The 215,275-nt window shown below is 50.6% G+C and overlaps 3 protein-coding genes and 1 non-coding gene across 5 annotated transcripts; 1 reads left to right on the forward strand and 3 right to left on the reverse strand.

The window, feature by feature from the left end:
- Positions 1 to 45,630: 45,630 nt before the first annotated feature.
- On the reverse strand, positions 45,631 to 50,549 carry SPMIP1 (sperm microtubule inner protein 1). Its single transcript, XM_063134234.1, has 3 exons — positions 50,380 to 50,549; positions 48,062 to 48,517; positions 45,631 to 45,769 (listed from the first exon to the last, which is right to left on the reverse strand). Exons 2-3 carry the CDS (start codon positions 48,513 to 48,515, stop codon positions 45,660 to 45,662), a joined length of 564 nt encoding a protein of 187 aa, XP_062990304.1. The 5' UTR covers positions 48,516 to 48,517; positions 50,380 to 50,549; the 3' UTR covers positions 45,631 to 45,659.
- An 856-nt stretch (positions 50,550 to 51,405) lies between these two features.
- ATP6V1F (ATPase H+ transporting V1 subunit F) lies at positions 51,406 to 58,002 on the reverse strand. The gene is made up of 2 exons (XM_063134544.1): positions 57,807 to 58,002; positions 51,406 to 52,639 (listed from the first exon to the last, which is right to left on the reverse strand). The coding sequence occupies exons 1-2, from the start codon at positions 57,962 to 57,964 to the stop codon at positions 52,438 to 52,440; spliced, it is 360 nt and encodes a 119-aa protein (XP_062990614.1). The 5' UTR covers positions 57,965 to 58,002; the 3' UTR covers positions 51,406 to 52,437.
- A 2,229-nt stretch (positions 58,003 to 60,231) lies between these two features.
- LOC134404356 (U2 spliceosomal RNA) lies at positions 60,232 to 60,422 on the forward strand. Its single transcript, XR_010025867.1, has one exon. It is a non-coding gene; the product is annotated as a U2 spliceosomal RNA (small nuclear RNA).
- Positions 60,423 to 63,770: 3,348 nt separating this feature from the next.
- Positions 63,771 to 181,410, reverse strand: FLNC (filamin C). Of its 2 annotated transcripts, XM_063134602.1 has the most exons (48): positions 181,053 to 181,410; positions 140,468 to 140,716; positions 134,859 to 134,956; positions 134,159 to 134,309; positions 132,227 to 132,345; positions 129,972 to 130,049; positions 129,158 to 129,320; positions 128,349 to 128,549; positions 125,176 to 125,301; positions 121,448 to 121,585; positions 119,378 to 119,504; positions 118,667 to 118,803; positions 117,015 to 117,208; positions 115,799 to 115,912; positions 114,886 to 115,029; positions 113,982 to 114,105; positions 112,830 to 112,990; positions 112,272 to 112,362; positions 111,683 to 111,852; positions 110,906 to 111,023; positions 109,224 to 109,486; positions 106,555 to 107,152; positions 104,648 to 104,821; positions 103,500 to 103,662; positions 102,182 to 102,342; positions 96,229 to 96,396; positions 94,828 to 94,951; positions 93,549 to 93,705; positions 93,048 to 93,237; positions 92,097 to 92,120; positions 89,633 to 89,880; positions 87,560 to 87,659; positions 85,475 to 85,615; positions 83,665 to 83,793; positions 82,635 to 82,808; positions 82,295 to 82,456; positions 81,488 to 81,691; positions 80,152 to 80,304; positions 78,184 to 78,306; positions 76,888 to 77,130; positions 74,365 to 74,634; positions 73,133 to 73,270; positions 71,301 to 71,416; positions 70,862 to 70,994; positions 67,187 to 67,363; positions 66,322 to 66,540; positions 65,440 to 65,649; positions 63,771 to 63,958 (listed from the first exon to the last, which is right to left on the reverse strand). In XM_063134602.1, exons 1-48 carry the CDS (start codon positions 181,408 to 181,410, stop codon positions 63,771 to 63,773), a joined length of 8,211 nt encoding a protein of 2,736 aa, XP_062990672.1. The 2 variants fall into 2 exon arrangements, with proteins under 2 accessions (XP_062990672.1, XP_062990673.1); XM_063134603.1 differs by lacking the exon at positions 125,176 to 125,301.
- Positions 181,411 to 215,275: the final 33,865 nt, after the last annotated feature.

Raw genomic sequence — 215,275 nt, forward strand, 5'->3', positions numbered from 1 at the left:
CAAATTCCTTATTAATTCCTTAATTTCTTTTTTTACATTTTAAATCTTCATATAGTGACAGTAATGCAACTTTTGGTGTTCGTTCTATCTTCATTCCCACAATTTCTTCAATCTCCAAAAACACCATCTTCCACAATTTTTGTACATATTTGCATTCCCACCACATATGTAAATACGTTCCTTTTTCCCCACAACCTCTCCAACAATTTGCTGAATGCTGATTATTTATCTTATTTAATCTAACCGGGGTTAGGTACCACCTCCATATAATTTTAAAATAATTCTCTTTTATTCTTACTGACATATTTCTCAACGCTCTCTGCCTCCATAGTCCCTCCCAACTCTGTTGTCCTATTTGTATATTTAAATCTGTCTCCCAAACCATTTTACCTGAACTATCCATCAACCCTTTCTCCACCAATATTCTATATATTTCACTCGTTAACCCTTTTGACACTATTCTTTTTCCCATATCCTTTTCTTTCTTAACTATTAATTCCTCAAACTTCGTCATTTCTCTACAATCTCCATTTTCTACTTTATAACAGTTTTGACAACTGTTGGGGCCCAGGACACACTGCATATACAGGTTTCAAAACGTTTTCAAAGTGCTTTAAAGCGCTTTAAAAGCAATAGTGTAGATCCCCCCAACTTTCCCTGGCACCTTTTATTTATTTATTTATTTATTACATTTCTATACCGCCCAATAGCCAGAGCTCTCTGGGCGGTTCACAAAAATTAAAACCATTCAAAGTATAAAACAACAGTATAAAACCATAATATAAAATACAGTATAAAAGCTCAACCAGATAAAAACAGCAGCAATGCAAAATTACAAATTTAAAACCATGTTATTTAAAATTTATAGATTGTTAAAATGTTGGGAGAATAAAAAGGTCTTCACCTGGCGTCTAAAAGCATATACTGTAGGTGCCAAGCGAACCTCCTTAGGAAGCTCATTCCACAGCCGGGGTGCCACAGCAGAGAAGGCCCTCCTCCTGGTAGCCACCTGCCTCACTTCCTTTGGCAGGGGCTCACGGAGAAGGACCTCTGAAGATGACCTTAGGGTCCGGGCAGGTACATATGGGAGGAGGCGTTCCTTCAGATAACCTGGCCCCAACCCGTTTAGGGCTTTAAATGTTAATACCAGCACTTTGAATCGGGCCCGGACCTGGACTGGCAGCCAATGAAGCTGGAAAAGGACTGGCGTAATGTGGTCTCGTCGGCCAGTCCCTGTTAGTAAGCATGCTGCCCTGTTTTGTACCAGTTGAAGCTTCCAGACCGTTTTCAAAGGCAGCCCCACGTATAACGCATTGCAGTAATCCAAACGAGAGGTTATCAGAGCATGGATAACTGTAGCTAAGCTATCTCTGTCCAGATAAGGGCGCAGCTGGTATATTAACCTGAGCTGATAAAAGGTGCTCTTTGCCACTGAGTTCACCTGTGCCTCAAGTGACAGTTCTGGATCCAAGAGCACCCCCAAACTACGGACATTTTATGTGTGCACATCTGGCTCTGCTGCTCCCACACTAGCAGAGGTGGACACATCAAAGGGGCCGTTCTCCTTCCCAATCCCAAAGAGGGTGCTTAATTTCTCTGGGCACTTCCAATGGAAGGCTCCTAGCACCACTCATCAGAAGGCATCGTGCCTTCTGATTCCGTCTTTTCCTCCTTGGCTGTTTTTGTTCTGCTAAGTAAGGGTGCTTCCAGGTTAGGCTTTTATGGCCCCGTGGCCCTGCCTCCTTCACTGCATTTTATACGTGTGTGTGTGTGTGTCTGTGTGTGTGTGTGTATCTAGTCGATGACGTCTTCCATGGAGAAAAACATTCACGAGGAAACAGCGGGATGACTGCACAAGGGCTTCCAGTGTGTAGCGCTAGGAACCCCGTGTGTGTCTGGAAGCAAAAAAAAAAAAGGAGCAGTGGGGAAACATGGGCAGATGGAAGATAATAATAATACCGTATTTCTTCAATTGTAAGACGCACTTCCCCCACCCCCCCATATAAACGTCTCTAAAAATGGGGTGCGTCTTAGAATCGCAGGTGTGTCTTAGGGTATAGCTTCCAAATCACGAGAGGTCCTGGTTCCTCTCTATTCAGCCCTGGTTAGGCCTCTTCTAGAGTATTGCGTCCAGTTCTGGGCTCCACAATTCAAGAAGGACGCAGACAAGCTGGAGCGTGTTCAGAGGAGGGCAACCAGGATGATCAGGGGTCTGGAAACAAAGCCCTATGAAGAGAGACTGAAAGAACTGGGCATGTTGAGCCTGGAGAAGAGAAGATGGAGGGGAGACATGATAGCACTCTTCAAATACTTACAAGGTTGTCACACAGAGGAGGGCCAGGATCTCTTTTCGATCCTCCCAGAGTGCAGGACACGGAATAACGGGCTCAAGTGACAGGAAGCCAGATTCCGGCTGGACATCAGGAAAAACTTCCTGACTGTTAGAGCAGTACGACAATGGAATCAGTTGCCTGGTGAGGTTGTGGCCTCTCCCCCACTAGAGGCCTTCAAGAGGCAGCTGGACAACCATCTGTCAGGGATGCTTTAGGGTGGATTCCTGCACTGAGCAGGGGGTTGGACTGGATGGCCTTGTAGGCCCCTTCCAACTCTGCTATTCTATGATTCTTTGAAATTCCCTTTTCTGTGCAACTGCTAAAGATGCAGGAGCCCGGTCCTCCTTTCCATAGGGTCACCCTAATCAGATTGCAGCCTTGCAAAGATGCAAGAGATCTTCAGATATTGCACAATCAACCAGCTTTTAGGCATAGAGCTTACCAGAAGGTGAGTTGCAGCACAGTGACCAGGGGCTGGACCTTGTTTGCCACAGGGGTGATTCCAGAGGTCCGGCCGCCCTGCCGAGGGAGGAGCCTTCAGGAGTGGTGGCAGCGCTGGAGCGCAAGTACCAGGTGCTTCAGAGGAAGCTCTGTGCTGAGATGTTGCAGGCGCATTACGGTGAGTGGGGCACAGGGGCTGGCTGGTGGGCACAGGCGCGGCACACCCGGGCAGGGGGTCATGACCCAGGCAAAGGCTGAGTCAGCCGATGGGCTGAGAGGACCGGAAGATTGGGAGGAAAGTCCATGAGATGTGACGATCTTCAACACCAGCTTCGTGGGCTTTCAAGACAAATTGACTAATGAATGGATGTTAGTAATGACGATTTACGATACGGAACCCCAGAAGTAGGATGGCCCTGAGCACCAGATGCTGGGGAAAACAGTGGCAGAGGACCGTTTGTATCTGGTCTAATCCAGCAGAGCTCTCAGCATGTTCGTTTACACAGTGATTAATCTCTAAAAACTGGGATTAATAAAATCTAATGCAGCTTTCCCCAACCTGGTGCCATCAAACTGTGCTGGACTACAACTCCCATAATTCCCAGAGGGTATGGCCATTGGCATGCTGGCTGAGGAAGATGGGAGTTGTTGTCCTCCACACTCGGAGGGGGCCAGGATGGGGTAGTCTGATGTACTACGTCCTAAACCTGCAGCTTTCTAAACACTTGTGCACAGAAACGTGGGTGCAATTTGTAAATCATAACTGTAAAGGTGGAGGCTGTAGTTGTTGTTGTTGTTGTTGTTGTTATTATTATTATTATTATTATTATTATTATTATTATTATTATTATTATTTATGACATATACTGCCCCATAGCCGAAGACCTCTGGGCGGTTTACAAAAGTTAAAAACAGTGAACGTTAAAAAGAAATATACAAAATTTAAAAACATAAAATACATACAAAAACAGACAATATCCATTTAAAAACAACTTTTTAAAATTGTTTTAATTTAATAGAGCTTCGGCTATTGGGCGGTATAAAAATGTGATAAATAAATAAATAAAATAAAACCTTTTCTGGGGTCAGTTAAAAAACCCAGCATATGCTGTTAAAGGACTGGGAGAAGAGAAAAGTCTTGTCCTGGCGCCGAAAAGATAACAATGTTGGCGCCAGGCAAGCCTCGTTGGGGAGATCATTCCACAGTTGGGGGGCCACCACTGAAAAGGCCCTGTCCGTGGCTGCCATTCTCCCGGAGGAGGACCTTAGACGTTGAGTGTAGTGTTCCGTTCCCTCCTGGATCCACGTGCTTTGTCCTTTTTCCACATACATGATGGCTGGCTGTGAGCAGCATGCCTTCATCTTTATGAAAACCTTGCAAAGTAGCTTCGGCTAAAGCAGGAGCGGTTGGCCAACTTGAGCTGCACCACTTCCTGTGGAACTTTAGATGGAACATCTTCCTCTAACTTTTTAGTAACCCCCCGCACCCCACCCAGATGGGGGAAGAAAAGCTGGGAAGGGAACTTCCCTGCCTCCTTCTCTCCTTCCACCCGGGGTGTCAGCCTGGTTTCTTTCTTTCTTCTCCTGCAGGGCCATCGGCGTGGGCATCCCTGCCACAGAACGCGAAGGAGGCCAAGCTCTCGGAGCTGGAGATGCTGGTGGACTTCGGCCTGCGTGAGGGGAGCATTTTGGCCCTTTCCAGCCTCCCTGGGGCCCACCACAGAGTTAGGTAGAGCAAGAGCCTGGCTGGGGAGGGCTGAGGTGGCAGAGGCGGGGGCCTGGGGCGCTGGGGTCTCATGCGAGACTGAAAGAACTGGGCATGTTGAGCCTGGGGAAGAGAAGTTTGAGGGGAGACACGAGAGCACTCTTCAAATACTTGAAAGGTTGTCCCACAGAGGAGGGCCAGGATCTCTTCTCCATCCTCCCAGAGTGCAGGACACGGAATAACGGGCTCAAGTTAAAGGAAGCCAGATTCCAGCTGGACATCAGGAAAAACGTTCTGACTGTTAGAGCAGTATGGCAATGGAACAAGTTCCCTAGGGAGGTTGTGGGCTCTATTCCCACACTCGAGGCCTTCAAGAGGCAGCTGGACAACCATCTGTCAGGGATGCTTTAGGGTGGATTCCTGCATTGAGCAGGGGGTTGGACTCGATGGCTGCCTTCCAACTCTGCTATTCTAGGATTCTATGCAATTGAGTTCCCGTTTCTTCTCAGTGAAGACCCTGTTTCTTCATTCTGCCGGGGGGACTGATAGAGCAAAAGTCCCTGACTCTTCCCTCCGTTCACTTGCACAGAATGAGGCAATGCGGCTAAGCGATCGGGAGAACTCTTGAGGAGGAAATGCAGCCGCTTCTTCCTGGCCCCCAATACAGAGGTCCCCTGAATAAGAACCCGTGTCTTTGGCCGAGGCAGCGAAACGGTCTGAGCCGACCCTGGAGCTGTTTGTGAGATCCGTCATGCTCTTTCGCTTGGTCTCTCTATGTCTTCAGCTCTCCCACGAAGCGGGATGGAGCCCCCCCCACCTTGGGCGGTGCGGTGGGAGGAGCAGGGGGGATGAGACACGCCCCTCTACCACCAGGAACCCTCCCTCACTGGCACCATTAGGTGGGTGCTGTGGAGTGGCTGGGTGCTCCAGTTGTCCCGCTGTGACATTTGCCACAGTGACCCTGTTCAGACAGGACCATGGCACACTGAGCCATGGTGGTTAAGCATTTTGAGCTCAACATTTGAGTTCTCCCTCGAGGCCTTCAAGAGGCAGCTGGGCAGCCACCTGTCAGGGATGCTTTGAGGTGGATTCCTGCATTGAGCAGGGGGTTGGACTGGATGGCCTTAGAGGCCCCTTCCAACACTACGATTCTAGGATTAGGTCTTAGCGTGTCATGTGGTCTTAAAGGAACTGCACTGGCTGCCTATACGCTTCCAGTCGGAATTCAAGGTGCTGCTAATGACGTTTAAAGCCCTAAACGGCTTGGGAGCTCGATACTTGAGGGAGCGCCTCTCCTTACATATGCCTGCCCGAGACCTGAGATCTGTTGGAAGAGCCCTTCTCTGCATCCCACCAACGCAACATATACGCCATGATGGGACGAAGGAGAGGGCCTTCTCTGTGGTGGCACCCCGGCTGCGGAATGCCCTCCCCTTGGAGGCCCGATTGGCGCCAACATGGATTGCATTTCAACGCCAAGTAAAAACATGGCTTTTTAACAAAGCCATTGATGGTTAAGCTCACTGGCACATTGTTTTAACAGTTTTAACTGCTTTTAAATTATACATTGTTTTAACTTGGATCATGGTTTAATTTGTTTTGAACTGTGCATATTTATTGTTTTATACTGTATGTTTTTATCTGTACGCCGCCCCGAGATCTTAATGATATAGGGTGGTATATAAATGTTTTAAATAAATAAATAAATAAATAAATGTGAACCATTCCTAACCATGGTGGCAACATAGCCATGGTTTAACCATGCTCAGCAACCAACAGGGCTATCCAGAGCAGCTAGCTGCCCTCTGGCTAACCCTGAAGATCCTCTCAGGGCGATCCAGAGGGGGTTGGGCAGCCGGTATCTTTCTTGGAGCCAGGCATTATGGGAGGGGTGTCCCTGGAGTTCACCCGTCCCTCAATCTAAGGCGGCAGGAGAGCTTGCACTGGCCCTGACGACAGAGTCTTGTGGCACCTTAAGGACAAGCATGTTTATTATGTCTGTCTGTCTGTCTTTCTCTCTCTCTCGGGGGCTGTCTATACCCAGGGAAAGCCCTGGCATGGCGCTGCGCACCTGCCATCTATCGCCACTCCAGAGTTGCAGCGGAGGCATGGCCAGGCGGATGGCGACCCCTGTTTGGTCGCCATCCACCCGAGCAGGGGGCGGGCCGGGGAGCCACCCCTGCGCAGCCTCTGGAGAAGAGTCTCTCCATGAGGAGAAGAGCCTCTCTTTTGCTAGAAAGTTCTCCGTTCCCTTTATGAGCTAGCTGTCAATAGGCGGGGAAAGCCCCGCAAGGTAAGGGGGTCAATGCCAGGTAGGGACGGGTGACGGCAGCGCCTCCAATGATCAATATAAACTTTGCGCTCACACCTTGGCAGGGGGATTACCTGGCGCAAGCCTGCAGGAGCAAAACCATGGGGTTTGGGGTGTTTGCGGAGTGAGCGTGTTGCCGTCAAGACAGGCCCCTGCTCTCTCGCTCTCTCCTCCTCCCCTTCCTTCATTCCTTCCATCCTTGATGCCTCTCACAGCTGTGCAAATCTCTGTCCTTTCCACTCCTCAGATCTGGGGCTCGGGCACTCAAGAGTGGCATCAGTGTGGGACCCCGGGACCCCCCTGTCCCAGAGGGCACAGCGGCTCAAGCCCTCCAGCAGCTGCGGCATCAGAGGCAGGCGGAGGGAGCAGCCCTGCTGACCCAGCAACACCTCCTGGTTGGCAGGTGAGGCGCCACAGAGGGGCAGGTGGGCCGTACAAAACCCGCGGCCTTGAAACAGCCTTAGCCTGATAGGCAAAGCTCCTGCTGTTTCCAGGCAGAATCCAGAGTTCTGGCTCTGACCTAGAAAGCCCTATATGCCTTGGGACCTGGCTACCTGAAAGACTGCCTTTCCCCATGCAAGCTTGCCCAGGTCTTAAAATCATCAGGGGAGGCCTTTCTTTCAATACCACCACCTTCAGAGTTGAGTTTGGTAGTGACATGTGAGAGGGCCTTCTCGGTGGCCGCTCCCAGGTTGTGAAACTCCCTGGCGAAGGAGGAGGCTGGCTTCACTCCCTCTCTGCTGTCCCTCCGCCAACAAAGACCTTTTCTTTGGGCAGGCCGTTGGGTGCATGCGGGTCTTTTGGGGGAGAAGGGTCTTTTTATTCTGTGATCGTTGTGTTTTTAATTGTGTTTCAATGCATTTGTTTTCTTCCTGATTTGATCGGGTTTTCTTTAGGGTTGTAAGCTGCCTTGAGTACCATCTTTCTTGGTAGAAGGGCTGGGTGCAAATCAAATCAAAAAATGCGCTACCGCTGAGCCACAGGCTAGGCTGACCACATGGAAAGGAGGACGAGGCTCCTGTATCTTTAACAGTTGCATAGAAAAGGGGAATTTCAGCAGGTGTCATTGGTATATATGGAGAACCTGGTGAAATTCCCTCTTCATCACAACAGTTAAAGCTGCAGGAGCTATACTAGAGTGACCAGATTTAAAAGAGGGCAGGGCTCCTGCAGCTTTAACTGTTGTGCTGAAGAGGGAATTTCACCAGGTTCCCCATATATACAAATGACACCTGCTGAAATTCCCTCTTCATCACAATTTATTTATTTATTTATTTATTACACTTATATACCGCTCCCATAGCCAGGGCTCTCTGGGCGGTTTACAGAAATTCTAAAATTGAGATAAAAATGACTGTACAAAATTTAAAATTCTAAAACACAGAACATACACACATGAAGCATTAAAAACCGTTAAAAAACTAAACATGTGGGTGATTAAGATGTGCCGCCATATGCCTGGGCAATGAGGAAAGTCGTAACCTGGCGCCAGAAAGATAGCAGTGTTGGTGCCAGGCGAGCCTCGTCAGGGAGATCGTTCCATAGTCTGGGGGCCACCACCGAAAAGGCCCTGTCCCTCGTTGCCACACTCCGAGCCTCTCTCGGAGTAGGCACCCGGAGGAGGAGCTTAGATGTTGAACGTAGTGATTGGGTAGATTCACCTTGGGAGAGGCGTTCCGTCAGGTATTGTGGTCCCAAGCCGTGTAAGGCTTTATAGGTCAGAACCAGCACCTTGAATTGGGCTCGGAAACATACAGGCAGCACAACAGTTAAAGCTGCAGGAGCCCTGCCCTCTTGATCAGATACAAAGGAGGGCAGGGCTCCTGCAGCTGCATGCATGCAAATAACACCTGCTGAAATTCCCTTTTCATTACAACTGTTAAAGATCCAGGAGCCCTGTCCTCCTTTTCCATAGGGTCACCCTAGTGCCGCAGGCCCTCCTCAAGACCTGCAACTGGAGAGACTTTCCTATAGCAGAATAGACTTTGGACTGTGCCAAATGGCAGCCAGCCTCTGTAGCCCTCAGCCTCGGGGTACGTTGTCCTAAGCAGTCTATGCCACCCCTCTCAGTAAGGGTGCCCTGGCAGGAGAAATGAGTTAGAGAGATGCTTCCCTGTTTCTCATAATTCTAGACCTCCAGGTCAGCCAATGAAAGGAGGAGACTGCTGTAGGCAGTACTGACCAATGGTTGGACTCTGCCAAGTCCCTTCTGGTCCCTTACACCAGTTTTAAAATCTCTTCACTGGCTGCCAATTAGTTTCTGGGCAAAGTACGAAGTTATGGTCATTACCTTTAAAGCCCTACATGGTTTGGGTCCAGGCTACCTGCAGGATCACCTTCTCCCGTACAATCCACCCCGCACACTCAGGTCCTCTGGGGAGAATCTACTCCAATCAACAAAAACTAAGCTGACAACTGTTACCCAGAGGACCTTCTCTTCTGCCGCTCCCAGACTGTGGAATGGCCTGCCAGAGGAGACTCGTCAACTTAACAGTCTTCAAGAATTTAAGAAAGCCATAAAGATTGATCTCTTTATGGGCATGTTTAGCCTGGAGAAGAGGAGATGGAGGGGAGACACGAGAGCCCTCTTCAAATACTTAAAAGGTTGTCACACAGAGGAGGGCCAGGAGCTCTTCTCGATCCTCCCAGAGTGCAGGGCACGGAATAACGGGCTCAAGTTACAGGAAGCCAGATTCCTGACTGTTAGAGCAGTATGACAATGGAACCAGTTACCTAGGGAGGTTGTGGGCTCTCCCACACTAGAGGCCTTCAAGAGGCAGCTGGACAACCCTCTGTCAGGGATGCTTTAGGGTGGATTCCTGCATTGAGCAGGAGGTTGGACTCGATGGCCTTGTAGGCTCCTTCCAACTCTACTATTCTATGATTCTATGATTCTATGATTCTTCCGGCAGGCCTACCCAGTGGAACTTTAAGATGCCTTTTTTAAATAATGTGCTGCTTTTAATAATGTTTTGAGCCTTGTGTGGTGCAGAGCGGTAAAGCAGCAGTTTCTGCAACTGAAACTCTCCCCACGGCCTGAGTTCGATCCCAGTGGAAGCTGGTTTCAGGCAGCCAGCTCGGGTCGACTCAGCCTTCCATCCTCCCGAGGTCGGTAAAATGAGTACCCAGTTAGCTGGGGGAAAGGTAATAACGGCCGGGGAAGGCAACGGCGAACCACCCCGCTATAAGGCCTGCCAAGAAAACGTCAGCGAAAGCTGCCATCCCCCCAAGAGTCAGTAATGACTCAGAGCTTGCATGAGAGGTTCCTTTCCTTTCTTCCTTTTAAATGTTTTAGTTAGTTTATATGTATTTTATGGTGTTTGCATTTGTGTTGTACCCCATCTCGATCCAGAGGGAGAGACGGGTAACAAATACATAAAATTATTATTATTATTATTATTATTATTATTATTATTATTATTATTTCTCTCTCTCTCTCTGTCTGTCTGCAGTAGCCCAGCAGCCTCGCACCACCTGCTTCACCTGCACGCCCAGGCAGAGCTCATCCAGCAGGAAGCCACCTTCCAGGCTGCCCTGCTGGCAACCGAGTTATTGGTGGGGGAGCGGTGAGTCCATGGAAGGGCCAGGGGGGAGTGGCCTTGGAGGGGCGCGGATCCAAGGGTCTCCGTGCAGCACTCAGTGCAGGGGGGCGGGTGGTGGTGGTGGCAGAGTAAGCACTTGGCTTTCCAGCCAGCAGCCCAACCCACATACGATGCCCCCAAAGGGTCTGTGTTTCTTCCAGATTTTATAGCCATGCTGCATTTTAGATTTTTTGGGTTAAAGCAAACCCCTACCCTGCCCAGAGAACTCTTCAACCACGGCCAGTATTAAATGCGGTGAATGAATGAGTAAACCGTCCAGCCATTTCTAGCTGGAGATCAGCGGTGAATGGATGAGAAGGGGGGGGGGGGAGCTTTTGACTTTTCAGTCCTCAGTCTTTCGATCAGAGCAATGGGCCATGTGAGCAGTTTATGCCCTCATTAGTGTCTTCTGTGCTTGGTGAGAAACCAGCCATGAGGCACCCCGCCCCTGCCCCCAGACCCAGACGCTGCCCTTTTCTGTAATGAGACTGAAAGAACTGGGCATGTTTAGCCTGGAGGAGAGAAGATGGTGGAGAGACATGAGAGCACTCTTCAAATACTTAAAAGGTTGTCACACAGAGGAGGGCCAGGATCTCTTCTCGATACTCCCAGAGTGCAGGACACGGAATAACGGGCTCAAGTGACAGGAAGCCAGATTCCAGCTGGACATCAGGGAAAACTTCCTGACTGTTAGAGCAGTATGACAATGGAACCAGTGACCTAGGGAGGTGGTGGGCTCTCCCACACTAGAGGCCTTCAAGAGGCAGCTGGACAACCATCTGTCAGGGATGCTTTAGGGTGGATACCTGCACTGAGCAGGGGGTTGGACTTGATGGCCTTGTAGGTCCCTTCCAACTCTAATATTCTATGATTCTATTGTAAATAAATAAATTAAATAAATATAAATATAAATATAAATAAATAAATATAAATATAAATAAATAAATAAATATAAATATAAATAAATTAAATAAACCAGTTACCTAGGGAGGTGGTGGGCTCTCCCACACTGGAGGCCTTCAAGAGGCAGCTGGACAGCCATCTTTCAGGGATGCTTTAGGGTGGATTCCTGCATTGAGCAGGGGGTTGGACTGGATGGGCTTAGAGGCCCCTTCCACCTCTACTATTCTATGATTCTATGAGATTTTTTTTCCTGATCACTCAAACCTGAAAACACGGGACGGCGGGGTTGTGGGTAGCATATGGGCTTAGTTACTTCAGCCTGTATGTTTTCACCCCCGGGGCAAATAGCAGCTGGTGTGGGGCAGGCAGAGTGAACTGTATTTGGGAAATGGCACAAGTGAAAGGGTTAACCCCCACCTTCCCCAGCCCTTGCTGATGGGAGGGAAGAGCAGGTATGGCTGACTGTTCATCTTACAACCAGGGATGTCCGCTGGGAAATGCAGTTTGTTTTTGGCTCAAGCAAGTTCCACGGTTCAAACCACTCGATTTGCACTTGCGAGATGAGCTGCGAAGTTTTCTCCAAACTCCAAGAGATGTTGCCAATTTTTCTTTTCTTTTTGGGCCATGGTGTTGAGCTGTAATTTGCCTAAATTGCTCAGAAATTGTACCAATGGCTCAAAAGCCTGCCCCGCCCCCCAATTGCACAAAACGCTCAGAAAATCCGCTAAACTGGCTCGACTCATTGCAGACCATCTTGGGTGCGAAATCAGGATCTGGAACGAAATCTGGGTGCCGAATCTAGGAAAACACGTCGAACTTCACCCCAAAATGGATTTCTCTGACATCCCTGATTACAATCCATTTCTGTGAGGGAGAGGGCGATGCCAAATATTGTTCCAGACTAGAGTGGTCATGTGTCCTCTTTTACAGAGGATTCTCCTCTATTTGAAGGGCTGCTATGTACATTTTTTTTTTAATTATTTATTTATTTACAATATTTATATACCACTCCCCATTTGAGAATTTTGGAGCGGTGGAAAAATAGAATCAAAGAATAAAAACAGAATAAAAAACACAATTAAAAGTACATTTTAAATAGAAACAAAGTGCAAAATAAACCGTGGCTGGTCATTAAGGGAAGGCTTCCTGGAACAATGACGTTTTCAGGAAGTGCCAAAAGGAATACAAAGTTGGCACCTGCCTGACCTCCAGTGGCAAGGAGTTCCATAGGAAGCAGGCCCACCAAATAAAGAGGCAGAGGTTCTGAACAGGTAGGCTCACAGATCTCCTGGCTGTAATCTTCCACACTATGGTGAGATGGACCACTTTTGTATTTAAATTCTCGTGATTATTTCTAAACGTGCATCTATACATATAAGTTAGCCTGTGCAACTGTTATGCAAAGCGGTGCCCTCATAGAATCATAGAATAGTAGAATTGGAAGGGGCCTAAAAGGCCATCAAGTCCAACCTTGTACAGCGCCCTGCGATCGTATTGATATAGGGCGGGATATAAATGTTTTAAATAAATAAATAAATAAATAACCCACTGCTCAATGCAGGAATCCGCCCTAAAGCATCCCTGACAGATGCTTGTCCAGCTGCCTCTTGAAGGCCTCTAGTGTGGAAGAGGCCACCACCTCCCTAGGTCACTGGTTCCATTGTCGTACTGCTCTAACAGTCAGGAAGTTTTTCCTGATGTCCAGCTGGAATCTGGCTTCCTTTAACTTATTATTATTATTATTATTATTATTATTATTATTTATTTATTTATTTATTTATATAGCACCATCAGTGTACATGGTGCTGTACAGAGTAAAACAGTAAATAGCAAGACCCTGCCGCATAGGCTTACAATCTAATAAAATCATAGTAAAACAATAAGGAGGGGGGGAAAGAGAATGCAAACAAGTATTCCGTGTCCTGCACTCTGGGAGGATCGAGAAGAGATCCTGGCCCTCCTCTGTGTGACAACCCTTTAAGTATTTGAAGAGTGCTCTCATGTCTCCCCTCCATCTTCTCTTCTCCAGGCTAAACATGCCCAGTTCTTTCAGTCTCTCTTCATAGGGCTTTGTTTCCAGAACCCTGATCATCCTGGCTGCCCTCCTCTGAACACGCTCAGGGCCGGTGCCAGACTATTTTGCGCCCTAGGCAAGGCGAGCTACTTGCACCCCCACCCCCAAGTTGCAAGGAAGTCCGAACGTGTGCGCCGAGAGGAGAGCTGGCACTGGCTCACTTCGATTTGGGACTGGAATTCACCGGGATTTATTTCCTTGCGAAAGCAACCCGCTATGCAGCCTGGCGTCCCGATCCCGTCTGCACATTTACTAAGCGGAATAAGGCTTCCGAGTAAGGAGGCATAGGCGGATCGGGCCGCACTGGTGCCTCCCGGTGCAATGCTTTCTCGGATGCAAGTCCCATTGATCCACGCGCGCAGGATTGGGAAGCAGGAGAGTTTTCCTTGCGAGGAGTCCACAATTCCCTAGCTGTCCTGGGGGAAGGGAGAGGGAGTTCCGCTTGCCTGCCTGCCTGGACATCATGGCCTGTTTGAGGAGAGAGGCGAGGCGACTCCTTGGGAGTAAGGCAGAGGCTGGCTTGAGCCAGGGTCGAGCGCACCACATGCTTTTTCTTCTTCTGGTGGCTCTGGGAGGGCGGCTTCCGGGCAGAAGTCAGAACATGGAGCCGCCCACCCCCACCCCAGTGTCCCTGGCTTCGCTTTGGCTGGGCGGGCGTGAGGCGCCATCTCGCCCGTCCAGGCCCAGCTGAATCCTCGGTCTGGTCTGACTCACAGCCAACGCACATGAGTGCTGTGCTGTGCCCGGCGCCCCTCTTAGCTTGGCGCTCTAGGCGGCCGCCAGAGTGGCCTCTATGGTAGCACCGGCCCTGAACACGCTCCAGCTGGTCTGCGTCCTTCTTGAAGTGCGGTGCCCAGAACTGGACGCAATACTCGAGATGAGGCCCTCTTTGGGGGCGTGATTCATCGTGGGCCACCCTATGAGCCCCGGCACACAGACTTTACCAGGTTACGCTTAATTCAGGTTAGCAACTCACGCTATATATTCCTTGCTAACTCCCTGTGACGCTTCCCTTTGGCAGGTTTTGGGACTCACAGCCCATTGCGCCCGAGGCTTGCCACCAGGAGCTTGCTCAGCTGCGGCTGGCAGCAGGGCACAGACCGGAATTGCCGTGGCGTGAGACCAAGGCTATACCAGGAAGACTGATGAAGGTAAAACCAGGGGCGTCAGCCCAATGGAGACGGAGTTCTCGCAAGCAGCAGCTGAACTTGAGGCCCTTGGGAATGCGCTGTGTGCCTCCAAATGGTGCCAAGTGGAAGATGGGGGGGGCAGGGGGGGCAGCCTAGCAATATCAGGAGCCTGTTACCCACAAACGTCAAGAGACGAGAAATAGCAAGCTACAGCAGGAAAAGGGCCTGGGCACAGCTGTCAACTGTCTTCCCTTGGTGGGGACCACTCTGTGTGTTGCTTCATGAGTCATGATCGCTGTATGCCTCCTAACTGGAAGGGGACATGCCCAGGCACTCATACAGAGAGAAAAAAGGCACCCTCCTTTCAGGGGAGGTAATTCAATTACAACACCCCCTTGGGAGTGACAATGCACCTATCATGCCCAGCACAGAGACCCCACAGAAACGCCCACCTGCCCCCCAAAAGAGGCTGGTTGGAGAGCATTTAATCAAACAGAGAGACAGCAGGCAAACTCCTCTGTGGATGGCGACACTGGAATGACAGGAGCCTTTAAGTATTGAATTAATATACTTTTCAAAGCATACTTGTAGCTCTCAGATGTACTGATCCGACAAACAATTTGGGAATGACTCTTAATAAGTCCTTAAATAGATGCTTGGTGTGCGTGCCGAAGGCCCACTTCCCTCTGAGAGAGCAGGGAGAGGGACTGAGTTGCTGTTCTGTGTCAGAGCTTCATCCCATGTACCTGTTTCCCTCGAATTATCCCCTACAGCGCTAAGCTGTTGCTGTTGTTGTGTTTGCTACCGGGCAACAGCGATCCTTTGCGTACCAGGAAATGTGTTTAAGGGGGGAAATGTAAAAAAAAATCATAAAAAATCAACGGATGACCCAATCCGATTCAAATTTGGTATGCTTAAAGCTCTCCTTAATATCTATTGCTCTGCCAATTTTGATGCCTTTATCTTTAAAGCTTACGCAGATGTAAGCGTTTGTTTAATTTTTCTTCAAATCCTGCTCCTGCACCCCAGTGGCCGCTCGGAAAACAACAAACGATACGCTCACAAACTAGTAGCAAAATATTGCACTTCTTTTGGTTAAGAAGCGCAATTAAAGCGGGATGCCTGGGAAGACTTCACAATAAAAGCAGATTATAAGATGGAAAACTTCGGAGTCCTTTGCACACAATTGCAGAGTATAATGCTAGTGTGATAAAGCTCACAGTCAGATTGGCAACAATCATAGTTGAACAATCATAAAAAATTATTCCGGGGCCTCGGACCTTGCTGAATGTCATTCCTTTCCCCGCCTCCCCATGGGACTCTCTTGCTACTTTCATCTTTACTTATGAGCTTGAGAAGTGAATCCTGGAATCCTAAGACTACGGCTTGTAGTAGCAGTGCCTTATGGGCTTTGTAGTTCAGATTAAGTAGTAATAACAACACAAGTGGTTGAAAGAGGTCTAAATGCATTTATTATCTAGCGGGCTAAAGGTTACAACAACTCTAATAAAACACAAAGGTAACAGGCACAGCTTTAGGGAAGAACGTAAGTCTCCAAATCAATCTGTCGGGAGCCCCGGGACAGCAGAGAAGCGGCTCCAAACGGCCATTCAGTTGCACTGCACCATCCTGCAGTCCTGGTCTACGCTGAAGCTCAAAGCAAATGGGCTACTACTAGTCGGACTGTTATCCACAAGTCTTCATGGGACTATGTGCAGTTCAGGGCAGCAGCCTAACTGATCATACCTGTGGTGTGACAATCTGAAACCCTAATCTGGATGTTAATGTACTCCTTCTCTTTGCTAAAAGTGACTGGCTGGTAGCCAAGCTGGTAGAATCATAGAATCATGGTAGAGTAGAGTTGGAAGGGGCCTACAAGGCCATCCAGTCCAACCCCCTGCTCCATGCAGGAAAACACCCTAAAGCATCCCTGACAGATGGTTGTCCAGCTGCCTCTTGAAGGCCTCTAGTGTGGGAGAGCCCACAACCTCCCTAGGTCACAGGTTCCATTGTCGTACTGCTCTAACAGTCAGGAAGTTTTTCCTGATGTCCAGCCGGAATCTGATAAATCTGGTACAGAGAGGGATTCTCCCTGTTGTCCATCTGTGGCCCCGTTCAGATGGGGTTAACCTGTGGCATTAACCTTAATGCATTCCATTAACCATTTTGTGGTTAAGCAGCATGGTTTAGCGTGTTGTCCGAACGGTGCCACTGAAAGCGAGTGGACAGCAGCCCAGCTGAGACCCACCTGCATTCCAAGGCCGTATCACACAGCCTTGCGACATAGATGTGGCCTTGAGGATCAGAACGTTTAGCTAAAACATTAAGAGCTTTTAACCCATAAATGCTTTACGTGTGTATGTTCCATGTTTTAGGATTTTAAATTTTGTATACTCGTTTTAATCTTAATTTTAGAATTTCTGTAAACCGCCCAGAGAGCCCTGGCTATGGGAGTGGTATATAAGTGCAATAAATAAATAAATAAATAAATAAATAAACAAACCCTTTGCTAGGCCTGAAGGTCCAGGCCTAAAAGGAGAAGCAGGCATAAAACAAGATTATATCAGGTCACAATTGTTGGAAGTTTAACTCTACTAAAGAATAAGCAGAGTTGTATTAGAAGCTTCTCTCAGTAGAAACACAGCAAAGACCCAATTAAGCTCAAATACTTGGTAAAGTTGAAAACAGAGCTTTTACTGACATAGAGGTTGAATGCAATGATCACATCTGATAACAGAAGTAGCAGTATTGATAATGGATGGAGATACACAATACAGAGCCATATATATAGTGCAAAAACAGTACAGTCATCCCAGCCACTAATTGACTAATTGACTAAACATCCCATGTCACCAATAATTCAATAATTGCATTGTCCAGCTGGCGGCCTTGACATTTAAAAGTATTTCTTCATGTCTTCTTCATGTCTTCTGCCACTGGGCATACTAAAGCTCAGGAATAAAGTAAAAGTTGATCCATTCCAGGATCCTTGAAATACAATAGTCTTCCGCGTGTGCAATACACAGCTCTTCTGCTTTTTACATCACAGCAGGTTCTGCTGGACCGGCTTTTGCTCCGGCAAGAGAAGGACAGAGCCCAACTGGTCCAGATACTGCTGACAGTGGCAGAGCCAGCGATGGTTCACGAAAGAGGCCGTGGCGGGACACAGATGATCCTCCGAGGAGCAGGTACAGCATCATAGACAAGGAACCTCGTTTGGCTTAGAAGGAAGCCATGGAATGGGAGAGGAACTCTGGTTCACAAGCCGGCCTGTCTTTCCTTTGGGGCAGGAAGCTCTGCTGCCTGAAGTCTGAGATGCAGGCAGTTACGCGCACAAAGCAGTGGACAAGCTGTGGAATAATGGTGTAGTGTAGTGGCTAAGGGCTTGGACTGTGAGTCAGGACTCAAAGAGTCCTTATCAATGGAACCTTCTCAAACTGGGGAGAGGCAACGAGTGGGGTGCCGCAGGGCTCAGTCCAGGGCTCAGCGCTCTTCAACGTTTTTATTAATGTTTTGGACGAGGAGGTGCAGGGAACGCTGATCAAATTTGCAGATGACACAAAATTGGGTGGGATAGCTAATACCCTGGACGACAGAAACAAACTTCAAAGTGATCTTGATAGGCTGGAGTGCTGGGCTGAAAACAACAGAATGAAATTTAATAGGGATAAATGCCAAGTTCTACATCTAGGAAATAGAAACCAAATGCACAGTTACAAGATGGGGGATACTTGGCTCAGCAATACTACAAACGAGAAGGACATTGGAATTGTTGTAGATTGTAAGCTGAATATGAGCCAACAGTGCGATGTGGCTGCAAGAAAGGCAAATGCTATTTGGGGCTGCATTAATAGAAGTAGAGCTTCCAAATCACGTGAGGTTCTGGTTCCTCTCTATTCGGCCCTGGTTAGGCCTCATCTAGAGTATTGCGTCCAGTTCTGGGCTCAACAATTCAAGAAGGACGCAGACAAGCTGGAGGGGGTTCAGAGGAGGGCAACCAGGATGATCAGGGGTCTGGAAATAAAGCCCTAGAAAGAGAGACTGAAAGAACTGGGCATGTTTAGCCTGGAGAAGAGAAGATGGAGGGGAGACATGAGAGCACTCTTCAAATACTTGAAAGATTTTCACACAGAGGAGGGCCAGGATCTCTTCTCGATCCTCCCAGAGTGCAGGACACGGAATAACGGGCTCAAGTGACAGGAAGCCAGATTCCAGCTGGACATCAGGAAAAACTTCCTGACTGTTAGAGCAGTACGACAATGGAATCAGTGACCTAGGGAGGTCGTGGGTTCTCCCACACTGGAGGCCTTCAAGAGGCAGCTGGACAACCCTCTGTCAGGGATGCTTTAGGGTGGATTCCTGCATTGAGCAGGGGGTTGGACTCAATGGCCTTGTAGGCCCCTGGTTGCTGCAGAAGCTATAATAGAGTGACCAGATAGAAAAGAGGGCAGGGCTCCTGCAGCTTTAACTGTTGCGATGAAGAGGGAATGTCACCAGGTGCTGCATGCATACAAAGGACACCTGCTGAAATTCCCTCTTCATAGATACAGGAGCCCAGTCCTCCTTTCCAAAGGGTCACCTTAAAGCTGAGCCGCTCACCTGCAGAGCATCCATCAGCCCAAGACCTGTGCCCAGTTCTCCTGACGTCTCAAGATACTGTGTCTCTACTGCCCCCACCCCCACCCCACAGGATGCAGCCGGGAGGACGCCTCACCTACCTTGCTGGAAGTCATCTCCCAGCTGATGAAGCTGGCCCGGGAGCGTCTACAAGCAGCCAGGAGGACGGAGGTGTCGTGGCAGGACTGTGCCGTCGCAGTGCTTACAGAACTGCAGCACCAGCAGCAGGAGGAGCTGAGCTGCAGCATTGAGGACCTGGCCGGGATCGTCGGCGGAAGGGTGAGGGGTGGTGAAGAGGGACAGGGGAAAGAGGACCGGGCACGTCTGCGCGTGCAGCTGCATCGTGCTGAGCTAGGCCTTCTACCAGCCTAGAGCCTCCTGTTGCCTGCTCCAGCTAGTGAAAACACGGGGGTCTTTCCTAGTGCTGCTTCATCAGCAGGGTGGCCACTTCTGCCTTGCCAAGGAAGAGGACATGCATCACCAAGAAAGAGGGCAAAAGAGCGCACAAATGTGCATAAAATGTGCCCAGAAAGAGGGCAAAGGAGCGCACAAATGTGCATAAAATGTGCCCAGAAAGAGGGCAAAAGAGCGCACAAATGTGCATAAAAGGTGCCAACAAAGGGTAAAAGAGTGCACAAATGTGCATAAAATGTGCCGAGAAAGAGGGCAAAAGAGCGCATAAATGTGCATAAAATGTGCCCAGAAAGAGGGCAAAAGAGCGCATAAATGTGCATAAAATGTGCCCAGAAAGAGGGCAAAAGAGCGCACAAATGTGCATAAAATGTGCCCAGAAAGAGGGCAAAGGAGCGCACAAATGTGCATAAAATGTGCCCAGAAAGAGGGCAAAAGAGCGCACAAATGTGCATAAAAGGTGCCAACAAAGGGTAAAAGAGTGCACAAATGTGCATAAAATGTGCCGAGAAAGAGGGCAAAAGAGCGCACAAATGTGCATAAAAGGTGCCCAGAAAGAGGGCAAAAGAGCGCATAAATGTGCATAAAAGGTGCCAAGAAAGAGGGCAAAAGAGCGCACAAATGTGCATAAAAGGTGCCAAGAAAGAGGGCAAAAGAGCGCATAAATGTGCATAAAAGGTGCCAACAAAGGGTAAAAGAGTGCACAAATGTGCATAAAATGTGCCGAGAAAGAGGGCAAAAGAGCGCACAAATGTGCATAAAAGGTGCCAAGAAAGAGGGCAAAAGAGCGCATAAATGTGCATAAAAGGTGCCAACAAAGGGTAAAAGAGTGCACAAATGTGCATAAAATGTGCCGAGAAAGAGGGCAAAAGAGCGCACAAATGTGCATAAAAGGTGCCCAGAAAGAGGGCAAAAGAGCGCACAAATGTGCATAAAAGGTGCCAAGAAAGAGGGCAAAAGAGTGCATAAATGTGCATAAAATGTGCCCAGAAAGAGGGCAAAGGAGCACACAAATGTGCACGTGCTTGTACCTACAGCTGCGATTTAGGAATAATAACTATTGTAATTTAAATCGAGCTTGACTTCTACCCCCACCGCACCTTTCCTGCGATGTGTGCCTGTGGCACAGGTGCTCCAGAGCAGTGGCTTCCTCAAGGGCTCCCAGGGAGGAAACAGCCTGCACCTGGTTTGGTTTCTCCTCCCTAGGAGCACTTGAGTGCTTCGGATTGTGTCCCGTCATTGGTCCACCCAAGTCAATGCTGCCATCTGTGGTTTGCCCAGCCTTCCTCTAACTGAAGATGCAGGAGGCGCACTTGGGCCCTTCTACATGCACAGCACATGCTCTACTGCTGAGCTATCACACACACACACACACACGCACACGCAGGTTCGCGCCCAATGACCCAGTGCTTAATTTGAACCCAGGCTCCTCCTTGGAACCTGCTCAGTGGCCGTCCTCAAACGTGGAACATGTGGGGGCATTCCAAAAGGAGCAGAACCCCTCTCTCAGCAGGAGCAGCTTAAATCCCCTTCACCGGTCCCATCAGGGCTCTTCACACAAGCAAAATAAGACACGCACGTGACTGGCCACCCACGGGAGTTTGCGGTCCTTTCGACGATGACGTCAGTCTCCTGCATGTCTCTTGCGCCTTCCCCCGGTTATTCCATTCTAAAAAACAAGCAAACCCAGATATCCCGATTCTTCTGAACTATCATGGGATTTCCTACCGTGTGCCGCCGAAGTTGTGCTACAAAGCACGCACCAGAGGGCGCTGTCCCATTCAAAGCTATGAGCACTGAAAGGAGGGGAAATGTTCGACTATAGACCACGTGGCCGCCCCCCTCAACCCGTGTAATGCAGCCCATTACAACTGTGCAAGAGAAGCAGGACGAAAGGCCCCAGTAAGACAACGCAATTTCCCTTTAATTTAAAGAAGTCTATCTTGGTTTCGGAGCCGAAACTCAGAGACTATGAATTAAATAGTGGGGGTGGGGTAGTGCCAGCACCTCTCTATTGAGAAATGAACTGTTAAGCAGGCAGAGATGTCTCTAGGCTGACCTGATGATGGATGCACTCCAAGGCACCGCTTGCTTTCTGGAATTCCAGGCCTATCCCTAAGAGAAACCCAACGGTGCCACATTGACCCATGATGAGGCGCAATGGCAGGCATGGCTCCGTTGCTCAGATTCACTTATTTTTGTTCCAGGAGGGAGAAGCCGGCCCCACCCTCTATGAGAGACTCCTCGCCCAGCTGCAAGAGCCGCCCTTGATGTCGTTGGTTCGCCACTTGCAGGCCATCTCTTCCCAGGAGCAGCAGCGCGCGACACGGGTACGTTTGGAAACTTGCCCACCCCCTCTGCAAGTGGGACAAGAAACGATGTCACAGCAGTGGGGGTGGCAGGACGGAGGGTCTGCAGCGCATGAGGAGCGGAAGCTGCATTGCACAGAGTCAGCGCATTGGCGCATATGTCCAGCATTGTGTACTGCCCTCCATGTAGACAAGGTCTTTCCAGCACTGCTAGAGGGAATTGTTTCTCCTTTTTAATTTGAGATGCCAGGGGTCAGAGCTGAGACATTTTACATTCAAAGCATGTGCTCTACCACTGAGTAGGGTGACCCTATGGGAAGGAGGACCGGGCTCCAGTATCTTTTAACAGTTGTGATGAAGAGGGAATTTCAGCAGGTGTCGTTTCTATGCATGGTGAAATCCCCTCTTCATCACAACAGTTAAAGCTCCAAGAGCCCTGCCCCCATGTGATCAGATACAAAAGAAGGCAGGGCTCCTGCAGCTTTAACCATTGTGATGAAGAGGTAGTTTCACCCGGTGCTGCATGCATACAAATGGCACCTGCTGAAATTCCCTCTTCATCACAACTGTTAAAAGATACAGGAGCCCAGTCCTCCTTTCCATAGGGTCACCCTACCACTGAACTAGGGACTGGGAAGAAAGGAAAAGGCAATAGAGGATGAATGGGAGCAAATGCACTTAAATATCATTTCAGTTGGGGATAAGGAATGTGAGCTTAAGGGTGCAACCTTATGCATGTTTAGACAGGAAAAAGCCCTACGGTTCCCAGCATGCCCCAGTCAGCCATACCGGCTGGAGCATGCTGGGAGTTGTAGGACTTTTTCTGTCTGAACATGCAGAGGGTTGCACTCTAAGCTACTCTGGCGTCCATTGTTCCCCAGTAGCCATTTGCAAAGGCTCCCATGCATTGCAACGGCCACGCTCCGTCACTCGTTTTAGTATGTGCCACCAAAAAGCCTCATGGAAAACAGGGAAGGAGAGGTGGTGTCAGATGGGCTGCACCCTGCAAAGTTCCCAGGCCATTGAGGGGGAAGCTGGAGGATTGGGTCCCATTAACATGGTGAGAAAGGAAGCACTGCAAGAGCCCATACCAGAGCAAATACACCCAGTAGGAGTGGGGGATGCCTGGCCCTTCAAATGCTGTTGGACTACAAGTCCCATCAGTCCTAGCCAGTATAACCAATGGTGTGGGGAGATGGGAGTTGCAGCCCAGCAACATTCAGAGGACCACATATTCCCCATCTTTGTAGTATGGGATCCTGAGCAGCACAAGCGTATAACAGAGAGAATTGTTCCAGGAATCTTGATTTCTTGTTTGCATTCCAGTAAGAAGGTACTGATATCCTGCTTTGGGACTTGGAAGAGCTTTAACTTTTGTTTTACTAGGGAAGTTTGCAGCTGGACCAGGAGGCTTGTCCTACACAGGAGCAATCGACGTGTGAATTGGAAGCCTTCACCATGAAGAAGAAACGTCACAGAGAGGTCCCAGATGCTCCCCAGAAAGAGAGGGAGAGGGGGGCCCGCGGGCCACTTGGGCTGGCCTCAGAGATCTTTCCAGCCCAGGGTCAACTGCGGCCGGAATGGGAAGGACTCCACCCACCAAGAGAGCCAAAGAGCCCTGATCGTCACCCAAGAGGACACAGCCATGCAGAAGAAGTCAAGGTCCAGGGAACGGTACAGACAGAAGAAGGTATGACTCAGGCACGACAGAAGCAGAAATCACTTCAGCCCCAGAGATCTCCAAAACAACATCAGGTTCCGGAGGGATTCCAAAGAGAACCAAACGTTGTGGATCCCCAGGATGTGAGGGATCTCCAGGAGCAGAACATCTTGGAGACCCCACATTGGCAGGGAGATGCCCAGGAGCCGCTGGGTGGTCTTGTGCCCCATGAATCTCAAAAGCGGCAGGAGATAGTGGTGAAGCTCCCCCAAGGCCAAAGGGAGGTCCGGGTAGAGCCAGAAGTTCTTAACCTTCAAGAAGAAGGGTTGCCCCCTCCTCAAGGAATTCCAGGGACCTCTGAGAAGAAGGAACCGGAAGCTGTCAGAGCTGGAGAGTTTAGAGGTCTACAGGACTCTCCTCAGCCACAGAGACCATCCCAGGGAGCCGTGCTGATGGAAAGGGGCCCCACTCAGGCGCAACGGATGCCTGCATCCCAGGGGCCATCATGGAGGAAATTAGAGGCTTCTCAACACCAGGAACACAGGAATATGTGGGGACAGCAAGGAGGGAGGGACCCAGAGGTCTTTCAGGACTCAGTGGCTCCTGAAGAAGACCAGACTCTCCCTCAGGATGAAGGAATTCAGGCTCAGCAAGGACGCCCCCTGGGCCTTCAGTTCCAGAAATTGAGCCTGGATACCTTGCAGCCACATGGAGAGCTCTTGAGGAGGTCAAAGTCTTTGGGGTCCTTGGAGTTTGTAATGCCCCAGGCTCCAGTGCTACAAGGATTGAGGGATCCAGAAACCCCTTTGCAACTGCCATACGGAGGACTAGAGATGCCCCATCTCCCACGGGTGCAGAGTAGGGAGGCGGGGACTCTAGATCCCCACAGCGCTAGTGACCACCAGTGTATTCCACAGAGGGAAACAGAAATCACTCAAGCCGATGAAATGAGGAAAGCAATGGAATTGGAACCTCACATTTCTTTCAAAGGGAAGCAGGAGCCCCTTGTATCTCAGAAAGAAGTAGGCCCACAGGTCTACCCACAGGAGCCTCAGCCCCAAGAATGGAGGGACTCAAAGGCCGCTCAGCCTCAGGTGAAACAGGAGATCTTTCAGGCCCACAAAGACCTCAGTAAGGAACCCCCCAACCCTCTGGCTCCAGAAATGAGGTCTTCTGAAACTCCATGTCACCAGGAACGGGGGGTTCCAGAATCCTCCCAACTTCATTGGGCTCTGCTGCGGAAATCAAAATCTCTTGAGCCCCAAGAGCTTTCGGAGGCAAAGACCAACGTAATCTGGGTGTCACCACAGATTTGGCAGGAATGCAGGTATCATCAAGCCCTTCAGACCAAAGTCCAGGAAATTTCACAGGCAGAGAGGGAAACTCTGAAGTGCCACAGTTTAAGGGAAGTTCTCCAGCACCGGAAATTTCCAGAAAGTGACCAAGAACCCATTCAGTCCCCAGAACCATCGCAAAAGGAGCCAGAAGCATCTATCATGAAAGAGAGGCCAGATCTCCAGGTCGTAGAAGTTCCGCTGAAGGAGACACAACTGCCCTCTCCTCAAGCAGAGAAGAAGAAAGAGGCCTCTCAGGCATTGGGGGAGGCAGGTCCTCTTCATGATCAGGAGAAGCTACAGAGAAACCTGGGCAGGCCACAAGTCACTCAGCCATGTGCTCAGAAGGAACCAGAGGACCTTTCACACCAGATTGATTCAGCAAGGAAGGCAAAGTCTCTTGAGTCTGTAGAGATGTCACGGTCACAAGGTACGAGGCAGCTAGACAACTTTAACATCCCAGGAAGGTCACAAGGAAGGTCCCAGGATCCTCTGCAGAAGGAAATGGAGCAGGAGGCACTTGAATTGCAGGGACATGAGCGGCTCCAAGCCCTTCAAGTTCAAGATCAGATGGGACCAGAGGCATTTCGACTTCATGGGCTTGAACTTCTGCAGATCTCTATGCAAAGGGATCTTGAATTTCAAGAAATGGGGAGTCCTCAAGAGCTTTCTCTTCCAGAAAAGAAGAGTCTAGAAACCACACAAGACCGGAGGGTACCAGAACTTTCTCAGTTTCAAAACCTTCCTCACTATGGAATCCTGTGGAGAAAATCAAAGTCTCTAGAGCTGAGGAGGCCACCATCTTTTCCGCCCCAGGAACTGAGGGAGCTGGAAGTCTCTTGCACACAGTCCCAGTTTCCAGAGAAGGGTACAGAAGCTTTTGTCCCTCAGGAATGCAGGCAAGGAGTAGATTTTCAGTCCCAGAAACTGAAGCAGGAACCACATCATCCAGAGGAACCTCCTCTGAAAGAGCAGGGACCCCTTCAAGTGCAAGGAATGGCACAGGTAAGGGCCAAGATTACTGGACCACAAAATGTGAAACAAGCAGAGGCCTTCTCATCAGAGGAAGGAAGGGGCACAGAAATCTACCAGTCCCAGGAAGCTCAGCCCCAAAATTCAAAGGCCTTTGACCTGAGAGCATCTTTGGAGCTTCAGCCCCATGCAAGGAAAGCCCAGGAGACCATGTATGCCCCAGAAACTACTCCACAAAAACAGACAGGGTTCCCTCAGCCCCAGGAAGTCAGAAGTCCAGAAACTCCACCTCTTCTCTGGAGGGTTTTGTGGCAGAAGGCAAAATCATTTGAGTTGGGGAAACCACATGCCCTCCCAAGCCCAGTGCTGGAACCTTCTTTGGCCCAGAAAAAACCACAGAAAGAACTGCATGTTCCTCAATTTACTCAAGAGATGAAGGGAACATCTGTGGTTCAGCCACAGAAAGAACCACGGATGGAGCCAGAGACCCAGAAGTCACAGGAACTAAGAGAGCCAAAGATCCTTTATCCCCAAGGACTGAAGGAACCAGAGGTCCCTCAGACCCAGGCAGAAAAGGCCCTCCAGCACCAGGAAGAGAGAACACTAGGAATCCCTCCTGAAGCTCCGGTGGGACAATCAAAGAGATTCAATCTTCAGCCTCAAGAAATAAGAGAATTGGAAACCTCTTCAGTCCAGAAAGCTCTACAGAGAAGGCCACAAATGCTTCAGAGGCAGGAAATTCCACAGAAGGAAGTGGTATTGCTGAGGCACTCCGGAACCTTCCTGGAAGAAGAACTGAGAGGGTCACACTCTCGTGAAAGGAAGAGTCTGGAAACTGTACAGACCCAAGAGGCTGTGTCACAAAAGGAGACGTGGGTTCCTCAGATCCAGGAAGACATAAATCCAGAATCTCCTCCTCTTCTGTGGGGAGCCCTTGGGCTGAAGTCAAAATCTTTCGAACTGAGGAAGCCACGTGTCTTAGAATCCCAGGAGCTGAGAGAGTCACTGATGGTTCAGTCGCAGAGAAGGACACAGGTGGAACCAGAGGTCCATAAGCCACAAGGGCATAAGGATCCAAATGCCATTTCTCCTCAGGAACTGAGGGAAGTTATGGCCACTCAGGTCCAGGCAGAGAAGGAAACCTTGCAGGTTGAGAGGATGCTGCCTATAGATGCCCAAGGGTTGAAGTCCCAGGAAGGGGCAAGTCCGGAAATCCCCCAGTATGAGGAAGTTGTACCTGAACGATTAAATACTCCAACTCTAAGGGAGAGGCAGGGCCTTCTGGGTCAACAAACAAAGGAGCTGGAAACACTTCAGGCGCAGGGAATCCCAGAGATAAAGACAGAAACTTCTGAGGTGCAACAAAGTGTTCTGAAACTGCCAAAGGATCCAGAGACTGTTGCTCAAGGATTGGAGGATCCACAGACCCTTCAGTCCTATGGATGTCTAGAAATCTTACAGGGAACATCCAAAATGGTTCTTCACCCTGAAGAATGCAGGAGCCCAGAAACTCCTCCTCTTCTGTGGAGGGTCCTAGGACTGAAGGCGAAATCATTTGAGCTGATGAAGACCCAGGACGTGAGGTACCTTGAGTCAGCTTTTGGGGCCCAAAGGGTGTCACGGAAGGAAATGCAGGCTCCCCAGACTCAGAGGATGCAAAGGCAACAAATGGAAGTACCACACATGGAATCAGTATCCCAGGAAATGCTGGAACATGGAGGTCCAGAGATGCATTCTCCACTGGAACTGAGAGAACCGCAAGCCCCTCAGATCCAGATAGAGAAGGAGACCTTTCATATCCAAGAAATGGGGCTAACAGATCCACAAGCCTTTCAGCCTTCAGGTTCCCAGGAAGAGAGGGGTCCACAAAGCCCTCTTTATCAGCAAGGTCTGCTGGAGGATTCACAGGTAATGCAGGCCCTTCAAACTCAAGAACCGAGAGAGCTAGAAGCTCCTGAAGACCAGACACGGCTTCTTCTGCTCCAGAAACGTAGAAGTCCAGAAACACCTCCTCTTCTGTGGTGGGCCGTGGAGCTGGCCCAGCAAGGGATGTCACACAGGGAGATGCTGGCTTCTTCCCAGCCCCAGGAGATGAGCAAGCCACTGGCAGTACAACGACAAGGAAGGCTTCAAACAGATTCCGAGGACCAAAAGCCAAAGGAACTGATGGATAAAAAGATCCCTTATTCCCAGGATCTGAAGAAAACAGAGGCCCCACCAGTACAGAAGGAGGCCTTCCAAGGTGAAGGAATTATGCCAACAGATATCCCTTTTCATGCCCAGGAAAGAAAAGAGCCAAGGTCTCCTCAGCTTCAAGAAATCCTTTCTGAGGCAAAGTCCATTTGTCCCAGGTTGCCAACCTCACAAGAGTTTGAGTCTCAAGCCCTGTGGGGGGCAGAACTGACTCAAAGTCGTAAGAGAAGTCCTCCGGCCCTTGAGGTACAGATGCTGAAGGAGATGGAGGCCTTTCCAGTTCAAGAATGTCCACAGATGGAAAGGGATCCCCAGGATATAGAGGGATTCCCAAGGGAACAAAAGAACCTTGTACCAAAGGAACCAAATGATCTGCTGCAGGAAAATATGCCTGAAATGTGTGATTCCTGCAAAGTTACTCACTCTCATGTTCAAGAGTCCCTGGAACCCCAAGGGAAACCAGACACCCTACATGTCCCACCCACATCACTTCAGGCCCAGGCAGTGCTGAAAATTGATCCAGAAGATCGTGGTCCTTCAGATGAGTCACAGGCCCTTCACCTAAAAGAAATGCCATGGGCAAATGCTGAGACTCTAGAAAAGGTCAAGCAAGACGATTACCCGGCCCTTGAATCGTTGGAGGGCCACAGTAAGGCAAAAGTTCTCCTGCCCCCAGGAAGATTAGTAGGAAAATCAAAGTCTCTTGACCTGAGGGAGCTACAGGCCCTGAAGGCAAAAGAACTGTGGGAGCAGGAATCTCCTCAAACACAAGGAATGCCAGAGCAGAGGCCAAGAGCTTTTCAGGTCCCAGAAGATTTCCAGATGAAACCACAGAAGAAGAATGGTCTTCTGGCCTTTAAATCCCATGAAAAGAGTGGTCAGGAGGTCTTGCAGGCCCAAGGCACACCACAGTTACCTCAGCCCCAGAGACCAGATGCAGAGAGCCATCCTCTGCTTCAGAGCCCCTTGGAGCCGAAATCAGAACCTCCTGATGCGATGACCCAGGAGCTGAGAGAAGTGACTGGGCTTCAGTGTCAGGATTCACCACAGCTGGATCCTCAGAAGATTGCACTCCAGGGAACCACGGATGTGAAGCCCCTCTGCCCACAGGGACACTGTGAAGGAAAGAGCTGCGAGTTTGTGATGGGCAATAAGCATTCTGAGATGCAGGGGATTTTGCAAAGATATCCCCAGACGTTCTTCATACAAGACGTATTTCAGCCTGAGGCATCTCTGCTCAGGAAAACAAAGTCTCTTGAACCCCAAGAGTTGTCTAAACTGTGTGCCTTTCTGCCCCAGGGTCTGAGGAAACCAGAAATTCTCCAGACTCCAGGATGTGCACAGGAAGGTCCTGAGATCCTCCAGAACCATGTGCTAGTGGGCTTGAAAAATTGTTCACCACATGAAACTACAGAGACAGCAAAAAACTGTCTGCATGACAAAGGGTTTCTAAAGAAGGATACTACATCTCCTGCACAAAAGGAGTGGAGCGGACTAGAGACCTCTCAGCGTCAGGAAGAGCTCGGAGAAACCGAGGCAGGCGCCTTGGATTCCCAAGGAAGTATCCATGTTAAGGCCCAACAGCTCCAAGGACAAGAAAAAGTAGAAGCCCTTCAACCACCAGGAACTCCAGAGATGGAACACAAAACTCTGAAAATCCAGGGATCTTTGCAAAAGGATCCGGAGAATTTTGCTCTGGAATCCAGAGTTTCAAGGCACGCATGCGTTCTTCCGCTGGAGCAGGAAACCCCAGTGAAGATGCCAGAGACCCTTGTGAAACATGGGAAGCCCCCAACTCAGTTGCCTTTAGCATATATTGAGACAAAAGCTCTCCCACCCTGGTGGACTCTGGGAAAATCAAAGTCTCTTGACCTGAGGGAGCTTCAGGGCCCCCATTCACAGGGACCAGTGGGAGGGTTGGATCCCTCTACCTTGCAGCATACGAGTAGATTCAACATATGCCATCCGCAAACAAAGCTGCAGGACAGACTAATAGAACCTCAGAAATCCAAGGGTCCAAGGGGCCTTCCTTCCCCAACACTTCCACTCCAGGAACTTCCCCAGAAGGACCAAGAGGATCCTCAGATGCAGAAAGAAAACAGGTGTGAGGCCCAGAAAACACAACCGACGGAGTTGGAGTTTCTCCAGGTCGAGGAGATAGTGAGAAATAAGAGAGAATATCTTTGTTCCCAAGAACTGGAGAACACCCAGATGTTCTGCTCCAAGGAATGTAAAGAATCAGAGGTCCAGAAATATTCTCCAAGTGCAAAGGAGCCTCTTCAGATTCAGGGGTACGTCCAAGGACAATCGGAGTCTCAGGGGCTGAAGGAGCCACAGCCTCTTGATCCCCAAGAAAAGAAGGATCTACAAAGTCCTCCACTATTGGGAAACCTGGTGAGGAAGTCCAAGACTGTTGGGCCTGAGGGGCTAAAAAGGCGAGGTGTTTTCCAGACCTGGCATGCTCAAAGCCCAGAGAGCCCTCAGGGCAATGTGACTCTGGAACTGGGGACACAGCTGCTTCAGCAGCAGGAACTTGTGGGGCAGGCGTCACATAACATGCAGGGGCTAAATAAGCTGGGAGCTCTGCAGCATCAGGAGATCACAAACATTGTTGAAGGGATTCAGGGATCCTCAGGGAATCTTGACTCCCAAAGACAAGCTCGCAGGGTAGAGGTGGAGGCCATCAAAGACCAGGAACCTCTGAATGTGAACCAGGACTTTCCTCCAGAGCAAGGACCTGTGCCACGTGTTGCACCGCAAGCCAGCCTATCTCAGCTCCTCCCTCCTCATGATGTACCACAGTTTGGGATTGGGCTCCTTCAGGAACTGGGGAGGCTGCACAATGAACTAGAAGCTCTTGGGCCTGAAGAACTGAAGGATGGGATCTTCTTCCTTCACCCCCAAGAAAACACAGGACTCCATGAACCAGAGCAGCAAGTGGCAACTGAACTCCAGGGGACCATGGGGCCTCAGATCCCACTGCACCAGGAATGGAGAGGTACAGAGTCCGACCAGCCACCCCCAATAGATCAGAAGGTCTCTGAGACACACAGGAGACAGCAAGGGCAGCAGCAGCAGCAGCAGACCCTTCCACCTCCCCAGACCCAACGGAGAGTCCAAGGACCTTGTCACACCCCAGGGTTGTTGAAAAGGGAATCAGACAGGAGCATGGCGTCACCCACGCTGAAGGCACCACAGGGAATCCAGCTGCAAGAGTACTTGCCCAAGACATCTCCCATGGTGCCTGGGGTGATAGGTCCTCATGTCCTTCAGTTCCAAGAAACTATGGGGCCAAAGAGCATTTGCCTTCAAGAATCCCTACAAGTTGGGAGGGGACCCCTTAAAGCTGGAGGGAAGGTGATAGAGAGGGAGCTAGGGCCCACACCGTCCCACTCCCTGCATCCTTTCAAGCTGCAAGGAGCCCTGTGGGTGAAGTCAAAATCTCTTGAACCTCAGGAGTTGTCGAGGACACAGGACTTCCTGTGCCAGGGACCGAGGAGGGCAGAAGGCCTACATTCCCAGGATAAGAAGCTGGGCTTTCAACAGATACCCTCATCCCAAGAGCCATTGCACAGCCATCCACAAGCTCTCAAGTCCCAGGTAACTTCCCCAAAGAATCAAGAAACTCCGAAGGAGCAGAAAATGATGGATACAGACATCCTTCTTCCCCCAAATCAGAGGGATCCGAAGGCTCAGGAGATAGGCAAGCATTTCCAGGGGAAACAGGAGATGTCTCATCTCCCAGAGTTGAGGCACCAGAAAATTCCAAGGAAGGTGGTGATCCTTGAACCTCAGTGGCTGGAAGAACCACAGGCTCTTCTGAATCAGGAGTGGAGACAGACAGAACTGTTGTCAGGTGAAGGATCTCAGCCAAGAACTTTCTCCACCCCTGGGGTGGCCCAGTTGAACCAGGAAAATCTTGAGCCTGCAGCTTTGAGCAGAAGGCTGGAGGCATCTTCATCATGGGAGGAGGAGGCCACTGAAACTGGGAAACCCACAGCCATGACTGCACTCTCTCCGCCCAGCCCTGGAAGGCATGGCCAGGAGCTGACGTGGGAGCCAACATCTCTCAGCGTGGGCACATCCAGAGAGACCTCCATCTGTGTAGCCCCACCTGGGACAGCCTCTGGACTCTCTTCGGTAAGGAGGCGTGTGTTTTGGAACCCGGTTGAGGGTAAAAAAGTGGGACAGGAGCCTGCCCACTTTTCTATCTGGTCATGGTACGCAGGGCTCCTGCAGCTTTTACTGTTGTGATACAGAGGGGATTTCAGCAGGTACTGCCTGCATACAAATGACACCTGCTGAAATTCCTTTTTCTCTACACCTGTTAAAGATAAAGAAGCCCTGTCTTCCTTTCCGTAGGGTCTCCCTGCGCTTGAATAAAGCGGTCTTTGCTGGCAGAAGGAGAGCAGAGAGGCAGCAGACCTCGTCTCCCTTGGGAAGGAGTTCCGGGGCCTTCTCCATCATGGCCACAAGTCTTTGGAACTCTCTTCAACTAGATCTATGCTTTGCCCTTTCTACTTTAGCACTCAGGCAGGCCTTGAAGACATCCCTTTTCAATGCTGCTTTGGATTGATACCATGCAGCGAATGTTGGCAGGGCAGCGTCATAAATTAACTCTTGACTCTTATTCTGATATGATCACTTTGAAATTGTATCTTGTCCTTCCCCGCCCCACCTTCCCCACCCCCTTCTCTCTCTCTCTCTCTCTCTCTCTCTCTCTCTCTCTCTCTCTCTCTCTCTCTCTCTCTCTCATACATTGCTCTGAGAGGGCATAACCCAATAAAGCAGTTTTTTTTATTTATTTATTTTTTATTTATTGCATTTTTATACCGCCCAGTAGCCGAAGCTCTCTGGGTGGTTCACAAAAATTAAGTAGGAAAGAACTCAGGGGTAGCAAGTGTCATTTCACACTTAATCCTCAAACTGCATTTGGGGGGGGGGGTAGGGGGGAATACAAGAAAGAAGGAAAGAAAGAAAGAAAGAAAGAAAGAAAGAAAGAAAGAAAGAAAGAAAGAAAGAAAGAAAGATCGATCAGCTGCTGGAGAAGAGTAGTGAGCGTGTAGGATCCCATACACACACACACACAGAGAGAGAGAGAGAGAGAGAGAGAGAGAGAGAGAAACTCAAATATTGTGCTACCTCCAGTATTCGAGGCAGTAAGCCTGTGTGCACCGGTTGCTGGGGAACATGGGTGGGAGGGTGCTGTTGCACCATGTCCTGCTTGTTCATCCCTGGCCAATGGCTGGTTGGCCCCTTTGTGAACAGAGTGCTGGACTAGATGGGCCCTTGGTCTGATCCAGCATTAGGGCTCTTCTTATGTTCTTATGCTCACGTGATACACTCACCTAGTGCTCTTATACAGACTCTGTTTCTCTAACTTCCTGACTGTTAGAGCAGTACGACAATGGAACCCGTGACCTAGGGAGGTGTTGGGCTCTCCCACACTAGAGGCCTTCAAGAGGCAGAAGGACAGCCATCTGTCAGGGATGCTTTAGGGTGGATTCCTGTATTGAGCAGGGGGTTGGACTCAATGGCCTTGTAGGCTCCTTCCAACTCTGCTGTTCTATGATTCTACATTGGATCATGTATGGAAGACTATTTGGGTGCAAGGACTAACCCTGCTGGATTGGGGCAAGTGAATTATTTAAAAAAACATGGGAAGGGAGAACGATGCCAAACTATGCTGAGGCCATGCAGTGTCCCTGTGTTCAGTTCCTAGGCCCTTCTGATTCCTTTCTCTTCATGCCGTACCAGGATGACGATGTCCCCAGGGGCTTCACAGGCACGGGGAGCACCCCGTCCTGGGAGAAGGAAGCGGCTTGTTCCCAAGCAGATGAACCCAACGAGACGATGCCCGGGAGCACCCACCGTGTGGGGGCAGGCGAGGGGGGCAGGCAGGTAAGCAGAGAAGCTTCCTCGAGGGAAAGGGGATACTGTGTGGTAAAGCAGGCCTGGCAAATGTCTAGCTTTTTACCAGCTGACCTGGGTGTTCAGGGCTTCGGGTGTGTGGCTGGTCCAGGCAATGACACACACACACACACACACACACACACACACACACACAAAACAAACCAGGTACAGATGCAGGCACTATTTGCTCCGCAGAAGTAAAAAAAAATCTGCACCAAAAAAAACTGGAATTCTGCAAGATATTTATTAGACAAATTATATTAACTTGCTTATTTGCGCAATCTCCCCCCCCCCCCCGGGTTTTTCTCACTATGAAAAAGAACGAGGCGTTACCCAGAGTGTTCAAGAAGCACTTCCCTGCAATTCCTGGAAATTCCATTGAGTCCCTGTCTGGCGTCTGAACCATAGGGGCTAGAAACTTGGTTTTATTTCAAAAGGGAAAGGGTGACGCTCTCAGGATGCTGAATTCTGTGCCCAATGCCAAATTCTGCAGAGTCCCGGCGCACACGCTCCTCCGTTCCCACCTCAAAATAATGCTGCCTGTCAATGTTACAAGATGGGGGATACTTGGCTCAGCAATACTACAAATGAGAAGGATCTTGGAATTGTTGTAGATCGCAAGCTGAATAGGAGCCAACAGTGCGATATGGCTGCAAGAAAGGCAAATGCTATTTTGGGCTGCATTAATAGAAGTCTAGCTTCCAAATCACGTGAGGTACTGGCTCCTCTCTATTCGGCCCTGGTTAGGCCTCATCTAGAGTATTGCGTCCAGTTTCTGGACTCCACAATTCAAGAAGGACGCAGACAAGCTGGAGCGTGTTCAGAGGAGGGCAACCAGGATGATCAGGGGTCTGGAAACAAAGCCCTATGAAGAGAGGCTGAAAGAACTGGGCATGTTTAGCCTGGAGAAGAGAAGGTTGAGGGGAGACATGATAGCACTCTTCAAATACTTAAAAGGTTGTCACACAGAGGAGGGCCAGGATCTCTTCTTGATCCTCCCAGAGTGCAGGACACGAAATAATGGACTCAAGTTACAGGAAGCCAGATTCCAGCTAGACATCAGGAAAAACTTCCTGACTGTTAGAGCAGTATGACAATGGAACCAGTTACCTAGGGAGGTTGTGGGCTCTCCCACACTAGAGGCCTTCAAGAGGCAGCTGGACAACCATCTGTCAGGGATGCTTTAGGGTGGATTCCTGCATTGAGCAGGGGGTTGGACTCGATGGCCTTGTAGGCCCCTTCCAACTCTGCTATTCTATGATTCTATGATTTTATGATTCAAGTTGGGAGGACACCAAAATGTTGTTGTGGAGAGCTGGTGTGACCCAGCACTTGTCTTTCGGAGGAGAAGAGAAAGAAGCAGGAGAGATGAAAAAGTCCCAAATTGGCGGTATTAGCAGGGATTTTGCCGCAACTTAATCCCAACATTGTACTTGCTCCTGTAGCCACAGCGCCCCCTGCAGGAGGATATGCATGCAGATGGGGAGACTGAGCACCCCAGCACCTGGCAGGTAAGTTCCTTCTGGAACCCATGGCTGATTTCTCAGCTTCATTTATGGAACCACAGTTCTGACCAGCAGAGGGTGCTGAACTACTGGACAAGTTATCCAGCCACGTCTGGGAGAAATGGGAAGGTGAGCACAAGGGGAGGTTTAGGGCGTCACCAGACGAGCGTTTTATTGCATGCTCATTGCTAGGCACTCACAGATTTTCGCAGGTCCAACCTCAGGGATACTTTTACATTAATTTAATTAATGCTTGTAAACAAAACAAAGTAACTCTGAAGTGCTGAGCCCTAGAGTTTTAAGGCCTTGTGGTGCTGATGGAAGGACACACATCCTCTCTTATTAGGGTGACACGGCTCCTGTACCTTCAACAGCTGTATTGAAAGGGGGATTTCAGCAGGTGTCATAGGATCATAGAACCGTAGAGTTGGAAGGCCATCCAACAAGGCCATCGAGTCCAACCCCCTGCTCAAGGCAGGAATCCACCCAAAAGCATCCCTGACAGATGGCTGTCCAGCTGCCTCTTGAAGGCCTCTAGTGTGGGAGAGCCCACGATCTCCCTAGGTAACTGGTATGCATGCAGCACCTGCTGAAATTCCCTCTTCATCACAACAGTTAAAGCTGCAAGAGCCCTGCTCTCTTTTGTATCTGATCACACAAGGCAGGGCTCCTGCAGCTTTAACTGTTGTGATGAAGAGGGAATTTCACCAGGACAACCATCTGCCAGGGATGCTTTAGGGTGGATTCCTGCATTGAGCAGGGGGTTGGATCCGATGGCCTTGTAGGCCCCTTCCAACTCATAGCATTCTATGATTCTAGGTGTTGCATACATGCAAAGGACACCTGCTGAAATTCGCTTCTCCATACAACCGTCAAAGATACAGGAGCTGTCTCCTCCTTTCCATGTGGTCTCCCTACTTTCATTATTATAGATTTATACCCGGAGGCAGAGCACAAACCAGGACACTAGAGAGTATGGGATGGGGACTTTGCAACCTACTAGAGCGGAACGCACAAAACCCACCTGCCCCCGGTTGCAGGGTGGGGGCCATGCTGAATTGGCCGTGCTCAAGGCCCTCCTGACTCAACTTTGCCCTGTGTCCTTCCCCCCTTCACTCTCCCCACCAGGCTCCACCCCCTCGCCCCCCATGCCGGGAGAAGGCCTTCATCTGGCTCTCCCGCCAGGAAAAGGAGGAGGCCCTGCGGCGTCTGGCAGAACTCCAGGCCGAGGGAGAGCTCCGGCACCAGCGTGACAAGGAGCGGCAGATCCTACGGGTGAGTCTTGCCATAGACCCAACACCGAGCCCTTCCTGGGGCGGCGTCCGTCAGCTCCTCTTCCTCAGAAGCCTAACCCTAACCCTTTCCCAACCTGGGGGCCTCCGGATGTGTTGGCCGGGCCGGTGGGGATGATGGGGTTTGTAGTCCAACACCAACCCATTTATAGAAGTAGAGCTTCCAAATCCCGTGAGGTCCTGGTTCCTCTCTATTCGGCCCTGGTTCGGCCTCATCTAGAGTATTGCGTCCAGTTCTGGGCTCCACAATTCAAGAAGGGCGCAGACAAGCTGGAGCGTGTTCAGAGGAGGGCAACCAGGATGATCAGGGGTCTGGAAAGAAAGCCCTATGAGGAGAGACTGAAAGAACTGGGCATGTTGAGCCTGGAGAAGAGAAGACTGAGGGGAGACATGAGAGCACTCTTCAAATACTTAAAAGGTTGTCACACAGAGGAGGGCCAGGACCTCTTCTTGATCCTCCCAGAGTGCAGGACACGGAATAACGGGCTCAAGTTAAAGGAAGCCAGATTCCGGCTGGACATCAGGAAAAACGTCCTGACTGTTAGAGCAGTACGACAATGGAACCAATGACCTAGGGAGGTTGTGGGCTCTCCCACACTAGAGGCCTTCAAGAGGCAGCTGGACAACCATCTGTCAGGGATGCTTTAGGGTGGATTCCTGCACTGAGCAGGGGGTTGGACTCGATGGCCTTGTAGGCCCCTTCCAACTCTACTATTCTATGATTCTATGACCTCTGGAGGCTACCAAGTTGGGGAAGGGTACACAAGGGACTTTGCATCCCTCCGTGGACCACAACGCCCATCCCTGGCCCGGGTGGCATAATTCTCTTGCCTAAAAACCATGGGAGGACCCCAAACTCCGACCCTTTGTACATGTGCGCAGACTCGTGGAGGCCGGCGGCTCCAATGTCAGCGGACCAAAACACACGAAGGCTGCAGCTAATAATAGCCAATTATAAGGAATGCCAAAACTGCATAACACAACTGCATAACAATTTAAACAATTGAATCAGACAGTAATAGCATAAAGAGTCAAAAAAAGGCTTCTATTTTATATAATTATATCAATTAGAACAATTTAAACATACAAATTTGTAAAGATGACAAAACATAAAGCAAACAGTTGCTTTTTTATGATGCCTTAACAATAAATGTATAACAACAGACTGAATATTATTGATGTACTAAATTATTAGTTATTATAACAGGATTCCGGTTATCTTTCCCGTTTCGTCATTTCAGACTTCCTCAGATGTACAATCTCCTACACTGTATTCTTTTCGTCGCCAGCTGAAGACCTTTTTATTTTCTCAATATTTTAACATCTAAATTTAAACTTTGCTGTTTTAATTCTGTATTTTAATCCTATATCAATTTCTGCTGTGTGGTTTCATCCCGGTTGTGCTTTTTATATTGCATTTGTATTTGGGTTTTTAGCTTGTTGGATGTTTTATTATGTTCCTAATGGTTTTAATTTTTGTGAACCGCCCAGAGAGCTTCGGCTATTGGGCAGTATAAAAATGTAATAAATAAACAAACATAAATAAATTCAAGTCGCAGCATGCCATCCAGAGCCGTGGGAGTGTACACAGAAGATAACGCTGCCTAAATAATTATTATTATTATTATTATTATTATTATTATTATTATTATTTATTTAGCACCATCAGTGTACATGGTGCTGTACAGAGTAAAACAATAAAATAGCAAAACCCTGCCGCATAGGCTTACATTCTAACAGAATCATAATAAAACAATAAGAAGGGGAAGAGAATGCACCAAACAGGCGCAGGGTGGAGTAAAACTAACAGTATAAAAGCAAGATCAAAATCAAGTTTTAGAAGCTTTAGAAAAAAGAAAAGGTTTTAGCTGAGCTTTAAAAGCTGCGATTGAACTTGTAGTTCTCAAATGTTCTGGAAGAGCGTTCCAGGCGTAAGGGGCAGCGGAAGAAAATGGACGAAGCCGAGCAAGGGAAGGAGAGACCCTTGGGCCGGTGAGAAACACGGCATCAGAGGAGCGAAGAGCACGAGCGTAAATAACTTCCAGTTTACAGACAGGGAATTCTTTCTTATGCCCCGGCTGAAAATTCATTAGCTTCCAAGCAGCGAACAAACAGTCCATCAGGAGAGCCCCTTTAGAGTTCTGACTGTTCCTGACTGAAGCCCCGAACGCATTCACTGCCCCACTGACATCAGAGCCACCGGCCTCCAGGTTATTATTTATTTATTTATTTATATAGCACCATCAATGTACATGGTGCTGTACAGAGTAAAACAGTAAATAGCGAGACCCTGCCGCATAGGCTTACATTCTAATAAAACCATAATAAAACAATAAGGAGGGGAAGAGAAAGCAAACAGGCACTGGATAGGGTAAACAGGCACAGGGTAGGGTAAACAGGCACTGGGTAGGGTAAAACTAACAGTATAAAGTCAGAACAAAATCAAGTTTTAAAAGCTTTAGGAAAAAGAAAAGTTTTTAGCTGAACTTTAAAAGCTGGGGTTGAACTTGTAGTTCTCAAATGTTCTGGAAGAGCGTTCCAGGCATAAGGGGCAGCATGCACACACTCGTGCAGGATGGTGCCCCCTTGCATTAATCCAGAGAGGAATGGACGGGTTTGTAAACAGGGCCTGGGCAGTCCCTGTCCAGTCTCTGCAGAGATCTCAAGATAGCGTGGACTGATTTTGCCGCATGTCCACAGCACGTATAAGGGAGGCCTCTTGGTGACAAATCCGTTGTGGCTGTTTTATCCAGCCATCCCGATCGCTGGGGATGGGAGAAGGGGCGAAGAGGCAGCTGCCGTACCAACAAGAGACGTAAGTCTTCCAGAAACGTTGAAGGGGAAAATAATTCTTCCCCCTCCCCCTCTTGCTCTGTAGTTCCAGGAGAGGCTGTCTATCGCCAGGCATCGGAAGTCCGAGGAAGACCTTTGGGGAGCCAGCCCAGTGGAGCGATGGCCGCTCCCAGCCGCACACCTGGGCCAGGTACTGCCGCCTTTCCTGCTGGCTCATATTGAGGTGGTTTAATTGGGATCTGACTCTGCTCAGGGAAGAGGGAGAATCATGCAAGCCGTGATGCTGCTATTTGTTGGAGCGCATGAATCATAGAATAGTAGAGTTGGAAGGGGCCTCCAAGGCCATCGAGTCCAACCCCCTGCTCAAGGCAGGAATCCACCCTAAAGCATCCCTGGCAGATGGTTGTCCAGCTGCCTCTTGAAGGCCTCTAGTGTGGGAGGGCCCACAACCTCCCTAGGGAACTGGTTCCATTGTCATACTGCTCTAACAGTCAGGTAGTTTTTCCTGATGTAATTCTCAGGAATGCTGCGTCGCAAGTGCTCATGTGCCATGCGGGACATGAATGCAGGTGCCGGTGCATACAAAGTATCCTCCTCCTGAGGAGGCTGCTTATCACCTCTCTGCATGATTTATTGGACTCGTACCCTGCCTGCCTTCCTTCCAAATATGGCACTCAAGTCGGCTTAATGTACCACTCAGGGCTTGCCGCCTTCTAACTTCAGTGCTGCCCTGTCTCGGCTGCATCAGGCGTGACTGGATTTTCCAACCACGCATCAAAGGCGCTCACCTTAGGAGGAGGCCGCCTGTTGCATCTCTGCATGGGCCAGAACAGTGACTCACACAGAAACACACAGAGTCTCCAGTTTAAATCCTGGTTCAGCCACAAGGCTCAGTGTGTGACCATGAGCAAGATCCTCTCCCAGCCTAGACCACCTCCTAAGGTTGTTGTGAGCGTTTTAAATGCAGGGGAGGGAGGATAACTACGCCCACTGCCTGGGCTCTTTGGCGGAAGGGCTGGATGCAAATACAATCAGGCCCAAAAGATATATTTGAAAAGAATCTCAGATTCTCCTTTCGGGGCATCCTCACTCCAGCTGTTGAATCCCTTCTCCTAGGATCATAGTGTTGGATGTGGTGGAAAACCAGTCCAAGCACTTCCCATATTCAAAACATTCCTAACAGGGGCCTGCCCAACGGCTTTTCTTGTTTCTAAGAACCCCCAAAGAGGAAGACCTAACCTGCACCCAACTCCCCTTTGCTGCCAGGCAGGGAGCGGCTGCGGGTCTAACTTTGCCCTTCGTCCTCCAGCAGGACCAAGCGGGACAGAAGACCGCCGTGAAGCGGCACCTGGAGAAGGTGAAGCGCGAACGGACGTATGTCATGCAGTCCAAGAGGGAGAGGTGAGGGAGGGAGGGGGGAAGCAGCAGCCGTTCCCCTCCTCCGCTGCTGGGGCTTCATATCACAACTGGCCAGGTTAGGAACGTGACCTGCTGGGTCAGACGGAGGTCCCGCTTCCAACCCTGATGATACATTTATAGCTGAAAGCAACATGGGAAGCTAAATTCTCCTTCTCCTCCCCCTCCTCTTCCTCCTCCCCCTCCTCTTCCTCCTCCTCCTCCTCCTTCTCCTCCTCCTCCTCCTCCTCCCCCTCCTCCTCCTCCAAAAAGCAAGAGTTTTACCCCAAACATGTGAAGTCATCATGAAAGGAATGCTTCCGAGCATGTGCAAAGTGCACTCCCACGAGCAACCACTTTGGGGGGTGAAAGTGGAAGCTTCCCAATCACAGGCATTTTTATTTCTTTGGCCGGTTTGAGCTCCGGCGCCATTTGTTCCTGAAGCACGACCCCACTGGAGCCTCCTACCCATCTCTCTCCATCCCGCAGGAACACGCTGAGGTTCAAGGAGCTCCTGAGCCCACTGGCGGCCCGTGGTGAGGAGCACCCCGAAGCGGGGCAGCTGGGAGACGTGTGAGCCGAGATGTGCAAGCCCCCCGCCGCAGCCCCTTCTGCTCTGCCAGGCACGCAGGGACCCACCTGGAGACGGAGGCGGCTTTTTAAATCTTCAGGCGAAGAAGTTCCACAGAAGGGCCTGCAGCTGCCACGTGGGAATGGCAGAATGTTGGCCGGGCCGGTGAGCCCTGGGGCAGGAGGAAAGACAACCCCCCCCCAAATGACACTACGTTTTGTAGCTGCCCTTCGTCTGGAGTGGGAAGTCATGGAGTGGCAGGGCTGGGGGGCGGGGCAGGCAGAAGGATTCATGTCAAGGTCTCAGCCACCCAGTTAGCCCTTTCCGGAGTGAGTCGCTCGCTTCTCCTGCCTGCGCTCCAGGCAAGCTCTTGGGCGTGTCCAGAGCAGCCCTTTTCTTCCACTTCAATTCTGCCCCTCTCTGAACTCCCACAACTTCTAGTCTGTGCTGAGTGGCACCCAGTGCACAGTTGTCCTCCTGGAATCGCAGGCTTGGAAGTCTGCATCTTTCTCGCTCAACGCCGACTCTGCAGTTGTACACAATAAATATGATGCCGATTTCCAGCGGCACACAGCCAGGAGTAGAACCACGAAATGAGATCTAGGGCTTCTTTAAACGAGCGATTGATAGCATCCTCGTGACTCGCCGTTCACGGATGTTCGCGGGACATTTTTATGACGTCGTGATCCTCCTGCATGTCTCCCGCTCCATTTCCTGGTTTTAGCGGTGGGGAGCAGGGGAATAAGCCTCAGAACACCCGACTCTTCTGAAATATGCTGGGATTTGCTGGGATTTCCTGCCATATGCAGGCAAAGTTGTGCTATAAAACACCCACTAGAGGGTGCTGTCCCTTCCCCCTGTAATTTCAGCTTGTTTTAAATGCGGAAGAGAAGTAAGAAGCAGAGCGATGGTAAGGGAATGCGATTTCCCTGCCTGAAAGTCTTCCTAAAAAGAGCAATGCTTGGATTCTGCTCAAAGTTATCAGCACACTGGATTGATGTATAGTAGCCTTCCCCAACTTGGTGTCCTCCAGGTACATTGGACTGCAAGGACCAGGCTGTCTGGGAACGATGAAAGATGCAGTCCAATACATCTGGGGGGGCACCAGGTTGGGGGAGGCTGCTGTAAGGTGCTTGTGGATATATTTATTTTTAAAATGGGGGATCCAAAGTGAGAGAGGAAGGGAAAGAGACGTAGGCGTGCCACTTCAATCCAGGCCCATCCCTGAAAGAGTCTGTGCCTCTTTACTGAGGAGGAAACAGGAAAATAAGAACCCACAAGAACAGATCTTGGGATCATGTTTGGAGCACAGACACCCTCCTTGTCCAAACAACCATTCACAGGACACAAATACCAGCATGTTTTGCCTCTGGAAACCGGCATCATCAGGCACGTCTGTAGAGGAGTGGGGTGGAAGGGTCATCACCTGGATCCCTCTCACACGTTCTCTCTCCCTCCCTCTCTCCCTTACTAAATCGCTCCAATAATGATCCCAGGGCCTGGCTGGAAGGTGCACCATGCAGCAGCCTTCCTGGAGCTAAGCCGCTCTCTGCCTGCTCAATCCCCAGCTGGGCTGAGAGGCTGCCCTGGGAACCCTACGAATCCCACCTTGAGCGCCACAATGGAAGGCAGGATCTGAGTAGTATCTATTTGCCCCAGCGGTGTGTGGCGTTTAAGCGAGGGCAGGGTGTTCCTGCCCACATCCTGGCGCCAGAGTCTGCGTTGGCGCTCTGTCGTCTTCCAGGTCAGGGGCTGGCTCCGACCTTTAAAGCAAGGGGGGGGAGTGACCCTCTTTCAGTCTGAGGGCCGAAATCCATTTCAGAGAAGGCCTGGAGGGCTGGTTCGGTTGATGGTAAAGACGGCGAGGACAAAACACCAGCCTATTTTAGCTTTAGCCTTTTATTACCAGTAAAAGCCTTCAAGAATGGGAGAAACTGTGCAAAAGCTGGAAAGGCACAAAAGTGTTGGGGGTCAGGAGAAAGGGGCATTGCCCTCAAAGGAAGCCTGGATGGCCATATTGGGACCCCCAGCGCTGAGGTCTGACACCCCAGCTTTAAAGATTCCCTGAAGAGCGCCTTATTTATTTATTACATTTTTATACTGCCCAATGGCTGAGGCTCTCTGGGCAGATTACAATTAAACCATGACATACAAGAAGTCAAAGTTTAAAGCGTTAAAAATACCATATAAAACCAAAATAAGATCGTCCAGGGAAAGCCTGTGTGAAAAGATACGTTTTCAGGAGGCGTTTAAAGGATGCTGCATTTTCCACCTCCCGAACCGCACGACGGAGGGTTTTCCAAAGGGTGGGTGCCGCTACAGAGAAGGCCCTGCCATCGAGTTTCTTCGTGACATACCATTCATTTCGGAATGGCCAGCAGGGCCTCCTCTGAAGAATGCAACTATCATCTGAGCGTATATAAGAGAAGGCGGTTTGCCAGGTAGCCTGGTCCCAAGTTGTTTAGGGCTTTGTAAGAGAATAGAATAACCTTGTACACGGCTCGGTAGTTGACAGGCAGCCAGTGCAGCTCTTTTAAGACAGGCTTTATGTGGGCAGAGCTAGGCGTCCCCGTCATCACCCTCGCTGCTGCGTTCTGCACAAGCTGCAGCTTCCAAACCACGCACAAGGGTAGCCCCACATAGAGTGCATTACAGTAGTCTAGTTGTGAGGTTACCAGTGCACGGGTGACCGTGGCGAGGCTATCCCTATCCAGGAACACGAACAGGGTTTGCCCCAGAGGGTCCTTCTTCATTCCACCCAGGACCCTCACTCAACCATGCTACTCCTCTTCAAGGTTCACACAGTGCTGGATACACAGAAAAGTGTTCTTGGTGGCCGCCAGACAGGTACGGAACTCCTTCCCCTTGGAAACCCACCAAAGTCTGTGCCAGAGTGCATTTTAGAAGTGTTAGTTCACCTACCTTAGCACTGGCTTTTGGAAGCCAATGTAAAGGCCTGGAGGTTGGAGTTTGATTTTATTCCGTTTTACTGTATTTTAATGCCGTGCAGTGTGTACTTCCCCCAATCCGACTGGCCCAAACCTAGCTATACATTAAACAAACAATACTGTAAAAAATTTGCTTTGCCATTGCTGTTCAGGTTGAGGCTGCGATGGGATTTCTAAAAGGGGAAGGCAGCACAGCTGTAGACCAAGAGGATACCCGTGCTTTTAAAAAGATAATCAGAAGAGAGAATTCTGCCTGATGCAGCTTCTCCCATCAGTGTAGCGCTACACTTGCATCCCTACCAGAAAGCCTTATCTGGGGCTGCTGAAATCTAAACAACTTTCCCCAACTTCTTGTGTCCCAGATGTGTTAGACCAGTGGTTCCCAAACTTTTTCAGATCACTGCCCCCTTGGTTCCACAAACTCATGCCCAGTGCCCCCTACCCTACACTATAAAAATCATTATTTAGAATAGTCGTTTTCAACGACCCACTAAGGAAGATAATAATAAAATTCAAAACAGTAACAGTTAATTGAATATTTATTCAAAATCCGAAGCACCCGCCGCAGGCTTGCCAAGGGAGGGAGGGAAAAGAGAGCGAACGCCTCTGTTTTGCAGCCAGCGTGGCGGGGCACACCAAGCAGGGTATGCCTCTTCATTAGCGTTTTGGTGCTTTTGAAACATTTCAGTTCACCATTAAAAGGACTCTTCTTAAACGGTATTAATACATGTGTGGATTCTTCCCCTATATGGCTTGGGACCAAACTACCTTCTCCCATAAAAATATCCCTGGGTTTTAAGACCTCATGGAGAGGCGCTTCTTGGAAAAGACCACTTTGAGCGCCCCCTTGCCTCTTAACGCCCCCCTATGCAATCCCACCGTCCCCAAGGGGGCAGTACCGCCCACTTTGAGAACCACTGTGTTAGACTACAACTCCCAGAATTCCCCAGCCAGCCATGAAAGAGATGAAGAAATAAAAAATGCAGTCAAAAAAATAATAATCTGCTACTACACCCACCCACCCCCGACCTGCTAGGCTCTTTCTCTGCACAACTCGACCCCTCCAGAACTGCTCAAGCCCACTGGCTCCAACTCTGCCTCCAACCCCTAGGCCCACTGGCCCCTTGACCACCACCCCAGTCAAGCCACACACCCAGGTATTTTTAAATCGCAAGCTGGCCACCCTCAAGGGGAGTCAAAGAAAGGGGCCGGAAGCCAGAGACTCAAGCGATAGACCGTTTGGGTTTTATTTGCAGAGCGCACCTCGCTCAAAGGGCCACGTCTCGTGGATTCAGCAGGGAGAAGGCCCCATTCTTGCGGAAGAAGCTCTCGATGCGTGTCTTGGGCGTGGGAGCAGTGTGGACGGTGGCCATCTTCCCTGGGGAGACACAAGGGGTGGGTGGGAGAGAAGCAGGAATGGAATCGTGCTGGCCAAGGCCTCTTCTAACTCACCAGTCCTTTCCGTGGAAGTGGGGTTGATTACAGAGTGCTCCGGGACTGCAGGTGTGCCCCAACCTCCTACTTCAACCCAGACCTGGATTTGGGGCTTCAGAAAACAGCCCGCTTCTGCTCAAACTGATTTGAAGTCCATCTTCTTTGACCCAACTTGGGGCTTCCTCTTTCTCATTGAGGACCATGGGAGATTAAAACACGGCTATCCTTCCCTTGGTCAGAATCGGATGACAGTTGCTAGCCTAGTTAGGGTGACCAACTGGAAAGGAGGACAGGACTCCTGCATCTTTAACAGTTCTATAGAAAAGGCAATTTCAGCAGGGGTCATTTATATGCATGCAACACCTGGTGAAATTCCCTCTTCATCACAACAGTGAAAGCTGCAGGAGACCTGCCCTCTTTTGCACTCTACAAAAGAGGGCAGGGCTCCTGCAGCTTTAAATTGTTGTGATGAGGAGGAATTTCACCAGGTGTTGCATGTATAACAATGGCACCTGCTGAAATTCCCATTTCTACAGAACTGTTAAAGATACAGGAGCCCAGTCCTCCTTTCCAGATGGTCACCCTAAGCCTAGTAGCCCCTTAGGAGGAGAGTACACCTGCCCAGTGTCAAATAAATAGGTGCAGGGGGTTTTGTGCCACGCATCTTTATATTTTTATTTATTTATTAAAAAGCAGATGGACGCTAATTTATTTATTTATTGGCAAAATTGGATGACAATTGGATGGAACGTTGCCCCTTCTGAAGGGATCAAGCCTGCCACATTTCAGAACGACACCCCACGGGGGTGGGAGACAAGCAGGAGAAGACTTGACATTCTGAGGGTTTCCAAAAGATGACGTGCTAATCCCTCGACATGTTCTTTGTGGAACATTGTTCTGAAAATTAGAGGCAGCCTAGAAGTGTCCCTAAGTGAGAAACCTGCAAAGTTTCAGAAGGATAGGTGCAGTTCCATCATACCAGAGTGCAGGACACGGAATAACGGACTCAAGTGACAGGAAGCCAGATTCCAGCTGGACATCAGGAAAAACGTCCTGAGTGTTAGAGCAGTACGGCAATGGAACCAGTTACCTAGGGAGGTTGTGGGCTCTCCCACACCAGAGGCCTTCAAGAGGCAGCTGGACAACCATCTGTCAGGGATGTGTTAGGGTGGATTCCTGCATTGAGCAGGGGGTTGGACAAGATGGCTTTATATTCTATGATTTTATGTGGATGAGTTCACCAATTCGGAGCCGCTGGGAAGGGAGCTATTTGCTTCCCTTCTCCACAATGGGTTTTTTGGTCAATTTGTATGAAAATAGCAAACATCACAGAGGTATATCTAGGCATTATGAGAAGTCTGGTGGCACTGAGAGACTGGCCGCATCTCATGGCCCCATCTTTGCCCCCCCTCAAAGCACAGTGATTGCAGCCCATGGTAAAAGATGCCCGAGGATCAGAAGGTGGACCTGTCAGTCATAGAATCATAGACTCATAGAATAGCAGAGTTGGAAGGGACCTACAAGGCCATCGAGTCCAACCCCCTGCTCAATGCAGGAATCCACCCTAAAGCATCCCTGACAGATGGTTGTCCAGATGCCTCTTGAATGCCTCTAGTGTGGGAGAGCCCACAATCTCCCTAGGTAACTGGTTCCATTGTCGTACCGCTCTAACAGTCAGGAAGTTTTTCCTGATGTCCAGCTGGAATCTGGCTTCCTTGAACTTGAGCCCGTTATTCCGTGTCCTGCACTCTGGAAGGATCAAGAAGAGATCCTGGCCCTCCTCTGTGTGACAACCTTTTAAGTATTTGGAGAGTGCTATCAGTCACTCAACTGCACTCCGTCCCCCTGCAGCATCTAGAGAAATGAAACCAAAGACGCTATTTGGAGACAAGGAAGATGTGCGTCGTATCTGAAACACGAGCCCTTAACGAAGATTCATTTTGGAACAGGTTTGTCGGCTTTGGAAGGAATCATAGAGCAGTAGCGCTGGAAGGGGCCTCTAAGGCCATGGAGTCCAACCCCCTGCTCATTGCAGGAATCCACCTTCAAGCATCCCTGACAGATGGCTGCCCAGCTGACACCAACAGAACAGGACCAAAATGTCCCAATTCTCCTCGGGCTTCGGATGTCATCTGATTCTGATGCACACCCCGAATACAGGCCCCACGGGAGCGCCCTGCCAGCAGCGCTCAGCGCCAACCCCCTGCAGCCCTTTAGGCTCCCCAGCCCAACTCACCCATCTGCCAGCCGTAGTTGAAGTTGGTGGTGATGGGAAAGGTGTACTTGTCCTCCGGCTGCGTGAGGAGGCGCGTCTTCAGGTAGCGGTAGCGGCCTTCATCCTCGTGGGAGATGCCCTGGTACAAGAGGGCCCGCACCTCCCGCGGCGCCGGCTTCATCTCGGCCTCCAGGATCATGGCGTCCAGCCCGGTCAGGTCGCGCTCCCGGGGCGGCCTCATGGGGGCCGGGGGCTTGGGAGGAGAGCTGGGCTTGACGGGCAGCGGGGCCTGGACGGAGGGGAGCCGGAGGGTGGTGTCCACGGCCTTCTTGCGGCGTTCCCGCCGGCTCTCCTGCTTGGCCTTGACCAGGGCCCCGTACTTCTGGTGCCAACCAAAGCGCAGCATGATCTCTTTCAGGTACTCCTCCTTCCAGAAGTTCTGCTGCAACGTGTCCATGTTCAATGGCCGCGCCATGGCTGGGTGGGGAGAGGACAATGCGCTGCCCACCACGAAATGCCACAAACCCAACCAGCGCCTTGGACCCCCTGCTGCTCAACTCTCACCAGCCCCCAGAGCCAGCCCAGCCGTGAGAGGCTGGTCCTCATTGAGGTGTGGCCTTTGACCTCGCTGGGGGCCTCTGGCAGGCACCAGATATGGGGAGTCATCACAGCTGCTAAAAAAGCCCCTTGTGAGCTCATAGGTCACCCGGCTCCAGCAGGAGTTGATGGGGTTGAAGCAGAGGTGCAACCCATGAATTTGAGGCAGAGGGCAAAGGCAATTGCATGCCCACCACTCGACATCATTCTGGACACTACTAACGGGCCGCTTTTCATTTTTAGTACCCGACAAAGGCCTAGAGAGCTTAATTAATTAATAGTTTGCTAGTGAAAGAATGTCAGGGAGACATAAGAACATTAAGAAGAGCCCTGACGCTGGATCAGACCAAGGGTCCAACTAGTCTAGCACTCTGTTCACACAGGGGCCAACCATCAGCCAGGGATGAAAGGTGCAACAGCACACTCCCACCCATGTTCCCCAGCAACTGGGGCACGCAGACTTACCACCTCGATACTGGAGATAGCACACAACCATCAGGGCTAATAGCCATGGATAGCCTTCGCCTCCAGGAATTGATCCAACCTTCTTTTAAAGCCATCCAAATTGGTGGCCATCACCACAATTTGGGGAAGTGAGTTCCATAATTTAACTATGAGCTGTGTGAAGAAGTCCTTCCTTTGGTCTGAATCTCCTACCAATCAATTTCATGGGGTGATCCCATTGAGTTCTAGTCTTATGAGATAGGGAGAAAAATGTCACCCTTTCTACTATTAGTCCAGCCTTCCTCAACCTGGCATCCTCCAGATAGGTTTGACTACAAGCCCCATCCTCTCCAGCCAACATGGCAAATGGCCATGCTGGTAGGGGTACTGAGAGTTGTGGCCCACCAGTTCTCAGACAGCCAAGCACGGGAAGATCAGCAACCAACCCCTACTGCTGTGTGACTTACAGAGAAGATGGAGGGGAGACATGAGAGCACTCTTCAAATACTTGAAAGGTTGTCACACAGAGGAGGGCCAGGATCTCTTCTCGATCCTCCCAGAGTGCAGGACACGGAATAACGGGCTCAAGTTACAGGAAGCCAGATTCCGGCTGGACATCAGGAAAAGCTTCCTGACTGTTAGAGCAGTATGTCAATGGAATCAGTTACCTAGGGAGGTGGTGGGCTCTCCCACACTAGAGGCCTTCAAGAGGCAGCTGGACAAGCATCTGTCAGGGATGCTTTAGGGTGGATTCCTGCACTGAGCAGGGGGTTGGACTCGATGGCCTTGTAGGCCCCTTCCAACTCTGCTATTCTATGATTCTGATTTGCTGAAACTTGCAAGAACCCGAGTCAAGCGAGATGTGTGTGTTTTCCCCTTAATTCTCCTTGAATTCCAACAATCCATCTGAACTCTAATAAAGCCATATTTATAGCCTAAGGGACAGAGAGTGAGGACCCAACCCTCTGCCTGTTTAGGCAGAAAACACACCTACAACTCCCAGCATTTCCCAGCCAGCCATGCTTCTTTCCTGTCTAAACAAGGATAGTTTTTCACCCCGTGGGCATCAGCCGACCGCAGATCCTGCGCCCCAGTTTTAAGGTCATGTGGAACAAAAGGCTGAAGAGAAGCCAAGATCACACAACGGTGATAGCAACCAGTGAAGGTCTCAGTTAGTTCTTCCCTTTCCAAGTTATATAGTGAAGGTCTCAGCAGCAGCAGAGACTTAAGACTCGAAAAGGAGAAGGGGGATTTTTTTTGGCACTTGCCCCTGTTGTAGTTCTACGGGGAAATCTCACCATAAGACAAGATTGCTCCTGTAACTTTCCCCAAGGCTGTTATTATACGTGGTGAAGCAGCTCAGTTGGCTAAAGAGGCCTCGTCTCCTGGACACAGAGGAGGAGTTTAGCCTGGAGAAGAGAAGACGGAGGGGAGACATGAGATAGCACTCTTCAAGGACTTGACTGGTTGTCACACAGAGGGGGGCCAGGATCTCTTCTCGATCCTCCCAGAGTGCAGGACACGGAATAACGGGCTCAAGGTAAAGGAAGCTAGATTCCAGCTGGACATCAGGAAAAACTTCCTGACTGTTAGAGCAGTACGACAATGGAACCAATTGCCTGGGGAGTTCATGGCCTCTCCCGTACCAGAGGCCTTCAAGAGGCAGCTGGACAAGCATCTGTCAGGGATGCTTTAGGGTGGATTCCTGCTTTGAGCAGGGGGTTGGACTCGATGGCCTTGGAGGCCCCTTCCAACTCTACTATTCCATGGTTCTGAGTTTGCACAGGGAAGGTGGTGGTGATGCCTACATTTTCCCGGGAATTTTAGCATTTCGGTTTCTGTTGTTTTAAGTCTGTTACTGTATTTTAAACCTTTGCACTGCTGCTATGTTTTCTTTTGGCTTTTTTTAATTTTAGACTCTAGTTTTAAACGTTTATATTGTTTTTTTTATCATGTTACACTTTATGGTTTTAAATTGTTGTGAACCACCCAGAGGGTTTCAGCTCTTGGGTGGCATGGAAATATAATTAATTACTTAATAATACAGGCCACAGGACTTCCCCTCCCCTGACTCAGCAAGCACGTGGGAAACCGGAGGTGGCCAATTTCCCCAAGGCTGCATGAAGGAAAGTGTGAGCCATGGAATCCAGGCTGAAAATAGTTTCTGGTGCCAAGGATGAGACAGATGAGGAAAGGAGGCCTGGGCTGCACATACCACCATCTACACACTCCTGGATATGGTGCCAGGTCCCTTTGGCTTAGGACAGTGGCTGCCACTCTCGGAAGCCCAACAATGAAGTCATAGAAGTCTACTGAACAAGAAGAACGGCTGAACAAGACAGTTTTTATTAAGTTGTTTTTGTCACTGAAGCTAATCAGAAAATATATGTATGATTCACTATGATTAAAGATCACATATCTGATCATTGAACGAAGACATTGAGTCATAGCATGGAATACTGTTGGAGGCTAACTTTCCTTCAGCTTGTTTTCCCCAACAAGACTTTTGCAAGAAACATATTGCAAGAAACATAGCACAACCCACCTCCCAAGGACAGAGAAGATCTTTGCATGTAATGAGGCAACGTGGAGGGTACCACTTTGCTGGAGGGATTTGGACTACAAATCCCTCCAGGACAGCAAGTGAGAGAGAATTTGGTGGTGCTGTACCATGGAAGAGATCACATTCCAAACAGTTTCTCTTGCATGCATCAAGTTCCTACGACATGACCACCTCCCCCCACACACAGCCACAAGAATGAATTCCAGGCTCTGCCTTTTGGCTTAATTTATCATCGACAGACTTTACTTCTCAGATTTGCGGGGTGGACGCATAGATTAAGCCATTCAGTACTGCACCATCTGCAAAGGAGCAGATTTCAATCCAAAGGAATCCAGAGCCATCAGACCCTGAGAAATCCACTTAGGACATATCTTGTATGAGGGATGGAAGAGCCACAGGGGGGTGCAAGGAGGTCCGTGGGCCACTTACAGCACCAGAGGAAACTAACCACAGGTGCAGTTGGGGTCTGGGGGTGAGGGCCTCCCTATCGGAGCAGCTTCCAGCCATTGCCAACACCACCCCGGCTCTCCTATTTCCTGTATCAAATGCTAGAGACACGTCACAGCTAAAGAGCAAAAACGTAGATGGCCAAGGCAAAACAATGCTAGGGGCAGGCAAATTCCCCGGGGGCCTTTGCCCCTCTCCGTAGAGGAAGCAGGAAGGGAGGGTGACATTATGGAAAGCAAATATATCAAAGCAATGGGAGAGGGAAGGAGGGAAAGATGCTCCCGATGGAGTCACGTCGGTGAAGCAGCAGCTGGCCAGGAAAGAGTGACGGGCTCTCGCTCTCCCTCTATCGCAAGTCCTCCGCAGTGAACATGCCCTTGGCCCGGCGCAAGATCGAGTCCTTGGAGGCGTCGTAGGGGTGCTCCTTGGAGGGGATCTCCAGCACAGCCGGGATGGACTTGGTGTGCGCGTCAATGGCGTGCCGGATCATCTCCGCAATGAACTGGTTGATGAGGACAATGCCGATGTCCTCACGGCACAGGAAGCTCCTGAGGGCAGAGAAGGACAGCACAGGCGGAGGTCACAGCTGGCTCTGGACAGGAGCGGCCTGGACACATGCGCAGCTCAACCTATTGAGCAGCCAGCACAGAAGATGCACAGAATCAAAGGAGGGCCCATCCTGACAGCGGACACAGTCCTGCGGCAAAGCCCAAGAGCATGGGGGTCAGGAGGTCCGGGTTCTAGCCCCCCCTCGGCCATGGAAACCCACCAGGTGACTTCGGGCCAGTCACAGACTCTCAGCCCAGCCCACCTCACAGGGTTGTTGTTGGGAGGATAAAGCAGAGGAGGAGGAGGATTATGTACGTATAGGCGGGCTATAAATGCAATAATAAATAAATCAATAAAATGGCAGAACTTTCTCAGTGGGGTGACGGACCATGAAAGGTGACGCGAACACGGTCTTGCAGATATTCCTGCTTAAAAACAAGCCTGTGTATATATATAAAAAAATGCAGAACCCTGGGAGGAGAAGGGAAAAATAACATAAAAGCAATCTACTGAAACAGAAGCACCGTTAGTACGTCATCTTGAAGAACACCACATAAAGTTGAACTTTGGGCTAACTAAAATTGTGCATGTTAGAGTTGAAAATGCCTTCCTCTTTTCTAAAGAGCACTGTGCGCATTGAATCAAAAGCCAATCCTGACATCTTTGCCCTAACCAGAGTGTAACGCAGCTGCTCTCAATAAATCTTGGATTTTCCTGGCATATCAGAGCCCAAAATTCCAGAAGAAACAGATGGGAGCAGCCCTGTAGCAGCAGCTCATAAAATAAGCATGTTTTCCGTGTCAGGAAATGTCACAAAGAGAACAATTCAGTCTTAAAGACATTTGCTTTCAGGTATGGGATGAAGAGACTCATGCGCTGGTTTAGAGTTATTCTCGGGACCTCTTAACAAATGGTTCACAAATGGTTCCTTGCCCAAGAGAGGGTTTTTCAAGACACCATATTAAATATCAGTAACAATGCTTAAATATACCATATACTTTTAAATGCAAAACGCCTCGCATTTTAATTTGTATTTTTAGCATTATAATACAGTACAATATAGAGAGGTTCTAACGCTTACTGCAAGCAGACGTTTTACACCTTAGCTGAATTCATTTGACTACATATCAAATCCGTTGTGCGCCTGTGCATTTGTCCTATTTGGATCAAGAAGCTCTTGTTTTCAAGCTGATGTGACTTTTATGATTAAAAGCATTTAGACTATGGCATCCTTGGTTTCATCCTTAAGAACTTAAGAGCCCTGGTGCTGGATCACACCAAGGGTCCATTGAGTCCAGCATTCAGTTCACACAGTGGCCACCTAGTTGCACACAGAAAATCCACAAGCCGGACACAGGTGCAACAGCACCCTCCCACCCATGTTCCCCAGTGAGTGGTGTACATATGCAAACAGCCTGTGATAGTGGAGATAACATAAAGTCATCAGGACTCATAGCCATTGAAAGCCTCCTCCTCATGTTTTGATACTGCTAGGCAGGGTGGATTTGATTTAAATCAATTTGATTTAAATCATGATTTAAATCACTACTCAGAAAGACACGATTTAATCATGTGAATTCCCCCCCCCCCAAAAGAAGTGCACTCTATTCATTGAATTTTTTGAAACTTAGCACGTACGAGGTAAGGGGTTGATTCTGTGTACATAGATTTGCAAAGGCACAATGGGATTGTGATCCCTGTAGACACAAATTCACAGTTTTGAGAAATGTAAAACCAAGCAGCTGTGATAATATCTTCCAGATAGAAAAATTGCCCAATAATCTAACAGAAACTTCTGGAAGAGCATGACATGGTGAATGGATTAATGGAATTCATTTACCCAAATATTTAAACATTGCATGAATATACAGCCCCATCCTACATAATTAAAAACTAATCCTTATTCCATGATGAATAAGCTTTGGACTATAATGTATCTATAAAACTATCTTTAGATAGATTTTTCCTAAAAAAAGCATTTTATTTAAAAAAATGTGATTTAAATTTTAAAAAATCCGATTTCTTTTGATTTTTTTTTAAATAATTGATTTTTATCCACCCTGCTGCTAGGAAGCCATAAGAACATAGGTGCAGCCCTGCTGGATTAGACCAACAGTACGTTTTGAGGTTTGGAGGGACCCAAAAGGTTGCTGGGAAGGAACCTGACAGTCCTCTACAATGCAGACCCAAAGCCAGCCCTTCCTCTGCCCCTGACACAACGGATGCAGAAGGTTTGCATCCTGAGGAAGTCAATACTTAGCATTCACTCACACTCACACTCACACTCACACACACACACCCCTTGACATCCAAGCATTCTCTTGAGGATGTGCTTGGGCCTAGGGCAGGAGGAGGGATGGACCAATCCCTGGTGAAAACAGGAATTGACCTTCGGGATGAAAGGCTGGGTCCAATTATCACCCCCTTATCATCACTGTGACACGTACAGAGAGCCCCGCCTAAGTATTAGGGCTAGCAGCTGCTGAGAGATCACGAAGCCCATCAGCCGACACATCTTGTGGCAGAGTTCCATGAGCCAGTTACAGGCAAGTAGAAAGGCAACTGCCTCTCCATTTGTCCTGCTGTGATGGAGGGGGGTGGAGTTTCTCTGTCCACCTTCGTCCAAAGCATTAACGTTGCTACCCTGTCAGCTCATATTGGTAGCTCAATGGGATGGGATGGATGATCTTCAGTCCTCTCAAATTCCCATTCTGCAAAAGGCATGGACGGAAAATTGCCTGGGGAACAGTGCGAAACTGAACACGGACTGCATTTTTCTCACTCTTTTGCGCCTTAATCTAAGACCTTGGAGCAACCGAACTCCCAGATCATTGTAGACAGACTGAAGTCACTCAGGAGTTCGAGGGTTGAGTGGGGTACGGATCTGGCGAATCCCCACTCAACCTTCTGCCATGCTTCTCTGCACAGAGCCTGACCCACTGGAGAGGCTGGGAATTCACCACACGACCCGTTCGGTCAAGGTCAGGTGGAGGCCCTTTGACAGGAGGAACCAGGAGAGGGGACTGGTGAGAGGCAGCTTGGACTGGGGCTTGGGACAGGACAGGCTGTTGGTGTGTAAACAGAGCATGGGCTGAATCCTGCTTCTTCTGGAAAGGGCCGGAGTTCAAGATGCTGCCTCCCTTCCTGGTGCGCGAACAGGGCCAGTTCTGACGGAGATCAAAAGGAGGTTGAATTCGCCAGCTCAGTGACCTGGCAAACCGAAGAAAGAGAGCTGTGCACAGATAGGGAAGGAAGCTCAAGCATTTAAAACAGGGTTTCTCAACCTGGCGCCCTCCAGATGTGTTTCACTACAACTCTCAGCATTCCTGCAGCCAACTGTGCTGGGAGTTACACCCAACACATCTGGAGACACCCGATTAGGGAGGGCTTTTAAAGTAGCAGGTTTCAACTATTATTGGTTCAAACAAACCAGAATCAAATCCGGGTCTTTTCCTGCATGAGAAATACCATTGCCAGCTTATTCCCTGCTCCTGTGCCTTTCACAGCACCCTGCACACAAATTTATTGGTTCAAACAAACCAGAATTAAATCCTGGTCTTTTCCTGCACGAGAAATACCATTGCCAGCTTATTCCCTGCTCCAGCGCCTTTCACAGCACCCTGCATGCAAATTTAGCCAATAAAAAGTCACGCGACCAAGAGTTTCCCCTGTTGGATTTCAGCCTGCCAAAGCACTACCAGAGGCAGAGGGGCAGGCCAGGAAAACCGAAGTTAGCTACCCCCACTTATTTAGTGGGGCAGGAAGAGAGACGGGCATCTCTTTTTCTAAGTGGTTATCACAGGCTGACCAAGCAAAGTCCAACCCATTCGCAAGTCACATGAATTCCTAGCAGGAGGATCAAGCAGAGGAAGGGTCCACGCTACCCAACGAAGAAAAGGGGAAGCTCTAACCTTTAGGCATGCTGCATTAGAAGACTACGCTCACCGCCTCTGAGGAATAGTTTCCGAAATCCCCAGTTCAATGGAGGCGACGTCCCCGTCCCCTCCCAAGACGTCTGTATGCACATTCCAGCTAGATCTTTTTTGCACCCCAAGAGAGAAGGGGGGACCCAATAAACACTCCTTGGGGCCCTCTACTTTCTACCCAGAGTGGCATCTCTGGCAGTCTAACTTGCAGGCAGGCTGAGGTCTGTGGTGACAGCTGGGGGTGGGGGTGGACTGGTCTACCACCCCCTTTACAGAGTTCTCAACGCAGAGAAGCCCAGGAAAACTACCTGCAGGCCCTGATCCCACAACGCCCCTGCAGCCCACTGGCAGGGGGCTCATTTCCCAAGAGGCTCATCCCTCACACCCTACAAGTCAGTGTGTTCCCCGTGAACACGCTGGGGGTTGGACTGGATGGCCTTTGAGGGCCCTTCCAACTCTACAATTCTATGACTCTATGACTCTTATGAGCTGCCCCCAAACACCCCAGATACAGAAGGGCCCTCTTTGCGCCACGCGACGTAGCTGGTCCTGACGCAGAGCCCCTTTGGGGGACTCAGAAGAGGGGAAGTGAAGGCCGCAGCCCTACGCCCTCTTCCCTGTGGATCTCACTGTGGATCCACTGCACAGAGTGAACTGACTTCAGAGTAGACCTACGTCTCTCCACCCCACCACCCCACCCCACCAATTTGATATATCACCTTTCCTCCAAGCTGGTGCCCTCCCCCCACAGGTGGTTTTTTTGGACTACAACTCCCATCATCCACCGGCCTTGCTGGCTGGGGATGATGGGGGTTGTAGTTCAACACACCTGGAGGGCGCCAGCTTGGAGACGGCTGCGCTATATTGGCCTCTTCCATCCAAGATCACAACCACCCCCTCCCACAATGGTTTAACCCAATAATACCCCCTCTCTCTCAGGCACGTAGGAAGATGGAATAACAGACCTCCCCCCCCCCCCCCGGAAAGGATGGTTCATTCCTTCCAGAAGCGGCCATTTCGCCTATACGTTTCCTTTGGTTTTACTCAATTCCCCCCCCCGCGCCAGAGAATGGGCAGCCCCAAGAACGCAAGTCGCCCCCCCATCCCTCCTAGCGTAGTGGTCTCTTCCTCGCCGTTTCCACGGTAACCGGCTGCTGCGGCAATTCCTCCTTCCCTCCATCCCCCCTCCACCCTAACCGGCTGCTGCGGCTCTTCCTCCTTCCCTCCACCGCCCCCTCACCGAAAGGCCTCCTCGATCTCGGCCAGGGCCGTCTCCTTCTCCACCACCAGGAAGTTCGGGCGCCGGTGCTTGTCGAGCTCCCCGACGCCGCCCAGCAGGAACCCGGTCACGGTATCCTCGTCGCCCAACACGGCGATGAGCTTCCCCCGGCCGGCCATTGTGACACAGAGAGCAAGAAACGCACTGCGGAGAAACCTGGCCCCGCACGGCCGCCGTAGGGGGGCTTTATGGCCGAGAACGGCGCAGGCGCACTGTTCAAGGGCACCGTGCCCAGCTGTTGCGCATGCGTAGCGAATTAAAAAAAAAACGTACGAACATAGAGATACGAAAATGTAGAGAAGGGCATACGTTGAATTGCGGGTTACATAGGCCTACATAGACTGAGCGCTGAGTTTGCAAACTAAAGACCGAGGAGAGAGTCTAGCCCAGCGTTCCCCAACCTGGTGCCCGCTGGGCTGGCTGGGAATGTCATAAGAACAGCAGAAGAGCCCTAATGCTGGATCAGACCAAGGGTCCAGCTCCTCCAGCACTCTGCTCACCCAGGGGCCAGGCAGCCATCGGCCAGGGACCAAGGAGGCAGCACATGGTGCAACAGCACCCTCCCACCCATGTTCCCCAGCAACTGGGGCACACAGGCTTACTGCCTCGAGTACTGAAGATAGCACACAACCATCAGGGCTAGTAGCCACTGATAGCCTTTGCCTCCAGGAATTGATCCAACCCCCTTTTAAAGCCATCCAAAGTGGTGGTCATCACTACATCTTGTGGTAGTGAGTTCCATAGTTTAACTATGCGCTGTGTGAAGAAGTCCTTCCTTTGATCTGTCCTGAATCTCCCACCCATCAGCTCCATGGGATATGACCCCACTGGGTTCTAGTATTTTGAGAGAGGAAGAAAAATGTCTCCCTCTCCACATTCTCCATACCATGCATAATTTTGTCCACCTCTGTCATGTCTCCTCTTAGCCTCCTTTTTTCCAAGCTAAACAATCCCAGTTGATGTGACCTTCTCTCGTTGGGGAGATGCTCCAGCCCTTTAATCATTTTATCTCCCCTTTTCTGCCCTTTTTCCCAGCTCTATAATATCCTTTTTTAGGTGTAATGACTCAATGCTTGCACGAGAGAGGACCAGAACTGTACACAGTATCCTAAGTGTGGTTGCACCATAGATATGTATAAGGGCAGTGCGATACTGGCCGATTTATTCTCAATTCCTTTTCTTATACTGCCTAACATGGAGTTTGCCTTCTTTGCAGCGGCCGCACACTGGGTGGACATTTTCATCGAGCTTTTCCACCACGACCCCGAGATCTTTCCCTTGGCTGGTCATGAGCTGCCGTTGGGGCATCACTTTGGCCACTCAGGCCTTTGGCCTCATCCAGCTCAGATCTTGTTATGTTCAGCAATTACGGGGTGACCATAAGGAGTGTGGTGCGGTGGTTGGAGTGTTGGACTGGGAATCTGGAGAACTCAGCCATGGAAACTCATTGGGTGACTTTGGCCAGTCACCCAACCTACCTCGCAGGGTTGTTGCTGTGAGGATAAAATGGAGAGGACGAGTATGTATGCTGCCCTTAATTCCTTAAGGAAAAAAAAAGGAAGCCAGATTCCAGCTGGACATCAGGAAAAACTTCCTGACTGTTAGAGCAGTACGACAATGGAACCAGTGACCTAGGGAGATTGTGGGCTCTCCCACCCTAGAGGCCTTCAAGAGGCAGCTGGACAGCCATCTGTCAGGGATGCTTTAGGGTGGATTCCTGCACTGAGCAGGGGGTTGGACTGGATGGCCTTAGAGGCCCCTTGCAACTCTACTGTTCTACGATCCTATGATTCTATGAAGGCAGGATATAAATGTAATCAATAAATGAAAATAAGGGCGCAATCCTGCGCATGTTTAGACAGAAAGAAGTGCTACAACTCTCAGCATGCCCCACTCACCATGATGGGAGCTGTAGGACTTTTTTCCTGGTGAAACGTGGCTAATACTCTAAGGCTGCAATCTTTTACACACAGTAAGTCCCATAGAAGTCAATGGGGTTTCTTTCTGAGTAAACACGGGTGTGTGGGGAGGTCAAAAACAGAGCCCCTCCCTCCTAAGTGGAGAATTAAGGGAATGAAAGGGGGAGCGAAGGGACTGGCCCTGGGGGCAACCCTGCCCCAGGGTCACTAGCCCAGAAGGTGGCAGCTGATGGCGTTGCTATGCAAATAAAACGCAGGTGGCTCCTGTGGCTCCTGGGAAAACGGGATGAAATGAAGGCAGTGGGGGTGACGGGTGTGTGTGTGAAATCATGGCAGCGGAGAGGGGAGCCCGAGCGGCACGCCGAGGGGGAAGTAGAGGAGGGGGCTGGGCAGCCCTGCTTGTGGACCACCGTGACCTCGATAGCCCTCGGAAAGGAAGACGGGCAGGCCCAGCAGGTGGGTCCAGTATCACTTCTCTGCCCTTTGGCTAAGATCAAGTGTAGTATCTGTTCTTATCAGTTTAATATCTGATATGTTCTTTATCCGAGGACTATATATTAAATGGATTTTTGGATCTGGGAGTTGGAAAGGGGGCTTGCTCCTTCCACTCTGTGCATCAACCTGGTATTGCAGTGTTTCTAGGACTGGTGCATCTTCCCTTTGGGGAAGAACATGTGTCTTGTTTAATAATAGAAATGAGCCTAAAATACTGAACTACAGCATTCTTTATTCTCTAATACCTAGTTCATAGAATCATAGAATAGCAGAGTTGGAAGGGGCCTACAAGGCCATCGTGTCCAGCTGCCTCTTGAAGGCATCTAGTGTGGGTCGTACTGCTCTAACAGTCAGGAAGTTTTTCCTGATGTCCAGATGGAATCTGGCTTCCTTTAACTTGAGCCCGTTATTCCGTGTCCTGCACTCTGGGAGGATCGAGAAGAGATCCTGGACCTCCTCTGTGTGACAACCTTTCAAGTATTTGAAGAGTGCTCTCATGTCTCCCCTCCATCTTCTCTTCTCCAGGCTCAACATGCCCAGTTCTTTCAGTCTCTCCTCATAGGGCTTTGTTTCCAGACCCCTGATCATCCTTGTTGCCCTCCTCTGAACACGCTCCAGCTTGTCTGCGTCCTTCTTGAATTGTGGAGCCCAGAACTGGACGCAATACTCTAGATGAGGCCTAACCAGGGCCGAATAGAGAGGAACCAGTACCTCACGTGATTTGGAAGCCATACTTCTATTAATGCAGCCCAAAATAGCATTTGCCTTTCTTGCAGCCATATCGCACTGTTGGCTCATATTCAGCTTGTGATCTACAACAATTCCAAGATCCTTCTCGTTTGCAGTATTGCTGAGCCAAGTATCCCCCAACTTGTAACTGTGCCTTTGGTTTCTTTTTCCTAAATGTAGAACTTGGCATTTATCCCTATTAAATTTCATTCTGCTGTTTTCAGCCCAGCACTCCAGCCTATCAAGATCACTTTGAAGTTTGTTTCTGTCTTCCAGGGTATTAGCTATCCCACCCAATTTTGTGTCATCTGCAAATTTGATCAGCGTTCTTTTGTTCTAATCAGTGAACACAGGTTATTTCAACAAAACTATGGTTATATATAACTCTTTTGTTACTCTGGAGGTAACTTGCACACCTAAAACCTTTTTTCAGACTTACCTGCTCCCGAGATGGAGGGTGTTCTAAGCCTGGCTCCTCCCCCCTTTTCTGGTGTTGCTCAGTAAAGCCCCTCCCACTTTTCTGGCTCCCCGTGGGAAAATGGGAGTGAAAAATTATTCTCCTGTGTTCCTGCATTTCTGGTGAAAGCTGCCCTTTGTCTCTCTCCCATGTTTGCTCTAGATTTGGGCCTGATCAAGGCCCAGGTGAGAGGCCACTAGGAGCCCACATAAGCCAGTCTTCTGTGTGTGTGTGTTTGTGTGTGAGAGAGAGAGAGAGAGAGACAGAGGCAGAGCAGAGCCTGCCCACAACCTTAATGCAGCCCTTCCCCAACCTGGTGCCAGCCAGATGTGTTGGCCTGCTGCTCCCATAATCCTTGGAAATCATGGGGTTGTGGAGCTGTCACACCACCGAATCATAAAATAGTAAAGTTGGAAGGGTCCTATAAGGCCATCTAGTCCACCCGCTGCTCAATGCAGGAATCCACCCTAAAGCATCCCTGGCAGATGGTTGTCCAGCTGCCTCTTGAAGGCCTCTAGTGTGGGAGAGCCCACCACCTCCCTAGGGAACTGGTCCCATTATTGTACTGCTCTAACAGGAAGTTTTTCCTGACGTCCGGCCGGAATCTGGCTTCCTGTCACTTGAGCCCGTTATTCCTTTATCCAATGTTCGGCCATGGAATGCCACTGCCGGGGTCTGGCCTCCCCGGCCCCATTTGCGGAGTGGCCAAGTGCCTGCTTGGCCACTGTGGAAACATGATGACCCAGCAGGGTTGGTCTCGCGTTCCGAACTTAATCTGTGCAGCAGTTGAGATCAGGGGTTCTTGATGCTTGTTAGTAGCCTTGGAACTTACTGGCAGAGCTCCCTGCACCCAAAGCCTTACAGCACACGTGGGCGGCTTTTTGGTAGAGCGAGTACCCGTCTGGAATTGCGCAGAAATCATCAGTGACCCAATGCTTTTGCAGAGGTTCAACCCCAACACACACACACACACCCCAACCCTCAAAAACAGGCCATGACAACGCATTTTAAAAGCAAGTCCTCTTTATTGTCGGGGAGAGGTGGGGCAGCACAACGCCCCTGCTCTGCCCCGTAAGACACACGCAACCACAAACACATTGCTAAAAAAGTCCCTCCCTCCCCCACCCCAGAGGGGCGTTCAGTTACAAACCTCCTGCTCACGTGGGCAAAAGGTTCTTGTCCCCAATTCCCCCAGATATCTTTTTTTTTAATTCTTTTTCCCCCCCTTCCTCCTTTTCTAGAAAACAAAATTCTCTTTGGTTTTGAGCTGCCCCGTTCCCCCGCCCCCACCCCAATTCACCATGACAACCAACCAGTTTGCGGATGGGTCGGAAGGAGAGGGCAGAAGTCACAGGAAACACTGAAAAGTTTGCTGGGTGTTTTTGTTTTTAAAGCGTGGCTTTTGGGGACACAGTCAGGCCAGACGTCCCGTCCGGGGTGGGAGCTGCACTGGAATGAACAGGAGCCGCTGGGAATTCCCGTATAGACGGCGCCCTGTTCTCTAGGTCACACGCTCTGGGAACAACTCACTCAAGACAACGTTTCGCTTTGATCCTTGCCCCCCACTTGAAGGGGGGGCAGCTCTTATAGTTCCAGGGGCACAAACAACCCCCTCCCCAATTGTCCACCAGGCTCCTGGTCCTGGCAGAAGTATCTAACACCATCAACACCACCCCACGTCTTGCTCTCCGCCTCCTTCCTTTCTTCTTGTCGCGTCACGTACCGCTCTGAATCAGCTTACCGCCTCCCAAAAAGTCACTACGATCTACGGCCATGCTCAGAGGCTGAGGGTTCAACCCCTGGGGGCACGAAGGACCTGTCCAAAAAGGCCCTAAGCCGCCCCCTCCCCGCCTGGCTCCCACAATGCCGTCCTCCCGTTGGACGGAACCGGGGCTAGAGCGCGTTGGGCCGAGGGGCACCAGGTCCCTTCTCCTGACCGTTCCAGCCCCAGGCTCACCTCCACCACAGCCCACAGCCCACGCCCCTGTCCAGCGATCGACTTCTTCTCGCTTCCTCCCGCCTGACTTCGTTTCCCCTTCCTCGCCCCCCCTCCCGCCCCCCCAAACCCCCGGGGCCTCAGTGTGACCCCCGCCCTTCCCAGCTACAATGGTGCACACCCCCTGCCCTGCCCTCCCACGTCCCGATCACTCAGCCGGGAGAAATACTTAAAAGGCAAAGTCCAAACAGGCAAACAGATTGTCCCACGGTTCTTCGTTGCACCGGCCCCGCCCTGGGGCAACAGGGTGGCTTGGCTGCGCCAGTCCTTGGCGTGGAGGTGCAGGGCGGGGCCGAGGGGGGCATGGGCGCCAGCCCTCCCCACCCGCCTTAGGGCACATTGACTTGGTAGGGGCTTCCTGGCACGCCCTCGTCCCCCCATTTGACGATGAGGATGTAGTCGCCCTTCTCCTTGACGGTGTAGGTGACGTTGTAGACGCGGTTGCCCATGTGCTTGACGTAAACCTCCTCGCAGGGCGTCTTGGGGCCGTGAACGCCCACCATCAGCATGTTGGTGCCTTCAAGGAGGAAAGAGAGGAGCATCAGGCCACACTGGAGGCCTTCAGGAGGCAGTTGCACAACCACCTGTCAGGGATGCTTTAGGGTGGATTCCTGCATTGAGCAGGGGTTGGACTCGATGGCCTTGTAGGCCCCTTCCAACTCTGCTATTCTATACGACAATGGAACCCATGGCCTAGGGAGGTGGTGGGCTCTCCCACCCTAGAGGCATTCAAGAGGCAGCTGGACAACCATCTGCCAGGGATGCTTTAGGGTGGATTCCTGTACTGAGCGGGGGGTTGGACTCGATGGCCTTAGAGGCCCCTTCCAACTCTACTATTCTATGATTCTATACAACAATGGAACCCGTGACCTAGGGAGGTTGTGGGCTCTCCCACCCTAGAGGCCTTCAAGAGGCAGTTGCACAACCATCTGTCAGGGATGCTTTAGGGTGGATTCCTGCATTGAGCAGGGGGTTGGACTAGATGGCCTTAGAGGCCCCTTCCAACTCTGCTATTCTATGATTCTATTATTTATTTATTTATTTATTTATTTATTTATTTATTTGTATACCGCCCCATAGCCGAAGCTCTCTGGGTGGTTTACATGAAGGAGGCTGCGAGCCCACACGGCAGTGGGGTCTTCTGGCAGGCAGACCGTGGGAGCGGAGATCCGCCGTGCCCCTGCTCTGCTCCCGCTTTCCGGACACTGGCACCGCCGGATCAGGTGCAGTGAATCCAGCGAGCTGAGAGCCAGTGTGGTGTAGTGGGTGCAGGGCTGGACTGGGGAGACGCAGGTTCAAGTTCCCACTCAGCCCTGAAGCTGACCAGGCCTGTCACTGACTCCGTGGCCTTAGCGAGACCTAAGGTTTATCCCAGGCAAATGGAGGGGTCTTCCCTGCCTGCTCCCGGGATCCCCTGTGTGGCATTTGGATGTACAGGGATGATCCCAGGATGATCCCAAGATATAGGCCTGGTCTCAGCCTAACCTACCTCACAGGGTTGTTGTGAGAATACAATGGATAGGAGGAGGAGGAGGGTCATGTGTGCTGCCTTAAGCTTTGGCGTCAATATCGTTACCTTTTCGGCGCCAGGTCAAGACTTTTCCCTTCTCCCAGGCGTTTAACAGCATCTAACAACGTATGCTAAGTTTGTTTTTTAATGGCCCCCGGAACTGTTGTTGCTTAAATGGATACTGTTGTTTTATACTGTTGTTTTTATATTTTTGATGGTTTAAAATTTTGTCTACATTTTTAATGTTCCCTGTTTTTAACTTTTGTAAACCGCCCAGAGAGCTTTGGCTGTGGGGCGGTATATAAATTTAATAAGTGAATAAATAAATAAATATTGGAATGTAACAAATGAAGGAACAAGGGATCCACGCTTGGCGAGTGTTTCTCAGACGTCTGGTCCTGGAAGCCCGGGTGTCTGGGCGTCCGTCTGCCCTCCCTCCCACGCCTCCAACCCCAGCATTCAGCCCCATCCCGTTCCGTGCCGCTCACCGGCCTTGCTGCAGTCTACCGTGAAGGTGTTCTTCTGGCCCACAAAGGCCTTGGTTAGCCCAGGCCCCCGGGCCACCACCTTGCTGGCGTCGGACGAGAACTTGGGCAGGGCGCTGTAGCTGCCGGCCACCGACGACGAGGCCTTGGTGACCGTCTCCACCAGCACCGTCGACGTCTCGTGGAGGCTGTGCCCGCCGGAGAGCCGGGGCCCTGGGGAGAAGGAGGCGAGAGCGAGGGATCAACCCTGGCTTCCTTCACAGCCGCTGGGGGCCCCGAGAAGCCCTCGGGGAGAGCTAAGGCGGGGTTCGAATGTTGGGCTAGCACCGCAGAGAGCCTCCAGCAATCTTCCCCGGCCTGGCCATGCCAGGGGATGGGGACGATGGGAGTTTATAGTCCAAGACATCTGAAGGGAAGGGCAGGATGATAAAGAAGGAGGAGGAGGGTTTCCACCATCCCCATCACGGTAAGGATCTCTGCACCACTTGCTGGATCCAGAACTGGCGGCCTCCACCAGATGCCCAAATACAGACATTCGCTATCCACACGGTGTCACCTCTCAGGGAGGCTGGTGTGGAGCAAGGGGGCTGCCGAGTGGATCCAGGAAACCTCAGAGGAGAGGGGGGGGAGTTTCAGCCCAACTGCTCCTCCCAGCCGCTCCTCTCTCTCGCACAAGGTCTTAACTGAGCACTCCTGGCTGCTAAGACCAAGTGATAACGCAAAGCAGGGAGGTAAGCTGACCACCCCCCTTAGTCCCATTCCATACCCGGGACTCGGCACCGTGCCAAATGGAAACAAAGAAGAGTGCCCGTGAGCGTGGACAGAGGGCCTTCCAGTCAGCACTGGGTAACCCAAATCTTTCTGCCCCCGCCTCAGCGGCCCTACCTGTGACCTTGGCCTTGAAGGGGCTGCCGACGATGTGCTGAGGCCCTCCGTACTTGATGGAGATGAGGTAGCTCCCGGGCGCCATGGGCATGTAGGTGACCTTGTGCCCCTCGGGGCACTCCTGGCAGTCCATCTGCACCTTGGAGGGCCCGTCAATGGTGACGGAGAGGGCGCCGGAGCCCGCGTTCCGCGTCTTCACAAGGAACTCGGAAGAGACGCCTGGAGGAACGGAGGGAGAGAGGCCGGCCATTAGAAAGCCCCTCCGCTTTGAAACACGAGAAAGCAGGGCGAGAAGGAGAGACCAGCGCCGCCCTCCACAATTGCCCAGCAGCTGCCAACTCTGACTGGCAGCAGCGGAGGGAGAGCGAGGGGAGGCTGAGCTGCACCATCCCTTCCGCTGAGACGCCAGCTCCGTTTGGCACCTCCAGGCCCTCGATTGGTCGCTGTGACAACTACTATGTAACTTTAAGAACTGGCACGTTTTCTTTTTTCCTCTTCCCTGCTCATCCCTCCTTCCTTTTGTGTTATGACTTTTAGGCTGCAAGCCTGCAGGCAAGGACTGCCCTGTTTTTCATTGTCTTCCTTGATCTTATGTAAGCTGCTCTTTTTGGCTGAAAAGCGGAGCAAAAATGCAAGAGGGAGGGAAGGAGAATGCGGGGAAAGGAGAGCAGGGGAGCCAGGAGGCGATTCCCACAGCTGCTCCACACCATTTAGGATAGGAAGAACATGCCAAAGATGTTCAGAGCAGTCACAGCATAGGAGACCCATGCACTTGTTGCAAGGAATGATACAGCAGAGCCCACATGGTGAGGGAGACCCCCCCTCTTGGAGGCCCGCCTTCCCAACCAGAAGGGGAGGGGCTTACCTGTGGTTCCGCCCTCCAGCCCTGGACCGAAGGCCGTGACGAGCCCCGGGTCACCAGCCTGGCTCTGCTCGCCAACGCGGATGTTGAAGGGGCTGCCGGGGACGTGCCGGCCGTTGAACCGGACATCGATTGAGTGGACACCGTTCTCGTGAGGGATGAAGCGGATGGCATATTTGTCTGTGTGGGAGAAAAGCAGGCGCGTCACGCTACACGCGTGATGGGAACTGAACAGGCGCCCCCTGGGGGTTGGGGCTGCACCCTCTCCGGTCCCAGATTCAACCTGGTGCCTTCCAGGACTTTGGGACTACAATTCCCATAATCCTACTTGCTTGGCGATGCTGGGAACTGTGTCCCCACATTGCTAGAGGGCACCAAGTTGGCAAGGCTGGTCTAACGCATCACTAAAGAAGATGCTGGCGTTTCAGCCTTCCTAGGAGGGGCTGTGGCCACTCAGTAGCACAGGAAAAAGCACTCTGCGCATGCTCACGGGCACCTCGTGATTGCACGGGCTCCTGTATTAAGCCCCGACACCGAACACAAATGCTGTAGCTGAGCCCTGCCAACCGTCGCGCCTCCCCCCTCCCCCCCACTTCACCTCCGTCCCCATTTCACTTTTGCTGAGCCCTGGAAGCCGAGTCTCCCATATCGCAAGCTTCTCTTCGGAACTGCAGTCTGGTGGGGCAGGGCTGTGCATCTGATTTTTTTTTTTTATAATAATTTTTATTCATTTTCAACACTATATAAACATAGATAAACATTTCCAAAATATAACTGAAACAAACACAATAAGAAAAAAAATACATCAAATATCTGCTGCATACATATTGAATAATTGTTGAGTACAAATATCAAAAACTATTACATATGCCTTATCACACTACAACATCTTCATTCTTAACATAAAAGTGCACCCCCCACCTCGGGATCATTCTTGAGTCCAAAATCTAATCATTCCTTCTGCTGGTGGTTTCCCACTTCCCTTAGTAAACACGAACACTAGGAACTGTTTCCAGATTCCTTCGAACTCATTTATTTTAGTTACGCCTTTTCTCCACTTAATATTACATGTCAGTTTATCATTAATGGCTATATCCCATACTTCTTTATACCATTCTTCAATAGAATATTCCCCTTGGACCTTCCAGTTCCTAGCTATCATCAATCGTGCTGCAACCAACAAACTCGATATCAGCTCTATAGTTCCTTTTCCACACTTTATATCTTCAAATAGTGACAGCAATGCTATTTTTGGTGTTTGTTCTATTTTCATTCCCACTATTTCTTCAATTTCTGAGAACACCATCTTCCATAATCTTTGTACATATTTGCATTGCCACCACATATGTAAATACGTTCCTTTTTCCCCACATCCTCTCCAACAATTTGCTGAATGTTGATCACTTATCTTATTCAATCTAACCGGGGTTAGGTACCACCTCCATATAATTTTAAAATAATTCTCCTTTATTCTCACTGATAAACTTCTCAACACTCTTTGTTTCCATAGTCCCTCCCAGCTCTGTCGCCCTATTTGTATCTTCAAATCTGATTCCCAAATCATTTTCTCTGTATTCTCTCTAAACTCCTTCTCTAACAATATTTTATATATTTCACTCATTAATCCTTTTGAAACTATACTACCTCCTTTTCCTTTCTCCTTACTTACTACTAATTCTTCAAACCTCGTCATCTTTCTGCACATTCTATTATCTTTAATCCACTTTTTATTCCATTGTTCTAATTGACCATATTCTAGCCAAGATAGCTTCTTCTCCTTTAACAAATTTTCCATATCCTCTCTTGTTTTAATATCTCTTACCCAATCCTTTAATTTTATTTTATTTTTCTCTTTTAATATTTTACATAATCTGCCCTTTAGATCCTCTGGGAAATTCTTTAACATTATTATTGGTGCTAAGGGAGAGTTGCTCGGAAGCAGCTTCCCTTTAAATTTACTCCAAATTTCCCATTGAGTCCTCAGGAGTGGATTATCTATACTTCCAACCCACTTTCTTCCTCCATCTTTAAAAAAAACATTCTCCAGATTCATCTCTACCTTACTTATGATTTTTTCTTCCATCCAATATAAATCTCCTACTCCCATAATTGCTTCTACAACATGTCTTAATCTATTTGCTACGTAGTATAATTTTATGTTTGGGAGACCCATTCCCCCCTTTTTTTGGCTTAGGTACCAATTATTTTTATTCACTCTTGCTCTCTTTTCTCCATTACAATATTTATTAATAATATTTTGCCAACTTTTTATCTCAGTTTCTGATATTTTTATAGGTAGCATCCTAAATACAAAATTAATTTTAGCTAATATCTTCATTTTTATCAAAGCTATTCTCCCAAACCAAGATAAATTTAATCTTTTATATTTCTCCAATTTCTCTAGTACCTCCTTCTTTAACCTCGTTAAATTTTCCCTTTCTAAATTCTCTAAATTTTTTGTAATTTTAATTCCCAAATATTTAATCTCGTTCTTAACTTTCAATTCCATTCCCTTAAATTCCCAATCCTTTTCTTCCTTCTTAGTATAGTTAAACAACATCATCTCTGATTTAGACCAATTTATTTTTAACCCTGTAATTTCCTCAAATTCCCTCAACTGATATTTAATTCTTTCTAATTTTCTTAATGGATTCTTAATGGTCAATAAAGTATCATCCGCAAACATGTTTAGCTTTATTTCCCTTACCTCTCCAATTCCTTCTAATTCTTTATCCTCCCTTAGTGCCTTCGCCAAAACTTCCATAACCATTACAAAAAGGACCGGCGAGAGCGGACATCCTTGTCTTGTTCCTCTGGCTAGTCGTATCTTTTCAGTAAGTCCGTCATTTACCACCACTACCGCCGTATTTTGGGAATATAGCTGTTCTATTACATTTTTAAATTTATTTCCAAATCCCAATTTATCTATAATACTCTTTAGTGCCTGAGGGCTGTGCATCTGAGCAAGTGCAGAGTGCCTGCGCCCTGCTACGGAACTGCTACAAGCAGCCTCACTTCATCAGGGTTTAAAACAGCCTTCCTCAACCTGGGGCATTCCAGAGGTGTTGGACTACAACTCCCAGAATGCCCCAGCCAGCTGGCTGGGGCATTCTGGGAGATGCAGTCCAACACCTCTGGAGCGCCCCAGGTTGAGGAAGGCTGGGTTAAAAGGTTTGGTCTCTGGCTCAAAGGCTCTGGCGGAATAAGGTTTACGTGCTCCCCGTTCTACCTGTAGGGGAAGTTACAAGTAGACTGAGGTCCCCAGTGACTGGTCCTCAGTGAGGACCGTTTCCTTCCTCCTGTCCTCCTTCACCTGCACAACACACGCGCACCCCTAACTTCTTTTCTCCGTTGCCACCCCTAGAGATGGGTGGGGAAGCCGCTGCTCAGCCCCCTCGCAGAGGCACAACCGACCCTACTTCCAAAAGCTCAGTCGTTTCCCAATGGATTCTGGAAGGCGCCTCAGCCCTCAGTCCCACAAAGGGCCGATGGTCAGCACTAGACCGGAAAGGCCGGGCCCATCCACAGCTCTCGGCTCAGCCGGTGCAAAGCAAAGCGCAAACGCCGGCAATTTCTACACATCAGGCGAAGGAAGACGAGAGATGTCCGACGTGGGAGGCTGAGGGCAAAGCGCTGGGTTCAGGTCCTCCCGCCCCGCCCCCTGGGCCAGCTTCTCACCGCTGTCCAGTTCGGAGACGTAGCATTCCTCCACCACTCCGGACGGGGTGTGCACCTTGGCGTCGATCACGCCCCGCGCCCCGTTGAGTTGCACCGCGAAGGAAGCCGGCTGGTTCACTTTCAAGCCCGTCTCCTGCAGGGAAGCAGAAAGGAAAGCTGAGTCGGGCCCACAGACAGGAAGCCCGGAGGGGCGGCGTGGAGGCTCCTTCACGTTTGCGAGGCGGAACTAAGGCCTGTGATGGGCGGCCCTCACAAGAAACGCCAGCTACATCCCCCTTACAAAACATGACACTTAACCGGCAGCTGGAAGCAGGATTCAAACCCGTCTCCTCCTCTCCACGGCCTGCCCCACGCTCACAACCTCCCAGAATCCTCCAGGACTCCGCCTGTGCGTCACATCCCCTTCCCTCAGGGGGTGCCAGACCGGGCAGGTGAGTACCTGGAGGCTGGTGACTGTCAAGCGCCGAGCATCATCAGAAAGCGAAGCCACGGGTACCACGAAAGGGCTGTCAGGGATGTGCTCATCGTTGAATTTGATGGACACCTCGTAATCACCTGGCGGGGGAAAAGGGGGAAGGGGGGGGTCGAGATCAAACTCCAGCAGAGCCCTCCAAGTGAAGCCCCCCAAAGACCTAGGTGAGCTTTGACTTCGGGGGCACATCTGCCCCACAGCCCAAGACTGATCCGTGCCTTTGATAACATCCAGGCTTGATTAACGCCACAGACTGTGCGTGGGGCGGCCCTGGAAGAGTGTTCAGAAACTCCAACCGGTTCCGGACAAGATGGCGAGGCTGTTGCCCGGACAGGCTGCCAGGCCGGTGTATTCCTCCAGTCTTGATTCCGGGCACAATTCAAGGTGATTCTTTCTTCCCTTTGGGGACCCAAATGCCCTAGCACATTACCCAAAGGGGCCCCCTCTGCCCGTTTGAAGCTGCCCATCAATTAAGAAGCACAGCTGGCACCCACGTCCAGTCCCCCGGCCATCAGGACTTCAGCAGGAGGTGTGGATTGGGGGGGGGACTTCCTTGTCGTGGCCCCTCGCTTTGGAACTCCCTTGCTCCCTCCACAGCCGCCTCTCTGATAAGACTTTTCCTGAGCTTTTAATGAACAGCCCGGCTTTCTGGACCTCTCAGGAGGTGCCGGTTTCACTTTGTGCTGACATTGTACTTTTTCTCTGTCTGCGTACCATTTTAATTCGTTGTTTTTGAGCTTTATTGCCACTTTGTGGATTCTATGAACAGAAAAAAGCTGGGTCGCTTTGGGGTTTTGGGGGGGTTTTGTTTTAAGCAATAAAATAAGGTACGACTGAGCATCTGTTTGAGGTCTGTGCATACAAATGTGTAAATGGGCGGCTTGATCCAAAGGCCTGTCCTGGACGGGGTTGCACTCCCCCTAAAGGGTCGGGTCCGTAGTTTGGGGGTGCGCTTGGATCCAGAACTGTCACTTGAGGCACAGGTGAACTCAGTGGCAAAGAGCACCTTTTATCAGCTGAGGCTGTTATACCAACTGTGCCCTTATCTGGACAGAGATAGCCTAGCTACAGTTATCCATGCTCTGATAACCTCTCGCTTGGATTACTGCAATGCGTTATACGTGGGGCTGCCTTTGAAAACGGTCCGGAAGCTTCAGCTGGTACAAAACAGGGCAGCCCGTTTACTAACAGGGACTGGCCGGCGAGATCACATTACTCCAGTCCTTTTCCAGCTTCATTGGCTGCCAGTCCAGGTCTGGGCCCGATTCAAAGTGCTGGTATTGACATTTAAAGCCCTAAACGGTTTGGGGCCAGGTTATATGAAGGAACGCCTCCTCCCATATGTACCTGCCCAGACCCTAAGATCATCCACAGGGGTCCTTCTCCGTGAGCCCCTGCCAAAGGAAGTGAGGCAGGTGGCTACTAGGAGGAGGGCCTTCTCCGCTGTGGCACCCTGGCTGTGGAACGAGCTCCGCAGAGAGGTTCGCTTGGTGCCTACATCATTTTCCTTTCGTCGCCAGCTGAAGACCTTTTTATTTTCTCAGTATCTTAACACCTAATTTAAGTTAAATTTAAACTCTGCTGTTTTAATCTCATATTTTAACCTATATCAATTTTTGCTGTGTGGTTTTATCCTGGTCGTGCTTTTTATATTGCATTTTGCATTTGTGTTTTTAAATTGTTGGTTGTTTTATTATGCTCTTCATTGTTTAAATTTTTGTGAACCGCCCAGAGGGCTTCGGCTATTGGGAGGTATAGAAATGAAATGAAATAAATAAATAAATAATTCCAAGCCGTACCTGGTTCCTGGACGATGTAGGAGACGCCGCAGGAGCCGTCTTTCCGGTCCTCAAAGGCAATCTCCGCCTTGCTGGGCCCCTCGACGGCGATCGAGAGGCCGCCGGCGCCTGCTTCCCGGGTCCATATGCTGAATTCAGCTGCGAAGGTGCGAGAGAGCGAGTCAGCGGAGCGCCCTGGCCAGCGGCCACACGCCTGCTCCTCCCGAACCGAGCCAGGCAGGCCTTGCTAAGAGCCGCGCTTCCCCAATCCCCCCCCTTGGGGAGGGTCTTCAGGTTTAGAGTAATTTGAAACACCCCCACCCCCACCCCCCTCATAATGCATGACCCCATTGGTGTGCCTTTGCACTGTGGCAGAGGAGGCTGGCACACTCCTCTGAAGCGTGCACAGCTGTGCGGTTGCGCACGCTCCCGGCATCGTTTTTGCCAGGGACTCCGGAATGTGGGAGTACGATGTTTAGGGTGCCAAAACAGCTGGGGCTGTGTTAAGGTGGGCCATGGGGCTGGGGCTTGCGGAGCACAGCTGCACTGGCCCAAGCAGAACCCTTGGGAGGCGCCCCGGCTACGTCGATGCTTCCAGGTCAGGCGTGGGGTCCTTCCCCTTCCTGCCTCCGAAGGCATCCCTGCCTGTGAGCTGCCCTCCCGCTCGGCCAGCCTTCTCACCTCCCCTGCCTGCCTGCTCCCCTGCAACAGCCTCCCCCAACGCAGTGCCCTCCAGGCGCAACCGTCATCATCGTGGACGCAACACAAGCTGCACACGAAGCGGCGCATGGCAGTGTCACGGGCCGCCGGGACCACTCCCTGACTTCGCCCAAGAGTTGCTTGTATCTGAGAGGATCGCTGTTTTCGCTGCTGTGCGCTTTCATTTTGTGCATGAGCCAGGTAAGAAACATCATGTGCAGGAGCCATGCGCCACTCCTGATGCTGCTCACCGCTCCCACGCAAGCAGCCGAGCAACGTTCCATTCTGCACAGGGCCTGGCGCACCGTTACGGGCCGGGTTGACCAACAACACTCGTCCTCAGGTCAGCGCTGCGCATGGTTTAACCCCCACCCCACCCTGAATTTCTAATTCAGATTGTTGGGCTGCAATTCCCGGAATTCTGGGAGATGTAGCCCAGCAGCTCTGGAAGCCCCAGTGTGCCGAAGGCTGTTCTCATTTGTATCAGGGTGAGAAGCGTGCGCATGCGCAGAGGCGCACTGATGATGGCGTGTCTCCAGGCCAAGCGCCCTCACCTGGCACGCCGGCCACGCCACGCTCCAGGCCGGTGCCTCCTGCTCGCACTTTGTGGGACCCCCCTTCTCCCATCGGCCCCACAGTAAACTGGAAGGGGCTGCCAGGCACGTGCTGGCCGCGGTACTTGACGTTGACGGTGTGGGAGCCCATCTCCTGCGGCACGAAGCGCACCGAGTAGGCGCTGTCCTCCCCCTCGATGATTTCTGCTTCGGCCATCTTTCCCGACGGGCTGGTCACCTGAGCGGTCATGGCCTGCAAGCCCGCCTCACCTGAACCAGAGAAAAGGACAGAGACGGACAGGACAGTCAGCCGACGGACTGCCAAGCAGGCCAGCCAATCCAGAGGGACCTGGAAAAGGCTCAGCCAACCCTGGGCAGCCTCGGCTGCCCCACCGCTGAGCAGCTTCGCCAATCAAAGCAACCCAAGAGGCGAGGGGGGTTCACTTCAGCAAAAAAGCATGCTCCTGTCCCTCATGGCTGCAGAGACCACTGCGAAATCAAACAGACAGTATCTGCCGAAGGCTTTGGCCTACGGGAGAAGTCTTGGCAAGGCTTCCAGTCTTGGGGCCGGGGGGGGGGGGGTTTGCACCCCACCACCCTTGGCCCTGCCTCTGTCTCCAGCCCTGGATTTCTCCCTGTGCCTCTCCTCTATGCCTGCACTTTACCGCTCGTTGGAATATCCAGAGTTATGCAAAATATCACAGTTGGAAGCTGGGATAAAATACACAGACAACTACACAAATAACTGTAAATTTCATGCATTTGTATAATGCGTCCAGAGCACAGAATTTCACACACGCACGCACACACACACACACACGGTAGAGTTATCCTTAAACGGTCGATAGCAAACAAGTGAAATGCTTGCACAAATGTGAACAAAAGCCACTCCTAAAAAACACACCCATGCACAGCCTAGACACGTCCGGTGCAAACCTACAATCTCCGCCCCACCTACCCGTTGCGCAGGAGACTCCCAACTTTAAAACTCTTTCCCCTCCCTTTTGCTTTCAAATTGGGGTTCTCCCTCCGTTTTGCTTCCATTGGGTTTTTCTTATTGGCCATGCAAGAAGGCTGTTTCAGAGCTGTGTTTGCCAGCTCAAAGGAAACCACTTTGCAAGACATCCGTTCATTCTCTGGGTGGTCAAGATGCCTTTGCTAAACCAGAGCTGCTAGTTATCTGGGTTCCACTCTTCTGCAAGCAAACACTGTTGCTTAGAGTGACCATATGGAAAGGAGGACAGGGCTCCTGTATCCTCACAGTTGCATAGAAAAGGGTGTCATTTCAGCAGGTGTCCTTTGTACGCATGCTGCACCTGGTGAAATTCCCTCTTCATCACCACAGTTAAAACTGCAGGAGCCCTGCCCTCTTTTGTATCTGGTCACTGTTGCTATACTATCTCGTCACAAACGGAAGGGCCTGGTCTGCACATGGAACAAAATAAATTTGGAATGAGCTGATAATACCCAGATTAATGTGAAATCAAGAATCTGTAAGGTGTGTTGATTTGTTGTAATAACCTTGTTCCCTGCCTCGATCCAAAGGGAGAGGCGGGTAAGAAATAAATAAATAAATAAATAATAATAATAATAATAATAATAATGAAATGACGTAATGGATTGTACTATTTCAGACTGTAGGTGGGGGAGTCACTCTTTTTTAAAAAAATCCCCCTATATAGTTCTTAAATCCCTGCAAGTAGAAAACCAGCTCAACAGGGAGGGAAATGGACTAGAATTTTAACCCCATGTTGTACCAGGGTTCCCAAAATTGAGTTGCTTTGTTTTATGTAGGAGCACATTCAAAAATGGCATTTTGAAGTGGTTCAGTCCTAGAGTGGCCAGGTGTCCCTTTTTACAGAAGGCAGTCCCTTATTTGAAGGGCTGCCGGAGGACCGTCCTGTGTGTTGAAGGTCTCCTCTTTCGGAGGACTGCCCTGTCCAATTCCGGTTTAAGATAAAGAACCGTGAAAAGTGTTTCCTATCCACAGCGGACTGAAGAGGCCGGCGCACGGCTCACAGGGACATGTACTGTATTTCCATTTAAAGTATAGGGGCTATTTCTGAATTTGCATCTTTAAATATACAGTGGAAGTGCAAAGGTTATGCAACTGGGTGTCCCCTTCTGCCCTCTTTGTCAGCAATGCTTTTCCTCTTTCTTGGCGATTCCCAACTGGACCCTCTACTCAGGATCCTGCCGCTTCCTTCTCCTGGGCAATGTAGACCAAGCCTCGGTTGTATCATGGCTCAAGGCGGAGCCTTTGAGGGCAGGGGGAGGGGCCTAATCATCCCAGAGGGCCATGTGCTTGCACAGCCTTGCTGGCTGCGCTCGGCTGTGCGAGCAGGCCTTCCGCTGAGCGAGATCCCACCGCCGCAGGCGCCCCGCCATGCAGAGACACACGCCGTCGTCAGATGCCTCCCCACCACAAGAGGCGCATGCAACCCCACCTGGTGCACGCCCCATGCTCCCACCTAGCGCCAGCGAGGCCCACCCACGCACTGCACGCCCGCAAGGCCCACGCACCCTCCTGGGTCCGGGCGATGCTGCCGAAGGAGCCGAGGCTCTCGCGGCCTAGGAAGTCGCCAAAGACGTTGTGGAAGGGGTCCCCGCCCACTTGGGTGGACTCCTCCACCCGCACCTCGCGCTTGGTCTCGCCGCCGCGCGTCTTGCTGATCTCCGTCCGCTCGGTGCGCGTGTACGTGTGGCTGCTGCGCGTGAAGGTGCGCGTCAGCCGCTCCTGGGCCGAGACCATCTGGAACCAGTTCCCTGCGCCAGCGGCAACGGAGGAGAAGGAGAGGCAGAGGCGGGGGAAGGGGAAGAGGAGGAGGAGGAGGAGGAGAGGGCAGGTTAGAGAGGAGGCCGGAAGAGCGGAGGAGACGGCGGTGTGGCCCTTTCAGGGCAGCCTCCCCCAGCCTGGTGCCCCCTCCAGATGTGTCGGACCGCAACACTCACTGTGGCCAGCACATCTGGATGGCACCAGGCTGGGGGAGGCTGCTTTAGGGCCACCTTGGGCAGCCAGTCCTTGAACCAGAAATCATCCACGTGGCCTCTTCTGCTGTGTGGATAATTATACGTGGCCTCTGGTGGGCTCTGCAGAACCCAAAGGACTTCTATTTGGAGGGAGGGGGAAACACCCCTCACGTCGGCAGCCCTTATTGCCATGGTTCGTACACAGCAGTGGCAAATCATGGATTAATTAACCTACGATTCACTGAGTCATGAGCCAGGCGTGAGCCGCTTCCGATTTCAATATCCAACTTATAATTCGTTCTTAGGGTAACTTTAGGTTGTTTAACCCACAAACAACCCGAAGTGTCTGGTTTGCACATCACAGAGCAACCCACAATCAGACTGATTGGAGCCTAATGGAATTATCGCCTGAACGCGGAGTTTTGCCCATTCATTTCTACATCTAAACTTGGTTCGCAATAAATAAAACTCCATTTATTCTGAATTTTGGGTGGAAACAGTTGAGGGACGGGTAAAGACTGGCTTGGTGTGTTTTTCTGTATTTTATTTGCAATGTTATTAGGTATAAATAAATAATTTTAGAAATTATTTATTTTTCAGTGTATTGATAAACGTTATTATTTATTTTATTCAATATTATTTGCCATAAACACTGAAGTCTCATCAAATTTCAGATTTGCTGAAGTTGTTTCATCTTTAGTCTGGACCTCGGCAAAGATAGAGTGCAAAAGTGGAAAGGACGTGGGGCAGGGGGAGCGTTATAGAAGTGGGGGGAGATGGAGGGGGAGATATTCAGCTCCTGGGACCCCCCCCCAGCTGCCCTGACCCCCCCCCCCGCTGTGCCCCTACCTGGGATCTTGAGGTTCAGGTCGCAGGTGCTGCCGATGGTGGCAATGGAGGGTGCCTGACGCCGTCGCGTGATGCTCTCCTTCATGCGCCCTTCGCCCGTCATCTTCACGGTGAAAGGGCTCCCTGAAAGGGAACAGAAGCCTAGCGGTCACCCCAAGATCCCCAATGCATCAAGCCTCTGGGGGCTGCAGGAGCAGGGCCCTTCGTAAAGGCGGTCACAAGGCCCAGGCAGGACGGAAGACCAAGGGCCGTCTCCAGGGTCCGCCCAACTGAAGTCCCATTCTTTCCAATGGGCTCGCTCTAAGCAGGCTGAACAGGGGGTGCAGCCCAAAGAGGGCCACCGACATCCCGGGTTATGCAGAGTGAAGAGAGTGAGAAGCAGCTGAACAGGGAGATGAGAGTGGCCTCATTCACAGAATCAGAGAACAGTAGAGTTGGAAGGGGCCTATAAGGCCATCGAGTCCAACCCCCTGCTCAATGCAGGAATCCACCCTAAAGCATCCCTGACAGATGGCTGTTTAGCTGCCTCTTGAAGGCCTCCAGTGCGGGAGAGCCCACAACCTCCCTAGGTCACTGGTTCCATTGTCGTACTGCTCTAACAGTCAGGAAGTTTTTCCTGATGTCCAGCCGGAATCTGGCTTCCTTTAACTTGAGCCCGTTATTCCGTGTCCTGCACTCTGGGAGGATCGAGAAGAGATCCTGGCCCTCCTCTGTGTGACAACCCTTTAAGTATTTGAAGAGTGCTCTCATGTCTCCCCACAATCTTATCTTCTCCAGGCTAAACATGCCCAGCTGTTTCAGTCTCTCTTCATAGGGCTTTGTTTCCAGACCCCATTCACACAACCAGGACTCAGTGGTGTTCTCTTAAGGCATTTTTTCTTTTCTGCTGGGGGCTGCTTTTCCAAGGGCCGTCTGCCAGGGTCTGCCCGTGGTGGGCAGGGATGAAGCCAGCAGTGGGAGGAGCTGGTGCCCAGAGAGGGGTGGGGACATCCATTTTCTGTCTTTATCACCTTTTCTTTCTCTTTCGGCTGCTTCTTCTCCTTCCTCCCTCCATCCCCCTGTCCCTCCTCGGAGGTCTGGGCTGAAGGCTTGCCCGGGGCTTCTGAAATCACGCACAGGGCCACAGGCAGCCTCAAACCCACAGGTCACTCACCCCTGTCCTAACTAGGCTGACCATATGAAAAGGAGGACAAGGCTCCTGCATCTTTAACAGTTGTATTGAAAAGGGAATTTCAGCAGGTGTCATTTGTATATATGAGGAACCTGGTGGAATCCCCTCTTCATCACAACAGTTAAAGCTGCAGGTGCCCTGCCCTCTTTTAAATCTGGTCACTCTAGTATAGCTCCTGCAGCTTTAACTGTTGTGATGAAGAGGGAATTTCAGCAGGTTCTCCATATATACAAATGACACTTGCTGAAATTCCCTTTTCTATGCAACTGTTAAAGATACAGGAGCCCTGTCCTCCTTTTCATATGGTCACCCTAGTCCTAACACCACAAAGTCGGTCCTCTCGGATAGGGAATTCCAGAGTATTTCTACCTCCAACAACCCAAATCCTTGCTAACAATTATTCATTGTTCTCTCAAGGGAACTGTGAACTTCACCCACTGGAGTGACAACCCTCCTATGGTTCACGGGGCCATTTATTTGGCCTGGAAATAAGAGATGAGTGAGTCCACCTCCCTCCATCCTCCGATTCACCCCTTGGTTGTGCGAAACCAGACGGAGGCTGCCGTGAACCCGGGCCTTGAGTATCGGCCAAGGTGTTTGTTTTAATCCTGTTATGGTTTTATTGCTTTCAATTATCATTTGCCAGCTTGATGGCTTGTTGGCAAATAAGGTGATATATACATGTTATTAATAACTAATAAAACAAAGAAAGAATGGTGGAGAAGCAGAGAGTTCTGAGCCAGAGTGCTAAGGCTGCTGAAAGCCAGTGGAGAGTTTCCGCGGAGTAAGAGGCACACCTGGGACATGCTTGTCCGCAAACTTGATGTTGATGATGTAATTTCCGGGCTCAGTAGGGCAGTAGGTGACCTTGCAGGTCCCGTCCTCCATATCCTCACAGTTAATGTCCACCTTGCTGGGGCCTTCGATGGACAGGCCAAGACCACCGTAGCCTGAAGGGGTGACAAGCAGAAGGCATTGGGGATATATATTCCTGCAACCCCTAAATATTTCAAATTTTAAAGCATCTGCATCGATTTTTTTTGGGGGGGGGGGGAGTTGGACCCTGCCAAGCAGAGAAAAATGTTTAAATTTCTAGATATCACCACAAAGTGGAGCGGATTTATCATAGAAACGTAAAATAGCAGAGTTGGTAGGGGCCTACAAGGCCATCGAGTCCAACCCCCTGCTTAGTGCAGGAATCCACCCTAAAGCATCCCTGACAGATGGTTGTCCAGCTGCCTCTTGAAGGCCTCTAGTGTGGGAGAGCCCACAACCTCCCTAGGTAACTGATTTCATTGTCGTACTGCTCTAACAGTCAGGAAGTTTTTCCTGATGTCCAGCTGGAATCTGGCTTCCTTTATCTTGAGCCCGTTATTCCGTGTCCTGCACTCTGGGAGGATCGAGAAGAGATCCTGGCCCTCCTCTGTGTGACAACCTTTTAAGTATTTGAAGAGTGCTATCATGTCTCCCCTCAATCTTCTCTTCTCCAGGCTAAACATGCCCAGTTCTTTCAGTCTCTCTTCATAGGGCTTTGTTTCCAGACCCCTGATCATCCTGGTTGCCCTCCTCTGGACACGCTCCAGCTTGTCTGCGTCCTTCTTGAATTGTGGAGCCCAGAACTGGACGCAATACTCTAGATGAGGCCTAACCAGGGCCGAATAGAGAGGAACCAGTACCTCACGTGATTTGGAAGCTATACTTCTATTAATGCAGCCAAAAACAGCATTTGCCGTTCTTGCAGCCATATCGCACTGTTGGCTCCTATTCAGCTTGGATATTCATATTCAGCTCATATTCATCTTATGACTTGGATTTTCCCAGCCCTGCACACAATATTGGAATGATATTCGACAGAGGCTCGTGGCTCTGATGTCAGTGGGGCAGTGAATCCGTTCCGGGTTTTAGTCCGAACCAGTCAGAACTCTAAAGGAGCTCGCTGCACTTTGGAGAGGTCCTTTAGAGTTCTGACTGGTTTGGACTGAAACCCGGAGCGGATTCACCGCCCCACTGACACCGGAGTTACCAGCCACCGCTGATGATTTCCCCCCACTGAAGGATGATGCGGATGGTGTGCAATTGCAGTAACTTTGCACCTCGTGCCATCGGCCATGATTCCCCCCTGCCTCTGCTCACCTGCCGTGCGTGTGTCCACGATGAATTCGGAGATCTCAAACGTGCGCCCCTCCACCAGGCCCTTGCCGGACACCTTCACCTTGCTGGCGTCTCCAATCTCCGACTGCCCCACCATGATCTTGAAGGGACTGTTGGTGACGTGCTTGCCGCTCTTCTTCACGCTCACCACGTGCTCGCCCACCTCCTTGGGGGTGAAGGAGATCCCTGGGGGGGGGAGGGTGCACAAAGGGGAAGGACACAGGACAAGGTCAGCGCAAGAGGGGCGCTTTCCACAGCCAGCCAGGGCGAGGCGACAGCCAGATATAGGCAAACGAGGCGTCTTGGTAAAACACGGGATTTGTTGATTTGCCCCAAAAGGGAACTAGCCAGGGTCCCCCGTCCCCCCTCCGCCTCCCACACACCCCAAAATTAGTTAAAGGCAGGGGGGGGAATTAGGAAGACACAGGCTGCACTGTTGGAGACCTCCACTGTGTCTTCAGTATGTCAAAACCAGCCTTCCCTAGTCACTGGCTCAGCTGCTGAGGTAGCACGGAATGCTTACCAACACTCCAACTGCTCAGCAGTTCAAAAAAGCACAGCTGGCACGAAAGGTCTAGGGGGAAATGGCGCTTCTCGCTGGAAGGGGATGTAGAGAAGGGAGGAGGCAGCGCTGCCTGTCGTCAGCTGTTAAAGCCGAATTGTGTGAACGGATGCCAGGGGAGCAACACGCGAACGCGGAATGTGAGTAGCGTAACAAGAGGCGAGCCGGGGTTTTCTCGCTTGGTTTCCTCCACTTGTTTACTCAAAGGCAACCCTTGTTTCGCTTACCGATATGCCGGTTGGGCAGGCGCTTGAGTAAACAGGGCTCTTCGTTGCCGGAGGGCGCCCGGATGCTGGCCGTCAGCAGGCTCAGGTCGCTCTCGGTGATCTTCAGGGACACGTCGGTGGAGGTGCCCACGTTCAGCTGGGAGGTGCGCATGGAATCGTCACCTGGGGGCAGGAGAGGCGGGAGGTGGAAGGGGTCCGTGAGCAGAGGGGTCAGCTGTGTGGGTTTCCACCCAGGCTGGGAGCCGGGAGGGGTGAAGATTGGGATGGGGGAGGCGCCAGGCTTTGCGGGGGGAGCCACGGGGGTCTTGCCGGGGGGAGTGGGGAGTGCAGAAAGGCTCACCTGTGATCTTGGCGGTGAAAGGGCTGCCGGGGATGTGCTTGTCGTCGAAGCGCACAATGATGTTGTAATCCCCGGGCGCCGTAGGCAGGTAGGAGACGGTGCAGGTGCCGTCCTTGTTGTCCTTGCAGGTGATCTCGGCCTTGGAGGGGCCCTCCACCGCCAGGGACAGGCCTCCTGCAGGGAGCAGGAGACGGCCGGGTCAGAACAGGAGAGAGCCGGGACCCTCGCTCCAAGCCTGGCTGCTGCTCTTTCTCCCAGGACACACACACAACACACCCCGGGGAACTTTGCTTTCTCTTCCCACCACACCGAGTCAGCCACAGCCAAGGAATCTTTTAGACCTGATGTGCCCTGACCCATGCTCTCAACCTCGGCTTTTCACCACGTTCCCGGCCTCCCAAGCCACCTAGGGTGCTCTTCTCAAACCATCCCAGCCCTTCAGATTCCCTGCCTTCTCACCACTACCTCCCAGGCCCGCCCTCCCTACCAACAGCACAATCATTCCTCGTGTGTGGGGGTGGGGGTGGGGGTGGTGTTTTCCCCCCTCCACCCAACTGCTTCACGTCCCTGCTCTGCCCCATTTGTAGACATTCTTTTGCAGACTCCTTTACCTTGAACAGCTGGAATGTTTGCAGACATTCCACAGCATCACAGCAGCCTGGTTAATGACCGAAGCAAGAGTGAGGCAGCAGCCCATTTCCAACCCACGTAAGATTCGATGCCCTTCGCAACATCTCTCATTTCACTCCTCCCTTCCTAGCCCTCAGGCCTCTGCTCACCGCTGCAGCAACAACCTCCCCTCAACCGTCAAGGGCAGTCTCCCGTCTAGGCTAGCAGATCTAGCAATTTCCCATCCTCATGAACCTGCAAAGTGACCTTCCTTGGTCCATCCAGCATGGGCCCTTCTACGCAGACCGGCGGTGGTGCTCCCTACGGTTTCCCCCCAACCCTGTGGCTGTTGCCAGGGACCCCTCGGCGTGCAAACCCTGTGCTCCCCCACGGAGATCTCCTCCCGCGCCTGGGGACCCACCTTCGCCGGCATCCTTGGTGACAATGGTGAAGGTTGCTGGCTTGTTGACCATGCCGTGGCTCAGCCCAGGCCCGTAAGCGCTCACGTGGCGGGCGTTGAGGGCATCCACGTAGAACTGCAGCGGGCTCCCTGGGTGTAGGACGGAGAGAGAAGCAATGAGGGCAGAGCAGCAGGACGCCCTGCAGCCTCGCTGCCTTCACGCAGGAGGCCGGGCCGGGCCGCTAGAAAGGGATTTATATGCCCAGAAATCTCCCTGCTGAATCAGGCTCTTGGTGCTGCAAATCCCTCTTGGGCTCAATTGGCTTGGGATGTGTTTCCTGTGCAAGGCCCAGTCGAAGGGAGGGAGGGAACTGGCGCAGATGAACTGATTCATAGAATCCTAGAATAGCAGAGTTGGAAGGGGCCTACAAGGCCATCGAGTCCAACCCCCTGCTCAATGCAGGGATCCACCCTAAAGCATCCCTGACAGATGGTTGTCCAGCTGCCTCTTGAAGGCCTCTAGCGTGGGAGAGCCCACAACCTCCCTAGGTCACTGGTTCCATTGTCATACTGCTCTAACAGCCAGGAAGTTTTTCCTGATGTCCAGCCGGAATCTGGCTTCCTTTAACTTGAGCCCGTTATTCCGTGTCCTGCACTCTGGGAGGATCAAGAAGAGATCCTGGCCCTCCTCTGTGTGACAACCTTTCAAGTATTTGAAGCACTTCTAATCTATCACTGCTCTCTCTCGCATTCATCCCTTCTATTTCTGATGTTCCAGCTGTGAATGCTGTTACTTAGGTGGCCCAAATTCTACCATGACTCACTCACTTCTGCCTGCTCACACCTGAGAGCAGGAGTTCTAAAGCAGAAAGCCCAGATTGGGTTTATATATGTATATATGTAGTCCATTAAAAAATGGAGTTTGAAATGTTTGAAATTCAAGATCCCAGATTCAAATTTTGAACCTAGGGCACCTTTTATCAGCATAGGTTGATATACCAGCTGCGCCCTTATCTGGACAGAGATAGCCTAGCTACAGTTATCCATGCTCTGATAACCTCTCGCTTGGATTACTGCAATGTGTTATACGTGGGGCTGCCTTTGAAAACGGTCTGGAAGCTTCAGCTGGTACAAAACAGGGCAGCCCGTTTACTAACAGGGACTGGCCGGCGAGATCACATTACGCCAGTCCTTTTACAACTTCATTGGCTGCCAGTCCAGGTCCGGCCCCGATTCAAAGTGCTGATATTGACATTTAAAGCCCTAAACGGCTTGGGGCCAGGTTATCTGAAGGAACCCCTCTTCCCATACGTACCTGCCCGGACCACAGGGGCTCTTCTCCGTGAGCCCCTGCCAAAGGAAGTAAGGCAGATGGCTACTAGGAGGAGGGCTTTCTCTGTTGTGGCACCCCGGCTGTGGAACGAGCTCCCCAGAAAGGTTCGCTTCGCGTCTACAGTGTACTCCTTCCATCGCCAGCTGAAGACCTTTTTATTTTCTCAGTATTTTAACACCTAATTTAACTTAAATTTAAACTCTGCTGTTTTAATCTCATATTTTAACTTATATTAATTTTTGCTGTGTGGTTTTATTCTGGTTGTGCTTATATTGTATTTTGTATTTGTGTTTTAAATTTGTTGGTTGATTTTATGCTCTACATGGTTTTAATGTTTGTAAACCGCCCAGAGAGCTTCGGTTATTGGGCAGTATAAAACTGAATAAAGAAATAAAATAAATAATAAATAAATGTTTTGATCAGCTCCGAGGCCTGGTGTTCTCCTGCCCCCGAGCACCAATCCGGCTCCCGAGACGTCCGCCCATCGCCTGTGCCCACCTGGGATGTGGTTGCCGTCGTATTTGATGTCCATCTCATGCAGGCCCTTCTCCACAGGGGCGTACTTCACCGTCACAGTGCCGTCCTTATTGTCGGTGATGTGAGGCCGTGCCGTCTTGCCAGAAGGCATCCGCACCTCGCCTGGACAGGGAAGGAAAATGGAATGGAGTGAGCATGAAGGGGGCGGCTGTTTCCCAAGCCCCCTAAAGGGGGACGACCTCATTTGACCCTACCTCCACCCCAAACGACCCATGACCTGCACTGGGGTGGGGAACCATTTTCCTACAGAGGGCCATTGACCTACAGGAAAAGTCCATCGGGGGGGCCCCAACTGATGGTGGGTGGAGCCAGATTCATGGGTGGGTGGAGCCAGAGTCCAAAGTGGGCGGGGTCAGGGCCAATAGCGTGAGGCAATTGCAGCATTGCAGGATTACGTAGCTTTCGCTCTCTCTTGGCCACACCCCACACAAAATTAAACTAAAGGCTATGTATGACCACGGGCTGCAGGTTCTGTATGTCTTGGTCCCCCCAAAGACGACATTTCTCATTCAGGAGATGAAAAGAAATGATTGCTTCTGATGCAGGTGCAACTATAGGTGCAACTACAGAATATTGCTGATTTATTTCAGCGCTTTGCAAGGTTCAACTCATCATTTTCCCTTTTGTAGAGGTACTAGAACCAAAGGGCAGCTCCGTTAGGCCGAGGGCCCACCTAGCCTGCCATCCTGCTTTCAGCCATGCAGGGCTAGCCCTGCCACTGGGAATCTGAAGCAGACTCCCTCTAGGGGTCTCTTCAGATGGCGGGGGGGGGGGGGGAGAATCACTTTCCCTTACCGTTGCTCTCTTCCTGGTTCTCTTCCATGTTTGAAACAAGCACAATTACACGGGGAAGAGAGCAGCAACTACATGGCCTGTACATTTCAATGGGACAGTGCCCTCTAGTGGGCATTCTATAGCGCAACCTCCGAAGAGTCGGGTTTTCTGAGGCTTATTTTGTGATGCTAAAACTGAGAAAAGAAGCAGGAGATGCTCAGGGGGGCTGACTGCATGGTCAAATCACTCATTTAAAGAAGCTCTAAGCCTGGAGGTTGGATGTAGGTGCCCTGGCCAATAGCCACGAGTGGGCTTCTTCTACTGGTCCTCCTCCTCTTCCTCTTCCTCTTCCTCTTCCTCCTCCTCCTTGAATGCACCGGCCCCATTTGAAGCCATCCTCCTTCCTCACCTGTTTCTCCTGTTTCCTATGAGAAACCTCTCTTAGGTTTCTCAGAGCCCTGTCTGAAGGGGAGTTCCATGTCACTTCATTCAATTCAGCCTTCCCCCAACCTGACACCCTCCATAGAATCATAGAATAGTAGAGTTCGAAGGGGCCTATAAGGCTATTGAGTCCAACCCCCTGCTCAGTGCAGGAATCCACCCTAAAGCATCCCTGACAGATGCTTGTCAGGTATTTATTGGATCAGAACTCCCATCATCCCCATCAAGGACGATGGGAGTTGTGATCCAACACATCCACAGGGCGGCAGGTTGGGGGAAGTGTGATTTATTGCGATTGAAATCTCAGCCTGAGGTGAGACGTGTTGGTGGCCTTTGCCTTAGAAATGTGCTCCGAGCGGCGCCATCCTAAGCACGTTTGTTCAGTTGCAAATCCCCCTGAGTTCAATGGCACTGACTCCCTAATGCAGCCTTCCTCAACCTGGGGCGCTCCAGATGTGTTGGACTGCACCTCCCAGAATGCCCCAGCCAGCCGAGCTGGCTGGGGCATTCTGGGAGTTGTAGTCCAACACATCTGGAGAGCCCCAGGTTGAGGAAGGCTGCCCTAATGCGACACTTTTCTCTTGGGTTGTGCCTCCGCTCTGCCACACAGGGGCACTTTTCTAAGGACAGACAACCTTCGAAGGGATTTTGGAGGCGTCTCCGTTAGTGGCGAGTCCTTCCTTTAAAAGAGCGGGGATGCGTAGAACTCGCTCAAGGGAAGAAGCGGAGGAAACGCCATCCAGCCCCAGGCAGTGCCGCGGGGGAGTCCTGCCTGCAGAGCACCCTTCAACCCATTGCAGCCCACGCCCCTGGGAAAGACCGAGTCTCTACCTGTGATCTCCCCCTTCTGCACAGTGAAGGGGATGACCAGGTTGAAGGGGCGTAGCATGGAGTCCACACTCTCCGGAGGGGCGACGGGCTCATCCGTAGCCTGGTGAGGAGGGCAAGGGGGAAAGGGTGGGTGGGGAGAAGAGGAAACAGACGGGGGGGGGGGAAGAGAGAGAGAGAGAGAGAAAGAGAGCGCTAAATACAGACAGAGAGAGAAAAGGGCATTGAAGGCGGAGGCGAGTGAAAAGCAAGAGAGAGAGAGAGAGCGATACCCTCCCAAACGGTGCCGGAGGGGCCATGCAGACCGAAAGAGACGGAGCAGCAAGGAAAGACCACGGGGAGAGAGCAAAACGCCCCGAGGAAGAGGACAGAGCGCAGCGCTTGCCGGAGAAAGGAGGGCAAATGGACCCTAACCGCAAACCCCCACCCCACAGCCCATCACCTGCCCGCCTCGCCAAAAGAGTTGGAACGGCGTGTTTGCACCCAAAAATGCTGGGGTTCCTGGAGCCTGTGGGTCTCTACACCACAAAAGGTAATCCAGTCCCAAACCTGCTTAACCCTCATGGCTTCCTGGAAATTGGAAGCCCTGCGAAGGTTCGTGATACCTTCACAAAGCGATACGTTCCCTCAGTCCTTCGGAGGAAGCCACAGTATTCGAACAAGGTTCAAACCAGGACACCTGGACTTTGGAAGCCCCTCTGGTGAAGTCCTGGGGGTCCAAGGGGGTGCGTAAATGGTGGGGCCCGTGCCCCCAGGAAGACGCATTGGGTTTCCCACCCAGAAGGGAGCAAACCTTGGACGTTTAGGCTGGGCAATAAGAGGCTAAGCACAAAACTGGGTGCAGGCAGACGCCTAGGAAATGCAGAGCCCAACCGGCTGAGGCCTACATCGTGTGGGTTTGGGGGCCAGGAGAAGCCCCCCCCCTTCCAGAGAGAAAGAGAGAGGCGGCAGGAGGAGACAGAAACTGAGAGGCCAGAGCAGGGCTCCTGGTACCCAGTGGGGTGGGTAGCCGCCAGCATGGTGTGCCGGGAAGGGCTGGTGGAGCTGCACGCTGTCACAGGGCTCCTCAACGTGGGGGGTGGCGTCGCAGGCCTGGCGGGAAGCAAGGGACATGTCAACGCAAGGGACCACGTCGCACAAAACCACGGAACAGTGGGGAAATCCTTCTCGAGAGGTGGGGGGAGTGCGCTTTTTGAACTGGGCACATCAGGCACTGGAAACGGAGGCTGCGGGGAAGCGTCCCAGAGTGAGCCTGTTGGATTTGAGGACCTGAGATGGTTCTACCTAGAGAAGAACACCGCATGCGTTGGCCGGCTTCCTTTATTCTAGCCTTCCCCAAATCCGTGCCTTCAAGGTGTGTTTGACTAAAACTTCCATCGTCCACATCTGGAGGACACCAGGTTTGGGGAAGGCTACTCTTGGCCTCACACCAGTACATAAGACCATCAGGAGGGCCCTGATGCTGGATCAGACCCAGGGTCCACCTAGTCCAGCACTCTGTTCACACAGTGGCCAAACAGCCATCAGCCAGGGACCAACAAAGCAGGCCATGGTGCAACAGCACCCTCCCACCCATGTTCCCCAGCAACTGGGGCACACAGGCTTTCTGCCTTGAATACTGGAGATAGCCCACAACCATCAGGGCTAGTAGCCCTTGACAGCCTTCGCCTCCAGGAATTTATTTATCCAACCCCCTTTTAAAGCCGTCCAGATTGGTGGCCAGTAGAGGTTGGCTCCGGTGTCAGTGGGGCGGTGAGTCCGCTCCGGGTTTTAGTCCAAACCAGTAAGAATTCTAAAGGAGCTCTCCAGGTGCAGAGCTCCTTTAGAGTTCGGACTGGTTCGGACTGAAACCCGGAGCGGACTCACCGCCCCACTGACCTTGTAGCCACCAGCTTCCACTGCCTCATACCACGGCCCACATACCACGGCCTGCACAGCAGTGTTCTCAAAGGCCTAGCGCCTCTTCCTCAGGCTTCAACTAAATTCCCTGCCCCGGCGTGGCTGGTTTTACAGCGCCACGGAGCAAACATGGTCCACCACCACCACCACCCCACACACTTGAGGCCACGGACTCACCACCACGTGGAAGGGGCTGTTGGGGATCTGCTCGCCCCCAAAGCGGATGGTGATGATGTATTTGCCAGGCTCCGGGGCGGTGTAGTAGATGTCGAAGGTGCCGTCGTGGTTCTCCACCACGTCCACGTCCAGCTCGGCGCCGTCAGGCGTGGAGACCTTGCACGTCACCTTGCCCTTCCCCGCCGCCTTGGCGTCCACCGTGATCACCGTCTCCTCCCCGATCTGGATGGTGGGGCCCAAGCAAGTGCCTGCAGATAAAACGGGGTGGGGGTGGGGGATTGTCAAGCTACGGGTGAGAGACGCAACTGAGGCTTAAGGGGTTGGTAACTTCATGGCCGTATAAGAGGCTGGTGAATTTGGGCCTCAGTGTAGAAAGAATGCGCTGCTTTATTCTCCCAAGGCTCACTTGCTGGGTCAGGAAGAGCTTTCAGCTAAAATATCCTGGTGTTTTGGGGTAGTTTTCTGATTTAGGCCCCGCCCCTTTGCCTTTGGCCCCGCCCACTAGAATACGGCCCCCGAGGGCTTCTTTGAAATGGAATTCGGCCCTCAGGCTGGAAGAGGTTCAACAGCCCTGGTCTAGCCTGACTGCAGGGTCTTCTGCAGCCCTGCCTGGAGATCAGAGAACAGTAGAGTTGGAAGGGTCCTATAAGGCCATCAGGTCCAACCCCCTGCTCAATGCAGGTGCCGGGGATCGAACCTGGGGCCTTCTCCAAATCTAGGACGATCTAGCCCCACATTGTCTACTCTGGTTGGCAGCCCTTGTCAAAGCCGAGGGGCCGTTCCAGCCCTGGCAGTGCAAAACGGCTAGGCCGGAGCCTGGGACCCTCCAGAAGCAGAGTAGGTGCTCCGTTGTTAAGCAACGTGGCCATGGGCAGGCCTGGCCCATGTGCACTCCCCACTACGAGTTGCCCCTGATCTATCGGCAATCCAACCAGCCAATGGCGTCGTTCAGCTGCCGCTCTGCCTCCTGGCAGTGGGGTAAGGTGACCCTATGAAAAAGAGGACAGGGCTCCTGTATCTTTAACAGTTGCAGAGAAAAGGGAATTTCAGCAGGTGTCATTTGTATATATGGAGAACATGGTGAAATCCCCTCTTCATCACAGCAGTTAAAGCTGCAGGAGCCCTGCCCTCTTTTAAATCTGGTCACTCTAGTATAGCTCCTGCAGATTTTTATTCTCCCAGCATTTTAACAGTCTATAAATAAATTTTAACTTGGTGTTTTAAATTTGTAATTTTGCATTGCTGCTGTTTTTATCTGGTTGAGCTTTTATATTGTATTTTATAGTATGGTTTTATACTGTTGTTTTATACTTTGAATGTTTTTAATTTTTGTGAACCGCCCAGAGAGCTCCGGCTATTGGGCGGTATAGAAATGTAATTAATTAATAAATTATTAAATAAAACCCCAGAACAGGGGGGATGCTGCCAGAGATTTGGCCTAGTCTTCAGTTTCTCATGCAATGGGGCCGGCACAACTGCAGACCCCCAGAAGCAGAGACATGACGGGCGGAGGGGAAGGGGCAAGGGGGAGTTTCCCTAGTGGCTCACTGGATGAGGAAGGGGGGGGGGGTCTGAATGTTGGCAGACCAACGGCAGGCGCCCACGGCTTCCCCCCTCGTCCTGAAGTGCCAGGACTCAACCTCAACACACACCCTGCCCCTTTTCAAGGTCAACTTGATCCTCCTTCCTTCCACCTTTTTTGTTTCGGTCCCAGCACTAGATTAGAGGTGCGGGGGGAATATTCAGCACACCTGGGGTCCCAGTTCAGCCCTCATAAGAACATAAGAGGAGCCCTACTGGATCAGACCAAGGGTCCATCTAGTCCAGCACCCTGTCCACACAGTGGCCAACCAGCCATCGGCCAGGGACCCACAAGGCAGGTGCAACAGCACCCTCCCACCCATGTTCCCCAGCAACTGGGGCACACAGGCTTACTGCCTCGGATACTGGAGGGAGCACACAACCATCAGGGCTAGTAGCCATGGATAGCCTTCGCCTCCAGGAATTTATCAAAAACCCTTTTAAAGCCATCCAAATTTGTGGCCATCGCCATATCTTGTGGTAATGAATCCCATGGTTTATGCGCTGTGTGAAGAAGTGCTCTGGGGTTCCCCGCATGGTCCAGGCCCCCATTCCTCAGGGCACCATTTAATTGGTGGTAGCACAGCTTTTTCCCCCCCTTCTGAAAGATTGAAATCCCACCCACCTACCCACCCGCCCGGACGGCTTAGTTCCTGGCAGGAAGAAGCGTCCAACTAAAATATCCTGGCATTTTGGCCCCACCTGAGGCCTTCTCCTAAATGCAATTTGGCCCGCAGGCGGGGAGAAGTTCAGCACCCCTGTGCTCGATGGATGGATGGAAGGAAGGAAGGAAGGAAGGAAGGAAGGAAGGAAGGAAGATCGCGGGGCCGTGGGCACCTACTGCCTCCCAGGGACCCACCGCATCCGTCCCACAGGTACTTACCCAATCCGTGGCCTCCTATGGACACTGCAGAGACAGAAAAGAGGAGACAGCGGTGAGAAATAGCCACGTGGCGTTGGTGGGGGACGGGTTGGGGAGGGCATCCCGGGAGAATCAGGCAGGGCGCAGGGCCATCTCCAGAAGAGGAGCCGTTCAGCGCAAAATCACACAGGGGGGGGGATAGGGGCCTGAGACTCCAGGCATGAAATGTGGGACAAGATTACAGTTTCTCCCTTCTCCCTCGCTCCTGGCAGGGCTCATGCAGCTTGCCTAACGGCAGCACAACAGACAGAAATGCAACTGGTGCAGCTTTGCAGCACCTGCGGTGAAGTGATAGGAGAAAGCGTCACCTGTTGAATGCCTGCCTGTTAGAGCCCTGTTGTGGTGGAGCAGGAGGAAAGGAAAGGAAAGGAACCTCTCGCGCAAGCACTCGAGTCATTGCTGACATCTAGAGGGACGCCTGCTTTCGCTGACGTTTTCTTGGCAGACTTTGTAGCGGGGTGGTTTGCTGTTGCCTTCCCCAGTCACGGTTACCTTTCCCCCAGCTAGCTGGGTACTCATTTTAACGACCTCGGAAGGATGGAAGGCTGAGTCGACCTGAGCCAGCTGCCTGAAACCAGCTTCCGCTGGGATGGAACTCAGGCCGTGGGGAGAGTTTCGGCTGCAGTAACTGCCGCTTACCACTCTGCGTCACACGAGGCTTGTGGGTGGCGCAGGAGAGCAACCTGAATTTGATTTTGGCGGGGGGCTTAATGTCTTCCCCTCTGTGGGCTACGAAATTTCCCTTTGGCAAGCCCATCCCGGAAGAAACCCATTGGTGAAAGCCCCAGGAGCGAGGAGGGAAGGATCTTGAGCCACCTGGGACATGTCAACGCGGAGATGAAAGGTTGGTGGAGACTAGCTGTGCGTTTGGGGGGGGGGGGTGAAGGCGAGGGGGTGCTGGGGTCCACCCACCTGTGACCAGGCACTTGCTGGCATCTCCAGCCGGCAGGGCGTGGATGCGGAAAGGCGAGTAGGGGATCTCGTCGCCGCCGTACTTGATGGTGATGGTGTAACGGCCCGTCATGTCCGGGACGTAGGACACCGTGTACGTCCCGTCTCCGTTGTCCCGAATGTTGGCTTTCTTGGGTTTGCCCTCGGGGTCCTGGGGACAAAAAATGGGGCCGGGGGGCTGTGGTCAATAGGCAATCTTTGCACCCAGAAGGAGGGGAGAGATGTGAAACCATGAATTCCATTCAGGCTTAAGCAATCCACACACACTGGTGGATTCAGCCCCAGCACCTATTTTCCTCAAGGCCATGGCTGTTGTCAAGCCACAAGAAAAGAAGGCCTCTGAGCGTCGAGTTGAGAGACGCTCCGCCCCCCCACCCTGCCCTTTTCAAGGCAGGACAGAACACACCCACCCCACCCCACCCCGCCGCCTCCGCTCCCCCGCGCCCGTGACCCAAAGCTCACCAGGATCTGCACGGTGAGCAGCCCCTCGCCGGCATCGCGGGCGTCAATGGTGAACTCCACCGGCAGGCTGGCGGGGATGCCGGAGGCGTTGAGGCCTGGCCCGCTGGCTCGCACTTTGCTGGCGTCGTGGGCCGGGAGGACCTTGACCTTAAACGGGCTGAAAGGCAGGACGTCCCAGTGGTCAGAGAGCGTCCGGCTGGATCCTGCCACAAACTCCCCGGCAGCAGGCAAAATGGCTGATGAGCTGGGAGCTTTGGATCGGGACGGACGTCACCCTCTGCCTTTTCCCAGGAAGGGGGGTCTGGGGCGTTGGGGCTGGCGGGGGCTCCCAGCTCCCCCTCTAGGGCTGCCCCACACAGGAATATCGCAGGCTGCCATGTCCCAAGTCCATGTAGCTCAGTCCTGGCGGGAAGCGGCTCTCCGGGGTTTCGGAGATTCCAGGGAGGATGTGCAAGAGCCATGCCTGAAACCTCCGACAGTGGGGGCTGATGGCTCCGATATCAGTGGGGCAGTGAAGCCGATCAGGGTTCATTCAGAACCACTCGGAACTGTAAAGGAGCTCTCCAAGGTGTGGCGCGAGGGAGAGGAAGGGATGAAAGCAGCACGTTGGATAACCCCTTTAGAGGTCTGACAAACGTGGAGCAGATTCACCGCCCCACTGACATTAGAGGCACCAGCTTCCACTGGAGCCCAGAGGGCTGCTGCCAGTCAGGCGAAAGAATTCGGGAGAAGGTGGACAGGCCCGAGGCAGGGCCCGTAGTCCAGCCACGCCTCGATATGGCCACTTCTCCTGACCGTGGACCATCCTGCCCCAGGGCCCTCCCGTGGCCCATGCCTCCCGTTCTGCCCCCACGGAACCTTCTAGGCCTTGGCACGGACCTAGCCAGATCCCAGGACAGTTGGCCCCTGCCGGGCCCAGAAGGCAGGGCTCTGGGCCAAGCTAAAGATAGAGACACCATCCGATCTGCCTCTCATGGGCGGTGGGGGGCTGGAAGCAGCTGAGATTCCCGACAAGCCGGACGTCCGCCAGGGCACCTCGTTCCGTCCCGGCGGGGCAGGGAGGGAGGGGGAACGCCGGACAGACAGGGACAGCTGAACAGAGGCATGGCGGGCACTCTGTGTTGGGCATGGGGCATCAGTCAGAGACCTTGGAAGAGGAACAGGCTCTTTTGTGGCCCAATCCAGCTCTGTTGCCCTTGGCTGGGGACGTGCACAAGCTGGTGATGAGGAAGGCACCCGTCCGCCACGCCCCAAGCCCAGGCAATCCCACGGGGCTCACCTGCGGGGCACTTCTTGCCCGGCATACTTGACGGAGGCGGTGTACGGCCCGTCCGTGGCCGGGGTGTAGTTCACGGTGTGTGTGCCGTCTCCCTTGTCGCGCACCTCCACCGGCTCAGCCACCCCTGGGCAGGCGGTAAGAAAGAGCAGAGAAATGGAAGGAACCAAAGGTCAGCACCTAATCTCACCTGCCTTTTAACAAGGGGTGACCGGGGGATGGTGGTGGTGGCTGTAGAGGGGGGCGCCCTTTCCCCCGCTTTGTCCCCTGGCCCGCAGCCAGCGCACCCAGAGAGGGGTGGGCTCATCTCCTTTTGCACCCCTTCTCCCTGGGGGCAGGGACTGACAGCCTGTACACCCCGACACGAGAGAAATGCACCAAGAAGACAAACGCATTGATGCCCAGATGAAGTCTGGTGTGTGCCCGGTTCTCCTTCAGTTCTGCGGCACTCAGCTGCCCAGCGCTGCCCAGCTCTCTTGACTGACTCCCTCGCTGCTCACCCAGAACACCTACATGGATCTACCCCTCTTTCGCCCCTCAAATCCCTGGTGGTTGTGGGTCGTTGTTTTTAAAAAAACACACCTCTCTTTATGTCCCTGAAGTTTTCGGCTTAGACTTCCTCCCTGACTACTGATATGAAAGCCCTAATTCTCACTAGGGAGGTCAACCTGGGCTCCAGGGCAGTATCCCCTTTCAGAATGCAGATGGAGGGGAGGTCATGTGGCTGAATGTTCCCCCCGCCATCCATAGCCTCCACACAGGAAAACAGCAGGTCAAGAAGGCTGCCAGCCTGGCATAGAATGGTTGTATATGGAAGAGCCTAGACCAGCCTTTCCCAACCTGATGGCCTCCAAATGGGTTGGACTGCAATTTCCATCATTCCCAGCCAGCATGGCAATGACTGGGAATGATAGGGGTTGCAATCCAACACTTCTGGAGGGCACGAGATTATGGAAGGCTGGCAAAAACGATCATAGACCAGGAATAAGCCTGGTGAACATCAAGTCTCTGTCGTAATCCGTGTCGCTGTACATTTCGCGCACACGCTGGAAAAACTAAGGATGGAACAAATGAATAAATCCCACATCTAAGGCTTGCAAATAAAATGTACGGAGAAATGCAAAAGGCAATTCTGATAGTACCCCTTTGTACCCCATGGCCGGTTCTAAATATCATGAATCCAAACTTAAAAGAAATGTCAGGTCGTTCCTATTCTGCAGAAATATTCCGTGTTATTTTCCAGAGCTGACACATGAACCGGAAAGTCCAAACCACCCAACGGCCAAAAGAGGTTTGGGATACCGGACCCGTGCTCGAGTAAGCCCCTGGGCAGCCCAAGAGAAAACCAGGAAGAAAGAAAAGCAGCAAGGGGTTCTCCTTTCCCCCCGCCCCAAATCTCCGTACCTGTGGGTCCCAAGACTTTCACCTCCAGAGGGGCAACGCCGGCCTTGCTGCAGTCGACCGTGAAGGTCTGAGGGACACGCGCTCTCACGCCAGCCCCCAGCCCAGGGCCGGAGCACTTCACCTTGCTGGGATCCACCACGTCTTTGACAGGAACGCGGAAGGGGCTCCCTGCAGGGGAAGGAGAGGAACCCCGTTAGTGTGCCCCCCTCGAGAGCGCTTTGCCGTCTGCGGTCCTGATCTCTCATGCCCGCCCGTCGCTTGATCCATGTCTACACCAAGGCCTGGCTGGCAGGCACAGCGAAGGAGCCGCGGGAGGCGGCACACCACAGCCAGCCCCTCCAGAGCCCCAGGAGCGCTGGGCTTTGCACATGGAGTCTCTTCGCACATCTCAGCTGCCGGCCGAACACACCACAGACGTGGCTCGGTTTCTCCCTGCGTGGTTGCCTTTGGCTCCGTGGCTGGCAGCTGAATGTGAGGAACCGACTCTCGAAAAGCACCACACCTGAGGCCACTCTGTCTAAAACAGGTCTAATGCTTTTCCTGACAGCTCAAAGCGGTTGATAACGATTGGACCGCAATTATACAGAACTTAAAATCATCTGTAATAATAAAAGAAGACGCGTGCCCGCCCGTCCGTCTATCCGTCTGCTCCGTAATGCCAAGACGTTGAAACCTAGAGGCCTGAAACTTGGTACATGTACTAAGGGGTCCCTAGGGGTGAGCACCTCTGGGAGATTTTGTTTTTAAAACATTTAAATTCATTTGAATGAATTTAAATCTGGTCCCTGCGGTTGAGGCCTGCAGTAACATCTTCGGTCACTAGGAGCTGACTTCCCTAAGCAGCCCATAGCTTTGCAGTCTGTACAGTTTGACGCCAGGGGGATGAAGAGGCCGAAGGAGAGAGCGGTATGTCTGCCCCTCTCCTCCTGCTATGGGAATGGAGTAGACAGACCCCTCCCTCAGGGGGATATGGGGTAGTCCCACGGCAGTGGCTGTGCCAAGGGGTGCCAGTGGGCGTGGCTCCACTCAGACCTGGACGGGCAGTTGTGTAATTTTGCTTCAAGGCTTCACTGTATCAAACTAAGGACTTATTCCAATCGTTGCAAAACCAGGTCCATTCACTAGTATAAAACAAGCAACAACCATAAAACCTGTTCCACAATAGGTTAAACTCTGGGGCCATTCATGCAGTGTTGCAGGACCCCATGAAACACCCCCAAATGTGAAATAATCAAGTGTAGGGTGATCAAGCGTGTGGCGATGTTTCAGCCCTCCTGCTTTCTGCCGCCCAGGCCTGTGGGGTGGTCATAGAATCATAGAATAGTAGAGTTGGAAGGGGTCTAAAAGGCCATCGAGTCCAACCCCCTGCTCAATGCAGGAATCCACCCTACAGCATACTTGACAGATGGTTCTCCAGCTGCCTCTTGAAGGCCTCTAGTGTGGGAGAGCCCACAACCTCCCTAGGTAACAGATTCCATTGTCGTACTGCTCTAACAGTCAGGAAGTTTTTCCTGATGTCCAGCTGGAATCTGGCTTCCTTTAACTTGGGCCCGTTATTCCGTGTCCTGCACTCTGGGAGGATCGAGAAGAGATCCTGGCCCTCCTCTGTGTGACAACCTTTTAAGTATTTGAAGAGTGCTCTCATGTCTCCCCTCAATCTTCTCTTCTCCAGGCTCAACATGCCCAGTTCTTTCAGTCTCTCTTCATAGGGCTTTGTTTCCAGACCCCTGATCATCCTGGTTTCCCTCCTCTGAACCCGCTCCAGCTTGTCTGTGTCCTTCTTGAATTGTGGAGCCCAGAACTGGACACAATACTCTAGATGAGGCCTAACCAGGGCTGAATAGAGAGGAACCAGTACCTCATGCGATTTGGAAGCTATACTTCTATTAATGCAGCCCAAAATAACATTTGCCTTTCTTGCAGCCACATCGCACTGTTGCCTCCTATTCAGCTTGTGATCTACAACAATTCCAAGATCCTTCTCGTTTGTAGTATTGCTGAGCCAAGTATCCTTCAGCCAAGTATCCTCCAGCCCTCCTCCACTGGTCCATCTAGCTTATCAAGACCCACAGAGGAGCCGGCATGGCCAGCTTCTAGCCATTGGTTGCAGAGATGTCCCAGGGGGAGAAGGTCCTGCGTGGAAGTGACCAAGATGTTAAGTATATGAAAAGAAATACTTGCTTAGTCATTAAAATTGTGTGTGTATGGCTATCTCAGGGTTAAACAGAGAAAGTCTATCTGTGGGCAATTACCTTGAGATAGAGGCTGTTCTGGGAACCTTGCCAAGATTCTAAGTTAGCCTCATCACAGCTGTATGTAATGTAGATAAGAATTGTGTAAGATGTGTATATAGTTTCTCACTTGTGTAAAATGATCACTGATCACTGCTTACTGATCACTGCTCTATGATCACTACTCTCTGTGCATGCCTCAGTGTGCTGATCTGAACAGATCTGAATTGAACTGCACAGAAGCCTGAAGGAAATAAACCAGCTCTGCTGTGTAAGACCTGTGTGATGTGTGTTTGTTTCTGAGCACAAACAGAGTTCCAGAGAGAGAAAAGTTCTGGCACAATAACCCAACAAAGGTTATGGGCCCAGTCCAGTCCAGGAAGCCTACGCCAGCTTAACCCAGGCAGAAGAACCAGAACTTGATGGGAACGGTGCAGTATCAGAACCAGAACCAGGAGTCTGCTAAAACAGAAGACTGTTGATGGAGGAAGACATCAAGCTAAAGCCAGTGCTGCAAAGTGAGGAAAAATCTCAGTCGGCTGACTCTGAGGAGGACTCTGAGCAGGAGGACGGTGAGATACCAATTCCTAAAGCAGAGGAAATGGCAGGAGCTAATATGTCTGGTTTGCATCAATTGTTGAAAAAGCTGAATGACTCTAACTATGCATTATGGTCTTACAAAATGCAAATGTATCTGATTCAGGCTGAACTGTGGTATGTAGTCACAGAGGATCCACCAGATAGAGCAGATCCACAGAATGCTAAATGGTTTAAGGACGATGCAAAAGCAATGGCAGTTATTGCATTAGCTGTGGAAGACTCTCAAATTTCCTTCATTCAGTTTTTGAATACATCAAAAGAGTGCTGGAATGCGCTTCAAGCTGTATATCAAAGAGAAACAGCGGGCAGTAAAGTAATTCTAACCCGGAAACTGTATGGAATGAAGCTGAAACTAGGGGAGTCTATGTCAAACCATTTGAAAAGCATGAGAGAAATCTTCAATCAACTCAGGGCACGAGGGATGGAGTTTACAACTATACACCAAGTCTATGTGATTTTGTCAAGTCTTGATTCATCGTACGACGCGGTTGTCACCATGATGGAAAGTCAAGAGGAGAAAAATTTAACCCTCGAGTATGTAGCTGGAAAACTACTGGAAACCTATGAAAGAAGACAAGCTTCAAAACAACAGAGCCTTAAACATCCTGTGGCTGAATTTCAACAAAGCCATAAAACTTTTGACGTGGTGGCTGCATTAAAGGCAAGGAAATGCTTTAACTGTGGTTCCACAGAACACTTAAGGCGGGATTGCAACAAGAAGAAGAAAAAGCAGTCGACAGCAAAGTGGAGAGAAGAAAACAACATGAATGAAGCTGAATCAACAAAGAAGTGTCTTCTAGCAAGAGTCAAAGAAACAATGAATCCTTGGTTTTTGGACTCTGGGGCTTCAATAAGTATGGCAAAAGACAAACTTTCATTTGTAACCTTGGAAACTTCTACTTCAGAGCAAAAGTGTGTTACCCTTGCAAATGGAACAAAAATCCAGATTTGTGGTGTGGGTAATGTATATTTTGATTGTCTGGGAGTTGAACTACAAAGTGTTTTATATGTACCAGAATTGGAAACAAACCTTCTAAGTGTGTTTCAGTTAACAGAAATGGGGTATGAGGTTTGTTTTACTGAAGAAAATTGTACTATAAAACAGGGAAACAAGGTGTGTGTGCAGGGAATAATGAAAGAATCTTTGTATGTGATTAATACTTGTACAGAAAATGAAGTTGTAGCCAGCAAAGTCACAACAAAAACAATAGCCAATTGCAAACCACACCAAGAGTGTATCCATTTAACTCATAAAAGGTTTGGTCATGCTAACTATAAAACAATTTCTAAGATTCCAGAATTGTGTGAAGGGGTGAAAATCAAACCATGTTCTAACTATGTAGAATGTAATGTATGCAGTGAAACCAAGTGTCATAAGTCAAACATTCCAAAACATAGTGAGAGAACAACAAAAAGAATTTTTGAATTAATTCATGCAGATCTTGCAGGTCCTTTTGAGACAAGTCAAGGAGGAAACAGATTTTTCTTGTCTATTGTTGATGATTACAGTAGATTTGGATTTGTGTATGTGTTAAAACAGAAGAGTGAAACTTTTGGAAAGTTTAAAGCCTTTGTTAAGTGGAGTAAAAATAGATTTAAAGAACCTATAGCTAATCTAAGAACGGACCGGGGAGGTGAATTTCTTAGCAACCAATTTAAAAAATTCCTCAGTGATGAGGGTATACAACATAACCTTACTGCTCCATATTCACCATTTCAAAATGGAGTTGCAGAAAGGAAAAACAGAACCTTGCAGAACATGTTAAGAGCTCTATTGAAAGAGTCAGGATTGTCTAATCTGTTCTGGGCAGAAGCTTTGTCCACCTCAAATTATTTGTTAAACAGGCTTTACCACTCTGTACATGAAAAAACCCCATATGAAATGTTTTACAAAAGAAAACCTAGAGTGTCACATATAAGGGTTTTTGGAAGTAAATGTTTTGCTCATGTTCAGAAAGAAAACAGACCAGGAAAGCTAGCTCAAAGAGGTTTGGAATGTAAACTGTTGGGATATGATACACAAACAAAAGGCTATCGTTTGTGGTCTCCATATCACAAAAGTGTAATTGTAAGCAGAGATGTAGTTTTTCATGAACAAATGCAGGAAACAAAACAGTATGTAAGTTTGCCTGTAGAACAGAAAGCTGTAGAAACAGAAGAAATTCCTGAACAATCTCAGCAAGAGAGGGAGGGGGAAGAAACTGTAGAGGAGGAAACTGTGCCTGTAACTATGCCAAAGCGACCAGAAAGGGAACGCAAAGCTCCAGTTCGTTATTCAGATGAATACCAAAGCAAACAGGTTTCTCATAGAGCTTTACTAATAGCCTATGAACCTACTTCATTTGAGGAAATTCAGGAAATGGAACCTACAGAAGCTCAGGGCTGGCATGAAGCAATGTCAGAGGAAATCAGAGCAATGGAAAAAAATGAAACGTGGGAGCTAGTACCTTTACCTGAAGGTCGTAAAGCCATTAACAGTAAATGGGTATTCAAAGTAAAACAAAATGAGGAAGGACAGGTGGAACGTATCAATGGTAAAACACAAAGAGATGCTTTTAAAACTGGGTCTCAGATTGTAACACAATTTAAACAACATGCGCAAGAGGAGGACTGTTAAGTATATGAAAAGAAATACTTGCTTAGTCATTAAAATTGTGTGTGTATGGCTATCTCAGGGTTAAACAGAGAAAGTCTATCTGTGGGCAATTACCTTGAGATAGAGGCTGTTCTGGGAACCTTGCCAAGATTCTAAGTTAGCCTCATCACAGCTGTATGTAATGTAGATAAGAATTGTGTAAGATGTGTATATAGTTTCTCACTTGTGTAAAATGATCACTGATCACTGCTTACTGATCACTGCTCTATGATCACTACTCTCTGTGCATGCCTCAGTGTGCTGATCTGAACAGATCTGAATTGAACTGCACAGAAGCCTGAAGGAAATAAACCAGCTCTGCTGTGTAAGACCTGTGTGATGTGTGTTTGTTTCTGAGCACAAACAGAGTTCCAGAGAGAGAAAAGTTCTGGCACAATAACCCAACACAAGACCTGGCCAGCTGTCTGTCACCCTGCATTGACCCATCCTGGCAGCGTCCAGCCCACCGGCCCGCCTCCCCACCTACCGGGGATGGGGCGCCCTCCGAACGTGATGTTGACGTCATAGTCGCCGGGTGTGAAGGGGATGTACTCAACGCTGCAGCTCCCGTCTTTGTTATCCTTGCATGACATTTTGGCCTCGGAGGGGCCTTCAATGGCCAAGCCAAGACCCCCGGTTCCTGCCCCCCTGCGAAGGAAAGATTGTCATCAAAGAGAAGCCACCGCAAAGTCAGGGCCGGCTCAGCAAGGTCCCTTTCCAAATCCAGCGCTGGTAAAAGAACTCTTTGCTTCCAGCCCAGCAATATTCTCAAAGCCAGTAAAACCACATCGCCCACGAGAGGGCTTGGAGCTCAGTGGCAGATTCCCTGCTTCACACACAGAAGGTCCCACGTTCCATTGCTGGCTGCATCTCCAGGTTTTTTTAGAAAAACAATTCATTCTATGTTATGGGAACCATCTGTTCCCTTCTCTGTCCCGAACCGTTGGGCGACCTGGATTTCCAGTGCTGTTCGAGAGAGGAGAGAGTTGGAAGGGGCCTACAAGGCCATCGAGTCCAACCCCCTGCTCAATGCAGGAATCCACCCTAAAGCATCCCTGACAGAGGGTTGTCCAGCTGCCTCTTGAATGCCTCTAGTGTAGGAGAGCCCACAACCTCCCTAGGTAACTGATTCCATTGTCGCACTGCTCTAACAGTCAGGAAGTTTTTCCTGATGTCCAGCCGAAATCTGGCTTCCTGTCACTTGAGCCTGATATTCCGTGTCCTGCATTCTGGGAGGATTGAGAAGAGATCCTGGCCCTCCTCTGTGTGACAACCTTTCAAGTCTTTGAAGAGTGCTATCATGTTTCCCCTCCATCTTCTCTTCTCCAGGCTCAACATGCCCAGTTCTTTCAGTCTCTCCTCATAGGGCTTTGTTTCCAGACCCCTGATCATCCTGGCTGTCCTCCTCTGAACACGCTCCAGCTTGTCTGCGTCCTTCTTGAATTGTGGAGCCCAGAACTGGATGCAATACTCTAGATGAGGGCCTCATCTAATGGCTCAACAGAATGCCCTCTGCACAGCGCAGCACCGCAGCTCCCTGGCGAGCACCCTCAGTGAGCACCTGGAGGCGCAGACAGAACAGGTGGGCCCACACGGTCACACTGTGCTGAAATTGAGGGTATTTCTAGTTGAGTTATAAGAATTAGTTCTAAGTCTGCATCTGTGCGCATGGATTGGCGCGTGCCAATCTCACGCCAAGCCCCGCCTTCTGCCCCCTTGCTCAGCAATGCCTCCCCTCTTGCCCTCTTCGCTCAGTAACAGCCACTGAGAGAGGTTTGCGCCTCGGGCAAAGGCAGGGCAGCTACCTGGTCTCCACGGTGAAGTGGTTCGATTTGTTCACCAGCCCGCCTTCGAGGCCGGGGCCGTAGGCGCGGACGCGGCTGGGGTCGCAGCCCTCGGTCACCCCCACCCGGAAGGGGCTCTTGGGCACCGGCACGTCGTCGTAGGTCACTTCCACGAGGTGCACACCTGGGAGAGCAAACAGACAGGTAGGCAGGTGTACAGCATCCTATTCAGTCAAGCAGCTTGCGCTCCACCACTGCGCCCCTTGGCAGACGCCACCTGCTGTTAGCAGAGGTGCCTCCATTTTTAAAAGGAAACTGTGAAGCAGCCCAGCAGCAAACATAAACAAGAGCTCCGGCTCCAGTCCTCCTGTGTCAAAGTTAACTTTCTGTAACTTACTGTAAGGTAAAAGGATTGTTTATAGAACAAAGGAGATTGTTTAGCAAAATTAGCTATGCCCCAGTGTTATGTTCTGATTGGTTTATGCTGCTACTGTGCCCTGCCCCTTGCAGGCTTGAAATGCTGTGCTGAATTCCCAATGTCTTTTGTCTGATTGCTCCCTTTGAAGAGGCCAGGCCTTGATTACTAATCAATAAAGCGCTTTTGAACCCTCTGTCGCTGGAATGGTGGAGTCGTGCTTAAGGGCTGTTTGGATTTCGTCCTTGGGTGAAAGAACATTGATCCAACACTGCCACTCACCTGGCTGGCCTAGAGGTGCTTTCTGAATCCTGGTGTTAGGTAGTTTCCTCCGTAATTATGACCCTCCCCACAACATCCCCATAGCAAGGGGTCTCCTGCTGTGCTACACCTACAGTACCAGGTGGACAAATTCAGCATCTTGAGAATTTTTGTATTCTTTTTTTTTTTAAAAAAAGGAAGCAAGTCGCTAGCCCTCAAGGCTGTGAAGGCAGGCACCATCCGCGTGTGGGCAGCAGCGGCTGCTGTAACCTCGGAAGCTAGAGAAGGGCTTGTTCTGGATTTCTAAGAAGCAGGTTGCGGAATTCGGACTGGAGTGCAGAGCTCCAATTGGCCTGGCGCCAACCGGCAGCTCTTTGCCTCCTGGAACTGTGGGATCTGGAGCATCACAGCGTGCAGCACAATAAAGCAGGGAGGGGGGATTGCAAGGGGACAGAGGCGGAGGGTGGCGCACCCACGGCAAGAGGGGCCTTACCGTCCTCATAGGCCGTGTACTGGACGCGGTAGGTGCCGTCTCCGTTGTCGGTGATGTACGTGTCCGTCTTGGCGCCGGAGGGGTTAATGACGCGCACCTTGACGTGGCTGCCGCCGGTCTTGGTGAGTGAGCGAGAGTCCACCGTGAACTCAGTGGTGACCTCGCGCAGGACACCTGGGGAGAAATGGTGGAGGGTTTAGGGTCGCCAACGGTCCAGGTTCGCTCTGGGCGGCGTCTAGGATTTTATCTCTCCCCGGGACCGGAAACCTGTTTCCTACTTGAATATGGGAGTGACGGAGGTGGGTGGGTGGGAGCGCAACGTGGTAACCTATGCCTGGAGAACAACACCCTTGCAAAGTAGGCTACAGAACACTGCACAAATCTATCACCTTAACTTCCTTGGCTGTCTAGGCTACAGGACACACCGTGAGCTTGTCGAAGGTAATTTTTGTCCACCTCCAAAGGATTATTTGGTGGCATTCTGTAAAATGGTGTGTTTTCTTGAACACTTTGGAATATGTTAGTGCAGCCAAATGCGTTGGAGTGCAACTCCCATCATTCCCGTGGTCATGCTGCCTGGGAATGATGGGACTTGCGGTCTGACACATCTGGAGGTCACCAGGCTGGGGGAGGCTGGTGAGCCAGAGACTGTTCTGTGTGACTGGGAATGAGGAGAAAAGTTTGCTAGCAGTTCGTCTGTGTGTGAATCTGATTTTGGGAGACATCACATTCTGTAAGAAACCGAGAACCTTTGGAAACCTGCAACTACCCCTGGATTCTTATCAGCACCTGGCAAAGGTCTGCTGCTGTCAGAAATACTCGTGAGCAAAGCTGATGGGTGGGGAAACGGAGGATTTCGCGTGAACCGTGCCATCAACATGCACAGAAGTGAGATGGCGGACAAAAAAAAAACAACTTTTCAGCCTCGAGGGTTAAAGCACCCAAAGGAAGAGAAAAGAGACAGCAGGGGAGGGTGGGATAACGGAAACAGGAAGTTGGAGAGAGGGGGGGAGGTAGGGTGACCATATGGAAAGGAGGACCGGGCTCCTGTATCTTTAACAGTTGCATAGAAAAGGGAATTTCAGCAGGTGTCATTGTTATGCCTGCAGCACCTGGTGAAATTCCCTCTTCATCACAACAGTTAAAGCTGCAGGAGCCCTGCCAACTGGACCAGATACAAAAGAGGGCAGGGCTCCTTCAGCTTTAACTGTTGTGATGAAGAAGGAATTTTACCAGGTGCTGCACGCATGCAAATGACACCTGCTGAAATCCCCTTTTCTATGCAGCTGTTAAAGAAGCAGGAGCCCTGCCCTCCTTTCCATAGGGTCACCCTAGAGAGAGGGAGAGGAGATACATTGGCAGAAGAGAAAACGGAGAGCGAAGGCAAGAGAAATTAACCCAAAGGAGGGGCTCAGTTTACAAACAGTAAAATTAGGTGAAATATAGATAGATAAAATTCAGGTAAAGACAAATTATCTATCTATGTTTTATTTAAATATCTACAGTTGAAGACAGACAGACAAACATAATCTGCCCCCCCCCCTCCTCCCTCAGATCGATCCTCTCTTTGCCAGGGGTGGGGAACCTCAGGCCTGCAGACGACATCCGGCCCTCCTGAGGTCCCCAGTTGGCCACACCCCCTGTTTCCGGCCACGCCCCTTTCCCCTGGTTTCCCAGCTTTTCCAGAGTTTCCCCGCTAGCTCTTACTGCACAAGTTCATTTGCACAGGAGTTAAGCTCTAAAACCTGGGATTCATCAGGATCTGATACCGCCTACCCCAACCTCCAGATGTGTCGGATTACAACTCCCAGCATGCCCTAGCCTGCCATATCACCAAATAACCATTCCGTCAGCGGGGCTGAAAAGAGAAGGTAAGACCAGGGCCCAGCGGCTCCTCCCCAGCGTACCTCGTGGCTCCACTCCGGGCCCAAAGACCTTGACGTTGCTGGTGTCCACAGCGGGGTCGACGTTGACGCGGGCGGGGAACTTGGGCACGGGGTGCCCGCCATACTTGATGGTGATGGTGTAGGTGCCGGGAAAGGAGGGGATGTAGGTGATGCTGTAGGTGCCGTCGCTGTTGTTCTGGATCAGCACCTCGGCCTTGACCCCGGAGTCGGAGATGATCTCGATGGTGAGCTCGGCGTCGCCCGCCTTGGAGCAGTCCACCATGAAGGTCGCCACCTCGCCCACCTTGCCGTGCTCCAGGCCGGGCCCGCTGGCCGTCACCTTGGACGGGTCGAAGACGGGCTGGATGTCCGCCTTGAAGGGCGAGCCGGGGATGTGCGCGTCGGCAAAGAGGATGTTGATGGCGTACTCGCCGGGCTCCGTGGGCAGGTACGAGACCGAGCACGAGCCGTCGCCGTTGTCCTGGCACTCGATCTTGGCCTCGCAGGGGCCCTCCACGGTCAGGCCCAGCCCGCCGGTGCCGGCCCCTTTGGTGTCGATGGTGAAAGGCGCCGGCTTCCCCACAAAACCGCCCTTCAGTCCGGGACCGTAGGCGCAAACCTGGAAGGCGAGCTGCACGTCACCGCCTGGTCCCAGGATTCCCCGTCAGCCGGGGGTCTCCGCAGGAACCGACCCATGCTGACAGCGCCCTCTGGTGCAGGGGTGGGAACTGGATGGGTCTGGTGGACAGTTTGCCCGCCGAACCAACTCAGTAGCGGGGCTCCGGACGTTTGGGCCTACAACTCTCACTGGCTAGTGTGGTGAGAGCCAGGGCGGTGTAGGGGCTAAGGCAGAGCTTTCCAAACTGTGTGTCGCGACACGTTAGTGTGTCCGCTGCAGTGTGCAGGTGTGTCACGCGAACGTAACGAGAAACCTCTGAGTCTCTGTGAAATAAGCAATACCAACTTGCAGGCATTTTTTACGCAGCAAAGGTGCCGATTAGTATGGTGCACTAGTATATTCCTCTTCCATGGTATCCATGAATGCACACCACGGTCAAGGGATCATACAGGTGCTGCGCATGCGCAGGATGCATAATCGGGTCGAAACAGCTGATTCTGTGTCACTTCCGGTGACGCGGCTGCACCTGAAGTGACGCATTCAAAGACCCATGGGTCCAGTTTTTTGATAGAACACCGTCTCAACCGCCGCTTGACAAAATTGGTTCACTGTTAAAAGTCTTGAAAATGTACATTACTATCTTGCAAATCATATATTTTTAAAAATATAAATGAAAGGTTTTCATGAGATATGTCGTGTCCCCACACATTTCGTTATTACGATTTACGTATGTGTCCGGATCTCTTACGTATGTGTCCGGATCTCTTACAAGGGGTTAGTTTTTAACCCTCCGGTTTGCTAGTAAAACTGAATTACTGTGTTGCGAAATGATGCACGTCTAAAAATTGTGCTGCCAACATGAAAAGTTTGGAAAGCTCTTGGCTAAGGTGTTGGACTGGGAGTCGGGAGGTCCGGGTTCGAGTCCCCACTCGGCCATGGAAACCCACTGGGTGACGTTGGGCCAGTCACAAACTCTCAGCCCAAACCACCTCACAGGGTTGTTGTTGTGAGGATAAAATGGAGAGAAGGAGGAGGATTACGTACACCGCCTTGGGTTCATTGGGGGGAAAAAGGCAGGATATAAATGCAATAATAATAATAATAATAATAATAATAATAATAATAATAGGCTATGCAGGGTACAGCTGTTGGAAGTCGAAGAGCAAAATGTCTGGCAGGCCACCAGCTGCCCCCTGCCCTGTTCTACACTGATTAGCTGAGCTCTCCAGTCTCAGAGGCAGTACATTATGTACTCCAGTTGCTGGGGAACATGGGCGGGAGGGTGCTATGACACTCGTGGGTCTCCCATCAAAGGCTGGTTGGCCAGAACAGAATGCTGGACTAGCTAGACCAGTGGTTCCCAAAGTGGGCAGTACCACTCCCTTGGGAGCGGTGGGATTGCATAGGGGAGCGCTAAGAGGCAAAGGGGTGGCAGGGGGGCGCTCAAGGTGGTCTTTTCTGAGAAGCGCCTCTCCAGAAGGTCTTAAAACCCAGGGACATTTTTATGGGAGAAGGTAGTTTGGTCACAAGCCATGTAGGGGAAGAATCCACTCATGTATTAATACCGTTTAAGAAGAGCCCTTTTAACGGTGAATTGAAATGTTTCACAAGCACCAAAACGCTAATGAAGAGATGCCAGCTGCAATACAGAGGCGTTTGCTCTCTTTTCCCTCCCTCCCTCGGCAAGTCTGCAGCGGGTGCTTCCCATTTAAAGGGGCTATGAGCAGGGGGCTCTGGGCATGAGTTTGTGGAACCAAGGGGGTGGTTACCTGAAAATGTTTGGGAACCGCTGAGCTAGACCCTTGGTCTGGCCCAGCCTGGCTCTTCTTAAGTCCTTAATACAGTCCCTGGTTCAAATCTCAGCTCCGCCACTACGTGGCCCTCCTAATTCCTCTACGTGGGCTTAAGCAAGCCACTGTTCTTGGGTGATAATAGTGGCCTACTCCGCAGGGCTATTGTACGAAACACTTGAGCTCATTTTGTGCTTTCAGCAAAATCTACCTGGATCGTAGCGCTGGTGGGCCACTGCGTGAGCATAACGCTGAGCAAGAAAGACCCTAGGGGCACTCACCTTGGACGGGTCGGGGGGCATGACGGCCTCCACGGCGAAGGGGCTCCCCGGCACAGGGTGCCCATCGTACGTGATGTCCACCTTGTAGGGCCCCTCCTCGGGGGGCATGTACTTCACGGAGTGGATGTCGTTGGTGGTGCCCGTTTCCACCTTGCAGGGGATGGGGCGGCGGGAAGGCGAGCTGATCTTGACGTCCACCTGCCCTTGGCCGCCGGCTCCCTTCGTGTTGATGGCAAATTCTTGGTCGCGACCCACGTCCACCTCTGCAGGACGGGCGGAAAGCAGGGTGGAATCAGACAGAATGTCTCCCAACCCCCCCATAACAAAATGCAAATACCTAGGGAGGTTGTGGGCTCTCCCACCCTAGAGGCCTTCAAGAGGCAGCTGGACAACCATCTGTCAGGGATGCTTTAGGGTGGATTCCTGCACTGAGCAGGGGGTTGGACTCGATGGCCTTGCAGCCAGCAACCGTTGAAGACGGAAGAACAGATAACGCCATCAACACATTAATTCAGAGGATTAAACGCCTGCAGGATTTGGGGGCAGCTCATGGCTGAGACTGCCTTTCGGAAGCATTAGAGAAGTAAACCGATTATAGATCCACGAGCGGCTATTATGCATCGAAGAACAATACCCTACGTGAGGCGTCACAACTAAATAAGAAAACTATAAGTGACGCCAAAGACACCAAATGAAGCAGCAGACACCGAGTTGAGGACACGGTATAAGGGGCTCAAGTTTTAGGATGCTTTAGGGTGGATTCCTGCATTGAGCAGGGGGTTGGACTCGATGGCCTTGTAGGCCCCTTCTGGCTCTGCTATTCTAGGATTCTATGATTCTATGATTCCGGCTGGACCTCAGGAAAAACTTCCTGACTGTTAGAGCAGTACGACAATGGAACCAGTGACCTAGGGAGGTTGCGGGCTCTCCCACACTAGAGGCCTTCAAGAGGCAGCTGGACAACCATCTGTCAGGGATGCTTTAGGGTAAATTCCTGCACTAAGCAGGGGGTTGGACTTGATGGCCTTGTAGGCCCCTTCCAACTCTATGATTCTATGATTCTATGGTGTAGTCTATGTAAGGCATCGTAAGCTCAATCCGAGAAATATATATTTGCACAGCAGTAAACCCCACTGAGTTCAATGAGGCTTACTGCCAAGTAGGTGTACCTACGATTGAAGCCTTACCTGCTTACTTATTTTATTTATTTTATATGCAGCCCTTACTAGGGGAGTGCGTTTTGAAAGAAGGCAAGCACGGAAATCTCGCCCCTAGTTTCCTGAACTGTGTTTTCATCCCAAGTCAGCTGAGTAGGACATACAGGGAAGCCTAAATCTCCTCCTTCGGGGTTTTCAAAAGTTGGCGGAAGTGCACAAAGCGTCCCTGAAGTAGCACGAATGGTGCTGGGTACGTGGAGACCACGTCGTGCAGAAGTGGGCAGAAAGTAGCTCTCCAGATGTATGGGGACTTCAGCTCCCAGGATCCCTGACCGTTGGCCATGCTGGCAGGGGCTTCTGGGAGTTGAAGTCCAACACATCTGGAGATCCGCCTGCTGTCCAACCGCGGTGTAGAACGCTGCAGGTTGTCACCACGCCCAGGGGTCTCCCCAGCCCACGCCAACCCACCCCCTGCCGAATCCTGCCCATTTCCCCACCCACCCGTAATCCCAGCACCCTACTCACTGCTGTTGAGGCCTTGCACTTTGACCTTGCTGAGGTCAAGGGGTGGAGCCACGTTGACCGGGAAGGGGCTCTTGGGAATGGGGTCTCCACCGTATGTCACTGTCACGGCCATGTTACCCTAGATGGGGTGGGAGGGAAGGAAAGAGATCAAGGTCAGGCACCAAAGATATACGTGCACCCTCCTCCAGCCCGTCCCACCCAACACACACACACACATAACTACAACCCCGAGGAAAGGAAATATTTCAAATACTTAAAAGGATGTCACACAGAGGAGGGCCAGGATCTCTTCTCGATCCTCCCAGAGTGCAGGACACGGAATAACGGGCTCAAGTTACAGGAAGCCAGATTCCGGCTGGACATCAGGAAAAACTTCCTGACTGTTAGAGCAGTACAACAATGGAACCAGCTACCTAGGGAGGTGGTGGGCTCTCCCACACTAGAGGCCTTCAAGAGGCAGCTGGACAACCATCTGTCAGGGATGCTTTAGGGTGGATTCCTGCATTGAGCAGGGGGTTGGACTGGATGGCCTTGTAGGCCCCTTCCTACTCTGCTATTCTGTGATTCTATGAAAGATTATAGATGGGACCAGAGGGCACCATGCAAGGCATTCTGAGCCAGTATTTGGGATACGGGAGTGGGGGAGATGTAACTTGGGGCGGCTTTAAATGCAACGAGAAGCTTCGTCCTAAGGAACTTTGGGGGATTCAGTCAGAGACCCGGCCGGGAAGCCTGCCGGACAGGAGGCAGAGCGAAGGGAGGGAAGCGCCCTCTCACCTGTTGCACGGCCGTGTACTTGACGGTGTAGGAGTAGTCGTGGTTGTCGATGATTTCGAAGTCCCGCACCACCTCGCCCTTGGCGGCCCCGGCAAAGTGCACGTCCAGCTTGGCTTTGCCGGCCCCCTTGGTGAAGACGGTGAAGTGGGTGGGCTTCCCGACCTCCACACCTGGGAAGAAAAGGCCCCGGCGGGGGAGAAGGCGCTCAGCTCCTGGGTTCGACGGCTTTCCCCCTTGCAGATGGGCAAGGGGTGGGGGGCTCCCCCTCCGGCCCTCTCTCCTCAGAGGGTAAAGATGCCGAGCCCTCTGCTGAGGACCATGCTGGCTGGGGGATTAGGGGAGTTGCGGTACAACACATCTGAGGAGCAGCAGCTTAGGGGAGGCTGCTGTGGACTGAATTCACGGCTTAACCCCACCCCACACCCCAAAGGAGTTCTAAAATGCTGCGAGTTCTGGGCTTTAGAGAGACTTCTTCTGAGAGGGCCCTTCTCTCCCATCAGTCCCCGGGCTTCGCCTCTCAGCGAGTTGCCTCTTCCCTGGTCTGGGTGGCCAAATCCCCGCCTCCCCCGACTCCTCGGCCGCTGCTCACCTGTCCGGCTGAGTCCAGGCCCCTCGGCCTTCACCTTGCTGGCATCGTGGGAGGGGTCCACCTTGATGTGGAAAGGGCTGATGGGAATCTCCTGAGGGGGCGGCAAAGCGGAGAAGGGGACTGAGCCATGGTTGATGGGAGGGGGGAGAACCCACTGCTCCCCTCCCCCGTGAGGTGAGATCCAACACCCCTCCTTCAGTGAGTCCACCTTCTTCCCACCATGGTCACCAGCTGCTCTTCCTCTTCCTCCTCCTCCTCCTCCTCGCTCCCCCTTGCTTTCTCGACAAGCAGGGAGCAAGGAGGCGTCTCCTGCTCCTCCTCACTTCCACCGCCGGTGAAGAGGAGACTCAGGTCCAGGAGGTTCTTGCCAGAGGACCCCTAGCGGGGCGTGGGCCCTCAGCAAGGGCCCAACCATGCTGGCCTGGGCGCGGTCCCACCCTTCAGCCTGCAGCTGGAGGAACTGCAGATGGTCCCTCCTTCCCCAGACCCCGTTCCCATCTCAAACGGAGAGGCGCTGGGGCTGACGGAGGCCTGGGCGCCGAGGAGTGGCCCGCTTACCTGGTTGGCAAAGAGCACCATGATGGTGTAACGCCCGGGGCCGGGAGGCATGTATTTGACGGTGAAGGTGTCGTTGTCGTTCTTGATGATGTCGAAATCGATGTCAGCTTCGAGCGGCCCCACCACGCCCGGGGCGCACTTGATGCCGATGCTGACGTCCCCTGGAAGACAGACGGGGCGGCGCTCCATGAGAGGGACACGCCAGGGCCAGCTGGGACAAGCCAAGCTCCCTCCGCTGGCCCAGAGGTGCCAGAGGTGCCAGAGGTGGGAGGCAAGCAGCCGGTTCCGACACACACACACCATGCCCCACGCTAGAGCCCTTCTTTCTTTGATCGTGTGCAGCGCTACGTGTGCCCCGGTGCGGCACGGTGCGGCCGACAACGTCTCCAAGGAAGGCGGCGCTCAGAAGTGTCGCTACCCCCATTCAGATCCCCAACAAAGCCCAATGCGATCATGGAGGGAGCCGAGCGTTCAGTGAGACGGCTTAAGGCAGGACGTGGCCCAAGAATCAAGATATTGCTGGAAACCAGCTAGCAAGACAGTCTCCTAACTGGTGCCCTCCGGATATGTTGAACTGCGACTCCAATAATGCCCAGCCAGAAACGTTGGCCATGCTGTCTGGGAACGATCAGAATTGCAGTTCAACACATCTGGAATCATGGGGTTATACATCTGGAATTGTGGCATTTGAACACATCTGGGAATTATAGAGGCTGTAGTTAGACGCATCTGGAATTATGGAGTTATAGATCTGGAATTACGCCAGTTCAGCACATCTGGGAATTATGGAAGTTGCTGCTCAACACATCTGGAATTATGGGAGTTATAGATCTGGAATTATGGAAGTTCAACACATCTGGGAATTATGGAGGTAGCAGTTTGACACATCTGGAGGGCACCAGGTTGGGGAACACTGAAGTAGCTCTTTGGCAACAATTCCTTGCCAGCTTAAGCTAAACCCTACAGGAAACTTGAACCCTGGACCAAGAGACCGAAGAATCTTTCAGTCTCTTATTGCGTCAGGTCAGGCATGAAAGGATCCGCTTGGGTAGCTTGGCGGCGCCTTCGTGGGAGCGGCAGCCAACGACGCCCAACGCCTCTCGCGGACCAGCGGCATCTTTGCACTCTGTTCCAGCCCTCGGCCCGCCTCACCTTGTCCCGCCTCGCTGCAATCCACTGTGAAGTAAGTGGGCTCATTGGCCTTCAAGCCTGTCTTCTCAACTCCAGGACCGTACACCTTGACTTTGTTCGGGTGGCTGCCTTCGCCAACCATTACCTGCCAGGAGGAAGGTGGGGCAGAATTTAGAGGTGGGGGAGCTTTCCATCGCGTCAAGAGGGAAAAAACAAGAAGCCAGTGGCGGGTTGTGTGAAGTGCGCCCCCCCCCCCAGAACATAAGAGCTGTATGTTGCTTCTCCACAAGAGCGATTCATTGCACGCTCACGATTGGCCGCTCATGGAAGTTCGCGAGTCCTTTTCATGACTTCATCAACATCCGATGCCTCCCCCGCCGTTTTCAAGCGGGAATCCGCCATTTTATAAAAACGTCAATGATGCGGTAATAAATGGGAAACGCGCTATAAAGCACCGCCATCTGCTGGCAGTAAAGTTGAAACATATGGGAAGGAACCAGCAAAAACGGGGGTGAGTGAGGAGGGCATGTTTTGTGCCGACCCTTAAACCCGTGCAAGGCTGAGGGATTTTTGCTACATGTGGAGAAGCCCAACGTCTTGTGGAAGTGAATTTCACTGTTTAACTATGGGCTGTGTGAAGGAGCCCTTCCTTTGATCTGCCTGAGGCCACAGCTAGACTGAAGGTTTCTCCTGGGATCATCCAGGGTTCGCCCCTGCCTGAGCACTGGATCCCCTGTGTGTCACCTAGATGAACAGGTTTGACCCCTGGACGATCCAGGGATAAACCTTAGGTCTAGCTATGGCCTGAATCTCCCACCCATCGGCTCCGTCACTGTACGTTGCTCCGCCCTGGCCCTCTCAACAGGCCCCGGCTGGAAGCCAGAAGGCTGAGTGACATGAGGCCCTGCCTGGCTCCACTGCTCACCCGGAAGGGGCTCTTGGGGACGTTGACGCCTCCCCAGCTGATGATGATGGTGTGCTTGATGGCCTTGGTGGGGACGTAGACACAGGAGAAGGTCCCATCACCGTTGTTCTTGATCTTGATGTCAATGGGGACGCCTTCTGCATCCTGGAAAGAAGAACGCCTTTCATACAAAAGCCCATTTCTGGGTTCCTTCTCTTGGTCACCCTCCAAGGTGACTAAGATATGGAAACCAGAGGAAATCAATGTGGACATAAGAACATAAGAACGTAAGAAGAGCCCTGATGATGGATCAGACCAAGGGTCCATCTAGCCCAGCACTCTGTTCACACAGTGGCCAACCAGCTGTTGACCAGGGACCAACAAACAGGACAACAGCACCCTCCCACCCATGTTCCCCAGCAACTGGGGCACACAGGCTTACTGCCTCAAATACTGGAGATAGCACACAGCCATCAGGGCTAGGAGCCATCGACAGCCTTCTCTTCCAGGAATTGATCCAACTCCCTCTTAAAGGCATCGAAACTGGGGGCCATCACTACGTCCTGTGGCCGCAAACTCCGTAGTTTAACTCTGCACGGTGTGGAGACGTCCTTCCTTTTATCTGTCCTGATTCTCCCACCAATTAGCTGAACAAAAGCACAAAAGCTGCCTCCGTTCCCCGGTTCAGCTTCTACCGGATCGAGAAACGGCACATGCAGGCGTTTGCCTAGGCGTCCTTATTTGAGGAGGGGGGAAAGGCAAACCAAGGGCATAGACTACAGCTCTTGACTCTCTTTCGATGCACTGCAATCTCCCCTTGAAGAAGCAAAGCGCCTCAGAGGCTGAAGCGAGTCCCAGGGGCTGTTTACTGAGAGTGACGCTTTGCGTGGAACAGAAAGGGCGACCTGGGGACTCGGGACGCTTTGCTACCTACCTGGGCGTAGATCTTGAGCTCCGCCTTGCCCGCTCCCCGGGCATCGATGGTGAACTCTGCCGGCTTGTTCACGATGCAGCCGGTGGGCTCCAGTCCAGGGCCAAAAGCTTTGACCTGGAAGGGGACGAAAACGGCGTTAGGTCTGGACACTCTGACCACAGTCAGGCCTACCCTGCTGCTCCCGTAATCCTTCAATGTCTCCTCAACGCTCGTTCTTCTTATTATTATTTATTATAGAATCATAGAATCATAGAAAAGCAGAGTTGGAGGGTCCTACAAGGCCATCGAGTCCAACCCCCTGCTCAATGCAGGAATCCACCCTAAAGCATCCCTGACAGATGGCTGTCCAGCTGCCTCTTGAAGGCCTCTAGTGTGGGAGAGCCCACCACCTCCCTAGGTCACTGGTTCCACTGTCGTACTGCTCTAACAGTCAGGAAGTTTTTCCTGATGTCCAGCTGGAATCTGGCTTCCTTTAACTTGAGCCCGTTATTCCGTGTCCTGCACTCTGGGAGGATCGAGAAGAGATCCTGGCCCTTCTCTGCATGACAACCTTTCAAGTATTTGAAGAGTGCTCTCATGTTTCCCCTCCATCTTCTCTTCTCCAGGCTAAACATGCCCAGTTCTTTCAGTCTCTTTTCATAGGGCTTTGTTTCCAGACCCCTGATCATCCTGGTTGCCCTCCTCTGAACATGCTCCAGCTTGTCTGCGTCCTTATTAGATTTGTTTTAGACAAAAAAAACCCTCAAGGCGTCGCAAAACAAAATTAAAATACAAAAAACTGAACACTGCTAAAAAGCGCTATTCCACTCAAACACCCCTGCTCCATTAGACAACTAAACTACCAGTGGCAATCAAAACGGTTCTGCTGCCGTATTGAACAGCCCACTATCTGCCACTGTGGGCGTAGGAATAGACGAAGAGCCTTAATGGGAATAGTCTTAACCTGAAGCTGAAAAGGTGGCAATATCAGCAAGCAGGCGCTTGGGGCCACCACCAAAAAGGCCCTGTTGCTATTTTCCGAGCAGCCTTCAGAAGAGGCCCTCAGCTCTTGATCGCAGGGTACAAGTAGGTTCACACCGCAAGGGGAGAGGGACAGGGTGGCTCCGATGGGTTGCGCTGGAGGGCAGGGGCGGCTTCTGGAGGAAGTGGTTGCGGATGTGGGCAGAGGTTGTGGGGGACAGGTCGACTCTCACGGGCCAGGTTGGGGAAGGCCTACCTTCTCTGGGAAGTACTCGTTGGTGGCAGGCAGGATGTGGGCAATGAAGGGGCTGTCCTTGATGTCCTCGTCGTCGCAGATCACGTGCACGGCGTACTCGCCCGGCTCGGTGGGCCAATAGCGGACGTCGCAGGATCCGTCCCCTTTGTCATCGCACTCAATCTTGGCCTGTGAGGGGCCCTCGATGGAGAAGCCTGCAGGGAGGGAGGCAGGGAGGGGAGCAGCTTAGGCCGGGAGTGGGCAGTACGGGGGGCCGGCTCCTCAGACCACTCGCTCACAGCACTGCTGTCCACCCAAAAGAAGCGACAGTAAAGACACCCCACAGCAAAACGTTGCAGCGCACCCTCAGCTCCTGGTGCAGCCTCCCCCAGCTGCGCGCCCTCCAGACGGGTTGGACTGCAACCCCCATCATTCCCAGCTAGCATGGCCAACACGCCCACCCCCACCCCGTTTTGCCTCCATTCCCGTCAGCACTCACCGCCTGAGTTTGCGATTAAAGGGAAGGATTTGTGGTAAAACACTGAAAATATCTCAAACCCAGTCAATGGATTCCAGCTATATTTTTGTCTGTAAAAGGGGTGGGTGGAGGAATGTTAAACGTACGACCTTCTCTTAATTAGACTTATTCAATGCTTTTTTCGTTTGTTTGTTTGAATGCTTTTCTTAGGATTTGGTAAGTTAATTTTTTAACAATTCAAAACACAAACGGCCTAAGCCCAACACTCAGCTGTTACGTTATTCCAAGCGCTTTATGCTGAAATAACCTTCCCAAAGCGGCTGGTGGAGAATAATAATTTCAAGCAATTTTTAATTATTTGCTTGCAAGGTTGGCCTGGGCCGGCCACTGAGAGGCATCAGAGCGGAGAGTTCCTCCGGTCGGCACCACAAGCAGGGCCGGTGCCAGACTATTTTGTGCCCGAGGCAGGTGAGCTGCTTTCACCCACGCCCACCCCCACCCCAGCGTACCTGGGCATGGGGTGCCATTTCGCCCGCCCAGCCAAAGCGAAGCCAGGATGCTGGGGTGGGGGGCGGCTTTGGAACGGCGCACCCAGCCGGAAGCTGCTCTGGGAGAGCGACTTCTGGGCGCGCCGTTCTGAAGCCACCACCCCACCTCCCTACCCCAGCGTTCTGGCTTCGCTTCAGCTGGGCGGGCAAAATGGCACCCCATGCCCAGGTATGCTGGGGTGGGGGTGGGCGTGGGTGAAAGCAGCTCACCTGCCTAAGGCGCAAAATAGTCTGGCACCGGCCCTGCAGGTGAGCTGCTTTCACCCACTCCCACCCCCACCCCAGCGTACCTGGGCATGGGGTGCCATTTCGCCCGCCCAGCCGAAGCGAAGCCAGGACGCTGGAGTTGGGGGTGGGCGTGGCTTCGCTTCGCTTCAGCAGGGTGGGCGCCCAGTCAAAGTGAAGCCAGGATGCTGGGGCAGGCAGGCAGCTTCGGAACGGTGCGCCCGGAAGCCGCCCTCTCAGAGCCATTGTGGGAGAGCGGCTTCCGGGTGCAGCGTTCGGCGCCCCCCTTACCTTGGCGCTCTAGGCAGCCGCCTGAGTGGCCTCTATGGTAGCACCGGCCCTGACCACAAGGGCCCCCACAGCACACACACGGACACACAACCCTGTCCACCCCAAGGACTGCGCCCTCCACTCTGGCTTACCCAGCGTGCCCACTTCCGTGCCAATCGCCTCGACCACAAAGTCTGCTGACTTGCCCACCATGCCGGTCTCCAGGCCGGGCCCCCAGGCTCTGACCTTCTGCGTGCCGGCCTCAGGGCCCACCTGCACCTCAAAGGGACTGGAGAAAAGAAAGAAATCAAGGGACACGAAGGCCAGGCGGATCCTGACCCAGCTTGGAGAGAGCCTTGCTGGAAAGCAGCCGACAGTGACACCCAAGACCCACTGTGCATGGGTGCCACTTATTTTGCTGAAACCATTTTGCATTTAATATATATTTATATATATGCACAATTAATTCCACTTCTGGTATTCATGGGGCGGGGGCATCAGAGCCCCACCTCCTGACCACTAGAAAACATATCTTCACAACCACGGGGATTTAAAACTTGAAGAAAGAAAGAAAGAAAGAAAGAAAGAAAGAAAGAAAGAAAGAAAGAAAAGATTCTTAGGCGTTTCATAGAATAGTATAGTTGGAAGGGGCCTCTAAGGCCATCCAGTCCAACCCCCTGCTCAATGCAGGAATCCACCCTAAAGCATCCCTGAAAGATGGTTGTCCAGCTGCCTCTTGAAGGCTTCTAGTGTGGGAGAGCCCACAACCTCACTAGGTAACTGGTTCCATTGTCGTACTGCTCTAACAGTCAGGACGTTTTTCCTTATGTCCAATTCTACTACATTTTGAGCCTTGCTCTTACCTCCTCGGGATGGCATGACCGCCCCAGGTAATGGACACCACGTATTTCCCGGGCACCGTGGGGTTGTATTCACATTCGTACACCCCGTCACCAACGTCCCGGACCTTCACTGGCTCCTCGGTGCCTTCTGTGAGAAAGTGGGGAGGGAGAGACACGAATGGTCAAAGCGATGAAACACAGACCAAGGCCAAGCGTCCCGTCGGTGGGTCGGCTTCGTTCCACTTCGTCCTGTCTTTGCATCGCTCGTAACGCCAGGCTTCTGGGTCTTTCCAGGCATGTCCCTTTCTCCCCAACCGTGTACAGGTTATCATGGATCAAACGCAACCGTTCTCATTCTAAGCTGCCGTGTGGAACTCGTGAACACGCGTGTAGTGGCCGTGTACTGACCCGTCGCATGTACAGAACCAACTTGTGACACAGGGCTGTGGCATCTGAGGTTAAAACCGGCATACAACTAACCTAGAAATTGGTGCCGATTGCAGACGAGCCCGACGGGTTCTCAGAGGTGATCAGCAAGGGTTATCAGGCAGAGGTGTGATTACATACACCTGCACAGTATCTCTAAGCATGATTTCTCCGGACCCGCCTGAACAAATTGCTAAATGCCTTTGTCTCCCTGAGATGTTTTGTCTGTTTTGGAGCACTGGAGGGTGGGCTGGTGTCCTTTGGCTTCTTTTGGCTACCTTTGTTTCAACTTCTTATGTTTCTAGCTCCCTGATCTGTATTTATAGCCAGACGTAGCAGGATGGCACGTATGCACAGACGTATATCAACTTTGAAACAGTGCCTGTTCCTCTGTGTGTGCCTCTTTGAGAGGGCGGCCTGCAGCGTTAGCCCACTGTTCAGAATGTCACTTGTTCAATTCTAAGGTTGCTTCTGGCTCCAGCAAATCTTACAAAGTCTGGACACCCGCTATCAATAGGGAAACAACTGTATGTATTTTATTTATTTATTTTATTTATTTATTTAATTACATTTATATACCACCCCACAGCCAAAGCTCTCTGGGCGGTTTACAACAATTAAAAATGGTAAACATTAAAAGTATACAAAATTTAAAAGCCATCAAAAACATGAAAAACAGTATAAAAACAACAGTATCCATTTAAAAACAACAATTCTGGGGTCCATTAAAAACAAACTTAACGTTGTTAAATGCTGTTAAAATGCCTGGGAGAAGAGAAAAGTCTTGACCTGGCGCCGAAAAGCTAACAATGTTGGCGCTAGGCGAGCCTCAATGGGGAGATCATTCCACAGTCGGGGGGCCACCACTGAGAAGGCCCTCTCCCTTGTTACCATCCTCCGAGCTTCCCTCGGAGTAGGCACTCGGAGGAGGACCTTAGATGTTGAGCGCAGTGAGCGGGTAGGTTCATGTAAAGATCCCCAGGCAGCATCGCCACACAAGGTGGCCTCAATTTTTTACTTCTTGATGGCAATGGGCTTGCAGTCCAGAGTAAGCTCCACCAGAGCCCTGGGTACTGGACAAGTTACCGCTCTCGTCCCTGCACCCTCCAGACGTTAGCCCTGCGCACAGACCCCAACCAGGGGGCAGCCTTGCCTGAGACCGACTGCTGTACCAATCAGCCTACTAGCCTGAGCCTTGGAGGCATGGCCCACAGGATCAGCATTGGGTGTGTGTGTGTCAAGTTCAGGTTGCCATCTTGGCTCTCACTTGCCCTGGGACCTCGCTAGCTCAGAGGTCGTGCATTCATCCTGCAACCTGGCTTCTTCCGGTCAGGCCAGATCTTGTGCCAGGGGAGATCCTCTCCCAGCCACCCTGGCAACCTGCACCACCCCCTTCCTCCTCGAGGTTGGACGGCGCCCTGGTCCAGGAGCCTTTCCCCACCCTCCGCACCCCCAGCTACTGAGAAGGTTGCAGCTCAGCTGAGAGGAAACAGGGGATCCCAAAGGCCGGGGGCAGGTGGTGTCCTCCTCCCTGCTAATAAAAAAGTGCCAGGCGGCGTCCCTGCGGGCTCCTCTACACCACCACTAGCCGCTCCTGTCTCCTGTCAACACACAGCATTTGTTATCACAGCAGAAAAGCCCGGGGAACATTTGCCCAGCACGTACTTGGACCCTTGACCACCACCTTCAGCTCGCCCGTGCCGGCTCCTTTGGTGTAGACCTTGAAGTCCGCCGCCTCCTTGACGCGCACGCCCTTTGGCTGGAGGCCCCGGCCCATGGCCCGGCAGGCGTTGGGGCTGCAGGCTGCAGAGACGAGAGGAGAGAAGCGTGCTTAGCGTCCGGAGAGGGGGTCTGGCACGGATCTTAGCCCAGTGGGTCACTCTCCATGCGCCTGGAACCCAGGCAGGCACTCTCGGCAGGGGGTTGGGATAGCGGTGTAGCTGTGGGGGGAGCATCTTGTGCTGCCGAGGGCTGGCTTGGTACCGCCAAAGGCTGCAAAAGCCCAGGACGAGCCGAGCAAGGCAATGCCGTTTGCACACGTGGTCTGGCCCAGGCGGGCACCTGAGCAGCTCAGGCCAGACCCTCCATGCACCATCTCGGATACACAAGCGATGCAAGCGGAAGGGGCGAGCTGGCCGGGGAGACCATTGAGCCTGCTTGCAGCTCCAGGGCTTTTCCAGACAGGGAAGCCGCCCGGCTGAGTCTTGCTGGGGTTTCCCAGGCAGTGTATCGTAAGGGCAGAAGAGGGGGCGGCCGGTCGGGCTTGAACAACAACCCAAGGGTGAAGGTCACAAAATGTACCCGCTGCAAACTGGGAAACTCATGTGAATCCCTATAAAGCAGCTTTCCCTGATCTACTGCCCTCCAGATGTGTTGGACCACCCTTGGCATAGCTGTATGGGGGATTCTGGGAGTTGTAGTCCAACACACCTGAAGGGCACCAGGTTGGGGAAGGCTGAGATAAGAGAACACTGTTCTACCAGCTGTGCCACTTTATACCTGGTGGCATTGCTTTGAATTTTAATTTAGTTATTAATCAACTAATTAATTAATTTTTAATCCACCCAATAACATGCGTTCTCTGGATGGAAACAGATACCACAAGTTGTCAAACCCTGAAATAACACAAGAGTTTTTTAAAGACTCTCCCACACTAGAGGCCTTCACGAGGCAGCTGGACGGACATCTGTCAGGGATGCTTGAAGGCGGATTCCTGCACTGAGCAGGGGGTTGGACTCGATGACCTTAGAAACCCCTTCCAGCTCAACTTATGAATCTATGATTCTAAGACAGAAAGTGCCCTCCTCTTGACTTCTGGGAATATCCAGCCCTCTGAAAAATACCTCCAGACTGCCAAGATTAGGGTGACCATATGAAAAGGGGGACAGGGCTCCTGTATCTTTAAGAGTTGCATGGGAAAGGGAATTTCAGCAGGTGTCATTTGTATATATGGAGAACCTGGTGAAATCCCCTCTTCATCACAACAGTTAAAGCTGCAGGAGCCCTGCCCTCTTTTAAATCTGGTCACTCTAGTATAGCTCTTGCAGCTTTAAATGTTGTGAGGAAGAGGGAATTTCCCCAGGTTCTCCATCTATACAAATGACACCTGCTGAAATCCCCTTTTCTATGCAATTCTTAAAGATACAGGAGCCCTGTCCTCCTTTTCATATGGTCACCCTAGCCATGATACCTCACATCCCAAGGAGATACCGGCTTGCTCTCTTTGACACACCTTCAACCACCACCACCCCAGTTCCTAAATGCTCCCCCTCAATCCCCTTTGCTCCATTTTTACCAAGGCAGAGCTTTATTTATTTATTTATTTATTTATTTTATTACATTTCTATCCCGCCTTTTTTCCCTCCAAGGAACCCAAGGCAGCCTACATAATCCCCCCTCCTCTCCATTTTATCCTCACAACAACGACCCTGTGAGGTAGGCTGGGCTGAGAGTCTGTGACTGGCCCAAATTCATCCAGTGGCTGAGTGGAGACTAGAACCCTTGACCATAATCCTATATTCTTTTGCCAGTGGGAAGTGTAAAGCCAACAGTTCTGGCTCGGATTTTAAAGCCAGTCCGTCCAAGCACTCGTGCCACCTCGCTGGGACTTTATTTCTCCTGCTCAGTGTGGACGTTGCAGCACGTGCAGTTTTTCCAGTGAACTTGTCTTCAAATGAAATCAACCCGCACGCAAGAAGGAAAAAAATAATATTTTTCCCAACCCCAAACAAGAGGGAAGTGAGGGGGGGAGATTATGGAGGGTTATGGATGACTGAATTAGCAATGATCGATTAGTGCACTGTTGACAAGTTGGAGGAAGAGGAGCAGGCGTTAGAAGCGTCTGTATGGATGCCCAGTTTGGTGGAGCAAGCTCAGGCTTGGAGATGCCCGTGGCAAAGACTACAGCTCCCAGGAGGCAATGCAGTTTGAAAGTGAAGCATGCTGGGCTTCTCTTGCAGGCAGCCCTTTCAATATACCTCACCACTGCACACACCGGAACAGACAGAAACCGACAGGTGGGCGAAAAGGACCGGCTAGAGAGCGGGTTTCAGGTGGGGCCCACACGATGCCATGCACAAGACAGAATTCCGGAAGCAAAACTGAGGGAGCTGGGACATGGCTAAGGTGACCCTATGGAAAGGAGGACCGGGCTCCTGTATCTTTAACAGTTGCATAGAAAAGGAATTTCAGCAGGTGTCTTTTGTATGCATGCAGCACCTGGTGAAATTCCCTCTTCATCACCACAGTTAAAGCTGCAGGAGCTATACTAGAGTGACCAGATTTAAAAGAGGGCAGGGCTCCTGCAGCTTTAACTGTTGTGATGAAGAGGAAATTTCACCAGGTTCCCCATATATACAAATGACACCTGCTGAAATTCCCTTTTCAATACAACTGTTAAAGATACAGGAGCCCTGTCCTCGTTTTCATATGGTCACTCTAGGCACGGCGGTCCTCCTGTCAGGATTGCTGGGTGCCTAGACGAGGAGGAATCCCGTCCTAAGGCTTCCTCCCAGCCCTTCTGGGGATCTGAGCTGCAAGCCCTGCTTTTCTCCTGGTCTCTTTAACCATTATAGGGTGACCACATGGAAAGGAGGACTGGGCTCCTGTACCTTTAACGGTTGTATAGAAAAGGACAATGTCAGCAGGTGTCCTTTGTATACATGCAGCACCTGGTGAAATCCCCTCTTCAGCACAACATTTAAAGCTGCAGGAGCTCTGCCCTCTTTTGTATCTGGTCACACATAGTATATGAGCCTCGTGTGGCGCAGAGTGGTAAAGCAGCAGTTTCTGCAGCTGAAACTCTCCCCACGGCCTGAGTTCGATCCCAGCGGAAGCTGGTTTCAGGCAGCCGGCTCGGGTCGACTCAGCCTTCCATTCTTCCGAGGTCAGTAAAATGAGTACCCAGTTAACTGGGGGAAAGGGAATAATGGCCGGGGAAGGCAACGGCAAACCACCCCGCTATAAGGCCTGCCAAGAAAACGTCAGCGAAAGCTGGCGTCCCTCCAAGAGTCAGTAATGACTCAGTGCTTGCGCAAGAGGTTCCTTTCCTTTCCTTTCCACACATAGTATAGCTCCTGCAGCTTTAACCATTGTGATGAAGAGGGGATTTCACCAGGTGCCTACATGCATACAGATGACACCTGCTGGAATTCCCATTTCTATACATCTGTTAAAGATGCAGGAGCCTTGCCCTCCTTTTCATAGGGCCGCCCCTAATTAACACTTCTATCTACCTCCCACCCACCTACCCCCGCCATGAACCAAGGAACCATTCAAACCAAACGGGGGGGCCGAGGGCGCCACGATCCTGTCCATGCCATGCCAACGCTGGGCCAGGTCATGCCAGGAAGCGCAGGTGCAAGGAAACCCTCAGCCAGGTTTGCGCTACTAACTTGGTTTACGTGACTTGGGAAGAATGGGGGGTGGGATTTTCTTGGCCTTATCGGCTGGCGGGGTGCGGACGGACTGAGGGATGATCTGAATGGGGGAGACGCCGGGCGGAAGTGGGGGAGGCGGCGCTGCAGGTGTCGGAGGAAAGAGGAGAGGATGAGTTAGTCAGGTGTCGCAGGATGAGGAAGCAGCGGGAGCCCGGAAGATGGGTTGAGGAAGCCCAAACTCTGGCCAGAAGACTCCCCACGGTGCAGGCAGCCTGGACTCACAAGGGGCAGTGCAACCCAGCATGGCGGGAGGGCAACTGAATCTTGGCCTCAGTTTGCCCATCTGTATATTGGGAACGCTGAATCGTTAAACCCTTTTCTTAAAACCAGGCTTAACTCCAGAATAACAATGAGGCTGCCTCTGAGCATGTGTAGAGTGCACTCTGGTTCACCGTAGTAACCAGATTGTGGTTACTACAGTGAGTAACCACAATCTGCTCCTACACAGCCAGGATGGTGTGTGTGTGTGTTTGCGTGTGTGTAGAGAACTTCCATATGTGCTACCTCACTGGGATACCTTGGTTTAGGGTGACCCTATGGAAAGGAGGACTGGGCTCCTGTATCTTTAACAGTTGTATTGAGAAGGGAATTTCAGCAGGTCTCATTTGTATATATGGAGAACCTGGTGAAATTCCCTCTTCATCACAACAGTTAAAGCTGCAGGAGCCCTGCCCTCTTTTAAATCTGGTCACTCTAGGATAGTTCCTGCAGCTTTAACTGTTGTGATGAAGAGGGAATTTCACCAGGTTCTCCATATATACAAATGACCCCTGCTGAAATTCCCTTTTCTATGCAACCCTTTTCTATACAGGAGCCCTGTCCTCCTTTTCATAGGGTCAGCCTACCTTGGGGAAATCTTTCAGACTAAGTTCCCACATCTGTAAAATGGGGATGCATAAAGTGTATTCACTCAGAAGCAGTTCCCATTGCTAGGGTGACCCTATGGAAAGGAGGACAGGGCTCCTGAATCTTTAACAGCTCTATTGAAAAGGGAATTTCAGCAGGTGTCATTTGTAGGCGTGCACCACCTGGTGAGATTCCCCCGTCATCACAACAGTTAAAGCTGCAGGAGCCCTGCCTAGTGTGACCAAGATACAAGAGAGGACAGGACTAATGCAGCTTTAACTGCTGTGATGAAGAGGCAATTTCACCAGGTGCTGCACGCCTACAAATGACACCTGCTGAAATTCCCTCTTCATCACAGCAGTTAAAGATACAGGAGCCCTTCTTTCCATAGGGTGACTCTACCCATTGCGCTCAGTGGAGACGACTTCTTATTAAGTCTGTTTTGGATCGTGGCCTAAGAACCCGGCTCATGGGGTGAGTGTGCTGGGACCCCCAAAGAGGGCGCAAGCTGAGCACATGTTGCTTGGCAGATAAACCTCGTGGCGTTGGGTTTTTATGCCAGATGAACACCGCCGCTTGCTGTGGCTTGCGAGAAGCGTTCAGCAGCACGGGCAGAAGGAGATGTTGTTGACAGGAAGCTACGATGCGTCAGAGATTCCTGTTTTTCACTGCAGGAAAGAGGGGAAGTTGCTGCGGAGTGACAGGTCTCTCTGCAACCAGATTTCCTAGGAACGTCCAAAGAGCAAATGAAGGGAATTTTGGAGGATGAGTCTGAGATTTTGCATGAGACTTAGGGTACCAACATATGGATGTTTAGACAGGGGAAAAAGTCCTACAACTCCCAGCATTCTACAGTCAGCCATGTTGGTTGGGGAAAACTGGGAATTGTAGGACTTTTTCTGTCTAAACATGCAGAGGCTTGCGCCCGTAGAGCAGGAGTAGAAGAAGTGTCCCCATTAAATGGGGTACCTTTATTACCCCATCATAAAAAAAAACCCAAAACCAAGCAAATGAAAATCAGTCTTTGTTGTGTTCAAAATGTTGCTGTTCTACAAATAATGTGAAAATCAGGCCTTAGGGGTTGCTTGCAAGCATCGATGGGGAAAATCAGGCCTTAGAGGTGGCTTGCAAGCATCGATGGGGAAAATCAGGCCTTAGGGGTTACTTGCAAGCATCCATGGGGAAAATTAGGCCTTAGGGGTTGCTTGCAAGCATCGATGGGGAAAATCAGGCCTTAGAGGTTGCTTGCAAGCATCGATGGGGAAAATTAGACCTTAGGGGTTACTTGCAAGCATCCCCGGGGGAAATCAGGCCTTAGGGGTGGCTTGCAAGCATCCATGGGGAAAATTAGGCCTTAGGGGTGGCTTGCAAGCATCCCTGGGGGAAATTAGGCCTTAGGGGTTGCTTGCAAGCATCCATGGGGAAAATCAGAACTTAGGGGTGGCTTGCAAGCATCCCCGAGGAAAATCAGGCCTTAGGGGTTGCTTGCAAGCGTCCCCGAGGGCAATCAGGCCTTAGGGGTTGCTTGCAAGCATCCCCGAGGGAAATAAGGCCTTAGGGGTTGCTTGCTAGCATCCATGGGGAAAATCAGGCCTTAGGGGATGGTTGCAAGTGTCCCCGAGGGAAATCAGGCCTTAGGGGATACTTTCTTTCAGACTAGCAGGTTTCTCCCTGCCACAGGAAGTTGTGCTTCTGGGGATACAGAGATTTGGTCCCTCAAGGCTTGTACTAGCCCCATATTTCTGAGGAATAGAAATCAGAGGGACTTGGTTCCCTAGAACATTAAAACAGGAGCCATTCACTATTATAATAAGGCTATTAATATTATTATTATTATTATTATTATTATTATTATTATTATTATTATTATTATTATTCCTCCCATCTTCCAAGACGCTCAGGGTGGCATATGCGGGTTTATCCCATTTTTCTACCTCACACAACAACCCTGTGAGGGAGATTAGTCTGAGAGGACGCAACAGGCCCACGGTCGCCCCGGGAAGAAGCTTTGAACCCTGGTCTCTCTCTGGTGAGAGTCCAGCACTGTAACCACTGTGCCACGTGGCCTCTCCCTCGACAATCCTAGTCTTAGGTATCTATTGGGAAGGGCTTCTGCCGGCGTGGTGTTAAGGAAATCATTAGAGCGGCATTTGGAGATGTGAAGGCAGTGATGGGGCGGAAGCATGGAGGGTCAAGGAAGGGGGGGTGCAGATGGGGAAAGGGGTCCCAGGACAGGTTGTGTGGGGAGTGGGGGGCGGGGGAGGGCAGGCAGACATCCTTACCTTCCGCGACATTGACAGTGAAGGGGCTTTTGGGGATCTGAGCTCCAGCAAAGGTGACGTAGATGGTATGCGGTCCCTCCAAGACGGGGCGGTAAGTGCACCGGAAGATGCTGTCCCCTTTATCTTCCAGCACTACCTCCACGGTGTCGCGGCGGCCCTGGGGATCCACGATCACCACGCCCACGTCGCCTGTCCCCGCGCCTAAGTAAGCAGAGACGCCGTTAGAGGTCCAGCGTGCGCACAACCATCTCTCGAGCACAGCATGAGAGCTGATGGGGGGGGGAAATAACGAATAAGGTGGAACGGCAGGCAGCGTGGCAAACCAGGGCGCTCCCAAACCCACGTTTGCCACGTAGCAGCAGATGGGAGGGGAGTGCCTCATCCGTCCCGCGCCCTCCGATTCTCCCCCACAACTCCCCCACCACGCAGCGATTTCCCTCAGCAAGGCCCAGAATCCGGATCGTAAAGGGAAGCTGCCTGTCACCCCTTGCGTCATTCGCCGGTGGAATTCGCTGCCACGGGACGTGGCAACGGCCACTGGCAAAGACGGTTTGAAAAATGGCTTAGACAGATTCATCCTGGAGGAGGGGGTCTATCAATGTCAGGATAACCTCACGGAGCCTTCTTACTCAGAGGCAGCGTCCCTCTGAAGAGCAGGTGCTGGGGGCCAGCCACCGTCAAGGCCCTGCTGCGTTGGTTTGATCCAGCTCTTCTTATAACCTCATGGAGGTCTGGCCCTCGCCAGCCGTCAGCCGCCGTCCCCCACCTGGGCACAGTACCAACGACCCTGTGACCCGGATGTCACTTACCTGCCGTGTAGATGTCAAAGTAGGTGGGCTTGTTGGCTACGTTGCCCACGGGTTCCAGGCCCGGGCCACGGGCAGTCACCTTGTTGGCATCGCCCAGCGCCATGCCCACGTTGACCTCGAAGGGACTCTTGTCAATATTCTGCCCAGCAAAGAGCACGGTGACCTAGGCCAGAAGAGCAAGCCGGAAAGAGGGTCAGACAGGGAGAGCCAGCCTTGGCCCGCCTCCCACAGGCAAGCGGACAGCCGATCTAGCTCCCAACTCCTGGTTTTCCTCCTGGCAACTTTCAGAACCTTGAGACCTAGAAACTTGAGAAGTGGTGTTTTTATATAAAGTCATTTTCTCAGGAGGCTAAAGGACGTGCCAGCTCAGAGATCTCACCCTCGTAAGGGTAACTCATGGATGTCACAATACACAGAGCGCTTAGGTAGCTGTCTGTCTTCCTCACTGATGTTCTGCGGTCCTAAGAGCTGCGCGACAGACAGAAATGCAACGGGTGAATTTCTCCCATGGCGGAAACTGCGTCCGTTGCTTTACGAGGCTGCCAAATACTTTGGGGGGTATTTGTTGCCTTTAATCTTTATTCTATGCTTTGTAAATGGTATTTTATTGCAGACTTTGTTGCGGTTTTATGCTTATCTGTGTTTTTTTTTAATGTACATCGCCTTGGGAGCGTTGACTATGGGGTGACTCATGCATTGAAGAAACAAGCAAACAAGCGTTTGAAGGCCCAAGCGCCCCACCAGGAATCACCGGACCAGGCTTACGGACCGTCGGGGCAGAGTTGAGACGGGGGCACAGGATGGGCTCTCTCACCTTATGCAAGCCAGCCACTTTCGGCACGTAGGAGACGGAATACGTCCGATTCTTATCATTGTTGGCGACCACTTTGGCCTAGAGGAAGGAGGAGAGCAAAAGAGGTGAATCCAGGGGTTATGGTTTTTTTAAAGAAAAATAAGAAAAAAACCAATAAAAGGATTAATGAGTGAAATATATAAAATACGGTTGGAAATGGAAGATCAACCATCCCTGGACAACCATCTGTCAGGGATGCTTTAGGGTGGATTCCTGCATTGAGCAGGGGGTTGGACTTGATGGCCTTGTGGGCCCCTTCCAACTCTGCTATTCTATGATTCTATGAAGAAGATTCTGTTAGGATGGTTTGGGAGAGTGATTTGAACGAGGGAATAGAACAACAGAACTGGGGGAGGATTTGGAAGCAATGACTGCTGGAGGGTATGTCTGTAAGGATAAAATAAAATTATTTTAAATTGGTTTGCAGGTGGTACTTAACTCCAATAAAATTAAATTTAATAAATAAGGAGAATTCGGCATTATGTTGGAGAGGATGTTAGGAGAAAGGAACGTATATTCATATGTGGTGGAACTGTGAATATGTACAAAAACTATGGAAAATGGTGTTCAAAGAGATAAATGAAATAATCAGATTGAAGTTAGAAGAAGCACCAAGTGTAGCATTGTTATCAATGTCTGGAAAAATTAAATGTACTCAAACGATAAAAGAATTAACAACGAATTTGTTAACAGCTGCAAGGTTAATGATAGCCAGAAAATGGAAGGTTCAAGGGAATTAACACAGAGAAGACTGGTGTAAAGAAATATGGGATATCGCTGTTAATGATAAACTAACATGTAATATTAGAGTAAGAAGAGTGCTTTTAACCTGTTGTTTGTCTTACTATGATTTTAATTTTTGTGAACTGCCCAGAGAGCTTCAGCTATTGGGTGGTATAGAAATGTAATAAATAAATAAATAAATAATAAATAAAGTGGAATAATAAAAAATAATGATTTTGAAGAGATATGGAAACTGTTTCTGGAGGAACGCCTCCAGAGGACTCAACGCAATTTAGAAGTAGAATAAGATCCCTGGGGAAGGGGTGCACTTATTAATGTTAATAGGTAATAATAAGTATAACGTGTAGTTAAACATTGAAGATTGATGTTATTGTTATGTATGTGTATTGTTCATATGTGTAGTTATGAAAAATTAATACAAATCATTAAAAAGAAGAAGAAGAAGAATTCTCTCTCTACGGTCCACGACTCCTGGTGGCTGTCTATAGAATCATAGAATCATAGAATAGCAGAGTTGGAAGGGGCCTACAAGGCCATCGAGTCCAACCCCCTGCTCAATGCAGGAATACACCCTAAAGCATCCCTGACAGATGCTTGTCCAGCTGCCTCTTGAAGGCCTCTAGTGTGGGAGAGCCTACCACCTCCCTAGGTCACTGGTTCCATTATCATACTGCTCTAACAGCCAGGAAGTTTTTCCTGATGTCCAGCTGGAATCTGGCTTCCTTTAACTTGAGCCCGTTATTCCATGTCCTGCACTCTGGGGCCAAAGCACTACGTGCCAAAGCTCCGTGGTGGCTGTGGTTTTGTGCTGCGTCAGTTATATGACGCAACCGCAGATGTGCAGCCACCACAGGGCTTTCTCGCGAAGCTGCGCTTTGAAAATGTCAGGGACTTACCCCGACTTTTTCAGGGGGAGCAAGGTCAGTATGGCTTTTCCACCGTCTGACCTTGCTCCAGGGCCGATCCAGGGGCGGTCCTGGTGGAAGGCGACTGGCAATTGGTCACTGGGAACCAGGAAGAAGGGGGGTGCGGCTCCGGTCCTCGGATGACTGCCGGACACCCTGCACTCCCCTCCTTGGCATTGGGATTACCTGATGCCACCCCAAGTAAGGGAAGCCATGGGGTTTGGGGGAAGGCGGCACCAACCACAGAAACAGCCCCCCAGTGTCTTAGAGGGTCTAATAGGATACGAGATAGGAGGGTTAGCAGAGGATTGAATCCTGGCACCCTCCAAACGGCTTGCAATTGCATCACCTCTCATTCCCAGCGCAACTCTGGAGGGTCCCAGGGTGGGCAAGTCTAGGATAAAAGGTAAAATGTATGCTGGAGAGATTTGGGTTGGAAGGAGACGTTCTCTTGGTTGTCTTCTGTCTGCAAAGCCTGGGGTCTGAACTCGTCGGGCTGCAGGGCCTGGCAAAATGGGGGGCATTCCAAAGGGGGAGAGGAGCAGAAGGGGGGAGGGTCCCCGGTACCTCCTCCGTGTGTCCTTCGGGATCTTCGATGTACACCAGCACCTCTCCCAATCCAGCCTCGATGGTTTCCACTGTGAAATGGGCTGGTTTCAGCACGGTGTTCCCGTGTGGCTCAATGCCTAAGAAAGAAGGTCCAGGAGGTTAACCAGGTATAGGAATGCCGGGGGGCACTGTCCTTCCTCACCCCAATTATCGCAGCAACAGAGAAGGCCTTTCCTATTCTGAATTTCTAGATGGGATGGAAGAGCCCAGCAAGGAGTAGAATCCGCCTTCCGCAACCTAGTGCCCTCCAGAGGTGCTGGACCGCAACTCCCAGCATGCCCCAGCCAGCTGGCTGGGGCATGCTGGGAGTTGCGGTCTAGCACCTCTGGAGGGCACTAGGTTGCGGAAGGCGGATTCTAGAACCCTTTCAACAGCAGCTTGATGTGGCTCCAAAGCAAGCAAGACTTTCCCACAGTGCCCCTGAGGGGACCTTTCAAAGCCACTTTTTGCGTAGACGTGGCCAGAGCTGACACTCACGACCAACTGGCGCTCCGGCCTGCTTCTCCTTCTCCTGGCAGTACTCCAGGGTCTTTCCCGGCTGCACGAGAGGCAGAAATTGAACAGGGGAAGGTTTTTTAAGATGGGCGGGCGGGCGGAACTAGCCCTGTTGGATTCTAGCCCATCACGCATCTGTCAGGGACCGCGGAGGACTGCCAGAAGCGCGGGAGAAATCCCCCAAGCAAAATGGGGGATTTCGCAATGGACATCTTGCGAAATCCATTGCCAAGGACTAGCAAGGGCGACTTGATGTTCTGTGGCGTTCCCTGAGTGGAAAACGGCACTGAGATCTCGAGGTCCGGGCTGATATCTGCAGATTATGCCTTCATTCAAAGGACAGATGTTGGGCAGGGTAGGCTTTTGGGGGCAGTTCCTAGCGTTGGGGGTGATCAGGAGTTAGAATCATAGAATAGCCGAATTGGAAGGGGCCTCTAAGGCCATCCAGTCCAACCCCCTGCTCAATGCAGGAATCTACCCTAAAGCATCCCTGACAGATTTCTGTCCAGCTGCCTCTTGAAGGCCTCTAGTGTGGGAGAGCCCACCGCCTCCCTAGGTCACTGGTTCCATTGCCGTACTGCTCTAACAGTCAGGACGTTTTTCCTGCTGTCCTGATGGAATCTGGCTTCCTGTAACTTGTGAGCAACTGCAGGAGGTCCAGGGGCCATTTTTACCCCCTGATCCTCCTCCTCCCTCCCACGGTCTGCACCGGGAAGAAAAATAATAATGTATAAATACTACCAAAAAAAAATGTGTTTGCTGCCGAAATTCAGTGGCAAACCACACCATAGTGGTAAAAGGGTTAAATTCCACTCATTTGCAAGCAAAATCTGACCCTTTTAGCATTCAGTATCTGCTACGGAGCACCATTTGGATTGCTTTTTACTCTTAAATTCAGGCTCTGGCATTGATGGGCCCCAGAAGGCCAGCCGTAGGCAACTGCCTTTCTATACTGCCCAAAAAGGATGCTCTGCAAAGACAACCGGCGGAGAGAAGAGGTCTGTGTGAAGAAGTCATAGAATCATAGAAAAGCCAAGTTGGAAGGGGCCTCTAAGGCCATCCAGTCCAACCCCCTGCTCAATGCAGGAATCCACCCTAAAGCATCCCTGACAGATGGTTGTCCAGCTGCCTCTTGAAGGCCTCTAGTGTGAGAGAGACCATGACCTCCCTAGGTCATTGGTTCCATTGTCGTACTGCTCTAACAGTCAGGAAGTTTTTCCTGGTGCCCAGCCGGAATCTGGCTTCCTGTAACTTGAGTCTGTTATTCTGAGTCCTACACTCCGGGATGATCGAGAAGAGATCCTGGCCCTTCCCTCGATCCTTCCCACCCACCCACGCTGCCTCCTCGTTCCTGGGCTCCTTTGCCTCCTTCCTTCCCACTCAAGGGCACCTTACCTGGGCCGTAGGCCTTGGCTTTCTTGGGGTTCAGCTGCTGAGAGCGCAGGGGTGCTCCCGGTTTCAGCTTGGCTTTGGGGAACTGAGACAGGTAGGTCATGACCGAGTGCTCATCCACGTTGGGGTCCACGATCTCTTCGGGAGCAATGACCTGTGAGAAGAGGGAACTGGAGTCAGCAGACGAGGAATCCCGGGAGGAACTGTCCCATTGTACAGTGGTGCGACAGGCAGGAATTCAACAAGCCAAGCTTTCCTCGACTCTCATCGGATGCGAGGTTTATTGCACGCTCCTTGCTGGGCGCTCACGGACTTTCATGGGACCTTTTCACGACGCTGTCCGCCTCCCGCGCGTCCCCCAGCCCTTCTGCTTGTTTTCCCGTCACAGAAAAAAGACCCAGTGAAATCCATCTGTAGCAAAACGTGCCGCCATTTGTGCAGGAGACCCGACGGGATAGAAACACCCACTGAATGGCCCACAGTTTCCTTATTTACTTCCTCTTTCTTCCCCGTATGAAGAAAGAGGAAGTATTGTGGGACAGTAGGGGGGGGAAGCAACGGTAGGGAAACACGATTCCCTCCTCCCCCCCATCTGATGATGCTACTTGTTTCCTTGAACGTGCTGTGATTTTTTTAAACTTGACCTGTTGAATATCTGCCTGTCAAAAAATCTCCCACAGCTAGAATTTCACGAAGCTGATACCTGAGGCACACCCAGCCAGTCGTCCGCCTGCTGCATCGCTTCCCGGGCATTCTCCACCGGCTGGTTGGGGTCCCACGTCTCCCAGTCTGGGCACAGGCCTGTGGGAAGGAAAGAAGAAGATGGTGTCAGACGGGCAACAGTGGGAGGTGGGGGGGGGGTTGATGACATCTTGCTTGCGAGGAGAGCTGAAGACAGTCGGGGCATGGTGGTCCACTCCACCCAATCTCGTCGGAAAGGGACTAGAGTTTGCCTCCAACGATCCTGTATCACCGCTCCAGAATCTGTTTAGATGTGGAGCAGTATAGAAATGTTGTCAATAAATACAAATAAAATGAATAAATCTGCGAGGGGGCAAAAGTGAGCTGGATTTCTGCAGCCTCTCTGGCACAGACTGCAGCAGCAACACACATACAGAACCGATGGATCTCAGCCTGCAAGAACCCTCCTTTGGAGAGAAAAGAGCTCAAGGCTGGCATGTCTAGAAATGGCTCTGGGGATTTATTATTACCATATTTCTTCGACTGTAAGGTGCCATCGATTGTAAGACGCACACTAATTTCAGTACCACCAACAGAAAAAAAACCTAAGAGACACCTGCGATTCTAAGACGCACCCCATTTTTAGAGATGTTTATATGGGAAAAAAGTGTGTCTTAGAATCGAAGAAATAGGGTATTACATTTATATTGTGCTTCCTCCCCCTCTTGCAAGGAACTGGAGGTGGCTTACATGATCCTCCTCGTCCTCCACCTCTCTATTTCTATCCACACGACTACAACCCTGTGATGGTTAAGAGTTACAGAATCATAGAATAGTAGAATCATAGAATAGCAGAGTTGGCAGGGACCTACAAGGCCATCAAGTCCAACCCCCTGCTCAATGCAGGAATCCACCCTAAAGCATCCCTGACAGATGGTTGTCCAGCTGCCTCTTGAAGGCCTCTAGTGTGGGAGAGCCCACAACCTCCCTAGGTAACCGGTTCCATTGTCGCGCGTCCCCTTTTGTCCTCTCTTTGGGGCGATGCTTAAAAGGAAGCCGCCCTAGAAGGAGGCCACTTTTGAGTTAAATTGCGCTTGTGGGCTGCTGCTGCGTGTGTGTGTGTTTGTGCTGGACTCTAAAATAGCTCAACGAGCAAAGGAAAGCATGCAGGAGGGATCCCCCAGCGCAAGAAAGTAGCTGTGCCAAGAACCAAGGCCGGGGACGGTTGGGTGGGAGAGGAACAGCGGAGGGGGGCAGGCTTAAGAGGAAAGCTTTCGACATATAAGGATTCTTCACGGCTTCTCTTAAGGTAAACTCTGAAGGGCGTCTTGGCCCGTCAGCCAAAGCGGGCAGCCCAAGCGCTTAGCCGTGCCTCCGAAGCCTCTGGCCTGGCCAAGGATATGATGCAGAGGCGCTCGGGAGCTCTTGAGAATGGAGGAAGCCGGCGCTGGGGAGCGGGGCCTTGAAAGGAGGAGCTGGGACGAAAGGGAAGCCACCACCAACCCCCGCCCACTAGCCTCACACCTGAGCGTAATTCGTGCCTGGACCAGACATATTCAGAGGCATGTCAATATAAAAGCTAAGGTGCCTCTGAACATGGGCAGAGTGCAGTTCTCTCACCCACAAATACGACCGGATCACAGATCCGGATAGGGAAAGCTCAGCACTCAGGGGTGAATTCATGAGAGATCCGAGGCCTGTATCTCATTTTAAAAAACAACAGCAGTTCAGTCTTATAAAAGACTCCTCAGAGGGAAGCCCGGTTTACTCAGCTGTAGTCCTGTACCCATTTACCTGGGAGAAACCCCTGGGGGACATCTGAGTAAACAGAAATGGACTTGCAGTTTAAACCTCTGCAGTTCCTCTGATATTTGATGTTTGGGTCAGGCGCTGCAGGGGCCGTACAGATGTAACAATGTGATTCATGGCCCATAAAAAGCAATGGGTGGGACGGATCCTGGCTGGTGGGCAGCTATTCTGTACGATTTAAGTTTGTTGAGAGGGAAGCAACGCGCTAAAAGCCGAGGATTAGAAAGAGGGTGGGGGGATGGTGGTGGACACACAAAACATTCCCAAAACTAGGCGGACCGCAGCTAAATCTGGACCCACCGCTGCAAAAGAAGACGGACAGCTCCCAACGGAGCCCCATCTTAGCTAGGGACGCCCCTTGAGCAACCCACCAGCCTGCACCTCTGAGTTTGCCCAAATTTGGCCTGATTTCCCAGTGTCAAAGGCGGATTCTCCACGGCTATAAATCTGATTGATAATGTTTAGGCTGTGGAGTCCTGGAATGGCCCCCTTCCCAGCAAGCCTGGAGATAATGCTGAGGAGGCTGTGCAGAGAGGGAGACCAGAGAGGAAACGGGGCCATTCCACCAGCCCTACTGGAAGAACACTTCATGGCTTTCCTCCTCCCTTCCCACCCTGTTTTCCTTGTGTGTCGTGACTTTTTAGATTGTTATCCCGCAAGCAAGGACGGCCCTGTTTCACTGACTGCACGCGAGCCGCTCCGGGGGAATGTTTGGGGTCGAAGCACCGGAGAAAATACTTTAATTAAATAAAAGAAATTAAAGTAAAAGGGAAGTTTGCAGAGAAAAGGGAAAAGGGCGAGAAGGAAGAGGAAACCGAAAGGTAGGTAGAGGAAGGCATTTGTGAGACTCAGGGTGGAAGTCCAACCTTGATCCAAATCGTCTAAAAATATTCCCAATTATGCATGCTGTTGAACAAAAGTAACTCTGGGGAAATTACTGCTTAGCACAGCCTTCCTCAACCTGGGGTGCTCCAGATGTGTTGGACTGCATCTCCCAGAATGCCCTGGGAGTTGTAGTCCAACACATCTGGAGCGCCCCAGGTTGAGGAAGGCTGGCTTAGCACATTACTGCTTTTAAAAGTAACCCATAGAAGTTAAAAGTCCGCATTAAAAATATCCCTCACAACCGACTTTCTACTATGGAGCATTTTAAATTTCAGCAATTTCTGAATTCAAAAGGTTGCCAGATTTTTATTTTTTGTATTCATGAGAAACTTAATGTTGCCTTTGGCTATTGACCCCCTTCAGCAAACCCCTCAGAAAAACGGTTGGAATAGTGAGCTACCCCACGGGGTTCATGCTAGGCAAGCCATGGAGCGGGGAAGCTACCAGAAGTGCCATTATAATTATTTCATCTTCAGCAGGAGAGGCTGTGGATGTGTTGAACCGGTGCCTGGCTGCGACAATGGACTGGATGAGGGCTAATAAACTGAGACTCAATCCAGACAAGACTGAGATGCTATTAGCAGGTGATTTCGCTGACAGGATGGGGGGTGTTCTACCGGTTCTGGATGGGATTGCACTCACCCTGAAGGAGCAGGTTCGTAGCTTGGGGGTTCTTTTAGATCCATCATTGTCACTTGAGGCTCAGGTGACCTCAGTGGCATGGAGTGCCTTCTACAAACTCCGGTTGGTGGCCCAGCTACGCCCCTATCTGGACAGGGATAACCTGGCTTCAGTTGTCCATGCTCTGGTAACCTCCAAGTTAGATTACTGCAATGCCCTCTACGTAGGGCTGCCTTTGAAGGTGGTTCGGAAGCTGCAGCTCATGCAAAATGCAGCGGCCAGACTGATTTCGGGAACCAGAAGGTTCGACCATATAACCCCTGCTCTGGTCCGCTTGCACTGGCTGCCTGTATGTTTCCAAGGTGCTGGTTTTGACCTATAAAGCCTTACACGGCTTGGGACCACAATACCTGACGGAACGCCTCTCCCGACGTGAATCTACCCGGTCACTACATTCAACATCTAAGGTCCTCCTCCGGGTGCCTACTCAAGAGAGGCTCAGAGTGTGGCAACGAGGGACAGGGCCTTTTCGGTGGTGGCCCCCAGAATGTGGAATGATCTCCTTGATGAGGCTCGCCTGGTGCCAACGCTGCTATCTTTCCGGCGTCAGGTTAAGACTTTCCTCTTTGCCCAGGCATATAGTGGCACATCTTAATTACCCACATGTTTAGTTTTTAATGGCTTTTAATGCTTTATGTGTGTATGTTCTGTGATTTAGAATTTTAAATTTTGTATACTCGTTTTTATCTTAATTTTTTAGAATTTCTGTAAACTGCCCAGAGAGCCCTGGCTATGGGGGCGGTATATAAGTGTAATTAATAATAATAATAATAATAATAATAATAATAATAATAATAATAATAATGAGGAGGAGGAGGAGGAGGAGGAGGAGGAGGAGGAGGAGGAGAAGAAGAAGAAGAAGAAGAAGAAGAAGAAGAAGAAGAAGAAGAAGAAGAAGAAGAAGAAGAAGAAGAAGAAGAAGTAGAAGAAGAAGAAGAAGAAGAAGAAGAAGAAGAAGAAGAAGAAGAAGAAGAAGAAGAAGAAGAAGAAGAAGAAGAAGAAGAAGAAGAAAGGGACGTGTGTATCTGGGGCAAGGCTGGGGAAACTGAGCCTCCTGTGAATGTGTTTAGAGAGGACTGAGCATAAAACACATTGAAAGAATTCTGGTTAAAAGTTCAGTGGCTCCGTGGGGACGTGGATTTTGCAAGCAATCGCTTGTAATCAGCCGATGCATAAAGAGCAACCATCACAGTCCCACATCCCACATTAATTAATCCAGAGTCTTTATTTGCCATTTCTGTTTGCTTTTGGTTTGCTTGTTTGTTTAAGTGTGTGTGTGTGTGACATACGCACACATACTTGTGCATATGTATTTATAAGTGCCTTTGAATTATTTTTAACAGAATTGACTTTTCTGGAACCAGTCTGAATTCAGTTATTTGCCCTTCTCTATGAAGCAGGACATTTTTATCTATGGGTCCAAAAAGCACTTTTGCCAAGTGTGAATAAGATTCTTAATGCAGCACGAAAAGTGGATCCAGGACCGAGCGAGAGGTCAGGACGTCCTTGGTCTGACTCTCGCCTTTGCGACAAACTCACCAGGTGGCCTCAGGAAAGCCACGCTGCCATAGCATCCCATAATAGGAGGCGACTAATAGTTGCTGGCCTACCTTACAGGGTTGTTGTACAGATGATAAAAGGTTTGCGAAATATTTTTAACATTCTGAAGTGCTAGATAAAAGCTACATATTGACGTGAGGAAGAAACCAGGAGGCAGCCATTTCTAAATGATACGTATGTTCTAGTCCCAGGGTGTCGAACCTCAGGCCTGCGGGTCAGTTCTGGTCCACCGGGATTCCCAATCTGGCTGTCCGGAGTCCCCCAGGACGCTCCACCCCCCGGCTCCACCCTCTTTCCACTGACCACTGATCGTTTGATGGTTTCTCATCACTTGCACAGCCAGCGTGGCGTAGTGGCTAAGGTGTTGGACTGGGAGTCGGGAGATCCGGGGTCTAGTCCCCACTCGGCCATGGAAACCCACTGGGTGACTTTGGGCCAGTCACAGATAGGGTGACCCTATGGAAAGGAGGACCGGGTATCTATAACAGTTGCATAGAAAAGGGAATTTCAGCAGGTGTCATTTGCATGCATGCAGCACCTGGTGAAATCCCCTCTTCAGCGCAGCAGCTCAAGCTGCAGGAGCCCTCCCCTCTTGACTCGGGAGATCTGGGTTCTAAAGCTGCAGGAGCCCTGCCCTCTTGGCGTTTCCCCCCTCCCCCCCTCCCCTCCGCCCCCACCCCCTCCCTGCCCCCTCACCGGGAGCGCAGTTGTCCACCAGGGCGCCCAGGGCTTTGCCGTCCTGCCAGTCGCGGTTGAAGTTGGTGATGGGCAGCTGGGGCACTTTGTTCTGGATCCAGCCCAGGAGGCGCTGCTTGGGCGTCTGCTTCTTGGCGTCTTCCTCGTCCTCGTCTTCCCACATGGGCATGGAGATGGAGTAGTGCAGGATCAGCGTCCAGATCAAGCCCAGGATCAGCTTCAGGTTCCCGTCCACGATGGCCTTGCTGTCTGCAGAGAGGAAAGAGGGCCGGGGAGAGCGCAGGGTTAGCCACGGCGGAGAGGCCGGCGGAGCAGAGAGCAGGGCTGATCCCAGCACCGAGGACAGCCGCCCTCCTGTAGCACAGGGGTGCAGGACCTCAGAGCCAGGACAGCGAGGGGTGGGGGGGGAGAAATCCGGGCCCCAGGGGCCCCCAGGCTCCTTTCCCCCATGGCCAATCATCTGGTCGGTCCCTGGCTTAGCTGCCGTTTCCCCACGTTCTAAAAGGCAGAAATTGCTCTCCAAAAGCCCTCCTAAAAGGCAACCAAGCTAAAACACGTTGGTGCCTGCCTGGGGTGATTTCGGCACTGCCACCATTGGCCCCAACTTTGCTTTTTTAGCCCCACCCCTTTGGCTTTGGTCCCTCCCCTTTTATTTTGCTCCCGCCCCTTTTCCTCTGGCCCCGCCCACCACTGCAACGCAAAGCCCCCAAGAGCTTCTCCGAAATGGAATTTGGTCCTCCGGCCAACAGAGGGTGCACAGCCCTGCCGGAGTCATCCGCTTCTGGGCCGGCTTACCCACGCACCCCAGATCCCCCACTCCCCTAGATTGGGCCGTGTTTCCCAAAGGAGTCGGCTCACATAGTCTGCAGCCAGTTGTCACGGGCCAGTCCAAGCATCGCCACCCGTAATTTGATGGTGGCAACAGCTAGGGGCAACTTGGGCATGCGAAAGGGGCAGCCGCAGACACCTCCGCCTAGCCAGAGCTTCCACACACCCCTCAAAGATGGCATTCCCCCCCCCCCCCTTGAAGTCAGTTCAAGTGCAGAGAAACCGAGAGGCGTGCAATGCATGGCCTATGCAGGCCAAAATGCAGCGTGCAAGCTTTTGAGTTACACAGAACCCTCCCTCAGGCTCCTTGAGATAGGATGTCCATATGGAAAGGCGGACAGGGCTCCTGTACCTTTAACAGTTGCATAGAAAAGGGAATTTCAGCAGCTGCCATTGGTATGCATGCAGCACCTGGTGAAATCCCCTCTTCATCACAACCGTTAAAGCTGCAGGAGCCTTGCCCTATTTTGTATCTGGTCACTCTGGTATAGCTCCTGCAGCTTTAACTGTTGTGATGAAGAGGGGATTTCACCAGGTGCTGCATGCATATAAATGACGCCTGCTGAAATTCCCTTTTCTATACAACTGTTAAAGATACAGGAGCCCTGCCCTCTGTTCCATATGGACACCCTACTTGAGGGCTCCTTGTGCTCTACTAAAGGTGTAAGGTACACTGGTTAGAGCAACAATGCTACATAAGCCTTGAATCTTATGAAGTGATAAAATGGGGGAAGGGACCACTTCAGTTGCCTCCAGGAACTTCAGGCAGAAATTCAACTGGGAAAGATTGTAGTCCATCTCTGTGAGAAGTTTGAGATGAGGCAGGTGAACATCTGCCTGCATTGACAGGAACAAGGTTGATTCCTTGAGTTCTACTGAAGTGAGTAATATACAGTGGTTAGAGTAATAATCCTGTTTTGGCCATGTTTAAAAGAGGAAAATAGATATTTCTGAGCAGGGTGTTAATGACACTGAGTGCAGTTTATTATTCATTTTTCCTATTCGTTACGCCATGACAGTATTCCTCCCCTTTCTCTTTTTTCAGGCAGGGGTTGGACCAGATGACCTCTGGGATCCCCTCCAACTCTTATGTTCCTAAACAAGCACGAGTTGGAAAACTTGTTGTGTATGTACTGGGTTGCTACACAACCTAGCAAGTGGTTGGGTCAGGAGTTTAGGATGGGGCACGGGGGAGCGGGAAAGATGACAAGGAAATCCTCCCTCCGGGACTCTGGCCGCTGCTTCCCTAGGAATCTATGACACATTTTCAAGTCCGTCCTGGGAACAAAGCAGGCAGCATCGATCCTTTCGCTCCCAGCTCAGTCTTTCCATAAACACCAGTTGAGCCACAGCACCATATTCAGCCCAAGTGCAAAGCCATGCAAGAGAATTCAGCTTTTCCCCCTCCTCCTCCTCCTCCTCCTCCTCCTCCTCCTCCTCCTCCTCCTCCTCCTCCTCGCTGCGTCCGGTGACATCCGGGAGAAGGCTAAAGGGTACAGCACTAGCCTACCCAGCCCCGGCGGATGGTCACCTGTGACCTAACCACCCAGGGAGCTTCGGCTATTGGGCGGTATACAAATGCAATAAATAAATAAATAAATAAATAACCATGCTCGGCTCCCGAAGGTGGCATGATGGGGCAGCTGCTGCTGAGCTCTGAGGCCAAGAGGTGTCCCATGGAAGAGAGGAGGATTCTGGGATATTTATTTATTTATTACATTTTTATACCGCCCAATAGCCGCTCTCTGGGCGGTTCACAAAAATTAAAACCATCATAAAACTACCAACAGGTTAAAAACACAAACACAAAATACAGTATCAAAAGCACAACCAGGATAAAACCACGCAGCAGAAATTGATATAAGATTAAAATACAGAGTTAGAACAGTAAAATTTAAATTTAAGTTAAAATTAAGTGTTAAAATACTGAGAGAATAAAAAGGTCTTCAGCTGGCGACGAAAAGAGTACAGTGTAGGCTCTCTGGGGAGCTCGTTCCACAGCCGGGGTGCCACAGCGGAGAAGGCCCTCCTCCTAGTAGCCACCTACCTCACTTCCTTTGGCAGGGGCTCACGGAGAAGGGCCCCTGTGGATGATCTCAAGGTCCGGGCAGGTACATATGGGAGGAGGTGTTCCTTCAAATAACCTGGCCCCAAACCGTTTAGGGCTTTAAATGTCAATACCAGCACTTTGAATTGGGCCCGGACCTGGACTGGCAGCCAATGAAGCTGGAAAAGGACTGGAGTAATGTGATCTCGCCGGCCAGTCCCTATTAGTAAACGGGCTGCCCTGTTTTGTACCAGCTGAAGCTTCCGGACCACTTTCAAAGGCAGCCCCACGTATAACGCATTGCAGTAATCCAAACGGGAGGTTATCAGAGCATGGATAACTGTAGCTAGGCTATCTCTGTCCAGATAAGGGCGTAGTTGATATATCAGCCTCAGTTGATAAAAGGTGCTCTTTGCCACTGAGTTCACCTGTGCTTCAAGTGACAGTTCTGGATCCAAGAGCACCCCCAAACTACGGACCCGATCCTTTAGGGAGAGTGCAATCCTGTCCAGGACAGGGCAAACATCACCTCGCTGGACAGATGAACCACCCGCTAACAGTCCCTCCGTCTTGTCTGGATTGAGTCTCAGTTTGTTAGCCCCCATCCAGTCCCTTACTGTGCCCAGGCACTGGTTCAGAACAGCCACTGCCTCACCTGGGTTTGATGAAAAGGAAAGGTAGAGCTAGATATTCCTTGAGTTTATACATCACATTCCTTACATGAGAGATGGGGAACTCCGGCCAGGGGCCAAACCCAGGCCTATTCCCATGAACGTCCCCCTGCCCGGGGCCAGACAGCCTTTTCCCCACCCATGGGTCATTTTGGTGGTTTCTCAGTTTTTGTGCAGTTTTTCCCCGTTCTAAGAGGCTGAAGTATGTTCCCTCAGGCCTCGTTACAGGCAGTAAAAGTTCTATGCTGCAATATGCTGATATTTTATGTATTGGGGGCTCACTCCGCTTGCCTTCGGCCACACCTACTGCAGTGCCCACCCCCACAAGCTTCTCTGAAATAGAATTTGGACTTCATCCTGAAAAGGTCTCTCAACCCAATTTTATATCCATCATAAAATAAAGGGATACAGTGATGGTTCTTCTTCTTCCTACAATGTGGAAGGCCATCTAGTCCAACACAGGGGTCAACACCAGCCTTCCTCAACCTGGGGCACTCCAGATGTGTTGGACTGTATCTCCCAGAATGCCCCAGCCAGCTGGGGCATTCTGGGAGATGCAGTCCAACACATCTGGAGTGCCCCAGGTTGAGGAAGGCTGGGTCAACCAGTTGTCAACCAGGAACCCACAAGCAGGACGTGGTGCAACAACACCCTCCCGCCCATGTTCCCCAGCAACTGGGGCACACAGGCTTACCGCCTCGATACTGGAGATAGCACACTATCAGGGCTAGTAGCCATGGATAGCCTTCGCCTCCAGGAATTGATCCAACCCCCTTTTAAAGCCATCCAAATGGGTGGCCATCGCTACATCTTGTGGTAGTGAGTTCCATAGTTGAACGCTGCACTGTGTGAAGAAGTCCTTCCTTTGATCTGTCCTGAATCTCCCACCCATCAGCTTCATGGGATGACCCCATGGGGTTCTAGAATTTTGAGAGAGGGAGAAAAATGTCTCCCTTTCCACATTCTCCACACCAGGCATGGTTTTGTACCCCTCTATCATGTCTTCCATAATACTCAGGGTGACAGAATTCCCTGTTGCCACATGTGGCAGGAGCCACTAGCTCACGTGGGTTGCACGCTACTAGCAGTTTAGTCTGGAACTGTCACGTGCTGTTCTCTCACTTTGAACGGGCGATGCGCATGACCTCACGGACAAATTGTCACATTCAATACTTTGCTCCTGTTCTATTCCCACCAGACCTGTGGCCATTTTTATCATTTAAAATGAAATTGCAACGCCAGCCGGCTGGCAAATCAAGGTTTCTCATGTCTGCTGTGCCTTTAATTTCAAAGTATCCTGTTTGCAAATTCTGTCTATTTCCTCCAGTTGAGCAGATGATCGATGAATAGCTTTCTTCAATGCCTCTTAGAGTGCAATCCTATACACATTTAGACAGAATAAAGTCCTACATCTCCCAGCATGTAGGACTGCATGGGCCAGCAGGGGAATGCTGCGAGTTATAGGACTTTATTCTGTCTAAATGCGTAAAGGGTTGCACACTTAACTGTTCTCTCCTGCACAGATGAAGGGTTTGGACAATTTTTTCATGAAGGAGAATAATATCAGACTTTCCTCATTAGAACAAAAAATGTGATAATGGTTGCAAAGCACGGGAAAGGCCCTGGAAGATGACGACATTGCTTAAAGAACCCCTAAACTATTGTGAGTGAACAATCACGAGCGCACAATAAAAGCCTCATGTATAAAGCCTCATAAACAGAAAAAGTCCTACATCAGGATGGCTGGCTAGGGAACGCAGAGAACTGTAGGACTTTTCTCTCTCTCAACATGCACAGGATTACACCCTTAGTGTCAGCTGGGGAGGGGTGTGTGTCTTTATTTACTGGTTCCTTGACATATTTTTTTTAATAAAAAATAATCATTTATTTGAGATATCAAATGCAAGTTAAGAAATATTGTAGCCAGATTTCAAATCCGTGCAAAATTTTGTTCCAGTATGTTGCATCTGGAGCCGTCCGGAAAACTGACTCCAGTTAATATTGTTGAGTTAATGATTTCCATGTGAATCATTTACCTCCACAGGGGCTAACTCCTAAACTGCAGTGGTAGCAAGCATTGCAAAGGAACTATCTTTATACCCACCGGGGGGGGGGGGGGCTGTCTGGAAATAAGAGGAGCTCTGTTTATCTGGCTGTTAACCCCCACACACACAACCCCAACCCCTCTGCAGAAGCCATCCTAGAGATTCCTGACCCCAACCATCAATCCTCAAAATGGAGCAGGGTGGAAGGAGATGAAATCTCCAGAGTGCACAGAAATATTGTATTAGCTCAATACATTTTGAAACGCACTTCTTCAGAGACACATCAAAAGCATGCCAGTGTGTCTCGGCTGTGCTCTTTAACCAAATACATCTCCTCTTTGGCTCCCTGCTCCCCCCCACCACCACAATTTTTTAACAAACTGCAGATAACTTGGAGCGTTACGCAACTTAAGTCTTGAAGACCCGGCTTCAAATCACAAGAACTGTACAATAATAGGACCAATTCCACCAGGAGGTTCTCCAGCAGGCGTGTGATGGAAATGAAATGAAAGCACCTCTTCTCTTGCACGACTCCCATTCACTCCTTACGGGGCTTGTGCAGGAGAACTTACCGATGGATTGGGCCCATTGCATTTTACAGCCTCTTTGGCTCATACATGATGGTTTTCCTACGCAGTGGCAGAACACGCAGTTCCTCCAAGGGCTGATATGACACTCCTTTCTATTCCCCAGGAACAGAACAAGTCCCTGGAATATGAAGAGCTCTGCTGTTTCAGTCCATCTGGAAACAAAGCCCTATGAAGAGAGACTGAAAGAACTGGGCATCTTTAGCCTGGAGAAGAGAAGATTGAGGGGAGACATGAGACACTCTTCAAAGACTTAAAAGGTTTTCACACAGAGGAGGGCCAGGATCTCTTCTCAATCCTCCCAGAGTGCAGGACACGGAATAATGGGCTCAAGTTAAAGGAAGCCAGATTCCGGCTGGACATCAGGAAAAACTTCCTGACTTAGAGCAGTACGACAATGGAACCAGTTACCTAGGGAGGTGGTGGGTTCTCCCACCCTAGAGGCCTTCAAGAGGCATCTGGACAACCATCTGTCAGGGATGCTTTAGGGTGGATTCCTGCCTTGAGCAGGGGGTTGGACTCGATGGCCTTGTAGGCCCCTTCCAACTCTGCTATTCTATGATTCTATGATTCTGTGATCTAGTCCACCGCTCTGTTCACACTGGGGCCACCCAGCTGTTGACCAGGAACCCACATGAGTGCAGCAGCACCCTCAGTTGAAGGAGATAAGAAGAAAAGGCAGGGCCATCCCACCAGCCCTGCTGAAAGACTTGATTTTTTTCCTCTTCCCTCCCTGTTCCTTTTTCCTTGCGTGTCATGCCTTTTTAGATTGTAAGCCTGTGGGCAGGGACTATCTTCTTTTACCGATTATTTGCAAGCAGGCTGTGACGGTAAACTGGCCCCAATCATTTCCTTTAAATGGAATTAAAGACATTTTCTAGTCCTACATGGATCTGGTTGTACTTTCCACAGAATAGGAACGGCTCAGACATTTTGCAGTCTAGAGAAGTTGTTGTGAGAAAGCTGTAAGGGGAGCAGGGCCTCTTGTATCAAGCTTGATCCATTACATTTTCTTTCCTGCCTGGTTTCCCCCCACTTTTAGCCTCACAACATCCCTGTGAGGGAGGTTAGATTGAGAGAGAGCAACCAGCTCAAAGCTTCATAACCGAGTGGGGAATGTAGCCCTGGTCAAACACTGTTTTTACTACCGTATCATGTTTTCTTGTGACAGTTTTATTGTTCTATGCTGCCTTGGGAGGGCTCCTGTCCTGAAAGCTGGCAAAGAAATGTTTTAAATAAATTAAATAAATAAACACTGTAACCACTACACCACGCTGTGCATGCATTTCCATGTATGACCACTGCGGTCAAGATGCATATTGCCTCTCCACCACAACTGCCTTAACTCCTAGAGCAGCCTGACCCAAGCCAAACACCCTCCAGGTGTGTTGGATTACAGTTCCCATCACTCCTGGCCTGCTGGCCGAGGGTGATGGGAACTGTAGTCCAAAATCCCTGGAGGGTGCTGGCTTGGAGGAGGCTGCTGTAGAGCCCTGGATGACGGAGATAAAACCTGAAATACTGTAGTGCGTTTGCTTTCACGCAAACGGCATCCTAAGAAGCAATCCGATGGCGGGGTTCTGCTGGGTCCCCCACGGCTAAGACCTTTCCCTTTCACTGCCCTTGTTAATGTGGGTGGAAACTCCGTGACTCTGTTTTTAACGCTCAGTTGTTGTTTTCCTGCTCTTGATCTTATGGCGTGGAATCGATTTCCGTGACTTGACTACATTTTATGTATTTTATGGACTTTTTAATTGTTTGTTTTTCTAAGCCCCTTTGAGCTGATTTTTATAAAGAAAAGCAGGATCTATGTTCCTAACTAAGTACAATGAAGTATAAAATCCCCAGATGTTTTCCAAAAGGCGCGAAGGCCAAGCCAGACACAACACGGGGAGGACCCTGTGTGATGTAGTGGCTAGAGCAGCCTTCCTCAACCTGGGGCGCTCCAGATGTGTTGGACTGCATCTCCCAGAATGCCCCAGCCACCTGGCTGGGGCATTCTGGGAGATGCAGTCCAACACATCTGGAGATGCAGTCCAACACATCTGGAGCGCCCCAGGTTGAGGAAGGCTGGGCTAGATTGTTGGACCAGGAGTCGGGAGATCTGGGTTCTAGTCCCCACTCGGCCATGGAAACCCACTGGGCGACTTTGGGCCAGTCACAGACTCTCAGCCCAACCCACCTCACAGGGTTGTCGTTGTGAAGATAAAATGAAGAGGAGGAGGAGGATTATGTACACCGCCTTGGGTTCCTTGCAGGAAAAAAGCAGGATATAAATGCAATAATAAATAAATAAATAAATAAATAAATAAACAAACAAACCATACTTGGACTTGGACTTGGACTCTGGTACGTCTTCCCCAGTGGGGCAAACAGGAGATTTTTGAGGAGGAGTGTTTAAAACAGGGTAAACAGGGTTCCTGCCCTGATCTCCACCACTACCCTGCCGCTGTTTCTATCTTTTTTGGGGGGAGGACGGGACCGTTGGAGGTCTGAATGATACGAATCAGAGATGCAGAGACCCTGAATGATCAGAGTCAGAGATGTAGAGACCAGAGTTTAGCGACAGTCCCTGTTTAATGGAGGCAGTTGGGGGATCACTGGAGGCGCCGCCATGAGCCCAGAGGTCAGTGGCACAAGCTGCAGGTCCGCTCCGAGGTTTCATACGAGGCACTCACTGGTGTGAATTCGGCACATGGGGAAGCGCATGGAACAGGTCTGTCTGTCTGTCTGCTTCCTTAAGTTCACATTACGCCAGTCCTTTTACAACTTCATTGGCTGCCAGTCCAGGTCCGGCCCGATTCAAAGTGCTGGTATTGACATTTAAAGCCCTAAACGGTTTGGGGCCAGGTTATCTGAAGGAACGCCTCCTCCCATATGTACCTGCCCGGACCTTAAGATCATCTACAGGGGCCCTTCTCCGTGAGCCCCTGCTGAAGGAATTGAGGCAGGTGGCTACTAGGAGGAGGGCCTTCTCCACTGTGGCACCCTGGCTGTGGAATGAGCTCCCCAGAGAGGTCCGCCTGGCGCCTACACTGTACTCCTTTCGTCACCAGCTGAAGACCTTTTTATTCTCTCAGTATTTTAACACTTAATTTTAACTTAAATTTAAATTTTACTGTTCTGACTCTGTATTTTAATCTTATATCAATTTTGCTGTGTGGTTTTATCCTGGTTGTGCTTTTTATACTGTATTTTGTAATTGTGCTTTTAACATTTTGGTTGTTTTATTACGGTTTTAATTTTTGTGAACCGTCCAGAGAGCTTCGGCTATTGGGCGGTATAGAAATGTAATAAATAAATAAAATAAATATAAATTAAGAGAAAGTGTCCGAGCCCAGGACGCACCCGCACGCGCACATCCCCTTTACAAAGGCAAACAGAGGCGATGAGCCGTTCAATGCGCTGGACATGGAAAATGCTATTGGATTGTGCCCAGAGAGGAAATGGGCTACAGATGTTTGCAGCAGTGATGCTGGAGAAGCAGGCCGCTGGGGGTCCCCCATGCCTCAGCCTCCCCCCCCTGCAAGAGCAGCTGCCTCTGGGGGTCTTGGAGGGTGTGGTGGTGGGAGGGGAGAGAGAGAGGGAGACAGTCAGTGCGCTGGTGTGGGAGGCGATGGGCGCCCGGTTCTCTCCCCCCTCTTCTGGGCTTCACATCTGCAGCCAGCTGCAGGCACCACTTCAGCAACCCAGCCAGGGTCAGAGCTGGGCAGCATCCCCTGGGTGACCTATGGAGGTGGGGGAATGTGGGGCTGTGAGCTCAGGCTGGAATCATTGCAAGGAGTGCGTCCATAGCGCTCCTCTGGCCGGCAGCCTGGTGGAAGCCGACCTTTCTGGCCTGCGTGACCCCTTCTCACACCACGCCAGCCTTTCCTAACCCGGCGGCCTCCCTATGGCCTGGACTAGTTGCAGCCCAGGCCATGGGGAGGCCGCCGGGTTAGGAAAGCCTGCACTAAATTCAGGGGAGGGAGTTGGCTGGCTACAGGTTACCTGACAGCCACTCTGCGCATGCTCAATGTCATCCCCCAGTTATTATTATTATTAATTTATTTATTTATATAGCACCAACAATGTATTGGTTCATCACGTATTCCCAGACCAAACGGCGACCCTGATTCCTGCCCTTGGGGTTGCCTTCGCCTTCAAATGTGCCTCCCGCATTCAGCAACCCCAGCCGCGATGTTCCTCGCCTTCCTCCCACACCCTTCTTCTCCGGACAGCTGCGAGCCGTCGGCCCAAAAACAGAGCCGTTCCAGCTTTTGAGAGCGGGGGGGGGGGGGAGGCTACAGACTTAAGCAGCGAAGGGAGGGAGGGGCGAGAAAAGGAAACAGCTGCTCCTTCCCCTCTTCCCTCCCCATGTTTCTACGCACATTTTGTGCCGATGGATGCAGAAGGAGGTGGCCTGGCGTGGCACAGCGAAGGCTTGTGCAAAAGGGCGCTCTTTTGCCAACTCGTGCAGAAGGGGGGGGATCAAACCCCTTTGGGGCCACAGGGTCCAGTTCACGAGAGGCCTTCCAGAGCCAGCCCCCAACCGCAGGACCTGCTCAGGGGACGGAGTCCCGAGCCCCCCACAGGAAGGGGGCCCTTTGCTCCTTCATCCATTTTAACCCCCTTTTTGCTTTCCATGCAAGAGGCCTCAGGGAGAGGTTTCACTTTCCTGTGTACGGCATGCACACAGGCCATTTCTCCTCTCTCTCTCTCTCTCTCTCTCTCTCTCTCTCACACACACACACACACACACACACACACACACACATACAAAATTGGGCCCACTGTTCTGTGCAGCTGCTACACAGCTGTCCAGTTCCACCCCAGAGGGGGCCGCATTGCCACGTTGGGGTGCGCAATCTACGCTGTGGCGGAGCCTGCTCTCTCTCTGTCATCCAGCTGGGTTAGAGCCGGTCTGGGGAGGGAAGGTGGGGTGTCGGGATAGAATCATAGAATCATAGAATCGCAGAGTTGGAAGGGGCCTGCAAGGCCATCGAGTCCAACCCCCTGCTCAATGCAGGAATCCTCCCTAAAGCATCCCTGGCAGATGGCTGTCCAGCTGCCTCTTGATGGCCTCTAGTGTGGGACTGCCCACCACCTCCCTAGGTAACCAATTCCATTGTCATACTGCTCTAACAGTCAGGAAGTTTTTCCTGATGTCCAGCCGGAATCTGGCTTCCTTTAACTTGAGCCCGTTATTCCATGTCCTGCACTCCGGGATGGGGTGCAGGGATTGCAGAGCGGTGCACAATCAGGCGGCGGGGGGTGACACGCACACGCTCCCGACATAACAAGACTGAACGCACTCAGGAGCTCCTGGCCGACGCCGTGGGGAGCCTCTCGGCCCACCGAACATCTGCGCACAGCTGGGCCGCCCCAGCGTGCCTCTCCAGGGCTCTGCGTCGCATTTCTAACAGCTTATTTCATGACTTGCGCGTAACCGACTTGGCAGGCCCCGCGTCAAGGACTCCGGGGACTCAGTTGTGGGGCGGCAGCGGGCGGCTGGGGGAGGCAGCTCACCATCCAGTTCTTACCCTCTGAGAAAAGCCGGGGAACCTCACAGCCCAGCTGCCTCGCCGGCTTCCTCTTCTTCCTTCTTCCCCCGACCCCCCCACCCCCACCCCCACCCCCGGCCGGCAAAGTTGTCTCTTCCTCCAACAGAGGAGTTGGGCTTTCCAGGCCTGTAAGACACTTCTTTGGTTTCTCAGTTGCGAGAGGCCGGGAGGGGGGACAGCCAAGGGCGGGGGGGGGGGGGGGCTAAAGAAAGCATTCTCAGATGAAGGGATGTCCGGGGGGGGGGGGGGAGGATTTGTTGAAGGAAGGGGTACAGGCTCCCTGAAGCCCAAAGCTTGGCTAAAACATAAGTACGTAAGAAGAGCCCTGCTGGGAGAGACCCAGGGTCCATCTAGTCCAGTGCTCTCATAGAATCATAGAATAGCAGAGTTGGAAGGGGCCTACAAGGCCATCGAGTCCAACCCCCTGCTCAATGCAGGAATCCGCCTTAAAGCATCCCTGACGGATGGTTGTCCAGCTGCCTCTTGAAGGCCTCTAGTGTGGGAGAGCCCACAACCTCACCAGGCAACTGATTCCATTGCCGTACTGCTCTAATAGTCAGGAAGTTTTTCCTGATGTCCAGCTGGAATCTGGCTTCCTTTAACTTGAGCCCATTCACACAGCAACCAACCAGCCATCAGCCAGGACACGGTGCAACAGCACCCTCCCACCCATGTTCCCCAGCAACTGGTGTACACAGGTTGACTGCCCCGAATACTGGAGATAGCACAGATTTCAGAGCCGCTTCCCACATGGCGCATTTAAGGGGTATCAGCCTTCCCCAACCTGACGTCGTTCAGATGTGCTGGACTGGGCAACCAGGGTCAATTATTATTATTATTATTATTATTAATTTATTTATTTATTTATATAGCACCATCAATGTACATGGGTCAACCAGGATGATCAGGGGTCTGGAAACAAAGCCCTATGAAGAGAGACTGAAAGAACTGGGCATGTTTAGCCTGGAGAAGAGAAGATGGAGGGGAGACATGAGAGCACTCTTCAAATACTTGAAAGGTTGTCACACAGAGGAGGGCCAGGATCTCTTCTCGATCCTCCCAGAGTGCAGGACACGGAATAACGGGCTCAAGTGACAGGAAGCCAGATTCCAGCTGGACATCAGGAAAAACTTCCTGGCTGTTAGAGCAGTACAACAATGGAACCAGTGACCTAGGGAGGTGGTGGGCTCTCCCACACTAGAGGCCTTCAAGAGGCAGCTGGACAACCCTCTGTCAGGGATGCTTTCAGGTGGATTCCTGCATTGAGCAGGGGGTTGGACTCGATGGCCTTGTAGGCCCCTTCCAACTCTGCTATTCTATGATTCTATGACTGCAAAATCCTCCCCAGCCCAAAAGGGGAGCTGGGTTTTCTGCCCTCTGCAGAGATGAGCTCAGTTGCGACATGCTCAAAGGGAAGATCGAACAATGTCTCCCCACAGGCACAGGTGTGGGTGTAAGGGGGTGGAGAGTGAGGGGTCTGAGCTCTGCCTTTTACCCCACTTCCCACAGGGCCAGGTTTCTGAAAGGACACCAGAGCCGAGGCCTACGTGTCCTGGAAGGCTTGCCTCTGAATCGTTGAACGTGCATGGGCTAGCTATGATTTAAACAAAAACCAAAAAACACTCTGCACATGCTCAGGTTGTTGCTACTGGGGCTGAGTCCTGCTAAACCTTCTGCTGGGCAGCCCTACTTCTCACAGGAGGAGGCTCTCGGACTGGTCCAAACCAGGAAGGCAAGGAGTAGCAGCTAGAGAAGCCTTCCTCAAGCTCTGGTGCCCTCCAGATGTGTTAGACAACAACTCCTATCACTGGCTGGGGTGATGGGAGTTGTAACCCAACATGCCTGAAGGGCTCCGGATTGGGGAAGGCCCGTCTCGCGTGTTGTGCTTGGACTGAGACGATCCAGGTTCAAATCCCCATCCGGCCGTAAACATTCTCTGGGTGATCTCGGGCCTGGTCACTGTCTTGCAACCTAACCTACCTCACAGGGTTGTCGTGAAGGTAAAATGAGGACCCTTGGGCTCCTTGGAGGAAGAAAGGGGTCAGATGGTCTCAGGACTGCCAAGGACACAGAGCTGAGAGTTCGGGTTCCTTGCTAGTCAGAAATTCGGAGGACCAGCCCTCCTCCTCCTCCTCCTCCTCCTCCTCCTCCTCCTCCTCCTCCTCCTCCACGGATTTGCGTGTGCGTGCACACACACAGCACCCGCCTCCCCTGCTCGTCTCATAGCTGAGAACTGAGGTCAACCAGCTGCAAATGCAAGTGAAAGGTGAGCCATGGCTCCGTCCCTCTGGAGAGATGAGCTCACTTGCAACATGTGAGCACTCCTGTGAGCGCACAAAGGCGGTGCCTGGGCACAGAAGGCCTCTCCCCACCCTCTCCTCAACCCCCAGATTTAAACAATCCGTTATCTCCAGAGGGTCCCCGTTGGCACAGGGGGACGCAGGAAGGGGACCGACAGAGAACCGCTGGTGGGGGGGGAGAGAAAGGAGGGGAGGAGGTTGTTGCCAAGGCAACGAAGCTGGGATACAGAGCATTCCTGTCCATGGGTCCAGTGACGTAGAGTGACAAAGCATCTGTAATGTGATCTCTTGCACTCCCTGGTCTGCTGGGTTAATCAAAGCCCTTCTCCTGTTTGGCACTAAATCCAGGCGCGTTGGGGATTATCCTTCCCGCAAACACGCCCTCTTTTCCAGACCCGGAAAATGCATCCCGCTCTCCCATCTCACCAGAACGCAACAAGCAGGGAAATACGTGGAATCCCCGAACGAGACATTTTGCGGTTCCCATCTAAATAGGCTTTCTTCCCTTTCTTTTTTCTCCTTCCAAATTCCTGGGTTGGGTTCAACATGCAAATCCACCCTAAATGTCACTTTAGACCAGCCTTCCTCAACCTGGGGCGCTCCAGATGTGTTGGACTGCATCTCCTAGAATGCCCCAGCCAGCAACACATCTGGAGCACCCCAGGTTGAGGAAGGCTGCTTTAGACGATGCCATTGACAGCACAGTTCATTCATTTATTTTAAAGCCTGGGTGAGCAACCTGCGGCTTGCGGGCCCTAATGTGGAGGTTTGTGCTGCCTCTGCAGGCCCTGCCCACTCTCCTCCCCAAGCCCCGCCCCCTGCCCTTGAGGATGTCAGAGCCTTTGGGAGGAGGCAGGAAGAGACTGTGCTCGTTATCTCTGATTTGTGATTGTGATTACTCCCCCTCCTAATGGTGGCAGCTAGCAGGGGAACTCCTTTGTTATCTCCAGTCACAGGTCGGAGATAACAAGGGCACCGGAGGAGGGCAACAGGTGCACACTCATGCAGTGCTTGCACAAGAAGGATGGAGCGGCTTTGCTGCACACAAACCTCTTCAAGGGGAGGAGCCCCACGTGCAGCAAAGCCAATCCCAGTAGAGATGCTGGAAGGACTATCTTCTCAGCATCTCCTACTGTATGTAACTGCTGGGACCCGTCTCCTGGACGACCTTGTCAAAGGAAGCCAGGCAAGTGGCAACATGAGAGAGAGAGAGAGAGAAAGAGAGAGAGAGAGAGAGAGAGAGAGAGAGGGACTTCTCGGTGCTGGCACCCCGTTTACAAAACACTCTCCCCAAGGAGGCTCGCCTGGTATCCCTGTTGTTATCTTTTCAACACCAGGCAAAGGCCTTTCTTTTCTCCCAGGCATTTTAGAGTTTAGGTAGATTTTTTTGGCTGCATTTATATATTTTATATTTATTCCTTTTCTGTTTGCTGTTTTGTAGTGTATTTTATTCTTTTAGCTTTTATGGTTTTACATTGCATTGTATTCTTTTGGTTTTTTGGAATCCAACCAGAGAATGTCTGTAACTGGGCAGATTAAAAAATGTAGCAAATAAATAAATGTCTGTTTATTACTTAGCAAGTCATAGAATCATAGAATAGCTGAGTTGGAAGGGACCTACAAGGCCATCGAGTCCAACCCCCTGCTCAATGCAGGAATCCACCCTAAAGCATCCCTGACAGAGGGTTGTCCAGATGCCTCTTGAAGGCCTCTACGGTGGGAGAGCCCACAACCTCCCTAGGTCATGGGTTCCATTGTCGTACTGCTCTAACAGGAAGTTTTTCCTGATGTCCAGCCGGAATCTGGCTTCCTTTAACTTGAGCCCGTTATTCCGTGTCCTGCACTCTGGGAGGATCGAGAAGAGATCCAGGCCCTCCTCTGTGTGACAACCTTTTAAGTATTTGAAGAGTGCTCTCATGTCTCCCCTCAATCTTCTCTTCTCCAGGCTAAACAGGCCCAGTTCTTTCAGTCTATTTCTTAGCCAAGTCTATTTCTTAGCCAAGTTCTTGAAGTGGGGGGGGGGGAGAGAGAATAAACTTATCTAACACTAACATATCAGTGGCAATCCATGAAATCGCAACATTAAAAATCCAAGGCTAAGAGAGACGTAGGCCATAGCTAGACCTAAGGTTTATCCCTGGACCGTCCAGGGGTCAAACCTGTTCACCTAGGTGACACACAGGGGATCCAGTGCTCAGGCAGGGGCGAACCCTGGATGATCCCAGGAGAAACCTTAGGTCTAGCTGTGGCCTAAGGTTCAATTCTCCCTCCTGGGTATGGTTGGGGCAGTCACATGGTCGAATGTTCCACCAGCCACACCAGTTCTCTGCAGAGAGAAAGTTAGCATGTCAGGGTGGACAACAGGCCGCCTCCCACCATAGGACACCCCTCAATATATTGTCATGTCAAGTGACAAAATTGGGGAAGAGAGAAAGTATTTTATTTGCCAGGTCTCCAGGGTTGACCCAAAGTTTCAGGGTTTCAGGATCTCCTGCAGGATCTCCTGGAGAAGAAGCAAAATCTCAGGATTGGGTAACTATTTATAAATCACCAAAAAAGAGGGAATGCATCAATAAAAAAAGGAGTAAAAAATAAATTAAAAAGACACAAATGAGTATAAAGTTTGCTAATTTATGAGTATAGATGCACACTTAGAAATAATTATTAAATTCTAAACAGAAATGCCGCAAATCTCACCCTAGTGCAAAGACTGTGACCAGGTTACTTGTGTGAATACCTGTTCAGTCTGCTTTTCAGGTGATCAGTGTGGATGGGCAGCAGTTCTTACGCTCCTTTATCTTTAAACCGCAATTGGACAGGAGAGCCCTTCAAAGAGGGGACTCTCCCCTGTAAAGCAGGGCACCTGGCCACCCCAGTCCCAGAGGGGGAGGCGGGCCAGGCTTGAGCGCTTTCCCCATGCGCATCTACCTGTGTGGGACTCCAGGCCCAGCCGGACTCTTCCCATGTGACTAATGAGATTCCGTCCTCTGTTCCCATCAGGTGCCATTAGGCCCCGCCCCAGTGACCAGGCTCCACCCCTCATCTCCCAGGCACCGCCCTCAAGCAACAACCATCTGTCAGGGATGCTTTAGGGTGGATTCCTGCATTGAGCAGGGGGTTGGACTCGATGGCCTTGTAGGCCCCTTCCAACTCTGCTATTCTATAATTCTATGATTCTATGAACACACAAGCTCTGCCGCTGCGTCTTGGGTTTAGAAGAAGACCTGGCGGCAGCCAGGGGCAAAACTGCTCTGGAGAGTAGGATGCCGTGGGCCAGATTTGGTCACACCGGCTTCTGGTTGCCAGCCAGGTGTCCAGAAATGCCATGCCTTTGGCCAGCCAGCAGGGCCTGCTTCTGAGCCTGCTCCATTCCGCCTTTGGGAAGAAGGGAAAGGCCCAGAACGGGCGGCAGCTGCTCCCGGCAGCTGACTCTGGAAGCAGAGACCGCCCCTGCCCAGTTGGGGCCAAAGACAGTCGGATCAGTCCGGGAATGTCTGGCTCCCCTTCTCACACTCCCTGCCCCTGCAGGCCTCTTCTCACCCGCCCAGCAGCTGCCCAGCTCAAGGGCAGAATAGCCTCCCGCCCCGCCCCAGGCCTGCCGTTCCAGCACCGACATCGTTCTGGGGGAAATTCCTTACATGCCTCAGAGCCCGTGTTGCCGCGATTGCTGCTGGACAGGTTGAGGAAGGGGCCCAGGCGCAGCTCCGAACGGCGGGGACACCCCCCCAGCTCTTCTAGTTGGGTGGCCGTGAGGCCGAGGATATAGAGAGCAGTCCTCTGCCTGATGGGCTTGTGGAGACTTGTGGCTCCCATGTCGGTGGGATGGTGAATCCGCTCCGAGTTTCGGTTGCATCCAGTCAGAACTCTCCAAGGTGCTTTGCAAGGCTCCTTTAGAGTTTTGACTGAAACTCAGAGCGGATTCACCGCCCCACTGGCATTGGAGTCAACAGCCTCCACTGGCCCAGTCCAAGTCCAGTTTAAAGATAACAGGACCTTAAAAAGAGAGAGAAGGAAGGGGGCTGGAAGTCGCCCAGGTAGCAGCGGCTGGAGAGCAGACTGTGCAAGCATCCAGCTCACCTGGTCACAGGCACACCGCTCATACTGGCTGTGGATGGTGGGAGTTGTAGTCTACCACATCTGGTGGCTGCCAGCTTGGGGAAAGCTTCTGCCTCTCCAGATCGGTCTTGCTTTTTCGTTGGCTTGTTTAAGAAGCGCTTTGATACAAAACAAGGTGCTGAACGAACTTTTAATTGCACAGATAAGTGCTGCGGGGCAGTTGGGCAGAGGGACACACAGAGCCCTTTTTTTTAGGTGCATTTATAAGCAGCCTGAACCTCCTCCCCGATCCGCTTCCCGAAGATTCTTGTCTTTCCCACGCTTGCACAACCGTCTTCCAGGGTCTGCTGTCCCCAGCGGAACTCTTACGTTCTGTGGCTCAACACTTGATACTCGTGCTCGTATGCCCCAAAATAGCACCCTCGCCTTCTTTGCAAGGATATCAAGGGTTTGCTTCCTGTTCTAGTCACGCGCCCAGAACCCCCCCACAAATAGAGGAATGTCGGCTGGGAGGTGTTTTTATCCAGCCAAAACTAATGGGTTCTCCCACACCATCCCCGCTTTGGGGATACTGGTCAAAAATTAGACCAATAAAGCAGGGATTTAAAATGGAAGACTAATTTTCTTCCACTTTTCTTTGGATGGTTGGTTTTGTTCACATGCGCCATCTCATTCCACTCCCCACGCACACTGAGGCAGTTCCATTCGGTAGGGCTCCTGCTCCATTCTTTGATTCTGTGTATGCCTGAAGATGGGCGCGTAGGCACCATGCTACCAAACTGCAGGATGATGTCACAGGCACCAGCCAGCCGGCGCTGAGCATAGCCAACTCTTGCTGCAAACTGACAGACCCATTTCCCCTCCTGAGTTTACTCTTGACAGGAAGCATGCAGAAGAAGATGGCACCATTTCTCGCCATGCCCTGCAGAACTTATGTACCACCAGCCAAATACCAGTCAGCTTGGTTCATACAACCCTTTAACTAACCCAGTGTGAGATGTTGTTGAACCATGGGTTATCATGTTGTCTAGGGTGACCATATGAAAAGGAGGACAGGGCTCCTGTATCTTTAAAGTTGTACAGAAAAGGGAATTTCAGCAAGTGTCATTTGAATGCAAGTAGCACCTGGTGAAATATTGTCTTCATCGTAACTGTTAAAGCTGCAGGAGTCCTGCCCTCTTCACCAGGTACAAAGGAGATGAGGGCACCTGCAGCTTTATCTGTTGCAATGAAGAGAGTATTTCACCAGGTGCTGCATGCATACAAATGACACCTGCTGAAAATCCCTTTTCGCTACAGTTGTAAAAGATACAGGAGCCCTGTCCTCCTTTAAAAAGACACAAATGTTGTCTGCAGGATAGGTTAACGTCTCAATGCAGCATGTTTTCCGCAGGAGCGTGGCTTGTTAACTGTTGGATGTTTTATTATGTTCTTAATGGTTTTAATTTTTGTGAACCGTCCAGAGAACTTCGGCTATTGGGCGGTATAAAAATGTAATAAATAAATAAATAAACACCCAACAACAAATCACGGATTCTTAAGGTGGCTTGTTTGAGAAAAGTAAACCACACTGCATGGTTAACAAGTCGCTTTGGGGGAAACACGCTGTATTCAAACAACATGACAATCCATGGTGGGTTAGTGTGCTGTGTGAACCCAGCCCTGTGTGACTTTGCCTGCTGGCCTTCACTGATAGGGTGACCATAGAATCATAGAATAATAGAATAACAGAGTTGGAAGGGGCCTACAAGGTCATCGAGTCCAACCCCCTGCTCAATGCAGGAATCCACCCTAAAGCATCCCCGACAGATGCTTGTCCAGCTTCCTCTTGAATGCCTCTAGTGTGGGAGAACCCACAAACTCCCTAGGTAACTGGTTCCATTGTCGCATTGCTCCAACAGTCAGGAAGTTTTTCCTGATGTCCAGCTGGAATCTGGCTTCCTTTAACTTGAGCCCTTTATTCCGTGTCCTGCACTCTGGGAGGATCGAGAAGAGATCCTGGCCCTCCTCTGTGTGACAACCTTTTAAGTATTTGAAGAGTGCTATCATGTCTCCACTCCATCTTCTCTTCTCCAGACTCAACTTGCCCAGTTCTTTCAGTTTCTCCTCATAGGGCTTTGTTTCCAGACCCCTGATCATCCTGGTTGCCCTCCTCTGACCATATGAAAAGGAGGACAGGGCTCCTGTATCTTTAACAGTTGCATAGAAAAGGGAATTTGAGCAGGTGTCATTTGTATATATGGAGAACCTGGTGAAATTCCCTCTTCATCACAACAGTTAAAGCTGCAGGAGCGGCTGGTGACCAGATTTAAAAGAGGGCAGGGCACCTGCAGCTTTAACTGTTGTGATCAAGAGGGAATTTCACCAGGTTCTCTCCATATATACAAAAGACACCTGCTGAAATTCCCTTTTCTATGCAACTGTTAAAGATACAGGAGCCCAGTCCTCCTTTTCATAGGGTCACCCTACTCCCATTGTCTTTATTCCACACCCAATCGTGTTTGGTGGATACGCAGAAATGGGTTGGCTATTTTTGATCTTGTAGTCCCCAGCACCAACTCAGAGGCCATGCAACTGATAGCCACGTGCCTCAGGCATCCTGACAACAACTCTGTCTGCATTCAGACCCCACTACATTTTGTTTATGCGTTCAGATCCCACTTCTGCCACCACCATGCCAATACACCTTTTGCATCATATCAAAGAGTATACAAGCAATTCAAGTAACACACGATTAAGGGGGGGAGTTAAGCAGCTAATTCGTAGGCTAAAAAGAGTGAGGCATTGTTTTATGCATGGAAAGTGGCTGACGGTGAATAAAATGGTATGTATGGGTGGGAAACAAATTCCCCGAGAAGTCGCCATTATACCCTAGTTTGCTTAAATTACTGCTCTGCGCAGGTCCCAAAGTGGCATGCTCTGACAAAGGACGTGGACTTCAGGGGAGCTGCGACGCAGCCCACGGCCACGTCAGATCAGTGCTGGGCTGAGATCTCCACCCGCAAACGATCAAAGCAGACCAGAAGGTTCCCGTCACTGGCGCATGCCTCCCACCAGCAGGTTAAGTGGAGAGAAGCCATTGCTAAAGCGTTGCCTCTCTCCGCCCCACGGTCTCAGTTAGTTCTCCACACCTGTCCATTCCATCGAGACAAGGACGGATGGAGCTTCTATCGACAGCTGAAGGCAAGATGGGGCTGGTGGGAAATTCCTTGGATTCCAGCCCCCCACCCCCACCCCACCCCAGCTAGAGGCATCTTCTCCTCCAGTTCAGATCTGGGGTTACAGGAAAATGCCGGCATCACCCAGCCCGTTGCCAGCTGCACAGTTAGTGAGCAGAGAGCCCCCTGCACCGAAATGATATCCATCCCTCAGCCAAGGACACTCTCGGCAACCGAGTGCCCACAAGGGAAACGGGCATCAGACTCCCAACAGTTCGGCCCTGCTGATTTCAGACGCCGTTGGGGGGCAGATTCATAGAATCATAGAATCATAGAATAGCAGAGTTGGAAGGGGCCTACAAGGCCATCGAGCCCAACCCCCTGCTCAATGCAGGAATGCACCCTAAAGCATCCCTGACAGATGGTTCTCCAGCTGCCTCTTGAATGCCTCTAGTGTGGGAGAGTCCACAACCTCCCTAGGTAACTGGTTCCATTGTCGTACTGCTCTAACAGTCAGGAAGTTTTTCCTGATGTCCAGCTGGAATCTGGCTTCCTTTAACTTGAGCGCGTTATTCCGTGTCCTGCACTCTGGAAGGATCGAGAAGAGATCCTCTGTGTGACAACCTTTTAAGTATTTGAAGAGTGCTATCATGTCTCCCCTCCATCTTCTCTTCTCCAGGCTCAACATGCCCAGTTCTTTCAGTCTCTCTTCATAGGGCTTTGTTTCCAGACCCCTGATCATCCTGGTTGTCCTCCTCTGAACACGCTCCAGCTTGTCTGCGTCCTTTTTGAATTGTGGAGCCCAGAACTGGATGCAATACTCTAGATGAGGCCTAACCAGGGCCGAATAGAGAGGAACCAGTACCTCCCGTGATTTGGAAGCTATACTTCTATTAATGCAGCCCAAAAGAGCATTTGCCTTTCTTGCAGCCACATCGCACTGTTGGCTCCTATTCAGCTTGCGATCTACAACAATTCCAAGATCCTTCTCGTTTGTAGTATTGCTGAGCCAAGTATCCCCCATCTTGTAACTGTGCATTTGGGTTCTATTTCCTAGATGTAGAACTTGGCATTTATCCCTATTCAATTTCATCCTGTTGTTTACAGCCCAGCACTCCAGCCTATCAAGATCACTTTGAAGTTTGTTTCTGTCTCCCAGGGTATTAGCTATCCCACCCAATTTGGTGTCATCTGCAAATTTGATCAGCGTTCCCTGCACCTCCTTGTCCAAATCATTAATAAAAATATTGAAGAGCCCTGGGCCCAGGACTGTGCATGCGTGAACAGGGGCCCTTGGAGATCTCTTCTCCTTTCTATCCTCTTCGCCCTTAAGATGCCGCCAACTCGCTCTGTAAGAACGACGCAAGGAAACGTCCAGACCATCCATGGGTGCACAACTTTTTCAGCCCCAAGGACCACATCAGGCATCTGATGGGGTGGGACATGTGTGTGTGTGCGTGCGTGCGCACATACACACACAACTCTCATTCAACGCATAACGCACTTCAGTGCAAGAAAAGAAGCAAGGTGCGAGGGGAATGGGGTGGGGTGGGGGGGAGAGAAATGTTCTAGGAACAAACTCTGTGGCCCCTGCCAGAGAAATCCCATTCCTAGAACAACCTGGGAAGCAGGCAGGAGCCTTCAAGCACGGCTTCCTAGGACGCTCCAGGGTAGGAGGACCGAGGCTTCTATACCAGGAACCAAAGAGTCCATTCCTATAGGGTAGGGTGACCATATGAAAAGGAGGACAGGGCTCCTGTATCTTTAACAGTTGCATAGAAAAGGGAATTTCAGCAGGTGTCATTTGTATATATGGAGAACGTAGTGAAATTCCCTCTTCATCACAACGGTTAAAGCTGCAGGTGCCCTGCCCTCTTTTAAATCTGGTCACTCTAGTATAGCTCCTGCAGCTTTAACTGCTGTGATGAAGAGGGGATTTCCCCAGGTTCTCCATATATACAAATGACACCTGCTGAAATTCCCTTTTCTATGCAACTATTAAAGATACAGGAGCCCTGTCCTCCTTTTCATAGGGTCACCCTAATTCCTAGAGCTTTTTTCCCCTCTTTTTTCTAATAGGGGCTGCCACGGGCCCAGGCCTCACTTTTTGCACCTCTGTTCTAGGAGTTGTTATTTTACAAAGATGGATCCCTCTTTTCCCAGATCTGTCGGGGGTGGGCTGTCACTCTCATTCAGGAGAGCAACATTCGAGCCCATCTCTCGAAGCCAGTTCCTCACATCTTGAGCAAATCCCAGTTCTAAATGGCCCCATTCAGAAGACACCTTAAACCACAGCTTTAACTGCAGTGAACAAGGCTTTTTGCCTTATACAATGCATCAGACCAAGGGTCCATCTAGTCCAGCACTCTGTTCACACAGGGGCCAACCAGCTGTCGACCAGGGCCCAACAAAGCAGGACATGGTGCAACAGCACTCTCCCACCCATGTTCCCCAGCAACTGGTGCACACAGGCTTAGTGCCTCGGATACTGGAGACAGCACATAACCATCAGGGCTAGGAGCCATTGACAGCCTTCTCCTCCTCCAGGAATTTATCCAACCCTCTTTTCAAGCCATCCAAATGGGTGGCCATCACTACATCTTGTGGTAGTGAGTTCCATAGTTTAACTATGCGCTGTGTGAAGAAGTCCTTCCTTTTATCAGTCCTGAATCTCCCACCCATCAGCTTCATGGGACGACACCAGGTTCTAGTATTTTGCGAGAGGGAGAAAAATGTCCTTGCCCACATTCTCCACACCACACCTTATTCACCGTGGCTGAAGCTGTGGTTTAAGGCCAACATGTTCTCAGGCCGTAGCTAGACCTAAGGTTTATCCCAGGATTGTCTTGGGGTCAAACCTGTTCATCTAAGTGCCACACAGGGCATCCAGCGCTCAGGCAGGGACGAGTCCGGGATGATCCTGGGATAAACCTTAGGTCTAGCTACGGCCTCAATCATAACAACACTCTAATGTCGACATAACCCTTGTCAATGTTCAGATGTCCCAGTAACCCTTACAACAACCCTGTGAAGCAGACCACTTCTGTCATTCTTGTATTGCAGATGGTCAGGAGTGGGACTTGATTGGCGGCCAGGGTCCATCACTCAGTGGTGGAGCACTTATTTTGCACGTAGGTAGCCCCAGCTTCGGTTCACGGCAACTCTTAATCGAAAGTATCTCCACTAGCAGGGCTTTGAAGACCTTCTCTCTGCCCAAGATGCTGGAGAGGGCCTTCAGCTTAAAGTAGACAACTTTGGGCAAAGTGCAGCAAAGCAGTGGAGGTGGGTGGCTCCCATGTCAGTGGGGCGGCGAATCCGCTCCGGGTTTCAGTCAGCACCAGGTGCTGACTGAAACCCGGAGCGGATTCGCCGCCCCACTGACATGGGAGCCACCCGCTTCCACTAGGCAAAGGTCTCACCTCATATATATGCAACAAAAAGGTGATGACCTTAACCTAACACCACAGAAATGCAAACAAGAACGTTAAGGAAAGAGGTTAAAAATACAATTTTATAAATTACAATATAATATTAAAAACACATATACAGAGGATTCTATCCCACGTACAGTAATACAATCAAACAATCAAACTACTAGACAAAAAATGCTCAGGGGAGCTTTTCGCTTTGGCCAAACGCGTTTCAACTCAAGGTCTTCTTCAGTGGCCGGTGTGCCACGTTGATTGATACCGAGGTCTATTTGTTCTCGGGACCGACTTAAAAGTTCCAAAGAATAAAAGAATAAAACGAAATCAGATGTCACTTCCCACGATCTAATCCAAATATTCAAAAGAAACCCATACGAGGTACTCCAAACAGCCACTGTTTCGTCTTATTCTTTTATTATTTGGAACTTTTAAGTCGGACCCGAGAAAAAATAGACCTTGGTATCACTCAGCGTGGCACACCGGCCACCGAAGAAGACCTTGAGTTGAAACGCGTTTGGCCAAAGGGAAAAACTCCCCTGAGCATTTTCTGTCTAGTAGTTTGATTGTTTGATTGTATTATTGTACGTGGGATAGAATGCTCTGTATATGTTGTTTTTTTAATATTACCGTATTTCTTTGATTGCAAGACGCCATCGATTGTAAGACGCACACTAATTTCAGTACCACCAACAGAAAAAAGCTTTGATTCTAAGAATAATAATTGCACTCGCGATTCTAAAAATCACCCTGTTTTTAGAGATGTTTATATGGGGGGGGGGGGGGAAGTGTGTCTTAGAATTGAAGAAATACGGTATATTTTAATGGATAAAATTGTATTTTTAACCTCTTTCCTTAACTTCCTTGTCTGCACTCACCTCATATAAGACGGCTTTGTGGCTGCGTTTGTGTGAGGCAGGCCCGTGGCCAAACAGCATGAGGATGGGAGAGGCATCCCTTCCAACAAGGACTTCTTGGCACACCGGTCAGTCTCTTGGTCTATAGGAGGCTAGGCATCCCCGCCACGGGAGAAGAATCTATGACCAAAGATAGACAATGAGACACAAAAGACTGTGCCCGGGAGCCGTGGAATCTTTGGAATCCCTAGGAGGAAACCCAGTCCCCTTCCTTCTATATATATACCCTGAGCTACTGCCGAAATGCCTGGTGTTTCTTGAAGAAGAGGACGAGGTCCGCCCACAAATGCACCCCCAGCCAAGTCAAGGACTTGGGAGGGGGGATCCTGTAGCCCCTCTGTCCAAGGTGATGGGCAGGAGGGCATTTGAGCTACAAATTGTACTTTAAATTTGTATTTCTGCACTGCTGCTTTTATCCTGGTTGCGCTTTTATATTGTATTTTATAACCATCTGCCGGGGATGCTTTAGGGTGGATTCCTGCATTGAGCAGGGGGTTGGACTTGATAGCCTTGGAGGCCCCCTTCCAACTCTGCTATTCTATGATTCTATATCATGGTTTTTATACTGTTTGTTTTATACTTTGAATGGTTTTAATTTTTGTGAACTGCCACGGGAGCTCCGGCTATTGGGTGGTATAAAAATGTATTTATTTATTTATTTATTTATTTATTTAAAATATTTATATCCCACCCTATATCACTAAGATCTCAGGGCGGCGTACAGATAAAAACATACAGTATAAAACAATAAATATACACACTTGAAAACAAATTAAGCCATGATCCAAGTTAAAACAATATATAATTTAAAAGCAATAGATACAGATTAAAACAGTTAAAACAATGTGCCAGTGAGTTTAACCATCAAAGGCTTTGTTAAAAAGCCATGTTTTAACTTGGCATCGAAATGCAATCAACGTTGGCGCCAGTTGGGCCTCCAAGGGGAGGGCATTCCACAATCGGGGTGCCACCACAGAGAAGGCCCACTCCCTTGTCCCATCTTAGTGTATATGTTGCGTTGGTAGGACGCGGAGAAGGGCTCCTCCAACAGATCTCAGGTCTCGGGCAGGCATCTGTAAGGAGAAGCGCTCCCTCAAGTATCGAGGTCCCAAGCCATTTAGGGCTTTAAACGTCATGCAATAGATAAATAAATAAATAAATAAATAAATCTGCAGGAAGGCATTTTGTCCCCCCCAAAATGATGGAGAAGCCCAGCTTGTCCTCCAAACCTGATACTGCCTTACACTTTCTAAATGTATGGACTGGCATGTTCTAACTCCAAGCTGATGCCTTCCAGACGTGTTGGACTACAACTCCTATCATTCCCAGCCAGCATGACCAACAATGGGGGCTATTTTTATGTTGTTGTTGTTATTATTATTATCCTGCCTTCTTTCCTCCTTAAGGAACTCAAGGTGGCACATATAATCCTCCTCCTTTCCATTTTATCCTCATTACAACAGCCTTGTGAGGTAGGCTGGGCTGAGCGTCTGCGACTGGCCCAGAATAATGCTGTGAGCTTCTTGGCTGAGTTGGGACTAGAACCCGGATCTCCCGGCTCCCAGTTGAACACTCTAACCCCTACGCCACACTGGCTGTTCCAGTCCAACACATCTGTAAGGTTCCGGGTTGGTTCCAATCTAATCTACATGAAGTTCTACAATGGAGAGATGTATCACAGGCATCCCTCCCTTAAATTCCAGGGTAGAGAGAGTTTAGGTGTTAGTGGGAAAACAGGTAAATGGATGCTAGGATAGGGTGACCATATGAAAAGGAGGACAGGGCTCCTGTATCTTTAACAGTTCTATTGAAAAGGGAATTTCAGCAAGTGTCATTTGTAGATATGGAGAACCTGGTGAAATTCCCTCTTCATCACAACAGTTAAAGCTGCAGGTGCCCTGTCCTCTTTTAAATCTGGTCACTCTAGTATAGCTCCTGCAGCTTTAACTGTAGTGATGAAGAGAGAATTTCACCAGGTTCTCCATCTATACAAATGACACCTGCTGAAATTCCCTTTTCTATGCAACTGTTAAAGATACAGGAGCCCTGTCCTCCTTTTCATAGGGTCACCCTATCTAGGAAGCTTAAGAAAAATCCACAAGGGAGGGTGGAATCTTAGCGAGAGCCTTGAAGGGGGAAAGTCTGAACACCTTGATGGACGCTTGGCTCCGTACTTTCTCTTAGCATCATTAGGTGCTACTTTTAGCACCGTCTTTTGCAAGTGATGCATCGAAAGATCTGCCCAAAGAGGCTTCTGTACCCTGAATGGGGGAATAGAAGGGAGAATTTGGCCCAGTGCAGCTTCTCCCTGGTTGCACCATCCGAAAAAGCTTCATCTGACAAAGGGACTTTGATTCTAACTGAATTCTAAAGGCCCGGAAGCCACCGAACGTCTGGGCCCAGGCAGAGGGCAAGTCAGGAATATCCTAAATGAGTTGATTACTTCTATCAGGGATGTTGACCCTCAAGCCTGTGGGCCAAATGCAGCCCACCTGGATTCCCAATCTGGCCCTACCTGGTTCCTCAGGTAGCCACGTCCTTTCCTCTGCCCCCCCCCTTTTCCTGATGGCGATCATTTATTGGCTGTTTCCATTTTTGCATTGTTTTTTCCTCATTCTAAAAGTCAGAAACACCGGCCCGAAGGCTTAGTTACTAGCAGTAAGATAGGGTGACCCTATGAAAAGGAGGAAAGGGCTCCTGTATCTTTAACAGTTGCATAGAAAAGGGAATTTCAGCAGGTGTCATTTGTATATATGGGGAACCTGGTGAAATTCCGTCTTCATCACAACAGTTAAAGCTGCAGGAGCCCTGCCCTCTTTTGTATCTGGTCACTCTAGCAGAGTGCAGTGACAAATCTGCGCCCTCTTTTCATCTATCGAATGCGGAGGTGTTGGAGAGGCCCTCACTGCGCTCCCCCCCTCTGTCTCTCCCACACCCTAAGCCCCCTCCATCATCAGCCCTGCCTACCCCTGCCGAAATGAGCTCCAGACTTTCTGCCTTTGCGATTCCAGCTGCCAGGCTGCTGAACATCTGTGTTCAGAAAGCCTTTCCCACTCCCAGTGTGAGCTCACCTCGCTTATGGGGGGGGGGGGAAACTATTCCAGAGAAGAGCAAGTTCAGGCTTGGAAAGCAGCACGGAGGCATCTGGTGCATGGCCCCCCACCCCCACCCCCACCCCGCCTTGTCAAGCCCAACTTTACAGTCCTCCCCACTTGCTCGCCCATCAAAGCCTTTTCATGTTCTGAATCAAGGGGTGAAAAGTCCTGGCTCCTGACGCTGCCGGCCTGCCTGCCTCCCCCCCCCCCCGCCCCGCTCCAGAGACAGGCAGAGGAACAGCTGCTTGGAATCAGTTCCCAAATGCAGTCATTGCTTCCTTGGATATGATCTTATCAAGGGCCCGGGCAGAAGGGAACCGGAGTGGGGGGTGGGGGAAGCGGATCAGAACTACACTTGCACACCCAACAGCATTTCCCGCTGCAGGAGGCGACGGCCACAAAGGTCAGAAGGGTCAAGGCATCGGATGTGTTCAATGGTCCAATGGTCCAGGAGAGCAAAGGAAGAGCAACTGAGCAGCCATAGGCAGAGCCAATGCCCCCCCACCCCGGCCACAAGAGCCACCACCTCGGAGAGGGGTATTTCCCAACGCCGTCCTCAAAGGGTGGAACATTTAATAGGGCGGCCACTTACAAACCGCCCCCAAAACGAGGAAATGCATCCCACCCTCCAAAAGAAAACGAAAAGAAGACGTCCAGTTGCATGAAATGTGCATGTGCTGATTTATCTGCACAGATGCCAATTTAGAAATAATGTCTATAATTTAAATGCCATGCATCTCCCCATAGTGGGGGGGGGGGGGAGAAACTGACCTGTATGTCAGCCTTCTCGGTCTGCTGCCCAGGTACTTGCTATTTATTTATTTATTATTTATTTATTTGTTTATTGCATTTCTATACCGCCTAATAGCCAGAGCTCTCTGGGCGGTTCACAAAAATTAAAAACATTCAAAGTATAAAACAACAGTATGAAACCATACTATAAAATACAGTATAAAAGCTCAACCAGATAAAAACAGCAGCAATGCAAAATTACAAATTTAAAACACCACATTAAAATTTATTTATAGACTGTTAAAATGCTGGGAGAATAAAAAGGTCTTCACCTGGCGTCTAAAGGTATATAATGTAGGTGCCAAGCGAACCTCCTTAGGGAGCTCATTCCACAGCCGGGGTGCCACAGCAGAGAAGGCCCTGCTCCTGGTAGCCACCTGCCTCACTTCCTTTGGCAGGGGCTCGCAGAGAAGGACCCCTGAGGATGACCTTAGGGTCTGGGCAGGGACATACGGGAGGAGGCTTCCTTCAGATAACCTGGCCCCTAGCCATTTAGGGCTTTAAATGCTAACTGTACGCAACAGTTCTGATTATTTCTTTTATCTTAAAACTGAAATTGGTTAGGGCAGTCCTTCAAACAGAGGCCCGTAAAAGAGGACACACGGCCACCCCAGCATTGGTAGGATTGATTTTAAACTGGAACAAATTAGGATTGGAGAGAATGACTCTGTTCAGGCGACACACTAAGCTACGGGGGTTAAGCATTCTGAGCTAAACATTACGGCTTAGCGTGTGGTGTGAACCATTCCTAACCACGGGGGCTACATAACCACGGTTTAAACACACTCACTAACCACTTGCTGCAAAAGGGTTGGCGGCCTAACATGGCTTAGCGTGTTGGCTGAACAGGCCCAGGATCATTCTCAACCAGGTCCTGGTTGTTTAGGAACGTCAGAAGTTGGTTTATCCCGGGTCAGACTGTTGGTCCATTTAGCCCAGTACTGTCGACACTGACTGGCAGCCGCGGCTCTCCAGGGTTTGAGGCAGGAGTTTCCCCAGCCCTACCGGTAGGGTGACCCTATGAAAAGGAGGACAGGGCTCCTGTATCTTTAAAGTTGTATAGAAAAGGGAATTTCAGCAAGTGTTATTTGAATGCATGTAGCAGCTGGTGAAATTTTGTCTTCATCATAAGAGTTAAAGCTGCAGGAGCCCTGCCCTCTTGACCAGATACAAAAGAGAGGAGGGCACCTGCACCTTTAACTATTGCTATGAAAAGGGAATTTCATCAGATGCTGTCTGCATGCAAATGACACCTGCTGAAAATCCCTTTTCTCTACAACTGTTAAAGATACAGGAGCCTTGTCCTCCTTTTCATATCGTCACCTTACCTACCGGGGAACTTTTGCGTGCAGAGCAAGTGTTCAACCACCAGTGGGTCACACCCCTCCTCCAAATGCCTTGAATGTGCTTGGAAAAACTGTTTTGCAGGACAGCTCAGGCAGCACGGAATGGGACTGAGTCCATAGCTAGACCCAAGGTTTATCCCAGGATTGTCCTGGGGTCAAACCTGTTCATCTAAGTGCCACACAGGGCGTCCAGCGCTCAGGCAGGGAAGAACCCGGGATGATCCTGGGATAAACCTTAGGTCTAGCTACGGCCTAAGAAAGCAAGGAGCAAACCAGGAAGCTGCTGTTCCAAATGTCGCTTCTGCCATGAACTCACTAGAGCCTAATCTACACCAAGCAGGATATTGCACCATGAAAGCGGTATATAAAAGGTAGGAGCCACACTGCTGCTTTATAGTGGTACTGAAGTGCACTGACAACTGTTGGGGCCCCTGGACACGTACCATAGACCGCTTTCATAGCACTATATCCTGCTTGGTGTGGCTCCTGCCATTTATATGCCATTCAGAAGAGGGCAACCAGGATGATCAGAGGTCTAGAAACCAAGCCCTATGAAGAGAGACTGAAAGAACTGGGCATGTTTAGCCTGGAGAAGAGAAGATTGAGGGGAGACGTGATAGCACTCTTCAAATACTTAAAAGGTCGTCACACAGAGGAGGGCCAGGATCTCTTCTCGATCCTCCCAGAGTGCAGGACACGGAATAACGGGCTCAAGTTAAAGGAAGCCAGATTCCAGCTGGACATCAGGAAAAACTTCCTGACTGTTAGAGCAGTGCGACGGTGGAATCAGCTACCTAGGGAGGTTGTGGGCTCTCCCACACTAGAGGCCTTCAAGAGGCAGCTGGACAACCATCTGTCAGGGATGCTTTAGGGTGGATTCCTGCATTGAGCAGGGGGTTGGACTCGATGGCCTTGTAGGCCCCTTCCAACTCTGCTATTCTATGATTCTATGATTCTATATACCGCTTTCATACTGCAATATCCTGCTTGGTGTAGATGAGGCCAGAGTAGCCCTAGGCAAGCCACTGTACTCTCAGTCTTGGTCTTCCCTGTTGACAGTACAGGGATAATAATCCTGGCCTGCCTTACAGGGCCGTTGCGAAGATGGTTGAAATAATGCCTGTGAAACACAGCAAACACTCAGCATTATTTCAAGCATAAGAACAATGCAAGAGCCCTGCTGGATCAGACCGAGGGTCCATCTGGTCCAGGACTCTGTTCACACAGTAACCATCCAGCTGTTGGCCAGCAACCCACAAGCAGGGCAACCACTGCAACAGCACCCACCCACCCATGTTCCCCAGCAACAGGCATGCTGCCAAAGGCATATCCTCCAACTAACCCTTTTCAAGCTACCTCCCACTTACCGATAGTGATGGGTTTATGGAAGGACCTACCTCTGATTTTTAAAAGTTGAATAACAGCCATGGAGGAGGGAAGAACTGAATTGGAATGGGGTCAAGACATTGGATGGGGGTGGGGGTTAACATTTTTATTTTTATTTAATTTTTTTGTTATTGCATTTATATCCCACCTTTTACCCTCCATAATCCTCCTCCTCTCCACTTTATCCTCACAACACAACAGCCCTGTGAGGTGGGTTGGGCTGAGAGTCTGTGACTGGCCCAAAGTCACCCAGTGGGTTTCCATGGCCGAGTGGGGACTAGAACCCGGATCGCCCGACTCCCAGTCCAATGCTCTAACCACTACACCACACTAGCTCTCACATTTCCCCCCTTGCACTGTATTGTCAATTACACACAGAGAGAGAATTTGACCCAGGTACCTGTATGTTTCCAACCATGGGGAAAAAAGAAGCATCTGAAGAATTAAATTGTGGGGGGGGGGATATCACTTAGCACCCCCACCTTGTAGCACTATGGTGATGGGCTTCTTAAGATGCTATTAATGGTTATTTTTTGTTTTAAACCATGGGAGATCCTGATAATGCATTTTGCCTACAAGGCTTTGAGAAACAACTACATATAAAAGTACTGTACTGGGCGAGTTGATGCCTCAACATTATGGGCTTCACAGGAAGGGACTTAAATGTTCTTCGAAGCACCCAACGAAGTTGAATTTCTTCAACAGCAAGATTGGACAATGTTTGTAATGCAAAAGGCTTCCCATAAAACATTTCCCGGGTTTCTAGTGCGCATGCCGTTCCGCTCTGGTGCAAGGTCACTTTCCCTTGGAAGAGACAGGATGCATTTGAGAAAACCTCTTTAGTTACAAATCTGTCCTTTGGGAAGTAACAGTTTAGCAAAAGAGCAGGCCGTCTACGCAAAACCAGCCCCTGGCCTCTCTTCCTTTCATGCTTCCTCTAGCCAGCCCTGCACCTGCTGCTGTGACTTCTGTGCATGAAGCCAAAGATCTGAGCCATGAAAAGGCCATTTAGGGCACCTCGTGTGGCAAAGAGTGGTAAGCGGCAGTTTCTGCAGCTGAAACTCTCCCCACAGACTGAGTTTGATCCCAGCGGAAGCTGGTTTCAGGCAGCTGGCTCGAGTCGACTCAGCCTTCCATCCTCCCGAGGTCGGTAAAATGAGTGCCCAGTTAGCTGGGGGAAAGGCAATAACGGCTGGGGAAGGCAACGGCAAACCACCCCGCTATAAGGCCTGCCAAGAAAACGTCAGCAAAAGCTGGCATCCCTCGAGGAGTCAGCAATGACTCAAGGTCTTGCACGAGAGGTTCCTTTCTTTTTCCTTCCCATACGTGCTTAGACAGAAGGAAACCCTATAACTCCAGGACTTCCTTCTGACTAAGCATGCATGGGATGGTGCCCTTTCTTCAACTTGGATTTCTTTTAATAATCATAGAATCATAGAAGAGTAGAGTTGGAAGGGGCCTACAAGGCCATTGACTCCAACCCCCTGCTCAATGCAGGAATCCACCCTAAAGCATCCCTGACAGATGCTTGTCCAGCTGCCTCTTGAAGGCCTCTAGGGTGGGAGAGCCCACCACCTCCCCTAGGTCATTGGTTCCATTGTCATACTGCTCTAACATTCAGGACACTTTTCCTGATGTCCAGCCAGATTCTGGCTTCCTTTAACTTGAGCCCGTTATTCCGTGTCCTGCACTCTGGGAGGATCGAGAAGAGATCCTGGCCCTCCTCTGTGTGAAAACCTTTTAAGTATTTGAAGAGTGCTATCATGTCTCCCCTCCATCTTCTCTTCTCCAGGCTAAACAGGCTCCGTTCTTCCAGTCTCTCCTCATAGGGCTTTGTTTCCAGGCCCTTGACTGGGTCCCAACCTGAAGGCGCTTGAAAGGAAAGATGGATCCCCTGTAGCACCAATGGGAAATATGTTCTCCCTTCTGCAAAGAGCTGTGAACAATCATCTTCACCCCAAATCAAAGATTTCACCCCTCTCCTGGGGTCAAATTCAGGGCCCACTTGCTGGTCACGTTGGCCTGGCGCTGGAGTGGCCGCCATCAATTCAAGAGGAAGCCATCCAGCTTTGGCATAGGAGGGCAAAAGTGCCAGCCATACAAACATGCTCAATCCCTTGGCTGTTGACCGCTGCGCCAGCTGTCCCATGCCGCTACGCACCACACCTTAATCGGCTGAAACGGAAGGAGAAATTCCCACGCTCGGATGGGACGGGGGAGGTGGAGTCTGTGGCACTCCATCAAGGCTGGTGCTGGGCAAATGTTTCCCCCTTAACTAGAGGGACAGGTTGTCGCGAAGGGGCCCTTGGCCTGGGATCACAGCGGGGGGGGGGGTCTGAGCCTTCATCCAACAGAAAGAACATCAGAAGAGTCCTGAGGCTGGTTCAGGCCAAGGGTCCATCCAGTCCAGCACTCTGTTCACACAGTGACCAACCAGCTGTCGTCCAGGGACCGACAAGGCAGGACATGGTGCAACAGCACCCTCCCACCCATGTTCCCCAGCAACTGGGGCACACAGGCTTATTGCCTCGGATACTGGAGATAGCACACAACCATCAGGGCTAGGAGCCATTGATAGCTACCCCAGCACTGACAAAAGCCCCTTGAATAAGTTCGCCTCTTCCGCATTGCAACCTGTTTGTTTACCTGCCTCTTGCTTTGGCCCTGACAACAGTGGTGGTGAGGAGGCAAATCCGGAGATGCCACGGCCTCCTTGCTCCCTGCCTCTCTGGCGAACAGGAGCAATGATGAAAGAGAGGAGGAGGAGGAGGAGGAGGAGGAGGTGGTGGTAGTGGTAGTGAATATGTTGGTGAAAATTGCATACCCCCCAAAATGTGAATTTTCATGTGGCACACATACATATATAAGAAGACCGATGCAGAAATTGTATGGAATGAATTTATGAGTGAATACATGTTCTAGCATTATGAGAGAGGGAGAAAAATGTCTCCCTATCCACATTCTCTACACCGTGCATAATGCTGTACATCTCTATCCTGTCTCCCCTCAGCCTCCTTTTCCCCCAAGCTAAACAGACCCAGCTGTTGTAACCATCCCTCACAGGGGAGATGCTCCAGCCCCTGGATCATTTCAGTTGCACCTTCTCCAGCTCTACACTATCTTCTTTTAGAGCAGCCTTCCTCAATCTGGGGCGCTCCAGATGTGTTGGACTGCATCTCCCAGAATGCCCCAGCCAGCTGGCTGGGGCATTCTGGGAGATGCAGTCCAACACATCTGGAGCGCCCCAGATTGAGGAAGGCTGTTTTAGATCGTCCCCTATCCTGTCTCTGCTTGGCACTTCCTGTAATGAAGGATAACAATAAAATAAAATGCTGTCAATGTACAGCGCATGAGACGCTATGCTGCCACCACTCCACCCCGCTGCTGGCTTAAATCCATCCCATTCTGCACAATTGAAGACGTTTCCTTTCAAAGGATGAGAGAGGTTTTGGCAAGCCCTCCGGTGCAGGCCGCGCAGATGGAAAGAGGCAGGGGGAACAATAGGTGAACAAGTTATGGCTTCATCGGTGCGCATATGCGCCTGCACCTGAAACCACTCTGTTTTCCAACCTAGAAAATACGGCCACGAGGAGAAAACCATAGGTTCTGCACAAAGATGTCTCACCCTCCAATTCCACTTGCATGTGGCGCACTCAATGTACTTGAGTGCACTCAATGTACAATGTACATGTTGTAGAATTGTTGTAGATCGCAAGCTGAATAGGAGCCAACAGTGCGATGTGGCTGCAAGAAAGGCAAATGCTATTTTGGGCTGCATGAATAGAAGTATAGCTTCCAAATCACGGGAGGTCCTGGTTCCTCTCTATTCGGCCCTGGTTAGGCCTCATCTAGAGTAGTGTGTCCAGTTCTGGACTCCACAATTCAAGAAGGACGCAGACAAGCTGGAGCGTGTTCAGAGGAGGGCAACCAGGATGATCAGGGGTCTGGAAACAAAGCCCTACGAAGAGAGACTGAAAGAACTGGGCATGTTTAGCCTGGAGAAGAGAAGATGGAGGGGAGACATGATAGCACTCTTCAAGTACTTAAAAGGTTGTCACACAGAGGAGGGCCAGGATCTCTTCTCAAACCTCCCAGAGTGCAGGACACGGACTAACGGGCTCAAGTTACAGGAAGCCAGATTCCAGCTGGACATCAGGAAAAACTTCCTGACTGTTAGAGCGGTACGACAATGGAATCAGTTACCTGGGGAGGTTGTGGGCTCTCCCACGCTAGAGGCCTTCAAGAGGCAGCTGGACCATCTGTCAGGGATGCTTTAGGGTGGATTCCTGCATTGAGCAGGGGGGTTGGACTCGATGGCCTTGTAGGCCCCTTCCAACTCTGCTATTCTATGATTCTATGATTCTATGTGCTGGAAAGCTGCAGCCAACCACGGTTTCCAGCACATTGGCGCACAAGGAAATGCACGCTCCAGGTGCATCCTTCACTCACCCTTGTGTGTCTGTTTGTGATGACAGTACAGAGTTTGCTGAACTCACCATTCTGGAAATATCAGCTGCCTTAAGGTTGGTTTGTTTTTAAGTTACCGGCCCTCATGGCTGCAGGAGAGAGGCATTTAAACATGCAGACCATGCCTAAGGAAGCGGAGTGAGCTCAGTGGGTGGAGTCCCAGTGTTTTGCTGAGCTCCTTGTCAGCAAACCCCACCCCACAACTTGAGAAGATGCCAAGCCAAATAAACTATGAAGAAGGACCCACTGCGTGCACAAACTTCATTATTCTTTGCATTATTTATTCAGGCTGCTGGTTTTGGCACACAGCAAGGCCTCTCCTATTCCTTCCTTCTTGCTTGTCTTGCTACATGCACTGGCTTCTCTCTTAGGCCACAGCTAGACCGAAGGTTTCTCCTGGGATCATCCAGGGTTCTCCCCTGCCTGAGCACTGGATCCCCTGTGTGTCACCTAGATGAACAGGTTTGACCCCTGGACAATCCAGGGATAAACCTTAGGTCTAGCAATGGCCTCAGTCTCCTCCTGCTGTTGTTCCTCACCACCACCCCGAACCTAAATTCAGATTGGAAGCTCTTTGGGGCAGGGAACTACCCTTGACTGCTGCTGCTGCTTTTTAATTCATACTATAAAGCACCATTGAATACTGAGTACAGGAAGGCTCACGGGACAATGTCCAAAAATTCTTGTGCTGGCTGAAGATGAGTTTTGTGCAAAACACATCCTGCTTGCAGGCTGCAGCAATAAAAGTCAGCAAGGAGAAATCCCCAAATTCGGTATCCCCCCCCCCCAGTCCAGTTGGCAGTGCAGGCCACTGGCGGCCTGGGGCAGCAAAATTCATAGAATCATAGAATAGCAGAGTTGGAAGGGGCCTACAAGGCCATCAAGTCCAACCCCCTGCTCAATGCAGGAATCCACCCTAAAGCATCCCTGACAGAGGGTTGTCCAGCTGCCTCTTCAAGGCCTCTAGTGTGGGAGAGCCCACCACCTCCCTAGGGAACTGATTCCATTGTCGTACTGCTCTAACAGTCAGGAAGTTTTTCCTGATGTCCAGCTGGAATCTGGCTTCCTGTCACTTGAGCCCATTATTCCATGTCCTGCACTCTGGGAGGATTGAGAAGAGATCCTGGCCCTCCTCTGTGTGACAACCTTTCAAGTATTTGAAGAGTGCTATCATGTCTCCCCTCCATCTTCTCTTCTCCAAGCTAAAGATGCCAAGTTCTTTCAGTCTCTCTTCATAGGGCTTTGTTTCCAGACCCCTGATCATCCTGGTTGCCCTCCTCTGAACACGCTCCAGCTTGTCTGCGTCCTTCTTGAATTGTGAAGCCCAGAACTGGACGCAATACTCTAGATGAGGCCTAACTAGGACCGAATAGAGAGGAACCAGTACTTCACGTGATTTGGAAGCTATACTTCAAGATATTCAAGATATGCTGGGCTAAAGATTAAACAGGGAGATTCAATTCTCCACCCTGATCCCCGAGACAATGGGGGGGGTTGTAGGACTTCCCCCACTGCAGCCCCTTCCTCTCTCTCTCCATGTACTCATACATCCAGGGAAGAAAGGAGCTAAAGAACCCCAAGGGACTGACATATGCTGGCTGGGAATTATGGGACTTGCAGTCCAGCACGTCTGGAAGACACCAGTTTAGGAAGGGTTTGTGCCCAGTGGCTGAGAGGGTGCAAACCCAGCTTTTGCCCGGGGTAGCAAAAGGGCCTGAGCCGGTCCAGGAGTCCCTGATTGACCCCTGCGCCTTTCACAATGGCCACTTCCTGAACGGGAGTGAGAGTTGTCGGTTACAGCAAACACAGAACAGAATCTTTTGGTGGCGCCTTAAAGAGTAACAGATTCCTTTGGGTGGGAAAGGACGTTGCACAGACGATCACGGCCCTCCTTACCCGGTCTTATTCTCCCCGTTTAAGACTACAAAAGTTTCTGCCACAAGAAATGAAAAACAAAGGTAGTCATGTTGGCCATAAGAGAGTCTTGAAGGTACCACAAGAGACTCTGTGTGTGTGTGTGTGTGTGTGTTTCATCCAAACCTACACTTCCTCCTCATCCTTCGTGCCCCTTTTCAACAGCCCTGACTTTTGCCCCAGGGCCTCTGTCCTCTCTCATTTTCTCACAAATGCACCTAATGACTGATAGTTGCCAAAAGAGAACAAAACTCAAGGCACCCCAGTCTGGCCCGGCCCTTTTAGGGGAGCCCCTGATGGAGAGAGAAGATGTCTTGACTTCAGGACATTTCTGTTCCACGCAGAGTAAGAGCCACAAAGCCCTCTACAAGATCCCCAGATTTTCCAAAAAGACAACCATCTCCAGTCAAAATTCGCCATTGGGTAATACCTTGGTTAGGACCAACCAAAATGTCGCAGCAGAGGGAGCAAGCTTTCAGGTTGCTCCAGAACACTTCTTCAGGCTAGATGCCAAGCAAAATAAGGTGGGGGAAACTAGTTCCTTGTCCCCCTGGTTCCGATAACATTCAGGTGCTGAAGAACCATGTAGAACTCAAAAGCTTGCTCCATAGTTTGTAACATTTTTGATTCGCCCTCATCCAGGTCTTGTCCCACTCTGGATTGTGATAGTTTTCTCTCCCTAATGGACCACCAGAGCACATGTTCCTCTTGATCCAAGTGTCCACAAATCATAGCTTTGTTTTTAAACACAAACGCCAGGCTCCCACACTGGCCATCGAGTCCCATCATATTAAGAGTTCTCCCCAAGCAGATATAAGAAACACTGCCTCGTACACGTAGATATATTTAACACCTCATGTACACAGTCACAACAAACCTGCAAAGTAGACCAGTCCTATTATTGCCAAATTGGCTATGGGGCAGGGGTGAAGTTACAGTGGACTCACTAAAATTGCCTGAGGTTAGTAAGAGTGATTCTACCTAACAGCTCCAAGTAATATGCTGTACCAGCTTTCTGCCACCTGTCCTATAAGAATAACAGCGGCCTACCTCACAGGGTCGTTGTGAATAGAAAGTGCTATGCCCATTAACAGCAGTAGCTGCCGTATTTACTCCATGGCTGGGACTTGCAGAACTTCTTTCTGTCTAAACATGCATAGGATCGCTTCCTAAATCTCTCTAAAGGGGGGTGTGTGTATTCAATCTATTTAATCTTAGAGGGGTCAAGAGGAGATCTCCACAAACCAGCAAACCATCTGAGGCTGGTCCAAGAAAATGTAATCTGTAGCTCTAGCTCTGTGTGGGGCAGGGCACGGGGGCGGGGGGCGGAAGGGGGGAATCAAGCAACAGCTGTCCCAGACACACAACCATGTAATACATTTCAGCCATGACTAAGCAGCGTCCTGTGTAACCCGGGAAGCTGGCATGCCATCCATCGGAGGTTAGTCCATGAAAAGTTGCCTGTTTCGTAGGGAAAACGGCCCCGGAGCCAAGGCGACAGCTGGATCTTTGAAGCGGCCCCCAGCCCTGCCAATTGGTGCTGCGCAAAGTTCTGGGCAACCCGGTTTCGATCAGGGGAGAGAGGATCCCATGACGCGGAGAGATTTGGGCCGTAGCTAGACCTAAGGTTTATCCCAGGATCATCCCGGGTTCATCCCTGCCTGAGCGTGGCACTTAGATGAATAGGTTTGACCCCAGCACAATCCTGGGATAAACCTTAGGTCTAGCTACAGCCTTGGTCGATCTCGGCCTCTGGGGGCCACAGGAAGCCGCAAATGCCCCCCCCTCCCCTCCCCGGGGTCCTCCGCCAAAGCACTTTTGCGCCCAGATGCACGCGCGCAACTCTCGCCGGCGCAGCCTCGCTCCCTCCCCTCCAGCCTCCTTGGCCAGCCCTCCCCGCCTGGTAGGGGAGGGCCCGGGCCCGGGTGTGTGTGTGGGGGGGGGGGGTGAGGCAACCCTGGGCCCCCCTCCGCTCCGCCCCCAGCCTCCCCGCCCCCCCAGAACTCACCGATGGAGACCAGCTTGATGTGCTCCCGGTCGAGAAACTCGAGCGCCACGGAGACGTTCTCGAGCTTCATCTGCCTGAAGTTGGGGCGCGCGTGGTACTTGCGGTACATCTTCTTCTGGCTGAGCACCTCCAGCAGCCCGATGAGCTTGAGGCCGTCGCTCAGGTCCTTCTGCAGGTCGCCGATGCGCCGGTTCAGGCACTTGAGGTGCTCGTTGCACCAGCGCGTGAAGGTGTTCTGCTGGATCTTCTTCCAGGGCGCGTCCTCGGCCAGGTCCTTCTCGGTGGCCGGCATCTCCTCGTGCTCCTCGCCCGGGTAGTAGCCCGCCGGGGGCTGCTCGTAGTAGCTGTTGCTGTTCATGGCGGGGCGGCGGCCAACGCGGGCGGCTTCCGCGGGGGGCGGCTGCAGAGCGACGGCTCGGGGCCGGGGAAGCGCCGGGGACGGCGCGCAATCGACCAGCGGAGGGTGAAACTGACCAGCCCTGGCCGGACGGAAGGGCGCCCGCCTGGGTCCAGGGATCGGCGCTCCTGCTTCCCGGGGTCTCTCTCGACGCCCTTCGCTGCCCGGAATCCGAAAGCAGAGCAACGCGCCCCCGAAGAGAACAGAACGAAAAGTACTATCCAGAAATCAGAGAGGCGGAGAAAGGGGCCCCGACTGGAAGCTGCGCAGGGGAAGGAAAGTTAGCATCCACCAAAGAGAGCGTTGGGTTGTTCTCGTGTCTTTGGTTTCCCCTTCACGCCTGTTTCTTTCTGTTATTCCCTTTCTCCTCCCCTTGTATTTTCCGTCTTCTTTGGCTTCTATTTTGCCCCCTTTCAATGGTAGCTGGATTTCTGAGCCAAGCAGAGAGGCGGGCAGCCCGGGGAGAGAAAGAGAGCGCGAGAGCGCGAGAAAGAGAGAGGACAGGAGAGAAGGTGCGTTACAAGTTTTCCTGTGTCATTCGAAAGTGGAAGGTCCTGGGCAAAGGAAGGGTTTTTAAAAAGCTTCCCCCACCCCCCACCCCTCCGCCAGCCACCCCCCTGCTCCACGTCAGGAGGAAGGACTCCCAAGAATGCCTGCGCTGTGACCATATACAAGTAAGGGATGAGTAACTTTCTTTTAATCCCCTCCTGAGATAATTCAGGAACTCTGGATTGGGCGCTATGGATAGCAGAGAGGCAGGGATTGGCTCGGCCAGCACTAAACCCCCACCCCCCACCCCAGAACTCCACTCTGCCGCCTCCCCCCTTCCCTGCTCCAGAATGGAACGCCAGGGATATATCAGGGGCTATTTTTAATTCATCCCTGTCCACAAAAGGAGGATTGGATATTGTTGGGATTGTCTTCCCTTATGTACGTGGCGAGCGCAGTCAGAATAGGGATGGCCACGATGTCCCCTGCGGTGGGAATGAACAATAGTTAAAGCAGAGGACCAGGGGGGCTGAAAGATTTCGGGGGGGGGAGGGAGGAGGAGGGGCAGTGGAGGTTCTGGAAATATGGGGAACAGAAGACTTTGAAACAAGACTTTGAAACAGTGGAGGCGGGAGGCTTTGATTCCAGCAGGGCAGTGAATCCGCTCCGGCTTTCAAACAGAACCACTAAGAACTCTAATGAAGCTCCCTGGATAACTCCTTTAGAGTTCTGACTGAAACCATCTGTCAGGGATGCTTTAGGGTGGATTCATGCATTGAGCTGGGGGTTGGACTCGATGGCCTTGGAGGCCCCTTCCAACTCTGCTATTGTATGATTCTATGAAATACTTGAAAGGTTGTCACACAGAGGAGGGCCAGGATCTCTTCTCGATCCTCCCAGAGTGCAGGACACGGAATAACGGGCTCAAGTGACAGGAAGCCAGATTCCAGCTGGACATCAGGAAAAACTTCCTGACTGTTAGAGCAGTACGACAATGGAACCAGTTACCTAGGGAGGTTGTGGGCTCTCCCACACTGGAGGCCTTCAAGAGGCAGCTGGACAACCATCTGCCAGGGATGCTTTAGGGTGGATTCCTGCATTGAGCAGGGGGCTGGACTTGATGGCCTTAGAGGCCCCTTCCAACTCTGCTATTCTATGATTCGATGATTCGATGGCCAACTGACATCGGAGGCACCAGCCTCTGCTGCTGCCTCCACTACCACCTCCACCATCCTCCCCAGCAGTTGTGATTTTATTAAGGTGAACAGATAAGGTTCACAAATGATGCTGGAACCATCTGGAACATGTACGGTTCATACAACACGCAAGAAGTGGAAGAGAGAGAGAGAGAGAGAGAGAGTCACATCTTAGGTCACAGTTATATTACATTTTGGAAATTATACTTGACAAAAGTGGGGGATTAATTAAAAGCACCGTGAGACACAGTTTAGGCCCAATTCATGCCAATAAGAAGCCACGGGTTGGCTCTTTGAAACCCAGATGACTCAAAAGTTGCTCTGAGCAGAGGGACCTGTTCGGCACGCTGTTTCCCCGCCCCACTGAAAAAATATTTTATTTTCTCACAAAGTTGCCCTTTGCAGTGAAATCCATACACTGGGCAGCACTTCCACCCAGTCAACACAAGCAGGTTTTTCCGTTCTTTCCCTCATCGTTATCGTTTAATGTACAGTCACAAACCAATTAGAACCACAACAATAAATCACAATCATTAAAATGTAGAAATGTAAGTAGTGAAGCAGGTTTTTCTACTTAAAAAAGCCTTGAATGTATGAAAGTGCCTTATCTGACCCATCAGCCTATCTGGCACAGTGTGGCCGTTTTTTGGCAGGGGCTGCTTCCCCGCCCCACATCCTTGTGAGCCGTTTAATGGGACGGAGATGCCAGAGACTGAACCTGAGCCCTGTGATGTGAAAATCATGTGTTCCACCATCACTGGGTTATTTTGCATGCATTAGACAGAAAACGACAGACACCCGGCTCTCCTGGCTTGATTCAAAGACCTAAACCAGCTAGTTTAGGTTTTGTATGCCTCTGTGCTCCCTCCAGTATCAGAGGCAGTAATCCTATGTACACCAGTTGCTGGGGAACATGGGTGTGAGGGTGCTGTTGCACTCAAGTCCTGCTTGTGTGTTTTCCATGGGCAGCTGGGCAGCCCTTGTGTGAACAGAATGATGGACTAGATGGACCCTTGGTCTGATCCATCAGGGCTCTCCTTATATTCTTATTCACCAACCGTGCATAGTTTTAAACCAGCCTTCTCCAACATGGTGCCCTCCAGATGAGTTGGACTACAATTCCCAGCATTCGCCAAGCTGGGGCATGCTGGGAGTTTTAGTCCAACACACCTGGGAAGTACCATGTTGGGGAAGGCTGGTTTAAACCATTCTTTTGGCACCCTTGTAAAGCTGAGTGTCATTATTCTTCCCATTTTGCAGGCAGGAGACTGAGGCTGTCATAGAATGAATGGGCGAGGACCAAAGCGCAGGCAGGACTTGAAGTTGGGCCTTGCAGGGTCAAGCTCAATACACTATTGCTCCAATGACATTATATTTATCCAAAATATTGGATAATATATCCAATATCCAAAATATTGCCTTCAAGAGGCAGCTGGACAACCATCTTTGCTTTAGGGTGGATTCTTGCATTGAGCAGGGGGTTGGACTCGATGGCCTTGTAGGCCCCTTCCAACTCTGCTTTGATTCTATGAAAATTTGTACATTCATCCATCATACAATCTGCCCAAGGATGAAATTTCAATATTATTATTATTATTATTATTATTATTATTATTATTATTGGGACTCAAGGCAGCTTTACAAATTAAAACATGTACAGTTAAAACAGATAGAGCTATACAAAAATTAAAAAATTATTACGCCTGTGTGCACCAGTTGCTGGGGATCATGGGTGGGAGGGTGCTGTTGCACCGTGTCCTGCCTTGTTGGTCCCTGGCCAATGGCTGGTTGGCCCCTGTGTGAGCAGAGTGCTGGACTAGATGGACCCTGGGTCTGATCCAGCATCAGGGCTGTTCTTATGTTCTTAACATACTACAATATTAAAACATTTAAAACCCTGCCACCCATGAATGAGCACTAAAATAGTCTGGATCACTCCTTCCATTCTCATATCGTTCAGGGCAAATACTTAGAATACTTTAGACTCCTCCTCTTGTAACTGTTTCTTTAACCTGCTCTCCGCACCACACAGAAAAACAAATCTTTCTAAGCACAGAAGTCGCACCCAAGCTGTAACAAGGACACTCCTGGCAAAATAATGTTGGTGGACAGACTCTGCAATGGCAATTCTAATCTAGCCATAACCCTCTCCCCCCCGCCCCCGAGACTTTCTCGGCAAGTAACTTTATAATGGCTTCTCCATCTCTGGGCTACAGTTGGATCACAACGGAACGCCGGAGGCGGAGAAGGGGTTAGGGAGAAAGCACAGAAAGGACCGCTTCTTGTCTCACTCCAGTGTGCAAATGACATCACCCTTTTAAAGGTGTTTGTTGACGGGCGAGATTCCCCCCACGGGGAACTGCTGGAAACTTCCTCCTCTTCATGGCTCAAAAAAGGTGCTTTCTCATGGGATAGTCTAAAGCTGACTCGTCCCAGAGCTGAGGGAGGGAGGGAGGGAGGGAGGGAGGGAAGAGGCCTGGGCCCTCTTTCATTCTTCTCTCATGATGCCCCAACCACCCAGAATAGCCCATGAGCTCTGCAGTCACTGTGATCAAGCCAATGACGTGGAGTGGCAGCCGGGAGGTGGCAGAAAGGCAGGTGAGCCGCTCCGGCAGTGTCTGGTATCGTCAGCAGCACCCGCTGAGCTATCAGAGGGATCATGCCGCCCGTCAGAGAGGCCCACCACTCCACGGGGGCATCAGCTTTCCCTCGGGTAAACTTTGGCAGGAAATCCCAGGGAATAAGCTCCGTGGCACCATTTCACCCTCCCCATTGCCTGCCGCATCTTAACTCCTGAAACCGACCGAGCACAAAGCATCAATGCTTTCTCTTGGGCCACAAATCCAAAATGCACGGGAGGCTGGTTCCGATGACTCAGCAGTGAAGGGAAGCCCCCCACACACACACACCCTCTGCACATGCTCAGTGGCAATATCTTCTTTGCGGCTAATGGAAGGGTCAAGACTTGAAAACAGGGCTGAGGTGGGACTTCGGGGAAGCACGGGCGGAGTAAACATCTGTCCTTTTACAACACATTGTGATAGATTGGCGGAATCTCCACCTCTGCTCCAGGAGCCTGGGAAGGTGAGGGGGAGGTCAAGGGTCAGCAAGTTCGACTTCTAAAATCGGTGTGCTTCACTGGCTTCCCGGGGAGTTTTTCAGCAATCAGATTGGTGGTGGCAAGAAAGCTTCCCAGTCCAAATGGCAACTATCAATCTAGCAGCCATGGGGGGTGGGGCTGGAGAGAGGGGCCTGGGGGGCTGTCGGAACACGCTCTCAGCTCACAGCGAGTGAGCGAGCGAGCAAGAGGCCCAGCGGGGCTGGCCAGCACTCAGCACGGAGTTAAGTCGATGACAAACAACGAAAGCTTTTTAGAGCAGGGAGCCCAATTTGGAAGCACACGCCTGGCGATCGATCCAAATGGGAGATTTCCACCTCCAGGGCCAAGCTCCGGGGGCAAGGCGCAGGGATGGTTCTGCAAGCATGTAGCAGATGCCGGCTGTGCACAGAGCTGATTGGCTAATTTGGGGTGGCTCTATGGAAAAGAGGACCGGGCTCCTGTATCTTTAACAGTTGCATAGAAAAGGGAGTTTCAGCAGGTGTCATTTGTATGCATGCAGCACCTGGTGAAATTCATAGAATCATAGAATCATAGAATAGCAGAGTTGGAAGGGGCCTACAAGGCCATCAAGTCCAACCCCCTGCTCAATGCAGGAATCCACCCTACAGCATCCCATCTTCATCACAACATCCCATCTTCATCACAACAATCCACCCTAAAGCACCCTAAAGCATTCCATCTTCATCACAACAGTTAAACCTGCAGGAGCCCTGCCTAGCATGACCAGATACAAAACAGGGCAGGGCTCCTGCAGCTTTAACTGTTGCGATGAAGAGGGGATTTCACCAGGCGCTGTATGCATACAAATGACACCTGCTGAAACTGCCCTTTTCTATGCAGCTGTTAAAGATACAGGAGCCCAGTCCTCCTTTCCATAGGGTCACCCTACAAAAACACTCATTCCCCAGGAGGCAAAGGATTGAGGCTAAAAGAAAAGTAACCTGTAAGTACAAGGCAGAGGGAGGGGCTGAGCTCCAAAACTCAAACCCACTCTCTTGAACTTAGATAAAAATGGTCCCGGGGGCTCCTTTTGCTTTGCAGCAGGAAAGCCTCCTGCTGCAAAAATAATAATAAAATAAAATAAAAACCAGGAGATGCAGTGGGCCTGGCAGGTGCCAAGAGAAGTGTCTATGGGACCCAGCCCTTAACCCTTCCCCAGATTGTCCCACCAGGACATTAAATGTGATATTTTCATTTAATGGGCACTTTTTACAAATAGCAGTTGAAGGAGGGCTAATCAGAGTTGGAGCAGACCAGGAGGGGGAGTTTAACTCTTTCCTCCCCTGCAGTGATCCTGAGAAAAACCGCTCTTTGAAGCTGCTATTTGCATAGTGGGGGCAGGAATTGACCACTGACAAAGCCACTTTTAATATCAAGTCTAGGATGGCTCACAGTGTGCCTAGATCTAAAACACACTCCAGAATCCTCTGTTGTTGTTTTAATATTTTTGATGGTTTTAAATTTTGTATACTTTTTTCAATGTTTACTGTTTTTAACTTTTGTAAACCGCCCAGAGAGCTTTGGCTATGGGGCGGTCTATAAATGAAATAAATAAATAAATAAATAAACTGTCACAGTTCCAGGGCATCAAGTTCTCTAAAATGAGCTCCTCAGTTATTGCCATTCCCACAAATGTTTGAAAGTTCTCTGAGGAATCCAGAGCCTTGTGTTCATTTTTTACAAGATGAAACCCCACTAAGAAGTGACTTCTGTTCTTCTATACCAGATCTTGGCACATGGTGTAATTCAGAAGAAACGCTCACTGTGAGGGAGCTGACCGGGAAAAGTGACTTTGCTGTCATTTTGCCCCTGGAAAAACAAGTGTAGAAGGTATTTTGGAGAACACTGGCAGATAATGGAGTAATCCTTCCAGAATTCTAACATGAAAAATACATTGGGACAAGCCAGCTTTTTCTAATAGCATTAACCTGCTTCCCAAATTGTGACACTAGAGGCCTTCAAGAGGCAGCTGGACAACCACCTGTCAGGGATGCTTTAGGGTGGATTCCTGCATTGAGCAGAGGGTTGGACTCGATGGCCTTGTAGGCCCCTTCCAACTCTGCTGTTCTATGATTCTATGATTCTATACGACAATGGAACCCATGGCCTAGGGAGGTTGTGGGCTCTCCCACGCTAGAGGCCTTCAAGAGGCAGCTGGACAACCCTCTGTCAGGGATGCTTTAGGGTGGATTCCTGCATTGAGCAGGGGGTTGGACTTGATGGCCTTGTAGGACCCTCTAACTCTGCTATTCTATGATTCTATGATTCTAAGATTTGTGAGGGCATACTACTAAAAGGCACAAGGTTGGCTCACCAGGCAGTGTCAAACCATAGGGAAATGATTCCCAAATGGCTGCGTGAATCAGCCAAGCCAGGAACATTGGTAGGAACTGGAGGTAAAAAGAGAAGAGTGAAACACAGGGACAGCCCTGGCATGTGTGCCGTGACTCAGGCATATGCAAAGGGCAAAGTCACCCCTCACCCGTCTAAGAGCGGAGAGAGAGCACCTGCAGTCAGAAAGTCACAAGCCGTTCAAAAGAAGACTGTGATTCACAGGAATGCATCTTTAAAACGGAACAAACACAAAAAGCTTCTTGACTTTTCAATCAGCGAAACCCAAGCAGCTGATGATAAGAATGGAGCTTTCAGAAATGTGTAACTGGGTGATGTCACACAGTGTCCCTTTATTTATATTTATTTATTTATTACATTTCTGTACGGCCCACTAGCCGAAGCTCTCGGGGCGGTTCACAAAAATTAAAACCATGAAGAGCATAAAAACAACCAGCAAATTTATGAAAATAAGGGGTGAAAATGAGCCTGTCTCTGTTGGCGTCTGTGAAACATCGGACAGGATGTACATGTGGTGCTCCATCACACTCGGATCATGCCCGTCGTCCTCCCTTGACTTATTTCAAATACTCTGGCATGCAAACAGAGTAATAAAGAGGTGGGCCTGGCATGAAAAAAGGCATGCCCTCCTCTTCCACCTTCTTGATATTGTTGTTGTTGTTGTTGTTGTTGTTGTTATTATTATTATTATTATTATTATTATTATTATTATTATACAGAAAGGTACCATGACAGGAAGAAGGCTCAGGAAACCCCATTGAATGGAGTTAGAATAGAATAGTAGAGTTGGTAGGGGCCTACAAGGCCATCGAGTCCAACCCCCTGCTCAATGCAGGAATCCACCCTAAAGCATCCCTGACAGGTGGTTGTCCAACTGCCTCTTGAAGGCCTCTAGCGTGGGAGAGCCCACAACCTCCCTAGGCCATGGGTTCCATTGTCATATAGAATCATAGAATCATAGAATAGCAGAGTTGGTAGGGGCCTACAAGGCCATCGAGTCCAACCCCCTGCTCAATGCAGGAATCCACCCTAAAGCATCCCTGACAGGTGGTTGTCCAACTGCCTCTTGAAGGCCTCTAGCGTGGGAGAGCCCACAACCTCCCTAGGCCATGGGTTCCATTGTCATATAGAATCATAGAATCATAGAATAGCAGAGTTGGAAGGGGCCTACAAGGCCATCGAGTCCAACCCCCTGCTCAAGGCAGGAATCCACCCTAAAGCATCCCTGACAGGTGGTTGTCCAACTGCCTCTTGAAGGCCTCTAGCATGGGAGAGCCCACAACCTCCCTAGGCCATGGGTTCCATTGTCGTATAGAATCATAGAATCATAGAATAGCAGAGTTGGAAGGGGCCTACAAGGCCATCGAGTCCAACCCCCTGCTCAAGGCAGGAATCCACCCTAAAGCATCTCTGACAGATGGTTGTCCAGCTGCCTCTTGAAGGCCTCTAGTGTGGGAGAGCCCACGACCTGCCTAGGGAACTGGTTCCATTGCCGTACTGCTCTAACAGTCAGGGTTGCACAAGAGCACAGTACGGGCCCATGTTCGTGTGCGACATGTGCAGAGAAGCTGTGTCACAGCCCAAAATGGGCTTACCCTAACTCTGACCACTAGTCAATACTATCATTTAAAGTGCCCTGCATATTTACAATCAGGTGGGTGAAAGTCTCTTTCACTGAATTCTTATGGAAGGAATGCTGATTCTAGGGCACGCTCATAATTCAGGGTCAGGAACTGGTGTGTGCTTGTTACTCCAGATTAGTGAAACCCGACCGAAGGAGAAAGATACAGTTTTTATGCAGACGGCACAGGAATCTCTGTGTTTCCCTTGGCTTTAGTCCTTTATTGGCCGTTAATAGACCAAGCCTCCACGGAGTGGTCTAACCACAAGCTGCATAAGCTCTTTCTGCCTCACGGCTGAATTCCATTTAGGAGGAACTCCCCTGGGGACTGCATTCCACTAGTGGGAGGAGCAAAAGGCAAAAAGGCGGGGCCAAACCAAAAAAATCCCCTTCCCCCAATATACCAGCATATTTTAGCTTAAAGCTCTTCCTGCCTTAGGAGAGGCAATTCAACCTTTCAGAAAGGGGGGGGGGAATGAACACACCCCATTAAATCACCAAACGATTAGTTGTCGGAGAAAAGGAGAAACCTGGGAGGGCTGGATTTAGCTAGAGTGACCCTATGGAAAGGAGGACAGGGCCCCTGTATCTTTAACAGTTGCATAGAAAAGGGAATTTCAGCAGGTGTCATTTCTATATATGGAGAACCTGGTGAAATTCCCTCTTCATCGCACAACAGTTAAAGCTGCAGGAGCCCTGCCCTTTTTGGTAGAGTGATCAGCTTTAACTGTACTGTTAGTTTTACCCTACCCTGTGCCTGTTTGCATTCTCTTCCCCTCCTTATAGTTTTATTATGATTTTATTAGAATGTAAGCCTATGCATCAGGGTCTTGCTATTTACTGTTTTACTTTGTACAGCACCATGTACATTGATGGTGCTATATAAATAATAATAATAATAATAATAATAATAATAATAATAATAATAATAATAATGGGCATTTCATCAGGTGCTGCATGCATACAGATGACACCTGCTGAAATTTCTTTTTCTCTGACCCTTGTCCATAATAGCCAGGGCTGACGGGAGTTGTACTCTGACACATCTGCAGGGCTCCAGGTTGGGGATGGCTACTTGAAAGTGCCACAAGGCTCTGTTGGTTTTGCTGCAATGAACTGACACAACGACCCGGCTACTCTGTGTGTGTGTGTGTGTGTGTGTGTATGTGTGTGTGTGTGTGTGAGAGAGAGAGAGAGAGAGAGATTGGGAGATTCTACACAGCCTGTTTTCAGCTGGCAGAAGAAAGGCAAAGGCAGCACATAGCATTCAGCAAGAGCTTTCCTAGATAGAAATAACCTACCGGGTCAGTCCAGCCTGCATCACAGCAGGGTAGGATATCAGACCACGTTTCTTCAAAGGACAAAGGACACGGTGTCTGGTCTGCGCTTACAACCACCGCTGTGCTCACAGGGGCTGTTCTGCCTGGGGAGGGGTGGGGGAGGTAAGTTCGGGGGACACTCAGCCAGCCTGTGCTGCTACCAGCTAGCTCATCTGCACGGCCTGCATCAAAGGCAAGCGTGGTTGGGCGCACGCCGAGGGCCCACAGCCCAGCAGGGGCCCGCAGGCAAGAGCTCCCGGGAGTTGCACCTCCTCCTCCTGCTCTTCAACATTGCAGCCCACAGGTTCGCCTGAGCCTCACTCCAGCCTAGACAATGGCGGAGGGGAGGAGGAGAACCCAGACCCTCCTGAGGCAGCCCGCTAGGCTCTCCGTTAGGAAGCCTCTCCTTAAATGCTTGAGCCGGAATCTGCTTCCCTGCAGTTTCCACCTTTTGGTTCTAGCCCTGCTCACAGGAGCAACAAATGCTATTTTGGGCTGCATTAATAGAAGTAGAGCTTCCAAATTGCGTGAGGTCCTGGTTCCTCTCTATTTGGCCTTGGTTAGGCTTCATCTAGAGTATTGCGTCCAGTTCTGGGCTCCACAATTCAAGAAGGACGCAGACAAGCTGGAGCGTGTTCAGAGGAGGGCAACCAGGATGGTCAGGGGTCTGGAAACAAAACCCTGTGAGGAGAGACTGAAAGAACTGGGCATGTTTAGCCTGGAGAAGAGAAGATTGAAGGGAGAAATGATAGCACTCTTCAAATACTTCAACGGTTGTAACACAGAGGAGGGCCAGAATCTCTTCTCGATCCTCCCAGAGTGCAGGACACGGAATAACGGGCTCAAGTTAAAGGAAGCCAGATTCCGGCTGGACATCAGGAAAAACTTCCTGACTGTTAGAGCAGTACAACAATGGAACCAGTTACCTAGGGAGGTGGTGGGCTCTCCCACACTAGAGGCCTTCAAGAGGCAGCTGGACAGCCGTTTGTCAGGGATGCTTTAGGGTGGATTCCTGCATTGAGCAGGGGGTTGGACTTGATGGCCTTATAGGCCCCTTCCAACTCTACTATTCTATGATTCTATGAGTACAAACACGCTTCTTCTTCTGTCTGACGGCCTTTCAGTTATGTAATAGCTGCTTTCATGTCTCCCCTTCATCTTCTCTTCTGCAAACTAAACATTCCCAGCCGTTTCAGCCATTCTTCATGGGACTCATTTTTCCAGACCCCTCAACAACCTGGCTGCTCTGCTCAGGACACGCTCCAATGTCAATGCCCTTTTAAAAATGGGGCACCCAGAACTAGACAGAGTATTCCAAATGCAGCCTAACTAACAGAATAGGGCGGAACTATTACTTCTGGTGCTCTGGACACTCTGCCTTTGGGCTGTGTTAGCTTTCTTAACAGACACATCACACAGCTGTGGTGGACCATTCAGCTTGTGGTCCACCAAGATACCCAGGTCCTTTTCACATGTATTGCTGCCAAGCGACGTCTCCCCATCACATACTTCTGTCGTTATTGTTGTTATTATTAATTTATTTGTTTGTTTATTACATTTCTATACCACCCAATAGCCGAAACTCTCTGGGCGGTTCACTCTCTGCGTGGTTCACTTGCATTATCTAAATGCAAGTCTTTACATTTATCTCTGTTAAATTAGCCATCCACAGGGTATAGCTACTCAACCAGCTGTAGATCCACCTAAATGTAACTTTGTCCAACCCATATTTTACCATCTCTTTGCAGAAGGGAGTGCAAAGTGTGCAAAGATTGGAAAAATCCAGATTTCCCCTCCCCCTCCCGGATTTGCCACCCAAAACCCGGACAAATCCGGGCAAATCTGGTCACATGGTCACCCTACCTTACTAAAAAGGATATCATGGGAAACCTTGGGCTTGTCTATACGGCTGCTTTACCCCAACCTAAATGCGCATATTCATGTTTTAGGTTACATGACGCAGCCGTCCACTCGCCTCAGCTCTGGGTTTTAACTGCAATAATGCACATATTTGAATTCGTGATTTACCGTGACTTTTAGAACGGGTCCAAGCTTGCACCGCGTTATGGCTGTGTGTCTTTGGGGGAGTTATGTCGGATTTTGACATGTGGGCAGAGCTTTGAGGGTAGGATAACGTGATTGGCCCATTTCCCGGTTTTGCACAAATCCAATGCCTACTTCGTTTGCGCCGATTTTAGTTTGAAGTCTCTCTGCAGAACTCCACAGAGAAAGCTTCTTAAAACAAATTTATTCATATATATATATATATATATATATATATATATGTGTGTGTGTGTGTGTGTGTGTGTGTATGTGTATATGTATATATATATATATATATATATATATATATATATATATATATCATAGAACCATAGAATAGCAGAGTTGGAAGGGGCCTACAAGGCCATCTAGTCCAACCCCCTGCTCAATGCAGAAATCCACCCTAAAGCATCTCTGACAGATGGTTATAATATATATATATATATATATATATATATATATATATATATAATTTCTGTACTGCCCAATATGCGAAACTCTCTGGGTGGTTCACAAAAAGAAAGAGAGGGAAACGGGCAGCCCGACAAGAAAACGTGTTCTGCTGCCTCCTTCCTTTCCCTCTGTAGCTTCATCCCACCCACCCCGCTCCCGGTTCGTGGAGTCTGTTTCTTTGAATTTCCTTACGCGGAGCAATGATGGGAACAAAGCGGGAAACAGGCAGCCAGCCTCCTTCCTTTCCCTCTGTAGCCTCGTCCCCCACTGGCTCCTGCTCAGTTTGTGTGTTATATTAGTTTGCGGAGCTCTGCAGATACGATTTATAGCTTCATTGGCTTCTACTCTTTATCATCATATATGGGATAATGTGCATGTGCGTATTAATAACTCACTATAAAAAATAATTCAGGAAATAAATCACTGTTGCTGCTGCAGTGTGATGCTCTTTACCTACATTCGAATCAACGAAAAATCGGGGTTTTATTTAATGAGGAGCTATCCCACTGTCGTATAGACGAGGGCCTTGTCAAATATTTTACTGAAATCAAGATATACTATGTCCACAGCATCCCCTTGATCTACCAATCTAGTAACTCTATCAAAAAAAGGAGGGGAAGGTTGGTCTGGAATGATTTACTTCTGTCTTAACCATGTTGACTCCTAGTAATCAAGAGGTTATTTTCTAGATGCTCACAGACTGACCGCTTAATCATCGGTTGGAGAATTTTGCCTGGTATTAATGTCAGCATGACTGGTCTGTAGTTTCCTGGATCTACTTTTTCCCCCTGCTTGAAGATAGGACAACATTTGACCATCTCCTGGCACCTTTCCAGGAGTTCTCAAAGATTACAGACCGCGGTTCTGAAATAACGTCCGCAAGCCCTTTTGGCACCCGGGGATGTAATTCATCTGGCCCTTGAGACTTGAACACATTTAAAGTAGATAAGTGCTCTTTAACCCTGTGCTTACTTATTCTGGGCTGCAAATCCTTCCGTATATCATTTGTTCAACTTGTCCCAGACAGGGTACAATTCCCCTTGTGGGAGAAGACTGAGGCAAAGCAGGAACTCAGTAGTTCGGCTTTCTGTCCTACTGGAACAGCCCCACCCACACCCAAATCCCCCTCCCCAGGCATGGCCATCAAGTGTAGAAATAAAACATCCACTGGTGTCAGAAGAAGCTTTTCTTCCATGCTTAATTAATTGTAATTGAAGAAGGAGTACTAATTTGCAATGACCTGGGGAGGAGTGCAAATTAATTGAAGAGTTTATTTGATTTGAGATGGTTTGGATGCGAAATTAATTGACTGGCTTTGCTTTCGGTGAAATCATAGAATAGCAGAGTTGGAAGGGGCCTACAAGGCCATCGAGTCCAACCCCCTGCTCAATGCAGGAATCCACCCTAAAGCATCCCTGACAGAGGGTTGTTCAGCTGCCTCTTGAATGCCTCTAGTGTGGGAGAGCCCACAACCTCCCTAGGTCACTGGTTCCATTGTCGTACTGCTCTAACAGTCAGGAAGTTTTTCCTGCTGTCCAGCTGGAATCTGGCTTCCTTTAACTTGAACCCGTTATTCCGTGTCCTGCACTCTGGGAGGATCGAGAGGAGATCCTGGCCCTCCTTTGTGTGAAAACTTTTCAAGTATTTGAAGAGTGCTCTCATGTCTCCCCTCCATCTTCTCTTCTCCAAGCTAAAGATGCCCAGTTATTTCAGTTTCTCCTCATAGAGCTTTGTTTCCAGACCCCTGAACATCCTGGTTGCCCTTCTCTGAACACGCTCCAGCTTGTCTGCGTCCTTCTTGAATTGTGGAGCCCAGAACTGGACGCAATACTCTAGATGAGCCTAACCAGGGCCGAATAGAGAGGAACCAGTACCTCACATGAGTAGAGTTGGCTCCTGTTCAGCTTGTGAACTACAACAATTCCAAGATCCTTCTCGTTTGTAGTATTGCTGAGCCAAGTATCCCCCATCTTGTAACTGTGCATTTGGTTTCTATTTCCTAAATGTAGAACTTGGCATTTATCCCTATTAAATGTCATTCTGTTGTTTTCAGCCCAGCACTCCAGCCTATCAAGATCACTTTGAAGTTTGTTTCTGTCTTCCAGGGTATTAGCTATCCCACCCAATTTGGTGTCATCTGCAAATTTGATCAGCATTCCCTGCACCTCCTCGTCCAAATCATTGATACAAATGTTGAAGAGCACTGGGCCCAGGACTGAGCCCTGCGGTACCCCACACGTTGCCTCTCCCCAGTTTGAGAAGGTTCCATTGATAAGTACTCTTTGAGTCCGATTCTGTAGCCAACTGTGAATCCACCTAATAGTTGTTCCATCTAGCCCACTTTTAGCTAGTTTGTTAATCAGAATATTATTATTAGAATATCATGATCAGAATATATTTATTTATGTAAATAAATCTTGGTCATTATTTCTAAATTTGCATATATAGATATAAATTAGCAAATTTATGCAGACTTGTGTCCAGTGGCCCGGGCCTCAATTTTTTTTATTTACCTAGCAATTATTTATTTATTTAAAACATTTATATCCCTTCCTATTTCAATAAGAACTCAGAGCGGCATACAGATAAAAGCATACAGTATAAAACAATAAATATGCACAGTTAAAAACAAATTAAACCATGAACCAACTTAAAACAATATATAATTTAAAAGCAGTCAATGCCCCCGCAATGCCCCCACCCTTCCATTTGTGACCCGGCAGGCCAAACACAGACAGATCAATCTCAGTTGGGGTGGGGTGGCTTCCTTCCCTGGGACTGAAGAGTGGAGGGAGGGCATTACGAACCAGGCAGCCCACAAAAATGGCTGGTGGGACGCCTTTGGTTGGTGGGTGACACGTTGGACAGATGTGACCTGTTGCCTGCTTAGGAGTATCTGAAGTATTCTCATGATTTGTTTTTCAAGCACCAGAAGTACGCAAGGCACTGGAGACTGTGGTGCCTTGGTTCCAGTTGTGGACAGGAGATCTGGGATCCATTCCCCACTTGTCTGTCAAACTTACTTGGTAGGGTGACCATCTGAAAAGGAGGACAGGGCTCCTGTATCTTTAACGGTTGCATAGAAAAGGGAATTTCAGCAGGTATCATTTGTATATATGGAGAACCTGGTGAAATTCCCTCTTCTTCACAACAGTTAAAGCTGCAGGAGCTATACTAGAGTGACTAGATTTAAAAGAGGGCAGGGCACCTGCAGCTTTAAATGTTGTGATGAAGAGGGAATTTCACCAGGTTCTCCATATATACAAATGACACCTGCTGAAATTCCCTTTTCTATGCAACTGTTAAAGATACAGGAGCCCGGTCCTCCTTTTCATAGGGTCACCCTATTACTTGGCGACTTTGGGCCTGTCATAAGAACATAACATCCAAAGTGCCCTGATGCTGGATCAGACCAAGGGTCCATCCAGTCCAGCGCTCTGTTCACACAGTGGCCAACCAGCCATTGGCCAGGGACCAACAAGGCAGGACATGGCGCAACAGCACCCTCCCACCCATGTTCCCCAGCAACAGGGGCACACAGGCTTACTGCTAGTAGCCCTTGATAGCCTTTGTCTCCAGGAATTGATCAAAAAACCCTTTTAAAGCCATCCAAATGGGTGGCCATCACTTCATCCTGTGGTAGGGAGTTCCATAATTTAACTATCCGCTGTGTGACGAAGTCCTTCCTTTCAGTGACTTTCACCTTAACCTACCTCACAGGGTGGTTGTGAAGATAATGAAATGGAGAGGAGGAGGAGGATCATGTACACCGCCGTGGGCTCCTTAGAGGAAAGGTAAGATATAAATAATCACAAATGCATAAAATAATATAAATAAACCAAGCCCCTGCCCTCATGGGGCTCACATTTCAAAACACTGAGCACCATTACAGGTAGGCTGACCATATGAAAAGGAGGACAGGGCTCCTGTATCTTTAACAGTTGTATTGAAAAGGGAATTTTAGCAGGTGTCATTTGTATATATGGAGAACCTGGTGAAATTCCCTCTTCATCACAACAGTTCAAGCTGCAGGTGCCCTGCCCTCTTTTAAATCTGGTCACAGTATAGCTACGGTCTAACTCCTGCAGCTTTAACTGTTGTGATGAAGAGGAAATTTCACCAGGTGCTGCATGCATACAAATGACAGCTGCTGAAATTCCCTTTTCTATGCAGCTGTTAAAGATACAGGAGCCCTGTCCTCCTTTTCATATGGTCACCCTAATTACAGGCCCAAACTCAAACAGCACTCCTGTTGAACATCCGCCTGCCGCACTGTAGTCAGACATAAAACCTACGTTTGCAAGGGGGTGGCGGGAGGTGGCAAGCTAACATTCTGGATAAGGAGGAGGACAAAAAGAAGAGGAGGGGGGAAACAGGGAGAATCATAGAATCATAGAATAGCAGAGTTGGGAGGGGCCTCCAAGGCCATCTAGTCCAACCCCCTGCTCAATGCAGGAATCCACCCTAAAGCATCCCTGACAGATGCTTGTCCAGCTGCCTCTTGAAGGCCTCTAGTGTGGAAGAGCCCACCACCTCCCTAGGAAACTGATTCCATTGTCGTACTGCTCTAACAGTCAGGACGTTTTTCCTGCTGTCCAGCTGGAATCTGGCTTCCTTTAACTTGAGCCCATTATTCCGTGTCCTGCACAGAGGCTGACGCTGAAGAGGTGTTTTTCTGCCTTGCGCTGCTGTGTCACAAGAGCCAGCGCCTGGCGCTGATCCCACCTTGCCGGGCCCCAATCCGGTGCCAGACCATCCCAACCTTGACTCAGCAAGTGCTTTCGGGGGTGCGAGTGAGGACCCAGCTCTCGGCCAGGAGGTCAGCCCCGGTGTCGCATAGCCACTTGGGTTCCGCTTCCCAGTGCAGGCGCAGGGTCAGGTTCCTCGAACCAAGGTGATGGATTACACGGCGGTTACTTCACGGCATGCACCGGCCTGAGCACACGCTCTGCTTGATCGAGGCTTGGCCCCTTGGTGTGTGAAAGCCCCGCTTTAGGTAACCGGGCAAGGGAAGAGGAGGGTGTGAAAGCAAAGAACCAGAGGCATGCACTGGCGGCTGGAGCCTTTTGAAAACCTTGCAAGGTATTTCCCCTCCAAGACCAGCACTGGAGTATTCCCTAAGAGGAAGATGGGCCAGAAAGCCAAGCGCTCTGACCAGATATCATACATTTCCGGGCGAAGTACAGGGTGTTGGTTATCACCTTTAAAGCCCTACATGGTTTGGGTCCAGGCTACCTGCGGGATCGCCTTCTCCCGTACAATCCTCATCACACACTCAGGTCCTCTGGGGAGAACTTCCTTCAGCCAGCCAAAACTAGGCTGACAACCGTTACCCAGAGGACCTTCTCTTCTGCCGCTCCCAGACTGTGGAATGGCCTGCCGGAGGAGACTCGTCGAGTTAATACTCTCTCCGAGTTTAAGACAGGTAAAAAGGCTAAATCTTTTCCAGCAGGCCTACCCTGATGAATTTTAAACCTAAGAATTTTAAGATGCTGCAAGTCAGCTACAGGCAGGGCCGGTGCCAGGCTTTTTTGCGCCCTAGGCAAGGTGAGCTGCTTTCACCCCACCCCCACCCCACCGTACCCACCACCACCCCAGGTAGGCAGAGACAGGCAAGGATGAGGCCACGTTACCTATCCCTTGCCCGAAGGCGTCCTGGCTTGGCGGGACGCTGCGGTGGGGTGGGTGGGTGGGTGGCTCCACGTTCTGACTTCCGGCGGGCCCGGAAGTCAGAACGTGGAGCCATCCGTTCCCCACCCACCAACCGTCCTGGCTTGGCTTTGGCTGGGAGGACCCAGCTGAAGCCAAGCCAGGAGGCTGGAGGGGGGTGAACATGGAGCCGTCCGTTCCCCCTGCCCTGTCCCGGCTTGGCTTTGGCTGGGAGGGCCCAGCCGAAGCCAAGCTGGGGGAGGCCGGTCAGACGGCTCCACGTTCTGATGTCCGGCATGCACTGGAAGTCAGAACGTGGAGCCATCCGCCCCCCCCCCCGCCCCCCAGTGTCTCAGGTTCGCTTCGGCTGCTGGACGGGGGGTGGGGGCAGAAGGCTTCAGAACGGCGTGCCCGGGAGCTGCCCTCATGCGGCTCTGGGAGTGGGAGGGCGACTTCCGGGCATGACGTTCAGCGCCCCGTTACTTTGGCGCTCTAGGCAGCCGCCTAACTGGCCTCTATGGCAGCACCAGCCCTGGCTACAGGTGAGCATTGCTGAAGGCCATGAATGGAAACATTTGCAATATTTACATTGATCGCCTTCCTTGGCCATGGATAAACACACAGAAAATCGATCAGGCTGGACATGATACAGCAGGAACGAGCAGTTGCAGCGAAACAGCTGGGAAACAAGCTTGCTTTTGGGTTTTTAGTTGCATGCTTCTATTTTTAATACCATCACCTCTAAATGGAGCAATGCAGTTTCCAATATTGAGAACATCTGAAGAGCCCTGATGCTGGTACAGACCAAGGGTCCATCTAGTCCAGCGCTCTGTTCACACAGCCGCCAAACAACCATCGACCAGGGACCCACAAGCAGGACATGAGAGCAACAGCACCCACCCGCCCATGTTCCCCAGCAACTGGTGTATACAGGCTTACCGCCTCTGATACTGGAGGTTTCCCTCAGCCATCAGGACTAGTAGCCATTGATAGAGTTCTCCAGGAATTTGTCCAGCCCTAGGGTGACCACATGAAAAGGAGGACAGGGCTCCTGTATCTTTAATAGTTGCATAGAAAAGGGGATTTCAGCAGGTCTCACTTGTATAGATGGAGAACCTAATGAAATTCCCTCTTCATCACAACAGTTAAAGCTGCAGGTGCCCTGCCCTCTTTTAAATCTGGTCACTCTAGTATAGCGCCTGCAGCTTTAAATGTTGTGATGAAGAGGGAATTTCACCAGGTTCTCCATCTATACAAATGACACCTGCTGAAATTCCCTTTCCTATGCAACTGTTAAAGATACAGGAGCCCTGTCCTCCTTTTCATAGGGTCACCCTATCTTAAAGCCATCCAAATTGAGAGAGCCAGTGTGGTGTAGTGGCTAGAGGGTCAGACTGGGAGTCAGGAGATCTGGGTTCTAGTCCCCACTCAGCTGTGGAAACCCACTGGGTGACTTTGGGCCAGTCACATACTCTCAGCCCAAAACCACCTCACAGGGTTGTTGTTGTGAGGATAAAATGGAGCGGAGCAGGATTACGTGCGCCGCCTTGGGTTCCTTGCAAGAAAAAAGGAGGACATAAATGCAAAAATAAATAAATAACTAACTAAATAAAATCACTGCATCTTCTAGTAGTGAATTCCAGATGTCGACCAGGACAGCACCATGTACATTGATGGTGCTATATAAATAAATAAATAAATAAATAAATAAATAATAATAATAATAATAATAACCCACACACAAGACACAAAGGCAACATAAAATAAACGTCCATTTATTAACGGCGGCGCACACGGCACCACGAAGGGCAGCGGTAATGGTATGATTTTATTTTACTCTTCGTTCTGATCTTTCCTCCCTCCAAGTTGTCCAAAACGTTCCGCTGTCACCCATCATGGGGGTTGGGGAGATTTTCTGCGATTTGCCAGGAACATAGGGCCGTGATTCCCCTTCTCCCCCCCACACACCTTTCACATCGTAACCTTGCTGGCCCTCATTTCTGAGAAGAGATGGGAGCCTGCTGGTCAAGTCAATGGGGTGTCTGGGAAGGCGCCCAGCTCTTATTTTAACGTCTGCTGCTTCCACTCTGAATTGGGCCCCGGCAGGCCCAGGATGGGGCCCCTGCTGGGCTACAGAACGGCCTTCTGCAGAAGAGGGGAGAGGCGGAGGCCTGCTGGCAGCTGCCTCCCGGGATTCCTGAATGGTGGCGAGAGCAACGTGAACAGGGGAGGGGGCGTCTATTAATAACCTGCAGAGTCAGAGGGCGCCTGGACAGAGCAGAAGGCCAGAAATTCCCCTCTGCCAGGCAGGGGGGGCAGCCCCACGAGTCCCAGCCTCTTCCCGGGGCCCATCTGGGGCTGTCCGTCTCTCGACAGCATCTGCAAAATGACCACCAGTGTGACTGGCCTGGGTTAAAAACAAGAGAAGGGAGCAACAGCAAGAAATAAAAGGGACACCGTTCCGGAGAGGCACACGCAAACTGGTTTGCTCCTACCACCATCTGTTAGTGGTGATGGTAGTATTTGCATCAGGGCTGATTTGCTTACCTCTCAACTTGGTTAAGTTACTCTAGAACTGTGGTTTGAGGAGAAGCCGCTGACAGTGAGTGTCCATGTGCTGGCATGCACACCCAAAGAGCAGCATAGAATCTAACAGTCCCTGTTTACTTAGGATAGTTATGGGTGTCTTATCAGGTGCCCTAATTTTTGCCTTTGGGGAGTGCCTTGTTTCAGTTTTGTTAGCATGAATCCTTAGAGGTGTGATTATTCCTGATTTTGCTCCCTCTCCAGGAGTCCTAAATGTTAAATCTCTGAGTAAAGGGTAGCTGCATCTTGTCTCTAGCACATGTGTGCATAAATGCATGCGCATGAACTCTAAGGCAACCTGCAGTGCGCCACATCCTGCCATTTCACACACCGGTGATGTTCATTGTTAACTGCTGATAACAGCCCAGAGGGCAATTACGTTTTCAAGCTTGTCATTATCTCAAAACACCCCCAAATAAGATTGGTGCACAACAGGTGTGTGGAAAGGAACCTCGTGCAATGCATAAGAAAGGAAGAGGGGCAGGAATCCGGAGTGTGGTAACAAGTGTGTTACAAGTGTGTAACGTGTGCTGTTGATAACAATTCAATGTATTTTATACGAGTGGCATTCATTATAATCTGTATGTGCTATCCGTAAGCATAGCGTGATTAATTCAGTACATTCTATGAGCTAGTTTTAAGTGTAAAAATGTTATGGGTTTTTTTTAGCAGGGGCCAAGGAGGTTGCCACCAGGATGTTAATAAATCCTTGGAAACAAAAAATGATTCATGTTAAGAAGACTTCGCAAGGATGCTTCTGAAGTCAGCTGTAAGCCTGGCTATGTTAAGAAGAATCATAGAATCATAGAATAGAGGAGTTGGAAGGGGCCTACAAGGCCATCTAGTCCAACCCCCTGCTCAATGCAGGAATCCACCCTAAAGCATCCCTGACAGATGGTTGTCCAGCTGCCTCTTGAAGGCCTCTAGTGTGGGAGAGCCCACAACCTCCATCGGTCAGTGGTTCCATTGTCGTACTGCTCTAACAGTCAGGAAGTTCTCTTTGTGTTAGATAAGCTTAGTGCAGGAGCTATGTCCAGGTCTCAAGCTCCTGATTAAGTCACATACATTGATGTATGTTAAGATAAGGAACTGGAGATAATGTTAGGTAGGATGTTATAAAAGTTAGGCTTTTGAGCTGGTTGAGCAGAGAGTTCCTAGGAGTACAAAAAACCTACTAAACGTGATTACCTAAGCCCTACTAACCATGCCTGCCAGACAGGTAAGTACTGCAATAGGGAAACAGCCTCTATAATGACTGTTTTGTTGGTTAAGAAGAATGGATGTTTCATGTTTATAAGAAATATGCTAGCTACTATTTCTATTATACTTCTAATTATCCTGATTTCATTGTATGTAGTCCAAGTCTCTTGCTTGTTTTATCACTGCAAAGTTTTAATAATAATAATAATAATAATAATAATAATAATAATAATAAAAATTTATTTGTTACCTGCCTCTCCCTGCAGGTCGAGGCAGGGTACAACATAGGCCGCAGCTAGACCTAAGGTTTATCCTGGGATCATCCAGGGTTCGCCCCTGCCTGAGCACTGGATCCCCTGTGGCCACTGCTAGACCGAAGGTTTATCCTGGGATCATCCAGGGTTCGCCCCTGCCTGAGCACTGGATCCCCTGTGTGTCACCTAGATGAACTGGCTTGACCCCTGGACGGTCCAGGGATAAACCTTAGGTCTAGCTACGGCCATAAATGCAAATGCCATAAAATACATATAATTAAAACATTTAAAACTAATACATTATTGAAAGCAGCACATTATTAAAAGGCGTCTTAAAATTCAATGGGGTAGGCCTGCCGAAAGAGATCAGTCTTTATAGTTTTCTTAAAATCTGGAAGACTGTTAAATTGACAAATCTCTCCCGGCAGGTCATTCCATAATCTGGGAGAGGCGGAGGAAAAGGTGCTCTGGGTAACAGTTGTCAGCCTTGTTTTTGTTGACTGGAGTAAACCCTTCCCAGAGGACCTGAGTGTGCGGGGCGGATTGTATGGGAGAAGGAGATCCCTCAGGTAGCCGGGACCCAAACCATGTAGGGCTTTAAAGGTGATAACCAACACTTTATACTTTGCCCGGAAACTAATTGCCAGCCAGTGATTTTAAAGTTGGGGTAATATGGTCACCCCTAGGTGTACCAGTGACCAACCTGGCTGCCATATATTGAACTAGTTGAAGTTTCCGGACTAGGCACAAAGGTAGCCCTATGTAGAGCGCATTGCAGAATCATAGAATCATAGAATAGCAGAGTTGGAAGGGGCCGCCAAGCCATCGAGTCCAACCTCCTGCTCAGTGCAGGAATCCACCTTAAAGCATCTACCTTAAGGGTTGGGAGACGCAGTCCAAGACATTTGGAGAGCACCCGGTTGAGGAGGCCGTGGGATCCGTGCAGAAGGGCAAGTTTGACTTTGCAGGGCAGTTCCCTAACTGGCTGATAAATGGTTGCAAGAAGAACATGAGCAGCACCAATTAGGTTGAAGGATCATCCAGTCTAGCTATGGCGTAGCAAGGCAGTGAGGAGAGCGAGCCGAGACGTTACCAGTTCAGATCTCTCTATAAACACACTAGGAGACCTCAGGGAAGCCCCAATCTGGCTTCAGCCTCAGTCCAGCATCTACAGGATGGAAATGTCAACACTGGCCTACCTTATAGGCTTGTTGTGAAGGTGGCTTGCATTCATGTAGAATCATAGAATCATAGAATAGCAGAGTTGGAAGGGGCCTACAAGACCATCGAGTCCAACCCCCTGCTCAATGCAGGAATCCACCCTAAAGCATCCCTGACAGAGGGTTGTCCAGCTGCCTCTTGAAGGCCTCTAGTGTGGGAGAGCCCACAACCTCCCTAGGTAACTGGTTCCATTGTCGTACTGCTCTAATAGTCAGGAAGTTTTTCCTGATGTCCAGCTGGAATCTGTCTTCCTGTAACTTGAGCCCGTTATTCCGTGTCCTGCACTCTGGGAGGATCGAGAAGAGATCCTGGCCCTCCTCTGTGTGACAACCCTTTAAGTATTTGAAGAGTGCTCTCATGTCTCCCCTCAATCTTCTCTTCTCCAGGCTAAACATGCCCAGTTCTTTCAGTCTCTCTTCATAGGGCTTTGTTTCCAGACCCCTGATCATCCTGGTTGCCCTCCTCTGAACACGCTCCAGCTTGTCTGCGTCCTTCTTGAATTGTGGAGCCCAGAACTGAACGCAATACTCTAGATGACGCCTAACCAGGGCCGAATAGAGAGGAACCAGTACCTCACGTGATTTGGAAGCTAGACTTCTATTAATGCTATTAAGAGGTCGAGCCTTGAAGTTACCACCGCGTGCACTACCGTCTTTAGGTCTTCCAACTCCAGGAAGGGGCGCAGCTGACGTATCAGCTGAAGCTGATAGTAGGCACTCCTGGCTGTTGCATCTATCTGGGCTGTCATTTGGAGCAACGGATCCAGAAGCTGCGAATGCAGTCTTTGTTAATCTCAAATACTATTTGACCATATAGTATATGGACTCGATGGCCTTATAGGCCCCTTCCAACTCTACTATTCTATGACTCATATAGTGGTACCACTTTGTGTTAGCTGGCTTGAGGGGTGTTTCACGGACCACACCCCATAAACCAGTTCTTGAAGCCCAGAACTCTCTGATGGGATTCAGACATCTGTTGCTGAGCGGAGTCTGTCCATGCAGCCGCTGTTTGCTCTCTTGGTCAGGTGAGTCACAGACACACCTGTTCAGGTAAGGAAAACAATCTAGCTGGATGGAGTGGGAATGTTTTACCTATTTAACCTCTCAGATGAGCATTGCCAGGTTAGTGCATGGATCCAGATTTTGGTGCATGCAACTGGCTTGCCAGAAGCGGCCTTCCCTGACCCACCCTTCTGACAGCCCCCCAAAAATGCCACACAGAAGGGTTGGGGAGCCTGCTGAATGGGGTGAGCTGTGGTGGGAGGGGGTGATCTCCCCAAAATGGGCAAAGGGACCTTCTGTGAACCCTTCCATCTACGGAAGGCAGAACCTGGATCCGACTCAAAAAGTGGGTCAGTTGATTGAATTGGCCCTGAACAGCTCCTGGACTGGCAGATGACGAAGTGACAAGACAGCATTGTGTAAAGCCAGTGACCCTCCAGCTGCACCAGAGGGAAGAAAGAGTCTTGGAGGGGCTAAGGAGCAGTCTACGAACTGAGTTTTAATTCAGAAGCCTTAGAAGGAGCTGCCCTAAGCCAGAGAAGAAAATAAGAAAATATGGCACCTCGTGCAAAATAACTGCAAAGAGCTGTCCAGAGTACAACCAAGCTGCAGGATGGCCGATTTGTCACACGCCCAGCCCCCCCCCTCCAAATCCCATTCATGCTTTCAGCCTGTATTCAAGAGCTGATTCCACATCACCATTTTTACATGGTTATTGACATCACCACAAGTGGCCTCCTTTGCAGGGTGTGCCGATGGCCCGGCTGCCCGGCTCAAATTTTCTGACCCATCCAGACCCCGTTCCAGTGATGCAAGGTTTCATGGCCACACCCCGCAAGAGCAGCATTTGAAGTGACCCGAGTTTGTGATAGACAGTCAGACAAAGACCGATGATGTCTATTGAGTTTTCTGCAGAATTTCTGGGAGCTGCAAAGGGGGAGAGATCATCTTAGAAAGTGAATCGAATGTCACATCCCAAACCAGAGTAAGCATTAAAGACAGGATTCTGAGCTCTAACTTGGGTCTTAGTTTTTGAATGTTGAAATGTGCAAGCAAGACAGTCGCTGCTCACAAGCTGTTAATTTAAGAAGACACAGCACACAAGGAAAGAGGAATGAGGAGGTAAGAGCAAAAAATAATAATTAAGAACATAAGAAGCGACATGCTGGATCAGACCAAGGGTCCATCTAGTCAAGCATTCTATTCACACTGTGGCCAAACAGCCATTGGCCAGGGTTGAACAAGCACCACACTTCAAGAAGGACGCAGACAAGCTGGAGCGTGTTCAGAGGAGGGCAACCAGGATGGTCAGGAGTCTAGAAACAAAGCCCTAGGAAGAGAGACTGAAAGAACTGGGCATGTTGAGCCTGGAGAAGAGAAGATGGAGGGGAGACATGAGAGCACTCTTCAAATACTTAAAAGGTTGTCAAACAGAGGAGGGCCAGGATCTCTTCTCGATCCTACCAGAGTGCAGGACACGGAATAACGGGCTCAAATTAAAGGAAGCCAGATTCCAGCTGGACATCAGGAGAAACTTCTTGACTGTTAGAGCAGTACAACAATGGAACCCGTGACCTAGGGAAGTGGTGGGCTCTCCCACACTAGAGGCCTTCAAGAGGCAGCTGGACAAGCATCTGTCAGGGATGCTTTAGGGTGGATTCCTGCATTGAGCAGGGGGTTGGACTCGATGGCCTTGTAGGCCCCTTCCAACTCTACTATTCTATGATTATATGATTCTATTACTTGGTGCAACAGCACCCTCCCACCCATGTTCCCCAGCAACTGGGGCACACAGGCTTACTGCCTGGAATACTGGAGATAACACACAAGGGAGCAAAATCTCTCCCTTTCCACACCATGCATAACTTTGTCCACCTCTATCCTGTCTCCCCTTCAGCCTACTTTTTTTCCAAGTTCAACAATCCCAGTTGATGTAACCTTCCCTCATAAGGAAGATGCTCCAGCCCCTTGATCATTTTAGTTTCTCTTTTCTGCGCTTTCTCCAGCTCTATAATATCCTTTTTTAGGTGTGGTGTCCAGAACTTGTACACAGTATCCTAAGTGTGGTCGCACCATAGATTTGTGTAAAGGCAGTATGATCCTGGCAGTTTTATTCTCAATTCCTTTTCTTATCATGCCGAACATGGAGTTTGCCTTCTTTACAGCGGCCGCACCCTGGGTGGACATTTTCATCCATCTCCTCTTCCTCAGCTCAGCCTGCTGGCATGGTTGCTGTGGACCACCTTTTGTCAGAAGACATTTCTACCCCCAAACGCCAACAGACGAATCCTCGGCCTGCTGTACTTACTACTACTCTTCACCCTGGTCCCCAAATAAGACACCGTCTCCGTTTTCTGGCCAGGAAGAAGAGATGGCTACAATCCAGGGCCATTGGCCTACGGCCCACGGCCCCATGCGCCACGCTCAATATAGACGGTGAGCTTCTGTCCCAGAGCACCTGGCCTCAGGGGAGGACTTGTGAGTAAGACACGGCATGTGCCGCCCCCGAGAAGAACAACGTGTGCTCCAGACGTCCGGCAGCTGGCCCTGGGCCAAAAACACACCGGCCTTTTGCCCTCTTCCGAGAGGACAAGGAGGAGGAGGCAGAGAGAGAGAGAGAGTCAAGTTTTGGCCATACCAGCAAGCCTGGTGTGAACCCAGCTCTTTCCTCCAGCCCCACAGGGCAGGGCAGCGTTTATAGACGTGTGACTCACACGGGACCTTTTCGAGCCTTCTGGCTCGGTTGACCCAGGTACACCACCCGTTGACGGATCAGTTCTCTCTTGCGTGCACTTCTTGGAGACCCCAACCTCAGGAGAATGTTTTTTCACGTTCTAGTGCAGCCCCTTCAGATGGGTTGGCTTAGCAAGGTTGGGAGACGCAGTCCAAGACATTTGGAGAGCACCCGGTTGAGGAGGCCGTGGAATCCGTGCAAAAGGGCAAGTTTGACTTTGCAGGGCAGTTCCCTAACTGGCTGATAAATGGTTGCAAGAAGAACATGGGCAGCCCCAATTAGGTTGAAGGATCATCCAGTCTAGCTATGGCGTAGCAAGGCAGTGAGGAGAGCGAGCCGGGACGTTACCAGTTCAGATCTCTCTATAAACACACTAGGAGACCTCAGGGAAGCCCCAATCCGGCTTCAGCCTCAGTCCAGCATCTACAGGATGGAAATGTCAACACTGGCCTACCTTCTAGGCTTGTGAAGGTGGCTTGCATTCATGTAGAATCATAGAATCATAGAATAGCAGAGTTGGAAGGGGCCTACAAGACCATCGAGTCCAACCCCCTGCTCAATGCAGGAATCCATCCTAAAGCATCCCTGACAGATGGTTGTCCAGCTGCCTCTTGAAGGCCTCTAGTGTGGGAGAGCCCACAACCTCCCTAGGTAACTGGTTCCATTGTTGTACTGCTCTAACAGTCAGGAAGTTTTTCCTGATGTCCAGCTGGAATCTGGCTTCCTGTAACTTGAGCCCATTATTCTGTGTCCTGCACTCTGGGAGGATCGAGAGGAGATCCTGGCCCTCCTTTGTGTGACAACCTTTGAAGTATTTGAAGAGTGCTCTCATGTCTCCCCTCCCTCTTCTCTTCTCCAGGCTAAACAGGCCCAGTTCTTTCAGTCTCTCTTCATAGGGCTTTGTTTCCAGACCCCTGATCATCCTGGTTGCCCTCCTCTGAACATGCTCCAGCTTGTCTGTATCCTTCTTGAATTGTGGAGCCCAGAACTGGACACATACTCTAGATGAGGCCTAACCAGGTCCGAATAGAGAGGAACCAGTACCTCCCGTGATTTGGAAGCTATACTTCTATTAATGTAGCCCAAAATAGCATTTGCCTTTCTTGCAGCTATATTGCACTGTTGGCTCCTATTCAGCTTGTGATCTACAACAGCTCCAAGATCCTTCTCGTTTGTAGTATTGCTGAGCCATGTATCCCCCATCTTGTAACTGTGCATTTGGTTTCTATTTCCTAGATGTAGAACTTGGCATTTATCCCTATTAAATTTCATCCTGTTGTTTTCAGCCCAGCACTCCAGCCTATCAAGATCACTTTGAAGTTTCTTTCTGTCTTCCAGGATATTAACTATCCCACCCAATTTTGTGTCATCTGCAAATTTGATGAGCGTTCCCTGCACCTCCTCGTCCAAATCATTAATAAAAATGTTGAAGCGCACTGGGCCCAGGACTGAGCCCTGCGGCACCCCACTCGTTGCCTCTCCCCAGTTTGAGAAGGTTCCATTGATAAGCACTCTTTGAGTCCGATTCTGTAGCCAACTGTGAATCCACCTAATAGTTGTTCCATCTAGCCCACTTTTAGCTAGTTTGTTGATCAGAATGTCATGGGGCACTTTGTCGAAAGCTTTGCTGAAGTCAAGTTATATGACGTCCACAGCATTCCCACAGTCCACAAGGGAGGTTATCCAATCAAAAAATGAGATCAAATTAGTCTGACAGGATTTGTTCCTGACAAATCCATGTTGGCTTCTAGTAATCACTGCATTGATTTCAAGGTGTTTACAGACTGACTTCTTTATCATCTGCTCCAGAATTTTCCCAGGGATGGATGTCAGACTGACTGTAGGCAAAGTGCTGTATATAAACGCTAAGAGAACGTTGATGTTGGGTTTCGAAGTGTAAGGAGGTCTTTTTTAGGAGAGGTTCAGGCAATTACTAAAGTTAAGCACGTTTATTTTTTATCTCCACCACCACAATCACACTTCTATTTGGGGGCAAATGGGTGTTGTATTCCTGTGAGGCTCTGGGCCTAATGAACACAGGTCAAGTCCCAGCTGACATAGTGCTCCCAAGGCAGTGGAGTTGGCTTTACACGTCACACGCTGTTGCATTGTGGGCCTTGAATGAAGCACACAGAGCAGTTGGTTGGGAAGATGTAGTCCATAGAATCATAGAATAGCAGAGTTGGAAGGGGCCTACAAGGCCATCGAATCCAACCCCCTGCTCAATGCAGGAATCCACCCTAAAGCATCCCTGACATATGGTTGTCCAGCTGCCTCTTGAAGGCCTCTAGTGTGGGAGAGCCCACAACCTCCCTAGGTCACTGATTCCATTGTCGTACTGCTCTAACAGTCAGGAAGTTTTTTCTGATGTCCATGTGGAATCTGGCTTCCCGTAACTTGAGCCTGTTATTCCGTGTCCTGCACTATGGGATGATTGGGAAGAGATCCTGGCCCTCCTCTGTGTGACAACCTTTGAAGTCTTTAAAGAGTGCTCTCATGTCTCCCCTCCATCTTCTCTTCTCCAGGCTAAACAGGCCCAGTTCTTTCAGTCTCTCTTCATAGGGCTTTGTTTCCAGACCCCTGATCATCCTTGGTCCAAGAGGCACCAAGTTCTGGAAAAGGCAGCCATAAACAACAGGCTTTTCTGTGTGCTCCGTCGGCACCCAGTTGAGGAAGAGTGATTTATGGAGCGCTTCAACCTTGTGGGGCTTGGGGCTGGGACCGGGCAGAGTGAGCTGCCCAGGCCTCTGTGGGCCAGGAGCCATCTTCTGGCATGGTAAGGAACAACTGTTTGCAATATAAGCAGGACTCTGCAACAAATTATTGCAGTACATCTCTGCTTTGGGGTGGGGATGTCACCTGAGTCTGTGGCTGAGGGGAGTTAGAAAAACACACACACACACACGTACAAAACTTGGCCTCAAAGAAGGGATTCCTGACTCCAACTTGAGTTTTATTTCGTGTTGCAAAATTTATGTGTTTCGTTACCTAGGGTGACCATATGAAAAGGAGGACAGGGCTCCGGTATCCTTATTGAAAGGGGAATTTCAGCAGGTGTCATTTGTATGCATGCAGCGGTTTTGTGAAATTCCCTCTTCATCACAACAATTCAAGCTGCAAGAGCCTTGCCCTCTTTTGTATCTGGGCACTCTAGCATAGCTCCTGCAGCTTGAACTGTAGTGATGAAGAGGCAATTTCACCCAGTGCTGCAGGCATGCAAAGCACACCTGCTCAAATTCCCTTTTCTATGCAACTGTTAAAGATACAGGAGCCCTGTCCTCCTTTCTATAGGGTCACCCTAAGCTACCGCAGATAATCCGTTAAGTGTGGAGAGACAGAATTGCCGCATGAAGCCTTCTGGTTGGCAGCATTAGGAATCCGTGTAGAAGCACCCGCTTGACACGTGACTACCGAGAGCGCAAACAGAGAGCGAGGGGTTAGTTGTTCCCTCGTCAGACGTCTGGATTCTAAAACTTCCCTCGACGATGCAGAGTAACACCATCAGAACAGAAGAGAGCTCAGCCTCGGGTATTTAGAAAGATCTTTTACTGAGTTACACCATAAAACGAAGACAACCATTCAGTTTCCAGGGGTGTTTCGCAGTGATGCTGAACATACACGCCCCAATACTCAACTGAAAATGGGAAGAGGACATGAACAAGTCAGACAACGAAATTGGAGGTGATCAAAGGGCCCCGCTCCGAAGAGCAGGCGCTTACACGAAACATGCAGGGCAGGGCTCTAAGGCCTCGCGTCACAGAGGCTGCGCTACAGTCCACATGGCACTGCTTCCTACCCATTGCTACTTGGGGTGTGTGTGTGTGTGAAGGCAATTGCTGAAAATGATGTGAAAGAACGGCAACGCTGGAGTCCAAGCAGCAGTGGTGGCTGGTGCCTCTGACGTTAGTGAGGCGGTGAACCCGCTCCAGGTTTCAGTAGGGTCCTGACTGAAACCCGGAGCGGATTCACCGCCTCACTGACGTCGGAGGCACCAGCCTCCATTGACAAGGTCTTCATGGAACAATTCCCCTCTCTTCTCTCCATCCCAAACCGCCACGTCACTGTTGCAAAGGCCACACATGCGCCAACCCTACAGGTGTTCCCAAAGCTAGGACAAAAACAGCAGGATGGTTACCCCACAAAGGAAGAGGTTAGGGAGCCAACGTGAGGCTGCAAGGCATGGCTTCGAGGGCACGGAACAGGCAAAGGCCTGCCGTGGGTGAACAGGAAATGGGGTTTCCGTCCGTAGGAAGTCAACTCAAGGGCGGATCTATTCTGCTTTGGCCCTCGGAAGCTCCCGGGTTTGCTCCCCCCGTCCCCTGCTCACGGTGTGAAAACAGGATTTCCATCTTGCCGCCCCCCAAAAAGAGAAGAAATTGCCCTGGTGTTGCAGGCTCTGTTATTCTTATGCTTAATGCAAAATGCCCGACTGGGAAGTTGGGTTGACCCCTTCGGCGGCAAGACAATGCTGTGCACCGGGTGTTGCTCTCTATCGCCCTCTCTGGCCGGGCCAAAAGGTCTGGTGATGGGCTCCAAAGAGGAAAAGGTGCCAGTCCACACTCTGGAGCTCAGATCTCTGCTCTGGAGCTCAGATCTCTGCTCTGGAGTTCAGATCTCTGCTCTGGAGCTCAGATCTTTGCTCTGGAGCTCATTTTGCTGAGGGTTCTGGTGTCCGTCCCTTCTGGACTGAGGAAGGGGCTCAGGGCAAAGCTATCCTCTCTCCCAAGCACAGCTTTGCACCTGCTGATGGTCCACACTCCAACAGGGCCCCACTCTGCCCACTCCTAAGTCTCATCCCAGCCATTCCCAGTTCCTCCAGTTTGAAAACGGAGGCGCTTGGGAACACTCAAGGGGTGGTAGAGGACAAAGCAGCAGGGTCCCAGGACGCAATTCTCCAGCTTCATAAAGGCAAACTGGGTGGGTGGGTGGATTTCAGGCTGAAGCCCAATTGGAAGACCAGAATAACAGCTTGCCATTCTCCGCTGCCCCCTCCGATGGACATGGCATTCTGCAGGCGGCCACTGTCATGGCCAGCTCTTGAGCTGACATGACTGATGAGATCGGATGGCACTCTCCAAATGCCATGGGGAGGGGTCCCAAGATTCCAGCCTCCTCAGCTGGAGTTGGATTTGTGGGGAGGGGAGAGGGCGTTGGGAAGGTGCCCAGTTCTCACAAGATGGAGATGCGCGGTTTATACCAGCTGCTGCCCAATCCCCCCTTTTGGAGCCAGGTGCTTGAGCGATCGGTGGCTATGCACCGTGTTCCTGGAAGACACAGACAGCCTCGAACCGTTCCAGTCTGGGTTCAGGCCTGGTTTAGGGACAGCGGAAGCACAGGAGGCCCGGGCTTAGCCCATAGTTAGCTGTCACCGGCCAAGCAGGCCAGAGGGAGCGCGACTCTGGTGATCCCGCCAGATCACTCACCAGCCTTTTTGGTAACGCAGACGGCAGCAGAATTCTGAAAGTTCTGAGTGCCGGTTTCCTGTGGTTCCACTTCTAATTGTGGGGATAGTTCCAGAAAGTAGCATGGGGTGGCTATGTTGGCAGCTGAGCCGTGGGTCGCCGTAGGGCCCCATCTTGTCCCAAATGCCGTTTAACATCAATATGAAGCTGCCGGAGGAGAGGGGCGGCATTAGATTTGGGGTGACGCCCAGCTCTATTTCGCTGGTCCGCTTGCACTGGCTGCCTGTATGTTTCCGAGCCCAATTCAAGGTGCTGGTTTTGACCTATAAAGCCTTACATGTCTTGGGACCACAATACCTGACGGAACGTCTCTCCCGACGTGAATATACCCGGTCACTACGTTCAACATCTAAGGTCCTCCTCCGGGTGCCTACTCCGAGAGAGGCTCGGAGTGTGGCAACAAGGGACAGGGCCTTTTCGGTGGTGGCCCCCAGACTGTGGAACGATCTCCCTGACGAGGCTCGCCTGGCGCCAACGCTGCTATCTATCCGGCGCCAGGTTAAGACTTTCCTCTTTGCCCAGGCATATGGTGGCACATCTTAATCACCCACATGTTTAGTTTTTAACGGTTTTTAATGCTTTATGTGTGTATGTTCTGTGTTTTAGAATTTTAAATTTTATATACTTGTTTTTATCTTAATTTTAGAATTTCTGTAAACCGCCCAGAGAGCCCCGGCTATGGGAGCGGTATATAAGTGAAATAAATAAATAAATAAATAAATAAATAAATAAATAAATAAATTTCTCTGGACATCGGCATCGGGAGAAGCCGTGCATGTTCTGAACCGGAGCCTGGATGCAATGAGGCGTCGGATGAGGGCCAAGAAACCGAGACTGAGTCCTGATAAGATGGAGACTCTATGGGTGCCCGGGTGCTAGGAATGGTGGGGTTGCACTCCCTCAGAAAGAGCAGGTGCGTAGTGGGCGGGGGAGGCTCCTGCTTTTATCGCTGCCGTTAAAAGTGGCTTCTGTGGAGAGGAGCGCCTGTTATTTATTTATTTATTTATTTATTTATTACATTTTTATACCGCCCAATAGCCGAAGCTCTCTGGGCGGTTATCGGCTTCAACTGGCCAATGATGCCCTTTCCTGGACAGGGAGAGCCCCTTAGATGACTGCCGT

This window comes from Elgaria multicarinata, chromosome 9 (genome assembly GCF_023053635.1).
Source record: "Elgaria multicarinata webbii isolate HBS135686 ecotype San Diego chromosome 9, rElgMul1.1.pri, whole genome shotgun sequence".
Lineage (NCBI taxonomy): Eukaryota > Metazoa > Chordata > Lepidosauria > Squamata > Anguidae > Elgaria > Elgaria multicarinata.

What these genes read in the sequence shown, in the direction of transcription:
- SPMIP1 (XM_063134234.1), bottom strand. Translation starts at nt 48,515, where the DNA reads ATGGCGCGGCCATTGAACATGGACACGTTGCAGCAGAACTTCTGGAAG. An exon ending in CAACTACGGCTGGCAGATGG is followed by an intron (nt 45,770 to 48,061) that starts GTGAGTTGGGCT and finishes GTGTCTCCCCAG; the next exon opens with GGAAGATGGCCACCGTCCAC.
- ATP6V1F (XM_063134544.1), bottom strand. Translation starts at nt 57,964, where the DNA reads ATGGCCGGCCGGGGGAAGCTCATCGCCGTGTTGGGCGACGAGGATACC. An exon ending in GAGATCGAGGAGGCCTTTCG is followed by an intron (nt 52,640 to 57,806) that starts GTGAGGGGGCGG and finishes CTCTGCCCTCAG; the next exon opens with GAGCTTCCTGTGCCGTGAGG.
- FLNC (XM_063134602.1), bottom strand. Translation starts at nt 181,410, where the DNA reads ATGAACAGCAACAGCTACTACGAGCAGCCCCCGGCGGGCTACTACCCG. An exon ending in CATCAAGCTGGTCTCCATCG is followed by an intron (nt 140,717 to 181,052) that starts GTGAGTTCTGGG and finishes TCCTCTCTGCAG; the next exon opens with ACAGCAAGGCCATCGTGGAC. An exon ending in TCCCAAGTCACGTAAACCAA is followed by an intron (nt 121,586 to 125,175) that starts GTTAGTAGCGCA and finishes TCGTCTCTGCAG; the next exon opens with CCTGCAGCCCCAACGCCTGC.